Consider the following 288,358-nt stretch of genomic DNA (forward strand, 5'->3'; position numbering starts at 1 on the left):
ATATTATGGGGGCCACAGAATGCAGGTCCATATATAATGGGGGGCCACAGAACGCAGGTCTATATATTATGGGGGGCCACAGAATGCTGGTCCATATATTATGGGGCCACAGAATGCAGGTCCATATATTATGGGGGCCACGGAATGCAGGTCTATATATTATGGGGGGCACAGAATGCAGGTCCATATATTATGGGGGCCACAGAATGCAGGTCCATATATTATGGGGGCCACAGAATGCAGGTCCATATATAATGGGGGGCCACAGAATGCAGGTCCATATATTATGGGAGGGGCACAGAATGCAGGTCCATATATTATGGGGGGCCCACAGAATGCAGGTCTATATATTATGGGGGGCCCACAGAATGCAGGTCCATATATTATGGGGGGCCCACAGAATGCAGGTCTATATATTATGGGGGCCACAGAATGCAGGTCCATATATTATGGGGGGCCACAGAATGCAGGTCCATATATTATGGGGGCCACAGAATGCAGGTCTATATATTATGGGGGGGGGGGGGGCACAGAATGCAGGTCCATATATTATGGGGGCCACAGAATGCAGGTCTATATATAATGGGGGCCACAGAATGTAGGTCTATATATAATGGGGGCCACAGAATGCAGGTCCATATATTATGGGGGCCACAGAATGTAGGTCTATATATTATGGGGGCCACAGAATGCAGGTCCATATATTATGGGGGGCCCACAGAATGCAGGTCCATATATTATGGGGGGCCACAGAATGCACGTCTATATATTATGGGGGCCACCGAATGCAGGTCCATATATTATGGGGGGGCCACAGAATGCAGGTCCATATATTATGGGGGGGCCACAGAATGCAGGTCTATATATTATGGGGGGGGGGCACAGAATGCAGGTCTATATATTATGGGGGCCACAGAATGCAGGTCCATATATTATGGGGGGCCACAGAATGCATGTCTATATATTATGCGGGCCACAGAATGCAGGTCTATATATTATGGGGGGGGGCAACAGAATGCAGGTCCATATATTATGGGGGGGGCACAGAATGCAGGTCCATATATTATGGGGGCCACAGAATGCAGGTCCATATATTATGGGGGCCACAGAATGCAGGTCCATATATAATGGGAGGCCACAGAATGTAGGTCTCTATATTATGGGGGCCACAGAATGCAGGTCCATACATTATGGGGGCCACAGAATGCAGGTCCATGTATTATAGGGGGCCAAAGAATGCAGGTCTATATATTATGGGGGCCACAGAATGCAGGTCCATATATTATGGGGGGCCACAGAATGCATGTCTATATATTATGCGGGCCACAGAATGCAGGTCTATATATTATGGGGGGGGGCAACAGAATGCAGGTCCATATATTATGGGGGGGGCACAGAATGCAGGTCCATATATTATGGGGGCCACAGAATGCAGGTCCATATATTATGGGGGCCACAGAATGCAGGTCCATATATAATGGGAGGCCACAGAATGTAGGTCTCTATATTATGGGGGCCACAGAATGCAGGTCCATACATTATGGGGGCCACAGAATGCAGGTCCATGTATTATAGGGGGCCAAAGAATGCAGGTCTATATATTATGGGGGGGAGGTGGGGGGGGCACAGAATGCGGGTCTATATATTATAGGGGGCCACAGAATGCAGGTCCATATGTTATGGGGGGGCCACAGAATGCAGGTCCATATGTTATGGGGGGCCACAGAATACAGGTCTATATATTATGGGGGGGGGGGGGGGCAACAGAATGCAGGTCCATATATTATGGGGGCCACAGAATGCAGGTCCATATATAATGGGGGGCCACAGAACGCAGGTCTATATATTATGGGGGGCCACAGAATGCTGGTCCATATATTATGGGGCCACAGAATGCAGGTCCATATATTATGGGGGCCACTGAATGCAGGTCTATATATTATGGGGGGCACAGAATGCAGGTCCATATATTATGGGGGCCACAGAATGCAGGTCCATATATAATGGGGGGCCACAGAATGCAGGTCCATATATTATGGGGGGGGCACAGAATGCAGGTCCATATATTATGGGGGGCCCACAGAATGCAGGTCTATATATTATGGGGGGCCCACAGAATGCAGGTCCATATATTATGGGGGGCCACAGAATGTAGGTCTATATATTATGGGGGCCACAGAATGCAGGTCCATATATTATGGGGGCCACAGAATGCAGGTCCATATATAATGGGGGGCCACAGAACGCAGGTCTATATATTATGGGGGGCCACAGAATGCTGGTCCATATATTATGGGGCCACAGAATGCAGGTCCATATATTATGGGGGCCACGGAATGCAGGTCTATATATTATGGGGGGCACAGAATGCAGGTCCATATATTATGGGGGCCACAGAATGCAGGTCCATATATTATGGGGGCCACAGAATGCAGGTCCATATATAATGGGGGGCCACAGAATGCAGGTCCATATATTATGGGAGGGGCACAGAATGCAGGTCCATATATTATGGGGGGCCCACAGAATGCAGGTCTATATATTATGGGGGGCCCACAGAATGCAGGTCCATATATTATGGGGGGCCCACAGAATGCAGGTCTATATATTATGGGGGCCACAGAATGCAGGTCCATATATTATGGGGGGCCACAGAATGCAGGTCCATATATTATGGGGGCCACAGAATGCAGGTCTATATATTATGGGGGGGGGGGGCACAGAATGCAGGTCCATATATTATGGGGGCCACAGAATGCAGGTCTATATATAATGGGGGCCACAGAATGTAGGTCTATATATAATGGGGGCCACAGAATGCAGGTCCATATATTATGGGGGCCACAGAATGTAGGTCTATATATTATGGGGGCCACAGAATGCAGGTCCATATATTATGGGGGGCCCACAGAATGCAGGTCCATATATTATGGGGGGCCACAGAATGCACGTCTATATATTATGGGGGCCACCGAATGCAGGTCCATATATTATGGGGGGGCCACAGAATGCAGGTCCATATATTATGGGGGGGCCACAGAATGCAGGTCTATATATTATGGGGGGGGGGCACAGAATGCAGGTCTATATATTATGGGGGCCACAGAATGCAGGTCCATATATTATGGGGGGCCACAGAATGCATGTCTATATATTATGCGGGCCACAGAATGCAGGTCTATATATTATGGGGGGGGGCAACAGAATGCAGGTCCATATATTATGGGGGGGGCACAGAATGCAGGTCCATATATTATGGGGGCCACAGAATGCAGGTCCATATATTATGGGGGCCACAGAATGCAGGTCCATATATAATGGGAGGCCACAGAATGTAGGTCTCTATATTATGGGGGCCACAGAATGCAGGTCCATACATTATGGGGGCCACAGAATGCAGGTCCATGTATTATAGGGGGCCAAAGAATGCAGGTCTATATATTATGGGGGGGAGGTGGGGGGGGCACAGAATGCGGGTCTATATATTATAGGGGGCCACAGAATGCAGGTCCATATGTTATGGGGGGGCCACAGAATGCAGGTCCATATGTTATGGGGGGCCACAGAATACAGGTCTATATATTATGGGGGGGGGGGGGGCAACAGAATGCAGGTCCATATATTATGGGGGCCACAGAATGCAGGTCCATATATTATGGGGGGCAACAGAATGCAGGTCTATATAATATGGGGGGCCACAGAATGCAGGTCCATATATTATGGGGGCCACAGAATGCAGGTCCATATATTATGGGGGGCAACAGAATGCAGGTCTATATATTATGGGGGGCAACAGAATGCAGGTCTCTGTGATGGATTTGCCTTTATACTCGTCATTTCTGGGATGCCCCAATCTCTCATTACACAAGGCTGGAGTCAGAGAGTCCTGCCCTTATCCAACATGGCAGCCGCAGCGCAGTCTCTGGTCGCCATGGTAACGCTCGGCTGTATCCAGGGAAGTGACGTACACGTAGGAGCGGAAGTGGCGGTCGGACAGCTGGATTTCCGGCTTCGCTGGGTTTGGTTCTGGAAGTCGGCGGAGAGGAGACGGAGGGCGTCCAGGGACTGTAAGTGAGCGGCCGGCGGACCCTCCTCATCATGGCGGTGTCAGAGGCCCAGCTCAAGAAGATGCTGAGCAAGGTGAGGGTAGCGCCGCCCACAAACGGGTCACCACGACTCCCTGTCACTGATGCACCTCCTCCTTCACCCTGTCACCTCCCCGTGTCTGTATTGCCCCCCTGGGGTCTTTATCTGCCTATTTGGCCCCTGAGGGACCTACATGAAGCTCCTGGGGCCCCAGAGCAGAACTCACAATTGGCCCCGGATAGTCTATGTAGAATGCAGCAGCGCACCTCTGTGTCACACAGTGATAGTGATGGCAGTGCGGTTACCTCCAGTCATCGCAGGTGAGGTTTGCTTTCTCTTCTCTTCCCCAGACCGCCATGTAGACGTCTTCCAGCCACAATTGTTCTCCTGCTGCCCCTCAATGCCCCCCATAGTAATAGTGACCGTGTTGGTGACATCACTGCCCGGTCCGTCCTCCCCTCCTCTCCTACCCGCGTCTTGCCCAATCTTCTCCCCTCCCCCCATGTATGTTCTCAGTCATGTGACCATATCTTGCGATGTCACTTAGTCATGTGAGTTGCTGTGATGTCACTGACAGCCCCTCCCCCGCCGGCCCCCCGTGTGACCCGCTGATGTCAGATCTCGTCTCCATGAAGTCACAGCTGATATCAGGGGGGCGTAGAGAGTCCCACGACCGAATACCCCCTGCGGGGCGCCAGAGCGGGGGAGGGGATGGTTTATCTGAGTAATCACTATATCTGTAGGGGTCTTCTCTGTTTCAGTACAAGTACCGGGATCTGTCGGTGCGGGAGATCCTGAACGTCATCGGACTCTACAGAGACCTCAAGCCGTTACCCGACAACTACGGTAGGTGGCGCCCCTCACTGCTAGGGTACGACGTTACAGGGTGTCGGCATCCAGTGAGCGGGGGTCCGCTCCACCGATCCAGTGCTTGGGTTCGCTGCCGCCTTTCACTTCCCACCAGGCACAGCGCCGTGTATCGCAGCTCCGTCCAATCACAGGAGCCGTACCGACCTGCTGAAGGGCCACAAGTAATAGAGAAAGCGTGACGTCATCGGGCAGCGCAGAAGACAAAGTAACGCCAACGTATCGACTGGCACGAGTCTTCATCAGACTGAGCTGAGCGGACCCGTCGCTGTGATGATGGAATGAAGCAGGTCTGTCTTCTGCGCTGCCCGATGACGTCACCTCTTTATTGCCCTGGATTCGGGCGCGGCCGCGGCTCTGCATCCCTGCTGCCCGCTGGAGATGCCATAACTGACTGCTGTTGGCATCCTTGGTTTTCTCATTGCTGAAAAGCCACGTGACGGACCTGCCAACACGGCCGTGAGAACAGGCCCCCGCCACCTCCTGCTTACAGAGCTGACCGTCGGGGATCCCGTGTAGCGCCCCCCAGTGGTTGGGTGTTGCGGATCTATCCTGAGGACATCACATCTGTGTCCGAGTCCCAGACCCCCCCAGGCCATGTCCACCCGCGGCGCATTTGCTTTGGTTCCGGATACACCCCCCTTATTCAAAGAAGTGGAACTTGCACCAAACCCTGCAGCTATGATTGGCGCGCACCATGTGACCGCGGGGCTTTATGTGGGGTTTGTGCAGCATGCGGGCCAGTCTTTGATAATCTCATCCCCTTTTGTGCCGCTGTAAATGCGGTGGATGTTCTGTGCGGAGCAGCAGATGAGCCCCGTGGGGGCACAGCCCAAATGGTTGTAGCCAGTCCTGGACCCCAAAATGGTGTGAAATGTCCCGTATCTGGAGAAATGAGAGTGAAGGAAGCATCTATTGGTGAGACGGCGTCCTCCACAGGCGAGGGCGATGTGGGGCATGGGAGGTGCTTTCATGTTAGAACAGCCTTGCATCACTCTGGGGATTCCCTTCATCCCCTCCACAGCAGAGGCTTGCAGAGTTCTGGGTGCCGCCTGTGGTGCGCGCGCGCGCGCGCTGGGTGCCGCCTGTGGTGCGCACGCGCGCGCTGGGTGCCGCCTGTGGGGCGGGAAGGCGCGCTGGGTGCCGCCTGTGGGGCGGGCGGGCGCGCTGGGTGCCGCCTGTGGGGCGGGCGGGCGCGCTGGGTGCCGCCTGTGGGGCGGGCGGGCGCGCTGGGTGCCGCCTGTGGGGCGGGCGGGCGCGCTGGGTGCCGCCTGTGGGGCGGGCGGGCGCGCTGGGTGCCGCCTGTGGGGCGGGCGCGCTGGGTGCCGCCTGTGGGGCGGGCGCGCTGGGTGCCGCCTGTGGGGCGGGCGCGCTGGGTGCCGCCTGTGGGGCGGGCGGGGCGCGCTGGGTGCGGTGTTTCGGTCAGAGACTAATTGACGTTTGTATCTCCCCCTCCAGTCTTCAATGACGGCACCTGCAGGGAGCTCCTGAGCCTCTCGGGCACCATCCCTGTACCCTATAAAGGTAAGTTGCTCCGGTATGTCGCCTCACATCTGATCTTTTTTTTGCCTCTGGGGCTCCAAGCGGCTCTTCCAATTTAGGTGGGAGTCCAACACTTGCCCAAGACCAACCAGCGATGCCTATGGGCGTAGGGCCTCCTTCACACAGGCGACAGCGATATCGTCACGAGACAATTGCGGCCGTATTGCACCTGTGAAGGCTCCATAGGGAAACCTGGGCTACAAAATATCGCAGATCGCCACAATATAGGGAACGCCGCCATCTTTTTTCTTTCAGGATAGCATCAGAGAAACCATTTCAGATGTGAAGGAACCCATTGGAGCGCGGGCTTCACATACGTGCGTTTTCTTGCGATATTGCATTGTGGCGCCTACTGCAAAGATGCCGAAGGTCTCATATTGTCATGTCCGTGTATGCGGTTACCGTGTTTCCCAGAAAATAAGACAGTGTCTTATATTAATTTTTGTTCAAAAAGGTCTAACTTTTTTACATGTATAGCTGCCTGGACACTATTTAAATTGACTGTTAGCAGGGCTTAATTTTGGAGTAGGGCTTACTGTATATTTCAAGCATCCTCAAAAAGCCTGAAAAATCATTTTGCATCCTCAAAAATTCTGGAAAATCATGATATGTCTTATTTTCAGGGTATGTCCTATTTTTAGGGAAACAGGGTAGATCAGGGAGAATCTTTACACCCATCAGCTTTTCGCTCGATTAGCGGAGCTGCCAAGAGTCGGACTCCACCGATCACATATTGATGGCTGTCGGCCTTTAAAGTCCCGATGACCCCTTTAATTACTGTGTTTCTGTGGTTGATAAACCGATATTCTCGCCCCTTGAGGCTCTCATTGGTTTTCATTTCTTTAGGTAACACATACAACATCCCCATATGTCTGTGGCTGCTGGACACCTACCCCTACAACCCCCCAATCTGCTTCGTTAAACCTACTAGTACGATGACCATCAAAACCGGAAAACACGTAGACGCTAACGGCAAGATCTACCTCCCATATCTGCACGAATGGAAACACGTGAGTACGGGCAGCGGCACGGAAGCTTTCTGTGTCCTGTGCGGGGTCATCTGTACACTGATATATCTATGGCCAGGACCTGTAAGCCTGACAGGTGGGCATCCACTACATCTACAGGCAAGAAGGCTGCTTCATCATTATAGACGGGATTCTTTACTGTAAGAGCAGCGCTCTGTCATGGGGTATTGGTACTTTCATTGGCAGCTGCCTCGGGGGTTATTTTGCCTCCTCTTTAGGATAATGGGTTGAACGTGATGGGTTTGTGACAAGCATGTGACACCCAAACCGTACCCCTCATGGGTGCTGTTAATCAGCGTAGGATCCGCGCTCGGTGCTCGCCAGGCGTATAAAGTTCCCTCGGCAACTCTACTGCTCAGTTGCGTCTCACCCTGCCAATGTTAGAGAGTATGGCTAGCCTATGGGAACTTTTAAACTTTGCCTTGTGCTTTAGGCCGGTGACAAGCAAGTCGGACAGGGACCGCATTCATGCATCCATCTGACCGCGGGGATCTTGACCGGAACGCTGAGCTTCTTAAGAATCTGTGATGCTCCGAGTTCAGATCATTAAAGTGTAACTCAACTTCTGACCCCTCTTAGGGACATTTTGATTGGTGGGGTCTGAGTAATTAGATGCCCACTGATCGCTAGGACAAACGGGCAGCAGTGCCCCTCTGAGAGCCGTGCCCGATCAGCTATTCCTGGTGTAAGGATTCAAAGAAAGTCTATGGTGTCTGTTCACCGCTCGCCGATGACACCCGCACGGGCGCAGCGTTCAGAGGAGCGCCTCTGCCTGCTTGTTTTAGCAGTTGTCAGGGGTCTTAGCGTGCGGACCACCACTGACTAAAGTTTTTTCACATAGACCGTTGATCTGTATGCGCAGCCTTTATGGAGCTCTGTGCTGTCCGTGGAATTACATGTACGGCCCACGGCCTCAGATACGCCGGTGTGTCGCAGGTTCTTTCATACACACTTGTCGTTAAGGAATCCCTCCTCTTTGCATAACTGATCTCCTAAGCGTTCTCTTTAGTTTTGCTCTCGTCTTCATTCTCTGCGCTCGCGTCACGCGCTGCATTGTGGAAGCTGATGAGCGGCGCCGTGTGACACATCAGCGGCTGAATGGGAATGTGCTGGAGGCTGCAGGAAGGCAGACAGGGCAGTCATCTCTCTCTCCTCTCTCCGCAGCCGCCGTCAGACCTGCTGGGGTTAATTCAGATCCTGATTGTTGTCTTTGGAGAGGAGCCGCCAGTTTTCTCGCGATCTTCAGCGCCGGCTCCGTACATGTACCCGGCCACCGGACCTCCCAACAGTGAGTTGTGTCTCTAGATCATGTCTGATTCTTGCTAATAAGTATTACCGGTGGACGGGCCGCAGTATCGGATTGGTAGGGGTTTGACTCCTGACATCCTGACCCATCAGATGATTGAAGGCGTCACGCTTCCTACCAGGCACGGCTCTGTACATCCGGTAGCAGTGGGGTCTGGTGTTGCAGCTCAGACCCGTTCACTTCAACGCTCCGAGCTGCGGAGCGCTACGATACCGGACACCATAAAATATACAGAGCTGTGCCTGGTAAACCATGGGGGGACATGACTGGCTGGAGTGCTGCGGCCCCTACAATCCAAATCGGACCCTTACTGATCTGATATTGATGGCTTATCCTAAAGATAAGCTATCAGTGTCAGAGTTCCAGAAAGCTCCTTTAAGGCTTCACAAGGGGAAAGAAAATTAAGCATGATTTGTGCGTTGCAAGATGTACGTATATGATCCTGTTCTATTGAATGGGGCCGTACACATGAGTGATCCCACATCGAACCATGATGCGGGAAACAAAACGCGGCATGCCCTATCTTGGGGTGAACGATCGCATCTCCCATTGTTTTCAATGGGGCCGGCAAGAGCATCGCACCACGTGCCAGGTAGGCCCATGAGGTGCGATGCGAGGTCTTCCCATTGGAAACAATAGGAGAAACTCTGCGCTCCTCCTGTAGTGGTCAGCCGCACAGAGGATCGCTACTTCCCCGAAGTGATGCAACGCGGTTTTGACATGAAAACGCCTTGCATCCACGAGGAAATCGTATGTTGGCGAATGCGAAATCGGACCATTAATCATGTCCGGATATGGCACTCAGCCGTGTGAAGTTAGCCTAAGGCCTCATGTCCATGGGGAAAATCAGGCCCGCTACGGATTCTACATGGAGAATCTGCAGCGGGTCCCTCCTGCCCCGCGGACATGAGCGCTGAAAATAAGAATTTAAAAGCATTTACCTATCCGTAGCGGGCGGCGAAAGCCTTCTCTTCCTCACGGCCGGATCTTCTTTTCCGGCCGGCGGATGAATTCGTCACGCCGGCGGCACGTCGCCGGCACGTCTTCGACGTGCCGCGCGCATGCGCCGGGCACATCCGCCGAGCCGAAGCAAGAAAGATCCGGCCGTGAGGAAGAGAAGGCTTTCCCCGCCCGCGCCGGATGAGTAATTCTTTTAAATTCCTATTTTAGGTCTCCCGCGGATCCGGACGGCTTCCATACGCTTCAATAGAAGCCCGCGGGAGCCGTCCCCGCAGGAGACCCGCACGAAAATGGAGCATGGTCCAGATTTTTTCATGCTCCATTTTTTTTAAAATCCCTTTTATTGACCATCCGCGGGTATTTATCTACCCCGCGGGTGGTCAATGCATCCCTATGGGATGCGGATCCGCGGGCGGGAGATCCGCTGCGGATCTTAAATCATATTTTGCCCGTGGACATGAGGCCTAAGGGCTTATTTAATCGTTCGTCCTGATCGTTGGGCGAACAAATGATAATCGGTCGGTCTGTATATAAGGACCGGAACGCCGCCGCCTTCTATGGTGCTTGTTGTGTTTAGATTTCCATTTTTCTAGTGACTTTCACAATAGCTACTAACGACTATCCTTGTGTATTTCAGACTCCTACATGCCCGGCGCCATCCCTCCGTACCCGTCTAACCAAAGGTAATATAATGGCGGAGGAGCGACGGGGTTTTTTATGGACTGGCAAATCTGTGGTCCCCATCACTCCTCCCTCTGTAGGTCCCCATCACTCCCCCCACCGTGGTCCCCATCACTCCTCCCTCTGTAGGTCCCCATCACTCCCCCCACCGTGGTCCCCATCACTCCTCCCTCTGTAGGTCCCCATCACTCCTCCCTCTGTAGGTCCCCATCACTCCCCCCTCTGTAGGTCCCCATCACTCCCCCCTCTGTAGGTCCCCATCACTCCCCCCTCTGTGGGTCCCCATCACTCCCCCCCTCTGTGGGTCCCCATCACTCCCCCCTCTGTGGGTCCCCATCACTCCCCCCTCTGTGGGTCCCCATCACTCCCCCCTCTGTGGGTCCCCATCACTCCCCCCTCTGTGGGTCCCCATCACTCCCCCCTCTGTGGGTCCCCATCACTCCCCCCTCTGTGGGTCCCCATCACTCCGGCTTTGGGGGACGGACGACACTGCGGCACGGGTCGTGTTTCTGCCCGATCTGAAAACCCTGCTGATGGAAGTCATTTTTGGGGCAATTTTCTTTAGATTCAGGTTGTTGCTACCCAAAATTCCGATAGCCGGGCTTCTGTAGGACCAACATAATGCCGAATGATTGCTCTACCCCTCTGTAAGGCACGAGGACACCCTGATTGGGAGGGAAGCACTATTCTATCAGCGCGGCTCCCTTTATGTTATAAACTGAACACATAAGTTGCCATTTTGTTGCCTTTCCACCCCAGTAGTCAAACGCTGTTATTGTCCATTGACTGTGTTGTTTCTATTCACAGCGGGTATCCTGGCTACTATCCCCCCGGCGGGCCGTATCCCCCTACATCCGGCCCTCAGATGTTTCCTCAGCCCCCCGTCCCCAACCCTCAAGTTACCAGCTCTGGTTAGTATTCATTACCCTGACTTGGGCCTTTGCTTGTTGCACATTAAAGGGGTCGGTCTTCCATCTTGACTAGACGTGGCTGTGATGGGAGCGCCGCTGGTTGTGGATGACCGGTGTGACGGAAGCGGGTGAGCTTAGCTGAGCTCCGCGGTTTCCATCACTCCCATAGAAGTCAATGCAGTAACAGTGTAGCACAATGAGCTCGGCCCAAGCTATGGGATTGATGTAACTTGCTGCGCTACACTGTGTGGGACTCCCAAAGACTTCTATGGGGGATACCGAAGTGCCATGGCACAGGGTGCTCAGCTATTTCATCCTCCCAGCCACGGCATTCAGTGTGGTCAGGGGCGGTGAGGACACAGGTCCGGGTGGCAGTATTCAAGGTGCAGCACTTATTTGATGCCAGGGATGGCAGCCTGCCATCTCCGCCCCCGGGCAGCCTGCCATCTCCGCCCCCGGGCAGCCTGCCATCTCCGCCCCCGGGCAGCCCGGCAGCCTGCCATCTCCAGCCCGGGCAGCCTCGGTCACCCTCTCTTACTGATTGGAGAGGATATCGGTTCCGCGCTTACACACTTGGATCAAACTTTTTACCCCAGAGGTGAAGTTTTCTGCGTAGTTTCCAAAATGTTATACTTTGAGGCAAATTTGTATGAAGGCGCCTGTTATGGTAAAGTGCTGGATGGCGTTGGCACGATGTCAACTTTTCCAAAAAATGGGGGTATAATGCATCCCTTTTCTTTTTTTTTTTTTTTTTTTTTTTAACCCTTGGCAGCTAAAAGGTTAAATGTCTGTAATTGATGCAATGATTTGTGCTGTATCTGTGTTCCTATGTGGATGCTATTTTTTTAGTGCCACTAGGTGGCAGCAGCCCTCTCCAGTTTCTATGCTTGTACACCACTAGAGGGCATCACCCTCCTGTGGTTCTATGGACAGTTCCTTGAGGTGACATGCAGTACGCTGGTTATTACAAATGGCTTCCGGGTTCTGATAGTTTTGAGGACTTTAGTCGCCCCGACGCTACAATCTATATGGACTTCATAACCGGATTACAGCGATTAAAGTCCGCCCCTTTGTCGTATCGCCGCCTCAGATGTTCTGCTTGGTGCCAAGTGGCTTCAGTAAGGGCCATGGAGGAAGGGTCCTCATATCTGTGTAGCATTGAAGGCTGTAACGACGGGGAGGATACCCGTCCCTGTGTGTCCTCGCCCCCGTGCTGTCACTCAGGAGCGAGTATCGCTGGCACACAGAGCGGCCAGCAGGGGGTTGCTTTAAAAACTACTAATCGCGGCTCAGACAAGATGGCGGCCGCCCCCACAGTTATGCGCAGACAAGATGGCGCCGCATTCGGATGACATCGGTTTTCTCCAGCAGCCCAACAAGTGTGCGGGTCCAGCTGCGTAGGGACATATAAATGGCCGCCAGTCGTTCCCAGCACAGCTTGTTTACCCTGCACTCTGCGCTCTCTTCGACGCACCCGTCAGTCGCCGACCCCTCTAATAGTTGCTGCAGCTGCTGCTCTATGAAGTAACGTTACATCAGGGTCGTGTGGCGGTTCGCACGCCGATGAGTTACCGCTGGGAATCTAGCTGTGTACACGGCGGCTTGGTGGTGATCCTGGGTGTTTTCTACTCCAGTCACACCCAGAGCTGCATGCAGATGTCCAGCTGATGGCCCGTTAACATGTAGTGAAAATGCTGCAGGCGCTCGCTGCATGAGGACTTAAAGGGATGGTTGCAGGATAAGGGGTAAGGGTCCGAGCACTGGGACCTCCATCAGTCTCAGGAGTCACAAGCCCCACCGCAGTAGGAATAGAACAGTCGAGCCGGTGCGCCGCCGCCCCACTCATCAAGAGAAGCCGAGAACAAGGGGAATGGAGCGGCAGTGTGCATGCTCAATCACCGCTCTACTCGTACGGGGGGCACGGGACCCCTGCTCTCGTCGGCTGCAGATCCTGGGGTCAGAAACGTAAAGGGCTTCTACTAAAGATAACTTTTCTGACCCGTCTGTAGGATAGTTTATAAGTCTGATCAGTGGGGGGCTCGCCACCAAGACCCTCACCATTCTAGGAAATAGGGGTCCCGTGGGGGGGTGCAGTAAGGAGATTGGATACATGGCGCCGCTCCCTTTGTTTTCATTGGGGTGGCCGGAGATGCTGAGTGCTTGTACTCAGCCATCAGACCCCTTGAGATAAATGGAGCGGTGCTGTGATGTGCGACCGACCCCTTAATCAGTCGGCTCCTTAGTGTGGGGAGGTTAATAGACAGAAACCGAGGGGGGCATCCTCCGGACTGCTGGGGGGCTTGGCAGTATTGTGCTGATTAATGCAATCTATTATACTCTGTTATCAGCCACTTACAGCAGGGGAATCACACGGAGGCTGGAGGTCAGTCACTCCGTGTGTCCAGCATGCAATGCCTCTCACAAAAGAGCCACGAGGGTTCGATCGTCCATAGGCTGCATTTGTAAAGCTTGAGCTAGAGGGGGCGCTATTCCTGCCGTCCCCTTCAGCCAGTCAGCAGAGCTGTGGTGGACCCATTTATGATGATCCAGGCACTAAATCTTTGTCGCTCCTCAGGTCCGGCCAGAGACGGCACCATCGGGGAGGACACCATCCGGGCGTCACTGATATCAGCTGTAAGCGACAAGTTAAGATGGAGGATGAAGGAAGAAATCGACCGCGCGCAGGCGGAGCTCAACGCCCTGAAGCGCACGGAGGAGGATCTGAAGAAGGGCCACCAGAAGCTGGAGGAGATGGTCACCCGGCTGGACCAGGAAGTGGTAATGCGGGATGTGCTGCGGCTGTTTCCAAGATGGTGGCTCATTGGACACGTAGCGATACATCGTCCCCGAGACTCGCCTGCCGTTCTGTATCCAGGAAAGCCAAGTAATGGCGCGGATGCAGAACGGATGACCCCAGAGCTCGGGGGGAGATGGGGAGGATGGGGGGGCGGGGTGTAACGATGGACTAAGGAGGTGGAGGGTCGGCGTTGTGGAATGTCCGGATAGTTTAGTAACAGATGCGATAGTCCTTTGTTTCACAGTTTAGGCCGGTCTCACACGAGCGAGTCTGAATTGTGAAATCCGCGATCGTCACCCGCACGGATGATCCGCGGTATTGCGCACACATTCAAACCATAGAACAGTCGCACGTCCGCTCGCAGGAATTAAATCGCAGCATGTTCTATTCTAGTGCGGATTCCGCATGGACGGCTTCCATTGAAGTCAATGGAACCCGTCTGACCCGCAGTTGACATTGCACATAGGTTGCGGGTTCCTGCGTCATCGCATAGCCCTGGCACGGGAAAACCAGGGATTTGAAAGAAAAAAGTCTTTACTGCGCACAACAGACAGCGAGCCGCCGCGTCCGTCTGCAATACAGATTTAAACAGGTAGGCGCGGACACCGGCCGGGGACAGAGATGGATTTCGCTGTGGGCTCCCGCATGTGGACGGTCCGTGTGAGAGCGGCCTCACTGATCTGTAAAGGATGTAATCCGGCATGCAGTCCTTCTAGTCGTTGCCGGATTAACAGGAGGTTCGTTTACGACTCCTAAAGTTCATGATAGTTTCCAGGGTGATAACTAAACTTCCATGTAGTTCGTCATCTTGTTGTTCTTCTGTAGGTTATAAGTATCTACACCGACCGCCCCTTTATTATCCCCCCATCTGGTGGCACTGGACTCCTCTGCCCTTCAGAACCGCTGCAGTACATCATGTTGTAGATTCCACTCAGTTCTGCAGGAATATCGGCCCCTGCGGACAGGAAGATTCTTGTAGTCGCTGCAGATTAGAGGGCGGTGCTGACATGTTCTGATCGGCTGACAGGAAGGGGTCAGCAATTCATGCTGCTTGTACCAAATTCTGACCTCCCATCAGCAATAGTAATCTTGCTCCATCTGACCAGGAGATGTTCCTCCGCTGCTCAGTGATACAAGTTTTGCGCTCTTTTGCCCGCTGGAGTCTTTCTGTTTCTCTTAGACACAATGGCGCTGGAACTGGTCGTCCGCTGTTATACCATCCGTGCGGAGGAACAGCGAGTTGTGCGTTCGGACACGTTAGTTGGAGCTCCAGCGTTGTATTCAGCTGACTGTGCAGCCTGTTGGTCAGAACGATTCCTGACATCCTCCTCCGACCCCTTTCAGTGATGAGTTGTTTCCATCCTCATGATTCCCTTTCGCTGGATGTTTTCCTCGATCGCGCCATTCTCGGTATACTCTCCACACTGTTACATAAGAACCCTCCGTGGTTGGCAGTGAGCCCCTGGCTAGTCTAGCACCGATGACCGGCCTCGCTGGAAGTCGCTCCGATCGCTGCATTTTCTAATGTGGATTCACACTGAAACTGATCCACGTAAAACTTGTCACATGATTTTATGCCGCACTCTGGGGTCACGGGGGGAATTACCGTACAGGGGAGGATCGGGGGCTCTAATAAAGGGGCTGTCAGTGTATTGCTGTGTATATAGGTTAGCATGATGTGTAGGTCATCCGGTAATCCGGCAGCGATCCGGAGGTGACTTCTGGGGTTTCGCTGTGGTTCCAGCTTTCATATCGTGACTTATTTTCTATTTTCTCACCAGACGGAAGTAGATAAAAATATTGAAACGTTGCGAAAGAAGGACGAGGAGCTGGGAGCGGTGGTGGAGAAGATGGAGAGTCAGTCCGAGTACAGAGACATTGATGAGGTGATCGTGCCGACCGCGCCGCTCTACAAGCAGATCCTCAACCTGTACGCCGAGGAGAACGCCATAGAGGACACTATCTTTTACCTGGGAGAAGCGCTCCGGCGCGGAGTCATAGACTTGGACGTCTTTCTCAAGGTGTGTTGGCGGGCTGGAGAGATCCCTGGGGAGAGTCAGATGCGTAGGCCTCATGTCCACGGGAGCCGACCGACCCTGTCCGTGGCCAAGCACGTTTTTGGACCTGTCCGGGTCTTCTCCCTCCTGTCCGGATCTTGTTTCTTTAGCACTGCGGATACATGCGGGCGAGCGACATGCGCAGTACACTTTTTTCTTTTTTTTAACTCCCGCTTTCCCGCAGATCTGCAGTGTCTGCTGTGGGTGTGCCGCGGATCGGACGGCCTCCACAGAAATCCAGCATGCTGCGATTTGTTTTACGGACCAGAAGGTCCACAAATCACATCTGCCTGCGGACATAAGGCCTTAAACATAGTGCATGTATCTCTGCATGTGGTGTAACTAAGGCTGTTGCTCTCTGTCGTCTGCCGTTTCAAGCGGGGAAGAGACTGACTGTAGCAGACGGCAGGATTCATGTTGGCGTACTACTACTCGGGCAGTTGGGGTGCAGCTGTAACCGTAGAACCTCGTGTTCCAAGATGGCGGCTGTTCATGTGATCCAATAGTGTGAGGGATGCAAATACGCAGCGATGCATCCATTACTGCCTGACCCGGCTGGGTGACGGCCCGTATACAAGGTGTATCGGCAGCCATGTTGGTTGTCAATCAGCTTTCCCGGAAACTGATTTAACGAACCGCTGAAGAGAATCTACAAGATCGCGCAGTGAACAGCGAGGAGGGAGGATTAGCGGGAACGCCGCGGGGCGGGCTTATTATTGAATATTTTCGACAGCTTTTTGGCACTAATTTCAGATGAAAGCGGTCCAATGACTTCGCTGCACATTTCTGATGTACTTTCAGACACTTTTCGCCACATTCGGCGGGGGTGTGGCCTGAATGGGACGACTCGAACCAAATGTGCTGCAAAATTTTGGCTCTGTTTTTGGTGTGAAGTAATAGACTTCAGACAAACTACTGATAGTTCAGTTTTATCCCAGTGACTGCTGGGGGATAAATTGGCGCATCCTTAAAGACGGTCCGATCTGAGTTTGCATTGTCTAATTATTAGATGAAATTAATAAATCTGAGCCGCAGAATAATCTGTAGGTCGGTTGACCAATATCAGAATCCCTGGAAACGTGTTTTTGCAGTGCTTTTTCCTCGCTTTTGGTGTGTTTTTGTTTTTACGCCTCGCAGTGCGCTCTGCGTCCGGTATATTTCAGTTTTTTTCATAGGCGTTGATATTAAAAAGAAAAAAATCGCACATGGCGCGTGTGGCTAAGAAAAGGCCCGGTAAAAAACAAAAACGCGCATTAGTCAAATGCCAGAAAAAATCTGTCGGGTACGCTCACACATTGCGGATGTTTGTGCGGATCGGCACCGCTTGATACGGATTTTGCCGCGGTTTTTGATGCAGATCTGGAGCAGATTTGGCTCCTTCAGTTGTTCGGCACGAAAACCCGCGGCGCAGGGATTCTGACACTGCTTTTGGCGCAGAAATTGCCGCAGATTGTGGTGTGGATTTTCCACTACTTGTGGCGCCCCGCAGAGGCAGCCTGCGGTCACATGGCAGAACTCGCTGCAGGATTTTCAGTGTCAAAATCTGGGTCTTCTTGCCGTGGATCCACATCCATAAGTAGCGTCGCACCCGCATAGGAAATCAGTTTTCCAATCATGATATCGGTCCAGGTTTCTTGGATTGATATTGCGCTCGCCACATAACGGACCGGCAGCGTGAATGAACGTCCACAGCATGTTAACGGGGTTGTCCGCTGCTCAACTAACCGGCTGATTGGGGATGCGTTGCTTGGGATCCTCCATGATCGGCACAAGCAGCTCCGCCCATCGTGCAGCGGCAGCTCTGCCTGCAGTACCAACCCCGGGCTGCTGCACTATGGACAGTGCTATCTGCTTCCAGCTGAGGAGTGGCAGGCCTGTGCATCGGACCCCCCCACATCCACCATTGATGACCTAAACTGAGGACAGAAGTGGACAAAACCTTTAATTTATGATTAGAATCTGATTTTCATCCCAGATTTCACCTCTTGGAGTAAGCATATATTACCTGCAGTAGTTCTCCACCGCCGCCTCTCCGATCTGTCATTTTCCCCCCAGAACCCCCGACAACCAGCTGGCATCATAGTGAGATTGCTGGGTGATTGTGTGTCTGTCAGTTCTGTGCTGCCCACCATCGAGGCGGCATGAAGAACATGACAGGACCTCTTTACTCTGGGGTCCGGTGGAGCCCCTCAGTGTGGGCGACGCTGCGGCTGTCGGGGGGGGGGGGGGGGTCTGACATTAATGCTCACTACTCCTATGTGCTACATATGTTTACTCACGGGGTCTCTTCTGTTTTGCAGCATGTCCGTCTTCTGTCCCGCAAGCAGTTCCAGCTCCGGGCGCTGATGCAGAAAGCCAGGAAGACAGCGGGGCTCAGCGATCTCTATTAACATCGACCTCCCATCCGCGGTTTTGTTTTATTTCTCGGCTCTTGAGATCATTAGAGATTCCGGATAAGTTATTGTAAAAATGAACAAAAAGAAAACTCAAAAACACAGATCTCCAATTGCTTTCTGCTGGTGGGGGGAGGGGCGGCCGGCTCAGAGCGACCATGCACTTTGTCTTTGGAGAGTGGTAACCAGAAGAGCAGCAGCCATTATTCTTCCTAGTGCCAATGCTCAGTGCTGCCCCCACTGGCAGGTACACAAATAGAAGGTAGGGGGCGGCGTGACTGCGGTACAGGTAGGTGCTGCTGCCTCTCTATAGCTGACGGGGTGTTCTGGTTACCACTTAGCTCCTTGCGTTGAGGGCCGGGCAGCACATAGAGGGCTCCTTCACACGGGTGTATATACACTCCGAGTTGTGCGCATGTTTTACGTGTGTAATACGGAGCCTTGGATCCCCATTGGTTTGCATTGGGGTATTCGCACACGTTTATCGCACACGTATAAAATGCTGCATGTCTTATTTTGGTCTGCAGTATGGACTAAATAGGCCATTAAACGTAATGTGACGGCGCGAGTACGCAGTGAATACGCATGACGCACGCATATTTACACGGGAAAACAAAGCGGTCGTTCCGTTTTTGTTTTTTTTGTGTAAATCTGCGGTGATTAGAAGAAAACCTGCAGCAACGTTTGAACACGCGACCAATTCAATCTGTAAATCTGCCGCGCATTCATTTACTGAAACTAGATCCGCCCGTGCGAATGAGCCCTCAGGCCGGGTTTACACGGGAAGGTTCTTGCGAGTTCCATGTCTTTATTTACATAGTCATTTTTTCTTTATCTCGGACCGATGGAGCCGCAGCGCGTCTGTTTTCTCGGGCGGCTGTTCAGGAATCGCCTCTTAGTTGCTGCGGGTGAAAAAAAATAGCGTTGCAATCTGAGTTTAACGTGAGATGCCCCCCCCCCCCCTCACCCCCACACCCGCGCAGCAACATGTTCTACTCAATCCCCGGTTTACAAGCGTGATGTCAGCCCAAGTTTCTCGGTCCGATATCGCACTCACCCGTGTAAATACGGCCTAAGTCCTATATACTGAGACTTGCTGCCTCACAGACCGGCAGTTGCTCCTCCAGCATCACAATATTTCCCCGTGTGGTTGGCAAACAACCATTAAGTGAGCATGCAGCAAATCTCAGCGAAAGGGAGGTTTTCCAGGAAGCACTGCCCTTGCGGTGGAGGCGGCCGCTCGTCACCCGCCTGTACGTGGAGCATCGCCCTGTCTATATTTGTATGTGGAGCCGCTGTACGGCGCGGCGCTCAATCATCTGTATGTGAATAATTTTATTATGTATTAAAGAAATACTAATTCTTTCTCTTCCTGTCACTTTGATTGAGAGGACGTTGGGGTGTGAGTGCGGTCGTGTGTGACCTGCGCCCATAATCGATGGCCGTGTGACTGAGCCCTTAGAGTGTCTTGCGTGGATAACGAGCGTTGATCAATGAGATCAGCCCTCGTTAACATTCGCCTTCACACCGGTTGATTTGGACGATGTGGGGGACACGACTGTTCATAGGGCCGTTCATCCCGTGGGTGAATGTTTGTACAAGTGTTTTTTTTTTTTTCATGATCTGTAAAGGCCCTTGGAGGGGGCGTCCAGCGAGGAGGCATCCGTACCCCCAGACCTGCGGAGTTGGAGCCCCCACTTCCGCCCAGGTTCTGCCGCCGACTCCTGAATGCTTGAAGGGATGCCGTCATCAAGTTCTTACAATATAATCCACAATCCTCCTTTACCGGCGCTGCTAATGTGATTTCCTTACCGCTGTCTGTTCCCGCGCTTCGCGCCCCTCTGTGAAGTTTCCTGTATTAAAACGAGTTGAGTTTTTGCGCTGCAGCGGGCACACCGCTGTTATTGATTGGCATGGATAGTGAGTTGGTCACTGTAATCCCGCGCAGGCGCTGTAACAAACCCCTCCTGCGCACCTCAGCTCTCCCTTATTAGCTATAACTTCAGCAGTATCCTGCGCCTTGAGGATCGTTACTCCCACTGCGTCCGAGGACAGATGACGCAGAAGCTTCAGCAAGTAACCGTCCATTTACACTAACGATTATTGCTCAAAATTCATTCAAACGCACAAATTTGAGTGATCATTACCTGTAACTGCAAAAGCAAAATCCCTCGCTTGTTATAAACTTATTGCTGGCTCTTTACGTGTAAATGCTCCCCAACGGTGAGGTCTGTCAGTGTGAAAGCTCTGCATGAACACTAACGACCTTAGCGGTGATGTCATTTGTAAATATTATTTGTATAGCTGACCCAAGCGGGGATTGAACCCACAACCCTCAGGTTGTGAGCGAGAACTTAGGCTGCATTTCAGCTGCCTTAACACCCTGCACTACACGAGGCTCTAAACAGCGGTCTGCTCATGTAAAAGGGCCATAGGGGAGGGCTGAGGCGCGGGGAGGGGTTGGTCTGCTCATGTAAAAGGGCCATAGGGGAGGGGTTGGTCTGCTCATGTAAAAGGGCCATAGGGGAGGGGTTGGTCTGCTCATGTAAAAGGGCCATAGGGGAGGGGTTGCTGCAGCAGCTGCTAGGATTACAGTGAAGAGCAACTGATGTGGAAAAATCTGACTCTCTAAAACGCATTTTAATACAAAGCAGGAAAACCTCAAAAGCAGCAATCAGAGGTAGCGGAACACGGAGCGAACAGCGAGAAGGAACTCATTAGCAGCGCTGTTAGGGGTTTATCGGGGTTGGATTGATGGAGCAGGAGGCCGGGTTCTCTTTAAAGGGGTCAGCCGGGGAGGTGGAATCCGTTCGCAGACCTCCACATCCCTCCTGGCTCATGGGGTATGGACACAACCCTTCATTGTTCCACTTATCTGCTGCATGGCCGCCGGAGCATCACTGCGCGGTAAAAGGAGTGAAATCCTGCTGCACTGCAGACCCTTCAGGATCGCCGAGGGTCCTAGAGATCAGACGACCACCAATCCTAATCGGATGGTGAAGCCTAGCGACATGCACTCACTATGTAGGATGGGAGCTTGACATGGATTTACCAGTGTGGGTACAACCCCAAAGGTCCTAGGACCGAGCACTGCCCTTGATGTGTGCGTCTACTGGAGCAAACTGCTTGGTGTGAAAGGATCTTAGGGGGGTTGTCTGGGACTTACTTTTGCTGAGCGGTCCTCGGGATAGTTGATCACGATCGTCTGATCCCTGGGCCTTCTGTCAGGGCAGACCGCTCTGTCTGTATTGCAGCGGCCCGGGTTGGTTCTGCAGGTGCAGCTTCTATTGAATGCAATACCAACCTGGGCTGCTGCAATACATCTGCCCTGATAGAAGGAACCAGGTGATTAGTCAACCCCTACGGCTGAGCTACTGCTGGCCTACCCCCCGCTGACGGCTGCTCAGCTACTGCTGGCCTACCCCCGCTGACGGCTGCTCAGCTACTGGCCTACCCCCGCTGACTGCTGGCCTGCCCCTGATGACAAGTCATCAATGGTAAAAGTCCTGGAAAATCCTGTTAATGTTCACAACTTGTCCCTAGGTTTAGTCTTTACTTCTGCATTATGTAAATTACCCAAGTAGTCATGGGGGCGGTGCTTGTAAAATGCAGACCAGGCCCTTTTACAAACAGCCGGAGTGAAGGAGAGGAGGTGAGCGCATTGTGGCCTCGGCCTATGTGCGCCTGTTTGCACCTTTTTTTACGGCTTGTGAAAGAGCCTCACTAGCATAGAAAACTGTATGTTTAACGGTGTGATAGCGGTCTGAGAAACAAGACCAATCGCCTCTGTAACTAGAGGGAGCGCCCCCACGGGGTTCATCTGTGAAACGCATACGTTATCTCCAAAAGATGGATGAAAACACAGTGTTTCACGGATACATGCGCTACAACGGTCTAGACACAGAATATGCGGATGTTTCTCCTGGCGCACTTTTGTGGGATTGAAAAACAAAACCCTCCAAAAATAGGTTGGAAACTGCGTTTTTTTTGTTTTACCGTTCGAATCAATGAAAGACGCGTTCTGGCCGAATCCCCGCACGATCAACACAAGCTTACAGTCAGGAAAAGTGATCATTGCGTAAGCTTAAAATTCATGCGTCTTTACAGGTTTTTTTCCATGTACGAATCACGTATACGTGTAGCGAATATGAAAGGGTCAGTGTGAATGGGCTGCTGCAGTGCATCATGGGAAATAGCCCACAGAAAACCCAAAGCAATAAACCGGATCACGTGCCAAACTGGCGTTACACAAAGTACAAAGAGCAGCGCGATTGGCATCCCCGGAATGGAAGCGCTGAACTCTGAGGCATCCGCGGAGCAGACCCAACCAGGATCATTAACGAGCTCACTAAAGACTCAGTTTAACCCTTTAGGCTTCCTTTTCCTCTGGACTTCAGCTCTGGCTCACGATGCGACTGCCGGAGGCCTGTGGGGGGCGCAGCGTGGGACATAACTACCGCTGTACGAAGAACAGCTCAATGCTGCGTCTTCCTTCCTGCTTGCTGTCTGACTGGAACCATCACGATCTACAGCCACTGATGTTACTGGCCCTTTAAAACAACATGGCGCAGTGCGGCATTCTTATACACATGATATTGGGGTCACTTCAAAATAAGAAAAAAAAAAAAAAAGACAAAACCGCTGACATTTTTAAAGGTACTTTTTATTATTGGCGCCAAATTAGTGTTGCCGTTCAGTCGGCAGATCTTCAGCTGTAAACACTGGGAACGTTCCTTGCAGGGAGGTGAAGACAACATACGAGACAGCGATACACGCGAATACTCGATAGAGGCTCAGCGATGGCGGCAACATACGTGTGACGGTAAAACCGTATATCTGCCTTGTAAGACGACCCTCCAGCCACCGACACCGGCGCACGCTCTGCCGACGGCCAGCAGCCAATGACTGGAGGGAAGGTAAGTACAACAGTCCCATTAATAGTCCGTGTGGCGAATCCATGATCTGTCCGAGAGTCCCACTAAAAGGCGTTCCCCTCCCCCAACCTGAGAGGCTCATTCACACCGTCAACAGAACCCAAATCAATGGAGTCTTACAGGTGCGATTCTTCTTACATGATTTTTGGTATTACGCTCCACAACTGACCATTGAAGTGAGTCAGAGCGAGCAGATAAGGCGAATGCGCAGGATACGTGTATTTACGCAAGAAGGGAACGGGCTGTCTAACTTACTCTTCCCCAGAGTATCGGTAAATCGATGCTCTAATCCCACACAAAGCAAGATGGCGGCAACACTCCTCTAACTACCTGATATATCGGTAGTCAAACGTTACTTTGTTCTGATTGGCCAGTGCTGCTCACATGACTAGGACTGACCAATCAGAGGAGCCTGTAGTCAAAGGGCGTATCGGTCACATTCACACGGGCATATTGGTCACAGGAGCATTTACTGCATACTATAACCCCCCAGCCTACAACAGGCTGCGTTTTGCGCACATGAAGAACCTATGCCAGTCCGAACGGTCCGATGTAGATCAGTGAGCTGCGAATTATGTGCATAACACGCAGCCCCCAGAAGCCCCTGTGAGCGAGACCCTTAACCTACCAACGCACAGTGCGCACCAGCTAATCAGAAAGGCGTTGCACCAGAGGCAGCCTGGTTGCTACATGACAACTACACTGACTTGTTGCTATGGCAGAGTCCATAGCAACCAGATTTACAACTCATTCACCGCTTCCAATTACAGCAGCTCAGAGGAGGAGAGAGCGCCCCCCACTGGTGCCAGTAATCAGGGTTTTTAAAAAAAAATATTTGGTGGAGGGCCCTTTTCAGTGCAGCAAAGTCGCCTTCATGCCAAGTAGTGACCCCCAGCGCCGGGCGCTGCTAGGAACGGACAGAAACGTGAATTTCAGACAGCGATTTGTTAATCCCAGTTAATTTGACCCTTTTTGCCGCCAAGCACCACCTTAATCCCACGCGGCGCAGTATGACGCTGCGGGTAGCGGGCGGCCATGACACAAATACAGATGATTACAACACAGAAGAGCAACGGAAGGAGACAAAGACAAACACAGAAGACAACAGCCTAAAACTGCAGCTCCTTCTGGATGGACCACAGAGTGTCCGCGCTCTTCCTGAGCCGCTCCTCCTCGTCCGCCTTCAGGGTCATATTCACCACATCCGTAATACCGTGATTACCCAGAACGGAGGGGATGCTGAGGAAGACGTCCTCCTTCACACCGTACATACCCTGCGGGAGAGGAGACACTGAGCATCCTGCACATAGGGGGGCAGTATTATAGTAGTTATATTCTTGTACATAGGGGGCAGTATTATAGTAGTTATATTCTTGTACATAGGAGCAGTATTATAGTAGTTATATCCTTGTACATAGGGGGCAGTATTATAGTAGTTATATTCTTGTACATAGGGGGCAGTAGTATAGTAGTTATATTCTTGTACATAGGGGGCAGTATTATAGTAGTTATAGTCTTGTACATAGGGGGCAGTATTATAGTAGTTATATTCTTGTACATAGGAGCAGTATTATAGTAGTTATATTCTTGTACATAGAGGGCAGTATTATAGTAGTTATATTCTTGTACATAGGGTGCTGTATTATAGTAGTTATATTCTTGTACATAGGAGCAGTATTATAGTAGTTATAGCCTTGTACATAGGGGCAGTATTATAGTAGTTATATTCTTGTACATAGGGGGCAGTATTATAGTAGTTATATCCTTGTACATAGGGAGCAGTATTATAGTAGTTATATTCTTGTACATAGGGAGCAGTATTATAGTAGTTATATCCTTGTACATAGGGGGCAGTATTATAGTAGTTATATTCTTGTACATAGGAGGCGGTATTATAGTAGTTATATTCTTGTACATAGGGGGCAGTATTATAGTAGTTATATCCTTGTACATAGGGAGCAGTATTATAGTAGTTATATTTTTGTACATAGGGGGCAGTATTATAGTAGTTATATTCTTGTACATAGGGGGCAGTATAATAGTAGTTATATTCTTGTACATAGGGGGCAGTATAATAGTAGTTATATTCTTGTACATAGGGAGCAGTATTATAGTAGTTATATTCTTGTACATAGGAGGCAGTATTATAGTAGTTATATTTTTGTACATAGGGGGCAGTATTATAGTAGTTATATTCTTGTACATAGGGGGCTGTATTATAGTAGTTATATTCTTGTACATAGGGGGGCAGTATTATAGTAGTTATATTCTTGCACATAGGGGCAGTATTATAGTAGTTATATTCTTGTACATAGGGGGCAGTATTATAGTAGTTATATTCTTGTACATAGGAGGCAGTATTATAGTAGTTATATTCTTGTACATAGGGAGCAGTATTATAGTAGTTATATTCTTGTACATAGGAGGCAGTATTATAGTAGTTATATTCTTGTACATAGGGGGCGGTATTATAGTAGTTATATTCTTGTACATAGGGGGCAGTATTATAGTAGTTATAGTCTTGTACATAGGGGGCGGTATTATAGTAGTTATATTCTTGTACATAGGAGGCAGTATTATAGTAGTTATATTCTTGTACATAGGGGGCAGTATTATAGTAGTTATAGTCTTGTACATAGGGGGCGGTATTATAGTAGTTATATTCTTGTACATAGGAGGCAGTATTATAGTAGTTATATTCTTGTACATAGGGGGCAGTATAATAGTAGTTATATTCTTGTACATAGGGGGCAGTATAATAGTTATATTCTTGTACATAGGGAGGCAGTATTATAGTAGTTATAGTCTTGTACATGGGGGGTAGTATTATAGTAGTTATAGTCTTGTACATGGGGCAGTATTATAGTAGTTATATTCTTGTACATAGGAGCAGTATTATAGTAGTTATATTCTTGTACATAGCGGGCAGTATTCTAGTAGTATATTCTTGTACATAGGGGGCAGTATTCTAGTAGTATATTCTTCTACATAGGGGCAGTATTATAGTAGTTATATTCTTGTACATAGGGGGCAGTATTATAGTAGTTATATTCTTGTACATAGGCGGTAGTATTATAGTAGTTATATTCTTGTACATAGGGGGCAGTATTATAGTAGTTATATTCTTGTACATAGGAGGCAGTATTATAGTAGTTATATTCTTGTACATAGGAGCAGTATTATAGTAGTTATATTCTTGTACATAGCGGGCAGTATTCTAGTAGTATATTCTTGTACATAGGGGGCAGTATTCTAGTAGTATATTCTTCTACATAGGGGGGGCCTACACTCCAGCTGCGGTGTCACGTACCTTCACCATTGTGGAAACAGGATGAACACGTCTGAGGTTCTTTAGAGTAGTTTCAGCTAGATCTGCAACAGAGAGGCCGATGGCCCAGGACGTGTATCCCTTCAGCTTAATCACCTCATAAGCACTACAAGAAAATGCCGTTACATTGTGTAAGTAACATTCTCCATTATGTATCAGAGATCATGTGATTAACAATCAAAATGAGTGTAAATCATGTGAACCAGGCTAATCTAGACCAGGTGGAGCGTCACCTTAAGTGCACGTTTATGAACCACCCAGACTAACAGTATATAAAATCCGTCAGCAGCCTGTTGATGGTTTTCTGACAGCAAATGGAGACTTTTTGCCTTTTTTACACTGTGAAGAGAGAAAGAACTGAAAGTATGCCGTGGAAATGTCCAACTAGCTGCAGGCGACGCATCTAATTATGGACTTTGCAAAACTTTGGCCCCTTGCCTTGGCTTTAAATTTCAGAATGCGGAACTACTCACTTCTCTGCTACTAGGATAGAGAAAAAAAAAATCTGCTGGAAACCATCAGCAAGTTCTGCACATCTATAAGACTACATTGAGAAGCCGGCTGCTAACGCTAACAGATGGCTACAGAGGCAGTCTTACAATTTTGCAGAAGCCATGAGATCCATCAACAGCAACTTGCTGATGGTTTTCAACTTGCAGATTTGTTTCTTTCTAATAGTAGAGAAGAGAGTTGCTCAATATTTGGAAAGGAGAGTTCCGGCACGGACAGGAGTTGAATGCTATTCTGTCTCATGTACAGTTAGGGCTTATTCACAAGGGCGTGTGCGGGTTCAGTGTGTGACATTCAGGTGCAACACTCAGACAGCGAACCTTCAATGTCTTCTTCCAGTCCATGAAGACAGAAAATAAGACACGCAGCAACTTTTTTCACATTGACCCCCGATCTGGGGCGGCGAAGTCCCTCACGTGTATGGGCTGCAACAGGTCCGTGTGCAGTCAGTGGAATACATGGACCAAAAATACACTAGTCTGAACAGGTCCTTACACGGCAGCGGTCTGCAACCTGGGGTACAACTACAGCTGCAGGCATGACCTGGCATGCTGGGAGCTGTAGTCCCACCGCAGGCTCCGAGCGCTGGTATATACCATATATAGTGTAGCTCTACAGTCTTCACCTGTCAACCACTTGTTTGTGAACCTCCTTCCAGTTCTCTTTATCGTTGTCGGCTCCCATATCCGGGTTCAGGGACTTCAGGGAGACACCAGCCACATTCACCCCACTCCAGACGGGCACTGCAAGAGCAAGGAGACGAGTGATCAGCGACAGCACCCAGCTTTCCTGGGATCCTGAATGGCGTTTCTCCCCACGTATATAGTGCTACAACTTTCTGTATAGAAGAGCATCATAAGAATGGAAGGAGAAGAGTGAGAAGAGAACCAATGAGGACCGTAACGAGCGGCCAATATAATCTACCATCAGATTAACCACTTCATGACCGAACTATAAAGGTCCTGCAGAGTCATGCAGCAGGTTGGGATCAGAGTCCACTCCATACCCTGCGGCTATCAACTGATTCTGGCAGCCGCCAACTGCTGTGTTCAGAGTTATCTTCATCGCAACAGTTAACTATTTAGGTACCAAGGTCAAAACAGTCAATGGGAGGGTGAGCCTCTCCTGCACACCATCTGCACCCCCTGCAGCACAATTTAGGGTGCCAATGGGCTAGCACTGCAGTCCTGAGCCTACTGAAGGCTCCCAGGACTGTCACACATAGATGCCCATCAAGCCCTGTCTAGGCAGCATCAGAATTTCTATACACCGAAATACTGCAATACGTTAGTATTGCAGTATACAAGTGATGGAGGAAAAAAAAAAAAAGATTTAAAGTCTAATCTAAGTAATAAAATTAAAGGACGAAAATAAAGTGTTTCAGGAATTCCCTGCATATAGCAGAGCTGCGCGGCCCAGCGCTGCCACCTGACATTCAGCGCCGCAGTAATGTGCGCGGTGACCTTTCCGGGCTCTCGGGGTGAAGGCCGCATCCTCTGACCTTCTTGTGTTACCATCATGACCTTTCCAAGGAGGTAAATATAGAACGCGTCTCCGGTTACACGGCTTCGTCTGGAGCGCGCACTCACCACTAGAGTCTCCGTGTTCACCGATGACCCAGCCGTGACAGCTCAGGGGGTGAATGCCCAACTTCTCCCCCATGAGGTAGCGGAAGCGAGCAGAGTCCAGGTTGCAGCCGCTGCCGATGACGCGGTGTTTGGGGAAGCCGCTGATCTTCCAGGCTACGTAGGTCAAGACATCAACTGGGGAAGAAAACAGAACAGTTAAAAGACCCCAAGTCTACAGCCGTCTAGTTGTAGTGTAAAATGCAGTCTACTGCTCCCTGTTATCAGCCATTCAGGCTTGGGAGAGGCGGACTGCAGTGATCCTCATGGCCACAAGAAAAACCCTGCACTTCTGGCCTCGTTTTGGGGATGAACGAGTATAAAGGCTCCCACACACGGTTTTTCACGTGATTGTCAATGGGACTTTCTAATGTTAACGCATCGTGCAAAAATCACAAAGCGCCAACGTATGACGTGTTTATAACATTAGAAGTCCCAATGACATCCGCGTAAAAAAAAACGCAAGTGTGGAGCCCTACGTAACACTGTACTCTGCGGCTTGTTACATCACATTTATAGACTTTAGGTTGTATAACTTTTGCACTTTTCACCCGGGGAGGTTTCTGTGTCGCCACGTTTCAGGACATTTCTACTTTCCCACTTACTCAGCTGTGTGACGGCTCAGACAACTTATAGTCTCGAGTGGTACGACTGAGGAACGCGGGACTTTGATTACCTTTTATTCCTTTCTCTCCCCCCCCCCCCCCCCCCTTCATAAAACCACTTAGGTGCCGCATTCAGCTTTGACTGCAGCAGCTGAGGGGTTGAACAGACTTGTAGGGTCAATAAAGAGCAAGATGGTGCTCAGCTCTTGCTGCTTGAGATGAGCAAGAGCTGAGCACCAACCCCAATATGTGGCCATCACATGGTGGGGAGGTGATAACGTGGTTAAAAGTCTATGTCCTTCCCCACCTTCCAGGGTTATCTGCAGCCTTAGGGCTTATGTACACGGGTGATATTCCTGTGCAACTTCTGGCCAACCGAGATACACTGGTTTTTACACTTAGTTTGGACAAAAAAAAAAAAAGGTAATAGCTGCATGTCCTACGCTTGTGTGAGTTTGTACAAGAACGGGCCATGTAACACGCTGTGCGATACAAGTTGCACATGAGAATCTTGGGCCCAGCTCACCACCGGCTGTGTGTATACGTCGGGATGACAAATCCTCGTTCCCTGCTCCTCCCCCACTGCTCTGCACAGTCTGAACTGATGGCTCTAAGTTTAGTGCATGCAGCTCCCACTTTCAACTGCTGTATCTCCAGCTAGAACGGGGCTACTGCTACAGTTTTGGTCTTGTTTGAAAGTCAAGCAGTAGCCCCATTCCAACCGTTAGTAACCCCTCCACCACTACCCAAACGGGGATCAGGTTAAACTTGTAAGGTTGTAAGCCTGAGCCAAGACTACAACAACTGAGCATGACCAGGTAGGAAGAGTTAGTCTCCAAGTTTTGTCACTAGATCCCAATCAATCATAATTATGGAACCTGAGAGCCATATGGGAAAGTCAAGAAGAGGAAAGGCAGTTTCCTCAAGAGATAAGCAGCACCAGGGGCACTCGCTTATCCCCACTGAAGTAATACACACTAGAATGGCTGAACATGCATGTTAGTAAGGTACAGACAGTTGTCAGCAAGTTGGTACAGATTGTCCTCCTCTGGAAACAACTGAAGTTGTCACAATTATAATTTATGTAAAGCCCCAGTCTAAAACACCACAAGCAGCAGGTCCACGCCAAACAGATCTTGTGGGATCACCTGGGCACTAGATCTACTGAGCTCTTGCTACAAATCCAGGATCAATGCTAGCAGACACCCAGCTTGATCCCCACCGACCTCAGCCTACACCCCGGGGCGCCCATCACTGCAGCAGGACTCACCGGGGTTGGAGACGACCAGCAGGATGCAGTTCGGGCTGTACTTTACAATATTGGGAATGATAAATTTGAAGATGTTGACGTTTCGCTGCACCAGGTTCAGACGGCTCTCTCCTTCCTGCTGACGGGCTCCGGCTGTGACCACCACCAGCTTAGAATTGGCTGTGACGCTGTAATCTGCAACAACAACCACATAGAAGTCATAGAAGTCATTCTGTTACCTGTCATGGCAGCTTATCCATTAGTAGAGTCTGGAAAACAGCCAGCTGCCCACTAGACAATGAAGAGTCCCCTTATTGTGGCTGAAGCCTTACCGGGCATCACGGTCCGTATACCGCTAGACACTCCCCCATGCGTTAGTGGCTTCGAGTCACTGTACAATGCGAAGAGCAGAAACTGGCAAATATACTTTGGGACCGATTCACCAAGTATTTACACCAGCTTTCTCACGCCCTCTTCCAGCACAACCAGTCAGTTCCTGGGGGTGTCTTAACAGGACCCCCAGTGATCAGCTGACCACCTCGGACCCCGCATTCTTGGAGGGCTTGTAGAAGTCGGCACAGGACCTTTAGGGTAGATGGAGGCATGAAATGGTCCCGATCACATGGCTGATGAACTATTTCCAACTTTAGCCTCACACTTGGTACCCGCAGGCTACCACCCACGTAGTGGCGACACATTGGTGCTCCCTGGCACAGCGATCAGTTTCTGGTTTGTTAATGGACAGGGCTGTCTATAGACTTCCATATCCACTGGTGACTGACCCGCTGGGGCACTTACCTTTCCCAGACACAATCTTAGGAGTCCGCAGGAAGAGGCCGCCATGTTGTAAATCCATCATTTCACCCTTCAGTTTATCTTCAATCACATCAACCAGGGCGAGCTCGTCGGCCAGATCCTGAAGAGGGGACATAGAAGGGGGATGAAGATGACCCGGGGTCATACAGAAGGCCCCCCCAGGTACGTGGTCAGACCCGCCTCACCTTCTGCAGGACGCTGATGGCACAGGCCATGCCCACTGCGCCAACGCCGACGATGGTGACCTTATTCTGGGAGACGGATGGCTCGGACACCACATTGTGGATCAGCTTCTCCTTGGTACTCGCCATCTTGTTCTGCCCAAACAAGCACAAGGCGGATTTAGGACGGGGATAAAGGGCGCCACACGTTGTACATTAACAGGTGAGTATATAGAAGAGGCGCGAACAGGAGTCAAAAACACCGACAAAAAATGTAACCGCGCAGCCCGTCATGTGACCCTTATGTCAACAGTTCTGCTCTGATAAGGAGGTCTGGGCTGCGCTGCAAGCAGGGAGGATTCTCACACCGCAATTCCACCTTAAGAACGTTGATCCGCCGTTCCTCTAGGAAAGCTGGGTGACAAAGTGGTTGTCACCCAGCTGTCCCCGACTCCTGAGCAGCAGGTCCACCTGATTGTCCACAGCGGTGGAGGTTGCAGTATAGCCAGGCATAGTTGCCATACAGGGTTGTAGAAAAATTGGGTGTCAGTCTAATTCCCAGTAGGAACCTGTTCTTTTGCTATGACCAAAGCCGACCACCCCATAGACGGCCGACGCCAAATAAGTGACGCCGGATGATGGAGGGTCACTGATAGCTGCAGATGTGTGCGTGTAGCAGAGCCAAATTTGTTATTGAGCCTTCAGCAATGTCAAAACAAACATTACAATATCGGATGACAAACTCAGCTCTGCTACGTGTCCTTAAAGGGAACCTGTCATCCCTGAAAAAGCTTTAACAGCGCTATGGAGATTTCCTTATCCTTATTTGGTTCTGTAATCCATGCCCCACGATGGCGCCATTCCCTAATTCGTGCCCCTCATACCTCTACAATCTGTTTTTGAAGTTTCCTGCAATATTCCTTAGCACTTAGGGCCGCGGGCGCGGAGGGTTTGTTATGGCGTCCGTGTGGGAAGAGAAGTCAGTATCCTGCCTACCAAGAACAAGGACGGCCCGCTGTGAAAAATACAACTTATTTTTGTGGGAAAACTTCAAAAGCAGATAGTGGCGCCCCGCCCGCCCAGGAGGCCCTGTAATCTGATAAGATCTCATTAGCGGCTGTTAAAGGTTTATCAGGGATCGTACGGGATCCCTTTAAGCCTCAGATTTTAACTCATTCACATCAGCAGTTTTGTTTTCCATTCTGTCACATGACCAGAAAAACAGGAAATAGAAATGCATATCGGTCCAGACAGCGCGGCCCGCACTCTAATCTCCCCTGCACGAGATTAACAGACGCCATAATGGGACTGTTTGCTCCGCTGATCATATAATGTGACCTTTGACCTGTGTTTTTGCGCCAAATTTGGTGTAAATTATTTGTGTAATTGCCTGCAGCAAACAACCGCTGACAAAGGGCGCGGCTGCTGAAGCACATAAGTGTATACTCTAAGAAAATATTAGCCCGCCGCCCCGGTGAGCGTTCCAGCGGTCGGCACTAAACTTGGCCTCACTTGCTCTTCCAGCCGACGAACAGGCGCCACATTGTGGCTGCATTCGGTCTTTGAGGGCAGAAAGTTCACCCGCTCTCTAGGACAAGAGTCGGGGACATCCGAGGTGGCGGTCAGCCACGAGCCGGCGTCTCAACACCGAGAGAAGAGGAATCACCGCAGAGCACCTTACACGGCCGGCGACCAGGCAAGCATAGTCGTAGGATCGTCAGGTTGTGCAGGCGGTCAGCTGATGAACGAGCGCGCACTTTCACATGTCAAACATTGTCGGCAGCGTAGTTCCTGGTATCAATGGCGGACGTGCTGCCCACAGTGAGTCTAAGGAGGACGAACAGCCATTTACCCCTCAACTGCCTGAACGGAGCCGCGTGAAGGCCGGTATAGCGAGCGCCGATCTCATTGATCCGCACTCATCATCTGCAGTGAGCCGCACGTGTACGCGAACCCTCAGTCTCTGTTCAGATCATGTTCAAAACGTGCGTTTAGCGTATACGCCGCGATAAGGTGCATTCACAAAGGCGAGCGCCATATCAGTCCGGGAGACTTGGACGGATATTGCGCTTGTAAAGGTGTGATGTCACTAGGAGCACAACGCAATATTTTTCTCTCACCCTTGGAAACAATGGATGAGATTCCTGGAATCTCGAACTAGAAGAACAGGAGGCGAGAGAGAAGTCGCATGTAAGGAGACCGCTGAAAACACGGTCGTATATTTCAATGCGTGATTTGTGCGTCCCGCAACGTGAGAAACTCGCCCGTGTGAACGCACCTTCACGCTGGGCTGCATGGAGACTTTGGCCGTGACACAGATCACACAACTAACGATCTCAGAAGGTAACGGTCACACCGCCACAACCAGCAGACCGCAAGATGTCCGAACACCATGAATTATTACCGGAAACCTGGAGTCACAACATCACCGCGCCAATCCATTATGTGTCGGCCTCGATCTTCTGATACAGCAATGTAGCCCCGCCGTACTGCGGGAAGCGAGGGACATTTTATGTGGCCGTGAGAAAGGCGCAACAATCACCTGATGATTAATGAACGCTCGTCAGCCGCTCGTTTTTCTTCTTTTTAGCAAACATAAAAGTGCCCGTGTGTCGCCGCGTACGAAGAGGGAGCCGGCCTACGGTTACTACCAGCGTTAGTCGGTGCCGGTCGGCACGCTCTGTCAGTTGGTGCTCGTTACATCCCGCTGAGAGCGGACACGTGTATAAAGGGCCGCACGGCGACGTCCACGTACCGCACATACGCCGGAGTCGCTGTAATAGTTTCCACTGTCCGCAGCGTTTCCGCGATGTGTCAACGCGCCCTTATGGCGATACTACAGCGGTTTATACGATATTGCATGACGCCATGGAAACAAGTTAGCTCGCAGGAAGGTCGCAGTCAGAGAAGGACGCTCGTCCTCCAGGGACTACTTAGCGTTTCCGTGGCTACAGAGATCTCCGGGAATGGATGGCGGCTCGTCAAAACAAATCACTTATGACGTAATGTTTAATTATTAATATCCCTTATTCCCTCAAGATGGGGGGGGGAAGGGGGTTGGGGGGCACGGCAGATTTGGGTACGAGGCAGACGTCTTTGGCGCTCTATAATGGGATGTGAGATACGTAATTAGTTATCTTACAATACCGACGGATAGAGGTCACATGATGTAACGTGCGCAGCAGGAGGGGTCTGCGTTCACGGACGCCCACCCGCCACGGATCACGTGTTCAGGACACCCACCCGCCACGGATCACGTGTTCAGGACGCGGCAGATGAATCCTTCGGCCTCCATGATTAGTGATTATTAGGCGGCTCCCGCGGCGGTCGTTGGCGGTTCAGGGTTTCGCGCTTGTTTTCTTTCCATTGCTTTTAAATGAGAAGATAGCGCAGTCCGCAGCGCACTTCACCGGACGCCGCAAGCTTTCTGTTTTTCACATGCAGGGAAGCGGAGAGTCTGGATATTTTTGGGGATTGCCACCCCCCCCAGAGGTCATGTGATGTCGCCCCACGGTGGGTGACGGGATGGTGAGTATGACGCCAGTCCCGCCAGTGACCGATCATGCAGTAGGTGGTAATGATGAGAATGGCGGCGGCCCCGGGTCACTAACAGGTGGTAAGAGGGGCAGCGGGTCACAGCGTGTGCAAGATAAGAAGTTGGGGGCTCCTAATATTCCTTTCCGCAGCCGCCCTGCCCAAGGGCTGACTCACTGCAGGGAAGCGGAGGACCAGGCGGGCACGGTGCCAACCAGATGCCACTTCTTACTTGGTATCACAGACACTTCAGCAGATGAAACCTCGGCTATAAATAACGCGGGCGACGGCGAGAGGACGAAATACAGCGAGCGAACGGGGAGGGGGGGGGGGTGGGAGAGACAGCGGAGATCCTACACTGGACAAGGGGGGGTGAAAAACTGCAGAGTGCAGCCGTATACCACCAGTGCAGCGTACTATATAGCTATATATACACCCACCAGTGGAGTATACAGCTATATACCGTACATACCCACCAGTGCACCATATAGCTATATACCCACCAGTACACCCTACTATATAGGGGTATATATCCCCACAAGTGCACCGTAATATTGTTACATACTGGTGGATATAGACACACAAGCATCTACTCCAAAAACCCACCCAACTTACAGTTAATAAGAAAAGTCCATGTAATAATAGATCCCAGGCAGCTGAACATGGAAGAACGGAGAAGACCCGGCTGTACCCCCGGGGAAACAGTATATAATATCTATATCCCCCCCAGTGCACCCTAGAGCTGTATACCTGCACACCCGCCAGTGCACCGTACTATATAGCCGTATATACCCCCCAGTCAGAAATTATATATATTACACGCACCCTAGAGCCATATACCCACCAGTGCTAGCATGCATATATTATATATGTACGCGCACGAGCCGTATACCTGCACACCATCAGTAAGCCATACTATATAGCCATATATACCCCCCAGTCAGATAGATATATGCACCCTAGAGCCGTATACCCCGCAGTGCTAGCTCTATATACATATATTTCTGCACCCTAGAGCCATATACCTGCACCCCCCATGCTAAAATATATATATCTCTGCACCCTAGAGCCATATACCTGCACCCCCTATGCTAAAATATATATATCTCTGTACCCTAGAGCCATATACCTGCACCCCCTATGCTAAAATATATATATCTCTGCACCCTAGAGCCATATACCTGCACCCCCCATGCTAATATATATATATCTCTGCACCCTAGAGCCATATACCTGCACCCCCCATGCTAATATATATATATATATATATATATATATATATATATATATATATATATATATATATATATATATATATATATATATATATATGCACCCTGGAGCCATATACCTGCACCCCCCATGCTAATATATATATATCTCTGCACCCTAGAGCCATATACCTGCACCCCCCATGCTAATATATATATATCTCTGCACCCTAGAGCCATATACCTGCACCCCCCATGCTAATATATATATATATATATTATATATATATATATATATATATCTGCACCCTGGAGCCATATACCTGCACCCCCCATGCTAATATATATATATATATATATATATATATATATATATATATCTGCACCCTAGAGCCATATACCTGCACCCCCCATGCTAATATATATATATATATATCTCTGCACCCTAGAGCCATATACCTGCACCCCCCATGCTAATATATATATATATATCTCTGCACCCTGGAGCCATATACCTGCACACCCCCCCAGCAAACTGTAGATTCTTGCTGATTATAGGGATTAGAAGAATTTGCAGCAAAATAAGAGACAAATCGATGCAATCAGACTATAATATATAGCAAGGGGCTGCAATGTATCTAATATATAACGGTGTGATTTATATAGAGAGAGGCTCCCCCGTTATATACTGCACTCCTTGCAGCCACCACTAGCGCCCCCAGCAGGCAGTGCGGCTCCTCACCTGATCCCGCTGGCTGCTCTGCTGCTGCTGTTCTCTGCTCTGCTCGGAGACCCAGCGGAGGGATACACACTTATATAGCGGCGGTGCAGCGCGTCAGCGGTGATGCGGCTCATCGGCTACAGAGGCGGACGTGCCGGGACTCAGGTGCTGAGGCTGCGGAGGGATCCGAGGTGATGAGGCTGGATGAGAGGATGAGAACTGAGGGGTCAGGGGGAACCAGAGAGTGTGCCAGGAAGACTGAAGCGCCATAGAGTGTGCCAGGAAGACTCAGGGGTTCTGGGGGCACCTGAAAGTGTGCCAGGAAGACTGGGGAGGAAGACTCAGGGGTTCTGGGGGCACCAGAAAGTGTGCCAGTAAGACTGCAGGTCAGGGGGCACCAGAGAGTGTGCCAGGAAGACTGAGGTGTTCTGGGGGCACCAGAGAGTGTGCCAGGAAGACTAGGGGGTCAGAGGGCAGCATAGAGTGTGCCAGGAAGACTGGGAATTCTGGGGGCACCAGAGAGTGTGCCAGGAAGACTGAGATGTCAGGGGGTACCAAAGAGTGTATCAGGAAGGCTAGCAGGTCAGGGGGCACCAGAGAGTGTGCTAGGAAGACTGGGGGCGCAAGAGAGTGTGCCAGGAAGACTGGAGGGTCAAGGGGCACCAGAGAGTGTGCCAGGAAGACTGGGGGCGCCAGAAAGTGTGTTAGGAAGCTGGTGGGGTCAGGGGGCACCAGAGAGTGTGTCAGGAAGACTGAGATGTCAGGGGGCACCAGAGAGTGTGCCAAGAAGACTAGGGGTTCAGGGGGTGCCAGAGAGTGTGCCAGGAAGACAGATATGAGTGATGACAGTCTGTGTAACCCTATTGCAGAATACTCTCTTGTCAAAAATTATCCTCCAACCCCAGAAGCAGTTGTCGTTTTGCTGCAGAACCCGGAATGCAGTTCCATCTCAGGCAGATATACAGACAATGAGAGTTGTGATTAGATGGACGGTCTTGTGGTTCCCCCCTTGGACTGTAAAAGGCTCTCGGAGGCTCCTTGGGTGTAGTGACCTCTTCTTCCGCTTGTAGAGCTTGTTGGCCACTAAACACCTCTACGACACAGAGAAGAGATTTCACCCCGTTACCAGAGTCTGAGAGGGGCGCATTATTGGAGTGTGAGAAGCTGGATGGTCGTATCGATGAATTGTCCCCCACCGGGCCGTTCTGACCAGACTGTTAGGTGGTGTTGGAACCAGTGGATGGGGGCACACAAGGTGACCGGGCTCAGGACACCCCTTACAGACCACCGGTAGAGAGAAGCAACTGACCAGACTGTTAGGTGGTGTTGATACCAGCGGATGGGGGCACACAAGGTACCCCCAGGACCGGGCTCAGGATGCCCCCTACAGACCACCGGTAGAGAGGAGCATCTGACCAGACTGTTAGGAGGTGTTGGGACCAGTGGATGTGTGAGGGCACACAAGGTGACTGGGCTCAGGACGCCCCCTACAGACCACTGGTAGAGAGGAGCGTCTGACCAGACTGTTAGGAGGTGTTGGGACCAGTGAATGGGGGCACACAAGTTGAGCGGGCTCAGGACGCCTGCTACAGACCACTGGTAGAGAGGAGCGTCTGACCAGACTGTTAGGAGGTGTTGGGACCAGTGGATGAGGAAACACAAGGTGACTGGGCTCAGGATGCCCCCTACAGACCACTGGTAGAGAGGAGTGTCTTACCAGACTGTTAGGAGGTGTTGGGACCAGTGGGTGGGGGCACACAAGGTGACCGGGCTCAGGATGCCCCCTACAGACCACCAGTAGAGAGGAGCATCTGAGCAGACTGTTAGGAGGGGTTGGGACCAGTGGATGAGGGCACACAAGGTGACTTGGCTCAGGATGCTCCCTATAGACCACCAGTAGAGAGGAGTGTCTGATCGTCTGACAAGCACCAGCACTTCCAACTGTTATTGTTTGCCATCGTAACAGCCCTGTGTCTGTTAGAACCATTTCCAGACGCTTGGATGAAGGACATTTGGTCTCACGGCCCCCATTACATGTACGGCCTGTAACACCCACCATTGCCTCTGTTTGCAGTGATGTCATGAACGATGAAACTGGATGCTACGGAGGGGAACCAGGTTGTCTTTAGCTGTAAATCCTAGTTTGGTTTGGGCGCAAATGACAGCCAACGAGTGCCTCAATCCTGCCCCCTGCTGGTGTGATTGTCTAGGGATCCATCACGTACGACAGTCGGTCACCCCCTCATAGTGGTATGAGGGACAATGACAGCTCAGCGATATGTTCAGGACATCCTGCAGCCATATGTGTTCCTTTCATGGTGGCTTCCAAGAGGTAGCAGGATAATGCTCAGCTGCACACACACAAGGGGGTCTCAGGAAGCCCCCACAACATTGTCACACTTCCATGGCTTCCCAATCATCAGCTTATTCACCAATAGAACATGTATGGGACCATCTGAGACACCAATTTCCACATCCTACAAGTTTGCATGATCTTGAGGCTCAGTTACTGCAAATATGGACCGATATGCCACAGGATACTATACAGAACCTGTATGCCTCCATGCCCGCCAGTATCACATCTTGTACCCAAGCTACAAGCGGTACAACAGGGTAATAGAGCCTTCATGCCAGCCCATATTACATCTTGTATCCAAGCTAGAGGCGGTGCAACAGGATACTAGAGCCTTCATGCCCCATCCATATCATATCTTGTATCCAAGACAGAGGCGGCCCAACAGGGTACTAGAGCCTCCATGCCCGCCCATATCACATCTTGAATTCAAGCTAAAGGTAGTACAACAGGGCACTAGAGTCTCCATGCCTGCTCGTATTACATCTTGTATCCAAGCTAGAGGTGGCCCAACAGGGTACTACAGTCTCTATGCTTGTCTGTATCACATCTTGCATCCAAGCTATAGGTGGCCCAACAGGGTACTAGAGCCTTTATGCCCACCCATATCACATCTTGTTTTCAAGCTAAAAGTGGTACAACAGGGTACTAGGGCCTCCATGCCCGCCCGTATTACATCTTGTATCTAAGCTAGAGGTGGCCCAACAGGGTACTAGAGCATCCATGCCTGCCCCTATCACATCTTATACCCAAGCTAGTGGTGGTACAACAGGGTACCAGAGCCTCCATGCCTGTCCGTTTCACATCTTTTATCCAAGCTAGGGGTGGTACAACAGGGTGCTAGAGCCTCCATGTCCACCCATATCCAAGCTAGAGGCGACTAGAGGGTACTAGAACCTCGATCAATGCCCATATCACATCTTGTATCCAAGTTAGAGGCGACCCAACAGGGTACTAGAGCCTCCATGCCCACCGTATCACATCTTGTATTTAAGCTAGGGGTGGTACAACAGGGTACTAGAGCTTCCATGTCCCGCCGCATCACATCTTGTATCCAAGCTAGAGGCGACCCAACAGGGTACTAGAGCCTCCATGCCCACCCATATCACATCTTGTATTTAAGTTAGGGGTGATACAACAGGGTACTAGAGCTTCCATGTCCACCCGTATCCAAGCTAGAGGCGACACAACAGGGTACTAGAACCTCTATCCATGCCTATATCACATCTTGTATCCAAGCTAGAGGCAGTACAAAAGGGTACTAGAACCCCCTTACAAGGGGTCAGTTCTGCACAATAAATTATCACTTTCCTCTGATATTGTAATCACTTATATTAATGTTACAATCACACAGAGAAAGATATTTCAATCACACAGAGAAAAATATGTTGTTTATATTCCTCCATTCTGATTGGGCCTATGTGCATTTAAATGGTCAATGATGGGTTAATAGAAAGTGTTCTTACAGCCTAGCTCTGTATGATGCTGCAGAGTTCACTCTAACCTGCTCTCATTCCTGTGAATCATCCCTAGCTAGTATTGGAATTGGGTAGTCAGATTTTTCCTAGCTCAGGTTTCGGTGAGAGAGGGTATATAAGAGAGGGAGTGGGTGAAGTTAAGTCAGTCTAGTTCTAGCCTGGAGATGGTCTAGTCCAGGCGAGCCTGAGCTAGAAACCAGGGAGGAACCAGAAGAACAACTTTAATCCAAAGTCAGTGTGGTGGGAAGGAAAACATCTAAAGTGTGAGTACCAAAACACAAGTCCTTTTGGAGAGCTAGTAGAAGAAGGAGATGTAAAGAGAAGAGGAAGATACAAAAGCCAGAGTCAGAGTGAAGAAGCAAGTCAGAGCGAATTAATCGTTTCAGCCCACCAGTACACCAGCTAACAGAATCTATAATGAATGATGCACGTGGGAGCTACTCCATGCGAACATAATGCAAATCATGTAACGGCTACCAAAAAAAGAACTGTTTCTATCGCAATCAAGTGTTCAATTAATTTCATTCAGTCTGCTTCTTGGAGTGCTTCCCACCATCCTCAACAGCTGCACTGAGGTACCACACTACACCCACAGGACAGCCAGGACTACTACCCCCATTTTTGTTTATTTCTCCAATTTTTTGTATTTTATTGGTTTGCTCGAAATGTGTCCCTACTCGTACACGAGCTGGCACCACAACGAACTAACCCTACCTGACTCCACAGGTAGCACACAATAAGAACTGCCAGGATATTTGCAACTGCAGTTATACCAGTCCCAGATCTCCTTTACCACCGTTACAGTGGAGGCAATGTATGTTACTCAGTTACAAAATTTCTGCAAAATGTGATTGTTCTCAGTAAGAGAAACCAAGTAATCTTGTAGATATGATACCTTTTAATGGCCAACAAACATGCATGATGTTATAGCGAGCTTTCGAACCTACTCGGGGTCTTTCCTCAAGCTACACATACACATATGAAAAGGCACAGACATGAAGTGATTAATTTGCGCTTACAAAATATCACAACAGGAAGAGCAGAGGAGTAAATATTTAATTAGTCCACTGATAAGGGATGTGAAAGTATTATGGTCTCTAAATTGGTGTTAGGGGGTCACCAGGCCAGAGTGTTATCTGTGCTCCAAATTTCTCATATTCTCCACTGATGCATAAAGCCCCCTCAGAGGTTCATTCAGTTTTTGCGAATATCGAGGATGGTTATAAACTTATACTCCCAAATTTTTATGTGACTGGATTTGAAATTTCCTTAAAGTATAGTAACTTTCATATGTTCCATGTTGTGTCCGTGACTAGAACAATGTTCGGCCGCAGGTAATTCTGTCTTTCTCTCTGTAATCATGTGGGGTGATAAGATCTCATCCTGGCTCTGTTTTTGTCTTGTTTCCCCGATATAAAGGCCCCCAACATGACATTTACTGCACCGGATCAGGTACACAACATCAGACGTGGAACATGTGAATGTCCCAGGATCTTATAGTCCTGCTGTGTGTTGGGGTTATGTATCCTGTCCGCGGTCCGTACATGTCAGCAGGTCTTACAGCTCCTTACATTACAGGGATCTTATAGTCCTGCTGTGTGTTGGGGTTATGTATCCTGTCCGCGGTCCGTACATGTCAGCAGGTCTTACAGCTCCTTACATTACAGGGATCTTATAGTCCTGCTGTGTGTTGGGGTTATGTATCCTGTCTGCGGTCCGTACATGTCAGCAGGTCTTACAGCTCCTTACATTACAGGGATCTTATAGTCCTGCTGTGTGTTGGGGATCTGTATCCTGTCCGCGGTCCGTACATGTCAGCAGGTCTTACAGCTCCTTGCATTACAAAGATAAGTTGTTTTTTGTGTGTCGGAGGACAATGCACTCCAGATTATAAGGTTCCTCAGACTTGGAGGTTGCCTGTAACACAGAATCCTTTGCCCTGTCGCTGCTGGAATTTATTCTTAACAAGAACTATTTTGTCTTTGATGGATGATATTTCCGGCAGCGACAGGGCACAGCGATGGGGTCAAATGTGGCGCCTACGTACGCCAACACCTTCATGAGGTATTTTGAAGAAGAGTATGTTTATAAATCACAATACTCTAACAACATCATTGATGATATTTTTGTAGTTTGGGCTGGCTCTGAAGCCGAATTTCTTCAACTTAGTGATTGGCTGAATGGCATAGATACAGGCTTACAATTTACATTAACTAGCTCCAACCAAAGTATTCAATTCCTTGACATTTTGGTTAACAATCAGGTAGGATTCTAACGGATTTATTCACCAAACCAACTGATAAGAACAATATGTTACGGTTTGATTCGTATCACCCTAGACAAATACTTGAGTCTCTGCCATACAGCCAATTCCTACGTGTCAGACGGAATACTCATGAAGACCATATAGAGAGAAGGATGAAAGAAATGTCCCGTAGATTTGAAACAAGAGGGTGTCCAGTCTCCCTCATACAGACCATGAAGAATAGGGCGATGACTAAGTCCAGAGAGGACCTCTTAACTGCTAACATCAAGGATCCTCAACCTAAGAGAATCCCTTTTATGCCTACTTTCTCTGACAGGAGTGGTCACATCAAGAATATATTATATAAACATTGGCACATTTTGGCCAAGACCTGCTCTGAGACCCCCGAATTGGTTAATCCGCCTATGATGGCTTACAGACGTGGACGTAACCTTCGGGACAGATTGGTAAACCCCTACTTTAAATCTAAAACTGTTAATTTGGGAATTTGGGAATATAAATTGATAACAACCTTTGACATGCTGAATACTGGGTTAAGTTATTGCCCAGGATTTATGCGTGAATTGGAGGTGTGAGACATTTATTATACAGATAAGACCCCCATCAACAGTAATTCAGGGACCATAAACTTTCACTCCCTTATCAGTGTTTAGTTAAAAATGTCTGTGTACCTCTTGTAGCATTTCTAGTCTGCTGACCTTTCTCCCCCCCCCCCCAACAGTAATTTAGGGACCATAAAACTTTCACTCCGCTATCAGTGCCTAGACAAAAAAAGTTTGTTTGCTGTTGCAGAATTCCTTTTAAGTGCGAACCAATCACATCCATATCTGTGCCTTGTCATAAGTATGTATGTTATAATTGTGTATAAATATGCATGCCTCTTCAGATCCAATCCATAAGTCTGAAGAAGACCCCTGCGTTGGTTCGGAAGCTCGCTATTATTACATCATGTATTTTTGTTAGCCATTAAAAGGTATCATATCTACAAGATTACGTGGTTTCTCTTGCTGGGAACAATGACATTTAAAACTGTTAATGCACAGAGAGTTCTTTGTCCCAGACAGCCAGGTAATTATGTTTGAATTGCTCATGTTGTAGCAATTTAATCTGTGGGACACCTTTCAACATTATACCTGCAGCTCCACCTTCGTTATCTGTCTGATAACATGCCCATGTGGTAAGGCCTACATTGGCGAAACCACAAGAGATTAGACAGAGAATAACTAAACATAAGAGCACAATTAGAACCGCAGTGACAGACTGACCGGTTGTTAAACATTCTTTGGAGTATAGGCATTCTATCAGCCAACTTCGTTGCAAAGTAATAGACCATGTACCGGTACTGGAAAGGGGTGGCGATAGGGTTAAATTAAAGGATTACAATGGATCCATGTGTTGGACACATTACATGGTTTGAACATTGAGTACCAACTCCCACCATACTTGTGATAGCTCCAATAAAGTAGATTTTGCATTTCCACTTCGACTATCCTTTCATCTGACGATGGCATTATGTTAGTCAAGTTGTTCAGATTGAATCTGGGTCTTTAGAGCATAACTTTGTGCCCCAAGTATATACCTTGGGTGTTGATGCTCTATTGATTATATAGAATGACATATTCCTTGATGTATACCGCCTCTTTGCTCCTATACGTTGTGCATTGATACATATGGAGTATGTCTGATGGGCACTATAGCATATTGAGCCATAAGTCATTTGACATCAGTTATTTATGTTACCGAGCCCTCATTATTTCATTAGAAGATGTTTGATAGATTAATCTCCTGACCGATTGTAATGCTGTCTCCTCTAAGACAGTATGGGATTATATGTGATTATAGGTATCTGATATGGGGTTTGATATATATATGCATTATTAATATACATAGTGGCTATGGTATTCGGCTTGTGCCGATCATGTGCTTCCACGTCATGGGGGCTCGCCTAGATCACGTGCCGCTGCGTCACTTGTGTACGCCCCTGTCACGTGGTTATGCGACTTCCGCACATGCGCATTTCGCACTGAGTAGTAGAAGGAAGATCGAGATTCGGGGATATCGTGTGATAGCCGGTGTGTCTCGCGCAGGCGCACCAGAACCTTGGCAAGCCGTGGCTGCATGGAGTCTTCTTTTAACTCATTCCTGGGAGAACAGCAGGGACGGCACCATTGATAATGATCTTCATTAAGGTAACATCCATACATTGAGCTAGTTAAATACTAACCTGTATACGATTGGCTAATCACCCTCAAACAGCTGTTGGTAATTTGTCATTTTAAATGTTTGTGTATATATATGTGTCTTTGTGTCTTGGCACACCAAGCATGATTAACCCTTTCTAATCCACTGTCTAACTTCTGAAGACATTCTGATTGAAGGCTGTACAACTCCGATGTCAGAAGACATCCGGCAGGGTATTCTTACTGTAGATTACTGGCCGATCCGTTGTCGGGGGCCTCTCCAGCATGTCCCATACCGCAGTACTGGCTCTAGCCAGCAGATGGTGCCATTGTATAATGGCAGAAAGAGAAAGCCCCCTAGGAAACCCTGAATCCAAAATTGGATTGCAAAGGGTGACCTACTAACAGGTCGAAACGTCGCTGGTGTTTCCATATAGAGGAATAAAGCACATAAGCCTGCTTTTCATCTTATGCTGTCTGGACTGCAATTTTGTTTCTGGATGAATATGTGGTCTTGATTCGGACCAGAAAAACCGGGCTTTGCATCGTGCCTTACTTATTTGGCATATACTCACCAGGGGATATACGTGTCTCCGACTGCTGCTGTGTACCTTTTCCCTTTTCTGTAACACAGAAGGGGGACGGACTGGGAATATGGTGATCAGGCGGTCATCCTTGTGTAGGTATGATGGAGGTTTTTTGCAGTTTTCCTTAGAGGTACTCGACTGTTTTCTTTCTTCTCCTTAGTACCTCTAGCTGCGGATTGTAGGTAGAACTTCTCCAGGATCTTTATAAATTAGGGGTCCACTGTTGGGTCTCCCCATCTTCTCCTCTGGAGTAAAACTTTGAAAGAAAAGTTACTTCATTGGGCAGATCTCTGGCTGTGGATGACTACTATCCTCATTAGATTGTAAGCTCTTATGTGCTAATTCTTCTTCTTTCTGGAGCCCATGGCGAACAAGCAGCTGGTATTGGGGAGATGTTTCCTGGGTCTTGTGCCTATTGTCCTGGGTCTCTTGGTGCCAGTGATCACCACATTCAATTGCATCTTCCTCATCACCGTCTGCTAGTGCCCCAGATATAGATAGCTACATACTTGACTACTTGACCCTTCACTACTGACCAGCAATGGTAATATCATGGATTTGCAACACACAACTCAATATAACGCTTGATCCTTCTCCAGCGGTTTATTTCAGCTGTTTGAGAAAGAGACTGCCTTGCCCCAAAATGCATCACGGGCCGCATCAAATTACGCGTTCCTTGCTCATCCCCTTCTCTTCTGGGGTTCACACCGAGATCCTAGTTTTTTTCTGCACCTCCACTTCCCATATCTGACACCAGTATAGCCTTGCGGCTCCGTGGTGCCGCTATGACGGCTGCAGACCCTTCGGCACTTTTCCACATCCTTTCTGCTCACCCTTCGTTATTGTCTGTGTTTCACATTAGTAGTTGATAGATGAGATCCGACGTTCGGGACCCCTGTCCATCAGCTGACTGTCCGGCCCTCTGTCCAAGGCGGCGGGATGGACGTTGTCATCAGAGGAGGAAGTACGGATTCCATGAATGGGGCCTTCTCACATGCATGAAAAACACTGTAAATACAGAGGCAACAGAAATACGCATACGGGCGCAGTGAGAACTGTGTGTTCAATGGACCAACACTGCATCCACCCGTGTTAATGAGGCCTAACAGCCACAGGGTCAACGTAAACCAACTGGCTAAGGTTATGCTACCCAGAAGATGAAATAGTGAGCTTCCATGCTTAACCCCTTACTGCCTCAGGCGGGCATATATTTACCCCAAGTGAAAAAGGGTTCCCGCAAACAGGCGTACAGTTACATACAGCTTGAGCCAGCTATGATTGACAGCCAGCCATCCACTGCAACAGTGAGGATCCTGAGAACACCAATCCCCATTGTTAACCCCTTATATGCAGTGGCCAATGTTGATCGTGGCATGTAAAAGATTCAGAGAAGGAGGGTGCTTCCTCTGTGATGTTATTGGCCCTCTGCCATGTAATCAGGGAGGACCAATGGGTTGCCGTAATAACGTATGGGTCTGCCATGACCTGTGATCACTATGGTAAGGGATAATGCACTGCAATACAAAGGTACTGGAGTGTATTATCAGTGCGATCATAAGATCGCAGGTTCAAGCCCCCCACAAGGCATAAAAAATGTAAAACAAAAAAATGGTACAAAAATAACACAGCCTTTTCTGCGCAATTTTCCCTTTGTCATTAAAAAAAGAAAAACATGTTTGGTATTGTCGTATCTATAATGATACAATGGATTGAACACACCGCTTCTCCTGCACATCAAAGGCTATAAAAAAAAATCCTGAGCCAAATAGTTTTTGTTAATTCCCCCCCCCCCAAAAAGACAAAGTGATCAAAAAAGCCATATGTACCCCAAAATGGTATCAATAAAAACTACAGCTCATGACACAAAACACAGACAGCCCCCACAGAGCTTCCTCCAGGTTATGGGGCTTGAAATTTGGCGACACAAAAAAAAACTATTTTCCAAATAACAGGACTTTTATTGTGTAAAAGTGGAAAAACCTAAAATAAAATATATAATTAGAGTATTGTTGTGATCGCACCGACCCCAGAAAAAATCATATTGTTTATGCTGCGTGATTACGCTGTGAAGCAAACAAAAACAATGGCAGAAGCGAGGTGTTTGTCTCCCTACATTATATCTACCCAAAAAATGGTACCAATGAAAACTACAGCCACAGAAAAACCTCATGGGGGCCAGGCGATGGGAAAACAAAAACAGTATGGCTTGTGAAAATAAAAATCCTCCAAAAATCATTGCTTTCTTATGGCCAAAACAGGCCGGGTCACTAAGAGGTTAACCCTTTCCTATGCACTGTCTGACCTGTGAAGACATTATGATTTAAGGTTGTACAGCTCCGATGTTGGAAGACCTCAGTCGTGGTTCTCTTACTGTATATTGCCAGCCTCTCTGCTGTCAGAGCCTATCCAAAGTGTCACCTCATGCAGTACTGGGTTTAGCCAGCAGATAGCACCGTTGTATAAAAGCAGAAAAAGAGTAAGCCCCCTAGGAAAACCAGGATACAAATTGGATTGGAAAGAGTTAAAGGAGTCTCTGCTGGAAAATAAAGAAAGTGCAATTGGATAAGAAGATGCAAGTCGGGAAGGGAGGAGCAAGAATCTCAACGGGGCGCAGTAAGGACTATAGGAGTCATCATGGTGGAGTCAGAGGATGATCTAATGTTTATGGCAATCCTTGTCTAACGACTGTTTCCGGGGTTAACCCGTAGCGATGGCGTGCGTACCACGGGAGCCGATCATGTGATGGTTATGGGACCCCCGTGAAGAGCTGCATGTACCCTCCAGACGTCCTGTAACCAATGTATTCACCCCAGGCCCATCAGATGGGGAGGCAATAAGCACCTCGTCCAGGACGCCCCTCGCCATTAGGACTGTATCTTGTATGTATCGTTTCCACTGACATAAGCTGCGCAGAGATGTCCGACCCCCGCTGTCTCCATGGAAACAACATGGCGGAGACAGCACGAACATCTACTACTCTTAGAGTGAATGTATACCGGTACGTATGAGAGCGAGCGGTGATGATAACACGGAGTGTAATAACAGTCTTGTATGTAGACTCAGGCCGGAGGTCTAGATCGCTGCTCCTTTAAAAGGATCACCTTCTTCTCTCGTGGTGATAGCCGTGCTGAGAAAATAGCGAGGCTCCTACTATTATTACTGTCAGCAAGGAAGTGACAATGCAGAAATGTCACATCACATCACAACTCTACTTATGCTCTCTAATGAATGGTAACATTACGCTTCCTTCTACTATTCATTCCCATCCCAGCAGCATCTCACAAACACTCCAGAGCTGCACTCACTATTCTGCTGGTGGAGTCACTGTACATACATTACTTATCCTGTACTGATCCTGACTTATATCCTGTATTATACTCCAGAGCTGCACTCACTCTTCTGCTGGTGGAGTCACTGTGTACATACATTACTTATCCTGTACTGATCCTGAGTTACATCCTGTATTATACTCCAGAGCTGCACTCACTATTCTGCTGGTGGAGTCACTATGTACATACATTACTTATCCTGTACTGATCCTGAGTTACATCATGTATTATACTCCAGAGCTGCACTCACTATTCTGCTTGTGGAGTCACTGTGTACATACATTACTTATCCTGTACTGATCCTGACTTATATCCTGTATTATACTCCAGAGCTGCACTCACTATTCTGCTTGTGGAGTCACTGTGTACATACATTACTTATCCTGTACTGATCCTGAGTTACATCCTGTATTATACTCCAGAGCTGCACTCACTATTCTGCTTGTGGAGTCACTGTGTACATACATTACTTATCCTGTACTGATCCTGACTTATATCCTGTATTATACTCCAGAGCTGCACTCACTCTTCTGCTGGTGGAGTCACTGTGTACATACATTACTTATCCTGTACTGATCCTGAGTTACATCCTGTATTATACTCCAGAGCTGCACTCACTATTCTGCTGGTGGAGTCACTATGTACATACATTACTTATCCTGTACTGATCCTGAGTTACATCATGTATTATACTCCAGAGCTGCACTCACTATTCTGCTTGTGGAGTCACTGTGTACATACATTACTTATCCTGTACTGATCCTGACTTATATCCTGTATTATACTCCAGAGCTGCACTCACTATTCTGCTTGTGGAGTCACTGTGTACATACATTACTTATCCTGTACTGATCCTGACTTATATCCTGTATTATACTCCAGAGCTGCACTCACTATTCTGCTTGTGGAGTCACTGTGTACATACATTACTTATCCTGTACTGATCCTGACTTATATCCTGTATTATACTCCAGAGCTGCACTCACTCTTCTGCTGGTGGAGTCACTGTGTACATACATTACTTATCCTGTACTGATCCTGAGTTACATCCTGTATTATACTCCAGAGCTGCACTCACTATTCTGCTGGTGGAGTCACTGTGTACATACATTACTTATCCTGTACTGATCCTGAATTACATCCTGTATCATACTCCAGAGCTGCACTCACTATTCTGCTGGTGGAGTCACTGTGTACATACATTACTTATACGCTCCTGAGTTACATCCTGTATTATACTCCAGAGCTGCACTCACTATTCTGCTGGTGGAGTCACTGTGTACATACATTACTTATACGCTCCTGAGTTACATCCTGTATTATACTTTAGAGCTGCACTCACTATTCTGCTGCTGGAGGCACTGTGTACATACATTACTTATCCTGTACTGATCCTGAGTTACATCCTGTATTATACCCCAGAGCTGCACTCACTATTCTGCTGGTGGAGTCACTGTGTACATACATTACTTATCCTGTGCTGATCCTGAGTTACATCCAGTATTATACTCCAGAGCTGCACTCACTATTCTGCTGGTGGAGTCACTGTGTACATACATTACTTATCCTGTACTGCTCCTGAGGTACATCCTGTATTATACTCCAGAGCTGCACTCACTATTCTGCTGGTGGAGTCACTGTGTACATACATTACTTACTTTTTTGACGCTCTGTGAGAGTTGTCCAGTATGTGGAAAGGGACATTCATGTCTGCAGTGGGAATCCTCCTCTGTATAACTTGGCTGCATGAGTTTTTCTCATGTTATTTGTAAGCCCAGCCACCGCGCTCAGGGAGTAAGCCTTTAACTCTTTCCAATCCAGTGTTGGATCTCGTCCGACATTCAGATTTCTCTGTATAGCTCTGACGTCGTGCGAGGTCTGACACGTTTCTAACACTAGGCAGGACAGCTCTCTGATGTCGGAGGCTGTTCTGCATTTGTATATGACACTATGCAGGACAGCGCTGTGGAGCACACTGGAGAGCTGTCCTGCATAGTGTTCTATACAAATGCAGAACAGCTCCTGACATCGGAGCTCTGGTCTGCATCCTCTATATAACTCCTAATTGACATAAGACTCTATTCATTTCTCTTTTCTCTAATTCTAACCATCCATCATTAGAGAAATTAGAAATTAATGAGTCTTATTATACCAATGTGTATCAGTATACATATATTTACAGGATTATTACAAATCATCTACCGATGTGAAACACTCATAACTCGTGTTTAATTTAAAAAATGCCAATAAAATCATCATGACGGTTCATTTTTATGTGTTTCTGTTAATTCCAATGAATCCACAACGCGTTTTTCCACCCCAAATAAAGAGGAGCTGGTGAGTGTGCGGGTGGAAGGGAAATTGTATTGGAAAGGGTTAAAGGTGAGACAGACCCACAAAGGCTAACAGTACATTACAAAATCTATATCAAGACCTCTGTTTGCTGTCACTGAATAAAAATATTTGTTGTCTACATCCACAGGCCTAATACCCATCTTGATCATATCAGGCGCACAGCTGCTTACAGAAGAGAACGGCAAGATGTCAGCACCAGGGGCAAGCAAAAAGGAGTGAAGTTCCCTCCTGAATAACTCTTCATGGCGTTGCCCCGAAGGTCTCTAGTACAATCTCTGGCTGCCATTACATCTGGACAAAAGTGGGACTCACTGCTGAAAAGGACAGACCTCTGTGGCGGCCGAGCGCAGGCCTTTGGGAAGAGACAGCAGGGATTAACATGTTTTTGTTAACGGCAGCTCCACTTTACCTCCCTGGAGTACTCAGGTACGGCAGCGCACAGTGGTAAAATAATAGAAATGGTGGTAACTGTCTAATTTGGAATGTTCACGTGACGCCAGTGCCTCTTAGAGTAATGAAACAGATTAATCAAATAGAGTATCAATAATCCAATCGGTGGTTGAACTGGAGGCACATGGTTTACTTAACATTGATAACATTGGTTTTCTCAGTACAGGCTGCAACAGTCTTAGGTGACAACAGATTTGGCCCATCCTTCCCATTAGAGTCGCCAACCACCTATTGTTTGCTAACACTCCATCTCTTCAATACCATTGTCATCAGTCTCAGTTATCTGAGGGTGGATTCTTAAAAGAGTGCTTTCAGTGTGGCAGGCCTACTCTTCCTTACTACAATCACGAGCAGGTTCGGGCGACAGGAACACAGACACATTGCAGTCAGGTGACACAAACACTAGACACATAGACAACGCACAACAGGAAGACACGCAAGAGTTATGGGGTCCCTACTCTACTCTGGGACACTACACCTCCATTCCAGCCTCCACTGCTGTCCTGCTCTGCACCATGATAGCGGTGGGTGAGGTCAATGGATCCCCTGACGCTGGACATCTCATAACCCAATGTTCTACAAGCGCCCTCTGGTGGTCTGTGTGGACACTGTTTGCCGTCCTAGGCTTGGGACTAGGACATCCAATTTCACTCACAGTATAGAATGTATCACTCTGCGCCATTCTTGTATTCTGGTGATCCGTCCGTGCAGCGGTTCGCCTCTGTGCGTCTCTTACTGTCATTAGAGTTTGTCGCTGTTCTCCAACCGCTGGGACACAATGTGTAACAGTCTGACATGTCGGCGTCCGGGTGTAGCGATCTGCTGCAGCGATAAGCCGAGGTCTCTGGAGGATTCTATTCTGCTAAGTTTGCCACTAGTGGTGATAACTGGCACACCGACGACCAGCGGGCATCGCGCCATCATATCACATGACTGCATCCGATTTTGGGGGTTTCTTGTTGCTGAAAGCTTTCTTTCCATCTGACTTTGATACAATTGAAGCCCCTCCCACATGCCACAGATTGGAGCTAGGTGCCTGAAAATGTGATCATTTGCATATATCAGCGACACCCCTACCTCCCTGATTTGCATAACCTTAAGTCTCCTCCTTCTTTGTGTTGAAGAGTGTAAAATGACATCAGTTGTATTTTCAGTGTGTTTTTTTTTTGTTACTGTGTAGCTACTTCCATGTCATCTCCTTCAAGTGTTCAGAGCAGTGAGACGAAGACTGATGGGACTGCGCCGAGACTCCTCGCCACTGAGAGTCACTGGAAGGTCAGACCCATAAGGTCAAACTGAAGCCTCTGCTGCCAAGTGTGAGCTCGGATAAAGGTCACCCCCGACCCTCAACCTGCTCATCCGTCTCAGCCCCAAGCAGGAGTACAATCCTAATATGTGACACCAGCCAAGATCAATGGCCTCAATGGTGCAGCCATAGGATGTGGCTGGTTGGAGAGGGACCTCCGCTGTTAACCCCTTGGATCCAAAGTTAACTGTGTCACTAAGGATACAACAATTGGGGGGGATCTTGATCTCCACTTTTCAAAAGCTGTAACTTTTTTTCTGGCCGTATGAGGGCTTATTCTATGTATGAGGGCTTATTTTATGTGTGGTGAACTGTAGCTTTACTGGTACCATTTTTGGGTGCATATAATGTATTGTATAGTTTTTCTACATTTTTTTTGAGGGCGGGGAGAAAAAAATAGATAAACTTATTTTTGGGGTTTTTCAGCTTTTGCATAATATAAACCCTTTTATTTGGGAAATATTATTATTTTTGCATCGCTGCAGTCAAAGTCCCATAACGTTCATTTTTCCATGGACGGAGCTCTGGGAGGGCTTGTTTTTTGTGTGACGAGCCGTTCTCTTTATTTTACAATTTTGGGGCACATACAGCTTTTTTTGCTCCTTTTTATTGTGTTTCTTGGGAGACAACATTAACAAAAAAAAGCATTTTGGATCATTTTTTTGCTTTTTTTTATAGCGTTTGCCATGTGTGATAAAAGTCTGTTCAGTTCATTCTACGGGTCATTATGGATCAGAGGATACCAAATATGGGGGCTTTTACTTTTTTTTTTAAACAAAGAGGGGAAAGTGTGCAAAAAACGGTTTGGGGATTTTTTTACTACTTTTTAATGTGTTTTTTTTTACCATTTTCCCCCACATTTGTCTGTCCCTGTAGAGGGCTTGTACCTGCCATCCTATGATCACAATGATAATACACTGCAGTACTTCTCTACTACAATGCATAATTGCTTCCCAGGCTATGGCAGACCTATAGTTGCTTCCCACAGTGATCACAGGCTGTGGCAGACCTGGACGCTATTGATTACATGGCAGAGGGACAATGATGTCACAGAGGGAGCGCTCTGATCAACATTGATCGAGGCATGGAAAAGGGTTAACAGTGGGGATCAATGTTCCCTCTGTAAGTCACAGCTGGCTCCCGCTGCGTATGGCAGAGGCTGAGCCCATGTCATCCATGGGACATAAATGTACGTCCTTTCGCTGGAACCCTTTTCCGACCAGGATGTACATTTATGTATGAAGGGGTTAAAGGCTTCTGAGAATGTGGGAGAAATTGGTGCTCGGGGTACTAAGGAGTAAGCTGTAGGTCCTGGGCCCCAATACTAACTCTGTACTATGAATGGTGCGGGGTCCTCTTACTGCTGCCTTGTTATGTGGCAGAGGGGTCAGTGAGCCCCCCAGCGTCCGGTGTAAATGCTATTGCTGCACTTCAGATGTTACTACGGGGGTCCGGATGAATCAGCCCCTGACTCTGGGATCTGCAAGCATCTGTAAAAGCAGAATATACGGCCGGTCAGCTATAAAAATACAAGCCGCATGCCCGGAATTCCTCACAGATCAAGGGGAAGACACCAGCGGACGTCAAGAAGGACTTATGTAACCTCTAAAGTGACAGTGAAGAACACCATACATGACCTTACTAGCCTCATAATACAGGAACCTACAGGAACTGTGCACCCCTACGAGGTAACGAGCAGAGATCGAACAATAGGGGGCATCATAGGGAAAGTCACCAGAAATTCCTGCTTATTAAAGAGGAGTGCAGCTCTGAAGTATAATACAGGATGTAACTCAGGAGCAGTACAGGATAAGTAATGTATGTACACAGTGACTCCACCAGCAGAATAGTGAGTGCAGCTCTGGAGTATAATACAGGATGTAACTCAGGATCAGTGCAAGTTACGTAATATATGTACACAGTGACTCCACTAACAGAATAGTGAGTGCAGCTCTGGGGTATAATATAGGATGTAACTCAGGATCAGTACAGGATAAGTAATGTATGTACACAGTGACTCCACCAGCAGAATAGTGAGTGCAGCTTTGGGGTATAATACAGGATGTAACTCAGGATCAGTGCAAGTTACGTAATATATGTACACAGTGACTCCACTAACAGAATAGTGAGTGCAGCTCTGGGGTATAATATAGGATGTAACTCAGGATCAGTACAGGATAAGTAATGTATGTACACAGTGACTCCACCAGCAGAATAGTGAGTGCAGCTCTGGAGTATAATACAGGATGTAACTCAGGAGCAGTACAGGATAAGTAATGTATGCACACAGTGACTCCACCAGCAGAATAGTGAGTGCAGCTCTGGGGTATAATACAGGATGTAACTCAGGATCAGTGCAAGTTACGTAATATATGTACACAGTGACTCCACTAACAGAATAGTGAGTGCAGCTCTGGGGTATAATACAGGATGTAACTCAGGATCAGTGCAAGTTACGTAATATATGTACACAGTGACTCCACTAACAGAATAGTGAGTGCAGCTTCTGGAGTTGGGTGTGTGCTGGTTAAGCTCTGCAACTTCCAGGGTGTGGTCTGAGAAGGAAGGTTTGCTGAGCTTGGATCCCAGAGAAGGTGCACTTTTCTGGGCTTTGTTGGATATGGAGTCCCGCACCTCCTCCCCCTGGGGCCACTCGGGGGGAGGGAGGGAAGTGAAGGCATTGCTGGCATCAGCAATGCCGAAAGAAAGTTTGCCACTGGTGCCGGAGAAGCCAGCAGCACGCAGGAAAACAGGAGCTTCTGCTGGAGGTAAGAAGAGACTTGGACCTGGTCGTGGCTGCAGCAGCAGCGTGGCACCATTTGTCAGCACGGCGGCTTCTGATAGCGCAGGGAGTGAGATTGTGACCCGCAGCCAGACCCGCAGGAGAGCCGGTGAGCCGCAGACCCTGGCAAGTATGGGTAAGTGGAGCGAAAGAAAGAAGGAGGAATCAGTGATTGAGCTGGCCTCCAGGCTGGCGAAGAGTATTAATGACTATAACTTTGCTGGAAAAATGTTGGTCATGCAAAAAGGGAAGGTGCGCGATGCCAAGCTGATCATGGAGCAAAATGCTTCTAAGGACAGAAAGGCAGAAGCCAGAAGGGCAATAAAGAAATGCAAGGACTGCATTAGAATGTGGGAAGCGGTGAGGGAGAAAATACTGGAGGAGAGCGGTCCCTTTAAGGAAAAAATAATAAATGATGACCGGTTTGCAAAGATGGCGGCAAGGTGCAGTGGCCAGGAGCAAAGCGAGTCAAGCAATGATGAAGCCTCAGATGAGGAATTGTTTGAGGATGTGCAGGAGACCCTGGAGGAGCAGCCCGTATGCTCACAAGAGCTAGTACCAACACCCAGTGGCACTACAAGTTCCAGAGAGCTGTTGCCTGAGGAAATTGGACTGCCATCTACCTCAGGGGAATCAGAGGTGGAGGGAAACGCAGGAAGGCTACAAGTGCAGAAGACCCCACAGCCAGAAGCCTCTCTGCATATTGGGGGCTTCATGTTTGGCAATGAGATGCCAGAGGAGGATGTAGAGATAAAGAAAAAGAAAAAGAAACCTGTTAAGCTGCAGGAAAAGCTTGTGTTTGTCAAAGTTCCCGTGAGGACTGATCTGGCTGCAAAGTCGGATCAGAGTTCTGACCCCAAAAACCCCCCTGGCTCGGACTCTGTGGTGGGCCTGGAGCAGGGAGTTGGGGAGAAAAGGGCCCAGCTGGTCAGACCCCCTGTCCCTGTGTTAGTTGGTAACAGGAGCAAGGAGGTCAGTAAGAAAGGCGCAGTAAAGGCCAGTACAGATGCAGGTCGCGGTAACAGCAAGGAGGGTGGCAGCGGTGCCACTAATGCAGCAAGTGCTGCCTGTGATGCGGAGGGGGCTGCGGACCTAAAATCAGGGGTCTCCCATAATCTGGGAGTAAGTCAGGCCGGATCCCGCGCCTCCAGTGATGCGGAGGCAAAAAAGAAAAAAGGAAAAAGTAAAAACACAAGCAAAAGTCCGGAGGCTTTACCATCTACCTCCGGAGAGGCCAGGACCCATGGACCACATGATCCAAGGATAAAAGTGGTAGATCCGGGTATGGATGTGCGAGAGCGTGTGGTGGATGTGAGGGACAACGCCGAGAGTAAACAATTCTCTGCAGGTTCTGGGCCTTCGGGCACCTCGGGCCCCCCTGGCAGCCGGGGATCTGGAGGCCCAGGGGATAAGGTGGATAGGCCGGGGGGGTCACAGGTTCCAGTCGCCCCTCCAGCGGCGACAACAACTGGCAGGAGTTATGCCAGTGTCGCCGCTGGAGGGGAGGGGTCCTCCTTGTCTCCAGGCTCTAGGGAGGGCGCTTTGCAACAGCGTCTCCTGGAGGCTTTACGGAAGGGGGAGAGTACAATCACAGTTGGAGGAAGAGAGGTGGATCTATCTCTCTGGAAAGAGAGACATGGCTTGGGTGCCTTCCGAGAGCAAAGGGGGGAGACCGTATGGTCCCTACCGACACCCGGGCAGGACGCAGGTCGTAGGAATGTGGTCCGTCTTCGTTGGAGAGGCAATGATACATGCCCCCCGAGGGCAAGGGTAGTGGAGCTTCTGCTGAAGATGGGCTTCAGGGCAGTTGACATCTTTGCCCTGATCCATCCTTACGGCACGTCTGAGTTTGACATCAGCTTCGTTCGCCCAGAGGGCTTAGAAATCTTCTGGGGGAATTACGAGCTGGTGAAAAACGAGCCCGGCTGGCGAGACTTTGCCATCCAGGTGGTGTCTCGCCAGAACGGTATCAAGAAGGTGACCGTTTTGACTCGTAACGAGTCACTTTCTTGCTTTGACATCATGACGTGGCTCAGTAGGTACGGAGAGGTGACGGAGATGCCAAAAAAGAACAGGGATGAGCACGGCATATGGTCTGGGGCCTGGACGTTCATGGTCCAGCTGAAACGTTCAGGTAACTCAGTGGCACACATACCTTCTGCAGCCTTCCTCGGCAGGGATCGTATCTTGGCCTTTTACCAGGGGCAGCCGAAGCTCTGCCACAGGTGCGGCGACCCCTCACACTTGAGCGCCGCTTGTAAGACCTTGAAGTGCGCCCTGTGTGGGGGTCTGGGTCATCTAGCCGCCTCCTGTGCAGAGATTAGGTGTAACCTGTGTGGTGACCTCGGTCACCCATTTAGTCGCTGTCCGCGCTCCTTTGCCAATGCGGTCTCAGCACCTACGGATGGGGGTCATGATGTGGCCTCCGGGGGTGAGGGGACCAGCAGAGGTGGAGGAGCTCAGGAGCCAGGGAAGAACCGGCAAAAGACGCCTGCGGAGCAGAGGCGTCAGGAGAAACGCAGACGGAGCAGGGAGCTGACAGGAGCACCCACAGCAGGTGGGTCGATGGTGGCCCCTGTTCCAGAAGCAAATCTCGCGGCTGAGGCTTTGAGGGACAGCGATTTAGATGAGGAGGACAGGAGGATCCAGAGGGAGGAGACCAACTCTGCAGATTCCTCTCACTGCGAAAGTGTGGATGAGGAAGGCAAGAGGTGGCTAGAGAAACGGCGTAAGCTAGGTGCCACGAGGAGGAAACGAAGGGGGGATTCAAGATCTTCTCCCACCCCGGGCCAAGTACTGGAAGGAAAAGCCTGCTCACCTCCAGTTGGACTCTCCAATAGGTTCCGAGCCCTCCGAGACATCTCTTCCTCCTCTTCTGAGGGGGAGGCGGAGGGCAAGGTTCCTAGGGCAAAGGAAGGGTCAACAGGGGGCGCTGAGTCTCCACCTCGTGAAGGCATAGTTCCTTCCGGGGTGGAGGCTACTCTGGAACCTGGAAACAAGGACGACGGGGTCAGGGGATCCCCTGCTATGGACACATCTGTGTCCAAAAAAAGAAGCAAGGGGCTTTCCTCTGACCCCGAGGAAGCGGGTGTGAGGAAGAAAGCCGTCTAATTTAATCACTCATGATGGCGGCACCCACTCCGCTGACTCTGGCATCAATTAACGTTGCCAGCATTAAGTCTGATACGGCTAGATTTGCGGCCTTTGATTTTCTCGGCCGCGTTGAAGCCGACATTTTATTTTTGCAGGAGACCAGGCTGTCTGATTTGGCAGCCATACATAAGGCAAAAAGGGAGTGGAGGTCAGGCCCTTCCTACTGGTCTCTTGCGGCCGAGCCGTATAGTGGAGTGGCGGTACTTTTTACCGCAGCGGTTGAATGCCGACGAGTTATTGAATTAGAAATGGGAAGGTGCCTGATCTTAGATGTCCTCATGAAGGGACAAGAATTAAGACTTGTCAACATCTATGGTCCCCAGTCAAAAAAGGACAGGAAGAGTCTCTTTATGAGGATCAAGCCCTACCTTTTTACCAGCCGCCAAGTTGTCTTTGGAGGTGACTTTAATGCAGTCACAAGAGCCCGCGATAGGGGAGGCTCTGGAGACAGGCGGTTGACTTTTGACAGCGTCGCACTTAATAGTATAGCTAGCGAGGCTCGCCTGGTGGATGTCCACATCCGGCACACCCCAGGCCACGAGGGGTTCACCTATTATAGAGGTCAGAGCAGGTCTAGAATAGACAGGTTTTATTTGAAGGAGGAAGCCATCTCTTCACCAGTGTCCGTTGTTGAGGTGGAATTCTCCGATCACTGTCTAATATTGTTTTCTCTGAATGTTGCAGAGACCCCCCGGATGGGCAGAGGTTTTTGGAGACTGAATTCATCACTCCTGGAGGAAGCAGAGATAAGACAGTCCTTTGAGGATTTTCTGCAGAGCCAGGTACCATTACTGGATCTCTGTAGCAGTAAGTCAGAGTGGTGGGAGATGTTCAAGAGGAGGGCGGCAAGGTTCTTCCGAGAGCTCTCCAACCTCAGATGCCTGGACAGGTACCGCCTGTACAACGGCCTGAGGAGGAAACTCGAACATCTCGTTTCGACTGGAGGTAGCCGCGAGGAGATCTCCAGAGTGAAATCTTTGCTCAAGAAGTGCCAGTACGATAGACACGCATCCTTGGTTTTTGAGAGGGATTTCGGGAAGTACCGCTCGCCCGACCCTTACAGAAACTGTAGGATGTCAGTGAATAGTAAAGTGGTCACTGGACTGATCGATAGTACAGGATCCCTGAATCGATCCAGATCAGGGATTATGGAGGTCGTCAGATCCTACTACTCGCAACTCTTGGGAAAGAGGGATCTAGATTCGGAAGTGATGTCGGCTTTCCTGGCTGAAACTGTCCCTGAGCCGGGGGTAGACACCTCTCTTGATGTTTTGACAGGAGAGATCAGAATAGAGGAAGTTAAACTGGCGATTGATGGGCTCCGGCTCAAAAAATCGCCAGGACCGGATGGACTAACATCCGAGTATTATAAGACCTTCAAGGACCTCTTGAGTCCCCTCTTGACGGAGGTATTAAATGAGTGTCTTTCCTCGGGCACTCTGCCAAAGTCAATGAGGAGGTCAGCTTTGATCCTTCTGTCAAAGGGTAAAGACTCGAGCCGTATTGAGAACTGGCGTCCCATAGCACTTCTCAATACGGACAGGAAGGTTCTGGCAAAAGTGCTGTTTAATCGGTTGGTCAAGTTTGCACCCCAGCTCCTCTCGGGGGCCCAGCATTGCTCTGTTCCAGGCCGTAGCACCTTTAGCGCTGTTCTTGGTGTCCGGGAGGCAGTGGAGCAGGGTAGGGCTGGTCACTGGGAGGGGTACTTGCTGTCCTTGGATCAGGCCAAAGCGTTTGATCGGGTTAATCACGAGTACCTCTGGTCAGTCCTTCTGAGATATGGCCTGCCAGTGGGGTTTGTTGATTGGCTGCGAACATTGTATGCAGGGGCTGAGACTTTCCCGCTGGTGAACGGTTGGCTTGGCTGCCCTTTTGAGGTGGGTTCCGGTGTCCGTCAGGGCTGTCCTCTAAGTCCCCTGTTGTATGTGTTTGCGATAGATCCCTTTCTTAGGAGGGTTGATCGTGGACCTATAGCAGGGGTCGGGATGGACCGGGCGGTGCCGGAGGCTACCCTGAGGGCAGTGGCATACGCCGATGATGTCACGCTCTTCGTATCCTCAAGGGAGGAGGCGGAGTTTGTGGTGTCGGAGGTGGATGCCTACTCAGAGGCATCCGGGTCCAGAGTCAACTGGGATAAGTGCAAAAGTCTCTGGTTAGGAAGGGGGGATCCTGTGTTTGATCTCCCGGACACTCTTCCGGTGCCCCAGACTTCAGCAAAAGTTCTTGGCATCAAATTTGGCCAGGGGGATTACCCCATGCAAAATTGGGTAGACAGGCTGGATGGTGCCACTCAGAAGGTAAACCAGTGGAAGGGTTGGTCTTTGACCCTTCGGGAAAGAGTTAGCCTGATCAAAACATACCTGCTCCCTTTATTCATCTACCTGGGCAGCGTATGCATTTTGCCAGAACCTCTCTGGACCCGGGTCTACAACCTGTTCTTCCTAATGTTGTGGGGGAATAGGTTGAACCTGATCAGGAGAGATGTTACATACCGCACGAGGAGACTAGGGGGGTTATCTATGGTCAACCCCGTGGTGTTTCTTGTAGACACCTTTTTTAAGATCAACATAGGCAACCTCTGGCAAGAAAGGGCTCCTCTGTGGGTCTACTCCTGCCGGGGATGGTTTCGGCCCTTCTTCCAGGAATGGGAGACAGGAGGGCGAGTGAAGGACCTTCGCACGCAGCATGGATATCTCCCGGCTTACGCTACCTTGGTTCTGAAGGTGATACGCCGGTGGGGTCTGGGGATGTGGGAGATCAGGACTCTGACGAGGAGGCTCCTCGACGAAAGAGTCCTGTTGACCCGTTTCCAGAAGCCCCTGGCACTCAAGGACTGCCCAAGTCGGGACCTGGAGGGAGGGTTACGTTTACTGAATTCAACCCGGGTCCCCGTGAAGTTTTGGGACTTGGCTTGGCGCTGCTTTCACGGGAGACTGTATGTAAGGGGTAACTTGAAGAGCAGGCCTCTGATTGACAGGGGTTGCCCCCGTCAGGAGTGCAGCGATGTGCTGGAAAGCATGGAGCATTTCCTGCTTCAGTGCCCCTTTAATACAGAGGTATACCAACGGGTAGGGGTCTCCATAGGCTGGCGTCAGCTGGCACACCTCTCCTATGCGGAGTGGGCTTATGGAGCCTTCAGAGGTCTTGGTGGCAGGGACCGCTGCACTTTATTCCTAGTTAGCCTAGTGGTCAGGTTCCACATCTGGAGTGCACGGTGTTTAATCTCGACGGAGCTGAAAGTCCTCCCCGTGGATACGGTATGTAGGAACATCCTGGGTGACCTGGTGAAGGTGCGTTCTTTGGAGTATGAGAGGCTGGGCACATCTAAGGCTTCTCTCCTATGGAGAGGGCTTGTATTTCGTTAGGGACAGTGTTTTCTTAATTTTCTAGGGGCAGAGTAGGGAGAGAATAGGGACAGGATAGGGAGAGAGGAGGGATAGGGCAGGGACAGGTTTCCATGAAGGGTCAGACTGAGGGGCAGACTAAGGACAGTCTAGGGCAAATTAGGGAGAGAATAGGGAGAAAATGCAAGGGATAGTACATTGTGATGTCTGTGTCCGGCTTATCACCTCCAATCCTGGTGGGGGGCTGTGAGTGCACCATGAAGCTTTTTGTTTTGATTTGGGCAAAATGAAATGAAGTAGGGCTGCAGGAGAGCCGACCTTAGGCTTTCGGGTTATGTATATAGTATATATTATGTATGTTGATATTGGAGTGTATTATGGTTTTGTATATATTGTATATTGTATATATTCACGTTTTGGGTGGTAGGTAGGTTGGGTGGGGGAGTTGGGGGAGTGGGATTCACGCCTTGAGCCGTAGCCTGGCACGTCTCGAACCTTGAACTCTGGGCACGGACTGGTGGAGCGGGCATGGCCCCCAGGCTGCGGCGGGCACTGTGTGGTATTTATTTTAAAAAAAACAAAAAAAAAACCCTGGTGTGGCTTGGCACGTCCTGAACTAAGAACTCTGGGCACGGACTGATGGAGCAGGCTTGGCCCCCAAGCTGCACTGGGGACCCAAAAAAAAAAAAAAAAAAAAAATTTTTTTAGTTAGTTTTATGCCAGTTGGCTCGGTCTTTCTGTTTGAATTTGCTTATTTATGTTGCTATTTCAGTTATTTATGCTGTTTATGTTATTGCTTAAGTTTTGTTCTGTGTGGGTGCAGTGCGGCACGGCTGGACCGGGAGTTATAGTTTACAGGGTTTATGTAGTTATAGTTTCCTTAGTTTTATACTTTAGGTATATACTTGTATATTGTGTTATGGTTGTATATAGTGTTATATGTTGAGTGTGTATGTGTGTGGGTGTGTACGGCGGGGACGAAACCCGGATATGGACATTTACTTTGTTTATGGATCACGGACTGTGGGGGAAGGGCCTTATATTGCTTTATATGGTTATTATTGTTACAGTTTGTCTTTGTTGTGTTTTTTACTTTTATAATAAAAGATCTACAGGATGTAACTCAGGATCAGTGCAAGTTACGTAATATATGTACACAGTGACTCCACTAACAGAATAGTGAGTGCAGCTCTGGGGTATAATATAGGATGTAACTCAGGATCAGTACAGGATAAGTAATGTATGTACACAGTGACTCCACCAGCAGAATAGTGAGTGCAGCTCTGGAGTATAATACAGGATGTAACTCAGGAGCAGTACAGGATAAGTAATGTATGCACACAGTGACTCCACCAGCAGAATAGTGAGTGCAGCTCTGGGGTATAATACAGGATGTAACTCAGGATCAGTGCAAGTTACGTAATATATGTACACAGTGACTCCACTAACAGAATAGTGAGTGCAGCTCTGGGGTATAATATAGGATGTAACTCAGGATCAGTACAGGATAAGTAATGTATGTACACAGTGACTCCACCAGCAGAATAGTGAGTGCAGCTCTGGAGTATAATACAGGATGTAACTCAGGAGCAGTACAGGATAAGTAATGTATGCACACAGTGACTCCACCAGCAGAATAGTGAGTGCAGCTCTGGGGTATAATACAGGATGTAACTCAGGATCAGTGCAAGTTACGTAATATATGTACACAGTGACTCCACTAACAGAATAGTGAGTGCAGCTCTGGGGTATAATACAGGATGTAACTCAGGATCAGTGCAAGTTACGTAATATATGTACACAGTGACTCCACTAACAGAATAGTGAGTGCAGCTCTGGGGTATAATATAGGATGTAACTCAGGATCAGTACAGGATAAGTAATGTATGTACACAGTGACTCCACTAGCAGAATAGTGAGTGCAGCTCTGGAGTATAATACAGGATGTAACTCAGGAGCAGTATATGATAAGTAATGTATGTACACAGTGACTCCACCAGCAGAATAGTGAGTGCAGCTCTGGAGTATAATACAGGATGTAACTCCAGAGCAGTACAGGATAAGTAATGTATGTACACAGTGACTCCACCAGCAGAATAGTGAGTGCAGCTCTGGAGTATAATACGGGATGTAACTCAGGATCAGTACAGGATAAGTAATGTATGTACACAGTGACTCCACCAGCAGAATAGTGAGTGCAGCTCTGGAGTATAATACAGGATGTAACTCCGGAGCAGTACAGGATAAGTAATGTATGTACACAGTGACTCCACCAGCAGAATAGTGAGTGCAGCTCTGGAGTATAATACAGGATGTAACTCCGGAGCAGTACAGGATAAGTAATGTATGTACACAGTGACTCCACTAGCAGAATAGTGAGTGCAGCTCTAGAGTATAATACAGGATGTAACTCAGGATCAGTGCAAGTTAAGTAATATACTTCTAAACTTTCTCTACTGCTTTTACATAGCGAATAGACAGTAACAGGGCAGCAGCAGGCACAATTTAAATAAACCCAAAATTCAGAGCCCTCTTGGAGTTTAGATGTGAAGCTGACCTTCAAATAAAATGTCACTTTAGGCAGTTTAATGCAGTAGACGCATCCTGTACAGTCTTATGATACTCGTCTTCCGGTACTCATGTACTGTGAGGTAAACCCACCGATCCTCATCTATCACGGAGCTGAAACACGCTCAATAACATAATAAGATAAATGCAGAACAGAGCGGAGATAAGCCACAGGAGTTCACAGGAAATCCAGAAACACACACTATTACTGCTGGGATCACTAACAGTGTTGATGTCGGAGGAGGTACCATTGCCTATCTGTTGCACCCACGAGCGCCACGGACAACCAGGAGGCCTCCGCCATCTCGATTTTCCTATCAATTGCTGCGGTTAGAGTATCGTGGGCCGGGATAGCTTCTGACAAGCGTGCAACATGACCAAAAAGTGCGAGTCATCTCCTTGTTATTGTTTCTGTGATTGACTCAAGCCCCGTGCGTGCCAGGATCTGATGAAGGCGAACCAACGGACACGGAGAATCTGGCATTGTTATTGCATGTGGAAGGACTCCAGACGCACTGTGGTTAGCGACAGCAAGGTTCAGGTCTCCGAGCCGTACAATAATATTGGCATAATGCAGGTCTGGTAGAATCGAATCTTAGTCCTGAATGTTATGTTCTGCCTCTGCCAGAGTTTATCCAGGGACTAGAGATGAGCGAGCACCAAAATGCTCGGGTGCTCGTTGCTGGAGTCGAACTTTTTGTAATGCTCGAGAGCTCGTTTCGAGTAACGAACCCCATTGAAGTCAATGGGCGACTCGAGCATTTTTGTATGGGACCGATGCTTCACATAGGTGATGACTTGTGAAACACTAGAAAACATCAGAAAGTCATGGAAACACCACAGAAACGGATAGGGAATGGCAGGGGCAGCATGCTGGGCTGCTTCTGAGGCTCCCAGGTTGCACTATTAAGCCACAATGAGGGCAAGAGTTTGGCGTCACCCCCCTAACTATTTACTTGGGACAAACCCTCATTAACAAGGCACACGTGCTGGCACATCTTAGCTAAGCACCACACTACCTGCAACCAAGGACCATCACTGCCTGCGGGTGACACGGCTGCCTCTTCTCCTGGGTTACATGCTAGCATTGCTGTCCAACCCCCCCGCCCCCCCGCACGACCCTGCGTCCACAGCGCACACAAAATTTTCCCTGCGCAGCGTTCAGCTGGCCTCATGCCACACGCTTGCTTCATAGCAACACCACCAAATTGAGGAGAAACCGGAGGCACACACTGCAGAGGGTTGGCAGGGCCAGGCAGCGACCCTCTTTGAAAGTGTGGGCGATAGCCCACAATGCTGATGAGAATTGATGATAAATTGACGTACGATCATCATTCCAATCCCGTGCCACCTCCATCACAAAATTGTCATGAGCCGCAAACGTGGGCATAAAGGGGACTCAGGTGCCAGTACTTCTACACATCTCCACAATGCAGCAATACTCTGTGTGGGAAGCACGTGAGCGGGCCCAGGGTCAGGCTCGGTCCCAGCTTCCACCTTGTGTGACCCAAGGTGCCGTGAGTTACATAGCAATGGGAAATCCATGTGTCCCGACACACTTAATTCTGTGTAGGTGTCAGATAGCTCAACACCGCAATGGGAAGTCTTTGAGTTCCTTGGGCTCGCCTATGCTGTCGGTGCACAAAGATGGTATTACACAGGAAGAAATCAGAGCGCCCAAACATGGCAGAGTTTCACCCCGCCAAGGACCTCGGCCTCGGTCCACATTTCTGCCCAAGTCAGTCAGTGTATTTGTGCCAGACAGGTAAAACACCACAATGGGAAGTCTTTGTGCACCCACAGCATAGGCGGACCCCAGTAACATTTCTGTAGCAAGAGTATAGGCAGACCCCAGTAACATTTCTTTAGCAAGAGTGTAGGCGAACCTCACTAACATTTCTGTACCAAGAGTATAGGCGAACACCCGAAAAAATGTAGGCGAAAGCCGGAAAAATTAGTTAGATAACAGTATAGGCGAGGGCCAGAAAAATTGTTGTACCAAGAGTACAAGTGTACCCCTGAAAAATTGCTCAACCACGAGGTCAGGTGAAACCCATAAACACTTTTTAAAGATACAGCTCGCTGTTGCTTCATTTGTAATAGAGCATGGAAGCAGCCCTCCAAAAAAATTGGTTTTAGTTAAAGTATAAAAACTTTTGAAACTTTTAAAAATTCTAAAAAAGTTTTAAACAGGCATTTGGGCCGCAGATAAATTGGCAATTCAGCGTGATGACATGCTGTTTTAGGAGGAGGAGGAGTAGGAGGAGGAGTAATAATATCCAAGAGTGATTGATGAAGCTAAGTTCCCCTTTTTTGTGGTGATAGAGTATGCATTTTTCTCCTGTTGCAGCGAAAAGAAGCATTAGGTTTCCCTGCTTTCTGCCGGTGGAGAAGAGAAGTCTGGGGAAATCCAGCCTTTGTTCATCTTTATGAGTGTAAGCCTGTCGGCACTGTCAGTTGACAGGCGGGTACGCTTATCCATGATGATTCTCCAGATGCACTAAACACCTTCTCTGACAAGAGGATAACGGCAGGGCAGGCCAGCACCTCCAGGGCGTACAGCGCAAGTTCGTGCCACGTGTCCAGCTTTGACACCCAATAGTTGTATGGAGCAGAAGCATCACGGAGGACGGTGGTACGATCGGCTACGTACTCCCTCACCATCTTTTTACAGTGCTCCCTCCGACTCAGCCTTGACTGGAGAGTGGTGACACAGTCTTGCTGGGGAGCCATAAAGCTGGCAAAGGCCTTGGAGAGTGTTCCCCTGCCTGCGCTGGACATGCTGCCAGAACCCCCCGCCTCCCCTGCTACTTGGCCCTCGGAACTGCGTCTTCTGCCACTAGCGCTGTCAGATGGAAACTTTAGCATCACTTTTTCCACCAGGGCCCTGTGGTATTGCATCACTCTCGTACCCCTTTCCTCTTCGGGAATGAGAGTGGAAAGGTTTTCCTTATACCGTGGGTCTAGAAGGGTGTATACCCTGTAATCTGTGTTGGCTAGAATGCGTCTAACGCAAGGGTCACTGGAAAGGCAGCCTAACATGAAGTCAGCCATGTGTGCCAGGGTCCCAGTACGCAACACATCGCTGTCCTCACTAGGAGGATGACTTTCAGGATCCTCCTCCTTTTCAGCCCATACACGCTGAACAGATGAGAGGCAAGCAGCATGGGTACCCTCTGCAGTGTGGCCAGCTGTCTCTTCCCCCTCCTCCTCCTCCTCTCCCTCCAAAACGTGCTGAGATATAGACATGCAGGTGGTCTGGCTATCAAGTGACATACGGTCATGCCCCGTCTCCTGTTCCAACCACAAAGCATCGGCCTTTATGCTTAGCAGCTAACTTCTCAGCAGGCAAAGCAGCGGGATGGTAACACTAATGATGGCCGCATCGCCACTCACCATTTGGGTAGACTTCTCAAAGTTTCCAAGGACCTGGCAGATGTCTGCCATCCATGCCCACTCCTCAGTAAAGAATTTTGGAGGCTGTCTACCACTCCGCCGCCCATGTTGCAGCTGGTATTCCACTATTGCTCTACGCTGCTCGTACAGCCTGGCCAACATGTGCAGCGTAGAATTCCAGCATGTGGGCACGTCGCACAGCAGTTGATGCTCTGGCAGCTGAAACCAACATTGCAGGGTCCTCAGGGTGGCAGCGTCCGTGGTGGACGTGCGTAAATGTGGGCAGACGCGGCGCACCTTGCCGAGCAGGTCAGACAAGTGGGGGTAGTTTTTCAGAAACCGCTGAACCACCAGATTGAAGACGTGGGCCAGACATGGCACGTGTGTGAGGCTGCCAAGCTGCAGAGCTGCCACCAGGTTACTGCCGTTGTCACACACGACCATGCCCGGTTGCTCAGCGGCGAAAGACAGAGGTCGGTCTGCTCTGTCAGACCCTGCAACAGCTCGTGGGCCATGTGCCTCTTGTCACCTAAGCTGATTAGTTTCAGCACGGCTTGCTGACGCTTGCCCACCGCTGTGCTGCCGCGCCGCACGCTACCAACTGCTGGCGATGTGCTCACACTTCTTAATTGAGAGGTAGAGGTGGCGGAGGAGGAGGAGGGGGACGGTTTGGAGGAGGTGGCATAAAATGCCGCAGATACTAGCACCGAGGTAGGACCCGCTATTCTTGGTGTGGGTAGGACGTGAGCGGTCCCAGGCTCTGACTCCGTCCCAGCCTCCACCAAGTTCACCCAATGTGCCGTCTGGGAGATATAGTGGCCCTGCCCGCCAGTACTTGTCCATGTGTCCGTGGTTAAGTGGACCTTCCCAGTAACTCGTTGGTGAGGGTACGATTTATGTTGCGGGAGACGTGCTGGTGTAGGGCTGGGATGGCACACCGGGAAAAATAGTGGCGACTGGGGACCGAGTAGCGCGGGGCCGCTGCCGCCATCATGTTTTTGAAAGCCTCCATTTCCACAAGCCTGTACGGCAGCATCTCCAGGCTGATTAATTTGGCAATATACACGTTTAAAGCTTGTGCGTGCGGGTCGGTAGTGGCGTATTTCCGCTTTCGCTCGAAAGCTTGTGTTAGCGACAGCTGAACGCTGCACTGAGAGACATTGCTGGATGGAGTGGAGGACCGTGGAGGTGAGGGTGTGGGTGCAGGCCGGGAGGCGCTCGTGCCTGCGTCCTGGCAGCGGGATTGGATCTGTGTGGCAGGTTGTGGCACAGGGGAAGAGGCAGTGGTGTGACCCGGAGGCGGTGAACGGCCTTCGTCCCACCTTGTGGGGTGCTTGGCCATCATATGTCTGCGCATGCTGGTGGTGGTGGCTCCCCGGCTGATCTTGGCGCGACAAAGCTTGCACACCACAGTTCGTCAGTCAGCAGCTTTCACTAAAAAACATCCACACCTTTGAACACCTTGGCCTCTGCACAGAGGCTTGCCGCGAGGGGGTGCTTTGGGAAACAGTTGGGGGATTCTTCGCTCTGCCCCTGCCTCTACCCCTGGCCACTCTACTGCCTCTTCCAACCTGTCCTGCTGCTGCACTTGCCTCCCCCTCTGAAGCCCTGTCCTCAGTAGGCTTAGCGAACCAGGTGGGGTCAGTCACCTCGTCGTCCAGCTGCTCTTCCTCCGAATCCTCTGTGCGCTCCTCCCTCGGACTTACTGCCCTTACTACTACCTCACTGACAAACAACTGTGTCTCATCATCATCCCCACCCACAAAAAGCTCTTGTGACAGTTGCCGGAAGTCCCCAGCCTCATCACCTGGACTCAGGGAACTTTCCAAAGGTTGGGCATTGGTCACGACAAACTCCTCAGGTCAGAGAGGAACCTTTTTTTCCCACTCATGGCAGGGACCCGAGAACAGTTCCTGGGACTCTGCCTGCTCCTCAGAATATGTCATTTTCATGGAGTGAGGAGGCTGGGAGGAAGGAGGAGCAGCCAGAGGATTCAGAGTTGCAGTCCCTAGGCCGGGAGTAGTGGACTGCGTAGAAGACTGGGTGGAGGATACATTGCTGGATGCATTTTCTGCCATCCACGACAGGACCTGCTCACACTGCTGTTCTTGTAATAAAGGTCTACCACTCGGACCTGTAAATTGTGATAGGAAGCTGGGGAACGTAGGCACTTGGCGCTCTCCTAATCCCTCAGGACCTCAACCTGCGCCCACACCCTCACTTGGACGCCTGCGGCCGCATCCACGTCCTCGACCCTTACCCCTACTCCTCATTAAGGATAAAGCAGGGCCAAAACTAATTACCCCACTGTACAGCACTGACAACTGTGGTTTAATTCACCGCACACAGACACGTGTAAATAGCGGAGGCTCTATGCTGTGACCGGAAAAAATTAAACCGCTGTCTTGCGCTGATACCGAGGGGTCATTTACCGCTCACAGAGACTTGTATATAATAGAAAGGCTGTATGGAGTGGGATAAAAATATAAAGCCCGTGGATAGTGCTGGTAACTGCGGCAACTTCACCCACCCAAGGAAAGGGTATTGTGCGACGCTCTGCACAGGGGCAGAAAGCTATACAGCCAGTGAGGGATTGCGCCATCTCCTAGATTCTGCAGCTTGGTTTTTTGCCAGGAGATGTGAAGCCCAAGACAGGATGCCTCAAAATCAAACTGTTCCAATGAGTGTCTCAGATTATTAGATGTGACATCCAAAAGTGCAACATCGTTGGCGTAGTCCAGGTCGGTGACGTGGTATTCCGGAAGAGTGACCCCATTACATTGGACAATACGCTGAAGGATCCAGTCCATAGCCCTGAAGAAGAGTGCAGGAGCCAAGATGCAACCTAGTCAAACACCAGGCGAGGTCTCAAAACTAGCAGAGGTTGAACCGTTGATACAGACTTTAGCGGATGTGCCCTGATGCATGTCTTTTAGTAGGTTTAGAAGGGATGTGGAGACGCCAATGCCACGCAAGGCTTTCCGGAGGGCTTCTCTGTCGACTGAGTCGAACGCCACCTTGAGATGGACACACGCGACAAGGAGCGGTCTGTTAAATTCTCTGTGCATCTCTGAGAGGAGCACTAATGGGGTCACTATTACTACTGGGGCCTCTAATGGGGTCACTATTACTACTGGGGCATCTAATGGGGTCACTATTACTACTGGGGCATCTAATGGGGTCACTATTACTACTGGGGCCTCTAATGGGGTCACAAATGGGGTCACTATTGCTACTGGGGCCTCTAATGGGGTCACTATTACTACTGGGGCCTCTAATGGGGTCACTATTACTACTGGGGCTTCTAATGGGGCCTCTAATGGGGGCACTATTACTACTGGGGCCTCTAATGGGGTCACTATTAGTACTGGGGCCTCTAATGGGGTCACTATTAGTACTGGGACCTCTATTGGGGTCACTATTACTTCTGGAGTCTCTAATGGGGTCACTATTACTACTGGGACCTCTAATGGGGTCACTATTACTACTGGTGCCTCTAATGGGGTCACTATTGCTACTGGGGCCTCTAATGGGGTCACAAATGAGGTCACTATTGCTACTGGGGCCTCTAATGGGGTCACTATTACTACTGGTGCCTCTAATGGGGTCACTATTACTACTGGGACCTCTATTGGGGGCACTATTACTACTGCGGCCTCTAATAGGGTCACTATTACTACTGCGTTATCTAATAGGGGTCACTATTACTACTGCGGCCTCTAATGGGGTCACTATTACTACTGCGTTATCTAATAGGGGTCACTATTACTACTGCGGCCTCTAATGGGGTCACTATTCCTACTGGGGCCTCTAATGGGGTCACTATTACTACTTACTGTAATCTCAGACATATCTTGTGCAATGATTCTTTCAATGTTTGTAAAATGCATAAAGGCTTGGGGTACCCCTGGCTAGGATGTGCCATCACTCTGATCAGAGGGGGCCCGATCTCTAGGGTCCCCACCGATCCTGAGAGTGAAGGGTCTGCAGTACTGAATTAGTTATTCCCATTGCTGAGACACTCGGCTGTGGAGAGAACGGCAGCACAGCGCCATTCAAGGGAATATGATGAGAAGTATCTGCTTACTATGGTCCAAAACACTTGTTAAATGAGTTTTCCTGGGACTTTAATATGGAGGGTCTCTCTTGAGGATAATGGGGGTCCAATTCCCAGCACCCGAGCCGATCAGCTGACCTAGCATAAGCGCCATACATGCGGTTGTGGCAAAGCCTGGCACTGCAGCTCAATCCCATTTACTCGAATAGGACTGTGATGCTTGGGGTTGCAGTACCAGGCACATCCACAGCCAAATGTATGGCGTTTATGCCAGGTCAGGTAAGACCCCCCTAAGAACAGGCCATCAGCGTTACAGTTCTGGAAAGCTCCTTTAAGAGGTTATTGAGTAGGATGAGGTTCTTCTGCCCCACGGGTTGTATAATAAGACTTCACTGCACTACAACCCCCAGCATGTTTGCTGGAAAAGGGGCAAGCTTGTATTATATCATGCCGCAGGAAGATCGCCGTCCTCTATGCAAGATCGGCGCCGGATTCCTCTGGATCGCATTCAAGTTTTAACACGAACTTTGCACCGTCCCAACGTCACATCCAAACAACAAACTCAAAGGTCACCCTTCACCCGACTGCATGCGGCGCCTATAGTACAGTGTATAGTATATATAGTCCAGGGTATAGTATATATAGTCCACGGTATAGGTGCCTGTAGTATAATATACATTGCCTGTGGTCCAGGGTATAAGTGTCTATAGTCCAGGGTATAGGTGCCTGTAGTATAATGTCTGTTGCCTGTGGTCCAGGGTATAGGTGTCTATAGTCCACGGTATAGGTGCCTGTAGTATAATATACATTGCCTGTGGTCCAGGGTATAGGTGTCTATAGTCCACGGTATAGGTGCCTGTAGTATAATATACATTGCCTGTGGTCCAGTGTATAGGTGTCTATAGTCCAGTGTATAGGTGTCTATAGTCCACGGTATAGGTGCCTGTAGTATGATATACATTGCCTGTGGTCCAGGGTATAGGTGTTAATAGTACTGTGTATAGGTGCCTATAGTATAATACACATTGCCTGTGGTCCAGGGTATAGGTATCTATAGTCCAGTGTATAGGTGTCTATAGTCCAGGGTATATGTGCCTGTAGTATAATGTTTGTTGCCTGTGGTCCAGGGTATAGGTGTTAATAGTACGGTGTATAGGTGCCTATAGGACCAGTGTTCTACACACTCATCTTAGAAGCAACAAAAAATATTTCTGTTTTCCAGTTGGATGGATGGCAGCTGGACGACAACCCTTATGGCCACCATTACTGGGAAAGTCACTCGGCTTTCCCAGACTCCTGAATGCTACAGTATATCTTGTTATGGAGTGAGGATCCACATTTCAATATCAAGTTAACATTTTTTAGTAGTCCAAAAAGTATTATGACAACTACACAAGAAGGAAGCCGCCTCTAAAATAGTGATCGCCGGTCCGCCGTCAGCAGTGCCTGCCGCCATAGGGAAGGGGGAGATCATGCATCACTAGGATTTCTGATGCAAACAGGAGATGACACAATGCCTGTACAGCGCCACCCAATGGAAGATGGCTTTCCTATAGGTCAATGTCCAAATTAACAGGGGATAGAAGCCAAAGCCAGAGTCTTCTCCAGAAGGAATAGATGGCCATCTACAGACAGCTGCTTCAGTCCACAATAGGGCTCTGGTGGTCTGGTGTGGGTCAGAAGCCGGGGCGTAACCATATGGGATGCGGTGTCACGCGGGACCATGAGGCCTCTGTTCTCCATGTCTGTTGTTGACAAGCTAAAGTCATTTATTTGATCTTGGGAAACATATGCAGACATGGGGAGAACATACGAACTCCATGCAGATGTTGCCCTTGCTCAGATTTGAACCCAGGGCTCCACCATACTGTGCTGAAGCCATGCTAAAAAACCAAGGGCGCCATTGTTTACACCGCTGGCTGCACGGAAAACGCTACAAAATAGATGTAAGATTTATATTATAAAGCAACTTTGTATCGGATTTTGTGGTCAAACCACCTTCTTTATAAATGACTTAGTCCGGTGTCACATCTGCGCTGGTACGGTCGGTCGGAGGCTCCGGCGCAGAGCCGGCTCGAAATACCAGAAGACAAAGGGCTGCATGAAACGTCTTCTTCAGTCCGTAAGACAGTCAGCTGGGCGGAAAGTAAGCAGACCCCATTATAGTCAATGGGGGCCGCCCGGCGCGGTTCGGTTCTCTCCAGAGATGCAGCCGTTCGGCCGAGGGATTCCCCTTTCAGCTCGCCCAACAGACCCTCCACATCATCCCAGTGTTTTCCCGGCTTTGTCCTCAGTTGCCCCTCTGACGCTGTGGAGCCAGATCCCATATTATGAGGTCCAGCATCCAACCCATGGAGTGGTTACGGCTCAGCGGGGCGTGCGGCGTGCCGGCCCTCTGCGCACTCATATAGATAATGCGATTTGCCGCATGGCCGGACATTTTCTCAGCTCCACTTCTCTGCTATTTCTCCTTGTTTTAAGGATTTACACAGGAATGTTCATTCTGTTCCCTCACTGAAGGAGAAAATCAACAAGTGGGAGGGGCTTGACCCCGCGGGACCCTGCTTAGCTTGCAGTCAGTTCGTCATACGGTTTTATGCATTGCACTGGTCCACGGGCGGCAGGCGGGCAGTGCCGGAAATCTCCCATTACTTGTCCTAGAACCTGTTCACATCTCACTATGGCCACTGATCCGGGCTTCTGTCGGCCTTTCCATTTGCAATCCCACAAATGGCGTCTTTGGATGGGACCTGAATGGCGCCTAACTCGCTCATTAATGAGATCTCCGGAAACGGAGACCCATGCGCTGGTCTTGGCAGGTTTCCCTTGTTTTTGGAGTTTTGTTCCAGAGAGAATAACATGGTGGACCCTAAAATGCCAGAAATGAAGGAAACCTATTGGACTGGGAGGGGCAGATCGAAGTAATGGCAGGAGATGCGATACGTTCAGGGGTGACATTACTGGAATTTAAATGGAAACCCCAACAAAACCCCCAAACAGACGCCATAACGAGATATGAACAGGCACAGATACACTCATCGTCAGTAACATCCCCCCCCCCCTAGAAGGGCCGCCTCTAGCTTGGATACAAGATGTGATACGGGGGGGGGGGGGGGGGTAGAGGCTCTAGTACCCTGTTGTACCACATCTAGCTTGGATACAGGATGTATTACGGGGGGGGGGGTAGAGGCTCTAGTACCCTGTTGTACCATCTCCAGCTTGGATACAAGATGTGATATGGGCAGGCATGGAGGCTCTAGTACCCTGTTGTATCGCCTCTAGCTTGGATACAAGATGTGATACAGGCGGGCATGGAGGTTATAGTACTTTGTTGTACCGCCTCTAGCTTGGATACAAGATGTGATACAGGCAGGCATGGAGGCTCTAGTACCCTGTTGTACCACCTCTAGCTTGGATACAAGATGTGATACGGGTTGGCATGGAGACTCTAGTACCCTCTTGTACTGTCACTAGCTTGGATACAAGATATGATACGAGAGACATAGATCCTGTAAACTCGTAGGCTGGTGAAGTTGTAGTCCCAGACCGTCCCATACATGTTCTATTGGTGATAAATCTGGTGACCGGGCAGCCACGGCAGTGTGACAATGTTGTGGGGGCTCCTGAGACCCCCTTGTGTGTGCGGCCGAGCATTATCCTGCTGGAAGCCGCCATGAGAGGAACACATGTGGCTGCAGGATGTCCTGAACATATCGCTGAGCTGTCATTGTCCCTCGTACCACCACTAGGGGTGACCGACTGTCGTATGTGATGCCCCCCCCAGACCATCACACCAGCAGGGGGCAGTGTGCCGCTCCACAGCAAAGGCAGGATTGAGGCGCTAGACTGTTTTTGACAGGGTATAGCAGCGACATGAATCAGCCGTAGACATATTTGTTAATGATGCAACCAGAAAAGATGGTGGTTAAAGGGGTTGTCCAGGTGAGAAGTAACTGTTAGGTCTGCTACCTGTGTCTGCCGCCCTCTTGCTATATCCGGCAGACGCGGGCATTGCTCTGCTTCTTCTCCTTGACTGTATTCTTTGTTTTATTTTCTACCAGCAGTGAGAGAGTTAACCCCTCCCAGTGTAGCTGCAGCTTAAATAGCAATTACCCTCCTATTTAAGCGAGCCGGGGACCCTCCCCTCTTGCCTCAGAATTGCTGTGTGTTTGCTTCTGACACCCAGCACATCTAGATTGCCTAAGACTGATCTGTCTTTTGAGCCTGTATCTGATTATTTTGTATTTCTTTGCCTTATGTTTTAGCCTGTCCAGTCTGCGCATTGTTTCTGTGGTAGTCAGTCCTGTTCTGTGCTTTGTGTACACTGTCCCAGTTTGCTGTCAGGGATAGTCAGCCCCAAGGTTCCAGCACGGGGCCGTTCTTATCAGGACGCCTACTCTGCTTATAGGCAGGGCATCTTTCTGCTTAAAGGAGATGTCCCGAGGCAGCAAGTGGGGTTATACACTTCTGTATGGCCATAATAATGCACTTTGTAATGTACATTGTGCATTAATTATGAGCCATACAGAAGTTATAAAAAGTTTTATACTTACCTGCTCCGTTGCTAGCGTCCTCGTCTCCATGGAGCCGACTAATTTTTGGCCTCCGATGGCCAAATTAGCCGCGCTTGCGCAGTCCGGGTCTTCTGCAGTCTTCTATGGGGCTCCGTGTAGCTCCGTGTAGCTCCGCCCCGTCACGTGCCGATTCCAGCCAATCAGGAGGCTGGAATCGGCAGTGGACCGCACAGAAGAGCTGCGGTCCACGGAGGAAGAGGCCATCTTCAGCGGTGAGTAGAGAAGTCACCGGAGCGCGGGGATTAAGGTAAGCGCTCCGGTGAGCTTTCTTTACCTCCCTGCATCGGGGTTGTCTCGCGCCGAACGGGGGGGGGGTTGAAAAAAAAAAAAACCCGTTTCGGCGCGGGACAACCCCTTTAACTATGGGCAAGTTACCTATCTCAATTTTCCCTGCTTCGATACCTCTGGGGTCAGCTGCCAGCCATACCAGGTCTGGTCTAAAAGCCAGGTTTGGTTGGTTAGCACAGTGGGTCCACACCCAGAGCCCTAACAGTAACTCTTTAAAAGTTGATCCAGGTCTGTTGAAACAATAAAATCAGGGGTACTTCCAGCGACACATTGCCTTGTACTTGGACGACCCCTTTAAGTTCTTAAATATAGGGGTAGTTCAGACCCTCAACAAAAAGCGTTTATGCTATAACAACAAGATGATAAAGTTCCGTTAGGTAGGATTCCAGCCGGTCTTTAGTAGAGGGGAGCCGGATCCTCTCAGGACGATTCTGTTTATTACATGGCCTCCCAGGTATCTATAGCACCGTATAGTCATACGCTGACCTGTGGCTGCCCAGCAGAGGGCAAAAGGACTTATCATCTGTTGAGTCTATAGGGCTGTATATCATGAACAGTGTGTGGACCTAGTCAATGGGGCTGAATGATTGCCCACATGACAGCTATCACACTGCACTGTCTTGACCTGAGGGTGGTGGCCGCGTCGTAAGACTCCTGCCGTGGGCACCAAGAAGGCTCGTCCTGCTAGTATGTGCGATCTACCGGAGTAAGGACTGCTATAATCGGCATTCTGAGGCCACACTCACGCCTGGTTTTGACCTCCGATAGAATTTCAGTTTGCAAACAATGAATATAGGGGAAGCGCCGGATGCGGTACCTGTCAGACCCAAACGGTGCCAGGCGGGTCCCACTGACCGTAATTGGATCCGTTTGGTTTCCGGCAATCTTTCTGGATGAATTATGTTATTTCATGGAGGATTCTGCGCCGCCGGCTCTGAACTGATGTGAACGCGGCCTAAATCTACACGCTATTCTCATTCATGTGATAGAGAATGAACAGTGAGCGCCATCTGGTGATCGCAGGCAGAAGCGCACTTCTACAGCCACTACAAGAAATCTACGGGCGGATTGACACGGGTCATTTTGTCGTGCGAAACGCACAAAACTGGTACGACATCGAAACCGTTACTTTAAATTGGTCTTTTTACAGCAATGCAGAAAACTCGTCCATTATTTGCTGTGGGTGAGTTAAATCGCATCGCACTTGCGTGTACGCGTGCGTCTCATGTGAGGGCGAAGCAATTGTAATATGTTCCTACTGAAACAACATATGACTTTTCCATGTATCGTGATGCGGTGAAAAATCACGGGTTTGAGCGTGCGATATCGGTCCAGGTGTCTCGCGGTGATATCACGCTCGCCGTGTAAAAGCAGCTTGAGGCCACGTTCACATCTGAGGAAATCATGTGACATTTGTGCGTTGCGAATCGTACAAATGTGAACCCCGTACAGAACGCATCACCAATTGGTCACCATGGAGCCGAAAAACACATCACGCGGCAAGTGAGGAGAGCGTGAGTGCGATGCCAGGCAGCCCATTGAGAACAATGATGAAGGGAGGCGTTTTTGACACAAACGCCTCGGATCTATGGGGGCATCGCACGTTCCAGAGTCCAATATCGGGCCGCGGCTCAAAGCCTTCTATCGTGTTCCCCCGTGTGAAATTGGCATTAGAGACATTACGGCCCCCACCCAGTGCAAAAAATGTTTTGCTTCCCCCCTTCACTACCCCATCATGAAAAATATAAGCTATGTATCACACTGATAGGCCATCTGCCTGTATTCTGATTGTGCCGATGCAGCAAACCCGCATCAGAACAGCTCTGGCAATAAATGCAGTGCCAGAACCAAGGTCAGTACATATATACAGCACCAGAGTTAACCTCAGTACATAGATACAGCACCAGAGCCAAGCTCAGTACATAGATACAGCACCAGAGCCAAGCTCAGTACATAGATACAGCACCAGAACCAAGGTCAGTACATAGATACAGCACCAGAGCCAACCTCAGTACATAAATACAGCACCAGAGCCAACCTCAGTACATAAATACAGCTCCAGAACCAACCTCACTACATAAATACAGCACCAGAACCAACCTCACTACATAAATACAGCACCAGAACCAAGCTCAGTACATAAACACAGAACCAAAACAAAGCTCAGTACATACATGCAGCACCAGAGCCAACCTCAGTACATAAATACAGCACCAGAACCAACCACAGTACATAAATACAGCACCAGAACCAACCACAGTACATAAATACAGCACCAGAACCAACCACAGTACATAAATACAGCACCAGAACCAACCACAGTACATAAATACAGCACCAGAACCAACCACAGTACATAAATACAGCACCAGAACCAACCACAGTACATAAATACAGCACCAGAACCAACCACAGTACATAAATACAGCACCAGAACCAACCACAGTACATAAATACAGCACCAGAACCAACCACAGTACATAAATACAGCACCAGAACCAACCACAGTACATAAATACAGCACCAGAACCAACCACAGTACATAAATACAGCACCAGAACCAACCACAGTACATAAATACAGCACCAGAACCAAGCACAGTACATAAATACAGCACCAGAACCAAGCACAGTACATAAATACAGCACCAGAACCAAGCACAGTACATAAATACAGCACCAGAACCAAGCACAGTACATAAATACAGCACCAGAACCAAGCTCAGTGCATAAATACAGCACCAGAACCAAGCTCAGTGCATAAATACAGCACCAGAACCAACCACAGTACATAAATACAGCACCAGAATCAACCACAGTACATAAATAAAGCACCAGAATCACCCTCAGTACATAAATACAGCACCAGAACCAAGCTCAGTACATAAATACAGCACCAGAACCAACCTCAGTACATAAATACAGCACCAGAACCAACCTCAGTACATAAATACAGCACCAGAATCAACCACAGTACATAAATACAGCACCAGAATAAAGCTCAGAACATACATGCAGCACGAGAACCAACCTCAGTACATACATGCAGCACCAGAACAAAGCTCAGTACATACATGCAGCACCAGAACCAACCTCAGTACATACATGCAGCACCAGAACCAACCTCAGTACATACATGCAGCACCAGAACCAACCTCAGTACATACATGCAGCACCAGAACCAACCTCAGTACATACATGCAGCACCAGAACCAACCTCTGTACATAAATACAGCACCAGAAGGAACCTCAGTACATAAATACAGCACCAGAACCAACCTCACTACATAAATACAGCACCAGAACCCAGCTGAGAACATAACTACAGCACCAGGATCAAGCTGATCTCAGACTGCACATAACGTTGCTTCTTTCACTTCTGAATGGTACCAAGAGCGCAGCGCCAATCATCACCTGGCGATCACTACTGAGCGCTGCCATCTTTCCGGGGTGACAGCCCATCCCCACCTCTCCTGACCGCCGGCAGCTCTCAGTGGCGGTTGCTGGGTAATGTTGCTCTTGCTGTTGGCAGGGAACGCTCAGTATTTGAGGGAGGAGCGCCGTTACGTGCGGGATGGAATCAGACGCGCCATTCCCGCTGTGCGAACCGACCCTAAAGGGGTTTCCATGGACTAAAGTATTCTCAGGATAGGTCATCAATAGTCGATCAGCGGAGTTCATCATTCACAGCCCCGCCATCTGCAGCGGCCGCGGGTCGGTGCGGGATTCCAGGATGGCATATTGTGGCGGTCGTGCCTGAGCGCGCCAATTAGACTGCAGGGTAAATACAGCTAAAATGGGGCAGGATTGCAGTTTTTGTCATTTTCCCTATAAAGAGTTAATAAAATGCTATATGTTCCCCAAAATGGCGCCATTGAGAACTCCCGCCATTCCTGCACAAAGCGACATAGACGCAGAAGTTTTGGTTTTCGAAACGTGAAGAGAAAAAAACGAAGGAAAAGTATAAATGCTGGACTTTAAGGGGTTAATGGTTGAAATACTGTGTAGGTGACACCTTCATTGACTTCAAGAAAAGAGTTAGAGAGCATAATTATATAATAAATGTCTGATGACGTATGACATAACTGTATACAGTAGGAGGAATCTATTTGCGTAGAGTCTATCAAGAGAATACAGCCGCCATTTTGTTGGTGGTTGGCTTCTTTATAAGCGTCACAGCTACTGCGCAAGCCGCTTCCGCTCACGTGATTAGGTATAGGGAGTTGGATTGGCCGATGTTGCGGAGGCCACGTGACCGGGAACAACTAATTCGAATCTCCGTTCCCTATTGACCAATGAGCTTACACAAAGTCGCTGGTGGCTGTCACCGAGGGCCACGTGAGCCTTGGCAGCCAATGAGCGGTTGAGGGTGCGCGTCTGCACGCAGGGGGCAGTTTGGACTGCGCGAAGCTCCGTAGCTCGAGCTCAGGCAGGGGAAGAGGAAGCGGTGAGCGGGGCCGCCAGGGAGCATGGAGGAGCTGCCGCCTGTGTGCGCCTAACCGGAGCGGTATGTGCCTCCATATGTCACCTACCTGCCCTGTACACGTGTGTCCATAGTGACCCCGACATCCTATGTGCTAATACACGGTGACAGCCCGAGTACAGCGCCCCCAGGAGCCTGCTTATGTAATACACAATATACTGTAATAAACACCCCCTGACCGAATACTTACCGTATATCTCGTAGTACACGGCTGGCTCCTGGGGGCATGTAAACCGCTACCGTATATGCCCTAATACACTGTCCTCTATACCCCTGCCCCAATATACAGATCCCCTACCATATATCTGCTAATACACGTCTGGGGGCATGCACCTACCATACACTCCCTAATACTGTCCTCTAGACCCACTGTGCCACATTATATAGCGTAATATGCTGTCCTTTGTACCCCTCCCCATTATAAACTGCCCCTACCGTATACCCTCTAATACTGACTCATAGTATCATCGGTACAATGATTATACATCCCCTACCGTATATACTCTAATATGCCCCCAGCCGTATCGGTCCGGGGTGTTAGATTGTGTAGACTGGATACATTGTAACAAACCCTCAGCTGTCAGAATTTAGACCTTAAACATACAGCGGAGCGAGGCGTGACGTCCGTGCAGAAAGCCGCGCAGCGTCTCCTTGTAAGTTATGTCGCTGCCGAGGATTCTGGGATACTTAGGGCCGCGTGGCGGACTGGATGTGGAATCTGCGCAGGATGTAAAGCAGATCCTCCCCCGGCAGCGTTCCCGGGGCTCCGCCTGCGGCCCGCGCCGGCGTCCACAGGGCGACGATTACTTTTTCTGTGCCGACTTTGGAATCCGCTGCTGAAGAAAAAAGTGGCGCTCGGCCTCTTGATGTCGGATCGCGTTGTTTTCAGCGCAGCGACTGCCGGCACTCATCCGCAAATCCGCCCTCAAACCTGCAAATTTCTGCTGCCGTGTTCATTGAAATCTGCCCAAATCTGGCGCAAACGTCCCCCCCCCCCCCCCGTGTGACCGCAGCTGACGGGATCCGATACGTTTTCTTATAAAGCGGTTTAAGTGTGCGATCGTTACCTGATTGGTTGCTCCGCGCTTCTGCGCCACTTTTCCTTTTCATCCACTTTAGCAAATCTCTGCCGTCGGTTTTGACCCTTCGTTCCCCGGATTTCTGTTGCACATATAGATCTGTCCATCGTGTCGCTGCCCGGCAGCCTGTCGCTCGCTGACTCCATCGTCGTCCTACTTAAAGGGGTCCTCCAGCCATTAAAGCGGTTGTCAAGGAACCAGACTGCACTACAATAATAAAGTGAACTATGCTTTCTCCTCCGCGTCTGCCGGCATCCATCGCTGCAGCCCCGCTGTGATCCCGGTGATGATTGGGACAGATGATGTCACAGGAAATCAGGTGACCGCTGCAGCCAATGAGAGGCATCAGCGTCACATTCCTGAACTCCTGGCATCAGCGTCAGGTTCCTGAACTCCTGGCATCAGCGTCACGTTCCTGAACTCCTGGCATCAGCGTCACGTTCCTGAACTCCTGGCATCAGCGTCACGTTCCTGAACTCCTGGCATCAGCGTCACGTTCCTGAACTCCTGGCATCAGCGTCAGGTTCCTGAACTCCTGGCATCAGCGTCAGGTTCCTGAACTCCTGGCATCAGCGTCAGGTTCCTGAACTCCTGGCATCAGCGTCAGGTTCCTGAACTCCTGGCATCAGCGTCAGGTTCCTGAACTCCTGGCATCAGCGTCACGTTCCTGAACTCCTGGCATCAGCGTCACGTTCCTGAACTCCTGGCATCAGCGTCAGGTTCCTGAACTCCTGGCATCAGCGTCAGGTTCCTGAACTCCTGGCATCAGCGTCAGGTTCCTGAACTCCTGGCATCAGCGTCAGGTTCCTGAACTCCTGGCATCAGCGTCAGGTTCCTGAACTCCTGGCATCAGCGTCAGGTTCCTGAACTCCTGGCATCAGCGTCACGTTCCTGAACTCCTGGCATCAGCGTCAGGTTCCTGAACTCCTGGCATCAGCGTCACGTTCCTGAACTCCTGGCATCAGCGTCACGTTCCTGAACTCCTGGCATCATGGTGCTCGGGATGTGAGTGCCGATGGCAGAAGAACAAGTGGCAATATTGATGCCTCTCATTGGCTGTGACATCATCTGTCACAATCATCACCGGGATCACAGCGGGGCTGCAGCGATGGATGGTGGCGGAGCGGTCGGTATAGTTCATGTTGTTTTAGTACAGACCGCCCTATTACAGCGGGGTCGTCCAGTAAACTGCACCAAGATGCACAACCTCTCCCCGAATGCCGGCCCGGTGGCAAGCAGCTGATTACCTCCGGAACTCCAGGAGTCAGAATGTAGGATTACAGGGTGATGGATATGAATGGCGGGGGGGCTGCCGAAACGGAAGCTGCTATTACTGGTCACTGTGTTCTGGATCGTAGCTGGGGTCCCGAGCAGAAGACCCCGCTGCCTGACGCTCGTATGTCCTCATGGGGCGCCTGAACAGGGACGTGCTCCTTAACCCCTTCACAACCGCCTACTGTAAGTTTACGTTGGGTGGCTGTGAAGTGTATATGGAGCGGCTCAGGAGCCGAGTCCGCTCAATACCCGTCAGCTGTCAGCGGTTTCTGCCGCCGGCAGCCATTGTTTTGGTTTTTTGTGGCATACCAGCTCCCAAAAAAATTTGTGTTTCCCAAAATGGGTCTAATAATACCTGCAGACCCCCCCCCACCATCCCGCAAAAAACAAGTTCACACTGCAGTGGTCCATGTTGGTACTGCATTTAATTCAATCACAGCTGTGCCTGCAGTACCGATTCTGGCCTCTGCACTACGGACAGCGCTATGTGCTTCCTGTGCTGTCTATACTGACACTGGGACCACTAATGCAGGACCCCTACCACGTCCCTCTCCTGCAGCATGTCCATGGAGGCGGTGCAGCGATAACCCGCTCTACCGGAAGTACGAAAACAATCGTCTCGGGGTGATTATCTGTTTGCATCGTGTTGTACGCAGCGGCAGGCGGTCGGGGTCCCAGCGGTCGGACCCCCACGTATCATGGATGGGTGATAAAGGTCGGGAATCCCCCTTAGCTGTCTCCGACCGAGGGCCGAGTCACCAGGAGAGAAGAGCGCACAAATTCTACCCGTTGGTGCGACACACAGAACTGTGCGACACGTTAACCCTTTGTATCCAGTTGGTTAATTTACTCTGTCGCTCTTCTCGCAGTGACGCTGCGAGACGGAAAGACTGGCGCTTGTTCCATTTTTGGGTGATTTCCTCTATTATTTCCTATGGGAGGCAGAATCATCGCATCGCACTCGCCTGCACCTGCGACGGGACTCTTTGAAGTACGGGGGAGCGAATGTTGGTTTGTTTCCCTGCTGCACGCGAACCCCACTGCTTCAGTTCAGACGCGCAGCGACATTTGAATCTCGCACCATCCATCCGAGAGAAAAAACACCTGTGAACAAACGCATGGATAGCGGCACGTTATTATCACGCGCGCCATATCCGCCCGTATTTTTATCAGTCACCCGTCTGCATGCAGGATCCTGGGACCGGCGGGGGGGGGATCTCGTTGGCGGCAGGTTTGTGTCGGTGACCACTCTGCTTCCCTCCAGATGTTGTAGCGTCACTCGCCAGCACCTTCAGGGTTAATAATCCCCGTCAGTCTCGCCATTAATCTGACCCCCGCGCTCCTTACTGTGACTCATCAGATTATCCGCTCGGTCAGCACCATGAATACATCTTGTCGCCTTCTTCTCCCGCAGCGCCCGCCGTCTCCATCATGGCTACGTCATCCGAAGAAGTGTTACTGATTGTCAAGAAGGTGCGTCAGAAGAAGCAGGATGGGGCCCTTTACCTGATGGCGGAGAGGATCGCCTGGGCCCCCGAGGGGAAGGACCGCTTCAGCGTCAGCCACATGTATGGAGATATCAAGTGTGAGTGAGCGCTAAAGTGTCGCCCTGTAATTGTGCAGACCACGCGGTTACCGCCGCTCTGATGCATTGTGGGTAGAAGCGGAAAGCTTCGGTCGACTTAACCGTGTGCGTGCATGCACTGCTCTGCAGGTTTAGGGCACGTCCGGGTGCATGCATGCACTGCTCTGCAGGTTTAGGGCACGTCCGGGTGCATGCATGCACTGCTCTGCAGGTTTAGGGCACGTCCGGGTGCATGCATGCACTGCAGGTTTAGGGCACGTCCGGGTGCATGCATGCACTGCTCTGCAGGTTTAGGGCACGTCCGGGTGCATGCATGCACTGCTCTGCAGGTTTAGGGCACGTCCGGGTACATGCATGCACTGCTCTGCAGGTTTAGGGCACGTCCGCGCGGGGCGGGGAAATGCTGCAGATTTACCGCTTTGCATCACGAAGGGTAAAATCGCCGCAGCGGACAGCGATCCCCGGGGAGTTCTGCAGCACGTGGACGCTGGAGGCTGCCCGCTCGTCTCTCTCGGCTCCGGGATGGAGGATCTTGGCCGTTGTCAGCAGGTCACACTGTGACCCCCAGCGCTGACCGCTGAGCACACTGACATCCCATTACTTTCTGCGTCCTCAGAGGTCCTGCTGCGTGAAGCGCTGGTGAGGGGTGGGAGAGGGGAAGTAAGTGCACCTGTATGGATGCTTGCAGGGTCCCCAACCGTGACGAGATGACATTTGGTGGTGTCACCACTGGAGGCGCTCTCTATGTCCACAGATCTGACAGCTGGAGCCCCAACCAGCAGCCGCAGCATCAAACTTCTGTTTTCTTCCAGCTGGACGCCTGAAAGCCCCCATAAAGGTCCATCTGCGCCCCTTTTCTCTGCTCCTAACTGACGCTGTCAGCTATTTTGCATTGGCAGGTTAACGACTTTGGCCCTTTAATCATGGAGGCGAAGGGATGCTTCCTGGCAGAGAACTGATTCCAGTCCTGATGCCGGCGGCTGCACTACTGAGGCCGTCTGACACCACATCCCACGCTGACTTGTGTGTCGTGTTGTCAGGCAAACAATCCCTTTAAAGAGGTTGGACCAAGATTGCAAGTTCTCCCCAATCCACAGCTGATTGGTGGGAGCCGGGCATCGGACCCCCGTTCTGCAGATTGGCAGGGGTCTTAGTGGTGAGACCTGCACTGATCAGCCAGTTATCTCCTATCCTGTGCGAAGAACTACGTGCAATCAGCTAATGGTCCTCGTTAGGTGAGGAGGAGGAGAAGTGGCATTACTGCGGCGCTGCTCTGCAAGGACGGGGTTGTGTCAGTGCGGGACGTTGGCGCCCCTCTGATCATAAACTGAACGCACCATCAGTAACATCCGCTAGCTTTCCCTGGGCCGCCCTTGTGCCGGAGTTATCCTGCTTTTCCCCTTCTTCCATCCCTGCATCGGGCTTCTCACCCGTCTGCACTGACTTTGGCCCCGCGGAGCTCCTGTGCGCGGAGCGCTCTCTCTCACTCCTCTCTAGCGCTACTTAGGGTCCGGATGCAAGGAGCGACGAAGCGGGGGCAGGAGAGAGGGCCGTGATGTACATGTATGGATGCTCCCAGGGTCTGATGGCGCGGCATGCATGGGCGGTGGAGGAGGGACTTCTCGCTCACTCTGTCCAATGAGCTGCTCCGACAGCCCTGACTAACCGCTGCAGCGTACAAACAGGAGAAGCTCATTGGACAGAGGAGAGCACCTGAGCAAGAAGCCCCTCCTCCACCGCCCTTGTATGCCGCACCATCAGACTTCATCTTCTCACTGCTGGAGACCCTAAAAGCCCCCCTTGGTGGCGCGGCCTACTTTGGCCCTAAGGACCCGATGACTTTTGGGGGGATTTTTATCTCTATTTTTCAAAAGCCACGCCTTTTTTTGCGGGACGAGCCGTAGTTTTTATTGGCACCATTTTGGGGTGTAAATGCCTTTTTTAGATCCCTTTTATTGCTATTTATGGGAGGCAAAACGAACAAAAAAGCATTTTGGCTCCGTTTTCTAGCTTTCAATTGATTATACGGGTCACTATTGATGTGGCACCAAACGGGTTTGTTTGTTTGTTTGTTTTTTGACATTTTAAACTGAGAGTGGAAAGTGTGCAAAAACTTTTTTGTTAAATTTTTTTTATTAGTTTTTTTTCCCCCTTTTTGTTTTTTACTAGTTTTATTTCATTTTTACATTTTGTAATGTCCCTGTAGAGGACTTATGATCGCTCTGATAATACACTGCAGTACTTCTGTACTGCAGTGCATTATCTCTTCTCATAGCGATCACAGGCCATGGCCATGGCAGACCTGGACATCCTTGTCTAGTGTCCGGTTGCCATGGCAACCCGTCAGCTGTCCACAATTGCATTAAAGAGGGCTGATGACATCGCAGAGGGAGCGCCTTACCTCTGTGAGCCTGTTATATTCTGTGATCGCAGCATGTAAGGGGTTAACAGTGGGGATCGGTGTTCTCACATTGCGGATGGCGCGGGCTCAGCTTCTGAGACTGTGCCATCTATAGGACATAAGTGTACGTCCATTTGTGGGAACTGTTCCCTCCCTCGGGGGGTAGGTTTATGTCCTGGGGTGGGAAGGGTTAGCAATGGGGGGAAATAATACAGCTTTTTATATCTTCTAGCTGAGACCTGATGAGGCTGCACTACTGGGAGCGTCCGCCACCTCGTCCCTCTCTGGTCTATGGGACCTGCAGATGGTCCCTGTAAGGTCCTGCAGCGCGTCTTTAACCCCTCGTATGACCGTCTGCTGTTTGCTCTCTGCAGGTCAGAAAATCAGCCCTGATGGAAAAGCGAAGGTGCAGCTGCAGCTCGTGCTGCACGCCGGGGAGACCACCAACTTCCACTTCTCCAATGAAAGCACAGCAATAAAGGAGAGGGACGCAGTCAAAGAGCTGCTGCAGCAGCTGCTCCCCAAGTTCAAGAAGAAGGCCAACAAGGAGCTCGAGGAGAAGAACAGGTGAAGCCCCCGAGATGATTTAGGGACGACCTCTTTAACCCTGTCAGTGACTGTTTTTTTTCCTATCCTGCCTTCTAAGACCGATGGCTTCATGGCCCCCGTTGGCTCCGCTGTGCGGCCGCTCGCTGCTGCAGGGTTTGCTGCATTTTCCAGATAATGGCGTAGGAAAAACTAAATTGTGCCATTTTTTTGGGAGGGTTTATTTTTACTTCCTCCACGTTGCAGATAAAGTGCCGACTTCACTTCATTCTTCGGTGCAATTACTGCAAAACCCAAGTTTTATAGAGTTTTTCTGTTTTGCTATATCCATTGTATCTCCCCGCTGTGTTTTTAGGGCGGTGAGCTGGATCTTCAGTCGGGATTTGAAGCTTGATGCAACTTTTTCTATTTTTTTTTTTTTTTTGGAGCTGCGACGTGACCAAATAAGAGCAATTCAGATCTTCTTCTTTTCATTTTACTGATGTTCCCCATAGAAGATAAATGCACAATATTTTCCTAGATTGGCCGTTTCCGGGGGCGCCCGACCCGTTATGTTACATCTTTTATACAGAGAGAAGGTTTTATTTTGTTTTCTCTTTAAATACCTAAAACGTCTTATTTTTCTCACTTTCTGTTTGTTGATCCCTCTGGGGGACTTGAACTTGCGATTGTCTGGTTGCCTATGCAGCTCATGAAGCTGACCGCACTCAAGGCTTAAAGGGGTTGTACCACAGTAGACTCTTATCACCTCCCTATAGGACGAGTGATGAAAGACTCACATTCTTGGGATCTATGGGGGGTCTCACCACTGAGCCCCCCCAAGGATGTGAGTCTTATGTCTCCCTCCTCTAAGCCGCTGTGGGTTCGCTGCTCCCCCTTTGAATGGAGCAGCAGTAGCACATGCGCCATCTTCTCCTCACTGCAGGTAAGTGCCGTGATCCCACAGGTACGAGAAGAGGGACACAGGAGCCCCGGTCTCAGGGTCAGTGGGGGTCTCAGTGGTGAAATCCCCACCAGTCAGACTTTTATCACCTATCCACAGGATCGGGCATATGGTGGTGCAACCCCTTTAATAGGCCAAAACCCCTGGGAGCCTCCACCAGGCCCCATGCTGCCATGGCTACTGAACGGCACCCCAAAGTCTTGTTGTGGGGTGAGAGGGGGATCATCCTCCTTCTGTCAGGCATCTAGAGGGTTGGCGGCTGGGTTGGCGTTCTCCTGATCCTGCACTGACTGTTCGCACATCTGACATTGATGCTGGATCGCGCAGAAGGGTTCCTGGAGTGAAGTTCGGGTTACAGATCTTTATAGACCGTCTGCATATGGCGGGTCATCGGACACGTTCTCGGTCCTCTCTGAGGCCGCAGACCCCTCCTCGCTTGGGATGAAGCTCATGTCTTCTTTTCTCCTTGTAGGATGTTGAAGGAGGACCCGGTCTTGTTCCAGCTCTACAAGGACCTCGTGGTCAGTCAGGTGATCAGCGCCGAGGAGTTCTGGGCCAATCGCCTGAGCCTCAACTCGCTGGAGAACAGCCTGTCCAACAACAAGCAGGACGTGGGGATCTCGGCCGCCTTCCTGGTGCGTGGAGGACTATGTATTATATGACGTGTATCGGGGGGCGGAGGAAGGAAGTGATCATTTCTGTTTTTCTTCTAAGGCCGATGTTCGTCCCCAAACTGACGGCTGCAACGGACTGCGATATAACCTGACGCCCGACATCATCGAGTCCATATTCCGCACGTATCCTGCAGGTGCGACTTCAGATTGTAACCTTCTAATATCTATACAGATGTGGCCGCTGCTCAGGTGTAAACTGAGGGCCCCGTGAACTACACCGACCGCCCCTTTATCAGCCCCCATCTAGTAGCGTCGGACTCCTTTAGTCTTCAGATCCGCAGCAGCTTGTTGTGGTGTAGATTCCATCGGTGATGAAATGGTTCTGCAGGAATACCGGCCCCTGCGGACAGGAAGCTTCTTGTACTTCCTGCAGATTAGATGGCGGTGCTGACATGTTCTGACCGGCTGACAGGAAGGGGTCAGCGATTCATGCTGCTTGCACCAAATTCTGACCTCCCATTAGCAACAGAAATCTGGACCCATCTGACCAGGAGATGTTTCTCCGCTGCTCAGTGATACAAGTTTTGCGCTCTTTTGCCCGCTGGAGTCTTTCTGTTTCTCTTGGACACAATGGTGCTGGAACTGGTCGCCCGCTGTTATACCATCCGTGCGGAGGAACGGCGAGTTGTGCGTTCGGACACGTTAGTTGGAGCTCCAGCGTTGTATTCAGCTGACTGTGCAGCCTGTTGGTCAGAACGATTCCTGACATCCTCCTCCGACCCCTTTCAGTGATGAGTTGTTTCTGTCCGCAGGATCCCCTTCTCGCTGGATGTTTTCCTCAATCGCGCCATTCTCTGTATACTCTCCACACTGTTATATGAGAAACCTCCCTCCGGTTGGTGGTGAGCCCCCGGCTAGTCCAGCACCAATGACCGGCCTCGTTGGAAGTCGCTCCGATCGCTGGATCTTCCATCTAAAGTGGATTCAGACTGAGACTGATCCGCGGAAAACTTGTCATGTGATTTTATGCCGCATTCCGGGGTCACGGGGGAATTACCATACAGGGGGCGCTGATCGTGAGAAGGCCGGGGGCTGTAATGAAGGGGGCGGTCAGTGTATAGTGATGCCCGTAGATGCCTAGCTCCGCCCCTTGTAATGTTCTATCTGGGAGGAGGGACACGTTTTTAGGGTAGAGGAGCACACTGTTACTCCGGCGTCTGGCTGCGCGTTCCTTGCATCTGTCTCAGAGCTGTAACTTCTACAGGGCCGGACATTGTGAGTTTCCCGTCTCGCACCGCCGGATCCTCGCGGCGGCGAATACCTTAATGAATGATAATCGCTCTTTTCACTTTCTTGCAGTGAAGCTGAAATACGATGAGAACGTCCCCCACAACATGACGGAGAAGGAGTTCTGGACGCGCTTCTTCCAGTCCCATTACTTCCATAGAGATCGGCTCAACACTGGATCCAAAGACCTGTTTGCGGAGTGCGCCAAGCTGGACGACAAAGGTGCTGGTTGTATTTTGCACTTTTTCTGTAGCGCTAACCGCCCTCATGCCGCCGCCGCCGCGCCCATGAAACAGACAGAGATACAGGCAGGCGCTCACGTAAAGAAAGAAAACCCGATCCTAAAGGTGCGTTCACACCCAGCTGATCTGCTGCGGATCTGCAGCAAAATCTGCAACTAATTCCGCAGCAAATCAGCCACGTGCGAACGCATCGGCTCTCATCCTAGCACAGCGCCACGTACATTCGCCGGTCACTGCGGGTGACAACGAGGGGTATGGAGGGTAGAACGCCCAACATTTGCACCTAGATTGTAAGCCCCGCCTTCGGCTCACCTTGTATCAGCATGTTTTTGCAAAAACCCACGCATTTGTAACCCGTTATGCAATCCTGTGAAAGAATAGGAAAGTCAAGAGGTCTGACAGAGGGTCCTGCTGACCTTTATCGTGGGAGCGGGGCCAGATATTAGAGGGTCCTGCTGACCTTCATCGTAGGAGCGGGGCCAGATATAGAGGGTCTTGCTGACCATCTTGGGAGCGGGGCCAGGTATAGAGGGTCCTGCTGACCTTCATCGTGGGAACGGAGACAGATATCGAGGGGTCGGGTGACCTTCATCGTGGGAGCGGGGCCAGATATAGAGGGTCCTGCTGACCTTCACCGTGGGAAAAGCCAGGTATAGAGAGGTCAGGGGACCTTCATGGGAGCTGGGCCAGATTTAGAGGGTGCTGCTGACTTTCATTGTGGGAGCGCAGCCAGATATAGAGGGTCCTGCTGACCTTCATTGTGGGAGCAGGGCCAGATATAGAGGGTTCTGCTGACCTACATCGTGGGAGTGGGCCCAGATATAGAGGGTCCTGCTGACCTTCATTGTGGGAGCGCAGCCAGATATAGAGGGTCCTGCTGACCTTCATTGTCGGAGCGAGCCCAGATATAGAGGGTTCTGCTGACCTTCATCGTGGAAGTGGGGCCAGATATAGAGGGTCCTCCTGACCTTTATTGTCGGAGCGAGCCCAGATATAGAGGGTTCTGCTGACCTTCATCGTGGAAGTGGGGCCAGATATAGAGGGTCCTGCTGATCTTCATTGTGGGTGCGGGGCCAGATATAGAGGGTCCTCCTGACCTTTATTGTCGGAGCGGGGCCAGATATAGAGGGCCCTGCTGACCTTCATCGTGGGAGCGCGGCTGGATATAGAGGGTCCTGCTGACCTTCATCGTGGGAGCGGGGCCAGACAAAGACAGGTCGGGCATTTTCTGCTAAAACTTGTAATTGGCTCTATACAAGTACATTTTGTTACAGGGGGCTCTGTGGCTCCTCGACGCTCATCGCTTCACCTCCAGGCGTTCCGCTGTCAGTATAGCATTGGACACGGCGTTCTCCCGTTTCTGCACCACTTCTCTGACTACCTGGTGCATGCTGGGTATTAGTAGAAGACCCTTCATGCTCTGATTACTCAGTGCTGCATCAGGTAGTCGGAGAAGCGGCGCCGCCATCTTTATTTCTTCCCCTCCGCCCCACCCGCATTGTATGGAGTGGGATCGGCTCCCGCTCCATACTAACCCGGAGGTTGTAACTGTACGTCCTGGGGCGTTAAGGGGTTAAAAGCTCCATTGACCCTTGCAGTGCTGGAAACCCTCCTGCTTCCATATAATGAACTCCTCCGATCTGTTTCTAGGTCTGAAATCTTTGGTGTCCCAAGGCGTTAAAAACCCAATGTTAGATTTGATGTCTCTGGAGGACAAGTGTCTGGATGAGGTAAGACGCCCGCCGATCCTGCTGCGTACCGATGGCCGTGCCCACATTGGAGTTTGGTCGCTTACAGTCTCGTCTCCGTGCCGCGATGACTGACGCCTTACCATTTTCTGACAATATGTTGCATATTCGCAGTGATGCGCCTCCACTGAGATTTGTGTAGCATTGGGGTGGTGCGTCTGATACATGCCGGTTCCACCTCTGCGATCGGCATCTGTCTCTAGTTCTGGCCCAATGGGGCGTTAAGGAATTACGGAAACGGCCGCGTGGGCTGCGCTGTTCTTGGTCACTTCTTATAAAAGTATTCCCAGTGCAGCCATAATGGGCCAAGATGGGAAGGTGACGTACAAGCTGGACGCCTGTTCTGTAAGCGCACAGCGGAGGGCTCCGGGACGGTTGTCTGCCAGTAGCGTCCTCCTACCCTGGGGCTGCGCGGTGACCTTTGGGTGCGATAGGGGTTGTGACCTCGCACTAATACTGACGTCAGTGGCGTCGTGGTGCGAGTTGCAGGTTGGATTTTCTTGCGACCTGTGACTCGCACCTTGACACCATTGACTTCAGGGTGAGTGTGAGCTCACAGGGCTACACAGCAATTTGTGGCCATGAAGCCCGTCGCGGCTAAACCCCACCATGTAGCACGAGCCGTATTCACACGATCCGCAGGGAACAGACCGGTTGTAATCCGCATCTTTGTCCGTCTGTCATCTGAACACATTGTGTGTCTTATCTGTTTTCCTTGGAAGGTGAAACCATTGGGCTCCTTCCAGCGTCACTTAGCAACGATTTATGGGAATCCGAGCGCACGCAGATGTCGCGCCGCCTTGTCTCCTGCAATCATCGACTTGAAAGGACTGATATTATTTGGGGAATCAGACCTTGCAGCAGTTTTCAATACAGCTTTTGGGCCAGAAGTGGATCCAGCAGGTAGATGCCAACTATGGCGCAGCTGGTGATATATGCCCATTCACTGGAAACCAGTCCCTCCTATATAACAATCACGTGTGATCCATATTTGACCACTAGAGGGCAGAAGCAGCCACGTGTTGTTCATGCAGCCAGTTTAGCATTGGCGACCGTGTTGGACTTCATTGCACAATCCAATGTAACGCCGTGATATTCGCTATTGGCCGCTGGGACCCGACGCTTTATAACGGCCCCCGTATAGCGAGGGCTGACCCTTGCATCGTGTTGTCCATTGGCTTGTTTCTATGTCTTCATCCAGGATCGTCCCTCTGCTCGCCGTGGATGAAGCGCCGCCTCCTCCGTCCTGATTGGCTGCCCTTCTGGGCATTGTGTTGTATGTAGCTGACCGTGATGTCGTCTTCTTTCAGGGATACGGGATCTCATCGGTGCCATCAACTTCAAATGCAAAGTCTGTGAAAGAGAACAGTAACGCCGCCATCATTAAACGCTTCAACCACCACAGTGCCATGGTGCTGGCCGCGGGACTCCGGAAAGAGTGAGCCTTACCTCAATCAGCTGTAGGCCGCCCTACAAAGGCGTCTTAGACCAGCGGTTTAGCGCGGTGTTTCTAATGCGCGCTAAATCAAATGCTGTCTGCTCTATTTTAGTGCGTTGCAGCGCTGTTTCACGCATCGCATCACCCATTGCAATCCTGGGGGGTCACAAACTGCGTCCTAAAACACTATAAAATACTGTGTTTAAGAACGCAGCGTATTTACAAACGCCGGGCAGAGCGGCCTTATTGCCGGACGGAACCGGACACTCCTCCCGATCGTCCCGATTCAGTAGGACAGTCCTGGACTTCAAATGTCCTTATTTCACCTATCTGCTCTGCATCCTCAGAACGCAGGCGACCCCCCCCCCCCCCCCCCCCCGCTTCACCCTTCATCTCACCGGGGTGGGCAGCCATAATGTACCAGATGCTCCTAATCACAGCAGCAGATGCCGGAGGAGACTGGCGGAGGGGTCTCCCCTGTTCGTTTTGTGGACGGGGATAGATGGGCTTTAACTCTGCTGTTCTAAGTTGGGAGGCACTCAGGGGGCATCACTAGGGGCACTTCTATATTTTGAGGGGCATTAAGGGGAAATCTTTACTGTGGAGGCATTAAGGGGGTCTATTTACTATATGGTTCATTACAACTAGGAGACGGGCACCAAAGGGTCGTCCTTTGTGAGGAGGACTAAGGGGGAATCTTTATTGTTGGGAGGCGTAGCTGAGGGCACTAAGGAGGGATCTGTGTGCGGGGGCACTAAGGAGGGATCTGTGTGCGGGGGCACTAGGGAGGGATCTGTGTGCGGGGGCACTAAGGGAGGGATCTGTGTGCGGGGGCACTAAGGGAGGGATCTGTGTGCGGGGGCACTAAGGAGGGATCTGTGTGCGGGGGCACTAAGGAGGGATCTGTGTGCGGGGGCACTAAGGAGGGATCTGTGTGCGGGGGCACTAAGGAGGGATCTGTGTGCGGGGGCACTAAGGAGGGATCTGTGTGCGGGGGCACTAAGGAGGGATCTGTGTGCGGGGGCACTAAGGAGGGATCTGTGCGGGGGCACTAAGGAGGGATCTGTGCGGGGGCACTAAGGGAGGGATCTGTGTGCGGGGGCACTAAGGAGGGATCTGTGTGCGGGGGCACTAAGGAGGGATCGTTTTTTTGCATGGGTTATCATGGAGGACATTAAGGAGTCATCTTTACTGTATGCACTTCATTAATGTGAGGGGGACTCTCGGATCATCTTTTGTGAGGGGCATTAAGGGGGAATCGTTATTGTGGGGAGGCATCTGTGTCGGCACGAAGAGGGAATCTTTACTGTTTGAGGGCATCACAGAGGGCATTAAGGGGCTATCTTGTACTTAAGGGGACATCAGTATGAGCACTAAGGGGGCATCTATATTGTGGGGATTCTTACAGCCGCCGAAGGTAGCATCTGTGTGGAAGTCACTAATGGGGAAGCTTTACTGTATGGGGACATCAGAGGGCACTAATTGGCCATCTTCATCTTTACTGTATGGTGCATCACTACTGTAAGAGGGCACTAAGGGGTTATGTTTTGTGTGGGGGCTCTAAGGGGAGATATTTTGTGGTAAGGCATCTGTGTGGGGGCAGTAAGGGGGACTATTTGCTGTATGGTGCATCACAGCTATGAGACGGCACTAAGGGGGAATCTTTATTGTGGGGAGGGCACTAAAGGAGGCATCCTGTGTGGGGGCAGTAAAGGGGAATCTGTTCTGTATGGGGGCATCACAGAGGGCACTAAGGGGCCATGTCTACTATATGGGAGGCACTAAGGTATAATTCTTGGTGAGTGAGGTGTAGTAACTGGCCAGTAATGATGCACGCTTCCCATGTGGTGGGCACTAATGGGGGTCCGTACTTTCTCTGCAGAATAACTGAAGGAGCTTTTTTCTTTCCTCTCTTTTTTAGAGAAGCACAAAATGACCAAAACAGCGAGACGAGCAGCACAGACGGCAACTCCCGCGACTCTGACTTCTTCCAGCCCCCTGTAAAGAAGGTAATACATAAGGGCTGCTGTGAGTGAGGTTGGGGGGCTCCTGTAGGACCCTCTTAGATTTGTCCCCATCGAATTGCTGCGGATCTGCCTCATGTCTGCGCTGTTGTTGTAGGTGAAGTTGCAGGAGGCCATCGACTACGAAGACTTAGAAGTACAGAACGGTATCAAACCAATAGCACTTAACCTCAAGAAATCGGATAGGTAAGGTATAAACCCCCCTGCAGCCTGAGGGGGATTGTCGACGGTTATAAAGAACACTTGGCGCCACATCTAATCACAGGCTGACTGCGGTATTGCAGTCCTTTCCCATTCACATCAATAGAACTGTTCTGCAATACTAGACACAACCTGTGAACAAGTGTGGTGCCACTTCTGGAATACAGCGGCCATGTTTTAGTAATCCTGGACAACCCCTCAGTATTGTCCGCTGCTTGAGGCGGCGTTTGTTGGTCGCTCACTGCTTTATTCTTCGTGTTTCTCCAGGTATTACCATGGTCCCACCCCGGTCCAGTCCCAGCAATATACGACCAGTCAGGATATTATTAACTCCTTCAATAGTATTAACCAACAAATGGAAAACTACGTACCAAGACTAACTCAGGTGGGTGCGGCCGTCGCCAGCCATCGGCACTAAGGGGGCCTCGTACATGAAGTGAAGGATAATCATTATTCATGTTTAATTTGATGATTAAAGGAACACTCTGGGTAAAACGGACATTGAGTCGTGCCCTGCGCAGCGCCCGAGGGGGCGGGGCAATACACGGGATATAAAAGGAGACAGTCAGCAGGTTTGACCCCTATAGACCAGCCTCACCATGTGATTAGTCAGTAGTTTCAGGACCGCTGAGCGACTATAAACATCCTGAAGTGTGTATGGAGCGGGCATGGAAGCCGAGCCCACTCCGTGCCCGGCAGCTACTGGCTGTTTATGATGGGTGACAGCCACGAGCAGAGTTAGCTCACATGTTGGCGAGCGCGATGTTGGGTCGTGACTCGCAGCCCGATATCATACTAGCCCGTGTGAAGTTGGCCCCGCCGTATACAGCACAAGCGATCACAAGTTCAGGCATCACAGGGCGCCGTCCATGGGAAAGTAGAAAAGTTTTTCAATTTGAATTCAGCAAAAAAAAATTTCAAAAAGGTGCTTTATTGTGCAAAAGTGGAAAAACCTAAAAAATAGATAGTTTTGGTAATCGTGCGAGCTGCAGAAAAAATCTTGTCACTCTTGCTGCATGATTAGCGCTGTGAAAAAACGACTACAGAATTGATGCGTTTTCTTTCTCCCGGCCCTTTAAAAAAATGTATAAAAGTTCTTTAACCCTTTCCAATCCAATTTGTATCCTGGTTTTCCTAGGGGGCTTACTCTTTTTCTGCCATTATACAACGGCGCTATATGCTGGCTAAAGCCAGTACTGCATGAGGTGACACGTTGGATAGGCCCCAACAGCAGAGAGGCTGGCAATATACAGTAAGAGAACCCCGACGGACGTCTTCCAACATCGGAGCTGTACAGCCTTAAATCATAATGTCTTTAGACGTCAGACAGTGGATTGGAAAGGGTTAATACCTTATATACACATCCCGCGCACTGCACCATCGTCCGATAGCCAGCAGGGGGCGCCATCATGGGACGTCTACAGAGGGATCTCATTGTGTCGTTCTGTTCCTCCGCAGGTTCTTTCAAGCAGTGCTGCTAGTAGTACAATTTCCGCTTTGTCCCCCGGGGGAGCGCTGATGCAAGGAGGGACCCAGCAAGCCATAAACCGTAAGTTACCAGAGGCGCTCACAAACGTTGGTCGGCGTTTGGTGGTCCTGAAGTGCTTAAAGGGGCTGCGCAAAAATATAAAGATCTCCCCATCCACAGAATAAGGAATAATTGGTGGGGGTCTCACCCCAAGAAGGGGGTCCTGATGGTTCTGAAGCGGTGGCTGCTCAGGCTCGCCGTCACCCTAGAGGTTAACTATATATTCTGGTACAACCCCTTTAACCCTTTAAGGACGCTGACCTTTTTCTTTTTTCAGCTTGCCACTTTGTAACAAAGCAAAGCTTCTTTTGTTTCCCCCTCGCCGTCCGCACGCTCCTATGTGAGGGCCGGGTTGTATTGTTCAGTGGCGGTGTTTAATTTACTCTATAATGTACCAAAAAACTATTAAATATTCTAAGTGCAGCGAAATAGAAATAAGGAACGCGTTGTGCGTGTTTTTACGGAATTCATGTTAATCGTTCCTCTGCGGGTCGGTCTGATTACAGAGATACGAAATTCATATAGAATTTAGTTTAGAAGCGCCGTACTGCCTAAAATATAAACCTTTTGGGTTTCTCCCGCCCCCTCTGACCCCAGGACTTCATTTTTCCGTTATTGGCGCGGTGCACGGGCCTGTCTCCTCTGTTGGTACCATTTGGAGATACATCCGGCTTATCGCTTTTATTCAGTTTTTTGGGTAGGAAGATGGGTTGGCCTAAAAGAAAAAAAAAGTCCTGTGCGCGATAAATAATGCGGTTTTTAAAAATAGATCCGGCTTGTACAGATGCCGCGATACCTCAAAAAACTGCGCCCCCATACGGATGGGTCAATGGAAAATTAAACAGCTATGGCTCTTGGACGGCAAGGACGAAAAACAAAAATAAAAAAATGAAAACACTCTGGTTCTAAGGGGGTTACATTCTGGAGACCTTCCTTAACCCTCTCAGCGGCTCGGAGGATCGGTCCATTGGATCCAGCTGCACTGAGAAGATTCCATGTGGCGCTGCAGGGACCTCACATCGACTTCTCCGCGTCCCTCTATTTCTCAGCACCGTTTTTGGCTAGTACCTCGACAAGTCTGCGGTCACCGACCGCTGTGGTGGCTCCCCCTTGTGGAGGGTTGAGGTCTTGGCATTTACTGACTACAATGTTTGTGTCCCCTTTAGAGATGGTGCCAAACGACATCCAGTCCGAGCTGAAGCACTTATACGTGGCGCTGGGCGAGCTGCTGCGGCATTTCTGGTCCTGTTTCCCCGTCAATACCCCCTTCTTAGAGGACAAGGTAAGATTACAGCGACCTCCCGTATACCTCTACGCACTGTATACGCTGTGTTATATATTCAGGGGTCAGACGGTCCCACCCTGCGGCTGCATCTGAGAGCTCCTGCAGGACGTTGGCGCTGCTGGGAACATCCTAGTGACGCTCTTAGGTCACCCGGGGGGCATCCAATTACTGCTGAGCTGGTAATGAAGTACGAGGAGGGGGGGGGGGGGCAGGTTATGGGCAGTCCGGACTCCCTCCTGTATGTTTTGAAAGGTCCCTGGTCCAGGAAGGGTCAGACCAAGCGAGCGCCGTCCTCTTTGGGCGAGGGTTTCCGCTGACGCGGCCTCCATGCTTTCTCTGGTTGGTGATGACATTGTTTGTTTTTCAGCTTCTGAAGATGAGAAGCAACTTGGAGAGGTTCCAGGTTACCAAACTGTGTCCATTCCAGGAGAAGGTGAAGAAGCTATACCTCGGCACAAATGTAAGTCCCGTCTAAGGGGTGGTAATCTGTAGGTCTGTCTCTTCAGAGGAAATGATGCCGTCCCGGCACTGGTAGTGTCACAGCGGAAGCCTCTTGGGGAATCCATTATTGCTTAGTGTACTTCCAGTTCAGAGTGCAGCGACGTCTTCAGCTTAGGTGCTTCACAGCACATTTCCTCCTTACACTGCATGGAGTATGATGGTTGTGAGCTGGTAAAATACCAGGAGGGAACATCACTGACTGCAGTCGTATCTCATTACTTTCTATGAGACCCAAAGGGTTCTGCTGCAGTGAGGCCACTTACCTGCGTGCGCTACATAGACACCACAATGTCTGTAATACAAGTTGTCATTAGAAGCAGTCAGCAAGCTTGTGGGACAGACATACCTAGCTGAGCTATTATAACGCAAGAAGCAATTAGTTGTTCCGTCCATCAGGTGACCGTCCAGAGCCGGAAGTAAAGGTGACGAATACCAGAATGCAAATTGCCTGAGAAATGATGTGAACAAACAGAGGGTGCTATGAGATTTCAGCTCTGAAACCAGCAGAATAGGGAGTGCAGCTCTGGAGTATAATACAGGATGTAACTCAGGATCAGTACAGGATAAGTAATGTATGTATACAGTGACTCCGCCCGCAGAATAGTGAGTGCAGCTCTGGAGTATAATATAGGATGTTACTCAGGATCAGTACAGGATAAGTAATGTATGTACACAGTGACTCCACCAGCAGAATAGTGAGTGCAGCTCTGGAGTATAATACAAGATGTAACTCAGGATCAGTACAGGATAAGTAATGTATGTACACAGTGATTCCACCAGCAGAATAGTGAGTGCAGCTCTGAAGTATAATACAGGATGTAACTCAGGATTAGTACAGGATAAGTAATGTATGTACACAGTGACTCCACCAGCAGAATAGTGAGTGCAGCTCTGGAGTATAATACAGGATGTAACTCAGGATCAGTACAGGATAAGTAATGTATGTACACAGTGACTCCACCAGCAGAATAGTGAGTGCAGCTCTGGAGTATAATACAGCATGTAACTCAGGGTCACTACAGGATAAGTAATGTATGTACACAGTGACTCCACCAGCAAAATAGTGAGTGCAGCTCTGAAGTATAATACAGGATGTAACTCAGGATTAGTACAGGATAAGTAATGTATGTACACAGTGACTCCACCAGCAGAATAGTGAGTGCAGCTCTGGAGTATAATACAGGATGTAACTCAGAATCAGTACAGGATAAGTAATGTATGTACACAGTGACTCCACCAGCAGAATAGTGAGTGCAGCTCTGGAGTATAATACAGGATGTAATTCAGCATCAGTACAGGATAAGAAATGTATGTACACAGTGACTCCACCAGCAGAATAGTGAGTGCAGCTCTGGAGTATAATACAGGATGTAACTCAGGAGCAGTACAGGATAAGTAATGTATGTACATAGTGACTCCACCAGCAGAATAGTGAGTGCAGCTCTGGAGTATAATACAGGATGTAACTCAGGAGCAGTACAGGATAAGTAATGTATGTACGCAGTGACTCCACCAGCAGAATAGTGAGTGCAGCTCTGGAGTATAATACAGGATGTAATTCAGCATCAGTACAGGATCTTGCAGTTGCTAGACAATTCTTTCTCCTTTTGTTGCTTTTGTCTTATTGCATGTTCATAGTTCGCCCTCGCTGATTATAATTTGTGTTTTCTCACGCAGATCACGGGTCACATAGAAGAAATGCTTCAGACGGCCTACAACAAGTTTCAGATGTGGCAGTCCCGTCGGATGTTAAAGAAAACGTGAGGCGTTCTCTACAGGACTGTAAAAAATTTCAAAAACCCCACACAACTTGCAAATCACGATGGGCAAACCCATATAGAAAATAACTCCAGTAACACAACACCCGGCAGGCGTGCGTGGGGTGCGGCGCGAGCGCGGCGATGGTCAGAAGTCTCCACGCACCTCGGCTCTGAAGCAGCAGCAGAAACTACAACAAGGCAGAATCTTAAAGGAACCAAAACCTTTTTATTCAAAGAGCCAAAAACAGAAAAAAGGTGTCGGACGTCACATGACGTCACATGATCCGGCTCTGCGCGGTCACTCAGGAAGACGCGCTGCGGATCATCGCTGGAAAGTTACTTTTTTCCTATTCCTGAAGATTCTACCCACAAACCGATACAAATTCTGGCTGCGTTGTACTTCCCGGCGCCGCGGCGCAGGCTACCGGATACGCTTCTCGCTCTTACGTAGGTTTTAGTTCCTGTTTGTTCCAGTTAATAGTTTTGGTTTTGTTTTTGAAAATTTCGTTTCCCTAAAAGTTTTTGAAATAATTCCCCTCCCCTCTTCGTATTTCTGACTCCCAAAGACGAGCGGATTCCTTGCACTGTCGGGTCGGAGGCTCTGGTTGCCCAAATGACGCAATTTATATATGCAAACGATGATATACCCTGTCCTTACTGGTCCGAGGGGGGAGAGGAAAAAAAAGGTTTAGGCTTTTTCTCACCGTTCGCGGGTGAACAGGGAGCCTCCCTCCGCTCCTCCGTCGCTCCTCATGACTGTTACGGTTAGTCGGCAACTCGATCATCATCGGCCGCTGAGGAGCGTGGCCGCAGAATCAGCAAGTCTGTGTTGACCGCCAAGTCCGTGCCATAAGACGTCATTTTGGACCTGTTATCGGAGGAGGCGGCTTCGGGATGCGGGGGTTTCCATGTTGCTCTTTCCTCTCTGGCAGCTCTATTATCTATGCAGATGGGACGATGACGCGGGAGGGCGAAGTTTTGTTTTTTTTTCCATTTGACTTTGAGCGCGTGTCCTCGGATTTCGGCATGTTTCCCCCTCCCCACTACCTTCCTCCTGGACATTGGACCTACCATGATGATGATCAGTTTCTTGTGGGTGCGTACGATGAGCTTTGTGTCACTGGACGCTTTTGAGCCAGATCTGTCACTTGAAGTGTTGCACTTGGATTCCTTGTCATGCAGCCGACGTTCCGCAGATCTCCTACCTTGTTTTTTCTTTTTTTTTATTAATATATACATATATATATATAATAAAAAGAATTCCTAATTTCTCCCGGTGTCATAGTCTGTCTTGGAGGGGGACGATGCTGCAGCCGTGGGCCCGGATCACTCACTGATGGGCTGCTAATCCTGGCTGCTCCAAGAGTTTCCAGAGAGATCTGGTCTTTGCTGGGATCCTCCAGGAGTTTCTGGATCCACAGGCAGGGGTCGGGGCAGCTGGGGTTCAAGACACAATCGGGAAACAGGATGAGGTCTGGAGAGGTAGAGGTTGGGAAAGCTGGCCAGGGACGGATCGGAGAGAGGACATCTCTTTTGCACTAAGATTGGTTTTAAGCATTTGGAGTCTTCACTGCAAGGAGGGGGATTCTGCATTTCACCCCCCCCCCCTCCTACAGAGTAAGTGTTTGATTGCTATTTAGAGATGAGCGAATGTGCTCGGCCCCGCCCCTTTTTCGCCCGAATACCGCGATTTTCGAGTACTTCACTACTCGGGTGAAAAGTACTCGGGTGCGCCGGGGGGCGGGGAGAGGCGTGGCGGCGTGGGGGGTAGCAGCGGGGAACAGGGGGGAGCCCTCTCTCTCTCCCTCTCCCCCCCACTCCCCGCTGCAACCCCCCGCGCCGCCACGGCGACCCCCGAATTTTTTCGCCCGAGTACGGAAGTACTCGAAAATCGCGGTATTCGGGCGAAAAAGGGGCGTGGCCGAGCACGTTCGCTCATCTCTATTGCTATTCCATTTACAAAACATAGGCAAATCTTTATTTTCACCATCTCTGGCAGCGCAGAGCTTTTTGCATAAACCTGGAATGGCGCCGATCAGAGCCGAAGGGTATCGGGATATTCTTACCCAATTACGAAGGCCAAACATATTGTCGCCTCGTTGCGGCCAGAAATATATACAAATTGTCCCAAAAGCACAAGTCATCACACATAAATGTCAGCGGGTTATGGCTCTTGTAATGAGAGCAAGCACAGCGCTCGGTCCTTGAGGCCCAATGTTCACAGGCGGATCTGATTTGCGGAATCCGCACAGGTCACCCGCGTAGAAGATCCACAATTCATAGTGCCCATGGGGAAGCATTGGCATCCGCAACTGAAGTCAAGCATTTGGATTTGATTTGCGGACCGTTTGGTGCAGAAAACTAATCACAACGCGCTCCGTTTCAGGGCAGATTTCATGCCACGGGCTCAATAGAAGTCAATGGGTGCGGACGATCCGCAAATACAATTGTGGATGCACTGTGGATTCGGAGGTTAATATCAATTAGGGAGGCGGGGAGTGGCTGGGAGGCGGGCTTTATTCCACGTGGATCATCCGTACAGAAAAACCATCGCATCACGATCTCCCCCAAATGGTTTCCTGCTGGTCTCAGTCCGCCCGTGGACATGAGGAGGTCACAATATAGGCTTGTCACTTAGGGGTTAAGGCCTCTGACACATTAGGAGTCCGTTTTGTTGTCTGCATGAGTTTAAAAAAAAATAAAAAACAGAAGTATTACGTATGAGAAGTAGGACATGCAATGTGCACACGGACTGAAAGCAGGTCACATGCTGGATCTATTCACTGACAGCAAACAGAGATCTCAAATAATGGGAAAATGAAGCACAAAGTTGATTACAAAATTGCAGAACTGAATATATTGTGCAAGGGGGAGGTTAACTATTACTATGGAGGGCCCCTGGGGGGCACTATTACTACTGAGGGCTGCTGGGGGGGGGGGGGCACTATTACTACTGATGGCCGCTGGGGGGAAACTTATTACTGAGGGCTGCTGGGGGGGGGGGTCACTATTACTACTAATGGCTGCTGGGGGGAAAATGGCCGCTGGGGGGAAACTATTATTACGGAGGGCTGCTGGGGGGTCTCTAATACTACTGAGAGGCACTGCGGAGGGACACTTTTACTACTGGGGCCGCTGAGGGGACACTTTTACTACTGGGGCAACGGTGGGGGTCACTATTACTTATGAGACCACTGTGGTTGACACTGTTGCTACTGGAGCCACTGTGGGGAACACTATTACTACTAAGGGTTGCTCAGCGGGGGGGGTCGCTATTAATACTGAGGGCTGCTGGGCGTCTCTATTGGCCTTGTCATTTTGGACATAGGAGAGTATGCCCCGGGCGTGCTCCCTCAAAGCTTATAGAAGCACACTGTGTCCTGCTATACAGCCCAAGTCCGCCCTACTACAAATTAACCCTCACAAAATCCGTCTCTTGGTCTTGTGTTCACAGTCTTTAACATTCACAGCATACAGAATACCCCTAGACAGATTACATGGTGGGAATTTTGAGTAGACAGAACTACATTACCCGTCTTTCCGTGATTGTCTGCACTCTGGGTTAGGGACAGGCAGATGAACAGTCAGACGTCAGTTCACACAGGTAGATTAACGTAAAGCAATTTTACTGTGTTCTGTAGATTTTCAGGCCCCTGAGTTCTGCGTGTTATCTGCTGATCTCTGTATTTTCCAGACTGCGACTGATCACAGTCTACTCGCCTACCCAAGGGATTCTACTGATCTGGACACCCATTTCTCCATCAGGTTCTGGGGTATTCCGTAGCTTCCTAATTATGTAGTATGGCGTGCACACGCATTATAATAACCAGTCAGACACAAGCTGCTAGTCTCGGATCTAAACTGGGTCTGGGCATATAATGCTTTGACCCTCAGTTTTATTAAAACACATAATACCTGCCCTTTATGGGCGTATAACATATGACATCAATGACATATATATTTTAATTTGTTAAGCCATATAGAATCCCCCTCCCCACGCCCCTCTCAGGTCCAGTGTACAAGCCAGCCTTTGTCTCCCCAACATATGGTCAGGCAAAAATCAGCTTCTTTGTCTCAGAAGTTGAGGGTGAGGGAAGGGCTGCGGAAACACCCAAGACAGATACACTTTATAGCACATACATGTTATAGCACATATCTTTCACCATGCCATTGTCCAGCAATTATCATAATGAAATGATGTGACCATCAGCCTCTACAGAATTAAATCACTACAGCTGCGTAATACATCTAGTTTATACATATCAATAGACATTTTACGCTAATTAATCATCATTTCTACTACACTATATGTCACCGGTCCTGGAAATTAAATATACTCCGGAGGAGGTAAAAGGTAGGGGTCTCTCCACATACACTCTGGAAGGCAATTACTGAAAAAAAAAGCTTAGCCTAAATATGCCTCGCACATCATCCGTGTGGGGGTCACAATCATGTACCTCTGTGTGGTGATCCTATTAGCGGACGGCCACACAGGAAAAATAATGCCTGTCATGTGAACGGGTACCTGTTTTAGTGAACTGGGGTTTGTTGCGCTCTCTCTCTTTGGAAGGGACTCACTCCTCTCACATCCACTCTCCAGATGCTAAGGGTAGTCATTCCTCTTCCTCCATCTTCACCAACATGGAAGCTAAAGGTGCTTCCATGCAGCTCTGTGTTAGCACTCTCTGCTCCTGAAGATGGAACTGAAGAAGGACCTTTTCCCGCTCTCAGACACTCACTTTTATCATCTCACCTGTAGCACATGACACGGTAGAATAGATACATTCAGCAGCAGAGCTGACAGGCAATGATTTTAGGGGAGTTAACCCTTCAGACACCCCAGCTGTGCAACACACATGCAGAAAATGAACACGACAGTTTTGCACAGTGCATCCACATGAGACAGAACATGTATGACATTTATGGAGGGGTCCAGAATGATGTTCTGGGACACTACGCTGACACCCCTGGGCAAGAGAAAGTAAGTGAGAGATCCCAGGCAAGTAGCCCGCACTTCCCACAACATTATATGGTACATTGACTAGTACCCTTGAAAAATATAACTCGTCCAGCAAAAAAACAAGTCCTGATATGACTCACCTTAAAAATAAAAAAATTATGATTTTTTTTTTAAGTTGGATGGGAGAAGAAAAAAAATGGCTGCAGTGGGAAGAAGTTAAGGAGCTCCTTCGCTGCAGTTTGCATCTTCTTTCTTGTTGCCGTCATCAGTGCAGAGTAAGAGAAGAATTGAAGATGCCCGGAGCCGGGCGCCACAATGCCAACAATACATATTGTGTAGACAGCACCAGTTGTCCCCTCTTGCCACCCATTATAGGAAAGCATCAGAGCATGAACGGCCATGTCCATTCATCCCAATATACCACCAAAAAGTTTCAGAATATCAGCATATCCATAGGGGTGCTTTATTAGGCCCCAGGGGCGTACACAAAATACAGCAAGGCTTCGGTTGTTACCAAACTTTTTAAACTTTTTTAAGTTTGTACTACAGAGTTTCCTTAGCTCCTATTCACTTCATTGAGAGCTACAGAAAATGCACTGCGTTAAGCGCCCGGCTCTCTCCATAAGCTCCGGCCAGGAGGACGAAAACCGTGGCATCAGTTTCTCTTTCCCAAAGCCAGGATCGGAATACTCTTGTAAAGGGTTGCCTTGGGCTATTACTATTGATAACCTGTCTCTACAGTGCAGTACTGCGGACAGGTTTTCCTCTGCGCACCCCCCCCCCCCCCCATCCCATACTGAGCAAAACAAAAGGATTGAGTATGTCCTCCTCTCCCCATCACCTGCCATCGGGAAGAATAGAGGTCGGAGTAGGCTGCAGACGGGTAAATGTCCAATACAGCAAGCCAACATCTGAAGTGGAAGGCAGATTTATAAAACACGCGCTGCGGAATATGTTGGCGCTATACAAATAAAGATTATTATTTTTTATATTTTAAAAGCCAATTTTCAGAATTACAATGTAAATTTGCAAGATGGAGAAGAACCGGGACATTGAGGACCTCTAGATGTAAACTGGGACGCTGAAACCTGTGGATCTCATGAAGGTAGCCCCTTTCTGTCCGTAACTAAAGATAATTAGTTTTACCCAACTTTTACAGCACCTTAACTTAAAGGGGTTGTCCCGCACCAAAATGTTAAAACAAATTTTGGCCCAGTACCCCAGTTCCTCAAAGGGAATCCCACAGCCATGTGTTACATTTAAAAATAAAAAAATTCTCTTACCTTGATCCCCTTTCAGCAACTTTTAAAAATCTTCTCTCCAAGATGGCGCCGCTGGACTTCTTCCACGGTGCACCGTGGGTCTTCTCCCATGGTGCACCGTGGGTGTTCTTCTGCAATGTGCGCTCCACTGCCGATTCCAGCCACCTCATTGGCTGATCGGCACCACATGGCGGAGGCGGAGCAACGCGATGACGCGGAGAAGAGGACGGCCGAGGGAGGAGTCAGGACGCAGCTCGTGCACACGGACCATCCCAGAGGAGTACTTTGGTCGGCGCCATGGCAACGGGGACGCCAACACGGGGGGGGGACCCCTGTAGGTAAGTATATAACTTCTGTATGGCACATATTTCATGCACGATGTATATTACAAAGTGCATGTATATGGCCATACAGAAGTGTTTAACTTTACTTTATTTAGCGTGACAACCCCTTTAATAGACCGGGACTTAATAGACAACAGACCTGAGAGAATGACAAGGGTGCAAATTGGATTTAAGGCCGTACATCTCCAATGTTGGAAGACGTCCGTCGAGGTTCTCTTACTGTATATTGCCAGCCTCTCTGCTGTTGGAGCCTATCCAACATGTCATCTCATGCAGTACTGGCTTTAGCCGGTAGATAGCGCTGTTGTTTAACAGCAGAAAAAGAGTAAGCCCCCTAGGAAAACCAGGATACAAATTGGATTGGAAAGGGTTAACACTCTGCGCCACATGAATGACCATAATACAAAACTTTTCAACTTCTCTTTCAAAGGAGAGTTTTATTGGGGAGCTTCGAAAATACTAAACTTTAAGAAGGCCAAGTTGGATGTGCTCAGAGATGCCCTGAACCCTACTGGCTGGGACAATGCCCTCAAAGATAAAGAGTACAGACAAGAAATGGGAAATGTTTAAAAACATCCTAATTGTAAATTCAACTCCTTCTGTTAATCCCCGATCCGTCAATAACCCCCAGGCTCAATAACTATCAAAATGGTCACACTGGTTAAATATTTCTTTCTTGTAATTGGATCATTGGTAGGCCCTGCTATCAAACCAGGGCTTACATCTAGACCGGGCCCTTCGACTTCCCTGGTGGTAACTCAGGTGCACCGACGTTCCTCTGGGGTACTTCTTTGATGGCCATGATAGAGGACCCTGTTTCACGGGTTTGAGACCTGCTGACAGGTTCTAGTCTTAAATCGCTACAGGAAATTTTGGGGGGAGGAGATTCCCCGACCGGAGCGTGGTACCAGCATCTACAACCATGCCACTATGTGAGGTCGCTTGGCAGCCTGCAACAGCTGGGGAGGCCTGCGTCTGCCTTTGAAAGCCTGTGTCTGCCAAAACCAGACGAACCTTCAAAAGTCTCGACATTGTAAAGAACACTCTTAGGGGTGGGGAGAGGGATCTTGGTAGTAGTCCTTTGGAGGAGTCGTGGAGGAAGGTGTACGTCCTGACCCACAAGATGAACATTTCAAGCAGGATACAGGAGCTTAATTATAACATATTGACTCGGTAGTACAAGTCGCCGGTTGGGTTGGCTAGAATTGTATCCGGGATCTATGTGGAGGTGCCTGAAGAAGCGAGGGACTTTAATCATATATGGTGGTCCTGCTCATTAATTCAACCTCTATGGCAAGAGGTGGCTGGGTTATATAGGTCAGTTTGTAAAAGCCCAATCAACCTCACCCCTGAAGTCGCTTCGTTGTCTATGCTTCCGGGCTCCAGCTTCCTCCTGAGACGTTTTCCTTCTGGCCGTGAGGCAGATTATCCCCTGGAAATGGAGGTCTTCCACCCTTCCCCCAAGGATGATGTGGCTGGAATCATTGGACAACCTAAAGTATATGGAAGAATTGTGTACTAAAGACAAATTGAGATTTACCATTTTCTACGCTACGCGGGCGGTGTGGTTACAGTTTAATTTCTCTCCAGGCTTGAATGCCTGGCTTATAGATGGTGCCTTCACAACTCAACGTGCCATACTCTGCCAATCCTTCACGGAACTTGGAATGTGGCTGGTCCCATGCTTAGTTTCGATCTCTGAATCTGATGATTCCCGTTGACCCCCCTCCCAGCACCCTTACCTCCCTTACCTCCCCAGCTTTCCTCCCTTTCTTGCTTTCGAGTCTATTTTCTTTATCTCATTTTCCATTTCCTTCAGACCCTTAGATCTCGGGGAGAGGCGAGGTCTGGGGCTATTGATGGAAGTACAAGACGCGGAGTAGCTTCTAAGTGAAATAAGATGCTTTACGCTGTTACTGTCTTTAATACAGTCTGAAGACCACGGTGTAATGTACAGAACGAGTGGAGAGGAGAGGTGAGCCTGTGATGGGGGGGTAATGGGCGACGGCATGGTGAGCTCGGTGCGTATGCACCAGGCCCTATACCGTGTGAATGTGCGCCTGTTCACGAGCTTCTACGCCCCAGATGGAAGCGTATATTGGCCGGCCAATATGTGCTCGTGTGAGAAGCAATGGGGGAGCTTACAGATGGCTTTACACGTAGCTGACCGTTAGATGGTGTCGGTCAGTCCGGTGGGATGGCCCTTAGTTACTCAGTAGTTAGAGGCATAGACCCCCAACTCACTCACTGCTGATTAAGGGTCTTCTCCGCTGGCGATAAGACGTTCCTGTGATGTGAGAGTGAGTGAAAACGCAGGAGTTTGAAACCAATGACTTTCAATGGTTTCATTCTAACTTGCGATGTTTTCACTCACTGTAAGTTGGTATAAGAAAATCTGTGATATCGCCCATTCAGCAGCGCCGGCTGTGTCAGAGTGACATCAGACGTTTAATCAGCGGGGCTCGTATGCTAAGACCACCACTGATCACTGGGATGAAGGGGCTGTGCTGTTTGATCAGTGGGTCCAGGGGCTGAGACCACCGCTGATCACTGGGATGAAGGGGCTGTGCTGTTTGATCAGTGGGTCCAGGGGCAGAAACCGCCGCTGATCACTGGGATGAAGGGGCTGTGCTGTTTGATCAGTGGGTCCAGGGGCTGAGACCGCCGCTGATCACTGGGATGAAGGGGTTGTGCTGTTTGATCAGTGGGTCCAGGGGCTGAGACCGCCGCTGATCACTGGGATGAAGGGGTTGTGCTGTTTGATCAGTGGGTCCAGGGGCTGAGACCGCCGCTGATCACTGGGATGAAGGGGCTGTGCTGTTTGATCAGTGGGTCCAGGGGCTGAGACCGCCGCTGATCACTGGGGTGAAGGGGCTGCGCTGTTTGATCAGTGGGTCCGGGGGCTGAGACCGCCGCTGATCACTGGGATGAAGGGGCTGTGCTGTTTGATCAGTGGGTCCGGGGCTGAGACCGCCGCTGATCACTGGGATGAAGGGGCTGTTTGATCAGTGGGTCCAGGGGCTGAGACCGCCGCTGATCACTGGGATGAAGGGGCTGTTTGATCAGTGGGTCCGGGGCCTGAGACCGCCGCTGATCACTGGGATGATGGGGCTGTGCTGCTCATCTGAGTGTTGTGCCCCTTCGGCTCTGATCTTTCCTTGTTGGCTCCACTTGGCAGCTGAAGACGGATACAGATGAGGCTGCATTAACACAGATGATTTTCTCGGGCGATTTTGGGCGCTGCGAATGCGAGCACTGGCATAAAACTACACCCCATTATTGTCAGCGAGCTGATTTCCATGGGCGATTTTTCTCGCAGCGCAATGCTACAAGATAGAAGAATCGCAGTACATCCCGTCTTCCTGGGATGGCGCTGAACACCTGCGGACTAGTTCATAACAATCACGTCTCGCTCTCGTGCTTAGTCAACTGTGATGGAAACAACGGCGTTTGTTAGACAGATGGGCGGAGTCTGAAGACGCAGCAGATTAATTTTTGGGTGCAGATTCCACTTTTTCGAATGAGGGGGGTGAATTCCGCATCATTTGGTGCAGATTTACCTGCCGCCGAAGATCACATGAACTTGGTTTTGCAAATCATAGATCAAAACGTGTTGGTGTAACCGGCCCTTTAAGGAGCCAACAGTCATTGGCTGCCTGTGGCGTCATCGGCACGGCTGAACTGATGGACACCGCCGCCCATACGGATAAGGAACACGCATGGACTCTGCCGTGTTCACACATATCAAGAAGTCTGTGTTGCCTGTTGGCCACTAGGGGCGCTGTGCTGCTGCTTCCATCATCCAATTGCATTTTCAGGTCAGTTGTGTTTTCCGTGATCGCACCAGGCTGCAGGTTTAGAGGTTTTCTTCTGGTGGTTTTGCGCAAAACATGAAAAGAGCAGAAATAGAGGCACACTATAAAATGTACACAGTAATAAAGTGCGTAACATATATGACACCGGCGGATCTTGTTTGGCCGCTATCATCAGACTTCAGTTAAAGGAATCTGCAGCATCTCCGCTACATGTGAAGGTCCGGCTGGGGCTCATTCACATGGCCGTACACACGCAGCATATTACACCGATATACATAACACGCAGTGAAGGGGCTCATTCACATGGCCGTACATACGCAGCATATTACACCGGTATACATAACACGCAGTGGAGGGGCTCATTCACATGGCCGTACATACGCAGCATATTACACCGGTATACATAACACGCAGTGAAGGGGCTCATTCACACGGCCGTACATACGCAGCATATTACACCGGTATACATAACACGCAGTGGAGGGGCTCATTCACATGGCCGTACATACGCAGCATATTACACCGGTATACATAACACGCAGTGAAGGGGCTCATTCACACGGCCGTACATACGCAGCATATTACACCGGTATACATAACACGCAGTGGAGGGGCTCATTCACACGGCCGTACATACGCAGCATATTACACCGGTATACATAACACGCAGTGGAGGGGCTCATTCACACGGCCGTACACACGCAGCATATTACACTGGTATACATAACACGCAGTGGAGGGGCTCATTCACACGGCCGTACACACGCAGCATATTACACCGATATACATAACACGCAGTGGAGGGGCTCATTCACACGGCCGTCCACACGCAGCATATTACACCGGTATACATAACACGCAGTGGAGGGGCTCATTCACATGGCCGTACACACGCAGCATATTACACCGGTATACATAACACGCAGTGAAGGGGCTCATTCACACGGCCGTACACACGCAGCATATTACACCGATATACATAACACGCAGTGGAGGGGCTCATTCACATGGCCGTACATACGCAGCATATTACACCGGTATACATAACACGCAGTGGAGGGGCTCATTCACACGGCCGTACACACGCAGCATATTACACCGGTATACATAACACGCAGTGAAGGGGCTCATTCACACGGCCGTACACACGCAGCATATTACACCGATATACATAACACGCAGTGGAGGGGCTCATTCACATGGCCGTACATACGCAGCATATTACACCGGTATACATAACACGCAGTGGAGGGGCTCATTCACACCTGCAGATTTTTCATGTGACTTTCGGTTGTGCCTCATGTTGGTGCGTGCCACACGGCGGAATATGCCATAGGAGTGAATTGGCGCACATAAATACACCATGAATCAGCAGGACAAGCCGCTGAGGGGCAGAAATCCGCATGGAATCAGCTGCGTTGTTACAAACTGAATACGCACCGCACGCGCCTCCGAGCGGCTTCACTCCCAACAAAAATATGTATCTTGCGGATCAGCAAATAGCGCAATTCTGCATGAAATTCCACATTTAGGCTTGCAGATTGGGGGGCGGATTTCTACAGCAAAACAGCGAGCAGAATCGTCGGTGTGAGCGGGGCGCCGCGCACATTCTGCATTCTCTGGGGGGCATATATCTATATTACTCCCCAAATCCGCACCATTCCTGATTGGTTGTTTGGGTCGGCTCGTGTAGCAGTGGGGAGTAAAAGGCTAATATGCCTCTGGGGGGAATTGCCATGTGGGGAGTTTCCAGCATTGTGTGCAGATGAGATCACTGATGAGAGGCATGTGACTCCGCATTGTGACTCCCCCCCCAAATAGAGAGTCAATCACAGTTCTGCTTACAGAGGCCAATCCCCGCCGCCTTCTCATCCTCAGACTCCAACTCTCACAACACTTTACTTCCAGGAAGAAGCCTCCAAGTAAGTGCTGGCGTCTGCTAGATTGTAAGCTCTGCGGCCAACGGAGACGTGTGAGGCAGAATACTCAGGAGATTGTCTGATATATTGTATGTGTATTAGAGCAAGATATGTCGCATGTGTGGTATATGTATTAGTGAAGCTCAGATACGCTGTATGTCCGGTATATGTATTAGCGGAGCTCTGATATGCTGTATGTCCGGTATATGTATTAGCGAAGCGCAGATACTCTGTATGTGTGGTATATGTATTAGCGAAGCGCAGATACTCTGTATGTGCGGTATACGTGTTAGTGAAGCTGTATGTGTGGTATACGTATCAGCGAAGCTCAGATATGCTGTATACGAATCAGCGAAGCTCAGATACGCTGTATGTGCGGTATACGTATTAGTGAAGCTGTATGTGCGGTATATGTATCAGCGAAGCTCAGATACGCTGTATGTGCGGTATACGTGTTAGTGAAGCTGTATGTGTGGTATACGTATCAGCGAAGCTCAGATATGCTGTATACGAATCAGCGAAGCTCAGATACGCTGTATGTGCGGTATACGTATTAGTGAAGCTGTATGCGCGGTGTACGGATCAGCGAAGCTCAGATACGCTGTATGTGCGGTGTACGGGTCAGCAAAGCTCTGATATGTCGTATGCGCGGTGTACGGATCGGCGAAGCTCAGATACCCTCCATGCGCGGTATATGTACGAACAGTGCAGATGACTTGTTGCTGTCACTTGGGTTGCCGCCGGCCACCTTCACTACCAACAGTCGCGCCACACGTGGCAGCGGTCTCCGATTGTCGAGGTCGCGGTGCCTCCAGCGGAGCCTCACGGGGAAGCTTCTCTCATCTGCCTACTGATTTGACAGCTCGACTCTTCGCGTTGCTTCCCTCACCCACTCCGATGGCGATATTGATCTTTTAACCCCTTCTGCACCAAGATTGCCTCTCTTCTACCGTTAATGCCATAATTCGCGGTTCCTACGAGGGATGAGGGTCACATGACTGATCTTTGCTCCTCTCCCCCATTCAGGGCCAAAACTGCTGGAAACAGGAATCTCCTGACTTGCATTACCCACAATGGCGGGGGAGGGGTGGTCAGTGACTGTGGTTAGCGCTGCTGCCTTGCAGTGCTGGGGTCTTAGGCGGGGATCACACAGCCCGATCCCTATTGCAGGATCCGCGGTCGGCGTCCGCACGCATTGACAGGTATGTACCTTAACTTTATATTTCACACCCGCGGAAACTAGCTGCGTATTCTGCGAGTGGAGGAAAAATCGGAGCGTGCTCAAATTGCGGCGGACGGCCTTTATAGAAGTCCATGGAGGCCATCCGACCCGCAGGCCATCCGTAATTAGCATTGCAGATGGGCCGCAGGAAATACAAATATGCTGTGCGTGACGGATGGCGAGCGCCGCGTTCATCCGCAGTACAGATTTTGCAGGTCTGCTGGGTCACCGCTGGGTTCCCGCGTGCGGACACCATCCCGCTCGTGTGCAGCCGGCCGTCGGTTCAAATCTCATCACAAACCATATCTGCGTGGGCTTCGAAAATCTCCCTAAAGATATTGCCTTTAGGCCTCTTTAACACGGGGACAGCGATATCGCCGCGGGGACATTGTAGTGATAGCGCAGCTCCGTTCTGTGCAATATCGCTGGGTTTTCTTGCAATATTGCGGTTTTTTTTTTGTGGCACTACCAAGTCGTGCAACTTTGTAGCGCTCTTCTGCCTGGAATTTTGAGGGGAGCTTGAAATATAAGCCCTACCCTGAAAATAAGCCGTGGCTCCAGTAATCGCTGGCTGTGATTGGTTCTCAAGCGCCGTGGCTTAACCAATCACAGCCAGCGCTTACTGGAGGCGGGGATTTTGAAACTCCAATCCCGGAAGCGCTGACTGAAAACTCCAAGCAAGTCTGCCAGAGCTGTGGAGGAGACGTGCGGCGGAGCGGAAAGCACCTGTCAGGTGATGTATTGTTTTTTTCATGCAGCTAGGGCTTATTTTAGGGCTCTGGCAGTAGGATTAGTTATATCGCATGAAAACGTAGTGATGCAACAGAAAGGAAGGGAAACGTGGGCTACAAATATCGCAAATCGCGGCAATATTCAGCAACCCGTGATTATTTTTTTTGTCCCCCACAATGTAGCAGCAAAACATGGCTGATGTGAGGGAACCTCCTGGCGACGGGGGCCTCGTATACACGCCATTTGTAGCGCTATTGTATCCGAGATGTCTGCTTTCTGTTTTTCTGTTTCCGTGACGAATCAGCCAAACGGAAAGCAAAATGCTAGTGTTAGCGAGGCCTGAGGGCGAACCGCCACCCCGGGCTCAGGAACAGGCCGCCCAGGGGGCACTATAAACGTATCCCAGGACAATGTATGTAACCACACAGAGACGAGCGGCGCCACAGTCTGTCCCATCACTGCTGCAATGACCTTCAGAGGAGGATGAGACCCTGAAATATGATCAATACCGCGCAGGAAGCGCCTGAGGACAGAAGACGACTCACTATAGGATCAGCCCAGAACGCCGATCCCCGGGGACATATAATGTGACCGAAGAGAAGCCGCAGCGCTGAGTACAGAAGAAATCACACAGTTACTACCGCGACAGGAGACCAGTGCCCAGTGAGCAGTATTATAGCAGTTATATTCTTGTATATAGGGGGCAGTATTATAGTAGTTATATTCCTGTACATAGGGTGCAGTATTATAGTAGTTATATTCTTGTACATAGGGGGCAGTATTATAGTAGTTATATTCTTGTACATAGGAGGCAGTATTATAGTAGTTATATTCTTGTACATGAGAGGCAGTATTATAGTAGTTATATTCTTGTACATGGGGGGCAGTATTATAGTAGTTATATTCTTGTACATAGGGGCAGTATTATAGTAGTTATATTCTTGTACATAGGGAGCAGTATTATAGTAGTTATATTCTTGTACATAGGGAGAGTATTATAGTAGTTATATACTTATACATAGGAGGCAGTATTATAGTAGTTATATTCTTGTACATAGGGGGCAGTATTATAGTAGTTATATTCTTGTACATAGGAGGCAGTATTATAGTTGTTATATTCTTGTACATAGGGGCAGTATTATAGTAGTTATATTCTTGTACATAGGAGGCAGTATTATAGTAGTTATATTCTTGTACATAAGGGGCAGTATTATAGTAGTTATATTCTTGTACATAGGGAGCAGTATTATAGTAGTTATATTCTTGTACATAAGGGGCAGTATTATAGTAGTTATACTCTTGTACATAGGGGGCAGTATTATAGTAGTTATACTCTTGTACATAGGGGGCAGTATTATAGTAGTTATACTCTTGTACATAGGGGGCAGTATTATAGTAGTTATACTCTTGTACATAGGGGGCAGTATTATAGTAGTTATATTCTTGTACATAGGGGGCAGTATTATAGTAGTTATACTCTTGTACATAGGGGGCAGTATTATAGTAGTTATATTCTTGTACATAGGGGGCAGTATTATAGTTGTTATATTCTTGTACATAGGGGGGCAGTATTATAGTAGTTATATTCTTGTACATAGGGGCAGTATTATAGTAGTTATATTCTTGTACATTGGAGCAGTATTATAGTAGTTATATTCTTGTACATGGGGGGGGCAGTATTGTAGTAGTTATATTCTTGTACATGGGGGGGGGCAGTATTGTAGCAGTTGTATTCTTGTACATGGGAGGGGGGGCAGTATTGTAGCAGTTGTATTCTTGTACATGGGAGGGGGGGCAGTATTGTAGCAGTTGTATTCTTGTACATGGGGGGGGGGGCAGTATTGTAGCAGTTGTATTCTTGTACATGGGGGGGGGGCAGTATTGTAGCAGTTGTATTCTTGTACATGGGGGGGGGGCAGTATTGTAGCAGTTGTATTCTTGTACATGGGGGGGGGCAGTATTGTAGCAGTTGTATTCTTGTACATGGGGGGGGGGCAGTATTGTAGCAGTTGTATTCTTGTACATGGGGGGGGGGGCAGTATTGTAGCAGTTGTATTCTTGTACATGGGGGGGGCAGTATTGTAGCAGTTGTATTCTTGTACATGGGGGGGGCAGTATTGTAGCAGTTGTATTCTTGTACATGGGGGGGGCAGTATTGTAGCAGTTGTATTCTTGTACATGGGGGGGGGCAGTATTGTAGCAGTTGTATTCTTGTACATGAGGGGGGGGCAGTATTGTAGCAGTTGTATTCTTGTACATGAGGGGGGGGGGCAGTATTGTAGCAGTTGTATTCTTGTACATGGGGGGGGGCAGTATTGTAGCAGTTGTATTCTTGTACATGGGGGGGGCAGTATTGTAGCAGTTGTATTCTTGTACATGGGGGGGGGCAGTATTGTAGCAGTTGTATTCTTGTACATGAGGGGGGGGCAGTATTGTAGCAGTTGTATTCTTGTACATGAGGGGGGGGGGCAGTATTGTAGCAGTTGTATTCTTGTACATGGGGGGGGGCAGTATTGTAGCAGTTGTATTCTTGTACATGGGGGGGGCAGTATTGTAGCAGTTGTATTCTTGTACATGGGGGGGGCAGTATTGTAGCAGTTGTATTCTTGTACATGGGGGGGGGGCAGTATTGTAGCAGTTGTATTCTTGTACATGGGGGGGGGGCAGTATTGTAGCAGTTGTATTCTTGTACATGGGGGGGGGGGCAGTATTGTAGCAGTTGTATTCTTGTACATGGGGGGGGGGGGCAGTATTGTAGCAGTTGTATTCTTGTACATGGGGGGGGGGCAGTATTGTAGCAGTTGTATTCTTGTACATGGGGGGGGGGGCAGTATTGTAGCAGTTGTATTCTTGTACATGGGGGGGGGGGGGGCAGTATTGTAGCAGTTGTATTCTTGTACATGGGGGGGGCAGTATTGTAGCAGTTGTATTCTTGTACATGGGGGGGGGGGCAGTATTGTAGCAGTTCTATTCTTGTACATGGGGGGGGGGCAGTATTGTAGCAGTTGTATTCTTGTACATGGGGGGGGGGCAGTATTGTAGCAGTTGTATTCTTGTACATGGGGGGGGGGGCAGTATTGTAGCAGTTGTATTCTTGTACATGGGGGGGGGGCAGTATTGTAGCAGTTGTATTCTTGTACATGGGGGGGGGGCAGTATTGTAGCAGTTGTATTCTTGTACATGGGGGGGGGCAGTATTGTAGCAGTTGTATTCTTGTACATGGGAGGGGGGGCAGTATTGTAGCAGTTGTATTCTTGTACATAGGGGGCAGTATTGTAGCAGTTGTATTCTCGTACATGGGGGGGGGGGGGCAGTATTGTAGCAGTTCTATTGTTGTTAAGGTTGCCTCTGATGTTAATTTTCCCTGAGACTGAAATCTCACTTTAAAGTCTGAAACTCTTTAAAAGTCCTGAACTTTTCCTCCCCTCCCCCTCTAATAGAGCAGTAATGCTGTGGATTATTTCATAATCTGAAGTGGTTCCTCTTCTGAAGTTTTACAAGTCCTATAATAGAGGAGTCCCATGACTGGGACTCTGCGGCTGGTCACACGGGATGCTTTTGGTTGTTGTCCTGATGCTGTAGAGTTACACCGGGAGGATAGTGACCGGGCGGTATTAGAACATGTGTGATATATGTGACTGCTGGATACAAGTTATGTTCAGTGTGCGGCAGAGGCTGGGGATGCTACATTGTTATTTTGGCTGGAGGGGAGCTGGGCTGGGTGATCCTGTATCTGTTGGGGATCATTGTAGATCCACCCACCCTCAGAGCCGGAGTCATGTGACTCGATCCCCACACTTGGATTGGATGCTTTAGACTTTTGGAGGTGAGTTCTCCTTTTGCTATTTAAAACAGTTTGAATCTTGCTTTGGAGTAGAAGGTTTATTAGAAGATGTCAAAATCCCCTCCTGTAGGACCTTATAGAGCCGCGCCGACCAGAGAGCTTCAGGAATGGCTGGGGTGTCCTGATCATTGGTCAGCGATGCTGCTTCTACTTTATGACTATTTTTGGACAGTCCGCCCCTGTTATAGGTGACGGGTACATCACTGCATGTCCTGAATTAGTCTGTGCCGCGCCGTCTCCATAAATGATCCCTTCACCCAATAGGTGGAACTGATTGCTTTTTTGTTCGTCTGTCGGTTTTGCTTTATTTTAATGTAGTATTAATAACGGTTATTTTTAAGAAAAGGACAAGAATCTTCACTGTGAAAATGGTTTCTGGATACAAGTAACTCCAATATAATGTATTTACACTCCTTCCAGGGAATGTGATGTGCAGCCGGGGGCAGTAACATTGGCGCAGTCCCTCCATGAGTGCCACCGTGTCGGAAGCCTCCAGCCATGTTCTGGCAGAATTTGACTCTCTTGACCCTTTGCTGTCAGCTCTGCGCTTAGACTCCAGCAGATTGAAGGTATTACACTATGAGCATCCAGGAAGGGGTGTGTATATATATATATATATATGTGTATTATGCATGCTGATGACACCCAGCTATACACGTCCTCCCGTGACATCACAGCAACATTCCACTAGAACGCCACCAACTGTCTGTCCGCTGTCTCTAACACCATGTCCTCTCTCTACCTAAAACTAAACCTCTCTAAAACTGACCTCCTGGTATTTCCACCCTCCACTAACCGACCTCCTCCTGACATCTCCATCTCAGTGTGTGGCACCATAACTCCCAGCACACCTGCTGCCTTGGGGTCAGATCCGACTCTGATCTCTCCTTTACCCCCTACATCCAATCTCTGGCCCAAACATGTCAGCTGTACCTCAAGAACATCGCAAGAATCCGCTCTTTTCTCACCGTGGAGACGCTAAAAACGCTTACTGTTGCCCTCATCCACTCCCGGCTCAATTATTGCAACTCGTTGCTGACCGGCCTCCCCCGCAGCAGACTCTACCCCCTCCAATCCATCCTGAATGCAGCAGCCAGGCTCATCCTCCTGACCAGCCGCTACTCGGACGCCTCTGCCCTGTGCCGGTCACTGCATTCACAGCGCAGCGCCGCCCTACATTGTATCCCTCATCCACAGCACCGTGCCGCCCTACATTGTATCCCTCATCCACAGCACCGCACCGCCCTACATTGTATCCCTCATCCACAGTGCAGCGCCGCCCTACATTGTATCCCTCATCCACAGCACCGTGCCGCCCTACATTGTATCCCTCATCCACAGCACCGTGTCAGCCAACATTGTATCCCTCATCCACAGCACAGCGCCCCCTACATTGTATCCCTCATCCACAGCCCCGCGCCGCCTTACATTGTATCCCTCATCCACAGCACAGCACCGCCCTACATTGTATCCCTCATCCACAGCACCGCGCCGCCCTACATTGTATCCCTCATCCACAGCACAGTGCCCCCTACATTGTATCCTTCATCCACAGCGTCGCCCTACATTGTATCCCTCATCCACAGCGCAGCGCCACCCTACATTGTATCCCTCATCCACAGCGCCGCGCCGCCCTACGTTGTATCCCTCATCTACAGCACCGTGCCGCCCTACATTGTACCTCTCATCCACAGCACCGTGCCACCCTACATTGTATCCCTCATCCACAGCACAGCACCGCCCTACATTGTATCCCTCATCCACAGCACCGCGCCGCCCTACATTGTATCCCTCATCCACAGCACAGCGCCGCCCTACATTGTATCCCTCATCCACAGCACAGCGCCGCCCTACATTGTATCCCTCATCCACAGCGCAGCGCTGCCCTACATTGTATCCCTCATCCACAGCACCGTCCTACATTGTATCTCTCATCCACAGCACAGCACCGCCCTACATTGTATCCCTCATCCACAGCACAGCACCGCCCTACATTGTATCCCTCATCCACAGCGCCGCCCTACGTTGTATCTCTCATCCACAGCACAGCCCCACCCTACATTGTATCCCTCATCCACAGCACCGCGCCGCCTTACATTGTATCCCTCATCCACAGTACCGCGCCGCCTTACATTGTATCCCTCATCCACAGTGCAGCACCCCCTACATTGTATCCCTCATCCACAGCACCGCGCCGCCCTACATTGTATCCCTCATCCACAGCACCGCGCCGCCCTACATTGTATCCCTCATCCACAACACCGTGCCACCCTACATTGTATCCCTCATCCACAGCACCGCACCGCCCTACATTGTATCCCTCATCCACAGCGCAGCACCACCCTACATTGTATCCCTCATCCACAGCACCGCACCGCCCTACATTGTATCCCTCATCCACAGCGCAGCGCCACCCTACATTGTATCCCTCATCCACAGCGCAGCGCCACCCTACATTGTATCCCTCATCCACAGCACCGCGCCACCCTACATTGTATCCCTCATCCACAGCGCAGCGCCACCCTACATTGTATCCCTCATCCACAGCGCAGCGCCACCCTACATTGTATCCCTCATCCACAGCACCGCGCCACCTTACATTGTATCCCTCATCCACAACACCGTGCCACCCTACGTTGTATTCCTCATCTCAATCCATCACCCAGTCCACGCTCTCCGCTCTGCTAATGAAACCAGACTGCACGCTCCTTTAATTCAAACCTCTCATTCCCGCCTCCAAGACTTCTCCAGAGCAGCACCGGTCCTCTGGAACACGCTACCAAAAATATCCAGGCAATCCTTGACACACAATACTTCGGGCGTGCCGTGTGCGTGGGGTCTGGCGGGCGGCGCTTCCCCCCCGTGCGCGTGGGGTCTGGCGGACGGGCGGCGCTCCCCCCCCCCCGTGTGCGTGGGGTCTGGCGGACGGGCGGCGCTCCCCCCCGTGTGCGTGGGGTGTGACGCGCTGTTTGTGTTTGCAGTGTACGTGTTTGGCCGTGTCCAGAAGATGGCTGGCTCTTGGGAGCTCCGGCGGCGGGCTGAACCTCATCCAGAGGGACGGTTGGAAACAGCGGCTTTTCCTCACCCACAAGGTACACGGGGGTCTGTATTTTTGGGGCTTCTCGGGTCTGCAGACATTTTGTTATAACACAATCCGGCCAGTAATGTTTTTTACTCTTTTTGCGGTTCCAGGAGGGCGCCATATCCAGGGTCACCTGCTGCCCCCATGATGACGACCTTGTGGCGGTGGCGACCAGGTACAACACAACCAGTGAAGGATCATTTGGCCAATTTACTAATATAGTTTTGTTTTTCCTGCGATTCATTTTCAAAAAGTCTGCTTGCTGTCAGTGAATAGAACATCCAAGTTTGCATCCAGACACCAAGTCTTACCTCTTGATATTTGCGTGGCGCGCTGTGGTTCTTACTGTATACATGCATTTTAGCACTTGTGTGAAATCACGCGAATGCCTTTAAAGCCGCGCCCAAGAAACTCCCATCAGACAGCGAGCGGCCGCCGAGAATCAGACAATCAGCTTGTAAATGCGCAACTGAAACATGAGATCCGTTAGACCGTTGTAGAACTCTTCACTTTATTCACGTCATTCCTAGCAGTCTGGACTTTCCCTTTGCGGGGACTTTGGGGTTTTCCGGGACTAATTTATTACTTTAGCATGGGTGATCAGTGGCGTCTGCCACTCATGACCCCCGATGACCAGCTGCCTGAAGAGCTCGCAGCGTGGCATCAGTCACATGACCTGAGAGCAACTCATCTGAGCTGCCATACCAGTGACCACCATTATATAGCGTACGGCGCTGTGCTTGGTAAGGCAGTGGCGCTCACTTCAAACAGCTTGTCACGGGCAACCAACCCCCACTGATCAACAACTGAGGACGGCTCATCAACAGCTTGACTCCTCTGGGGGGCGCTGTGTTGTATTGCCTTTTGTAGGATTGTGCCTAATATACGCTATGAAGCCTTATAGAGATTCTGGGCTTGTGATATACAAGAATCTCCGTCCTCTCCTCTGCCTGTATTGGCTGATAACAGAGAGCACCACGTGATAAGTTACAGCTGATTGGATTTAGTGTCCTTCGCTCCACTTTGACACTTTGGCTCCATTCCTGCAGTCAGGGAATCGTAGTCGTCTGGGAACTAAACCAGGAACGTCGTGGGAAACCGGAGCGGATATACGTGTCCTCTGAGCACAAGGGACGCAAAGTGACTGCCCTCTGCTGGGACTCTGCGGTACTGCGGGTGTTTGTCGGCGACCATGTGGGCAAAGTGTCTGCCATCAAATTAAACTCTTCCAAGCAAGGGAAGGTGAGAACAAAACCGCCTGATAACCTGCAATGGCCATTCATGTATGTGGGTCTGATAATCCGGCGTCCGTTACCTCCATAGATGCCGGATTAATGGACCTTTACTGGATGCTTTTCTTTTGCTCTATTAAGGTGACCAGATTTTCCCAGGGCCAAAGCTGGACACTGGGGTGGTGGTCAGGGGGGTTGGGCAAAGGGGTGTGGTCGGGGGGGGGGGCTGGACACTGGGGTGGTGGTCAGGGGGCTGGACACTGGGGGGGGTGGTCAGGGGGCTGGACACTGGGGGGGGTGGTCAGGGGGCTGGACACTGGGGGGGGTGGTCAGGGGGCTGGACACTGGGGGGGGTGGTCAGGGGGCTGGACACTGGGGGGGGTGGTCAGGGGGCTGGACACTGGGGGGGGTGGTCAGGGGGCTGGACACTGGGGGGGGGTGGTCAGGGGGCTGGACACTGGGGGGGGTGGTCAGGGGGCTGGACACTGGGGCGGGTGGTCAGGGGGCTGGACACTGGGGCGGGTGGTCAGGGGGCTGGACACTGGGGGGGGGTGGTCAGGGGGCTGGACACGGGGGGGGGTGGTCGGGGGGCTGGACACTGGGGGGGGTGGTCGGGGGGCTGGACACTGGGGGGGGTGGTCGGGGGGCTGGACACTGGGGGGGTGGTCGGGGGGCTGGACACTGGGGGGGTGGTCGGGGGGCTGGACACTGGGGCGGTGGTCGGGGGGCTGGACACTGGGGCGGGGTGGTATGGATTTTACCTCTGTCGTTCTAAAAAGTACAGGGAGCAAATTCTGCAGCATTTCTGCATCCAAAAAACAGTCAGAATCCGCCCCATCAGTACCCGCAGCTGATCTCATACAATTCGGCGCTCCCCTCACCTCCTCCGAAGGCTTCCTGCTGTCAGCGCCCCTGGCTTCCGGTTCCCAGAGGTCTGGTCAGATGTGGCGCCGCTGATCAGGTAAGGCATTACCGGCCACTGGGAACCGGACGCCGGGGAGCGCTGACAGCAGGAAGCCTTCGGAGGAGGTGAGGGGAGCCCCGCATAGTATGAGGTCAGCTGCGGGTACTGATGGTGCGGATTCTGGGATTCTGACAGTTTTTTTGGATGTAGAAATGCTGCGGAATTTGCCATGGAAAGTTATGTTGTGGACGTTCCGCAGCATTTCCACCGCGTGTAAACATACCGTAAGTCAGCTAGAGGTGTGCTGCACCGAGCAGAGCGGCCTTAGTAGTAATGGTGACCCCCCACAGGTACCCCGGTAGTGATGGTAACCCCCCCCCCCCCCCCAGGGGCACCAGTAGTGATGGTGAACCCCCCCAGGGGCCCCAGTAGTGATGGTGAACCCCCCAGGGGCCCCAGGAGCTAATGGTGGCCCCAGTAGAAATTTTACCACTGGGGCTGATATAAGGAACACTATTACTAATAGTGTACCCTATATTGACCCCAGAAGTAAGTGACTCCTACAGTACTAATAGTTTCCCCCTGAAACAGATATACTTGCCTTCTCCTGCTCTTCAGAGCGCTGCTGCTCCCTTTCTCGGTGCTGCTGCGGGCAGAGGTGTGTGCGCCGACCGTCTACTTGCGTGGAACCAATGAGGTCAGGGGAGGAAGATCCTGGATGCACCCCTCTGCCGTCAGTGTGTGTATCTGGCAGCAGCACCACTGAGTGATTACCAGCCGGGGAGCTGCGGCATCCACCTTCAAGGTGACCCTGCACCCCGAAAGCGGGACAAATGGCTGTCCGGCTTGAGACCCTGGGGAAAGCGGGACACGGGGTCCTAAAGCGGGACGTCTGGTCACCTTAGCTCTATAACTTCCTGCCTTGAAGGGCAGCTGCACCCTGCTGGCACTAAAATATATGTGGAGGTGAAGGCTTCTGGGTAATACTGAGCTGCTATATAGTTTCAATGTTGGCTGCTTTGGCTCTGCTACATCAGAGTACAGCTATGATCAAGGACTCCATTAGATATCCGCTTCCTACTTTTCTCCAGAGGTTCCTGCTGCTATTTTTTTTCTTTGTCCCCCATGCTTTACACAGCAGCTCTGCTTGGTCAGATGAGCTGCTTTATACAAGCAGATGCTCAGCAGGAGGTTGGTGCATGGAGAGTTGACTTGTTTTGCAGCAAGGACTGGAGATTAAGGGGACCCTGGAGCCCCTCTCGTGCCTTTTAATGCTATCTTAACTCTTTCCTGCCCAGGCCGCCGCTGCTTTTGTGATGTTCCCGGTTCAGATAATCACCAGCGTGGACTCCCGTGTGGTGCAGCTGGATTATATGGACGGCCGTCTGCTCATCTCCTCCCTGACCCGCTCCTATCTGTGTGACACTGAGAGGTGAGGAGTGAGGGTGCCCCCTCATGGAAGGGCTGGGTAGTGGCAGATAGGGGCATTGATGGAGATGGTGATTTGGATACAATCTTTATCTGTCATCTAGGGAGAAGTTCTGGAAAATTGGGAACAAGGAGAGAGATGGCGAATACGGGGCCTGCTTCTTCCCAGGAGGGCGGAGCTCCGGGGTCCAGCAGCCGCTCATATACTGCGCCCGGCCCGGGTCCAGGATGTGGGAAGTGAACTTTGAAGGAGAAGTGCAAAGTACTCACCAGTTCAAGCAGCTCCTGTCCGCTCCCCCTCTGCCGATCATCAACACGCGGTAATTAACGATCTCCTTCTGATTTTGGTCGCCGTTAATAACTCGTCGCTGTTATTACACATTTATAGGTTTCCTCAGAGGTAAATTCTCCAGGACTCTCAATAGAGCATGAGTCCTGTGACAGCTACTGGCATCTACCACTGGGGGGCATGATTGCACAGGTGTTTATATCGCTCCTATTAACTTCAATGAAAGCTGTAAAGGCATGTAGGCAGTGAGCTCCCCCTACTGGTGGCTGCGCAGATTTGCATACACAGAGATTCTCCTAGTGGTGGCTGTATATATATCTGTAGGTAGGGGGCTCCCCCCTCCTGGTGGTGGCTGTATATATAGCTGTAGGTAGGGGGCTCCCCCCTCCTGGTGGTGGCTGTATATATAGCTGTAGGTAGGGGGCTCCCCCCTCCTGGTGGTGGCTGTATATATAGCTGTAGGTAGGGGGCTCCCCCCTCCTGGTGGTGGCTGTATATATAGCTGTAGGTAGGGGGCTCCCCCCTCCTGGTGGTGGCTGTATATATAGCTGTAGGTAGGGGGCTCCCCCCTCCTGGTGGGGGCTGTATATATAGCTGTAGGTAGGGGGCTCCCCCCTCCTGGTGGTGGCTGTATATATAGCTGTAGGTAGGGGGCTCCCCCCTCCTGGTGGTGGCTGTATATATAGCTGTAGGTAGGGGGCTCCCCCCTCCTGGTGGTGGCTGTATATATAGCTTTAGCTAGGGGGCTCCCCCCTCCTGGTGGTGGCTGTATATATAGCTGTAGGTAGGGGGCTCCCCCCTCCTGGTGGTGGCTGTATATATAGCTGTAGGTAGGGGGCTCCCCCCTCCTGGTGGTGGCTGTGTATATAGCTGTAGGTAGGGGGCTCCCCCCTCGTGGTGGTGGCTGTGTATATAGCTGTAGGTAGGGGGCTCCCCCCTCGTGGTGGTGGCTGTGTATATAGCTGTAGGTAGGGGGCTCCCCCCTCGTGGTGGTGGCTGTGTATATAGCTGTAGCTAGGGGGCTCCCCCCTCGTGGTGGTGGCTGTGTATATAGCTGTAGCTAGGGGGCTCCCCCCTCCTGGTGGTGGCTGTGTATATAGCTGTAGGTAGGGGGCTCCCCCCTCGTGGTGGTGGCTGTGTATATAGCTGTAGGTAGGGGGCTCCCCCCTCGTGGTGGTGGCTGTGTATATAGCTGTAGGTAGGGGGCTCCCCCCTCGTGGTGGTGGCTGTGTATATAGCTGTAGGTAGGGGGCTCCCCCCTCGTGGTGGTGGCTGTGTATATAGCTGTAGGTAGGGGGCTCCCCCCTCGTGGTGGTGGCTGTGTATATAGCTGTAGGTAGGGGGCTCCCCCCTCGTGGTGGTGGCTGTGTATATAGCTGTAGGTAGGGGGCTCCCCCCTCGTGGTGGTGGCTGTGTATATAGCTGTAGGTAGGGGGCTCCCCCCTCGTGGTGGTGGCTGTCTATATAGCTGTAGGTAGGGGGCTCCCCCCTCGTGGTGGTGGCTGTCTATATAGCTGTAGGTAGGGGGCTCCCCCCTCGTGGTGGTGGCTGTCTATATAGCTGTAGGTAGGGGGCTCCCCCCTCGTGGTGGTGGCTGTCTATATAGCTGTAGGTAGGGGGCTCCCCCCTCGTGGTGGTGGCTGTCTATATAGCTGTAGGTAGGGGGCTCCCCCCTCGTGGTGGTGGCTGTCTATATAGCTGTAGGTAGGGGGCTCCCCCCTCGTGGTGGTGGCTGTCTATATAGCTGTAGGTAGGGGGCTCCCCCCTCGTGGTGGTGGCTGTGTATATAGCTGTAGGTAGGGGGCTCCCCCCTCGTGGTGGTGGCTGTGTATATAGCTGTAGGTAGGGGGCTCCCCCCTCGTGGTGGTGGCTGTGTATATAGCTGTAGGTAGGGGGCTCCCCCCTCGTGGTGGTGGCTGTGTATATAGCTGTAGGTAGGGGGCTCCCCCCTCGTGGTGGTGGCTGTGTATATAGCTGTAGGTAGGGGGCTCCCCCCTCGTGGTGGTGGCTGTGTATATAGCTGTAGGTAGGGGGCTCCCCCCTCGTGGTGGTGGCTGTGTATATAGCTGTAGGTAGGGGGCTCCCCCCTCGTGGTGGTGGCTGTGTATATAGCTGTAGGTAGGGGGCTCCCCCCTCGTGGTGGTGGCTGTGTATATAGCTGTAGGTAGGGGGCTCCCCCCTCGTGGTGGTGGCTGTGTATATAGCTGTAGGTAGGGGGCTCCCCCCTCGTGGTGGTGGCTGTGTATATAGCTGTAGGTAGGGGGCTCCCCCCTCGTGGTGGTGGCTGTGTATATAGCTGTAGGTAGGGGGCTCCCCCCTCGTGGTGGTGGCTGTGTATATAGCTGTAGGTAGGGGGCTCCCCCCTCGTGGTGGTGGCTGTGTATATAGCTGTAGGTAGGGGGCTCCCCCCTCGTGGTGGTGGCTGTGTATATAGCTGTAGGTAGGGGGCTCCCCCCTCGTGGTGGTGGCTGTGTATATAGCTGTAGGTAGGGGGCTCCCCCCTCGTGGTGGTGGCTGTGTATATAGCTGTAGGTAGGGGGCTCCCCCCTCGTGGTGGTGGCTGTGTATATAGCTGTAGGTAGGGGGCTCCCCCCTCGTGGTGGTGGCTGTGTATATAGCTGTAGGTAGGGGGCTCCCCCCTCGTGGTGGTGGCTGTGTATATAGCTGTAGGTAGGGGGCTCCCCCCTCGTGGTGGTGGCTGTGTATATAGCTGTAGGTAGGGGGCTCCCCCCTCGTGGTGGTGGCTGTGTATATAGCTGTAGGTAGGGGGCTCCCCCCTCGTGGTGGTGGCTGTGTATATAGCTGTAGGTAGGGGGCTCCCCCCTCGTGGTGGTGGCTGTGTATATAGCTGTAGGTAGGGGGCTCCCCCCTCGTGGTGGTGGCTGTGTATATAGCTGTAGGTAGGGGGCTCCCCCCTCGTGGTGGTGGCTGTGTATATAGCTGTAGGTAGGGGGCTCCCCCCTCGTGGTGGTGGCTGTGTATATAGCTGTAGGTAGGGGGCTCCCCCCTCGTGGTGGTGGCTGTGTATATAGCTGTAGGTAGGGGGCTCCCCCCTCGTGGTGGTGGCTGTGTATATAGCTGTAGGTAGGGGGCTCCCCCCTCGTGGTGGTGGCTGTGTATATAGCTGTAGGTAGGGGGCTCCCCCCTCGTGGTGGTGGCTGTGTATATAGCTGTAGGTAGGGGGCTCCCCCCTCGTGGTGGTGGCTGTGTATATAGCTGTAGGTAGGGGGCTCCCCCCTCGTGGTGGTGGCTGTGTATATAGCTGTAGGTAGGGGGCTCCCCCCTCGTGGTGGTGGCTGTCTATATAGCTGTAGGTAGGGGGCTCCCCCCTCGTGGTGGTGGCTGTCTATATAGCTGTAGGTAGGGGGCTCCCCCCTCGTGGTGGTGGCTGTCTATATAGCTGTAGGTAGGGGGCTCCCCCCTCGTGGTGGTGGCTGTCTATATAGCTGTAGGTAGGGGGCTCCCCCCTCGTGGTGGTGGCTGTGTATATAGCTGTAGGTAGGGGGCTCCCCCCTCGTGGTGGTGGCTGTGTATATAGCTGTAGGTAGGGGGCTCCCCCCTCGTGGTGGTGGCTGTGTATATAGCTGTAGGTAGGGGGCTCCCCCCTCGTGGTGGTGGCTGTGTATATAGCTGTAGGTAGGGGGCTCCCCCCTCGTGGTGGTGGCTGTGTATATAGCTGTAGGTAGGGGGCTCCCCCCTCGTGGTGGTGGCTGTGTATATAGCTGTAGGTAGGGGGCTCCCCCCTCGTGGTGGTGGCTGTGTATATAGCTGTAGGTAGGGGGCTCCCCCCTCGTGGTGGTGGCTGTGTATATAGCTGTAGGTAGGGGGCTCCCCCCTCGTGGTGGTGGCTGTGTATATAGCTGTAGGTAGGGGGCTCCCCCCTCGTGGTGGTGGCTGTGTATATAGCTGTAGGTAGGGGGCTCCCCCCTCGTGGTGGTGGCTGTGTATATAGCTGTAGGTAGGGGGCTCCCCCCTCGTGGTGGTGGCTGTGTATATAGCTGTAGGTAGGGGGCTCCCCCCTCGTGGTGGTGGCTGTGTATATAGCTGTAGGTAGGGGGCTCCCCCCTCGTGGTGGTGGCTGTGTATATAGCTGTAGGTAGGGGGCTCCCCCCTCGTGGTGGTGGCTGTGTATATAGCTGTAGGTAGGGGGCTCCCCCCTCGTGGTGGTGGCTGTGTATATAGCTGTAGGTAGGGGGCTCCCCCCTCGTGGTGGTGGCTGTGTATATAGCTGTAGGTAGGGGGCTCCCCCCTCGTGGTGGTGGCTGTGTATATAGCTGTAGGTAGGGGGCTCCCCCCTCGTGGTGGTGGCTGTGTATATAGCTGTAGGTAGGGGGCTCCCCCCTCGTGGTGGTGGCTGTGTATATAGCTGTAGGTAGGGGGCTCCCCCCTCGTGGTGGTGGCTGTGTATATAGCTGTAGGTAGGGGGCTCCCCCCTCCTGGTGGTGGCTGCCAGAATGCAGCACTTTTCCCATTTCCTGCTATGGTTGTGTAGCGGGGAGGGCGGCTCCTGGTTATGGCGTCGGTCTTCCGGACTGTATGATTAGACTTGTTTCTGCCCCTACAGGTCGGACCCCCAGTATGACTCCTCGCCGGGTCCCCCTCAGTCTGTGGCATTCCCCAAGCTCCTGTATGTCAGGTGAGGAGGTTTTCCTCGTCCTCTGGAGCGGATTATGATAACAGTACTAACATGTCGTTGTCTTGGCAGTGATCACAGCGTCCTCACCTGGACGGACCGCGCCGTCTACGTGTTCATCCCCCAGAATGTCCAGGTTCTGCTGTGGAGTCACATTAGAGGTAGGTGCCCGCTATGATGATGAGTAATGCGGTACTTACTAGTCCGGCACACCTCTTACTGCCTGACTGTCGTCCCCTTCACAGTCTCTGAATTAGAGGGGCCGCTAGCAACCAATCAGAAATCAGCTGACACATACTGCTGAGGTAAAGTGAAAGCTGCGCTGTGATTGGTTGCTATGGGCAACAAGGACGCTTACTGTTCCTCCAGGCCTCATTTTTACCAGATGTGTAATAGAAGAGTCGCCCCGAGCTGAGAATGTAAAATTATTATTCTGTTAGTTACATCAGTGAATCTCGCAAGGACCGCAACGTTCACGAATACTATATACACTGACTGCCCCTTATCAGAGCCCCCGGCCCTCTCACGATTGGCGCCCCCTGTATGGTAATTCTCCCCGTGACCCCGGAGTGCGGCATATCATTATGGGACAAGTTTTCCGCGGATCGATTTCAGTGTGAATCCACATTGGATGGAAAATCCAGCGATCGCAGCGACTTCCAACGAGGCCGGTCATCGGTGCTAGACTAGCCGGGGGCTCACTGCCAACTGCGGGGGTGTCTCATGTAACTGTGTGGAGAGTATACAGAGAATGGCGCGATCGAGGAGAAAATCCAGCGAGAGGAAATCCTGCGGACGGAAACAACTCATCACTGAAAGGGGTCGGAGGAGGATGTCAGGAATCGCTCTGACCAACAGGCTGCACAGTCAGCTGAATACAACGCTGGAGCTCCACCTAACGTGTCCGAACGCACAACTCGCCGTTCCACCGCACGGATGGGATAACAGCGGACGACCAGTTCCAGCGCCATTGTGTCTAAGAGAAACAGGAAGACTCCAGCGGGCAAAAGAGCGCAAAACTTGTATCACTGAGCAGCAGAGAAACATCCCCCGGTCAGATGGGTCCAGATTTCTGTTGCTGATGGGAGGTCAGAATTTGGCACAAGCAGCATGAATCGCTGACCCCTTCCTGTCAGCTGGTCAGAACATGTCAGCACCGCAATCTAATCTCCAGCAGCTACAAATAGCTTCCTGTCCGCAGGGGCCGATATTCCTGCAGGACCATTTCATCACCGAGTGGAGTCTACACCGCGAGGAATCGCTGCAGGTTCTGAAGGCCAAAGAATCCAACCCAAATAGATGGGGGTCTCTAATAAAGGGACGGTCGGTGTAGATAGTGATGGATTCCCTTTTTAGATGCACAGGGTGGATCTAGAACGTTCCGGACCCCATAGCAATGCAATGAATGAGCAGAGAGCGGCCCGTGGGGCTCCTTGGGTTTGGGATGTATCTTACTATGTGACCCTTATAGCTGCGCCATTGTTGTGCCTCATTAGGCAGAGGGGCCATTTGGTCTGTTTTGGGTGTCGGCCATCTTTGCCCGCAGTGTAAGCAGGCTCCTCCCTCTGCAGGTATCCAGGATATATCCGTCTACAAGAATGAACTCTTCTGCCTCCACGCGGATGGGAAGATCTCGCACCTCTCTCTGCTCCCCGTGGACCGATGTGTGGAGCGCCTCATGAAGCGGAGCCTGTGGGACCTGGCGGTCCGAGTCTGCCATATATTCCAAAACGCCATAGTTACCAGCAAGGTGAGTGAGGGTCCGCGTCCGCACAGCGATGTCTGTGGGTGGGCCGCGTGTAACCGCTGTTCTGTCATCCAGGCCCGGAAGGTGCTGCCCATAGACAAGCTGGAACACCTGAAGGCTCAGCTGGACCTGGTGGTGCAGGCAGACCTGATGGCTGTCATGGAGGAGCTCCTGGCCCGAGCGGAGCCGCTGGACTCAGCCTGCAGCAGCCGAAGGAGCAGCATCTCGTCTCATGTAAGCATGGCGGATAGAGAGCGACCGCCGCTGCAGCACCACTTACGGGGCATCCCCACCTTTACCGCATGCAATAAATGCTGCTTCGTTTGCACCTTGCATGTAGCATTAACCCCTTAGTGACGGCCAATATGTCTTTTATTCACGGCGGTCACCAACGGGCTTTAAACCTGCACATACATCTTTTTAAGGCGTTGGCTCGGCTGACTGACAGCCCGACTCCTGCTCTAACCACCAGGAGCACCAAAACCTCAGATCCCGGGGGGACGGGTGGGGAGGGGGTCCTCCATTGGTATTTTTCAGTGCGATCACAAGATACCAATGGGTTCTCATGGCAGCCGAAAGCCTGACAAAAACCTCCATGTCTGCCGTGTAACTCAGCCTGCAAGGTCCCGCCTCCGGCAGAGTCCACTAGGCGTGGTAGAATGTACTACATAAGTACTGCAGTGTACTAGCACTATCAAGTCCGCTTCAGGGACTAAAAGATTGGGTTAAAACTAATTTAAAAACAATCCAGTTTAAAAAAAAACAAAACATTTTTCTCCACAAAAATAATTTTTTTACCCATATAAAGAAAAATCACTTAGTGAATTTTATAAAGTAACGCAGAATTCCTTTTTTTTTTTTTTTTTTTTCTAAGCCTCTCGAATAATGCAATAAAAAGCAACCCAAAAGTCAGGTTGTAAAAACTACAACTCTTCCCGCAAAAATCAGGCCTCACAGCTCCACCGCCGGGGCCAAGTTCAGGGCCTGAGAAGGTGGAGATGCCGGCAGGAGCTTTTTCTTTAAAAACTGTTTTTTTTTTTTGTTTTTTTTTTTGTTCTATAGTAGTAAAAATATTTTTATAAACCATAAACTGCAGGATCCGGTTCTGTTTAGAGACCTTCTCCCTGGCGCCACATAGATCTGCAAGGGAGCTGCGTGCATAAAACGGTAGCAGGTTTATATGCTGTGGGCCACTCTCAGTGAAACGTCGTGATTTTTATCGGCGTATTCAACAGCGTTTTTTACCGCGCCCCATCATTGTGATGGGTGATGAATTGTGTTTAAAAAGCATGAAGACGAGCCAAAATACAGCAGACAGCGCTTGAAAATCGCAGCGTTACAAAACACCGCGTTGGGACGTAGATCTGCGACGCCCCATTGACATAAATGGGAGCGTTAGACTGCGATCGGCACAGCAAAAAAGCGCATGTGTGAGAGTGGCCGTCGGCGGCCTGCACACGGCGCTAACATCACACAAGCTTTGCGCACTTTGAGACGCACAAATATGATCCCCATTTTTCAGAATGGGGTCAATAAGGGAGATGGAATACAACCATTTTATTGCATCTCCCTTATTTGCATATTACCCAGAGGAGCGTGCGTGGCCATCGGAGTCTCCTCACCATCTAGGTGCTCTCCCTGAGGAGAACAGATAGCGTTTCTGACCTCTGAATGGGGTCATACACATGAGCAAAGTTTTCCAGCATGCGACCGCAATGCGATGTGGGAAACCAATCACGCATGTTCTATCTCCCTGCGAGATCTCGCATCGTATGACAGCAGCATCAGCCCCACTGAAAGCAATGGGAGAGCCCTGCAATCCGCCGCGGCGACAGCCGGAGGATTGCTTCTTCCGCGAGGTGATAGGAGGCTGTTGTGCCATGAAGACTCCTCGCATCCACGGGGATTTGACATGGTGGGGAGCGCAATATGGGCGCGGGATTCACGGCCCGTGTAACGTGAGCCTAATGGGGGTGGCGCTGATGTAACGGTCTGTTCAGACGGTGGAATCCAATGCAGAGTTTTCGGCACAGACTCCGCCTCTAAAAGCCGCGGCAGATATCCGCAGGTAAGCTATGAGTTTTCGCTGTTATTTACGCGCGGACGGAATGCTGCGAATGGGCAGAATCCACTGCGGGATACCCTCCTTGATTCCGTTTTAAGAAGGGCCCGCTGCCTCGCAGGGCTTATTAACTCCGGCGTCTTCTGTGTGAACGCTGCGCCGGGGTCGTACTGATCTCACCGCTTCTCCTCACACGAGCGTTCGTTTACTTGGACGGATTTTGCTGATGCGTGCGGTGATCGCCACGGCTTCGCTGCGGATTCCTGCGGCAGCTCTTGGAGGTTAAAAAATCTGCGTCTGATTCCGCCATCTGAAGGTACTCTTGGTTTGGCGCGGCCCCCTAAGGCTACCAACACGCAGGCGAGCGCTGTCCTGATCAGATGATGGGTATTTGGGCATCGGTCTCCGTGATTTCACCTCGCTCCATCGCTTTACAGGAGAGTTTTAACGTGTTGGATTGTGGGATCTACCGGGTGATCAGTCGCAGGAACAGTCAGTCGGACGAAGACTCGGGCTCGCTGCACAGTCAGACCCTGTCGGAGGACGAGCGGCTGCGGGAGCTCTCGGGACATCCGGATGAGGAACAGGCAGACCTTGGTACGTTGGGATTGTATGTTGGAGTTAGACTGGATCCCGCTGCTAGAGGGCAGCACTGAGATCAGCGGCTCTTGGAATGCAGATCTGGATGTGACTGGAGTATAAGATGCCTTAACCCCTTAATGACACGGACCGCTGGATTTATTTTCCTTCTCCATTTTCGGTTTTTCCTTCTCTCAATTCAAAAGCTCATAACTTTTTCTTAGTTTTTCCCATCAGCGCCGCAGTCTGAGGCGGTTGGATTTTTTCAGTGGTGCTAGTAATGTACTGAAAAACTCCTTATACTAACTTTATTCTGTGAGTCCATACGGTTATGACCATACCAAATTGTCAGAGTTGTGTCATCTGTTTTTTTTTTTTTGTTTTTTTTTGTTTATGTATGTATGTACATAATATATTATATAATTTTTTTTTAATGTAAGTCCCCATGAGGGACTTGAACTTGCGATCATTTGATCACTCATACCACAGTATTACATTATACTGCATTTGGGACCCCTCAACAACGATGGCGGGATTTAAATGCTACTGTTAGTATTTAAAGGGTTAACAGCCGTGATCAGAATTAGCACTGTAAAGGGGTTAATATCAGTAAAAGCCCTAAAAACCCAGAGCTGCCCTAATTAATACACTTGGGAGTGTTACTCTCATCGTGTCTCTCCGGATTATTAGCGCCTTCCAGTTGTTGATTCTCACCCACCTTTTTGTTCCGCTTGCTTTGCCTGTATTTCATTGCATGTTCTGCTCATCAGACTCCGCCTCTCATGCCTCTGTGAATATGGAGAGCGATCGGACTGAGCCCCTCCTACCATTTAACATCTCATTACCATTCCGCTCCACCTCACCCCGTGTGTCTCTTCAAGCAGTGAAAGAAAGGTAATGCAGGGGTTAATCACACCTGAGGCCCCAAATCTGTCAGATTAGAAATAAATGAAGAACTGGGTCACAAAATAAATTGCAGTACCCTTTGCTACCACTGGGTGTCCCCAACTATCATTGCAGTGATGGGATTTGTGGTTTACAGCTGGCAGGATTACTGTATACTCCAGTTAGTGCTGCAGCTTCAGTTCCGTAACTTTGTCCCATGGCGCCCCCTCCTGCCGGTGCTGCGCCTGTCTGTCCGCTTCACACACTGACGCCGGTTAGGGTGGGCGTTAATATGGACAGTGCATCAAATACAAGGATGGACAAGGCAACATCGTGTGCAGGAAGTGTTGTCATGACCACACAGGAGTTGAGGATCTGCGGGGTCTTAAAGGGCCCTTCATGGAAACCTCTGCCGCAGGTGGTTCTAGGGCATTCAGTACTATGTTAGGGGTGCAGCAGGTCACCGCTGGGCTGATACTGCTTGTAGGGTTTTATTCCTTCTTCAGACCATAATTCCCTGATTTCCCCCAAACCCCTTAGTTTTCCATTTCCCGTACTAACGCCCCCCCCCCACTAACTGTCCCGGTTTCAGCGTTTCCAGCTTTGTTCGAAAAACCACGGAGAAAATTGGGACCCTCCACATGAGCCCTGAAATTAGGAGGAAGCTGGAGCCCACAGAAGAGGAGCGGCCCGCAGAAGCGTCAGCCGATGGGGTGACCCAGCCGGAGGAGGCGAGGACCGAGTGAGTCCAGGATGAGGCTGCAGGGATCGCAGGGAATGCAGGGAAAGGCGCAAAGCTTATTTTTGTCCTGTTTAATTTTATGCAAATTTTTGCACTCTTGAATTCTAGAATTGATCATCTGCAGCCGCCTGAAACCGCGGAGGACGGAATGCTACTAGGTGAACTGAAAGCTGCAACTATGGAGGCCCTGTGAGTACAATGAGCGCTTGTAACTGTAAATGTATGAGAAGCAAATGGTCATTTCCATAAAAACAGCTTGTTTTATTGGTCAAGAAATGAATTGCTATTGGCAGCAGGAAGTGGCTGGATTTATTCTCCAGAGCTGCACTCACTATTCTGCTGGTGGAGTCACTGTGTACATACATTACTTATCCTGTACTGATCCTGAGTTACACCCTGTATTATACTCCAGAGCAGCACTCACTATTCTGCTGCTGGAGTCACTGTGTACATACATTACTTATCCTGTACTGCTCCTGAGTTACATCCTGTATTATACTCCAGAGCTGCACTCACTATTCTGCTGGTGGAGTCACTGTGTATATACATTACTTATCCTGTACTGATCCTGAGTTACATCCTGTATTATACTCCAGAGCTGCACTCACTATTCTGCTGGTGGAGTCACTGTGTACATACATTACTTATCCTGTACTGCTCCTGAGTTACATCCTGTATTATACCCCAGAGCTGCACTCACTATTCTGCTGGTGGAGTCACTGTGTACATACATTACTTATCCTGTACTGCTCCTGAGTTACATCCTTTACTATACTCCAGAGCTGCACTCACTATTCTGCTGGTGGAGTCACTGTGTACATACATTACTTATCCTGTACTGCTCCTGAGTTACATCCTGTATTATACCCCAGAGCTGCACTCACTATTCTGCTGGTGGAGTCACTGTGTACATACATTACTTATCCTGTACTGATCCTGAGTTACATCCTGTATTATACTCCAGAGCTGCGCTCACTATTCTGCTGCTGGAGTCACTGTGTACATACATTACTTATCCTGTACTGATCCTCAGTTACATCCTGTATTATACCCCAGAGCTGCACTCACTATTCTGCTGGTGGAGTCTATGTGTACATACATTACTTATCCTGTACTGATCCTGAGTTACATCCTGTATTATACTCCAGAGCTGCACTCACTATTCTGCTGGTGGAGTCACTGTGTACATACATTACTTATCCTGTACGACCCTGAGTTACATCCTGTATTATACCCCAGAGCTGCACTCACTATTCTGCTGGTGGAGTCACTGTGTACATACATTACTTATCCTGTACTGATCCTGAGTTACATCCTGTATTATACTCCAGAGCTGCACTCACTATTCGGCTTGTGGACTAATCTATAATATGACTCTCATTCCTAGACTTAAAATCCAGGATCCTCAGGTGCTGTTTGACTTGGAGACCATGATGAACATCTTAAGGGTTTGGCTTGGACACCTTGAAAAATCTCTGTGGTCTAAAGATCATCCCAACCGTTGTCCAGCGGAGTCTCCCCCGGACTCTCTACAGTCATCTGCAGATGAGGGCGACCTCCACATGGACACCGCAGACAACCAAGAGAGCCTGGAGGTGGTGACCGCTCTCCACCCCACGTCAGATGGGGGTCTGGACTTCCAGCTTCAGGCTCCTGTCCTCCTAGAAGAGTCTTTGCGCCGGGATGTGTCTCGCCTCGCCATGATGTGTCTGGAGTTCAGAGTGTTTAGTCCTGAGGCTCCTTCATATATGGACGTCTCTGCTTGTCGCTTCATACAGAAGTACTTTTACCTTCTGGACTTCAAGAGGCTAAAACGCTGCATTGTACTGAGTTATGGAGACGCCCCCGGGGTCTGGAGCGCCTACCTGGAGGGACTGAAAGGTGAGGGGATCTACAGTACGTTGTTGTGTAGTAGCATCGGGGGGACGTGACGGCTGCTGGAGAATCAGGTGGATTCATAGTGAAGCAGCCTATACAACTGCCTCGGGGCCCGTGAAGAGTGAAGGGCCCCTAGTTGGGGTCTCAGTGACCCACCATGAGAACCAGGAACCCTACAAGCAACATAATGTTGGCATCTGAAAGGGAATCTGTGGTAGCCTGAACCAACTCCAAGAAGAAGTTCCTTCAGGGGTGAAGCTATATGGGGGTGCATAGGCCACAGTTGCACTCGGGCCCTTGTAGATGGTTGGGCCCAGTGCTGGCCTTAGCTGGCTCACCGCAAGGATTTTTTTTCATTTGGCACCTCCTTTATAAGAAAAAAAAGATATTGATTGCACTCATTGACAGCCTGCTGGTGAAGAAAGCAGCAGGATAGCAGCATACCAATACTAGTACAGCTTAGTGAATAAATACAGCACCAGAGCCAAGCTTACATCACATAAATACAGCACCATAGCCAAGCTTACATCACATAAATATAGCACCAGAGCCAAGCTTACATCACATAAATACAGCACCAGAGCCAAGCTTACATCACATAAATACAGCACCAGAGCCAAGCTTGCATCACATAAATACAGCACCAGAGCCAAGCTTACATCACATAAATACAGCACCAGAGCCAAGCTTACATCACGTAAATACAGCACCAGAGCCAAGCTTACATCACGTAAATACAGCACCAGAGCCAAGCTTACATCACGTAAATACAGCACCAGAGCCAAGCTTACATCACGTAAATACGGCACCAGAGCCAAGCTTACATCACGTAAATACAGCACCAGAGCCAAGCTTACATCACGTAAATACAGCACCAGAGCCAAGCTTGCATCACGTAAATACAGCACCAGAGCCAAGCTTGCATCACGTAAATACAGCACCAGAGCCAAGCTTGCATCACGTAAATACAGCACCAGAGCCAAGCTTGCATCACGTAAATACAGCACCAGAGCCAAGCTTGCATCACGTAAATACAGCACCAGAGCCAAGCTCATAGCAGTTTTTCCATCTTGCCTGAACAAGGGCGTGGCTTAAATTGTGCCAACATTTTGGTGCAATTTTCGGTGTAAACTAAGCCAACTAATAGGTAACCTAAACTTTTAACCTAGACAGTCTTAAAATTCAACCTACTATTCAAGAACACCAAAAGTGCAGGCCCTGGAGATTTAAAGGGCCTCTCCCACTAATGACCTGAATGTTGATCGCTGGGACCCCCTAGTGATTTTGATGACCAAGCACCCCAAGTGAATGGAGTAGCAGTGCGCATGTATGACCACGGCTCCATTCACTTCTGTGGGATGGAGAGCGATGCGCTCAACAGTCTTCCTCTGTCCCATAGAAATGAGTATAGTGATGGCCACCCTTCTGCCACTGCTCCAGTCACACGGCGGGCACAGATGCAACATTTACCCTGTCTTGTGGATGAGGGATAACTGTTGGTAGTAGGAGGGGCTCTTTGTTACCCCTCTCAGCGCCATACTGATTTCCACTCTGGGGCGCACCTCTAATATACCATGCAGAATGTATCTCCCCTTTAGTGTAGTCGGCACAAAGGTAGGTCACGTTTCGTAGGAAGCACATGACCAGCAAGCAGTTGACCACCAACATGAAGCTAGGAGTTCCGACATGATGACAGGAAGTTCTGTCCGCCAGACGGGGGATTGGAGATTTGTCCAACTGTTTCTATGGCTTTTTCTTGTTTCCAGAGGTGAGCAGGTCGGGAGCGGAGGCCGCGGCCATAGAGAAGGGTGACCTGGTGAGCGCCATCAAAGCGCTGAATAATATGGAGCCGTGGGACAGCCCTCTACTGCTGGCGCACGTGTCCAGGTACTTCATTAATGCGCTACAGAAGAGCACTCGGCTCCTGTTTAAATGGTGTCCAAAGTGTCACGTGCCAATAAGGTGTTGGTGGGCGTGTCCTAAACGGATTGGCGGAAGCATTGCGCTATAACGTGATATCGTACTTGTATCAGACAGCAGGTGCGCAGATATGATCTGTGACCAAACCAGCAGCAATACAGGGACGTGTACCCCGTTCCGGGTCCATCGGATGCCAAGTGTGGCGTACAAGTATCCAGTATGGCTCTCTAAGGACACAACCCTACTCCTGTCTCCACCTCTGGGAGGTTTCTTAAAGCGTCCCTCCAGTTTGGGGGCAAAATGCTGTCCCAGGACAAGAAGCGGAGTTGGGGGATATTACCTGCAGTTATTCTGTCATCCATCGGTTCCGGCCATCCAAGATGGCTAACACAATCTTCAGACTACCGACTTCCCAAGAGTGCATTGCTAGTATTAGACCACTAATGCGTCCCTCCAAACGTGCCCCTCTTTGGGAGGGACAATCCCTATTTATTTTTCCAGTCCCTCTGTCCGCCTTCAGGTCTTTAAAGGAGTTGACCATGAAAAAACTGTCAATAGTAGATGAGTATGGGTCTGCCACCGGGGACTCCCACTGATCAGCTGTTCTCTGGGCCAATGTGTTTGTGCACTGAGATGATCTTTACAGGAAGCAGACAGCTCTGTTCCAACTGCAGTGGCCAGGCTTGGTATTGCAGCCATTCACTTCAATGGGAACTTGACCTGTAATACCAAGCCTGGCTGCTGCAATGAGAACATGGCTGTCTGCAGAAATCAGGTCAGTACACAAGTGCACTGACCCAAGAAAACGGCTGATCTGCGGGGGTTCCAGGCGGCGGACCCCTGCTGACCTACTATAGATAGTCTTTCCTACGTATAAGCCATCAATAGTTTACAACTGGACAGCCCTTTTAAAGGGAGTCTCGCTATGTGGGCATGTAAGCCGCGCCCCACTACAATCTGCTTTTAGAAAAAAATAAAATAAAAGTAGGTCCTGCGCTTCTTAAAGGAGCAAGATTGATTAATTCAGAGAAGCGGTTTCATGACTTACACCCCCTGTCCTTTTCGGTCCCTGGATAGAATTTTGTTCTGATTGTTTTGTAATTCCAATGATAGAAATAATATGTGATGTTAAAGCAGAATGTTTCGCCTGTCCGTCGGGGCCACGCCCACCAACACATCATTGGCGCAAGACACTTTGTGAGGAGCTCTCCATAACCTGTTGAGCTACGACTAAGAACACCAGTATAAATGTCTCTGGGGTCTCCTATAATGTGGGGTTCGTATCTAACGGCATTTCCTAATTTGCGCCCTTCTGGGCTATCAGATGCTGCATTACAGGACTTGTACTTTACACACATTCCGTTATGGACCCAATTTCACTTGTTGCTTTTTTTTAGGATCTATGACAAGTTTGGCGAAGCGGCGGCGAGAGCCCTCATCAAGTTTTACCCGTCAGTCTTACCTGCGGACGTCGTACGGATCTGCAGGGACAATCCGGGACACTTTTTAGCATATCTGGATAATCTCATCAAGTCAAAACCGGAGGAACAGAGGTAGGAAGGAGACCTCCGGAAAAGACCAAGGATTGGGGGGCAATGTCCTTGTAAGGGGCGAGCAGTGATGTAATCTCCCGGTGTTGTAGGTTACCGCTACTACAGTCCCTTCTGCAGCCGGAATCTCTAAAGCTGGACTGGCTTCTTCTGGCCGTCACCCATGATGCACCTCACCCCACCATCACCGCTGACCCTGATGGAAACCCGAGGTGACTGGTTTTGGTGTTGTGTATTCTGTTCTGTCTGGACATTGTATGTTTTACATTCTGTGCCTGTTGCTCTCACATATGGCTTATCCTTCTGATGCCAAGTGGGCGATGATCTTGTTGGCACCACGTGACCTCCGCTGTACTATTACCTGATACTCCATAGATTGCTCCAGATAGATGCCCAGTTCATTCTGCTAGTTGAAGTACTCCTTTAAATGTAGAATCCTCAATAAGGCTTCTGGGTTCCCTCATGTGTCCAAATTAATTAGCCATGATCATTGGAGAAAGAACAAGAGACATCAAGTGTGTGAAGTCACCACTGTGCTCTTCCTGAGGAGCTAGCTCAGTGTTAAGTTTATTAATAGTGCAAAGTAGAACAAAGAAATGTGTAGTGGTCCAGGGGCATTACAGCAGTGTCCTCCTCCTCGGGATCAGCCAACAGTCCTAGTCCTTGGGGAAGGAGGGGGGGGGGGGGAGGGCACCTGAGTCATGCAAAGCAGCATCCTCCTTTTGGAAGCCTTGCATCCACTTCATCTGCCTAGCTCATTAATGATTTCTCTGCCCCTGTTTGGTCTCCTGGTTCTTGGGTACCGGTTCTCTTTCCAGCACTCGCCCACTTCCATTGTCAACTTCAAGTGAACCTTTATTCGATGATAGATTGATTTGAATGGATTTTGTCTCTGAGCGCTGGGGTGGCATACTCTAGAGGCAGAAAGACAGACGACCCTGCCTCTCTTGCTTGCTACTAGGCCCCGGCTTACCCTTGCAACACTCACTTCACACCAGCTTGGACTGGCTTACTCCTAATCCACCAGGGGTTGGCACCGCCCTAACTTCTATACCATTCCCTAGTTTCCAGGACAGTTGGGACTTTTGGTGCGTTGCCCCAGACACGGGTGGCCTCGCCCAGAGGGTACAGTATTTAAGCCAAATGTTGCTTACAACACACTTTAGAAAAGGACATTACAAAGTTTGTACACAGTATGACAATAAACCTCAGGGCCCGCACCACCCGCTCACACAATGACTGGAGACCACATCCCAAGCACTGAATACATATTAACATGTCCATACAGTAGCTACACTGATAAGAGTAAGGAATATGGATACAATGACTAGATATGGTGTCCACGAAACACTCATGCCCCCCCACCCCCCCCCAGGCCAAGGATCGTCTTATCTAGTATACGCCGCTTTACGAGATTCTGACTTAAGCTGGTTAATCAGGGGTTAATACAGTTTAACTTGGGTCCTTTCAGCACTTATACATGCTCCTGTGTCTCTCCTGATGCCATGTCTTCTCTTGTATTTTATACCACATGTGCCATTTATTGTCTAGGTGCGAAGTGTGCAAATGCTTTACTTGGCACCATGTGTATCACCTCACCTGTTGGCACGTTACGCTGACATATTAGTATTTACTTCAGGGCCCCGTGATGTCATATGTCAGTTACAGCCTCCCCTGGGGTTCCTAGGGTAGCAGGGACCCCCGTGTGACCGTGACCTCGGCGCCTCCTGTAGCTGCCGCTTCTCTGTTTGTAGTGTCATCTTGTACATAATCTTACCGCACTCCGTAGTTTAGGAGGCAGATATGACCCTTCAGAGCCACGGCGCCCCATAAGTGATGATATTCTCTGGCGCTTCTTCCCAGGCCGCGGTCGCACCTCTTCACGTGGGGATACGGGCAGCTCATATCGCTTCTGATTAAGCTGCCGTCTGACTTCGCAACCAAGGAGAAAATGCTGGAGATTTGTAAGACGTTTGGGTAAGAAGCTGAACGTACGTGTGTCCATACTAATGCTATAAATGTGGAAGGAACGCTGATACGCTTACACGGCTGAAGGGATTCTGATGAAATCTGTCAGGGAGACGGCGGCACCCTGAGGACATGGGCTGTGTTACATCCCGAAAATGTATGGCGTTCTCTAGGGAGCGATAAGACAGATGTATGTGGTGATGCCCAAGCGCACCTCCGCAGTATAATACCAACCAATCACAGCGCTGCTCTGATCAGCAAGGTTTATTCTTAACTGCAACCTCCTATGGGGGATGAGGAACGGTTGTGGCACCAACTAATGAAACTGCAGGACAGATGGATGAAACAATTATTTCACGAGTCGAAGGAGAAACTGTAGAGTATCTGTTGGTGGGTAATGTTATGGGCACTGAGCGACCGCCTCGTACCCGGTAGAGTTGTCAGGAATGTCTTGCTATAAGCTGGCGGTTAAAGTTGGGGTTCCGGTCCTATTAATGCACTTGATGCTCCAAAACTGTTGAACGGCACACCATTACATATTACACACTCGGGGCGGAATATTCTAAGAGCCATTATTATGACTGGAATAGCAAAAGGAGGAAGTGTTTTAGTTCCACACGTTCTGATAATATCGGCGGATTTGCCTCTTCAATTCAAAAGGTTGCAATTCCGTCTAAGAATATCATCTGTGATGCCGATCAGTGAGGATGAAGGGCCAACGCTTCAGGCAGCGGGTGTACATTTAGCATAAACCTGTTTTTCTCCTGGGCCGCTGTATGCGGCGGCTCCTGTGTATACAGCCCACAAAACTTGTATATCCCAGCAGAGGATGACAAGACCAAAACCATACAGAATGGCGTTGACAGCAGATCGCAGCTACTCTCCTTTCACTAATTCAACTTTTTACATTTCCATATACAGCAAAACACAGATTAGATAAATACAAATTCCACGCGGACGACGTCATGGGTAACAAGCTGCTCCTTTATGTATAGTATTATGTTTTTATATAGCATTTATTTACGTGTGTGTGTGTGTGTGTGTATAATATATATGTATTACATCTGTCTATACATCATTTTATACATAGTACTGTCTGTATACAGGGTGGAGTCAGAAATCTGGATCGGGCGCTATATCTCACTGCTGGGTCCTATATGAAATAACAGCGTACTTGAATAGCAAGGCATGGATGTGCTATATGATGGAACGGCGGAACATGGAGTTGTGTTGTGGCCCCTGTAAGAGAGAGTAAAACCCAATGGCATTGCTGAAGAGTAGATGTGAGAAGCAGAAATCCACTTTCTGCGCGTCTCTAAGTCCCGCGGGACCGCTGCTAGTCATGACGTAGGGAAAGTGTACTTGCAATGGCCTTCTTTGGCTCTGATAAGGGCCGATCATCCAGGGAGTTGTCCATTATCTGCAGGAGATTCAGACACCCGATTTGGCATTGAGAGCGCCTGAAATGAACACAAGCCCTACGAGGCGTTCGCACCAAATTCCAACCCACGCGGTCACCCTTGCCTCGTCTTCTGATTGGTCGCACTCTTACTCGTAATTTGCATTACATCTGCACTGAATTGGTGCTTCACCCTTCACTTACACGGTCCTGCCATGATGGCGTCAGCCTGGCCTGTCCAGCGGCCCGTCCATGTATCGTAGCAGGACGAGCCACCTCCAGTCCGCTCTCCTTACATCAGTCCTAGCAGCGGTCCCGCGGGCTTAGAGACGTGGCGAGTGGATTCCTGCTTCTCACAGCTAATCTTCAACTTTGCAGTTGGTTTTTATTCTCTCTCATACAGGGGCCACAACACAAAACGTAAATCCATGTTCTGGGGCCCCCAGGAGCCCCGTACCATCGTGTAGCGCATCCATGCCTTCCTATTCAAGTTCACTATTATTTCATATAGGACCCCAGTAGTAGGATATAGCTCCGGCTTTTTGGCTTCACCAGTATAGTGCTGTAGATATCCCTTATATATAGTATATGTCTGTAACTGTCTTGCAGATACTGGCCGGGTTATATCGCACTCTGTCTGCAGCTGGAGAAGAGATATGAAGCTCTGACACACATCGTCTATCTGGATGACATGCAACTACTTGACGAGAAAAATGGTTTGTAAATCAATGATCATAGTTAGGAACAGCTGCCCCCGCGTTGTAGAACCTCCTCTCCTTCAGTCTTTCCACAAGTTATCTCATCCTGCCCTGACTTCCTGCAGCGCCTGCGTTTATTCAAACTTGTACTGCGTATAAAGTCGCAGTGTAAAGTATGGTGGACAAGCAAATAAGCCACTCAGAGACCTCTATTATGTCAGGTTATCGTTCCTTCACTAACACGTTGTTACACTATAGTTAATGTATAAGTAATTGTCTGCTGTCTCATCCTGTATTGCTATGGCGCACTATTCCAGTATAATAGTATTTCCATCTACTTAGGTTTATTACCAGAGACGATGGTGGAATGGAAATATATCGTTCACTTATCGCAGAACCATCACCAGCACCACAGCACTGCAAATGGGGAAGCTTCAAGTGCCTCACATTATGATTATACAAACTGCATTACAGAGGAGAATGTGGCTCTTCTCTTAGCAAAAGTGATTGGACCGGATCGTGCTCTGCCATATTTACAAGACTGGGGGGTGACTGAGCGATTCTCCGATAGATATTCCAAGATCTGTGATGTAATGAAAGTGGCAGAAAAAAGACAGAGGTATATAGCATATTGCACTATGTACAAGAATAGAATTACTATAATACTGCCCCCTATGTACAAGAATATAACTACTATAATACTGCCCCCTATGTACAAGAATATAACTACTATAATACTGCCTCCTATGTACAAGAATATAACTACTATAATACTGCCCCCCTATGTACAAGAATATAACTACTATAATACTGCCCCCCTATGTACAAGAATATAACTACTATAATACTGCCCCCCTATGTACAAGAATATAACTACTATAATACTGCCCCCCTATGTACAAGAATATAACTACTATAATACTGCCCCCTATGTACAAGAATATAACTACTATAATACTGCCTCCTATGTACAAGAATATAACTACTATAATACTGCCCCCTATGTACAAGAATATAACTACTATAATACTGCTCCTATGTACAAGAATATAACTACTATAATACTACTCCTATGTACAAGAATATAACTACTATAATACTGCCCCCTATGTACAAGAATATAACTACTATAATACTGCCCCTATGTACAAGAATATAACTACTATAATACTGCCCCCTATGTACAAGAATAGGACTACTATAATACTGCCCCCTATGTACAAGAATATAACTACTATAATACTGCCCCCTATGTACAAGAATATAACTACTATAATACTGCCCCCTATGTACAAGAATATAACTACTATAATACTGCCCCCTATGTACAAGAATAGGACTACTATAATACTGCCCCCTATGAACAAGAATATAACTACTATAATACTGCCTCCGATGTACAAGAATATAACTACTATAATACTGCCCCTATATACAAGAATATAACTACTATAATACTGCTCCTATGTACAAGAATATAACTACTATAATACTGCCCCCTATGTACAAGAATACAACTACTATAATACTGCCCCCTATGTACAAGAATATAACTACTATAATACTGCCCCCTATGTACAAGAATATAACTACTATAATACTGCCCCCTATGTACAAGAATAGAACTACTATAATACTGCCCCCTATGTACAAGAATAGAACTACTATAATACTGCCCCCTATGTACAAGAATAGAACTACTATAATACTGCCCCCTATGTACAAGAATATAACTACTATAATACTGCCCCCTATGTACAAGAATATAACTACTATAATACTGCCTCCTATGTACAAGAATATAACTACTATAATACTGCCCTCTATGTACAAGAATATAACTACTATAATACTGCCTCCTATGTACAAGAATATAACTACTATAATACTGCCCTCTATGTACAAGAATATAACTACTATAATACTGCCTCCTATGTACAAGAATATAACTACTATAATACTGCCCCCTATGTACAAGAATATAACTACTATATTACTGCCCCCTATGTACAGGAATATAACTACTATAATACTGCCCCCTATGTACAAGAATAGAACTACTATAATACTGCCCCCTATGTACAAGTATATAACTACTATAATACTGCCCCTATGTACAAGAATATAACTACTATAATACTGCCTCCTATGTACAAGAATATAACTACTATAATACTGCCCCCTATATACAAGAATATAACTACTATAATACTGCCCCCTATGTACAAGAATAGAACTACTATAATACTGCCCCCTATGTACAAGAATATAACTACTATAATACTGCCCCCTATGTACACGGATTCGGATAATATCAGGTTGGAACATTTTATTGCTGCAGTTTGCACTCTCCAGACTAGTATACAGTGCAGTTTATTCTGCGCCCTCTCGGATATTGTTGCTCCTCTGAGTGCAGACACTGTTTTACAGCCTAAACCTTCTTATGATACATGTAATATTGGTGAAATCTCATTTATTCAATAATAGAAATCTTTGCATTGTGTATATAAACATTACTCCTTATGTCCTCCTTGGTGGTGGTCTGCTCTGTGTAGCCTCTTAGAAGCACTTTCTGCTCACGACTAGCCACCCTCCTCCTCCTTCCTTTCTCTGATTGGCTTCCTCCTGTAGTGCAGCCTATTGAGATTATTACATGGACTGCAGTGACCTCTAGTGGTCACTAAGTATAGCACTGTCTGTATCTTCATGCTCTGATGATATTGTGTTGTGTCCCTGCAGAGCTCTGATTCAGTCTATGCTGGAGAGATGTGAGCGGTTCCTGTGGTCCCAGCAGGTATAAGGACCCCAGCTACATTATCGCCCTCCTGGGACATGATTGACAATGAATGGCAGCGGAAGTTAAGATAATTCCGCTTCCGTTCTCAACCCTCTGAGGACCAAAATGTTAATGTTCTCATCAGTGTCTGTTACGTATCACTAAGACTATAGAATCCGTGTGCCAAGAGATGCCCGGTGCCACAGTGCCCGGCGGATGCACCCCAAGCTCACCAGATGACGGTCGGAGACAGTTCGCTGACATCTGGACTATAATGGATCCGCTGATGAATGGTATTCTGCCGCTGCTCAGTCCATGCGGGATCACTACTAACGTGGCCTCTAGTTCAGGGGTGTGGCTCCTTGTGGCCCCCGGTGACATCAGCCTTATTGTTGCCATAAAGGGCCGATCGTAAGACTACAAGTATGGCTGCTCCTTAGTGGTGAAGATGGCTGCCGTCCGCCTCTTAACTCTTGGAGAATTAGTTGTTTTTCTTTGCGGTTACATACTTGGTTCCGTGTTTGCCGACATATCTTGTACTTACCCCCCAACGCTGCCTCATTACACAAGACCTAACTTATCTCCTTGAGACACACACCTGCATTCGCTTCCCATCTTTCATTAAATTGCTTTCTTTCTGCATCAGTTGTTCTCATTGGATGTTTTGGGATTCAAGTTGTTCCACCAGGAATATTTTGGCGCCACCCAAGATGTCCTTTAGGACCAGATCAGGTAAGGGCCAGCCCCCACATAGTGCCTCCCTTAGTGCCCTGCACAATAAGAGTCAGTTGGGGGGAGGGGTGAGTCAGTTGGGGGGAGGGGTGGGTAGATAACACCCCCCCCCTCTCATTAGATAGATAATTTCCCCCAGTTGATAAACACAATACCCATAAAGCAGTAATCACCCCCATGCTGCTCTATAGGTTGATGCACCCTTCTCAGCCGCCTAACCAAATTCTGGAGGTGCTACCTGCCTTCAGATGTACTCCGGGCCTCCCAGCTAACGATGATGGCGGGGATCGCCCTACTTTACCAGACTCTGAGCGGCTAATCTTCTGTCTTTGTATCAGCGCATAGCGAGTCCGGCGCCTCAGGAAAGCTGGGTGACAACCGGCAGGGAGTCTAAATGATGCACAGCCCTTCCAGCGAGATAACGAATAGCACAACGGGGCGGCCGATAATTGGCGCAGAGAACAATACTACGAGGTGCTGATTGTTACACTTATAATGTAGAGGTAAAGTAGAAAATGTCACCGTGGTCTTCTGGAAGTCTGGGGGGGGGGGGGGGGGGGTCTAATACTGGAAGAATAAATATGATGATGACTGCATGTATTAACAGGTCATGTGACCCGTATGAACGGTCATTCTGTTCTTCACCTCATATTAGGAGCTACTCCACACGGCGATCGTGATTTTTGCCACGAGAAAATCACGTCTTTGTTCCTGCAGTCTTAGAGTGTCAGCAAACTTGGCCTCGCGTCCGCGTGCGATCTTATCACATGCAAGTCAATTGGAGTTTCAAGTGTTAAAAACAAATTACACGAAAACCGCAAGTTCGTGCAATGTGATAAAAAAAGTGGCTCCATAGGGAAGCATGGGAGATAAAAAAAAACAAAAAACCCAGCATTCCTATCTTTCTGTGTTTTGGCGTTTCCAATCTCTCACATCCTGCGATCGTATCATACGGGTGGCGCCCCCTAAGGGTGACCACCCACTACAGGTTTTTTTCACTGCGAAACTCGCAGCGGGTTTTTTTTTTCTTATGCAGGGGTCTACTCTATGGGACTTGTAATGTTAAAATCGCGATCACGCAAACTCTCGATTTTGCGCGATCGCGATTTTACCATTACAAGTCCCATAGACCCCCTGCAGGGAAAAAAAAAAACACTAGTGGGTAGTCACCCTAAGGAGGAAGGTGCAGGTCATTCTCACCCAGAGCTCAAATCCCTTTGTACTGATGCACCCACCACTAGAGGGCGCTCACTGATGCCGTGAGGGCTATAAAGGGGGTGGTGATGTGTTTTTTCTTTTATAGGGCCGCACACTTGACAGCGTATCCTTGGGACATGTCGGCAACAGTTGTGTGCTGAGCACTGCAGCCTCCTCTTAGGCCTCTGTTGTCGCATTCGTTGCTCACATGACCTGATATCAGCTCAGTCCTATTCAAATGAGTGGTACTGAGCTGCAATTCTGGGCACAGCCACTATACAATGTACAGCGCTGTACCTGGTATGGACTGAAGAGGCTGTGGTGCTCACCCCCATGCCAGTCACATCAATCAGCTGATCAGCAGGGATCCCAATTGGTGAACCCCACCAATCCACTACTGATAGCCGATCCTGAGGATAGCACATCAACAGTGCCCCCTATGTACAAGGATAGAACTACAACTACTGTAACTAGCATAAGATGGAACATGACTTATTGAGGTGGCCGGGATGACGGGATCAGCCACACTTGGTGCAGCTGCTGGTGTCCGTAGTTCTCTTACAAGTCAGCGGGAGTTATATATACCGTATATGGGTGAGCTCTGGCGGTTCTAGAGCTCCAGACCAGTCGTGGCTCGCTTGGCTACAGGAACTCCTGCTCACTATTAGAGGCACATACGGTATTTCTGTCCTCTGGCGTTCCGGTTGCCAGGGGCCACAATGCAGGATAGTCGCTGGTCTGAGGGGCGGGTTTAGACCGATTCCCTAATAGACAGAGTCTGAGACTGAAGTATCACTTTGATATAAATATTGACCCAGTGAGCGCCCCCTAGTGGCCGCTGACGACAATGTTCAGATTTCATAAATCCCCAAGCAGTCCCAGATTTATCAGCTTGTCCCTGTTGTGGGGTGTATCCTCTCTTCTGCGCACTTATCGACATGCTTCTTCAGCCTTCGTGTCCTGTTGTCGGACCAACCGCACCTGTAATAACGGATCTTTTGCGCGGGACGGACCGCAGCAGTTGGTCAGTCGCACCGCGGTCAGTTCCGCAGCAGAATCCTCGGGCTTCCTGCAGACTTTGATGTAGAACTGAAAATGACTTAAAACCTGCTGAGATTCCGCATCCCAATCCGCAGTCAGATGTGTGGAGATCGGCGCGCCATTCTGCAGCTGCGTCCTGCGGCGTAAGTCTGTCCCTAATGGTGTACAATCTGTCTGTCCCATGTGAACACACGGGGACTTTTGCCAAGTGACTGTCATTTCGTCTATACAGCGTCTGGCGGCCAATGGGGTTTAGCGCGCCTCATCGATGGAGCAGACTCTACTTGAAAATTGTGGCGTTGGAAAAACGCTGCGCTTGAGCGCATGTCTTCTAGACTCCGTTAAAAAAAAAGGAGCGCATGACGGCGTTTAGCGCAGCGCTGAAAAAATGTTGGTGTGAGCGCGGCCTCATTCCGTAATTAAAAGTCTGCGAAAAAACCGCTAGAATTTGGCGTGATGTTCCGCAGAACGCATTCCACAGTAAAGACAAAATCTGCACTAATTGACCCAATCTGCGTCTGCTCTGCGTCCTGCGCACAATCCGTCCGCCGTGGAAGGTTCCTTGAGGGGTCTCCAGTATATAAATTCGCCCCAGGGTTGGGAATAGCATAAACAGACGCGTTTGTCACCTTCCACGCGGCCGCACATCCTGCGCCGTCACCTGACCCCCGCTGCTGCCGGAAGCACCTGACGCTCCCATGATTGCTGCAGCCAATCGTTGTGCGCGTGATCCGTAGAGCAGAGATCCCGCCGACTGCGGAGGGCTCATTCAGGAGTATTTTGTGATGGCGTGAAGGAATATGCGACGTGACGGATCCTGGCGCATTTACACAGCGCCGCAGCCCTCTGATATTGGGTGTAGGTCAAAGGGGGCGAAATACGCGATTCGGCCGCGCACACGTACAACGTATTTATGCGGCCATAATGCAGTTCTGCCCGAGTGAACGACCCCGAGGATCTGCTGTGAGCGCCGCAGCGGAGCCACGACTGCAGCAGGACCATAAGACGGGCCTCATTCACAGAGGCGTACTCGCAGTCCGTTTTGCGCTGGACTTGTTTACGCGTGTAACACGGACGCCATGAACCCTGTTGATTCGCATCGGGGGATTCAGACGGCGTAGTTCATGTTCGTGGAGAACACCCCGGCGTGTGCGATACCGGTCCGTGTTCTGCCACTTCCCATGTGAATGAGCCCCCGCAGCGTGCCGCCCGCCCGGAGGCGATCGCAGCAGGTACTTATCTCTTACTGCCAGTTAGCATGGCTGGCAGATAAGTAATGGAACCGCCCACTACAGTAGACAGGCGCCCGCTACGGACACATTCGCACTCCTCCTCGCGGCTCGCATGATTTCTGCTGTTCGGCTGAACTGAACAAAGACAATAGCGCAACCGCCTGAGACGTGAAAAACCACTGATTATAATGGCGGCTGTTTTGCCTCCGGCGTTCTGAATGACCCCTTCGGTGATGACAGCGCGGCGTCATGCGCCATGTCCTCTGGGATTTTATGACGGTTCTGCGCTAGATGAGAAGAAAATCAACTCCACACGAGCGGACTGCGCGGCACGTTACACGTAAATCGCAGGAAAATGAGCCTTTCGCCTTCTTCACGGGCTTGGCTCTCATGGGCGCAGCTGTTCATGTTTATGTTCCATCTCGTGAAAATAAAGGCAGCATGGCCGCTCCGGGCTCATTCACAGCAGCGGAAGCGTATTGCTGCTGCGCAAATATGCAGCGTCTTTGTGCCCGGACTGCGCTGATGGCGCTGCGCCTGCTCTGGCGTATTTTTGTACAAACCCGCGACGTGTTTTCATCCACCAAATCGCCTTCTGTGCGTCCGTGCGGCGCGGATACGAAGCTCTTCTGCGTTCGTCGCATATATTCACGCACTACAGGAGCTCGTTGATTTCCATGGACTCTTGTGTAGTACAAATGCGCTAAAGATATAGCATGTCGCGTCCGACCGCACGGAACGCGGAAATGCGTTGTGTGAATGAATCTATTGAAATCACTGGGCCTTATTCACTGCGTATTAAATGTGGCTTTGGGTGCGTATGACACTCCGCCAATGAAGTGAAGCATTGTGCATTCACCATGATTTTGCGTGTAAACGTGCCATATTTAGGCGGACACACGCAGGGAAGTGCGGTTTTTGGTCATGTAAATATGCAGCGTTTTTACGAGATGGAAACCCGCATTCCTCCGTGTGAACGAGCCCTAGGCAATCTGCAGTGACTGCAGGCCGGGTTGTATGGAGGACGGATGCTGCTTCATGGAAATGTCTACATCAAGGCCAAAAGAAGAGACATGATGCGACTGAGGTTGTTTGACCCTCGCAGGCTTCCGTAGCCGCGGCTCTCCAGGCTGGAGTAGATCACATGACCAGCGGCGCCTTGGAATTGCCGGGTGACGTGACTGGGCGGGGCTTCTTATGAAGTGAGACTGAGCGCGGCATGGGTGAGTAGAGAGTGACGGCCGGCGCGGCCTATGTCCTCCGGGGAGAGGGAAATTCAAACAGGGCCGGTCACCCGTATAGACGTCCCCGTCTGTGGCTTTTTATGGTCCTCTATGTACCCTGAGGTTTACTATCCGTCGTGTCGTCGGTGCAGTGATATATCCGCTATTGTGAGCCATAAGCGGGTCTCTCCCCCCGCTGCTCGGAATGGAAGGTTCCGTGGGTATAAAAGCTGTAGCATCGGCGCTGTGCGGAGCAGTCCTGTCAGGGCCGCCTGTGAGGAGGGCCGCGCGGGGCTCCTGTAGGCGGGGCCATGGCTGGGTAATAATAACTAGTCTTTATTTGTATAGCGCCAGCATATTCCGCAGCGCTCACAGCGACGTGCTCGTTAACCCTTCCCTCACAGGCCCTCCGTTCACCGAGGATCCCGCGGGTTTGTTTTATTTTTTGCAGAAAACAATTAGTGACCAGGCAGCGTTTCACGGAGCTGCAGGTGATAAAGGGTTAAACGCAGTCACATGACAGCGGCACGGGGCGCCCTTCTGTACTGCGGGGGTTTAGCGATATTAAATGTACCGTTCTACGGATTTTTTTGTCATACAAAGAGAACCTGTAAATGTTATTTCCCCCTTAGTGTCGCGGTCAGTGATGGCGTCCGGCGGGTCTCGCTGCGCTCGCCGTAACCTTCGCTTTTTTTCCTTCTTGATCACAAAAACTTATCGAACTACAGAATCGTTTACAGTGAAAAACATCATTTTCTTATTCCAGCGTATCCCGCCCGTGTGACGATAAAACGTAAACCGCCTTCACCTGAGCGTGTGGGGGAGGCGGCGCGGCCGGGGCGAAGGAACGTACGCCGTTCACCTATAGATGGGGGCCACGTTCTTGTCCGGTCAGCTGTAGATCTTGGGGCAGGGTTACTGGGACGAACCCATTAATTTATAGACGTGTCCAGTGGGGTGGGAGTGACCGTGCCGTTCACCTATAGATGGGGGGGGAGGGGGTAACCGTGCCGTTCACCTATAGATGGGGGGGGGGGAGGGGGTAACCGTGCCGTTCACCTATAGATGGGGGGAGGGGGTAACCGTGCCGTTCACCTATAGATGGGGGGGGAGGGGGTAACCGTGCCGTTCACCTATAGATGGGGGGAGGGGGTAACCGGGCCGTTCACCTATAGATGGGGGGAGGGGGTAACCGTGCCGTTCACCTATAGATGGGGGGAGGGGGTAACCGTGCCGTTCACCTATAGATGGGGGGGAGGGGGTAACCGTGCCGTTCACCTATAGATGAGGGTTAACCGTGCCGTTCACCTATAGATGGGGGTAACCGTGCCGTTCACCTATAGATGGGGGGGAGGGGGTAACCGTGCCGTTCACCTATAGATGGGGGGGGAGGCGGTAACCGTGCTGTTCAACTGTAGATGGGGGGAGGGGGTAACCGTGCCGTTCACCTGTAGATGGGGGGGGGGGGGGGATGTAACCTTGCCGCTCACCTATAGATGGGTGGGGGGTAACCGTGCCGTTCACCTGTAGATGGGGGGGGGGGAGTACCGTTCACCTATAGATGGGTGGGGAGTACCGTTCACCCATAGATGGGTGGGGAGTACCGTTCACCTATAGATGGGTGGGGGTAACCGTGCCGTTCACCTATAGATGGGTGGGGGGTAACCGTGCCGTTCACCTATAGATGGGTGGGGGGTAACCGTGCCGTTCACCTATAGATGGGTGGGGGGTAACCGTGCCGTTCACCTATAGATGGGTGGGGGGTAACCGTGCCGTTCACCTATAGAGGGGTGGGGGTAACCGTGCCGTTCACCTATAGAGGGGTGGGGGGTAACCGTGCCGTTCACCTATAGCACATATGTGACAACCCTCGCCGCTCTGCGGTGCTGATTACGTTATTCTCTGTCGCCTATTGCTGCTTATTATTCTGTTACCATATAGAGCGGAGGTGTGTGTGTGTGTGTGTGTGTGTGTGTGTGTGTGTGTGTGTGTATGTATGTATGTATGTGTATATATATATGTATGTATGTATGTATGTATATGTGTGTGTGTGTGCGTGCCCTCACTCACTGACCCGCCACCAAGTCGAGGGGTCACAACGTGAAAATTCAACGCTAAGTGAAAAAGTTTTGGCGCCCCTGTGTAATGTACCAAATCTAATTCTCTAACTTCTCTGTGTCGTACAAACATGAATTTTGGTGTGAGCATTCTTAATGTCCTAAGTGAGTAGAGTGGGAGGGGCGGCACATTCTGCAGAGGGACATCGGTACATGCAGCCTGAGGAGAATCTAACGCTCCCCTATGTGTGTATATATTTTATTCCTTAGTTACTCTAAAGTAACCACAACTTCATAACATTTTCTGTGCGAACAACACATAAACACCCGTATCAAAAGAACTCGGGCGAAGCTGCGTATATCTGCTAGTTATTATATATAATGTCTGACCCCGCACCGCCCGTCGTCTTCTGTACATGGCGGCAGGGACACAGTATATATAATGTCTGACCCCGCACCGCCCGTCGTCTTCTGTAAGTGGGGGCAGGGACACACTATATATAATGTCTGACCCCGCACCGCCCGTCGTCTGCTGTACATGGCGGCAGGCACACACTATATATAATGTCTGACCCCGCACCCCCCGTCGTCTGCTGTACATGGCGGCAGACACACACTATATATAATGTCTGACCCCGCACCCCCTGTCGTCTGCTGTACATGGCGGCAGACACACACTATATATAATGTCTGACCCCGCACCGCCCGTCGTCTTCTGTACATGGCGGCAGGCACACACTATATATAATGTCTGACCCCGCACCGCCCGTCGTCTTCTGTACATGGCGGCAGGGACACACTATATATAATGTCTGACCTCGCACCGCCCGTCGTCTTCTGTACATGGCGGCAGGGACACACTATATATAATGTCTGACCCCGGACCGCCCGTCGTCTTCTGTAAGTGGGGGCAGGGACACACTATATATAATGTCTGACCCCGCACCGCCCGTCGTCTTCTGTACATGGCGGCAGGGACACACTATATATAATGTCTGACCTCGCACCGCCCGTCGTCTTCTGTACGTGGGGGCAGGGACACAGTATATATAATGTCTGACCTCGCACCCCCCGTCGTCTGCTGTACATGGCGGCAGACACACACTATATATAATGTCTGACCCCGCACCGCCCGTCGTCTTCTGTACATGGCGGCAGGCACACACTATATATAATGCCTGACCCCGCACCGCCCGTCGTCTTCTGTACATGGCAGCAGGGACACACTATATATAATGTCTGACCTCGCACCGCCCGTCGTCTTCTGTACATGGCGGCAGGGACACACTATATATAATGTCTGACCCCGCACCGCCCGTCGTCTTCTGTACATGGCGGCAGGCACACACTATATATAATGTCTGACCTCGCACCGCCCGTCGTCTTCTGTACATGGCGGCAGGGACACACTATATATAATGTCTGACCTCGCACCGCCCGTCGTCTTCTGTAAGTGGGGGCAGGGACACACTATATATAATGTCTGACCCCGCACCGCCCGTCGTCTGCTGTACATGGCGGCAGGCACACACTAGATATAATGTCTGACCCCGCACCGCCCGTCGTCTGCTGTACATGGCGGCAGGCATACACTAGATATAATGTCTGACCCCGCACCGCCCGTCGTCTGCTGTACATGGCGGCAGGGACACAGTATATATAATGTCTGACCTCGCACCGCCCGTCGTCTTCTGTACATGGCGGCAGGGACACACTATATATAATGTCTGACCCCGCACCGCCCGTCGTCTTCTGTAAGTGGGGGCAGGCACACACTATATATAATGTCTGACCCCGCACCGCCCGTCGTCTTCTGTACATGGCGGCAGGCACACACTATATATAATGTCTGACCCCGCACCGCCCGTCGTCTTCTGTACATGGCGGCAGGGACACACTATATATAATGTCTGACCTCGTATCGCCCGTCGTCTTCTGTACATGGCGGCAGGGACACACTATATATAATGTCTGACCCCGCACCGCCCGTCGTCTTCTGTACATGGCGGCAGGGACACACTATATATAATGTCTGACCCCGCACCGCCCGTCGTCTTCTGTACATGGCGGCAGGCACACACTATATATAATGTCTGACCCCGCACCGCCCGTCGTCTTCTGTACGTGGGGGCAGGGACACACTATATATAATGTCTGACCTCGCACCGCCCGTCGTCTTCTGTATATGGCGGCAGGGACACAGTATATATAATGTCTGACCTCGCACCCCCCGTCGTCTGCTGTACATGGCGGCAGACACACACTATATATAATGTCTGACCCCGCACCGCCCGTCGTCTTCTGTACATGGCGGCAGGGACACACTATATATAATGTCTGACCCCGGACCGCCCGTCGTCTTCTGTAAGTGGGGGCAGGGACACACTATATATAATGTCTGACCCCGCACCGCCCGTCGTCTTCTGTAAGTGGGGGCAGGGACACACTATATATAATGTCTGACCCCGCACCGCCCGTCGTCTTCTGTACATGGCGGCAGGGACACAGTATATATAATGTCTGACCTCGCACCGCCCGTCGTCTTCTGTAAGTGGGGGCAGGGACACACTATATATAATGTCTGACCCCGCACCACCCGTCGTCTGCTGTACGTGGCGGCAGGCACACACTATATATAATGTCTGACCTCGCACCGCCCGTCGTCTTCTGTAAGTGGGGGCAGGGACACACTATATATAATGTCTGACCCCGCACCGCCCGTCGTCTGCTGTACATGGCGGCAGGGACACACTATATATAATGTCTGACCTCGCACCGCCCGTCGTCTTCTGTACATGGCGGCAGGGACACACTATATATAATGTCTGACCCCGCACCGCCCGTCGTCTTCTGTAAGTGGGGGCAGGCACACACTATATATAATGTCTGACCCCGCACCGCCTGTTGTCTTCTGTACATGGCGGCAGGGACACACTATATATAATGTCTGACCTCGCACCGCCCGTCGTCTTCTGTAAGTGGGGGCAGGGACACACTATATATAATGTCTGACCTCGCATCGCCCGTCGTCTTCTGTACATGGCGGCAGGGACACACTATATATAATGTCTGACCCCGCACCGCCCGTCGTCTTCTGTAAGTGGGGGCAGGGACACACTATATATAATGTCTGACCCCGCACCGCCCGTCGTCTTCTGTACATGGCGGCAGGGACACACTATATATAATGTCTGACCTCGCACCGCCCGTCGTCTGCTGTACGTGGCGGCAGGGACACACTATATATAATGTCTGACCCCGCACCGCCCGTTGTCTTCTGTACATGGCGGCAGGCACACACTATATAATGTCTGACCCCGCACCGCCTGTTGTCTTCTGTACATGGCGGCAGGGACACACTATATATAATGTCTGACCCCGCACCGCCCGTCGTCTTCTGTACATGGCGGCAGGGACACACTATATATAATGTCTGACCTCGCACCGCCCGTCGTCTTCTGTATATGGCGGCAGGGACACACTATATATAATGTCTGACCTCGCACCGCCCGTCGTCTTCTGTATATGGCGGCAGGGACACAGTATATATAATGTCTGACCTCGCACCCCCCGTCGTCTGCTGTACATGGCGGCAGGCACACACTATATATAATGTCTGACCCCGCACCGCCCGTCGTCTTCTGTACATGGCGGCAGGCACACACTATATATAATGTCTGACCCCGCACCGCCCGTCGTCTTCTGTACATGGCGGCAGGGACACACTATATATAATGTCTGACCCCGCACTGCCCGTCGTCTTCTGTACATGGCGGCAGGGACACACTATATATAATGTCTGACCCCGCACCGCCCGTCGTCTTCTGTACATGGCGGCAGGGACACACTATATATAATGTCTGACCTCGCACCGCCCGTCGTCTTCTGTAAGTGGGGGCAGGGACACACTATATATAATGTCTGACCCCGCACCGCCCGTCGTATGCTGTACATGGCGGCAGGCACACACTAGATATAATGTCTGACCTCGCATCGCCCGTCGTCTTCTGTACATGGCGGCAGGGACACACTATATATAATGTCTGACCTCGCACCGCCCGTCGTCTTCTGTAAGTGGGGGCAGGGACACACTATATATAATGTCTGACCCCGCACCGCCCGTCGTCTTCTGTACATGGCGGCAGGGACATAGTATATATAATGTCTGACCTCGCACCCCCCGTCGTCTGCTGTACATGGCGGCAGGCACACACTATATATAATGTCTGACCTCACACCCCCCGTCGTCTTCTGTACATGGCGGCAGGGACACACTATATATAATGTCTGACCTCGCACCGCCCGTCGTCTGCTGTACATGGCGGCAGGCACACACTATATATAATGTCTGACCCCGCACCGCCCGTCGTCTTCTGTAAGTGGGGGCAGGGACACACTATATATAATGTCTGACCCCGCACCGCCCGTCGTCTGCTGTACATGGTGGCAGGGACACACTATATATAATGTCTGACCCCCGCACCGCCCGTCGTCTTCTGTACATGGCAGCAGGGACACAGTATATATAATGTCTGACCCCGCACCGCCCGTCGTCTGCTGTACATGGCGGCAGGGACACACTATATATAATGTCTGACCCCGCACCGCCCGTCGTCTTCTGTAAGTGGGGGCAGGGACACACTATATATAATGTCTGACCCCGCACCGCCCGTCGTCTTCTGTACATGGCGGCAGGGACACACTATATATAATGTCTGACCTCGCACCGCCCGTCGTCTTCTGTAAGTGGGGGCAGGGACACACTATATATAATGTCTGACCCCGCACCGCCCGTCGTATGCTGTACATGGCGGCAGGCACACACTAGATATAATGTCTGACCTCGCACCGCCCGTCGTCTTCTGTACATGGCGGCAGGGACACACTATATATAATGTCTGACCTCGCACCGCCCGTCATCTTCTGTAAGTGGGGGCAGGGACACACTATATATAATGTCTGACCCCGCACCGCCCGTCGTCTTCTGTACATGGCAGCAGGGACACAGTATATATAATGTCTGACCCCGCACCGCCCGTCGTCTGCTGTACATGGCGGCAGGGACACACTATATATAATGTCTGACCCCGCACCGCCCGTCGTCTTCTGTAAGTGGGGGCAGGGACACACTATATATAATGTCTGACCCCGCACCGCCCGTCGTCTTCTGTACATGGCGGCAGGGACACACTATATATAATGTCTGACCTCGCACCGCCCGTCGTCTTCTGTAAGTGGGGGCAGGGACACACTATATATAATGTCTGACCCCGCACCGCCCGTCGTATGCTGTACATGGCGGCAGGCACACACTAGATATAATGTCTGACCCCGGACCGCCCGTCGTCTTCTGTACATGGCGGCAGGGACACAGTATATATAATGTCTGACCTCGCACCGCCCGTCATCTTCTGTAAGTGGGGGCAGGGACACACTATATATAATGTCTGACCTCGCACCGCCCGTCATCTTCTGTAAGTGGGGGCAGGGACACACTATATATAATGTCTGACCCCGCACCGCCCGTCGTCTTCTGTACATGGCGGCAGGGACACACTATATATAATGTCTGACCTCGCACCGCCCGTCGTCTTCTGTACATGGCGGCAGGGACACAGTATATATAATGTCTGACCCCGCACCGCCCGTCGTCTTCTGTACATGGCGGCAGGGACACACTATATATAATATCTCTGACCCCACTCTGTCCCCCAATCTCCTATCCACGACGGCGGGGACATATATATTGTCTTTGGCTCCGCCCCCTCATCTGTATGCAGCGACAGGGACACATTATATTATATTACACTCCACACAACAATCTGTAAGTGGAGAAAAACTATTTTATTAGTGAAGTTTCCAGAAGCTTGTGTATGTACAGAGGACGGCCCTACGGTGCAGGATGACGCTGATCACATCCAGGGCGCCGCCTATCGATGCTGCAGATTATTAATCCTGCTGACTCGTTGAGGCCCACGTCTAGTATTTCTTAGGGAGTCCTTTAGGTCTGAAGTGATTGGGGTCCCGGCCGCTGCGCCCCCACTTGTTTGCCTTCTGATCTGCGGCGCTGTCTGCCAGTCCTCGGCCTCCGATGGTCTGGACACGTTCTCTTGCATTACTGGGGGGATAGAAATGGACACGGGCTCAGTATACGGCGTGACATTCGTGGCCGACTCCGCAATTTGTTAGCGGTCAGGTGACCCGGCTCCTCCCCTCGGCTCCTGTCTGTAAGCGCTGGTTAGGGTGCATTTACACAGGTGATTTTCTGGTACAATTTCTGTGCGTTGTGAGATGCGGGAAACAAACCCGCTGCTTTAAATGGGGGCGGGGCATGTGCAATTGTTCTCTCGCAGCGCTGCAAGAAGAAGCGTCCAGTTTTTGGGCAGTATCGACCATTCTACCCTATGGGAGCTTAAAGACAAAACGCGTGTAAAGTTTCCTGCGATGTGAGTTTTCTTTTTGCTCTCATAGCGAATAATGGACAATTTTCACGTGTAAGAAATATAGGAAGTGCGGTATTTTTCTCGCAAAATGCACAACACTCGCATAAAAGTCGCATCTTTGGACGTGCGGCGTCGGTCTGAGCTTCTCCGTCCGATCTCGCAGACGTAAGTCGCATCGCATGGACACCCCGTCTGACCGCTCTGCCGGCCGCCGCACGGCTGCATGCACTACCGTTGTGCGAGTTGTACCATAATGGGATATTATGTGATTCGTCCGTCTCCGTTGCCATAACAACGTAAGTATACCCATTACAAACAATGGCGTCTGCGTGAGTATATAAACCGTATACCTACGGCCTTCTGCATCTGCTGACCAGACTGTGATGACAATGTGTTTGGAGGGGGCTTCCTATCAGGCTAGTTAATGGGGTCCTTACTGGGGGCCCCACCTCAATATCTCACAGGGTGTAATGTATTGTGGGGTGCCATCTGCAGCGACCATCACCATCCTGAATGCAGCTCTGGGTGTGACTAGAGCAGTAGTTATATGTATAATAGTGTGCACCCTGGTTAGTAGATGACCTCCTGCGATACCTCATCTACCTGATGTGTTACTGGCTCTGTAGGGCCACTTACCTTATTACCCGGGCCGCCCAGGCTCCACCCTTTCCTCGTTTTGCGGCATCATAATTCCCGCGGGCGTGGAAATACTTGTCGGAGTTCTTGTAGTTGGCTTCTCTCATGTCTTTATAGGCTCGAGCCATGTCCCAGGATCCTGCAACACACGAGTCAGTGGGTCACCCTAAAGTAAGTGCACCCCTCCTTTTTAAAAAAAAAAATTGCATCAAATGACTTAGCTCCGCCCCCTGGAACGGCAGTAAAGGAATATAAAGGAGGATTCCTCGTATCCGGTAACTGCAGGCTGTGAGATGTACAGGGAACATCTATATACCCCATCCCTGGCGCGCTTCACGGATGTGGCGCTATAATTACCAATTACACCCTCAGGAAATGTACTTTATAGAACTTGTGTACCGTATGCCAATGCGGGCTTAAAGGGGCCGTCAAGTAAACTGTTAGTGGGCTATCCTCGGGTCGGGTCATCCAGGATCCCCTCTGTTCAGCTGTTTCGTGGGCCACTAGTATTGTAGGCAAGCTTCCCAATGAGGTGAATGGGAACTCTGCCTGCAATACCAAGACTGGCCACTGCAGGAAGAACGAAGCTGTCTACTTCCTGCAGAATTCAGCTCAGTGCGTGAGTGTGCTGGTCCCAGCGAAAAACTGGTGGGGGTCCTGGACAACAGACTCCCCCTGATCTATGGATGACTTGTCCTAAGGATAGGGCATAAATAGTTCACAACTGGAAAACCCCTTTAACAGCCCGGACAGCGGAAGCTACCTGAAGAATTCACTGTAACTCCGCCCCTCTGGCTCTGATGTAGATAATGTCCCTTACATCGTCCACATGGGCGTGGAAATCTGGCATGTGCCACACATCCTGGGACTAGTGCACGCTGTTTGCTTTGCCCAATTATGGCCGGACTCCGCAGCTGCTGTGTCTCTCTGGCCGTTACTTCCTGGGCATCCTCTCCACTTGGTGGCGCTGCAGCAGCATCTCAGCGGTCCCTGTTTTTAAGCTGAACATAGCAGACTGCGCATGGCCCAGTCCCAGAACCCTCTGCGCAGCGCTGTGGATGATGCAGGGACCGTCCCCACATTGATGGAAGGTAGGCGGGCCGAGTCGGGGAATAATTTGATATTCCCTGCTGTCCTATTCTATAACATACAAATCTACCGTATTGCGTATACAGCTCCCGTGCAGAATGTGTATCCATGGTTACTGACAACAAACCACCCCCTGTAGGCTCTTTGCTCCAGGGCAGGTAAAGGCAGCGATTTGGAAGTTTAGACCCCTTGACCTCCATCTACAATGATACACTAGGGGTCTTCTACCTCCCGCTCTCCTGCTGTTGCAGGACTACAATTCCCAGCATGCTCTGGAAGTCTGCAGCTTTTAGTTGTAGTGCAGCAACATATGGAAAGCCAGTGTCAGGACAGTGTCCGGGATATGGGGGTCCCTGAGATATCCCGCAACCCCTGTCCCTGCCTACTTGCCCCCCTGGGCTAACCCCCAGGGCGACAACTGGGCGGCGGTCCCTACCCTCACTAGGGAAGCGGGACACGGGAAGACAAACAGACACTGAAGACAAACAACGGTAGAATGGTCAGACAATCCGGGTCGGCAACAGGAGGGTACGCAGTACAGGGGGGTCAGGCAAAACGTAGTCAAGGTCCAAAAGCAGAGGTCAGGAAAGCCGGGGTCACAAACAGGAGTCAAAAGAATACGCGGGTGCAGCTGGAAGACCAAACTAACACTGGCAAGGCCTGAGAGGAAAACACACCTATTTAAATGCTGTCAGCGCTCCCGCCCCAGAAGCTGATTGGGGCGGAGAGCCTGACAGCAGCAGGGCTAATCAGGGCGGTGCTGGGGGCACGCCCCCAGTCTAGCTGCACAGACAGTTACTAGGGAAGCCAGCCTGGTAGTCGAGCGACTAGAAGCACCAGCTGCCTCCCTAGCAACCCGGCGGCGACCAGTCTTACAGCGGCCCGGGGAGATCACCAGAACCGGGGTACCTCTGCGCCGCGCTCCTGTACCCCGGGTGGCCGGACCAGTGGTGCGGGCACGGCGGCCCCGAGAGTTGCCGGTTCTGACAGTACCCCCCCTTCTACGGGGGGACACCGGACCCCCATGGCCAGGTGCGGGCTTAAGCGGGAAAGCCCTGTGGAATGCCTGGACTAGGCGTGGCGCATGAACGTCCCTGGCAGGGACCCACGTCCTATCCTCAGGGCCAAATCCTCTCCAGTGGACCAGGTACTGCAGCACACCTCTAACCCGTCGGGCATCCACCAGCCTTTCTACTTCATACTCCAGTTCCCCCTGTACCAGAGAAGGAGGAGGCGGGTTCTGGGTGGGTAGAACTGGAGTCACATACTTCTTAAGTAAGCTTTTGTGAAAAACCTTGTGGACCTTCCAGGGGTCAGGAAGTGCCAACTTATATGACACCGGGTTGATAACCTGAGAAACAGTAAATGGGCCAATGAACCGAGGAGCAAGTTTCAGGGAGGGAACCTTGAGTCTCAGATTCTTGGATGACAACAAAACTTGCTCCCCGACTACAAAAGGTGCAGAGATGGTACATCTTTTATTTGCGTATTTACGCAGTTTCTCTTGGGAACCCTGAAGGTTCTTACGAACCTGGGCCCAAACTGTGCACAGTTCCTCAGAGGATATGTCGGCGGCCGGATTGTTCGAGACCACAGGAGTGGAAAGCGAGAACCGGGGATGAAACCCATAGTTACAAAAAAAAGGTGACAATTGGGTCGACGAGTTAACATGGTTGTTGATAGCAAATTCGGCGAGAGGTAAGTAGTTGGCCCACTGATACTGGTTATCAGAGACAAACAGTCGCAGATACTGGATAAGTTCTTGGTTCATTCGTTCCGTTTGTCCGTTACTCTCGGGATGGAAAGCGGAGGAGAAGGACAAATTTACGTTTAGATTTTTACAGAAGGCTCGCCAGAAGCGAGCGACGAACTGAACCCCTCTATCTGACACAATGTCCTCGGGGATCCCATGTAACCGAACAATCTCCTTGATGAACATTTCAGACAGAAGTTTGGCGTTAGGCAACTTGCAAAGCGGAACAAAATGTGACATTTTAGAGAAACGGTCTACTATTACCCAGATGACCGTATTCCCCAGCGAGGATGGCAGATCAGTAATAAAATCCATGGACAAATGGGACCATGGCCTGGACGGAATGGGCAAGGGAAGAAGAGGACCCTCAGGACGTCTCCTGAGATTCTTCCCCCTTGCGCAAACCGGGCACGCGGACACAAATACCCGTACCTCCTTGGCCATGTGCGGCCACCAATAGAGTCTGGACACTAACTCCAGCGTACCCCTGATGCCGGGGTGTCCAGCTAGGACTGAAGCATGTGTCTCCTCTAACACTTTCAATCTCAGTGATAACGGGACAAATAATTTGCCTTCCGGAAGGGCTTCAGGAGCAGATTGTTGAGCGGCGTGAATGAGAGGTGAAAGGTCGGAGGAGACAGCAGCGAGGACCACCCCAGGGGAGAGAATGCTCTCAGGCTCCGGCTCGGCAGGTTCCGGAGAACCAAAGCTCCTAGACAGGGCATCAGCCTTGACATTCTTAGAACCGGGTCTATAGGTAACAACAAAATTGAACCGAGAGAAGAACAAGGCCCAGCGGGCTTGCCGAGCATTTAACCTCTTAGCGGAATCTAGATAGGTGAGGTTTTTATGGTCTGTGAGTACCGTGATCTGGTGATGGGCTCCTTCCAAAAAATGCCTCCACTCTTCGAAAGCCCACTTAATCGCCAGCAATTCCCGGTTGCCTATATCATAGTTCCGTTCGGTGGAAGAAAACTTCCTAGAAAAATAGGCACACGGTCTAAGGTTGGTGAGAGTGGAGGGACCTTGGGACAGTACCGCTCCCACACCAAACTCAGAGGCATCTACCTCCACCACAAAAGGGCTGGACAGATCCGGTTGTACTAGGACCGGTGCAGAAGAGAACGCCGCCTTTAGGGTATCGAAGGCCCTCAGAGCCTCAGAAGACCAGGTCCTCACATCTGCCCCCTTTCTGGTGAGGTCCGTTAGAGGTTTAGCCACCACGGAGAAGTCTTTGATGAATTTGCGATAGTAGTTGGCGAAGCCGAGGAAGCGTTGAAGGGCTTTCAACGACCCTGGCTGGGCCCACTCCGTGATGGCTTTCACCTTTTCAGGATCCATCTGGAAGTCGCATGGCGTGATGATATACCCCAAAAATGATATCTTTTGTACCCCGAAAACACATTTCTCGAGTTTAGCAAACAGCTTGTTATGTCTGAGTCGAGCTAGTACAGTCTGCACGTGAGTATGGTGACTCGGCAAGTCGGAGGAAAAAATCAAAATGTCGTCTAGATATACAACCACGAACACCCCCATGATATCCTGAAACACTGAGTTCATGTACCCCTGAAAAATGGCGGGGGCGTTACACAATCCAAAAGGCATAACTAGGTATTCAAAATGCCCGAGGGGCGTATTGAAGGCGGTTTTCCACTCATCCCCCTCCCGAATGCGGATGAGGTTGTATGCTCCCCTGAGATCAAGTTTAGAAAACCATCGGGCACCAGCGACCTGGTTGAGGAGGTCAGGAATGAGTGGAAGAGCATACTGGTTTCGGACTGTGATTTTGTTTAGCTCTCTATAGTCAATACAGGGCCGGAGACCCCCATCCTTCTTCTCAACGAAGAAAAACCCGGCACCCACCGGGGATTCTGAGGGCCGGATGTGCCCCTTGGCCAGGCTGTCCTGGATATAGTCCCTCATGGATTCTCTCTCAGGAACCGTAACGTTATAAATGCGGCCCTTGGGAAGTTTGGCCCCAGGAATCAAGTCTATTTTACAGTCCCATTCCCTATGAGGGGGCAGAGCTTCGGATAATTGTTTGGAGAACACGTCAGAAAACTCGGAGAGGTATTCTGGTAGGGGGGTCCCCTCGCAGGTGGAGATTCCCACCTTCACCGCACAAAGGTGGTTGGCACAGCGGGGACCCCACTTTACCAGTTCCAACGTGTCCCAATTTACTACCGGGTTGTGCTCCCGGAGCCAGGGGAGGCCTAGGACGACGTCTACAGACAAATCTCTCATCACTAGAAAGGTGCAGGTTTCCACGTGTAAGGCTCCTATGGTAGACCTTACTTCAGGGGTAACCAGATTAACCACCCCTGCTTGCAATGGGGTGGAGTCCACTCCTGAAACCAGAATCGGGGTCTCTAAACGTAAAAAAACCCCGGACAGTTGAGCAACGAAATTAAAGTTAACGAAATTCGCCGCAGCCCCAGAATCAACAAAGGCTTGCCCAGTACGGTGGAAAGCATGAAATTCTAGGGTGCAAGGCAATAACATTTTGGACAACACAGGGAGTACCTTGGCTCCTAGACAGTCCTCCGGACAACTGCCTAGGAGCGGACGTTTTCCCTGCCATGGCTTCTTGGCGCAGGTTGCAATGCGGTGACCCGGCTCCCCACAGTAGAAGCAGAGGTTCTTCTTCAGGCGATTTTCCCGTCGTTGCTTGGGGTTCATGGCTCCCAGCTCCATGGCCTCGGTGGTGGGAGGTGGAAAAGTCGGGTCAGTAGAAGAAGTGGGCGTGGGGAGTGGAGTGGTCCGAGCGGCGTGTCTGGCCCTCAAACGTCGGTCAGCCCGAATAGCCAGCGACATGGCTTGCTCCAGGGTTCTTGGCTCCGGGTGGGCCACGAGTAGGTCCTTAAGACCCTCAGACAGACCGGTCAAAAATAGGTCTTTTAGGGCGGCATCATTCCACCCGGATTCTGTACAGTGCTGGCGGAATTGGGAACAGTAGTCCTCCGCCATCTTGCAACCCTGGCGCAGGGCCAGAAGCTTGGAGACTGCGTAGCCGGCACGGTCGGGTTCGTCATAAATTTGACCCAAGGCGGAAAAAAAGGCGTCAAGGGATAGTCGGGCGGGAGAGCCAGCAGGTAATGAGAAAGCCCAATTTTGGGGCTCTCCCCTCAGGCGGGTAATTACAATTCCCACTTTCTGGTATTCAGTACCAGAGGAGTGGGGGCGGAGATCAAAGTAGAGCTTGCAGCTCTCTCGAAATGCGAAAAACTGACTTCTCTCTCCGGAGAAACAATCCGGAAGCGTGGCTCGAGGTTCTGTCATTGTTCCTGGAGCGGAAGGGGGCTGCATGGGACCTGCAGCTGCCGCTTGTTCCTGTCGCTGCAAGCGGGCTGTTAGGTCCTGGGCAAGGTTCGTAAGGAACTGGACCTGGTTCGCTAAAGCTGCCATGGCCTCCATCGAGGGGTTCGGAGTTGCCGGGCGGATGCAAGGGTCTGACCTTCGTTCGGCCAGTGTTACTGTCAGGACAGTGTCCGGGATATGGGGGTCCCTGAGATATCCCGCAACCCCTGTCCCTGCCTACTTGCCCCCCTGGGCTAACCCCCAGGGCGACAACTGGGCGGCGGTCCCTACCCTCACTAGGGAAGCGGGACACGGGAAGACAAACAGACACTGAAGACAAACAACGGTAGAATGGTCAGACAATCCGGGTCGGCAACAGGAGGGTACGCAGTACAGGGGGGTCAGGCAAAACGTAGTCAAGGTCCAAAAGCAGAGGTCAGGAAAGCCGGGGTCACAAACAGGAGTCAAAAGAATACGCGGGTGCAGCTGGAAGACCAAACTAACACTGGCAAGGCCTGAGAGGAAAACACACCTATTTAAATGCTGTCAGCGCTCCCGCCCCAGAAGCTGATTGGGGCGGAGAGCCTGACAGCAGCAGGGCTAATCAGGGCGGTGCTGGGGGCACGCCCCCAGTCTAGCTGCACAGACAGTTACTAGGGAAGCCAGCCTGGTAGTCGAGCGACTAGAAGCACCAGCTGCCTCCCTAGCAACCCGGCGGCGACCAGTCTTACAGCGGCCCGGGGAGATCACCAGAACCGGGGTACCTCTGCGCCGCGCTCCTGTACCCCGGGTGGCCGGACCAGTGGTGCGGGCACGGCGGCCCCGAGAGTTGCCGGTTCTGACAGCCAGAGGTTGGAGATCACTGATGGAGAAGCAGAGGAAGTGGAGCGTTGCAAGACTGCCTGGACCGGCTTCACACGGGCGAGAAAATCTTGCATGAATCTGCCCCCTCCATCTTTTGGCGCGCCCTCCCATTGCCCTCGCATCGCCCATTGTCTTCAGTGCGATTTGATGCAAGGTCTCCCCATTAAAAACAACGGGAGGATCGCTACTTTCCCGAAGTGATGCAGGGTGGTTTTGCTATAAAACGCCTTGCATCCGCGGGGAAATCGCATGTTGGCGGGCGCGATATCGGACTCGCCCGTGTGAAGGTAACCGTAGGGACTCGGCAGGGTTTCTTTTCTTTATTGAGATGCCCTGAAGCAATAAAAATTTTTTTTTTTTAGTTGCCAAAGCGTCCCCCCCCCCTTTAATCACCTGATACAAGTTTGGTTAGCATGCACTGCAGGACTGAGTGATGTACCAGTAACAGCGCCTCCTAGTGGACATGGAATCTCTCAGACTCTGCGTTATTTCTTGTCTTCTCGGGCGGCACCTACCTTGAGCGGCCTGCTTGGAAAACCTGGCGGCATCTCGAACGTTGTTCTTGATCTTCCTTCCTTTGTCTTTTAACCCTTCGAGCCATGCCTGAGACAAAGCCACAGACAGCAGCAGCAGGAGGAGCACAGAAAGCCTCATTGGGAATCAGTAGGGGGCGCTCTTACCTGCAGGAGATAAAAGACAACTTACAGGACTGCATTTGGATTCAGACCCCATGACTTTGACCGTATACTGGTACCGTGTATCCCCGAAAATAAGCCCTAGCCTGATTTTTCTGGGGTTTTGGGGAGGCTTGAAATATAAACCCTATCCCCAAAATAAGCCCTAATTACACTACATAAAAAAGAGGAAGTAATGTTGTATGAGCAACCGAGGGCTGCGCAAAACAGACCGGAGCTGTGGAGAGCAGCGGGAGGGACCTGGACACCGAGTCTGCTAGGTAAGTACAATAAGACCTCCCTGAAAATAAGACCAAGCACCTCTTTTGGGGCAAAAATTAACATGACAGTGTCTTATTTTGAGGGAAACATGTTAGTTTCCAAGTGAAGGTTCTCCAGGTGCTGCAGCACTACAACCCCGGCCATCTGCATGCTGGGAGTTGTAGTGCTGCAGCGGCTGGAGATCGCTGCTACAGACAGATGACTGATTTTATAACAGATCACCGTCGATCATTTATATCATTGCTGAACCAATAGGGGAGCGGCGTGATCCAGTGCAAAATGAGATGATCTATCACAAAAGGAGGGACTGTCACTTTAAGGAAGCTCAATGCCACTGAAGTGCTCCCTGGGGGTCCCAGTCGGGGGAAGGGAATGGTTGTGGATGGGTGAGGACACATTTAATTGCTAAAAGGGTTTGCCGACATTTAAAAAAAAATATTTCCCAGGGTGGAGAATGGCAGACAAAATAAACCCGCCACGACTCGCCTCACGTGGTCTCTGGTCCAGCGCCGCTGATCGGTTCGTTCCTCGTTGACACAGGAAGTGATGTCACATTCGTCGCTCGCATGACCACTGTAATCGGTTGCTGGCCCCAACAGTCATGTGTGCTGAATGGCATGTGACTGCTAAGGCCAGTGATTGGCTGCTGCAGTCATGTGATGTCATCACTTCCTGTTTCAACAGGGATTGGAAAACGTCAGCAGTGCCGTACTGCGGGCAACATGAGAGGCGTGGGGTGGGTGTCTGAGCGCTCCATTCCCCATCCAGCTGATTGTTTGTGTTTCTTCTTCTTTTTTACAAAGGGCAGAAAACCCCTTTAAGTGACTCCGGCTCCTCGTTTTTGACACCTTTGGATATTGGATGAGAGGGGGTGCGACCTCCGACACAGCGACCATCGGCTGATTGAAGGGACTGTGGGGCTATTGATTGGAAAAACATGGTTGATTACTTTCAAAAACAGCGGCACGTTAGTCCCCAGGCCGTGTCTGGTACTGCAGCTCCACTGCATTCACTTCTAAGGCCTCCCTCACAGACGGTTTTTAGCGCTGCACTTTCAGCACCGCAATAAACGCCGTCAGAGGCTCCCATTGTTTTCCGTGGACCCTCGCACAGCCGCTCCATCGCGGTGCATGTTCTGTGTTTGAGGCGCTGCCTGAAAACAAAAGTAAAATGCTGGAAAGCAGCGGTGTGAGGGAGGCCTGAGGTGCTAAACTGCAATACTGCCAGCAACCAGTAGACGGGTGCGGCGCTGCTTCTGCAAGAGAGGAGCCATGTTCTTCTAATCCTGGACATTCCCCTCTAACATTTGCTTGAAGGGACTGTCAGGATGGGACATCAGTAGTTGATCGGTGGGGTCTGATGCTTGGGACCCCCAACTCTCAGCTGTTTGCCAAGCCTGCTGTCAGTGTGAACGGAGCAGGAAGCGCACAGCTCCGAACACATTGCAGCGCCCCGGCCGGTGATGCCGGCGCAGTGCGCTTGGAACTCAATGCAATGTGAATCCAGGCCGCTGCATTACGGACGGCGCTGTCTGTTTCCTGCTCCGTACAACTGGCAGCGGTCGCCCCCGCTGATCAGCTATTGATGACCTATCCGGAGGACCATTCATCAATCCCTTAAGGACAGAGCAGCATAAATTCACAGCGCTTGGCCCTGGGCTTTAATCCCGGCCAATGGTAAAAATACGGCACAGGATCACAACTCCTGCAGTGTAGCAGGTTGGGTCCAACAGCCGAGGACCCAGAGAAGGCGGCGGGAGCGCTGTGTAGTGAGTGGAGAAAGCAGAAGTGCTGCTCCCACTATTCAGCCCGGTGATCACATGACCGCCGGGTGCCCCCGCCACAGCTAAACAGACTCGGACCAGCTCCGTTAGTGACTGTTGTCACCACAAGGGGCGGGCTGCCCCGGGGCTCCTGCGGACGCAAACAAGTAATAGAATAACAAAGTGAGTGACCCCAGAGGTGTTATATGAGGTCACGGGGGCAGAGATGGAAACAAAATATATGTGTGTATAGGGAGATGACCCGACGCCGACCGAACCGTCACTATAAGCACCCTGTAACCGGAGACTATACAAATTATATATCAAAGCGTCACAAACAGAATGAACCCCGGACTTTGTCAGCGGAAATACACTCATTTTAAAAATAAACAACTAGAAATTTAAATATAATTTTTTAATTTTTTTTTAGCTTTTTACCGTTAATAAAACAAAAAAATGGAAAAATTCAATGAAAAAAAAGTATTCTAAAGAATCCCCCGTATGTGGAGGAAAAAAACCACAGCAAGAACAACTAAAGAGAAGGAAACAGGACCGTAAAATCCCTAAAAAGTGTCAGGTGTGTTAGGACCAAAACACCCTGGTCCTTAAGGGGTTAAAAAGATGTGAGCAGGGAGAGATTCCGGGTCCGGTCCCACGCAGACGAATACCGCAGAAAAACCCCACAATCTCCCCATCAAAATCCACATTGTTTTTTTCATCTGCTTCCAGCCTGCAGATAACTGCGCTTTGCAGCCACAAGGGGGCAGTGCACACTGGCGACCGCTACTGACCACCACCGTCTCTCCCCCGGTGACAGCCTGCTGACCGGCGGTGTGCGCTGCGCTCTCGGGGGTGAGAGGATCTGCAGCTGGTTGGGAGTCACAATCTGCACCCGTGATGCCGTTTTAGATGCGGAAATGCTGCAGATTTTGCTGTGAATTTTCCTCTGGAGAATCTGTAGCATTCCGACTAGATGTGAACACATCGTAAACCTACAGACATAAGGCGCCTCTCTAGCGCCCCCTCCTCCAGTACCGGAGCCCGCACCCAGCTGCTCTGATCCTGGAAGATGAGGCACTCTTGTGCTGCATGTTGTACTTGTGACCACTCACAGGCGCAAGGGGGATTCTGCCGGGTGCTGGAATGGGGAGGGCCACAAGAGAGGCGCGTATGGCTGCTGTTTATATTTCATGACCTTTCTTCAGCCATATCATTTTTTCACTTCTAGAATATCCCTTTAAGTACATTTTATCACATTTATATGCAGATATAATATTTTAAACGGGATGTCTGGGAGTGGAAAATCGTACCCACTTTTCTTCTCCCCAGAAGCGGTGCCACATGTGTCCGCAGGTTGTGTCCGGTATTGCAATTCAGTTCCATTGACATGACTAGGGTCAAACTGCAGTACCGCACACAGCCTGTGGATAGGAGTGTCGCTGTTTTTGAAAAAAAAAATAAAGCCTTCATGTCTTTCTAATCCAGGTAGTGCCCAATCCCTGCAATCAGCGGGGGGTCAGTGAGACCCGACTGATGTCAGATAAGCAAATAGCCTGTGTTATTGGACGTGATGTAAGAAGAAAACCCATGATACTGTATTACCTGGAGTGGTGAAATCTTGACTATCCAGCTATTTTGTACTAAAAAACCCCATGCCGGATTTTCAGACTTTCTACATTATTATGTTGGATTAACCCTTTCAGTGGCACGCCCGGAAATTTTTTGGGACGAGCTCCACTGCCCATAGTGATATAGCCCGGAAGATTTCCAGGCTATGTTTCACTATAGGACCGTGCAGAACACATTGCCATAATCTGTGGCAGTGTGCTCTGCCTGCACAGACCCACAGAGAACAGTTGAGGACTTTTAAAAAAGAAGCTGGAAGATATTACCGATCTGCCGGCAACTTCCCGCTTCTTTTTTTAAACTCCTGCACTGTTTACAGGTTGCTATGGAGACCATTGGTTTGTGAGAAGCCAGCTGATGGTCCCGGTGGCAGGGAGAGCTGGTGATCGGCTGTCAGAGGATAGCTGGGCTCATGCAGCGGAGAACGGAGAAAACCTCTGTTCTCCACTGTATGTAAGGGGCTGTCACCATCGGACCCCGCAATGTTATCAGGGGGTCCTGATGGGTCTCTGTGGCACCCAGAGGCTTGAATATAGCCTCTGGGTCTGCTAGCTGAATTAGGCCTGTCAGCATAGCAGAGTATTAGAAGAATAAAAAAAGTATTGTGCAAGTTCCCTAAAGTGACAAAAATGTAAAAAAAAGTTGAAGTAAAAAAAAAAGTTAAAAAATTATAAAAAAAAACAAAAAACCAGCCCAAACCCCACCATTCTCCCTTTACTTTGTAGAAAAAAGAATTAAAAGCAAAATGACACATGTGGTATCCCTGCGTTCGTAATGACCCAGAGAAAGAAGGTAGTACATTATTTAACCCGCAGGGGGCATGGCATGGGGAAAAAGGAAAATGTGATAAAAATAGCTAATTTAGCCAATCTCACCATACAAAAAACGGAATAGAAAGTGATCAAAATGCTGCACGGATCAACAAATGGTACTAATAAAACGTACACCTCATCCTGCAAAATAAAACCCCTCACACGGCTCCGCTGATAAATCTAAATGCTCGGGGGCCTTGAATGCAGCGATACGAAAATAATCAAGTGTGAAAAATTAGTGAAAAAGAAAAACACGATTACAATTAGGTATCGGCGTAACCGTACCGGCCGGGAGAATGACTGTAATACATTATCTATACCGCTCAGAGAATGCTGGGAAATATAACAAACGGACAGAATTACAGATTTGGTTAGTCTTGCCCCTGAAAAAACGGAATAAAAAGCGATCAAAATGTTACAAATTCTCAAAAATGAGATAAATGAAGCCTGGAGTTCATCCCGCAATAAACACGGCCGTCAAGAGCGCCGGCGATGGGAAATAAGATTATTACGGCTCTTGGAATGTGGCGACACAAAAGCAAAACTTTAACCCCTTAAGGCCCAGGTTGTTTTGTACCTTAAGGACCAGATACTTTTTAGGGATTTTACCCATGTGGCGGTTTTACTGCTCCATTTTTTTTTTCCTTTAGCTACCAAAATTATTTTTGCTGCGTTTTTTTTCCGTGACATATAGGACTATTTTTTATTTCTTTTTCACTTACTTTTTTCCCCGTTTTTTTTTAGTTTTATTGGGGGTAAAAAGCTAAAAAAAAAATCGTTTTTTTTAACATTTATAATTTTTAAAAAAATTATTTTTATATTTGCACTAAAATAAAGCATGGGGACGGGTTCTATTTGTTTCGGATGTTTTGATATATACTATGTATGGTTTTGGTTCACAGGGCGCATACGGCGACGGTTTTTGTTGGCGTCTGCTTTGTGTTATCCTCTTTCTTATGTATGTATTGTTGTTTTATTCTGTTATTTTGTTTTACTTATTTATGTAATTGTGTTTTTTACTATCTGTGTCCCCCATGACGTTATATACGACCTCTGGGGGACATTCACATATTTTTTTACTTTATTTGACACTTTCCCACTATAGCTAGGGTGTCCATAGGAGCCCTAGTTACAGGGGAAAACAACCCCTGTGGTGACATTAGTCACCTGCAGAGCTGCCAGGGTCTAGTCTGACCCTCCAGCTCTGCATAGCAGGGAATCCCAGGAGGTCACTTGACCCCCCGAGGCTCCTGTAGTGAAAGTACATCTTATTTTCACTTTCCCCATACAGTGCTCATTGAGCACTATAGATCGGGGAAGCAGAAGGCAGGAAGGGTTAAAAACCCCTCCTGCCTTCTGCTCCGGGTTATCAGCTGTTTCTGCCTCTGACTGATTGCAGAGCAGGAGACTTAAAGCACCGCTGTAATTTTACTATCGGCGGTGCTCTAAGCCCAGGACCAGCCGCCGTATATATAGGAAAAATTTTTTTTAAATGTACAAAAATAGTAAAACATAAATACTGTATAAACCTTGTATCGCCGGAATTGTGCGACTCGGAGAATGATGTCATCACACTATTTATTCTGCACGCTGAACGCCGTAAACATGAAAGAATCTAATGGCAGGATGTCTCTTTTTTCCCCCTAATCTCCCTACAAATGTTTTTATAAAAGTTCTGCAATACATTATATTTACCCCAAAATGATGCCATCAAAAAGTACAACTTGTCCCGCAAACAACAAGCCCTCGTACGGCCGTGTCAGGGGGAGAATGAAGAAGTCATGGCTCTGGGAACGCGGCTGGGAAACTAGTGAAAATTAAATGATTAGTCTGCCCTGGTGGGTCTGACAGGGGGGGAAGAAACCGCCACTGAGGGGTTAAAGAACCTGCCCTGGTGGTTCTGACAGGGGGGGAAGAAACCGCCACTGAGGGGTTAAAGAACCTGCCCTGGTGGGTCTGACAGGGGGAAGAAACCTGACACTAAAGGGGTTAAAGAACCTGCCCTGGTGGGTCTGACGGGGGTAAGAAACCGCCACTGAGGGGTTAAAGACGCCGGGTCTGCTGATAAATATTCATTGATTTGTCCTAAACTTCTAACAAGTGACTTGCGCTCCTGAACTCTCCCTGCGGCGCTGATGATGATCTCTCACCTGTGCCCGGAGTCAGTCTGCGGTCTGCAGTGGTGCCCGGCAGCTGCTGCCGCTATTTATGACAGCCGCTCGTTGCACAAATCTGTGCTTTTCTCAGCTCTCTTGTGACATCGGCGTCTCCACGTTCCGGACATTTCTCAATCGCAGAATTTCTTTTCGGTGAGTTGTGGGTTTGTGAGAATCATGATGGGTGTGGCGCACAAGGCTCAGGGCACCCGTCCAGTGCTAGCCTGGGAGGAGGGGGCGCTCTACCCACTTGGAATTTCACTAATGAGGAAAATTATGTGTCATTTACTGGGGATTCTGCCCTGCTGCAATAAGCCAGGACAGGCGTGCCGGGGGTCATGGGGCGGGGGGGACCCCTGCTGGAGGAGAAGCCTCAGGCTGATCGCCGGGTGAGGGGGTCGGAGTTACTGGCAGAGGGGGAAGGGGGGGATCCGACGCTCGGGACCCCCAGGAATCTGTTGCGCTGCTATTGCAGACAGTCTGCGCAAATGCAATTCAATACGGACAATCAAAATGATTTAACCCCTTAGTGACGCGGCTAGTTTGGGATTTTGGACTAAAAGATGCAACAATTTTCGGGCAATTTTCGTCTCCACTTTTCAGAAGCCATAACTTTTTTAAAATCCGTTCCCACCGACGCGGCCGCACGAGGCCTGTTTTTCGCGGCGAGCTGTAGTAGGTATTGGTGCCATATAATATATTGTAGAACATTTTTAGTTTTTGGAGGCTGGGAAGAAAAAACATCAATCCTTTTTATTTTTTTTATTTTACAGCGTTGGGGGTGATTTAGTGTAATTCTTTTGTGTGTGATGCGATGCGGGACAACAATGGCTCCGCTGTGTGGCCCCATTCAAAACAAAGGCGTTCATATTCGTGTCAGATTTGTGTGTTCTCGCGCTATTTTCTCGGCCGTGTGACAACGGCCTTAGAGACGCGGAAGGAGGATTTCTGCTTCTCACATCTACTCTTCAATGATGCGATTGGGTTTTACGCTCTCTTACAGGGGCCACAACACAAAACTGAAATCCATATTCTGGGGCCCCCAGGAAGTGGCAAAGTCTTGCTGACCCCATCCCATTATAACTGATTCCTGAACCTGGAGATATATATATTGTAGTCGGCGTCCAGGGACCGGCTTTCTACTATTGTGTGTATGTACATGTATATAATATATACAGGAGGTGAAAAAATATATAAATTCTGTATGAAATGCATACGCTTTTAATCATTAGCACTGAGCTGCCCTTTGACCCCTGCTTGGCTGGGAGCTTTCCTGCCAAATTTGTATTTACTTCACCTCCTGCCCTGCTCTGGGGAGTTTTGGGAGTCTGCTTGTAACAGCTGAGTGGCTCAATCCCCCGACCAATGGAACCCTGTTGCTCAGGCTGATGTTCACTTCTTCCCGGAAGCGTCTGTCGTATTATCTCCATTTAAAGTCGGTCTTTACGGTCTTATTGAAATATGTTTTATAATCTTATGTAATTTAAGGCATGCCTTTTAGACGGTGTTTCCATATTTTTGTCCACCCCCTGTGTGTGTATGTATATATATATATATATAATTATAATGATCATCTGTTCAGTCGCGGCCGGCTTCCTGTCGCTTTATGGATCATCGCTTCTTTACCTTGGCTGCTTTTTTCAGTATATATGTGCTGCAGTGTTTCCCCGAAAATAAGACCCTGTCATATTAATTTTTATCTTATTTTCGGGGGGTGTCTAATAACACCTACTGCCGGCGTTCCGGTCCTCGCACTGCTGCCGCGTCCTCCTTCAGTCCAACAGAGCAGTCCCAATCAGAGCTTTAGCTTTGGGTATTCAAGCCCCGCTTCCAGGAAGAACTGCTCTGTCAGCCTGAAGGAGGACGCGGTAGCCTGCAGCAGCACCGGAGGCCAGCGCGAGGACCGGAACGCCGGCGGTAGGGGAGTATTGGGGTTTTTTAACATGTAGCCTAGCTAGGGCTTATTTTCGGGGAAACATTATGTATGTATATGTGTGTATATAATGTGTAGATAGTGTAACTATAGAGCCGCAGGACCCGCAGATGTCAGGCAGCAGATTTTATTCTGAGTACAGAAAACATACAGTTTACACATAACGAGGCGATTACAGATGATTACACTGCCCCCCCCCCCAATAATTGCAGCAGATAATCACTGATTTGCTGAGCGGCTGGATTATGCGGGTCTAGTATTTGTCAGGGAGGCCTCTGGGCCTATAACGATTAGGGTCGCCCCCGCTCCTCCCCCACTCGTTGGCTTCCTGATCGGCGGCGCGGTCCTCGGCTCCTTGTCCGCTGACGCCCGTCTGGATGGATTCTCTGGCATCACTAGGGAGAGATGGAAGTGGTTGAGTTCAGGCAGATATTGTGCAGAAAGCACGGATTTACTCTCATATGGACTTCGCTTTACTTCTCCAGTACAGATATTTAGTAACATCTACTCTAGTCACAGCCAGAGCTGCATTCAAAACATTGCTAGTTTCCTGTTAGCTACAGACGTTGCTGCCCCCTGGTGGGAGTGTGTACAGATACTCCACCAGGGATACAGCTGGAAGACTTAAATGTCTAGCATGTCCTGGCAGTGGCATGCTGAGAGTTGTAGTTTGTCGCAGGTTTCTGCCACTACCGCTGAGTAAGGTTTGGTGCCTTCTGGTAGTTACTAAAACTGTGACTGTCTTAAAGGGGTTGTCCAGTTGTAAGCTATTGATGGCCTTTCTGCAGGATAGGTCATCAATGGTCGATCGTCGGGGCCAGGACCCTCTCTGATCAGCTGTTCACCGGGTCAGCGCACTCATGCACTGAGCTGATTTCTGCAGGAAGCAGACGGCTCCATTCTCATTCCAGCGGTCAGGCTTAGTATTACAAGCAATGTTCCCATTGACTTCAGTGCTTGCAATACCGAGACTGGCCACTGCAGTGGCAACGGAGCTGTCTGCTTCCTGCAGAAATCAGCTCAGTGCATGAGTGCGCTGACCCGGTGAACAGCTGCACAACTCCTTTAAGACTACATTTCCCAGAATGCAATATAATACAGTGAGAGCACTTAAACGTCTGTCGTTTCCATGACCACGGGGCCACTTACCTTATGATGTTGGCCCAGACTCCCGCTTCCCCCGGGCATGGAACTGCAGGCCAGAGTTCTGGAAGGTTTTTTCTGTCAATGCGATGCCCTGTATAGTCAGATCCCAGTATTCTGCAAGACATCAGAGAGTACAAGCTGAGCTGCCGCCTCCCCTTAACCCCTTCATCCGGGGCCACTGCCAGTCCTCTGACAGCCGACACCCGCCCACAACAGCCACAATCAGTGTGAGCGCCAATCGTGGGTTTTAAACCTTTCAGTGCCGCTATCAATTCTGAAAGTGGCATTTAAATGGCCCAACCAGGATTCAGGGGCCCGAAATACCCACCATGCCATGAGACTGGGAGGTGCCGTTCGGTTGCCATGCCAGCTTGGGGTCTTCTGGAGGCCCCTGTGGGCTGCCGTGTCAGAGCGTGGTATAATGCAATACTAAGGCATGCATTATACTCTGAGTGGTCAAGCGATTGCAAGTTCAAGTCCCCCGAGTACAAAATACGTTTCATGAATTATTAGAAAAAGTAAAAGGTGATAAAAGGTTAAAGAAACGTTTTCTATATTAGAAATAAATCAAAACAAGAAAAAACCCCAAAACCCGTCGGTTCAGTTGGATCCATCAAAGTCCGACCCATCAAAGTAAGGCGTTATGTATCCCGCACAGCGAGCCTCAGCGGAGAGAAGATGGTCACCCCGCTCACATGAACCCAGAAATGGTAACAATAGAAGCTACGAGCTGTCCTGCGAACAACGAGCGCCCAAACAACTGCCTACACCGACGGGCACATAAGTCATAGAATATGGGGCGGAAATAACTTTATTTATAACCAAACATATTGACATTTCTATAAGTAGTACAAAATTTCAATTACAATTATGGGTTTAAGGGGGTTATTAAAAAACGGTATAAGCTGCATATGTCTAAAAATGACCGTCTTATACTTCAGCCCCCCCCATAATTTGCATTTAGCTGAAAATATGCAGTAACGGCGCCCCCTACTGGGCAAGTTATTACGGAAAATAACTGGTCCTCGACTGACGGCTCTGCAGTTGTTAAAAAACTATAGCCACTAATTTAAACGCTGTCGGGGCATGCTGGGAGTTGTAGTTTTACAGGAGAGCTACATACTGAGGACTTACGTTTAACAGCTTCTTGTATTGATCTGACGCAGTCTGCAAGATTCTCAATATTCTGGCAGGTTCCATGAACCATAGCTATAGAGACCAGCAGGAGGAGGACCTGGACCTTCATCAGGATCTGCGGAGAGTCTCGTCTGGCAGAAGGAAAACTGTAGAAAATCCAGGTTTATAAATCGGATGATGTTATGGTCCACGAGCCTATCCCCATGTGACTGAATTACACTAGTGTGTATATATATATCCAATACTGACCCTGAGTTACATGCTGTATTATACTCCAGAGCTGCACTCACTATTCTGATGGTGGAGTCACTGTGTACATACATTACTTATCCTGTACTGCTCCTGAGTTACATCCTGTATTATACCCCAGAGCTGCACTCACTATTCTGCTGCTGGAGTCACTGTGTACATACATTACTTATCCTGTACTGCTCCTGAGTTACATCCTGTATTATACTCCAGAGCTGCACTCACTATTCTGCTGCTGGAGTCACTGTGTACATACATTACTTATCCTGTACTGATCCTGAGTACATCTTGTATTATACTCCAGAGCTGCACTCACTATTCTGCTGGTGGAGTCACTGTGTACATACATTACTTATCCTGTACTGCTCCTGAGTTACATCCTGTATTATACTCCAGAGCTGCACTCACTATTCTGCTGGTGGAGTCACTGTGTACACACATTACTTATCCTGTACTGCTCCTGAGTTACATCCTGTATTATACTCCAGAGCTGCACTCACTATTCTGCTGGTGGAGTCACTGTGTACATACATTACTTATCCTGTACTGCTTCTGAGTTACATCCTGTATTATACTCCAGAGCTGCACTCACTATTCTGCTGGTGGAGTCACTGTGTACACACATTACTTATCCTGTACTGCTCCTGAGTTACATCCTGTATTATACTCCAGAGCTGCACTCACTATTCTGCTGGTGGAGTCATTGTGTACATACATTACTTATCCTGTACTGATCCTGAGGTGCATCCTGTATTGTACTCCAGAGCTGCACTCACTATTCTGCTGGTGGAGTCACTGTGTACATACATTACTTATCCTGTACTGACCCTGAGTTACATCTTGTGTTATACTCCAGAGCTGCACTCACTATTCTGCTGGTGGAGTCACTGTATACATACATTACTTTTCCTGTACTGATCCTGAGTTATATCCTGTATTATACTCCAGAGCTGCACTCAGTATTCTGCTGGTGGAGTCACTGTGTACATACATTACTTATCCTGTACTGATCCTGAGTTACATCTTGTATTATACTCCAGAGCTGCACTCACTATTCTGCTGGTGGAGTCACTGTGTACATACATTACTTATCCTGTACTGCTCCTGAGTTACATCCTGTATTATACTCCAGAGCTGCACTCACTATTCTGCTGGTGGAGTCACTGTGTACATACATTACTTATCCTGTACTGCTCCTGAGTTACATCCTGTATTATCCTCCAGAGCTGCACTCACTATTCTGCTGAACTCTTTGTTGGCAGAGCCTGATTAAGAACATTATGCAAATCATCACAACTTGTGTAGTGTATTTTAGTTCTCAGCCTGCAGTATTATGAATGCAGCTCTGGAGTGTCATGCAGGGTGTTGGCCGTTCTTATGTCCCCTGTATCAGATATAACCTGGGTATCTGCTCCCTCTCCGCTCTGCTGTCTCACCTCGGTAGTGATGTGCTCTCGGCTTCTTGCTCCGGGGTGCAGTGAGGTCCCGGCACTGGTTGCTGCTATTTATTTCGGTTGCTGGTAATGTTTTCCCCAGAATCTTGGACAGTTCGCTGCTTTTTGTTTATTTCACCAGTTTTGGTGCCAACCTTACCCATGAACCTGTGTGGAAATCTTTCCTGGGAAGTTTCCTCCGAACTAACGCACGTTTCTCCATACGTGAACTCCCAGCGCTGCAGCGGGGGCTCCCTATGTGGTTGGGGGGCTCTAGAGGACCGGTGTAATAATCCCCTGGGCTCCCCATGAAGGGTTAATGGTCAGGGTAGACGAATCCAGAATACTGGGACCCTCCAGCTGTTGTGGAACCAGAACTCCCAGCATGCCCCATGCTTCCTGCACTTTAGTAGAACACTGTGGCTCTCCAGCTCTTGTGGAACTACAAGTCCCAGCATGCCGAGAGCTGTACCTCCCGAACAGCTAGAGAGCGGCAGTTCGCTGCTGGGGGGGCCCTGGTTATGTAAAGCTGGTCTGCGCAGGTGAACACGGTCCCCGGCGGGACACAAAGGCTCTGTTCGTACAGCGGACTCCCCCGCTCGTTCCTTGTGGGCCGCCATGTTTCTATTGGTACCATTTTGCGGACGGCTCGCTGTTCGGTCGCTCTTTTTATTACATTTTTTTCTTGGAGAAGCCGTGACAGAAAAAGCACAAATCTGTATTATTTGTGATGAGGTTCACGGTGCGGGACGACTAATGTGTTACTGTGATGGCCGCCGCCGTACCCAATATGGTTCATGTGTGTTTTATCCTCGCTGCGAGCTTCCTGCGCCCCGGCAGTGAGGAGGAGGCCGGCCGGAGTGCTGCTCGCAGTTGGCGCTCTATGCCCTCTCACTGCGACTAGTCAGAGGTAAGTGAGCGGCACTCCGGTGTTTCCATCGGCTCCAATGAATGGAGTACTGACCGCCGTGCTCAGCCCGCGCTCCGTCATACAGACGCCACTGTGGGGGGAGAGCGACCCGCAGCGAGGAGGACGAGGAACGCGGAAGTCCGTTCTGGGGATCGGTGGGGTTCACAGCGGTGTATTCTCCACCAATCCGCCAGTTATCGCCTATCATGTGGAAAGAGGGTAACATCCAATTCTGGTGCAGCCCCTTTACAGTGATGGTGTATTGTATCGATGTATCATTTCATAAGAGATAAATAACCCTTTAACTGCTGGAATTGTGTCCAGTCCTCCTTGTATGAAGCAACCTACGGGTCAGCGGTGACTGACAGTGTGGCCGGAGATTGTGGTTGACCTTTATTGAGGGCCCCCGGGTGACACATAAGATTCAGCACACGTTCTCCATCTCATCTGCAGTCATGATAACATTTTATTGACCTTTTATCAGGTTTTTGTGGTTTCACAGGAATCGGCGGCGGCTTTTGTTGTGTTAGAGGATCGGCCAAGTGCAGGTTTATGTCATCCGGTGGTTGTAGATTCTCCTCGTTGGTCTTCAGTTCTGCATCTAGTAATCCTCCCCGCCGTCGGCTTCCCTGTAATGATAAATATAATTGCTGCTATCTGTTTCGGTTGCTGGTAATGTTTTCCCCAGAATCTTGGACGGTTCGCTGCTTTTTGTTTATTTCACCAGTTTTGGTGCCAACCTTACCCATGAACCTGTGTGGAAATCTTTCCTGGGAAGTTTCCTCCGAACTAACATACGTTTGTCAATACGTGAACTCCCAGCGCTGCAGTGGGGGCTCCCTATGTGGTTGGGGGGCTCTAAAGGATCGGTGTAATAATCCCCTGGGCTCCCCATGAAGGGTTAATGGTCAGGGTAGACAAATCCAGAATACTGGGACCCTCCAGCTGTTGTGGAACCAGAACTCCCAGAAAGCCCCATGCTTCCTGCACTTTAGTAGTCTTGTAGAACACAGTGGCTCTCCAGATCTCTCCCATCATCTATTTATACCCAGGACTGTAACAAGGGGGCGCTCTAATAACTATATATAGCTATATCAGGGAACAATACAGAGATCTCTCCCATCATCTATTATACCCAGGACTGTAACAAGGGGGCGCTCTAATAACTATGTATAATATATCAGGGGTCAGCACAGAGATCTCTCCCATCATCTATTATACCCAGGACTGTAACAAGGGGGCGCTCTAATAACTATGTATAGATATATCAGTGCTCAGTACAGAGATCTCTCCCATCATCTATTATGCCCAGGACTGTAACAAAGGGACACTAATAATTATGTATAGATATATCAGGGGACAGTACAGAGATCTCACCCATCATCTTATATACCCAGCACTGTAACAAGGGGGCGCTCTAATAACTATGTACAGATATTAGAGGTCAGTACAGAGATCTCTCCCATGATCTATTATACCCAGGGCTGTAACAAGGGGGCGCTCTAATAACTATGTATAGATATATCAGGGGGCAGTACAGAGATCTCTCCCATCATCTATTATGCCCAGGACTGTAACAAAGGGACACTAATAATTATGTATAGATATATCAGGGGACAGTACAGAGATCTCACCCATCATCTTATATACCCAGCACTGTAACAAGGGGGCGCTCTAATAACTATGTACAGATATTAGAGGTCAGTACAGAGATCTCTCCCATGATCTATTATACCCAGGGCTGTAACAAGGGGGCGGTCTAATAGCTATGTATAATATATCAGGGGTCAGTACAGAGGTCTCTCCCATCATCTATTATACCCAGGACTGTAACAAGGGGGGCAGTCTAATAACTATGTATAGATATATCGGGGTCAGTACAGAGATCTCTCCCATCATCTATTATACCCAGAACTGTAACAAGGGGGCGCTTTAATAGCTATAGATATATCAGGGGTCAGTACAGAGATCTCTCCCAACATCTATTATACCCAGGACTGTAACAAGGGGGCGCTCTAATAACTATGCATAGATATATCAGGGGTCAGTACAGAGATCTCTCCCATCATCTATTATACCCAAGACTGTAACAAGGGGGCGCTCTAATAATTATGTATAGATATATCAGGGGTCAGTACAGAGATCTCTCCCATCATCTATTATACCCAGGACTGTAACAAGGGGGCGCTCTAATAACTATAGATATATCACGGGTCTATACAGAGATCTCTCCCATTATCTATTATACCCCGGACTGTACAAAGGGGGTGCCCTCCACATCTAGGAGGAAAGAAGCTTTCTACACTGACATAGAATAGGGTTCTTTACTGTAAGAGCAGTGAGACTATGGAACTCTCTGCCTAAGGACATGGAGATGGCAAATTTGATAAGAGTATGAGGGGCCTGGATGTGTTTCTTGAGTCTTACAATATTATATGTTATATCACTGATTACTCAGAAGGGTCGGTGATCCAGTGATTATTCTGATTGCCAGATTGGAGTCAGGAAGGATTTTTTTCCCTCTAAATTAGAAAAATTAGCTTCTATCTCATTGTTTTTTTTTCTTTCCTTCCTCTGGATCAACATTGGGGGTAATGGGCAGAACTGGATGGACAGATGTGTTTTTTTCAGCCTTACATACTATCTTCATATAAACGAAAGCCTACAGGCGTTTTTGTGCACCACACTTTGACCCCTTTCCGTGACCTTTGGTAGATGATTTTGGTGTCATTAGATTTGTGACCTCTTCACCACTGCCGTAAAATCATAAAATTTGAGTTTGATGCATTGAGTGACTGTCATGCAAGGTTAGAGTTCCTCTGTTAAGTCTAGTGACGCTGTTGTGCTTCAGCCAGCAATGCTGCTAGGCAGGATGAAGCGTTGCTGAGCGACGTAAATATCAACATGGAAGATAGGGGCTAGCAAATATACAGTGTTATGTGACCATAGATCCTGATGGCAACCAAGCTGGAACTTCTGTCCCTCAGAAAGGGGTTTGTGTGCACACGTTCTTACAGGGAGGCTCTTGAGACAGCCCTAGCGGAGCCCATACACTACAGACCAGCTGCAGTGATGTATGATGCAGCATCTAGTGCGACACCCAGGGCACGTAGGAAATGAATCTATATTAGTGTCGACACTTCGCTCAGAGGGACACGTATGTTCACAAATCTCTGAGTGGCTATTATATCACATACATCAGTTTATATAGAGAGTAGGCAGGCTTATGTAAACACTGCATGAAATGCATGGGACTGCCTGAGTAAAGCTTGTCGTACGCAGGTCAACACAGTCCCTGGTGGGACACAAAGGCTCCGTTCGTACAGCGGATTTTGCCCCCGCTCGTTCTTCGTGGGACGTCTTGTTTCTATTGGTACCATTTTGGGGAACGGGTCACTTTTTGATCGCTCTTTATTACATATTTTCTTGAAAAAGCACAAATGTAGAGTTGTGTATTTCTTCTTTCTGATGCTGTTCACCGTGCGCGATGAATAATGCGTTACTTTGACGGATGGGACTTTTACGAATTCACCGATGCCAAATATGTGTTGTTTTTATTTTATATAGCGGTTAAAAGGGTTTTTAAAACTTTTATTACCTTTTTTTGTTATTAAACAGTTTTTTATCGGGTCTCCAACTTGCGATCGCTCAATGTCTCATAAAATCTAATGCAATAGCTGCGGTGTATGCAGCGGGAGCGGACCCTGACCCCACTCCACACAAGCCACGCTCACCAGGGATGTTCAGGTTTTCCTTGGAGCGCGAAGAGATTAAAGGGGTTTTCTCACAAGCGGTTTTATCCCTGATGCCGACAGCCCAGCCGCAGCGCACCTTGAGGTGTATGGCGGTGGCCTCACACATGCATCACTCCTCTATCTCCAGCGGTCCCATGGTAGTGAATGGAGCCGTGGCACATGTGTGGCCTTACACTTTGAGATAAGCCGTAGCTGGCTGTCTATAGAACAGGTAAAACCTGCATGTGGAAACCCTTTAAAGCATGAATTTAAAATATAAAGCCCATCTTGCAGTGTTTTCCGCATCAGGATATCCGCGCTAGGATTTCTCCCAATGACATGAGCAGCGTTGGCGTGCGGATCTGCAGGAGCTTCAGGTGCGGATCTGCGGGAGCTTCAGGTGCGGATCAGCTGCAGAATATGAAAAAAAATGACCTTGCAAATTTGTCGCAGTTGGACGACGGCCAAATTCCCTCCACTGCGATGGTCTCGCTGCTGACTCATCATTAATGCTGGCCACTGGATGCCGCGGTCACATGATGCTACTGGATGCTCGCGGGCTCTCGTGTCCATCTGATGCGTTTGGCCGTATTGCACCGCAGTGAGTCGCAGGAGTCAGGTGATCGCCGCTGCACTATACAGTATTATTAGCCTCTGATAAAGTAATGCATATCGCTAGGATATATCATCACTGTATGATCTTGGGGGTCCGACCTCGGAGACCCTCACAGTTTTAAGAATGAGCGCGACCTTACTGTCCTGGGACATAAGTTTGTCCGGGGTAGTGATATTATCTGCCATCCATCCTCGGCCCGTTGTCCCTCGGGTCTGCTGATTCCTGGGCTCTATTTGCAAGATGGCTGCTGCAACCTTCTTGTCTGAGGGAGAATGGCAGATAATATAACCGCCCACCGGTAACAGGGCAAAATGTTGTTTCGGGACCATAGGGTTGCTTTAAAGGGCCGCTGACTGGCTTTATGCTGCCTGCCCTTTGGAGTTTTTCTGCACAACAGCACTTTCTGCCAGCTCCATTCACTTGGGGCGCCGCCGTGCAGAAAAAAACTGTTAATGTAGGGGCCTCATTTGGCGCACAGTATTAACCCTTTCCAATCCGCTGTTTGACGTCTTCCTACATTCTGATTGAAGCTTGTACAGCTCCAATGTCAGAAGACGTCTGACAGGGTATTCTTACTGTCTATTGCCAGCCACTCCGCTGTCAGATCTTCTTTAGCACACACACTGGCTTTAGCCAGCAGATGGCACCGTTGTATAACAGCAAAAAAGGGAAAGCCTTTTAGGAAACCCTGAATCCAAAATTGGATTGGAAAGGGTTAAGGTTCAATCCCTGATTGGTTCAGGTAGCCGGCTCAAGGTTGACGCAGCCATCCATCCTTCTGAGATCGGTAAAATACCCACTATAGAGGCGATAAATAAAGTGCTGCAAATAACAAGTCCCTTTCCCCTTTAATGCGACCCTCCAGTCCCGGACAAGGTAGCCAAACTGCTTCTCTGGCTACCCTGATGCACATTATGAACACCACTGGCCAATCAGTGCAGAGTGTAGTGCCTTAGACTACCAACTGTCTAGGAGCGGAGGATCTCTCTAGTTCAGCACTCCTCCAGCAGTGCAGCCCCTTCATTCTTTGGATCAGAGTTCGGACCCTATTGGCAGTTACTTTACACAGGATATCCACAGGATCGGGGATAACGTGCTGAGAACAGAGGTCCCTCGTCTCCCCTCCTCCTCGAACGTACTGAGACTGACTGGAGTGCTGCTCGCAGTAGCGCTCTATTCACTTTCCATACAACTGCCAGAGATAACTGAGCAGCGCGCACTCCTATGTTTCCATCAGCCCTGATGAAATGAATTGAGTGTTGACCGTCCGTGCTCAGCCACTGCGAAAAAGCAACCTTTCATTCTGGAGATCGGCGGGGTTATCGTCATGTCAGGACTCAAACCCCAAAACTCCTGTACTCCAGGTGGCAGCTCTACCTACTGAGCCATCAGCCCTTTGGACAGCTCCCCTGCATGACCTTAGCCTAGTTCCTGTCTTAGCTCCGCCCCATTACTGCTTGGACATGCTATAAATGTCTGGCCCTTCCACTTCTTCTTTGCGTGATTATTGTTCTTGCTGCCTTTAGTCTAGCTCTGCTACTACTGCTCCTCTCTTTACAATTGCTGTTATCCATTACCGACCCCTGGCTACATCCTGACTACACTTCCTCTCTGCTCCCTGGTACTGCAACAGATACCCGTTACTGACCTCGGGTTACACGAGGCTCCGAACCTCCTCCATGCCGTTACACGGCCGTGACTTCCCCACCAATCAGCAAATAATCGCCTGTTCTTTGGACATCCTATGGAAAGGGGGTAACATCCGATTCTGGTGCAACCAGTTTAAAGTGATGGCGTATTGTAGCGATATCTCATCATTTCACAACGTATGAATAACCTCTTAACTACAGAATTGTGTCCGGTCCTCCTTGTATGAAATAACCTACGGCTCCTATGTGCTCCAAGGTGATCGGCGGCGACTGCCAGGGTGGCTGGCGGTCGGTGGCGACTGCCAGCGCGGTCGGCGGTGACTGCCAGCGCAACCGGCGGTGACTGCCAGCACTGCCGGACCAGTGGCAACTAAATCACGGGTCAAGTGAAGACTGCAACTTTGGAGCCACGGAGCGTCTGTGCAGGGGATACTGCGGTTATAATTGTCTTCGCTGTTTCGGTTTATGTTGGTAATTTTTGGTGACCCTTTAAGTGTTCCTGGTCTCCAGTTTTAGACCGCACTGGGGGGAGGCTCCTGCTGCAACTCCTGCTCAAACTCCTCTATGGCCTTGTGGGCGAGTATGAGTGATAGTTTGTAGCTTACACACTTTTTGGGTAGAGGATTCTTTTGTGTGTTGGCGGGGGCTGTATAGGAAATACAAGCTCTTATGTGTATATGTCTATAATGTCTCTCCGGTGACTCCTATGTCCAAAATGACCTCCTTGTCTTCCCCCATATTGTGATCCATGTCGGCCCGCTCTTCTGGATTCCTCTGGTCTGCTCGGTCTACCACCGATTCCTCTGATCTACCACCGATATCTGATCTATAGCAGTTTCTGCCTGATTTACCTCCTTGTCTGCGAGGGCCAAATTTCTTGTGTCGTTCTGCAGATCTTCCTTGTGAGCCGGAGCCCCGGTCTCTCCCAGGTATCTTGTCTCCACGACCTCCTTGGCCGGAGCTTTGAAACAGCTTTTCAAGACAAGGATCCATCCTCTCCTTTTTAACCTTTATGCGGAGGTGGTCATGAGGCGGCTGGACTGAAATGATCCGGGTATTAGGCTGACAATAACTGGAGGAACCATCACTAAAATCTGCGTACGGTTATGGCTACAAGGTAGATCTTGTGGAATGTGTTATTAATACAATGGCAGCTGCTATGACGTCGTGGACCCGTGACACTCGGCGTGGGCTCGGTGTACCGCAATGATCCCAACATACAGCCATCTTTATATTCTAAAAATCAAAGGGTGCGCCTGTCCTCCTGAGCCAGTTAACAAGCCTGGAAGGTTCTAGAAGTTTCTTTACAAAAACCTGTTCTTCACGGAACATTAGCTCTGCTATATCATCTGATAAAAGTACATGGTATGACGTCAATGTCTTATTGTCACAGCGCTTTATCTGGTTATACCATCTAGATTACAGAGCCAAGACTGCGCCCGATAACCAAATAGCTCTAATATTTCAATATATGTCGTCTTACAGATACATAGACCGTCTTACCACAATAAGTAATTAAGTCCTATAAAGAATCAATATGACAACGTTCCATAAATATATTCTCCATGATGATACGACCCCCCCGATAGCAGAGACAGCAAAGCATCTGAAGACGCTGATCCTGAAGCTAAAAGAAGAAAATGGGAAGATGGGATTCACCGGAACATCAAGAAGACAACGATCATGACCGTCGCCAACAAGGAAATCGAAGTGGTAATTGGTTTGGTGTTCCTTGGGTCCCTGATCGATCATGGAGGCAGCTCGACAGGTGAGATAAAGCGTTGATTAGCACTGGCCATGGTGAGCATGGACCCAATATGGAAGAGCAAGGATGTCTCAGCCCCCATCAGATGAAGGTTATTTACAGCCATCATCTTCCCAAATACAACAGCTGTGAGGCGTGGACACCGAGGAGAGCAGACAGAAGAAAAATGGATGCTTCTGAGATGTGTTGGAGAAAACATCCAAACCCCCTGGACAACTGGGGTCACCAACAAACCTGTCCTGGACCGTCAACATAGAGGTGTCTCTGGAAGGCAAGATCCCGAGACAGACTGACTTCAGACGTGATGAGGGCCAATTCACTGGAAACAGAGATGCTCCTTGGAATGATCAGTGATGAAAGGAAACGGTGAAGACAAAAGACGCATTGGCTGGACACCATCGAGAAGGAGACTGAAATGGACATCAGGCAAGGGAAAGCAGCCATGGAGAATAGAGAAACACGGAGAGGACTGGCCTACAGAGTATCAAAGAGCCGGACATAGAATTGGAGTTGGATGGATATATATATGTATAAAATATTAACTATGAAAAATATATGATTAATACAATTGTAGATTTGCGGTGAAGGCAGAGATACTAAAGGATGAAAATATAAAAAAAATGAAAAATACCTGGATGCATGTACTCATGGGGTGGATTAACAAGGTGCATACTGGAAAGACAATATAAAAATAAAGAAAAATGAGTAAAACTATGAAAAGAAGTGGAAAAAAAACATAAATATATTTTAAGAAAAATAAAGAACATAAAAACTGATGTTTTAAAAGACTCAATAAAAGTCGCTGCCCTCTGCCAGGTCCTCACCGCCCCCCCCCCTCCCGCATCGATGCAATTCTCTGCAGTACCTCCTTTAGGTCATTGGGTGTAAGTGTGCTCAACCGAAAGATCCAGAACTTCTCTCTTATTCTCAGCCTGGGACTTCCCCCAAGGAACCTTCTCTGGTGGAGTTGAACGCACCCCCGAGGGGTCGCTATTATGGTGGGGCAGAACGTGCCTTGAAGCGCCGTGCTCTATTTGCTCGTGTTCTTAATGTGTTGATCGTCCGGCCTATGTACATCAATCCACAAGTATTCCAATAGATAAATAATAGAAGTAGATCCACAATTTAGGAAGGCCCTCAGGGGATTGAGATGATGTCTTGTCCATCCATCACAACCGGAGGGAAATCCGTATGGAGCACCATCATGCCCTCGTACTCTGCATCTGTATGAGCCTCTTACTGGTTTCTCCGGGATCCCTTGAGGGGGTCAGTATAGTGGGTCAAAGTGTTCTTTAGGGTATGGTGGTTTTTTGGAAAATTACTGGGGAGTATTCAGAGGTCTCAGTGGTAAAGATACCCCCCCACCTTCCCCTAGGACCCCCCAGTGTTTCTAGACAATGTTTTTGAATTGGTAGTGTTGGGACTTACAGCGGGTGGTGGACAGCGCTCTGGGCTTGTGGTCTCTGGTTGTTCTTGATCTTTGCAGGCTCACTGATCTGCCCTCCGCCAATACCCGTCTAAAGGCTGATTGGATGGTCCCTTCTGGGTACCCTTTTTACCTTAAGCATTATTTAAGTGTTTCGCATTGGTGTTTACAATCCTGCTCAGAGGCGCAGGCTCTTCCTATATAGGCCGCCCGTACGGAACATGAATCTTCTACTTTATCTCACAGCAGCTCGACAAATCTGAATAACCAGATGCGTACCAAGTCTCCTCCTAAAACCGTGGACCCAAATAGTCATCTGACCTACATAAATGTAGATCCACAACACTATATTGGTGGAGTCGATGGATCCTGGAAAGTCCAAACCCCAATCCTTAGTATGTAGAGTACACCCCTCTCTGTCCAGTCCATTGCCGTCCCATATCCATAAAGTGTTTGTAGAAGGTGACTCGGGGGACATTTATACCCTCCTCATGGGCCCCCATGTATGAATTATAGTAACTGGCCCCTGACCTGGTCCCCATAGCAGATCACTATTGTGTATACAAAGATTCTTATTAAATGGGAAATAATTGTGTAGAGTAAGGCCGGTCGCACACGAACTGGTTGGATTCCACATACGGAAGCCCACATCGGAGTTGGGCCCTGACCGCGTCCGCGCATACCTGCCTTTTCTGCTCTCTATCTGTGCTGCGAATAGTTGCGGCGAGCCGCCATTGGACACGTGCAGTACAGATTTTTTTTCAATAATTTTTTTATTAGGTGGTGACGCGTAATTCATGACCCCTCCTCGATGTCCATTGCGGGAGGGCCGCAGGTCGGACGGCTACCATTGACTTCAATGTAAGCCATCCGTGTGGAATCCGCACTATAATAGAACATGCTGTGGTTTTTTTTCTCCACTCACTGAAATTGCAATTCGGTTCCTTCAGTGTGCAGGAAGAAGCGCCTTCCAATAGTATACTTTAGATGTTTTTTTCTGTGGATGCCCAGGATGCCCCTGTCGGGTGTTGTATTTGTGTACAGTGACCTCCAGGGTCTCCCATAGGCACGGGTCTCCCATGTTACATCATTAATCGGGGACAGATGTCCCGTATCCTTCCGGCACGCCGGTGAGTAGTGACAAACCTCTGGAGATGGTTGTCCTCGTACTCTGAAGGGTTCCTGGTAATCGAGCCGCCCCGCTGTAATCAGACCGCTGGGTTGGAGAGAGACTTATGGATCTTTAGTAGGAAGGAAAAATATGGAATTTCAGGGTTTTAGGCAAATAGAATCTCTTTCATCTTTTGGGTAAACTGTCTTCAGGCTTTTCCCACAAGTTTGAATAAATCCTCTTCTCTGTATTTTGGGGTGACTTTCTAGAATTCTGTCATATTCCGAGGCCCCCAGTGTTCTCAAAGCTTCCATATCATAAAACCTTCTGTCCGTAATCCCCCCCCCCCTCCCCATCCCCCGTTGTCAGCGGCTGTAATAACAATCTCACCCCTTTAGATTGGGGAGAGACCCTCTAGATTCTTTGAAGCGATGTGTCCGGTCGGTGATCTTTCGTATTCACCTATTTAGGCCTGTTGGGATCTCCAGAGGGGAATTATATTTGATTCTATTCTTTTATTATATATTGTCTTTACCGTCTCCCAACCCCTGAGGCGCTGGAACTTTTTACTTCCTCTGTTTTTACCCAGCTGTTTGTATTGACCCCGGGGTTCAGCTGAGCCTCGCGGACTCTTTTCAGGTCACTGACGTCACGTGGGCTGAGTGAGAGCAGCTTGATCCCATACAAGTGAATGGGGTTGAGCTGCTATAGCAAGGTACCGCCACTACGAAGTGTACAGCGCCATGCCTGGTATGCAGTAAACAGTGCAGAAAATGGGAGTGTTGTGATGGCCCGACCAGGAGGTGGGTATATAGGGTTGTGTCTCCTGTATACTCAGCCCTTCCCCCGCTGATATCTGCGGATCACCAGTATAATAACCTGCAGCTAACACGCCCAGCAGTGGGCTGAGAGGCGGCAGAGCTCTAGTCCTCCGCTGCGGCGCTCACAAGGGGCCAGCAGTAACTACTGCCTACTGATTGCGGTGCGGTATGGCAGCGGGAAGCAGCATTCATCATCCCTACATCTCATAGGCTACAACAGAGACACATAATGCCGTATAGAGGAGCCGGAGCCCACCCCAGGGCCACAACCTCTACACACAGCTGACTGGTGGGGGTCCCGAGGACACCTCATCCTCAGGAGCCGGCATGTCTTACCGCTGGGGGGCTCTTGTTTGTCCTGTCTCAAGGCTCTTTAACCCCTTAGTGACGCAGCCTCATTTGGCTCTAAGGACGCAGTGATGTTGAAGGGATTTTAATCTTCACTTTCCAAAACCCGTTCCTTTATTTTCCCGCCGACGTGTCCGTATGAGGCTCCGTTTTTGCGTGGCGAGCTGTATAATGTATTGTAGAACTTTTATAAATTTTTTGGAGGGCAGAGAGAGAAATCACTAATTCTACCGTTATTGTTGTTTGTTTTATTTTTGCTTTTTCCTTCATTTTTTTGTGTTTTAGCATTAATCGTGCAGCAGAAATGACGACATAAACTGTATTAAGACAATATCTGCCGGGGACCGTCCATCTACTATATATGTGTATATAATATGTAGATCGTGTAACTATAGAGCCGCAGATGTCAGACAGCAGATTTTATTCTTCATGCAGAAGTTCAGCTGTGGAGCACGGAGTACAGAAAACATCCAGTTTACACATAACGAGGCGATTACAGATAATTACACTGCCCCCCCCCCCCCCCCACAATAATTGCAGCAGGTAATCACTGATTTGCTGAGCGGCTGGATTATCCGGGTCTAGTATTTGTCAGGGAGGCCTTTGGGCCTATAATGATTCGGGTCGCCTCCATAGCGCCCCCACGTGTTTGCTTTCTGATCCGCAGCGTGGTCCTCGGCTGTTTGTGTGCCGAAGAATGTCTCAGCAGTTTGTCTGGCATCACTAGGAAGAGAGGAAAATGGATCAGTTCAGGCAGGTAATGAGCATAAAGCATAGATTTACTCTCAAAGGTATATATCCGTTAACATCTACTCTAGTCACAGCCAGAGCTGCATTCAAAATATTAACAGTTTCCTGTTGGCTACAAGACGTTGCTGCCCCCTGGTGGGAGAGTGTACAGATACTCCACCAGGGATACAGCTGTTGGAAGACTTAGGCCTCATGTCCACGGGGAAAATCAGGCCCGCCGCGGATTCTCAATGCAGAATCCCGCAGCGGGTCCCTCCTTTCCCGCGGACATGAGACCTAAAAATAAGCATTACTCACCTGTCCGGGCGCTGTGGATTTGCCCTCCGTTGCGGCCGGATCTTCTTTCTTCGGCCCGGCGGATGTGTTCGCTGGCAGCATGCTGCGCACATGCGCCGTGCATTTTTTTTTTTTTAAACTCCTGCTCTCCCGCGCCGGAGAGCAGGCATTCAGCTGCGGGTGTGCCGCGGATCCAGACGGCATCCATAGGCTTCAATAGAAGGAGACCCGCACTAAAATGGAGCATGCAGCGGGTGTTTTCCTGCACACGCAATCCGCGCCTCAAAGGAAAATGACATCCGCAGATATTTAACTACCTACGGGTGTCCAATGCATCCCTATGGGGCGCGGATCACGCGTGCAGGAAAAACGCTGCGGATTTTCAATTTTCTTTTACCCGTGGACATGAGGCTTTAAACGTTTAGCATGTCCTGGCAGTGGCATGCTGAGAGTTGTAGTTTTGCTCTTGGTTTCTGCCACTACCACTGAGTAAGGTTACTAAAGACTATCTCCCAGAATGCAATGCAATGCAGTGAGAGCTCTTTAACACCCACAAAATTTCCATGACCATGACTTTAGTGTTGGCAATACCGAGCCTGGCCACTGCAGCGGCAATGGAGCTGTCTGCTTCCTGCAGAAATCAGCTCAGTACACAAGCACAGCGGCTTTACGAACAGCTGATGATTGGATTTCTAAGCAGAAGGCCTCTGCTAAAGATAGACCATCAAGTGTTTCCAACTTGACAACCTCTGTAAGACTACATCTCCCAGAATGCAATACAGTGAAAGCACTTTAACATCCTAACATTTCCATGACCATGAGGCCACTTACCTTATGAGTTTGGCGGCCCAGGCTCCACCGCTTCCTCTCTGTGCAGCGTCATAATTTCCCCGGGCGTGGAAATACTTGTCAGAATCCTTGTAGTTGGCGTCTAACATATCCATGTAGGCCCGAGCCATGTCCAAGGATCCTGCAAAGGGGGACTGTTCTCAGTAAGGGAAACCAAGTCATCTTATAGATATGATACCTTTTAATGGGCAACAAAAAGACATGATATTACTGCAGCTTTCCAACCTTCTTTGGGTTCTTCCTCAGGCATAATGGAATAGATCTGAAGAGGTATGTATGTATGCAAGTGTATGTATGTATGTGTGTATATATATATATATATATATATATAATATATATAATATATATAATATATATATATATATATATATATAATATGTGTGTGTGTATGTGTATGTATATATATATATATATATACACACGCATGCCTATGAAAGGGACAGAAATGTTGGGATTAATTTGCACAGAACAGGATGAGTAGAGGAGTAAATACTTAATTAGTCCACTGATAGGAATGTGAAGGTTTTATGGTCTCTAGATTGGTGTTAGGGGGTCACCAGGCCAGCGTGTTATCCCAGCTATAGATTTTTCATATTCTCCACTGATGCACGAATCCACATGCGATGGTAATTCCGGTCTTGAGAGTCAAAGATGGTTATAAACTTGTGCCCCCAAATTCTTCTGTGACGTTTAGATTTGAAGCTGCCTTTTAATCTAGTAACTTCCATGTGTTCCATGTTGTCTCTGTGCCTAGAGCAATGCTCGGCTGCAGGGAAGTCCGTCTTCCTCTCTATAATCATGTGGCGATGAGATCTCATCCTGGCTTTTAGCTTTTGTCCTGTTTCCCCAATATAAAGCCCCCAACAGGACATTTACTGCCCCTGATCAGGTACACAACATCAGACGGGGAACATGAAAAAATGTAAAGATACGTTTTAGAAGTTTAATTACCTTTTATTTTTTATAATAGTTGAAAAAATCTTTTTCCCCTATTAAAAATCTAAATAAAAAAACCCTCAAACATATTTGGTTTTGTGTTACTCCGATCCATCAAAGTAACACATAATTTATCCCGTACAGTGAACATGGTCAGAAAATAATACTCATTGCCAGAATTGCGCTTTTTTTGGTTTTCCCATTCCCATCCCCGAAAACAAAAAGTGATCAAAAAGTCACATAAACTTCAAAATGGTAACAAGAGACCCTACAAGATGTGTGAGGGCTCGCTTTTCGCAGGGCAACTACATTGAAGGAAAAATAAAGTTATGGCTGTCCGAAGATGGCGGCAGAAAATAATTGTATTCTTTCGGAAGGATGTTTTAATTTTTAAATAGTACAGGAAAAAAAAATCTCTGACATTGGTATTATCTTAATGCTGCTGCCCCCTAGTATAAAGGTATAATGTCATTGTTGCAGCAGTGTGTATGCCATAAAAACAAGACCACCCCCAAAGATCAGAGGATTGCGAATTTCTTTCCCCCCCCCCCATTTCACTCCGCTTAGGAAGTTTTTCAGTACATTATAAGGTACATTAAATTGTACCATTAAAATATACAACTCGCCCCGCAAAAAACAACAAGTCCCCAGACCTGCTACCTGAAAGTAGGGAGAAGAAACCAAAGATTAAAATGACTGTTTTGGCATTAAACTTAGATCATCACTGTGACAAAAAGTTGGAGAAAACCCTTTAAAATACATATTCTGAGAAGACTGGTAGAGTTTGCAGGGTCCTCCAGGGTCATCAGGTCCTCCAGGGTCATCAGGTCCCACCTGCTCAGTGCAGGATTCACTAAATCATCCCAGACAGATGTCTGTCCGCCTCTGAAGACTTCCATTGAAGGAGAACTTGCCACGAAACATTGATTCATGTAAGTTAGCTAAGTGTTCCCTCACCAGCTCTCTGCTTATAGATAGCCTGCATTCTCTTATTCCCCCAGTAGCACAGGGAAGATCAGTTGATGTTACATCTACTCTCTGAAAGAAAACAGATACAAAATAGAATGTAAAAGTTCGGCCTTCTCACCATCATTCTTAACCAATTCACCATTTTCTTCTCGTAAGCATCCAATGGCATCTGTGACTTGTCTTTTGCTTTTGATCCCCAAATCCTTTTTTATTGCTTTTGGCCTCTCTTACAAGCCTCAATTCATTATTAGCTTTAGCTTTTCTGACCCTTGCCCTACAGTTTCTGCAGACCACATTATATTCTTCTTTAGATATTCCCCCTCTTTCCATTAAGAGACATATAGGAGTTGTCCATGAATAAACATGGCTTCTTCCTCTCAAAAATGGCACCACAGTTCAGACCTAGTCACTACAATGGGGCTGAACTGCAATTTTTAGATATAACCAGTGGATAGTGGGGCGCTATTCCTGAATGAAAATAGTTGTTGTAAACCTGGACTTCTCTTTTAATGTCATCTAGGTAAAGCGGTAGAGCCCATGGCAGTGAATCTCCGCTCTTAGATTGTCTGCTGCTGTACAAAACTCAATAATAAGTGAGGTTAAAAATTTCCATTTGGCTAAAAAGTCCAGTAACTGCGCCCCCTACTGGACAAGTTATTACAGCAAATAACAGTGGTCCTCAACTTATGGGTCTCCAGCTGTTGAAAAATTATAGCAATAAAATTTAAACAGTATGAAGGCATGCTGGGAGTTGTAGTTTTGAGAGAGCGGGAGACCTCTTACCTTGAGCGGCTTCTTTAACAAATTTTGCACCATCGAATATACTCTGGAACTGTGCATGAGCCACGACTATAGGGACCAGCAGGAGGAGCACCGGGACCTTCATCAGGATCTGCGGAGAGTTTTCTTTTCTGGCAGAAGGAAGGCTGTAGAGACAAACCGAGTTCTGTAAATGTGCTGCTGTTGTAGCGTTGTGGTGCTGCAGTCCTCGAGCGGTGGCTGGTGATGCAGCCTATCCACATGTAACTCAATAACACTGATCTTGGTAGAAGGATTGCACAGCATCAATATTTGCAGATGACACAAAACTATATATAAGACGAGAGGACAGAAGGCGGTTACAAGAGGCTCTGGATAAGTTGGCCGTTGGGCAGAAAAGTGACAGATGAGGTTTAACATTGATAAATGTTAAGTTCTAGGTGTCACCATTACAGTTATTTTATAATGGTAAGCTTAACTGGAGCAACCAGTGTCAGGCAGCTGCTGCCAAGGCAAATAGGATCATGGAGGCATCAGAAGAGGTCATGGGGCACATGATGAGAACATTGTTCTTCCTCTTTACAAGTCACTGGTCGGACCACATATGGAATATTGTGGACAGTTTTGGGCACCAGTACTCAAGAAGGACATATCAGAGCTTGAGCGGGTACAAAGGGGGCAACTAAAGTAATAAAAGGAATGGGCGGACTACAATACCCAGAGAGGCTGTCAAAATTGGGACTACTTAGTTTAGAATAAAGACAGCTGAGGGGCGACCTAATAACTATGTATAACTATATCGAAGGACAGTACAAAAATCTCCCCAGAATCTGTTTATACCCAGGACTGTAACAAGATGGCGCTCTAATAACTATGTATAGATATATCCGGGATCTCTCTCATCATCTATTATACCCAAGACTGTAACAAGGGGGCGCTCTAATAACTATGTATATATATATCAGGGGTCAGTACAGAGATCTCTCCCATCATCTATTATACCCAGGACTGTAACAAGGGGGCGCTCTAATAACTATGTATAGATATATCAGGGGTCAGTACAGAGATCTCTCCCATCATGTATTATACCATGGACTGTAACAAGGGGGCGCTCTAATAACTGTGTGTATATATATATATATATATATATCTATATCAGGGGTCAGTACAGAGATCTCTCCCATCATCTATTTATACCCAGGACTGTAACAAGGGGGCGCCCTCTACATCTAGGAGGAAAGAAGCTTTCTACACCGACATAGAATAGGGTTCTTTACTGTAAAAGCAGTGAGACTATGGAACTCTCTGCCTAAGGACATGGAGATGGCAAATTTGATGAGTATGAGTGGCCTGGATGTCTTTCTTGAGTCTTACAATATTATTTGTTGTGTCACTGATTACTCAGAAGGGTCGGTGATCCAGTGATTATTCTGATTGCCAGATTGGAGTCAGGAAGGATTTTTTTCCCTCTAGATTAGAAAAATTGGCTTCCATCTCATTTTTTTTTCTTTCCTTCCTCTGGATCAACATTGGGGGTAATGGGCTGAACTGGATGGACAGGTGTCTTTTTTTCAGCCTTACATACTATCTTCATATAAAAGAAAGCCTACATGCTTTTTTGTGCACCACACTTTGACCCCTATCCGTGACCTTTGGTAGATGATTTTGGTGTCATTAGATTTGTGACCTCTTCACCACTGCCGTAAAATCATAAAATTTGAGTTTGATGCATTGAGTGACTGTCATGCAAGGTTAGAGTTCCTCTGTTAAGTCTAGTGGCGCTGTTGTGCTTCAGCCAGCAATGCTGCTAGGCAGGATGAAGCGTTGCTGAGCGACGTAAATATCAACATGGAAGATAGGGGCTAGCAAATATACAGTGTTATGTGACCATAGATCCTGATGGCTGTGACAGTAGGGTTCTTTTTAAACTTAATTATTTACACTGGGAAGAGCCCACTAACTAATTTTAAACATAAAATATAACTTTTATTCACTCTGTTAAAAATTGAGCTCACTGACAAACATACACTGGGCTCTTCCCAGTGTAAATAACATAGATCCTGATGGCAACCAAGCTGGGACTTCTGACCCTCAGAAAGGGGTTTGTGTGCACACGTTCTTACAGGGAGGCTCTTGAGACAGCCCTAGCGGAGCCCGTACACTACAGACCAGCTGCAGTGATGTATGATGCAGCATCTAGTGCGACACCCAGGGCACGTAGGAAATGAATCTATATTAGTGTCGACACTTCGCTCAGAGGGACACGTATGTTCACAAATCTCTGAGTGGCTATTATATCACATACATCAGTTTATATAGTGAGTAGGCAGGCTTATGTAAACACTGTATGAAATGCATGGGACTGCCTGAGTAAAGCTTGTCGTACGCAGGTCAACACGGTCCCTGGTGGGACACAAAGGCTCTGTTCGTACAGCGGATTTTGCTCCCGCTCGTTCTTCGTGGGACGTCTTGTTTCTATTGGTACCATTTTGGGGAACGGGTCACTTTTTGATGGCTCTTTATTACATATTTTCTTGAAAAAAGCACAAATGTAGAGTTGTGTATTTTTTCTTTCTGATGCTGTTCACATTCAGCGATGAATAATGCGTTACTTTGACGGATGGGACTTTTACGAATTCAGCGATGCCAAATATGTGTTGTTTTTATGTTATATAGCGGTTAAAAGGGTTTTTAAAACTTTTATTACCTTTTTTTGTTATTAAACAGTTTTTATCGGGTCTCCAACTTGCGATCGCTCAATGTCTCATAAAATCTAATGCAATAGCTGCGGTGTATGCAGCGGGGGCAGACCCTGACCCCACTCCACACAAGCCACGCTCACCAGGGATGTTCAGGTTTGCCTTGGAGCGCGAAGACATTAAAGGGGTTTTCTCACAAGCGGTTTTATCCCTGATGCCGACAGCCCAGCCGCAGCGCACCTTGAGGTGTATGGCGGTGGCCTCACACATGCATCACTCCTCTATCTCCAGTGGTCCCATGGTAGTGAATGGAGCCGTGGCACATGTGTGGCCTTACACTTCGAGATAAGCCGTAGCTGGCTGTCTATAGAACAGGTAAAACCTGCATGTGGAAACCCTTTAAAGCATGAATTTAAAATATAAAGCCCATCTTGCCGTGTTTTCCGCATCAGGATATCCGCACCGGGATTTCTTCCAATGACATGAGCGGCGTCGGCGTGCGGATCTGCAGGAGCTTCAGGTGCGGACCTGCTGCAGAATATGAAAAAAATTACCTTGCAAATTTGTCGTAGTTGGACGACGGCCAAATGCCCCCCCACTGCGATGGTCTCGCTGCTGACTCATCATTAATGCTGGCCACTGGATGCCGCGGTCACATGATGCTACTGGATGCTCGCAGGCTCTCGTGTCCATCTGATGCGTTTGGCCATGTTGTACCGCAGTGAGTCGCAGGAGTCAGCTGATCGCCGCCGCACTATACAGTATTATTAGCCTCTGATAAAGTAATGCATATCGCTAGGATATATCATCACTGTATGATCTTGGGGGTCCGACCTCTGAGACCCTCACAGTATTAAGAATGAGTGCGACCCTACTGTCCTGGGACAGAATTCTGTCCGGGGTAGTGATATTACCTGCCATCCATCCTCGGCCCGTTGTCCCTCGGGTCTGCCGATTCCTGGGCTCTGTTTGCAAGATGGCTGCTGCAACCTTCTAATGCACACCGTGGATTGGTAGTCGGAGGCACTGCTGGCCAATCAGAGAGCAGGTATTGTGCATCGGTAATCTATTGAGGCGGCCAACTTTCAAGGCTGAAGCGGGGCCCAAGAAGCAGGACTCTGAGGGACAAGGGCAGATAATATAACCGCTCACTGGTCCCAGGGCAAAAATTCGTTCTGAGACCAGAGGGTTGCTTTAAAGGGCCGCTGACTGGTTTTATTCTGCCTGCCCTTTGGAGTCTTCCTGCACGATGGCTCTTTCTGTCACCCGGTGGTGCAGGAGCTGTAGCTAGCTCCATTCACTTGGGGCACCGCTGTGCAGAAAAAAAGTTAATGTGACCCTCCAGTCCCTGAAAAACCAAGATGGCCGCACTGCTTCTCTGGATACCTGACCCACATTGTGAACAGCACTGGCCAATCAGAGCAGTGTGCATCATGTAGTCAGAGAAGTTGTGCGGCCATCTTGGATTGTCTGGAACCAGAGGATCTCTTTAACCCCTTTGTGACCAAGCCTATTTGCGCCAAATTTTGGAAATCTGACATGTGTCATTTTTACATAGAATAGCTCCATAAAGGTTTTGCCGATCCCGGTGATTCTGACAGTGTTTTTCCGCCACATGTTGTACTTCATTTAGGTGGTGAAAATAGTCCGATAGAATTTGTGGATATTTATTAAAACTGCCAAAAGTGGGAAAATGTTGAAAATATTTTCACTTTTTCACATTTTCAACTGTAATATCTCAAATATGTGCAAACACACATTTCTGATGAGAGAGATATTTCCATCTGCTTACTTTATTCTGGAAGCACACTTGAAAAGCTTTTGTTTCTTTTCTAACCATTTAGGAGACGTACAAATTTAACATTGATTATCATCATTTTGGGGAACACTTATGTACTCACTGAGGGGTCCGCAGTATTTTGACCCCACAGTTTCTTTTCAGGAGTTAATGCAATTTGGAGGAGAAAAATAACATTTCATATTTTTGCAAATACGTCATTTTAAAGCTGGAGGCGTCCAGAACAGACATTCTGCTTGAAGGTGATTTAAGCCCCGTTGCCACTTGTAGAGCCCTTGAGCGGCCAAAACGCGGAGGACCCCCACAAATGACCCCATTTTGAAAACTAGACCCCTTAATGCATTCATCTAGGGGTGTGCTGTGTATTTTGACCCTGCAGTATTTGAATAAATCTAAGCAAAGCAGAAGGAAAAAATTACGATTTTCATTTTTTTGGCAATTGTGTGATTTTAAAAAACATTTTTTTTGTCCAGCACACATAAGAATGAAGACGTTCACCCCAAAACGGATCCCCCTGTTTTTCCCGTGTTCAGAAACATACCCATTGTGGGCCTAATCTACTTACTGGGCCCATGGCTCAGCCTATAATGGAGGGAACGCCCGTTGGATTTCAGGGCACAATAATAAATTCCAGGCCCCATTGCCACTTGTACAGGAAAAAATTGACTCCCTAAAAATTATTCCCCCGCCCCATTTTTTTGCCATTCCCCAAAACCTTAGATAAAACTAAAGATGTAAACTGTGTGGTATGTCTGAAGACGGGGGTAATTACGGGGGCTGGTTGGGATGGGCCCATGGGGCAATAAAGTCAGGTATCCCCCCTCCTCTCATGCATTTTGGGGGCATTTCGTGACCTCAGCGGCAGGGATGGGGTATAAAGTGGCGCACTGTGAGTCTCCGTAATCTCGCTGCGGTGCGGCGGTCTCACACAGAAGGCACTCCGCAAGCTGCTCCTGGAACTGCATGAAGGCGAGCGTTCCCGGGGCTTCTTGTAAATTGCGTATTACAGGTAGCGGTCTGAATAACGCCGGGCTCACGCAGTCGAAGGCGGAATCCGCTTGCGGAGGCCCGCAGTGGATCCCAGCTATGAGCCCGGCCGTGGTGCTGCGTACGGCCGCGTAATGTACTGCGCATAACTGCGTACTCACAGGCGGTCAAGCGCAGTACACCATTGTTTATATTTCCCGCGCCGTCGCTTAGCGATGACACGGTACCCGCAGCCCGTACACAATGTGGTTACGTCTGGGCTGCAGGTATATCTGCGACCGTGGAGCACAATGGGCTCTGTGTCACGGATATTTGTGATAAATACAACATGCGGCATTCAGGTTTCTGCGAGTGGATTACGTAATTCTGACCCGCTAATTTGAGTGGAATTGTGTAATCCAATGCATTTAATTGATCCGTGGATTACCGCAGATCAAACGCATGCAGAATCCGCAATTCCTATCCAGTCATGTGAGACCGGCCTCAGGTAGATCGCTACCTTTTTTACCACGTGACCGGGGACCGCTTAACAAGGCCACCGGTCGCTGCTCCAAGCACTCTGCGACTGTTGGTCACCAAGAGCAAGGAGATTTTATATTTCCTGGTCTCCCCGGCTCCTGCGTATGTGTCCGTCATTTTGCTGGTGGGCGCATGCGCAGAAGCCCAGGAAGGTCTCTGTAGGAGAATCGCATCAGGGTTCAAAAGTGGAGGCCTCCGGTAATAAGTTTCATCTCTACCCACCAATCACATCGCTGGGGGAGATGAAGCTTCAACTTTTTTTTAACCTTTTACGTGATCGCCGTTATCCATTGGATAACAGCAATCATGTGACCAGGAACTGCATACCGCGGCCCCCCGTGACATCTCCAGACTTTCGGCTGCCTTCGGTAGCCAGGAGCAGGGAGATTTTAAATTTCCCAGGCAATCCTGGACTTTTGCAAATGCGTCTGCCATTATGCTGACAGGCGCATGCGCTTAAGCCGGGGTAAGGCCCGCAGATATAGACCTCGTCGGGGGACAAATCCAGGGACCTTAGTTATCTAATGTCATCTCCCCTCACGAATGCGTTACATAAGGGGAGATGAAACTTAAGTGCTTTAAACTTTTTTACTTTTTTACTCTCCATGATCACCGTTATCTGGTGGATTACGGTGATCATGTGACCAGGAACCACAAACAGCAGTCCCCGGCAACATCTCCCTGCACTCGGCTGTCTTTGACAGCCAGGTGCAGGGGAACTTTACATTTTCCGGGTCCTCCGTGCTTCTGCGCATGCGCGCCACATCGGCGCATGCGCAGAAGCCCGCGCCGGGTCCCAATCTCTGCCGGACTTCATGGGGGATCGGGGTGAGTATTTTCACCTCCCCTCATGGATCCGATCCCGGTGACATCTCCTGCCTCCTGGCTACCTTCAGGAGCCGGGAGCCAGGAGATTTCAAATTTCACGCGGTTCTGGGCCTCCTGGAGGTCAGCGGGGTTCAGAGCGGTCAATTCACCACCAATCCACTAGTTATCGCCTGTCCTTTGGACATCCTGTGGAAAGAGGGTAATGTCCAATTCTGGTGCAACCCCTTTCAAGTGATGGCGTATTGTAGCGATATCCTTTCATAAGAGATAAATAACCCTTTAACTGCTGGAATTGTGTCCAGTTCTTGTATGAAGCAACCTACGGTTCAGCGGTGACTGACAGTGTGGCTGGCGGCCGGCGATTGGCCGGAGATTCTAGTTGACCTTTATTGAGGGCCCCCGGGTGACACATAAGATTCAGTACACGTTCTCCATCTCATCTGCAGTCATGATAACATTTTATTGACCTTTTATCAGGTTTTTGTGGTTTCACAGGAATCGGCGGCGGCTTTTGTTGTGTTAGAGGATCGGCCAGGTGCAGGTTTATGTCATCCGGTTGTTGTAGATTCTCCTCGTTGGTCTTCAGTTCTGCATCTAGTAATCCTCCCCGCCGTCGGCTTCCCTGTAATGATAAATAGATGGAGTTGTATTCTCTGCGTATTCACTGTAGATATTGGATATGGCTGCACATCAACGGTCAGGACCCAAGCGGGCTGCAGCAGCGGACCCGAGCGGGCTGCACCCCTGAGAGCCCTGATTCGCCCGCACGTGGCTCAGCCAAACACTGTGGTGGCAGATCATTTGCGGGAATGAAAGATGGGGCATATTTAAGTTCAACATGCCCGATCTCCTTCTTTCCCGTGACCCCATACACATTACCTAGTCACCTGATCCCACTGACATCGGCCATCTTTGATCTAATGTCTGTGGCCAGCTTTAGGACACGAGCGTTCATTTCCTCTGTAACGATGGAGGGAAGGGGCGTCCCTAATTTGGTGACTGTCACTGAAAGTTACCATCATAAACAGAATCTCGAGGGACATAAAGGCAGCTGTAGCCGACCATTTTTTCTCTTGCTCAGCTGCTTTATGACCCCAAAAAATGTTGTTTTTTGCATGTACGCAAATTAGTGGTAACTAGTACAACGGGTGTTTCATTTGCAGGACTGGTCCGCTCTCTAGCCAAGAGGCTCAATCATCTGAGAACAAACTCCTGGACTCCAGCTCAAGGGCCTAGAGGCGCCGTATGTTCCACACACTGCGCATGCTCTGTACTCCTGGGATTGGCGCATGCTCATGGCTGCAGCAGTGCTTGTCACTGTTTGTACGTAGAATCTGTGAGTGCAGCACATGCATAGAATAGCTGATATGCCCGGCTTCGCCTGAGTTACTTTGGTAGAGGTGTTCGCCTGTTGTTCGCACGGAAATTATTTTCTGAAGTGGTGGTTAATTCAGAGGAACTGAGGAATAAAATATGTCTACACATAGAGGAGCGTCAGATTCTCCTCAGACTACATGTACGGATGTCCCTCTGCAGAATGTGCCACCCTTCAAACTCTACTCACTTTTTTCCCCTTAAAGCCAACGCCCCTTTTTATTCAAATTCAACCCCAGACTGGAGGTTGCAGCCCCTTCTTAGCGTTAAAGGCTCCATCCCTGCAGTCCATGGCCGCTTCCTTATGTATTTTACAGCCTTTCAGTATATTCTCCTCAGTATATACACACAGGGGTGAGGTAGATTCCCCTCAGTATATACACATAGAGGTGAGGTAGATTCTCCTCAGTATATACACATAGAGGTGAGGTAGATTCTCCTCAGTATATACACACAGGGGTGAGGTAGATTCTCCTCAGTATATACACACAGAGGGGAGGTAGATTCTCATCAGTATATACACACAGGGGTGAGGTACATTCCCCTCAGTATATACACATAGAGGGGAGGTAGATTCTCCTCAGTATATACACATAGAGGTGAGGTAGATTCTCCTCAGTATATACACAGAGAGGGGAGGTAGATTTTCCTCAGTATATACACATAGAGGGGAGGTAGATTCTCCTCAGTATATACACATAGAGGGGAGGTAGATTCTCCTCAGTATATACACATAGAGGTGAGGTAGATTCTCCTCAGTATATACACATAGAGGGGAGGTAGATTCTCCTCAGTATATACACATAGAGGTGAGGTAGATTCTCCTTTAGTATATACACACAGAGGTGAGGTAGATTCTCCGCAGTATATACACATAGAGGGGAGGTAGATTCTCCTCAGTATATACACATAGAGGTGAGGTATATTCTCCTCACTATATACACATAGAGGTGAGGTAGATTCTCCTCAGTATATACACATAGAGGTGAGGTAGATTCTCCTCAGTATATACACATAGAGGTGAGGCAGATTCTCCTCAGTATATACACATAGAGGGGAGGTAGATTCCCCTCAGTATATACACACAGAGGGGAGGTAGATTCTCCTCAGTATATACACATAGAGGGGAGGTAGATTCTCCTCAGTATATACACATAGAGGTGAGGTAGATTCTCCTCAGTATATACACAGAGAGGGGAGGTAGATTCTCCTCAGTATATACACATAGAGGTGAGGTAGATTCTCCTCAGTATATACACATAGAGGTGAGGTATATTCTCCTCACTATATACACATAGAGGTGAGGTAGATTCTCCTCAGTATATACACATAGAGGTGAGGTATATTCTCCTCACTATATACACATAGAGGTGAGGTAGATTCTCCTCAGTATATACACATAGAGGTGAGGTAGATTCTCCTCAGTATATACACATAGAGGTGAGGTAGATTCTCCTCAGTATATACACAGAGAGGGGAGGTAGATTTTCCTCAGTATATACACATAGAGGGGAGGTAGATTCTCCTCAGTATATACACATAGAGGTGAGGTAGATTCTCCTCAGTATATACACATAGAGGTGAGGTAGATTCTCCTCAGTATATACACATAGAGGTGAGGTAGATTCTCCTCAGTATATACAGAGAGAGGGGAGGTAGATTCTCCTCAGTCTATACACAGAGGTGAGGTAGATTCTCCTCAGTATATACACATAGAGGGGAGGTAGATTCTCCTCAGTATATACACATAGAGGGGAGGTAGATTCTCCTCAGTATATACACATAGAGGTGAGGTAGATTCTCCTCAGTATATACACATAGAGGTGAGGTAGATTCTCCTCAGTATATACACATAGAGGTGAGGTAGATTCTCCTCACTATATACACATAGAGGTGAGGTAGATTCTCCTCAGTATATACACATAGAGGTGAGGTAGATTCTCCTCAGTATATACACATAGAGGGGAGGTAGATTCTCCTCAGTATATACACATAGAGGGGAGGTAGATTCTCCTCAGTATATACACATAGAGGTGAGGTAGATTCTCCTCAGTATATACACATAGAGGTGAGGTAGATTCTCCTCAGTATATACACATAGAGGTGAGGTAGATTCCCCTCAGTATATACACACAGAGGGGAGGTAGATTCTCCTCAGTATATACACATAGAGGTGAGGTAGATTCTCCTCAGTATATACACAGAGAGGGGAGGTAGATTCTCCTCAGTATATACACATAGAGGTGAGGTAGATTCTCCTTTAGTATATACACACAGAGGTGAGGTAGATTCTCCGCAGTATATACACATAGAGGGGAGGTAGATTCTCCTCAGTATATACACACAGAGGTGAGGTAGATTCTCCTCAGTATATACACATAGAGGGGAGGATGATTCTTATGTGTATGTCTATTGTATATAACGTCTCTCAGGTGTCTCTACTGTGAAAATTGCTTTTACCTTTGATGACCAAAATGGCCTCCTTGTCTTCCACCATATTGTGATCCATGTCTGCTTGGTCTCTCGAATTCCTCTGATCCATAGCTATTTCTGCCCGATTCACGCCCTTGACCAAAAGAGCCAAATTTCTTGCCTCGTCCTCCACATCTTCCTTTGGAGCCGGATCCCTGGTTTCTCCCAGATAACATTTCTCCAAGACCACCTTGTCCCAAGCCTTTCAAAAAGCCCCCAGAGCCCAGAGCTGAACCAATCTTCTGGATTATTCCGGAGAGTGGATTTTGACCACCTGCCCCTCTTCCTCCTCCTCCTCCGCCTCCTCCTGGCATTAAACCCAACTTCTGTCCTAGGCCTCCAAGCATCCCTAGTAGTCCGCCTTGGTCTGATGAGCCTAATGACTTAATCAGTCCAGGCAGCTTGTCCATTAGTGCACAGCCATGTCCTCCTCCAGGCGGCCCACCGAGGTCTCCTGAAGTCATGATAACAGTGATATATGAGTTATTTGCTAAGTAGATGGCGGTATTTATTTTATATTTTACTCATTAGAACAATACAGGATATCAGTATCAGATAAGCGGGGATCCGCTGCTCGCTGATCAGCTGTTTGTAGAGACGCCGGGGTTCAGCTGAGCCTAGAAGCCTCGTTTTCAGGTCACTGACGTCACGTGGCCCGAGAGTGTCTTGATCCCATACAAGTGAATGGGGTTGAGCTGCTATAGCAAGGTACCGCCACTAAGAAGTGTACAGCGCCATGCCTGGTATGCAGTAAAGAGTGCAGAAAATGGGAGTGTTGTGATGGCCTGACCAGGAGGTGGGTATATAAGGTTGTGTCTCCTGTATACTCAGCCCTTCCCCTGCTGATATCTGCGGATCACCAGTATATTAACCTTCAGCTAACACGCCCAGCAGTGGGCTGAGAGCTGGCAGAGCTCTGGTCCTCCGCTGCGGCGCTCACAAGGGGCCAGCAGTAACTACTGCCTACTGATTGCGGTGCGGTATGGCAGCGGCAGCGGGGAGCAGCATTCATCATCCCTACATCTCATAGGATACAACAGAGACACATATTGCCGTATAGAGGAGCGGGAGCCCACCCCAGGCCACAACCTCTACTCACAGCTGACTGGTGGGGGTCCCGAGGACACCTCATCCTCAGGAGGCGGCATGTCTTACCGCTGGGGGTCTCTTGTTTGTCCTGTCTCAAGGCTCTTTAATCCCTTGGTGACGCGGCCTCGTTTGGACGCAGTGATGTTGGAGGGATTTTAATCTTTACTTTCCAAAACCTGTTCCTTTATTTTCCCGCCGACGTGTCCGTATGAGGCTCCGTTTTTGCGTGGCGAGCTGTATAATGTATTGTAGAACTTTTATTAATTTTTTGGAGGGCAGAGAGAGAAATCACTAATTCTACCGTTATTGTTGTTTGTTTTATTTTTGCTTTTTCCTTCATTTTTTTGTGTTTTAGCATTAATCGTGCAGCAGAAATGACGACATAAACTGTATTAAGACTATATCTGTATCCTGTGATGGCTCGTGGTAAGAGCGCCTCCGCTTACAAGCTTTTTGACTCCCGAATTTTTGCTCTGATTTAAGAGCAAAAACTTGGGTTAGGAGCCTCGCTCACAATAAGGCCGCTGCGGCCGGTGGTGGTGGCCCCGTTGAAGGCAATGGCCTACAGGCAAACCCTGCAGTGATTTTCGGGGAAGGGCTTTAAATATAATCCCTTCCCTGAAAGTTATCCCTAGCTGTAGTAGGGGACAGGGGAGTGTATATAATTGTTATTTTTTTACTACATCTAGGGATGATTTTCAGGCAACATGGCAGCGGGCCGATGACCTCACAGAGGGATCGGGCTGATGACATCACAGAGGGAGCAGGCTGATGACATCACAGAGGGAGCACACTCCCTCTGTGAACCCTTTTTCATGCCGCAATCAACATTGATTGTGTAGTGGCTCAGACTTTAGGGCCACCCAGCATTTAGTTACCTCCTGTGGTGTGTATAGCTGTATTTGTGAGTGCCTGTCTTGTGTGAAGGCCCATTTAGACACAAAGATTATCGCTCAAAAGTCACTCAAAAAACATCTTTTGAGCAATAATCTTTGTGTGCATTTACATGGTAAGATGATCACTCAAAATTCACTCAAACGGCAGTTTGAGAGACAGTTTTGAGCGTTGACTTTGCATAAGTGTGTAAATGAAGCTCACGCTGTATGTAGAAGACAAGCGGGACCGCTAGCTTCTACATACAGCTATTGTCTTATCGGAGCACTCAGCTGGTATACAGGGGGTATGCAGAAGACAGATGGAGCGCTGTTTTCTGCATACTCCTGCTGTGTTCATGGAGCACACCGTTGGTATACAGCCGAGCGCTCCGAGGGGGTATGCAGAAGACAGATGGAGAGCTGTGTTCTTCATACTCCTGCGGTGTACTCCGAGCGGGATACCAGCTGAAACAATAGTATCAGCGGTATCCCGCTGAGAACTCCGTGCACGGCACTGATGAGACTCATCATTAATGGAAACTTCACGATGTCCGTGCGTTGAGACCCAATGACTCTTGCTCAAAAGATGGCTTTGAGCAAATTTTGAGCAAGGAGACAGGAGATGGTTTTGTGTATTGTGGAGAGTCACTGTCAGGTCTAATGTCTGCTGTTGTGTCCATCTAACTGGTATATGTCTGGATGTGAGTCACCCAATCTTTATGTGTCACCCCCAAAAGCTGTCCTGGGATTGGATAGAGGGGTTCACCCATATGCCCCCAGGGTTAGCTGGAGGGAGTTGATGTGTTGCATTGCATAGGTGTAGAGAAAGGAGTGGCGGTAGTGAAGAATGAGGAAGAAGAGAAGGAAGGACTGAAGCCTAGTGGACAGGGAAGGAGAGCCTCGCTGACCGGAGAGTCTATTTCCATCCCACTGGAAGAAGCATACCCAGTGCGGGCGAGACCTCGCGTGTCCCAAGGGGAAAGGTATCCAGCAGCACTCAACCCATACCCATTAGGCTCAGACTCAACAATGAGTCTGAGCCTCAAGACTCCGTAGTCAATCACAAGAGAAGTAGGGAGGAAGTGGCATCAGGCAAAAACTTCATAAAAGACCAAATTGTATTATTCCGTAGTCTTATAAAGGTAGGCTACGTTTTCAAGCTTGAAAAAGGCCTTCTAAGGCCAAAACGTGGCCGACCTGTTTAAGACTATGCAATATTACAATTTGATCCTTTATGAAGTTTTTGCATGCTGCCACTTCCTCCCTACTACTTTTGTGATTGACCTCGCGTGTCCCGGGAGTAATAGACAAGCGGCCGTTCCAACCGTGAATAGAGCCACCGCTGAAGAGCGGCAGGACAGCAACCACTGGAGTGTCAGCTTAAGTTTCCCTTCAGTTCACCACAAATAACGTTACCTCAGGGTCACTCACATTTGCGGAGTGTCTGAGAGAAGTCTGCCTAACCCTGCTATCTATTAAGGAACAACCAGTGATGCTGGTTATTGGGAAGATTGTGAAAGAACTTTATCCACAATTTGGGTAAACTTTATACCCCTGGTTCCCCATAACCTCTGATGTCTGGACTGTCTTCTAATCTCTTCGTTCATCCGATTGATCAAAATCAAAAGTCAAAGGGTACTGGCGTCACGAATCTTGGTTTTATCATCTGTAATACCGACTGGTAGTTAGGCCAGGCTGTAGCCGACCAACAGAGAGGAGCAGCAGAGCCACCTGTGCCAGCGATATACTAAACCCTTCTGTTTCCCTCACCCAGTAAGGCCTGTGCCTGGTCACTACAACTGTAACATGTAAAGGGTTAGCAGCGGTGATCATGATCTCCTCTGTTGCGGAGGAAGGACAGCTCTCAGTTACAGCAGATGGCGCTGGGTCAACTTCTGAGCCCGCTCTATCCAGGGGATGTAAATGTATGTCTGTTTATAAGAACTGCTTCCTTGGGCAAGAAGGGGTTAACTTCCACTAGGTGGCGCTCAGGAGATTACTGTATACAGTCAGCCCCTCCTAGTGGTGTCCGCAGGCAGTCAAAATGTTATTATTCTACCTCTATGACGAGACAGGGGATTTTGATTATTAAGTACAGAATTTGTGACCTATGTAGATTAAATATGTTAGCTCATGGGTGGGCACTCATTGTAAAGGGGTCCCCGACAGCTGGGATTTTTTAAACAATGCCACTCTTTCTATGATTTGTGTCTGGTGTTGAAATAGTAAAGTGATTGTGACTGAGGGGCAATGACTGACAGCCAATGGGCACAAGTTTACCAAGGTATCAATAAGGCGTCTAGGTGGGTTGGGTGGCAAGAAGGGTCTGTAGGGGGATAAAATGGTGTTGAGCTTCTTGGTGAGGGTCCGAGGGTTTCATGTGTGACGGTCTGGGAATGAAGTTAAGTTATGGATAGCGTTCACACCCATATCTGACAATATTTAAGTCATGCCGCGCTCTTAAAGCTACATGTCTAGTGATTACTAATAATGTAGGGTGGGATGCAGCATTGACAGGAAGTACAGTAAGAGGTGCTTTGGCACCTGATGAAAGTCCTCCTCCACCCCTTATGGCGCCGGTGTAAAGTGTGATGTGCAGTTTGGCCCTCTATGATATCCGCATTGATCTGCTGGTATATTCCCAATACTGGATTCACATTTGCTACCATTATAGTTCTCTGTCATGATCCATCACTCACCTTCATCTTCATATCCCTGACTACGGCGCCTGCATTCTGCCGGATCTAGGACCGTAGCGAACAGCAGCACAGCACAGAGTATGAGCTTCATCATAAAGTGGATCTGTGTGGTATAGAATAAACCTGATACAGTGTGAGCAATAGTACACAAATATAATCTACATGAACAGCTTTGTCACTATGTACATACATTACTTATCATATATTATACTCCAGAGCTGCACTCACTATTCTGCTGGTGGAGTCACTGTGTACATACATTACTTATCCTGTACTGATCCTGAGTTACATCCTGTATTATACCCCAGAGCTGCACTCACTGTACATACATTACTTATCCTGTATTATACTCCGGAGCTGTACTCACTATTCTGCTGGTGGAGTCACTGTGTACATACATTACTTATCATGTACTGCTCCTGAGTTACATCCTGTATTATACTCCAGAGCTGCACTCACTATTCTGCTGGTGGAGTCACTGTGTACATACATTACTTATCCTGTACTGATCCTGAGTTACATCCTGTATTATACTGCAGAGCTACACTCACTATTCTGATGGTGAAGTTACTGTGTACATACATTACTTATCCTGTACTGCTCCTGAGTTACATCCTGTGTTATACTCCAGAGCTGCACTCACTATTCTGCTGGTGGAGTCACTGTGTACATACATTGCTTATGCTGTATTATACTGCAGAGCTGCACTCACTATTCTGCTGGAGGAGTCACTGTGTACATACATTACTTATCCTGTACTGATCCTGAGTTACATCCTGTATTATACTCCAGAGCTGCACTCACTATTCTGCTGGTGGAGTCACTGTGTACATACATTACTTATCCTGTACTGATCCTGAGTTACATCCTGTATTCTACCCCAGAGCTGCACTCACTGTACATACATTACTTATCCTGTATTATACTCCGGAGCTGTACTCACTATTCTGCTGGTGGAGTCACTGTGTACATACATTACTTATCATGTACTGCTCCTGAGTTACATCCTGTATTATACTCCAGAGCTGCACTCACTATTCTGCTGGTGAAGTTACTGTATACATACATTACTTATCCTGTACTGCTCCTGAGTTACATCCTGTATTATACCCCAGAGCTGCACTCACTGTACATACATTACTTATCCTGTATTATACTCCGGAGCTGTACTCACTATTCTGCTGGTGGAGTCACTGTGTACATACATTACTTATCATGTACTGCTCCTGAGTTACATCCTGTATTATACTCCAGAGCTGCACTCACTATTCTGATGGTGAAGTTACTGTATACATACATTACTTATCCTGTACTGCTCCTGAGTTACATCCTGTATTATACTCCAGAGCTGCACTCACTATTCTGCTGGTGGAGTCACTGTGTACATACATTACTTATCCTGTACTGATCCTGAGTTACATCCTGTATTATACTCCAGAGCTGCACTCACTATTCTGATGGTGAAGTTACTGTGTACATACATTACTTATCCTGTACTGCTCCTGAGTTACATCCTGTATTATACTCCAGAGCTGCACTCACTATTCTGCTGGTGGAGTCACTGTGTACATACATTACTTATGCTGTATTATACTGCAGAGCTGCACTCAGTATTCTGCTGGTGGAGTCACTGTGTACATACATTACTTATCCTGTACTGCTCCTGAGTTACATCCTGTATTATACTCCAGAGCTGCACTCACTATTCTGCTGGTGGAGTCACTGTGTACATACATTACTTATGCTGTATTATACTGCAGAGCTGCACTCACTATTCTGCTGGTGGAGTCACTGTGTACATACATTACTTATCCTGTACTAATCCTGAGTTACATCCTGTATTATACCCCAGAGCTGTGCTCACTATTCTGCTGGTGGAGTCACTGTGTACATACATTACTTATCCTGTACTGCTCCTGAGTTACATCCTGTAGTAGCCTCCAGAGCTGCACTCACTGTGTATATAGACTACATGACATATCCAGTAGCCCTGGCGGACCCTGACGATTCATGTGATGTCTATAGCCAAATTCAGTACCTGCTGATCGCTGGGTGGCTTTCAGTCCCAGAGCCCCACTTGCCCCTTACATGATAGCGTGCATGAAGTGACTTACTGTGGCAGGTCAGTGACTGGTGGATGAGCGGACGCCTGTTCCCCAGTTGTATAAAGCCTTGGTCAGATGTCGGTGTTATATATGGCGCCGCGCGGGGCGGGCCGCTCACATTGTCGGTGATTGTCGTCTTCGACTTTGTTATTTCTGCCTTGTTCGGGGATTCTTGATTTTTTTTGGCCGAAGTGAAATGTCAGCTGATTAGGAAGCGGTGAGAAGTATCAAATCACCGAGAGAATCAGAAATATGACATTATTATAAGATTTAAGGAAAGGGCGAACATCTAATATATATCTGTATCCTCATGCGTACCCCGGGTATATAGGTATGTATACAGGGGGCTAGATGTATAGTATGTGTGAGGGCCGAATTTAGGGATATCTATCTGGATTTACGTGCCGGAGTGTTTTCACAGCCAGTTGTGGCCCGTATACCAGTACACACATTTATCAGGGCTGGAAGGGCACATGAGCCCCCGGGCCTTCTGTCCTGTTAGGTATAGGTGTGTATGGGGTGAGGCTGCCATATGGGGATTCAAGGACAGCCGTCACCTATGTAATTGGAATAATGGGAGCAAGCCGACAAAAGTCTGTGCTGGACCAGGGTGGTCGGACCAGATGACCTTGGAGGTCCCTTCCAGCTCTACCATTCTATGAGTCTATGTCCCAAGGGGTTAAATATAGGGCAATCTCCCCTTATGGGGATCAATGCCAATCAGCAGACAATAGCCATCTGTATAGACAGGAGACCCACTGACTAACTGCCACGGTCTCCCAGACCCACTGACTAACTGCCTCGGTCTCACAGACTGACTAACTGTCCACGCCTCGTGTATCCACTGGTAGTAGCTGTGAGCAGCAGATGATGACTTCTGGGACTGCTTGCAGCACAATGTCTAGCTGTCACTAGACTACATCACCTACAGAGGCGCTGTCTTCTCTCCTGAAGCTCCAGCAGACTTGCTTGAAGTCTTTTGCCAACGCTTCCTGGATTATAGTTTGAAATCCCCGCCTCCAGGAAGCGCTGGCTGTGATTGGGTCTCAAGCGCTGACTCCGATTGGCTGAGACAGCGACGCTTGAGAACCAATCACAGGCAGCACTTTATGGAGGCGGGGATTTCAACCTATAATCCAGGAAGGGTTGGCAGAAGACTTCAAGCAAGTCTGCCGGAGCTTCAGGGGAGAAGACAGCGCCTCTGTAGGTGATGTAGTCTAGTGACAGCTAGACGTTGTGCTGCAAGCAGTCCCAGAAGTCATCATCTGCTGCTCACAGCTACTACCAGTGGATACACGAGGCGTGGACAGTTAGTCAGTCAGTCTGTGAGACTGAGGCAGTTAGTCAGTGGGTCTGTGAGACCGTAGCAGTTAGTCAGTGGGTCTGTGAGACCGAGGTAGTTAGTCAGTGGGTCTGTGAGACCGAGGTAGTTAGTCAGTGGGTCTGTGAGACCGAGGCAGTTAGTCAGTGGGTCTGTGAGACCGAGGCAGTTAGTCAGTGGGTCTGTGAGACCGAGGCAGTTAGTCAGTGGGTCTGTGAGACCGAGGCAGTTAGTCAGTGGGTCTGTGAGACCGAGGCAGTTAGTCAGTGGGTCTGTGAGACCGAGGCAGTTAGTCAGTGGGTCTTTGAGACCGTAGCAGTTAGTCAGTGGGTCTGTGAGACCGTAGCAGTTAGTCAGTGGGTCTGTGAGACCGTAGCAGTTAGTCAGTGGGTCTGTGAGACCGTAGCAGTTAGTCAGTGGGTCTGTGAGACCGTAGCAGTTAGTCAGTGGGTCTGTGAGACCGAGGCAGTTAGTCAGTGGGTCTGTGAGACCGAGGCAGTTAGTCAGTGGGTCTGTGAGACCGAGGCAGTTAGTCAGTGGGTCTGTGAGACCGAGGCAGTTAGTCAGTGGGTCTGTGAGACCGAGGCAGTTAGTCAGTGGGTCTGTGAGACCGAGGCAGTTAGTCAGTGGGTCTGTGAGACCGTAGCAGTTAGTCAGTGGGTCTGTGAGACCGAGGCAGTTAGTCAGTGGGTCTGTGAGACCGAGGACGTTAGTCAGTGGGTCTGTGAGACCGTAGCAGTTAGTCAGTGGGTCTGTGAGACCGAGGCAGTTAGTCAGTGGGTCTGTGAGACCGAGGCAGTTAGTCAGTGGGTCTGTGAGACCGAGGCAGTTAGTCAGTGGGTCTGTGAGACCGAGGACGTTAGTCAGTGGGTCTGTGAGACCGAGGCAGTTAGTCAGTGGGTCTGCGAGACCGAGGCAGTTAGTCAGTGGGTCTCCAGTCTATACAGATGGCTATTGTCTGCTGATTGGCATTGGTCCCCATTAAGGGGAGCGTTCTTTATATTTAACCGCTTGGGACATGGAATAATGGGAGCAACCCCACAAAGCTCTAACTACATAGGCGACGGCTGTCCTTGAATCCCCATATGACAGCCTCACCCCATACACACCTATACCTAACAGGACAGAAGGCCCGGGGATAAATGTGTGTACAGGGGCCACAACTGGCTGTGAGAGCACTCCGGCACATAAATCCAGATAGATATCCCTAAATTCATCCTGGTCAGCGAGCCTCACACACAGTATACATCCAGCCCCCTGTATAAATACCTATATACCCGGGGTACGTATGAGGATACAGATATATATTAGATGTTCGCCCTTTTTTCAATCTAATAATAAAAGTTATATTTTAAATTCTTTTTTAGTGATTTGACCTCTTTTGTCCTGAAGCGTTGGCCCCGCCCCTACGATTGGTAAAGGTATTAAGTATCAGCTGAACCAGCCAACAAATTAAAGGTGATTTATTCAGGTTCCTGCTTATTCTGGGCTCCGGAGTCCTGTGGGCGGTCCTAATCAGTGACTGACAGCCAACTGTATGCACAGTGATGCGGGGGAGGTGGTCCGCCACTGGTAGGACCGCCCACTGGACTCTGAAACCCTTTCTACAATTGTTCACTACTGTGACAATATTTTTGGTTTTTAATGGCGCAGTAATGAGTCATGTGACCATGGGTACGGCTCTATATGTGACTCCGGGGGTAATTAATCACAGCCCTGCAGTTCTTGGGGCGCGGAGCTCTTGTGATGATTCATGTTTATGTTTCTCCGTTCAGAGAAGAACAAGGTTGGCTGCAGCCCGAAGCACCCGGAAACGTGCGATATGGATCGTAACCCGTCCCCCCCGAGCAGCGATGATGAAGAGGGACAGACGGAAGACTCCATAGGGAGCACTGTGTACAGCAAGCACTGGCTCTTCAGCACCCTCACCAGGCTCATCGAGGTGACGACTTATCTCACTTGTAACCCCCTCTGGGGTCATAAACAGATTCAGTGTTAAACCGCAGCAGCTGCTCCTCTTGCTTGGATTGCACCGGCCGCTCCTCGCGCTGTTAATTACTGTTAGTGTCCCAGGTTGTTGCCCGTTCATTTCAGTGAGGGCCCCAGGGGCCCCTCCGCCCGCCCGCGTACCTTCACTGTATTCATGACAAATCACCTGTTAATCAGGATCGGATGCCCTCGGATCGTTACCCCCAATCCTGTGACTAAGGGGGGGACTTTATATTTTGGCACGACCCCTGTGCAGGATGCAGCTTATTGTACGGGTCGTTATGGGTGCGACAATACCAAATGTGGTTTTTTTTAATGTTATTTTCAAGGGGGGGGGGAGGCACAAAAAAGTTGTTTTTCTTTAAATAAGTTTTTTAAAACTTTTTTTTATCTTTATGTCCTTGTATAGGCAATCCTCTGATCGCACTGATAATACATTGCAGTACTTCTATACTGCAGTATATTATAGCTTCTCATAGCGATCGCAGCCGACTCCCGCTGCGGATGTTGTGAACTATCCATAGGACATAAGTGTAAGCCCTGTGAGGGATCTGGTTCCCAGCTAGGGTGTACATTTACACCTTGGGGCGATAAGGGGTTAAGGGTGTATTCTAATGTGTCGATTTTGTGGCCTTCTTCTTGCCATGGTTTACTATATGACTGTTAGAAGTTTCCGCTTATGAATACATCTGCCATCGTCTCCTGCAGCGAGCGATCAGCGCTCGGTAAGACTCGCAGATCACTGAGGCTTTACTTGTAACTGTATTCCCTGCAGCTCGTCACGAAGAGAGACAAATCGCAGAGTGATGAGGATGATGATGATGAGACGCCGCTGGAGCTGGATGAAGACATGGAAAACGCCATCTGTAAAGTCTGGGACATGTCTATGAATGAGGTATGGAGACGAGGGGCGTGGGCGGATAGTGGAAGGAGTGGAGTATTCCAGCAGCACAGAGTATTTCAGGACCCGCGTGTGCTGATCATGTTGAAGGCCACAGACGGATTAACACGCGGTGAAATCTTACGTCGAGGACAATTCTACAAAATCCGTATATTTTACCAGAACGTTTTGATGCAGGTTTGCAAAGGGTCATGGAAGACCGACAGATTTATGGCAGATTCTTCCATGATATAACATTACGCCGTGGGTGAATCCCCTCTTAAGGGTGCTTTTACACGGGACGACCTCCCAGGCGCAGATGTCTGACGGGTCTCTTGAAATATAAGCCCAAACCGAAAGCTACACTACGTGAAAAAAAGGCAATTATTACCTACTAGGCCCGTCCGGGTCTCTCATGCTGTTCTCTGGAGCTCCAGGCAGGCTTCTGGGCACTTGTCATCGCCGACAGAGATGGTAACAGGGTTTGAAGACCTCGCCTTCAGCAGCAGATTGCTCTGATTGGTTCATTGAGCGCTAGCTCAGCCAATCAGAGCCAGCTCTTGATGAACCAATCGATTGGTGCATCGAGCACTGGCTCTGATTGGCTGAGCTCATGGCTCAGCCAATCAGAGCAATCTCTTGCTGGAGGCGGGGTCATCAATCCTCGTTACCATCAAGAGATGCTCTGTCGGCGATGACAAGTGCCCGGACGCCTGCAGGGAGCCAGAGAACAGCAGAAGGGACCTGGGCGGCGCCTGCTAGGTGAGTGTAAGGCCCCCCTCACACAGTTCTGGCATACAGCGTCCTTGGCTGCTGGAACCGCAGTAAACACAGTGCTGAAAAACGCAGTGTTTTTGCAAACGCCTAAAGGTTACATTGCAGGATTTGCAGGGTCCTCAGCAGTACAAACGTGTTTTGGGAGGGGAGTGTGCGGCTCATGTGGAAGGTCACGGACTGAGGGTTACACAGCGGAAGAAGTGGGATCTCCGGCAGCACAGAGCATTTCAGGAAAGGAGTGTGCCGATCCAGCAGAGGGTCACTGACTATGAGAGTTACCTAGTGGAAAAGTTAAAGGGGTATTCTGGGCTTTTAGAAGTAATTGACCTCTTCTCTGGGGACGTCCTGACTATAAGTGAAGCAGGAAGGGTAAAAGCAGTGCGGCGCTACTGTTGATTTCAAGAGAGGAAAGATGGCGCTCCCACCTCCTCCTCGAACCAATGCTGACAGCCCACTGATAGCAGGGCAGACGATCAGCTGATGGATGAGGATCTCGAACGGTGGACCCTCGTCAATCAACTATGGATGGACCTATCCAGGGTATAGGTCATCAGTTCAGAAGGACCGGAATAGCCCTTTAAGGTCATGTGTCTTGTGGGCGGTCACAGAGTGACATACTGGAAGGACCAGGGTCCCTGCAGCGCAGAGTATTTCAGGACATGAGTGGGGCGGCCGTGGGCTGTTTCCCCCTTGTATGATTCCTGCCATGTCTGCTACTATTCCAGTATACGAAGGGTTAAGCCGCGATCTGTAAAGGTCCTGCAGCCGCGCTCTGTTCGCTGTCCGGGACTTCCTGGCTTTCTATAAGTACAGACCAGTAAATGTCAGATCAGGATTAACCTTTTATGCTTGAACTGGATCTATTGGTTTTACGATAAGAAGCGGCGTCTGGCGAGATCCGCGCGCTTCAGATTCACACCATGAAATCCATCTGAGTGGTTTGTACAGCGGGGAGACTGTTTGACAATCCCGGCTATACGTGTATCATATTAAAGGGGCGTCCACCTGTCAACTATTGATGATCTGTCCCCAGGACAACCCCTTTAATGTGGGTGGAAGATTCCATACGGCTCGCTTTATCAGTACATAGATGGTAATACAGTGGCGCCATCTAGTGCTCACATGCGTGTAGTGACAATAAAAGCTCATCAGCAACATAAAGAGATAAGCGTCTGCGCTCCTTTAGGTAAAGGGGTTATGTAGGGGGCAAACATTTGTGCAAACCAAGTGATGGTGGTGGGAAAACAAACAGAAGCCGTACTTCATGCCCAGCTGCCCCCATTCCAGTGCCCCGCTGCAGCAGTGATATCACAGGGATATGTACGTCCGCTGCAGCTGATCGCCAACCGAGCGGAGTTAGTGATTTGTTGCAGGCGGTCACACATCCCAGCTGTTGGTGATGTCCTCACCAGCTTGCTGCAGTCAGAAGTGAAGACCGGCAGGTGAGTGGGCACTGGTGGGGGAGCGGGCACCGGTGGAGGATTGGGTGAGGTGAAGATGGCTGCTCTTATGTTTTCTCACCGCTTTGATCTGGTTTGCAAACCTTTTCTCTCCCTGGATAACACCTTCAACTACAGAACATCCAAGCCCCCAATATTCCTACTTTAAGGGGTCTGTATACAACTTCTGTACTGTTCGGGTCAGTGGAAGCCGTGTACAGAGCACGCCCCCTACTGGTGACAGCAGGATGCTGCATGCTCTTAGAGGACCTGACCATCTGGATGTGCAAAGATTGTGGTCTTAATAGAAACTGAATGCTTTCCTTATATTCCAGGAGGTGGCGCTGTTCCTGAAGGAGTTTAACGCACCTGAGATCTTCTTGGGCATCATCTCGAAGTCGAAGTGCAACCGTTTAACGGTAAGTAACGAAGGTATCACAATATCTGACTGATATACAGAGTAACAGAAGCCTCCGCAGCGCCACAGAACACAGAACCTTGTAAACCGTCTCTTCCTTCCAGGAGATCTGCGTGGGGATTCTGGGTAACATGGCGTGCTTCCAGGAGACGTGCGCGGCCATCAGTGAGGACGAGCTCCTAGGGTAAGGATTCATACTGTAGTACCGCACTTGTTACTCCTGCGGATCGTCGCTATAGGGCAGTTCATACTTTACTGAACAGGTGAATAATAATCCAGGTAAAATTGCGCCATTCAGTTGGTTCAGAGCGCCGGCGGGGCGGTTAAACATCAGAAGGGTTTGTAAATGTTTTGGTGAGGCAATAAGGGAATCTGTGATCAGAAAAAACGGCCTCTTTATAAATCAGATTTTTATATTAAAAACTTTTAGGAATTTTTGGATATTTACTTGTTTTTTTAATATCGACATTTTTTTCCTTAATCCTAAATTCTTACAGTTTACACGCTGACCACTATACCTAATAATAATCTGACACAGCTCACCTCCTCCCCTCCCTGCACACTGACCACTATACCTAATAGTCTGACACAGCTCACCTCCTCCCCTCCCTGCACACTGACCACTATACCTAATAGTAGTCTGACACAGCTCCCCTCCTCCCCCTCCCAGCACACTGACCACTATACCTAATAATAGTCTGACACAGCTCACCTCCTCCCACTCCCAGCACACTGGCCACTAGGCCTAATAATAGTCTGACACAGCTCACCTCCTCCCCCTCCCTGCACACTGACCACGATAGCTAATAATAGTTTGACACAGCTCACCTCCTCCCTCTCCCCGCAAAATGACCACTAGATCTAATAGCAGTCTGACATAGCTTCTATCTATGACCCGTGAGGGTACTCTAAAGTCTATCTGGGCAGCTCTGGCAGGATGGCCGCCCCATAATAATGTATAGACAATAGAATAAAAGCCTCTACGGTAAGGAGATACAACTAGATGAGGAGAACATGAGACGCCCTGCGGGGAGTCGGTGGAATGGGCAGGTGATACATTTGCCTTTGAGAAGAAATGTTTTCATCTGCAGCCTACAATGACGTCTTTCTTTCCAACCCCTTTGTAGAGAGGTCCTGCTCCTGCTGATGTGTGACCCCGACCCTCCGACCCTGCTGGAAACTACCAGGTAGGTGGCCACGCTGGGGAGGGGTGACTCTGTGGACTGTGGGCTCTGCTATATCCAGGCACTGCAGCTGTGTATAAGAGGAGAGCGCAGCATAAAACCAGTAGTGGGTGCCGTCACACAACTTCACCTGCAGAATTGGAGGGACTCACAAGACACGAGGTCCGAGTACGCGGGCATCGGGCACCTTTTGCTTGAATGATGATTTTAAGGTGAACTTAAAATCCATTGTTCAGCTAATGAGAGATAAATTATCTCCCACTAGACCACAGGCTTTTATCTCCACGGGAGGCGGCAGATAACATTGTAATCTGCTGTCAGCTGTGAGGAGGACAATGCAGCTGTGTGCACAGATGAGCGTGTGATTAATCACATGCTGGGGTCTGCAAACAGTTCCTGGAGGCCCTTTTACATGCAAATGAAGATGATAAAGTGTTAATGGACATTAACACTTTATGCAAATAGATCGCTAAATCTTTTAATCTTTCAGGAGTTTGAAAGACTATCTTTGCGTGTAAAAGGACCTTTAATCTCATTGCTAAGATTTGTGGGGACGAAGCCGAACGCCATAGTATTCAGTCCTTGGTAAGCGTAAGCCTGAACAGAGTGTCAGTGGGCTCTGCACCTTGTCCCCTCCGATCTAGAGATGCATTCTTCCACACCAGAATGGGTTTCTATAGGCTGGATGGGTGGCGACCATTTTGAAGAATTCCCGGACAACCTTCTTAGGAGACGGGGATCCTCTGATCCTGATCCTCATTGACTCACCGCAGGGGGGGAGCGATTATAAAGAGCCTCTCTCCTGTGGAGGACCGACCCTGTCTTGAATTACACAGACCACCCACTGATGTGAATAGACACCGTGTAATTCTTCATTTCCCCTGTGAGAGCGCTGCAGGGAAATTGAAGACTTGCTGCTGGGTCCTTCCATACATTTACAGCTGATAACAGAGAGAACTGATCTGCTTATATAAAGGACCCTTCTTACAGGTAAGGTTTGGCCAAAGCGGATATCCCTTTAAGTTACGTTGGAGGATCTTTTTGCGCGCAGACAATATGTGAAGTGCGAGGTGAATCTTAGTCTGAGCCATGAGTAGACAGATTAGACAGAGTGAATCAAAAAGACAAGCCAATCCCACAGGATGTGCAGTAAGGTTTATCATAGTCCCGGCTTCCTCTGTTGCAGGCTGCTGCTGACCTGCGTCTCTCGGGCGGATGTGATGAACACGTGGCTGGAAAGGATCAGGAAACGCCCCAGCGTCCGCGATAACCTCTGCTTCATCATGAGCAGCTCCACCAACGGTAACGGCGAGCGCTCGGGACTCATGAATGGCGCTCCTATGTGGGTGTGGTCACACGGAAATGGGGCCGAAAATCCACAACAAAATACACATCGTTAATACGGATTTTGCCGTGGGATTTGCCCTCTGACCCGCAGCAGACCTCACCGCTGCAATTGAATGGGTGCAATCTGCTGTGGCAGCGAAAACCGCGTCCAGATCTGCATCAAATGATGCGCTTTTTTGAAGCGGTTTTGGTGCTGATTTTCGCCACAATTGAGCGTGCAAAATATGCTGCAGATTTTGTAGTGGATCCGCCCTAAATTACGCCAATGTGACCGCACCGCGGTCCTGGGGACATGCTGCTGCGTGCTGCAATGTTCTGTCTGGGATGGTCATAGAAATCGGCGATGGAGGCTGCGGACGGAGTGAACACAGAATATGTATGGAGTCGGTCTTTACATTGTTCTCTGTCTTCCTCTCCAGGGGAGCTGCTGGTGAAGGTCGGGGAGCTGGTGGACAAGCTGTTCGATGTAGATGAAGAGTTGATGATTGGCTGGATAAAGGCAGGATGTGCGAAGCCGGACACACGGGCTGATGGAGAGGAAGAACCAGGGGTGCTTGGCCTGGTACCCTCACTACTGGAGGCAGCTAAACAGCTGAAGTGAGTGCCGCTCTCTCTCTGCCTGCCCCTAGCCAAGCGCCGCTCTCTCTGCCTGCCCCTAGCCAAGCGCCGCTCTCTCTGCCTGCCCCTAGCCAAGCGCCGCTCTCTCTGCCTGCCCCTAGCCAAGCGCCGCTCTCTCTGCCTGCCCCTAGCCAAGCGCCGCTCTCTGCCTGCCCCTAGCCAACCGCCGCTCTCTCTCTGCCTGCCCCTAGCCAACCGCCGCTCTCTCTCTGCCTGCCCCTAGCCAACCGCCGCTCTCTCTCTGCCTGCCCCTAGCCAACCGCCGCTCTCTCTCTGCCAGCCCCTAGCCAACCGCTGCTCTCTCTCTGCCTGCCCCTAGCTAACCGCCGCTCTCTCTCTGCCTGCCCCTAGCCAACCGCCGCTCTCTCTCTGCCTGCCCCTAGCCAACCGCTGCTCTCTCTCTGCCTGCCCCTAGCCAACCGCTGCTCTCTCTCTGCCTGCCCCTAGCCAACCGCTGCTCTCTCTCTGCCTGCCCCTAGCCAACCGCTGCTCTCTCTCTGCCTGCCCCTAGCCAACCGCTGCTCTCTCTCTGCCTGCCCCTAGCCAACCGCTGCTCTCTCTCTGCCTCCTCCTGACTCCCTTCAACACCTTCTCTTTGACCCTGAACCTACCGCTACCCTCTGCATACCCCGACCTCCTCCCTCTGCCCCCATTCTGTCTGTCTCACCCCTCTGCTTGCTCTCTCTCATAATCCAACTTGTTACCCTGAATTTCTCCCATTGCTGAGATAAGACATTTTGCAGGTATGACAGCCCTGAAGGCCTTGATGTCTACCTGCACATCCTACAGCTGGTGACGACGGTGGATGAGGGCATCCAGGCCATAGGTAACGCACTGCTATAAATGTGCTCTGCCCGCTGTGGTGTAATAGCCATGTACTCGCGTCCCTGTAGGCTGAGCCCCACAATCCTCCCGTACAGGGGTGTTCCCTCATCTTGTCTACCGTGTGTCACGTATGTACACAACACGTTCCTTTATCCAGTAATGGTGTTCTCCGCTCCTGCAGTACAACATCCGGAAGATGGGAGGCAGACGTGGGAGTTCCTCTTTGATCTCACGTGTCGGGACTTGTGCCAGCCGGGCGACCCTCCCCTGATCGTACAAGAGCAGAAAACCATCTTATCCTCCATTCTGGCCGTCATGTCTGTCGTGTTCACATCTCAAATCGAGCAGGAGTATACGAAGATCGGGAAAAGTAATTCTCCTCCTATCTAAAAGTGTAACGTCTCTGCCTCCTAGGGTCCGAGTCTGGTGCCACGTCTGGTGCCACTCATTTCTGATGCTGAACCCCATTTCAATAGAGGAAATCCGCATGTGGATATTCAGACGCCGATCCCATCCTGAGACGCTGCAGGTTTGCTTTGGCTTTGAACGCAGATTTTAAATCCAGACATGGAAACCATTTGCGCCATGTAGCCTGCGGCCCGGATGTTCATTATAGTGGAGTCTACACTCAATGGAGGCACAAATGTGTTTGGAAATTGATTCAGTATCAAATCCACAGAAGAACCGAGAAGGCGACGTTCACATGATGGGACCTCACACCGGCTCCGCATCCATGAAGTATACACGTCACTCTAATCAGAATTTGCGCCATTGGCTATAGCGGAGGGATTTTTCCGCACGTGACTTTAAAATCCATGTGGAGGAAGAAAAGACAAAGTGACCCGCCTGCCTGAGGGGGATCTCCTCTATTGGGATGGGGCTCAGATCCACATTAGAAATCTATATGCGGTCGCCCAGCCGGCTTTATTCCTGCTCCGTTGTACAGTCCTGGACAAAAGTTATGAGACCAACACAAATTTTGGTTTACACTCAGTTTGCAGTTTTTTCGTGTTTTTAGCTCTGTTAGGTGTTTCTACGGTTACTGAAGTACAATTAGAAGCATTTCAGAAGCTTTAAAACTTTTCTTGACAAATACATCAAGTTTAGGCAGAGACTCCATATTTAGGCTGGGTCACACGGGACGGGTTTCCAGCGGAATTCTCGCGGATTGGCCACACCGAATATTTGTGAGAATTCCACTGGAAAATCGCAGCTGCGGGTTTTGGAGCGGCTTTGTCACTTGCATTTCCGCTGCGGCCATCTTTCCCCATAGAGAGGAGAGCGGGAAAAAAAAATTGATATGCTGTGTCTTTAATTTCTGCACCACATGGCCTTTTCCGCACGGTTTGGCTGCAGCGTGTGGATGAGATTTTTGCAAACTCTCGTGCAGTTTGCTGGTTAATCCCGGGATTAGGAGCCGCGTGCGAACAATCCGCACGGAAATTCTGCAGCGAATCCGTTCCGTGTGAACCCAGCCTTACAGCGATGACCCTTATTTTTCAGCTCTTCTGACAGGCTGGAGATCAGCTTCTGGCCCAAATCCTGATTGGTGACAACCTGTGGAGCGACTTCCCCCAACCATCCAGGGGCAAATAATGCTTTTACCAGCATGACGGAGCCATGTCACAAGGCAAAAGTGGGAACTAAGTGGCTCGGTGACGTTTTGGGTCCGTGGACAGGAGACTCCCCAGATCTCATCCATTAAGAACTTGTGGTCAATCCTCAAAAGGCAGAAATTGTGATAAACTCCAAGTGCTAATTAGTAAGAACGGGTCGTCATTAGTCAGGATTTGGCCCAGAATCTGATCTCCAGCCTGTTGGGGCAAAGCGCAGAAGGGCTGAAAAAAAAGGGCCAGCACTATAAATATGGAGTCTCTGCCTAAACTGCATGTATTTGTCAAAAAAAGTTTTAAAGCTTATGAAATGTTTCTAATTGTACTTCAGTAACCGTAGAAACATCTGACAGAGGTAAAAACAAGGAAACCGCAAACTGCGTGAAAACCAAAATTAGTTTCAGTCTCACAGCTTTTGGCCAGGACTTGTATGTTGCCTGCAGTACCCGGATTCTCCTGTAGATGCAGATCACATGATCGCCAGTAGAGGGCGATGGACAGGAGATATATTTCCCACATCTCGTGTGTCTTCCAGATCTCCCTCTCATCGGCAGTCTGACCCGGATCTTGGGGAACCTGGAGACTTGTCAGAAGAAGAATGACGATAAGCTGCGCTCAGAGCGGGACGAGCCGCGGGACAGCGAATGCGAGGAGGATTTCCACCTACAGATCCTGAAGGACGTCTGCTGCGAATTCCTCGCTAACTTGTTGTCTCGATTAACAAAGGTAAAAAAATAAATAAAAATACAAGTGGGTCACCATATTGGGGAGTTTTTGAGGAATATTCCGTACATCTATGGTCCCTGAGGGTTCAGCTGGGATCATACATGGGTGACTGCACCTCCATACACCGCTGCTGTTACAACCATAGACCTCTACGGGCCACCGTATACTTCTGGTTACTCAGGGAATTCTCCTTTGGATGGCGTATTATGGAGGTATTCCCCCCCCCCCCCCCCCTCTCTATGTAACACAGTGACGGCCCAGCGATGTGCATGAGGCCTTATTGGAGTTACTAGAAGAACATTAGATCTATTTTATGCTGAAACAGCGCCACACTTGTCTATAGGCAGGGTCTGGCATTACAGCACCGTCCCATTCGTTTGCCTGTTATACAATCCCCCCCCCCCCCCCTTTTAAAACCCCTTGGTGACATTAGCCATACATGTACACAGGGCTTTTGTGGAACAGCTGACACCAGGCTGCAGTAGCTGCAATCGGGGAGAACTCAAATTGTGACAGTTAACCATGTAAGTGCCTCAAATGGCTCCCTGCAATGGCAGTGGGGTGCTGTCCGGGTGTCATGGTAGCCCAGGACGGCCATGGATTTTTGCCTGCAGGGACTAGAAAAAAAATTGTAAAAATTCATGAGTTTTTAAAAATAATTATAAATAAATGTTAAAAGTTAAAGCCTTTTACTATATTTATAATAAAATATAAACAGAAGAGACATTTAAAAGTCCAATGTATTAAAATAACATCCTTGGGGGAAAAATGTACAAGACGAGGATTGTGCTTCTTTGGTTGGCCTGTCTGAGAAAAAAGGTAAAGTGACCCCAAAAAGGTACTAATGGACATCACAGGTTCTTCCACAAAAACCGAGCCCTCAGATGGCAACACTGAAGGAAACAAAAAGTAGCCCATCGACAAAAAAAAAATGTCCACATCCTTAAGGGGTTAAAGAGGTTTCCCCATGAATCCTTCCCATACCAACAATCCTGAGAGGCTGCTAATAGCCAACTTATAGTAATTTGTGGGATTGCTACGATGGAAAGAAAACATGATGTAAAAGGCATTTTATTTGTAAGTGTTCCCCTTGGTGCTGCTGGGAGCCGATCCTGGACACAGTCAGTCTCCTTCCCCTCTGGCAGCAGACTGTATAGTCCTCTCTCTCTTCCCCTACAGAAGTCTTCTCAGCTATTCTGCCATGTACTGAAGGATAGGCCGCCCTTCCTACAAGTGATGGAAAGCGTCCCTTCGTCTGAAACTACTCAGTTTGCTTCTCCCCGCTATAAAACGACCCTGCAATCCTGGGTCCAATGTGGGGGAGGGAGTAATTCAGTCCTGGGACCAACGTGGGGGAGGGAGTAATTCAGTCCTGGGACCAACGTGGGGGAGGGAGTAATTCAGTCCTGGGACCAACGTGGGGGAGGGAGTAATTCAGTCCTGGGACCAACGTGGGGGAGGGAGTAATTCAGTCCTGGGACCAACGTGGGGGAGGGAGTAATTCAGTCCTGGGGCCAACGTGGGGGAGGGAGTAATTCAGTCCTGGGACCAACGTGGGGGAGGGAGTAATTCAGTCCTGGGACCAACGTGGGGGAGGGAGTAATTCAGTCCTGGGACCAACGTGGGGGAGGGAGTAATTCAGTCCTGGGACCAACGTGGGGGAGGGAGTAATTCAGTCCTGGGACCAACGTGGGGGAGGGAGTAATTCAGTACTGGGACCAACGTGGGGGAGGGAGTAATTCAGTACTGGGACCAACGTGGGGGAGGGAGTAATTCAGTCCTGGGGCCCCTGTTCATACAACCCAAATGTCTGCAGCAATTCCTAGACTGCCTGATGCACAGTGAGCCGGGTGGTACATGAGTACGGTGGCATTACACGCCCCTCTGATTAGTGGTGGCCAATCAGGAAGCAGCTTACAGTGTGCACTGAGTAGGGACCGGAGCGGCAATGAAGAGGGGTCCCATGAACAGGCACATCAATGGCTGAACCTAGAAGAGGGCGGCACCAGACAGCTCCAGCCTGTGGACTGATTTAACCCCTTAGTGACGGCCTATTTTGGCCATAAGGACACAACTATTTTTGGGGGAATCTTCATCTCCACTTTTCACAGCCCATGACTTTACTTCTCCGCTGACACGGCCGTATCAGTTGGGTTTTGTGGCGAGCTGGAGTTTTTTTTGGTAATATTTTTTGGCTAGAACGTTTTTTTCCAGTGTTCGGCTGCATTCACACGGGTGAGAATCTTGCGGGAGTTTTTTGCGTTGCGAGACACTAAAACCCGCAGGAATATGAACGCTATTCCTTTGAATGGATGTATTCACACAGGCGACTTTTTCCTTGTAGCGACGCTGTGAGGATGAACCCCTCCGCAGGTGCTGGCTCTTGGGGTTCCTTGGAACTTTACGTAGCGTTTGCCGTGCAGTACAAAAAGTGTGTTGTATTTTCCGTACGGTTCGTTACGGATGCGACGAAGCCCGACGTGTGTTCGTGTTTTGTTTTTGTTTTTTAAATGGAGGGGAGAATGCAAAAACAAATTACTTTTTTTTTTCTTTCATGCTTCCAAAGGGGACTTGAACTTATGATGCTGTGATTACACTGATGATAGTGATCGTAGGCCACAGCGGACGCGGACATCAGTGCCGACTCCTGCTGCGGATGGCGCAGGCTCAGCTGCTAGCCCGTCACCCATATGTTGTAAGGGTATGCCCTGCGGCGGGGAGGGTATAATGTATCTGTCAGTGGCGTAGGGTTTGTGCATGTGTGGCCCCGACTCTATGGTCAGTGGGGCTCCAACTAGTTGGGCATTCATCACTTACCCTATGGATTAACTCTTTACTCTCCCCAGGAGAACATTCTAGAGGCACTTATGGAAGGTCACATCACAGAAGAGAAGAGCTTGTGCGCGCTGCGGAGCCTGCTGCCGCTCTACGCTGCGGCTGTGAGTATGTTTTGTTGGGACGTCTAGGTCGAGACCTTCTGCCCCCCCCCCCAAGACCCTAAAAACAAGTATATATCGACTTTTGATTTTTCATCGCCGCCTGTCATGGACGTCCCCCACCCCTTCCTGTCGTCATTGCTGGTGCGGACGTCCTGCATTGTGACCGGACATCTGCTTTGTGCTTGTAGGTGGATCGCTTTATAGAGGTTTTGGGTGAAGCTGACCGGCCGCTGTCAGAAACACTAAAGAACGAGATCTCTGTGCTCCGAGGGAATTCGTGAGGCGCAGCGTCCCCCCCAACAGCTGACCGCTGATCTCCCGTCTTTCCTCTGATGTGACTGCGATTCATGTTTGTACGACTGCAGTGTGAACTAATTTGCCGTTTCAGTCTCTGCACTTCCATATGTCGACCAGCAGATGGTGCTAGGAATGTGTTATGAAAAGTGTTGGAAGAACAAACCTCTCCAGCGCCATCCGGAACCTGCAGTGGCATTCCTCTAATCCGGCATCCAGGGGTGCAGCAGTAAACGGCCTGTTCATCTGCAGTTACAGAACTCTTCATTGTATTGCAGTTGTGTCCTGGAAGCAGGGTGCAGACTACCAAATTCCGAAGTAAAGGCATATTCTGACGTTCTGGCTGCGAGTAGAACGGACGCCGCCTTCGCTTCTGTACTTTGTATCATTGTACAGTGAAATATTTTTCTATGAATTATAATTATAAATCTGTTACATTTTCTCTGTGCACCAGTAGATGGCGCCGTGTTACCCTCCGCCTCAAAAACCACATCGCTAATAGGATGTCCTGCCGATACGTCAAAGGGGTTGTGCCAAGTCATGAAATTATCCCCTATCCCGGCTACCTTCATGATTGGTGGGGGTCCAGCAGATTCCCAGAACAGGTGTCTGGTCAGACCCTGCGTGACTAGAGGCCATGCAGGTGCGCCGCTGCTCCATTCACTTCAATGACTGCGCCAGAGATTACAGAGTTCGAGCACTTCAGTGCTGCCATTACAGTGAATGGAGCAGCGGCGCACCTGCGTGGCCTTCGCTCCAATTACACAAAGACCAAGGGGATTCCATTCTTGGACTCGGACCACCACCGATCATAAAGTTAACCTGCGAATAGGGGATCATTTTATGACTAGGCATAACCCCTTTAATATTAGAAATCACAATATCAGTGGCAGAGAAGGACCGCTGCTGTTTATGGGACCCTGTATCCTGGGGATGCAGCATGATAAACTCTCTATAATCTGCTGCTCTGCAGGGTGGAGATCATCTGCATGTATCGGAATTTGCAAAGAGAGTGAATGTTATAATACTAGATAATGGTGAAAATCCCCATCATGCAATTCCCTAAAACTGTGTTCTCCAACTTTTTCAGCTTTGGGGCATCACTGGGAGAAAAAAAAATTACCTTGGGGCACCTCTGCCAAAAATCTGTAATTTTCAGTATAAAATCACCATCCCTTCCCATTGCAGTGTAATCGCATCCAGCACTTCACCATCCGCTTTGCTGCAGTGCCCCCTACAGACCACCAGTAGAGAGGAGCGTCTGACCAGACTGTTAGGAGGTGTTGGGACCAGTGGATGGAGGGAAAAAAGGTGACCGGGCTCAGGACACCCCCTACAGACCACCAGTAGAGAGGAGCATCTGACCAGACTGTTGGGGGGTGTTGGGACCAGTAGATGGGGGCACACAAGGTGACCAGGCTCAGGGCGCCCCCTACAGACCACCAGTAGAGAGGAGCGTCTTACCAGACTGTTAGGAGGTGTTGGGACCAGTGGATGGGGGCACACAAGGTGACCAGGCTCAGGACGCCCCCTACAGACCACCAGTAGAGAGGAGCGTCTTACCAGACTGTTAGGAGGTGTTGGGACCAGTGGATGGGGGCACACAAGGTGACCGGGCTCAGGATGCCCCCTACAGACCACCAGTAGAGAGGAGCATCTGACCAGACTGTTAGGAGGTGTTGGGACCAGTTGATGGGGGCAAACAAGGTGACCAGGCTCAGGGCGCCCCCTACAGACCACCAGTAGAGAGTAATGTCTGACCAGACTGTTAGGAGGTGTTGGGACCAGTGGATGGGGGCACACAAGGTGACCGGGCTCAGGACCCCCAACAGAGCACCAGTAGAGAGGAGCATCTGACCAGACTGTTAGGAGGTGTTGGGACCAGTGGATGGGGGCAAACAAGGTGACCAGGCTCAGGGCGCCCCCTACAGACCACCAGTAGAGAGGAATGTCTGACCAGACTGTTAGGAGGTGTTGGGACCAGTGGATGGGGGCAAACAAGGTGACCAGGCTCAGGGCGCCCCCTACAGACCACCAGTAGAGAGGAGCGTCTTACCAGATTGTTAGGGGGTGTTGGGACCAGTGGATGGGGGCACACAAGGTGACCGGGCTCAGGACCCCCAACAGAGCACCAGTAGAGAGGAGCATCTGACCAGACTGTTAGGAGGTGTTGGGACCAGTGGATGGGGGCAAACAAGGTGACCGGGCTCAGGACGACCCCTACAGACCACCAGTAGAGAGGAGCGTCTGACCAGACTCTTATGAGGTCTTGGGACCAGTGGATGAGGACACACAAGGTGACCGGGCTCAGGACACCCCCTACAGACCACCAGTAGAGAGGAGGGTCTGACTAGACTGTTAGGGAGTGTTGGGACCAGTGGATGCGTGAGGGCACACAAGGTGACCGGGCTCAGGACGCCCCTTACAGACCACCAGTAGAGAGGAGCATCTGACCAGACTGATAGGTGTTGGGACCAGTGGATGCGTGAGGGCACACAAGGTGACCGGGCTCAGGACCCCCTACCGACTATCCATAGAGAGGATAGTATGATTGTCTGACAAGCATGAGCAGCTATAACTGTTACGTTGTCCACCAGACAGACACAGGGGGCGCCATCATTACACCCCTGTGTTTGTTGGAACCGTTTTCAGGAACTTGGCAGAAGGACATTTGGTCTCACGGCCCCAATTACATGTACGGCCTCAGACCCCCACTGTCGCCTCTGTTTGCAGTGATGTCGTGAACAATGAAAATGGACGCTACGGAGTGGAACCGGGTTCTTTTCAGCGATGAATCCAGGTTTAGTTTGGTTGCCTACGACGGCCGTGTTCGTGTCTGGAGACCTCGGGTTGAGCTCCTCAATCCTGCCCCCACTGCTGGTGTAATGGTCTGGTGGGCATCACATACGACAGTCAGTCACCCCTAGTGGTGGTACGAGGGACAATGACCGCTCAGCGATATGTTCAGGACATCCTGCAGCCACATGTGTTCCTCTCATGGTGGCTTCCAGCAGGATAATGCTCGGCCGCACAAACAAGGGGGTCACAGGAGCCCCCACAACATTTTCACACTCCCGTTGGCTGTCCAGTCACCAGATTTATCACCAACATAACATGTATGGGACCATCTGGGACACCAACTTCCACAGCCACCAAGTTTACATGATCTAGAGGCTCAGTTACAGCAAATGTGGAATGATATGCTGCAGGATACCATACAGAACCTGTATGCCTCCATGCCCACCCATATCACATCTTGTATCCAAGCTAGAGGCGGTACAACAGGGTACTAGAGCCTCCATGCCCACCCGTATCACATCTTGTATCCAAGCTAGAGGCGGTACAACAGGGTACTAGATCCTCCATGACCAGCTGTATCACATCTTGTATCCAAGCTAGAGGCAGTACAACAGGGTACTAGAGCCTCCATGGCAGCCTGTATCTTGTATCCAAGCTGAGGTGATACAACAGTGTACTAGAGTCTCCCTTAAATGGGTCAGTTCTCCACAATAAATGGTCCTTTTGCTCTGATCTTGTAATCACTTATATATCTTTACAATCACACAGAGAAAGTTTCATTCCCCTCCGACAACTTCTTCTAGCAGCCCGATTTCTTCTGACAATGAGTGTATGTCCCTTTAACAACCTGCATTCCAGAAGTAAAGATTATTAGGGCACTGCTGCTCAGACTGGTTCTGCTTTGCGCAGCTGATGGCCCACTGGCCTAGTCTCAATGTCAGCAGACTTTGATTTGCCTCATCTGCTAATTTCCTGAGTGTAATCCTTGTCTTGTTTCTGCGTTGGATTAAGGTGCTTCTTATAAGTTGCTTATTTGCCTGAGTTTTAATTATTGGAGAGAAATCCTCTTTGTATCCCCTGCTGCCCGCACCGCCGTGTCCTAGATGTCACATCTACTCCTGTAAGCAGAGGCTCCTAGTACTACCAAACCGCGGGGACCATTATTGCACCCCTACTGCTTAGGACTAGCTCTGTGCATTCAAAAAATAAAGGACATTGAAGTCGAACATAGTTTTCATCCAATAGTGTGACTGGCTCTAGCTCTGCTTCTATCGATGCTACAGCCACACATTTGGCCCATTGTAAAGCCAATAATCTTGCCAAACAACTTCATCAACCCCAGGAAACTAACACTTAACTTCCTTCTCCCAATGCCCCCTCCAACATCTCTCAGTTCTGCCAAGGATTTTGTAGAACTCTTCAAACACAAGATGGACCACGTTGAAGAAGGCTTCAGTCTGCAGTTACTGCAAACCCTCTGTGCTCCTTCTGCACTATTATGGAGAAGACGTTCTCTATCCTAGTTTCCAAATCGCACCTCACCACCTGAGCATCTCAACTCATGCCCAACTCATTCTCACTATGTCCATGTTGCAACCCACCTTTTCAACCTATTGCTGACTACTAGCAACTTTTTTTGTCCTTCAAACATACATCCATTACCCCTATCATAAAGCCATGCTCTGTCAAGCTACTGCCCCATATTAATGCTCCCATTTGCATCAAAACTTCTGTAACCGCACATCCATCTTGAACTGTCCTACCTTGCCTTCAACTTGCAATATGAGTCTATGACCAAATGCAATCTGACTTCTGGTCCCAACACTCTATCCAAACCATTCTAACCAAAGTAGCTAACGATCTGTTCACAGTCAAAATCTCAAAACATTACTCTAATTCTTCCTCCTCGACCTGTCCTCTGCCTTCAGCACGGTCCACCACTCCCTCGTGTTACAAACTCTCTTCTTTCGGCATCCTAAACCTGGTTCTATGTTGGATCTCTTTGTACCTCGCTGACTGAACATTTAGTGTCTCCCACGCGCACACCAAATCCTCACCTCGCCCACTCTCTGTTGGTGTCCTTCAAGGCTCTGTACTAGGACCCCATCTCTTCTCCATCTACAACCATGGTCTAGGACCGCTCATAGACGCCCATGGCTTTCAGTACCACCTTTATGCTAATGACACTTCAATCTACCTCTCTGGCACAGATGTTAGACACCCTGGGATTTGGGATAGCAGAGAGGTATCAGCCATTTCCCCCTCCTCTTGCTTCCTAAAACTTAACATGGAAAAAACTGAACTCCTAGGTCTTTCCCCACCGCACTCTACACTCCCACCAGACTTATCAATCACATTCAATGGCTCCATACTCTCACCAGTTCTATAAGTTCGTTGTTTCAGGTTTCGGTGTAACTTTTGACTCCACCTTCTTCATACTCCACATACAAGCCCAGCCACCTCAGACTCAAAAAACGCTCATGGATACGATCTTTTCTCAACCCTGAGTCAACAAAAAGACTAGTGCTACCCTCATCATCTCATCATCTCCTGTCCAGACTACTACAACATCCCTCTCTGCAGCCTCCCATCAAAAGTTCTAGTGCCCCTCCAATCTATCCTCACCTCTCCCCATGTTACTCCCCTGCTTCTCCTCTACCAACCTCTTCACTGGCTGCCCACCATCCAGAGAATCCAGTTCAAAAACTACTATTACAATATACCAGGCCATCTACTACTTGTTCCCTCCATATATCTGTGACCTAACCTGACCAATATGTGACCACAGCCTAAAATATAGTCACAGAATAGCCCCTTTATTAGACCCACTGGTCATTTGCCGTGTTCCAGCGGAGGCAACCCAGATGTGGAGGAGTCCATGGGTAAAAACAAGATGGTGGTCATGGGTGGCTCTGCGATCCGTCCCGTCACCAGCTTCAAAAATGGTCTTGCTGGGTCGTGCACAGTAGAAACAGGATTTTACTCTGGGTAGACTAATGTCTAACAGTTTTGTCACGGGTGACACCAGTACCTTAGGGTTGTGAACTCCAACAGATGGTAATGAAAGAATTGCGACGAGTCTACAGTAGTAAACTGAAGGCACACAGTTTACTAACAGTCCTTTTGAACAACAACTGGCACAATCCAAAGCAGTGCAGGCTTTCCAATAGCAGTAGACCATGTTGAATTCAGTACATTTAAGAACATGAAGACAGAGATCTCTCTCTCTCTCTGTCTACTCGCTGTTCTGTAGAAAGATCCCACACTGTACTCCCCCACACTGCACTGGTAGTTAGCACTTTGTAAGCTTGATTCCTCCACTCTGGTTAGCGTTCCATTCTTCAGCTTGGCTGTACACTTCTCCTCACCATGACACGTCTGCTCCCCTCCACCTCCTAACTACAGCTCCCCTCCTAACTGCCTTCTCTTCCTGTCTACTTCCCGCTCTGACTGTCTAACTCCTCCCCACATCCTGTATGGCCCTGCTCTCCTTTATCCAGACTGGAATCCCCTCCCACCAATCAGCGATTTTGAATGACAGCAACCAATCCAGAGACAGACGTTGCCAGGCAGATTAGCCTATCGTGTGAGCAGAAAGGGGAAATTAGGGTATTTCCAACAGAAAACACCAAATATGCTTCCTAAGGAGTACAATAACAGGAGTTTAAAGGACTACTGACTGTAGGACCTTCTGGGCCTCTATAATCTCACAACTGGCGCCCCCTGTATAGTATTTCCCCCGTGACCCCGGAGTGCAGTATAAAATCACATGACAAGTTTTCCGTGGATCAGTTTCAGTGTGAATCCACATTAGATGGGAAAATCCAGCGATCGGAGTGACTTCCAGCGAGGCCGGTCATCGGTGCTAGACTAGCCGGGGTCTCACTGCCAACCGTGGGGGGGTTCTCATGTAATGGTTTGGAGACTATACTGAGAATGGCGCGATCAAGGAAAACATCCAGCTGTAGGGGATCCTGCGGACGGAAACAACTCATCCCTGAAAGGGGTCGGAGGAGGATGTCAGGAATCGTTCTGACCAACAGGCTGCACAGTCAGCTGACTACAACGCTGGAGCTCCAACTAACGTGTCCGAACGCACAACTCGCCGTTCCTCCGCACGGATGGGATAACAGCAGATGGCTATGTCTAAGAGAAACCAAGACGAGACCGCAAAAGAGGACAAATATTTTATCTCCGCAGTGGAAAAAACATTGCTTGGGAGTCGCTCCGATCGCTGGATTTTCTTGTCTCATGTGGATTCATACAAACTGATCCACGGAAAACTTGTCATGTGATTTTATGCTGCCCGCCGGGGTCACGGGGAGAACTGTGAGAGGGTCGGGGGCTCTAATACAGGGTCGGGGGCTCTAATACAGGGTCGGGGGCTCTAATGCAGCATGTAATTACCCGGGATGGTCTCTATACATGTAGTCTGGACAACCATCTGTGTACATGCAGAAGAGCCGGCGGGCAGACGGCACGTGGCGCTCCGAGCCTGTAATACGATTATACCTGCTGTACTATTCACAGTCTGGATAAGAGCATCAGCGTCTGATACGCAGGATCCGGTCATGTGACCGCCTGTAAAGTCAGAGAAACCATAAGTGCCACTCGGCAAGGAAGGGTGCTTATGGTGATCAGCTTAACCCCACGAGTGCCGGCCTGCAGTATCCTCGCACTTGTTGCTGTAGGTCAGGTTACGTCTCGTATATCAGTAATTAGACGGCTCCTTGAGGTTATGAAGAAATGAAATAAAACCCAGAATACCCCCCCCCCCCCCCCCCCATCCTGCGATTCCGCCATTGTTTCTGGGTTTTGTGTTCACCATTCGGTAACTATAACCCGGTAACTTCCTTCTCTGAATCTGATTACTGCAACAAGTTTATGGATTTGTAAGATATTTTTTACTATTGTAAAGACGAACACTTGAATCTACATTGTCGCCTTCCAAGACCCAGAACATTGCTATTCTTCGAGCAGCGAGCCTTTTGCGGGAAGAGCTGTCGTTTTTATTGGCATCGTTCTGCATCTGACGGTTGGATTGCTTTTTAACGCATTTTTCGGGAAGCGAACAAAAGCGAAATAACAATTCTGGAATTTCTGCGAGATAAGTCACAAAATCCTTCTATTGTCTGTCATTACGGACGCAGGGACACCTACTATGTGCGGCTTTGTAAAACATTTATTGATACTTTATCACTTTAATTGTCTTTTGTCAGACCTCTGGCTGCCATGGGAACCCATTAGTACCTTGCGATCGCATTGGGGGACGCCGATGGGTGACAGAAGAAGCCCCATCTCCCTGTCATCTGCTTTCATGCTGCAGTTGTGGCATGTAAGGGGTCAAACTGCAAGGATCTGAAATTTCTTTGCTACTGGTAGTTAGAGCAGGAGCCGGGCTGTCAGTCAGCCAAACCACCGCCTTACGGCTCGTTCACATGAGCGCTGTGGGCGTGAAAAGATCGCGGCTATACTGCACTAAAGATGGCGCGAACTGTGGAATCCCAGCTATTGAATTAGCCCGCTCCCACGACCCGAAGTGCGTGAGCGTGTTTCCAGCTCCCATAGGAGTCTATGGAGAGCATGCACCACAGATGGGTCAGGTCCTATCTTTGTGCGCACCATGGAGCTTAGATGTCCTATCTTTGTGAGGTGCGAGGATGTAGTGCGTCTAACATGCATTCATCTGAACGTTCTATAGGAAACCATTGGATCTGATAGAAGTGCGTTCTGTGTGCGCCTCTAATCCCCGCAAACAGCGTCCGTGTGAACGAGGCCTGAGAAAGACGTATGATTTAAAGCCCAGGTCAGTAAAGAGGTGTATTAGCCGTCACTAAGGGGTTAAGGCAGCAGGATGCATGCTGTATGTATAGGTAAGACCCCACACGTGGTACAGGGACTTGTGGCCATGCCGGAGGTGTTACAATGGCGCAGCGTACAGAGTGGATGGAGGCCGGAGCCAACGTCTTGTATCAACATCATGTTTGTACTGTAGACACTAGTGTTTATATAAGGAGCCATAACTGTGAGCCCATCTGCCGAGAGGAAGCGCCGCGCCGGTGACTGCTATAAAACCTCCATATCATTTCCTGTGGCCGCCCTGCTATCTACTGTCAATAGGCGGATATTGAAATCCACCATCAAGGACATAGAACCTTATCCAGCTCAACAGTGAGGCTCCGAGGCTTAATGAATCGCGCGGGCGCCGTGACGGCAGCGGCCCTGCATTATTAAAGACATCTTGTTTAATTAGACGTCTCGGACTTGGCAGCGGATGGAAGATTCTGAGTATTAATAGTCCTGAGAGGATTACGTGCCGCTTTATACTGCCGCCTCCACTGTTTATTGTACTGATCGTATGAAGCGCGTACGTGTCACCTTTATATTGTGCTTTACTCGTGTCGCATTCATTGATGGCGAGCGGGGATACAGCGCAGCCATTGCAGCTTTCATGTTGTTTTTTTCATTCTGCATTCTATCGCTGAAGTCAGTGGGGAAAATGATACAAGAAATGCAAAAAATCTTAATCCAAAATATGCTGATTCTGTAGATTTCAGTTCGGCTGATACAGAGGTCCAAACCCCCTGCACAATTATATGTTCAAATTCTGCCTGCAGCTACCAGTAGGGGGAGCTCAATAGGAGCTGTATGGGCCTGTATGCAGGGAGAGACCCCTAGTGGTGGCTTCAGGCAGACAGAATTTTAACAAATAGCTCTGTGTGACTGGAGGCTCCTATTCAGAAAAACTACTCCGACCCCTATAAAGTTATGTTATGGAATTAATCAGAGCAGAGTTATGGATCTACTTAGGCTACATTCAGATTTGTGCCCTGCCTCTGGTGGGATTTCTATTGTTTGCCTTTCTCCTTTTCCTTGAGAAGATGAGATTCTGCTCATACACTACACACATAAGGGAGCAGGTAATGTACAGTGTATGAGAGTTAGAGATAGGAAAGCAGGATCTCCTCTTCTCTGTGTGCAGTGTATGGGAGCGATAGAGATAGATGAAGAGAGCCTGCTCCCCCATGTGTGCAGTGTATGGGAGCGATAGGAAAGCAGGATCTCCTCTTCTCTGTGTGCAGTGTATGGGAGCGATAGGGGTGCAGGATCTCCTCTTCTCTGTGTGCACTGTATGGGAGCGATAGGGGTGCAGGATCTCCTCTTCTCTGTGTGCAGTGTATGGGAGCGATAGGGGTGCAGGATCTCCTCTTCTCTGTGTGCAGTGTATGGGAGCGATAGGGGTGCAGGATCTCCTCTTCTCTGTGTGCAGTGTATGGGAGCGATAGGGGTGCAGGATCTCCTCTTCTCTGTGTGCAGTGTATGGGAGCGATAGGGGTGCAGGATCTCCTCTTCTCTGTGTACAGTGTATGGGAGCGATAGGGGTGCAGGATCTCCTCTTCTCTGTGTACAGTGTATGGGAGCGATAGGGGTGCAGGATCTCCTCTTCTCTGTGTGCAGTGTATGGGAGCGATAGGGGTGCAGGATCTCCTCTTCTCTGTGTGCACTGTATGGGAGCGATAGGGGTGCAGGATCTCCTCTTCTCTGTGTACAGTGTATGCTAGCGATAGGGGTGCAGGATCTCCTCTTCTCTGTGTGCAGTGTATGGGAGCGATAGGGGTGCAGGATCTCCTCTTCTCTGTGTGCAGTGTATGGGAGCGATAGGGGTGCAGGATCTCCTCTTCTCTGTGTGCAGTGTATGGGAGCGATAGGGGTGCAGGATCTCCTCTTCTCTGTGTGCACTGTATGGGAGCGATAGGGGTGCAGGATCTCCTCTTCTCTGTGTGCAGTGTATGGGAGCGATAGGGGTGCAGGATCTCCTCTTCTCTGTGTACAGTGTATGGGAGCGATAGGGGTGCAGGATCTCCTCTTCTCTGTGTGCAGTGTATGGGAGCGATAGGGGTGCAGGATCTCCTCTTCTCTGTGTGCAGTGTATGGGAGCGATAGGGGTGCAGGATCTCCTCTTCTCTGTGTACAGTGTATGGGAGCGATAGGGGTGCAGGATCTCCTCTTCTCTGTGTACAGTGTATGGGAGCGATAGGGGTGCAGGATCTCCTCTTCTCTGTGTGCAGTGTATGGGAGCGATAGGGGTGCAGGATCTCCTCTTCTCTGTGTGCACTGTATGGGAGCGATAGGGGTGCAGGATCTCCTCTTCTCTGTGTACAGTGTATGCTAGCGATAGGGGTGCAGGATCTCCTCTTCTCTGTGTGCAGTGTATGGGTGCGATAGGGGTGCAGGATCTCCTCTTCTCTGTGTGCAGTGTATGGGAGCGATAGGGGTGCAGGATCTCCTCTTCTCTGTGTGCAGTGTATGGGAGCGATAGGGGTGCAGGATCTCCTCTTCTCTGTGTGCACTGTATGGGAGCGATAGGGGTGCAGGATCTCCTCTTCTCTGTGTGCAGTGTATGGGAGCGATAGGGGTGCAGGATCTCCTCTTCTCTGTGTACAGTGTATGGGAGCGATAGGGGTGCAGGATCTCCTCTTCTCTGTGTGCACTGTATGGGAGCGATAGGGGTGCAGGATCTCCTCTTCTCCATCTCCCCTATATATTGGAGACGCTCTACAACAGTTCTCAGCATCATAAAAGGGATTCCTGTATCTGAGAGACAATAAATCACTGAGGATTCGCTGCCGCAGTTTGTGTCCCTCCCGTCTCCATAGACTTCTACGGACAGCATGTAATCTGATGTCTCTGAAGTGTTAGCTCATGCAGTGTTTTAGGCCGTTTTCACACAGCTGAGAAAATTGCACAAGATTTGTGTGTTGTGAGACGCAGAAATCTCACACGAATATGAACCCCATTCTTTTGAGTAGGGTCATACGTACTCATGAGAGACGCAGTACGGAAAAAAGTCACGGAATGTCCTATATTTGGGCGTTCCCTTGGAATGCATCGCATTGCCTATTGTTTTCAATGGGACTGGAAGGGCATCGCATGTCGTTGAAGCTGCACATGAGAGTGCGCAATCATCCTAAAAGGCTTGGCACTGGATCGCTACAAACCTTGCGTTCGTTGGGAAATCACATGTTGGCGAGCGTGCTATCGCACTCGCCCCTGTGAAACTAGCCCAAGTGAACAGTTTGGCAGGTGGGGGGTTAAGGAGTCTGAGAAGTACAGAATGGAGCACTTTTCTCTGATCCGCTAAGTTTCTTCTATCCTCCTGCACTGCTGATGGATGCAACGTTTGTAAAAGTACAGCCACCATTTAAATAAGACGGGTCTGCCCGCTCTCCGGACCCGACAAGCGGTCATCACAGGCCACACAGAGAGGGGCTCATCCGATAAACCCGAGAAGTCAGTGACAGTTCAGCTGCCTCATGGATGACACACGCTGCGGCGCCCCTTTGTTATGCCGCCGCTGAGAGACAGGAACAGAATTGGTGTCCAGGTGCAAAACAAAAGGAAGCTTTGATGGAGATTGTTTCATGTAGCTTTGAGGACTCTCATCGCCTGTCATCACATCCCCTCCCACAAACTGCGTAGGAACAGCGCGGTGTTAGCATCGTGTACCTGGAATGTTCCTTACGAGTCGGGTGGGTTGTGCCCCTGCCCAAGACCCCCAGAAAGCCAAGATGAGGGGGTCGTGCCTGCGGTTATTCCCTGGTCATGTTGGTTATCGGCAAGCCACTAAAAGTAACGTACCAGAAGCGGCCAGAAAGGACACCAAATCCTCCAGTAGGTGGCTGGTCTTAAAGGGGTTGTCTAGGACAAGAAGAGCATGTGCCACTGTGGCACACCAGTCCATTGGTTGTCTGGTATTGCAGCTTAGCTCCATTAACCCCTTAACCCTAAAGGACGTAGATGTATCTCCCCTCCGCGGCGGGATTTGTATGGAGCAGGATTAGGGGCCAATACCACACTCCATACATGGCTGATGCCGGCTGTCATTGACAGCCAGCACCCACCCTGCAACAGTGATTGTGACTGTTAACCTTTTAAATGCCATAATCCATGTTCGGAGTTCTTGCAAGGCCCCCTCATGATCACAAGCTGCCGTTTGGTTGGCATGGCAGCCTAGGGCCTTCTGAAGGGCCCCAGGGCTGCCATGAATGAATACCTATCACTGTGTGCCTATGGCACGCCTTAATAGACCACCTGTCAGAATACAATATAATGCAATACTGTGGTTCAAATCCCCTATAGGGACCAGAAAGAAAAAAAGGTACAAATGAGTTGGTATTTTTTTTTTGTAAAACATAATTTAAAAAGTAAAAAAAAAACTTTTCCTATATAAATTAAAAAAAATAAATATATATTCTTTACAAATAGTAGAGCAAAAACCATAACCGTACCGACCCGAAGAATTAAGTTATGTCATTCTTGTTGCAGTGTGTACGCCGTAGAAACAAGACCCCCAGAAATCCCCTCAGTGACAGAAATCTCTGCACCGGGCCAAAGGGTTGGCGACTTCAAGCACGTCCTCTCTCTACTTGTATCAGAAGATCATTTTCACTGATCGGATAAGGAGAATAGCAGCGCTGGCTGCTGTGAGCTACAATCCCAGCAGGGGGCACTGTGAGGTGTGGTCCTTTTCAGTGGTCGCTGAGCCCCTATCACCTGCTTGCCTTGACCCAGTGAAGCAGCTCTTATGGCGCCCTGATGCCAGTCCTGCGCTCTGACTAATTACCGCTGCCTACGTGCCATGTGCAATGATCCTCCAGCTGGCGCCGGGCCACTTCTGAGTTACTGCACAGCAGACTGGCCGGGTACAAGACATAAATTACCACTAATGATTAAATTGCTGACATTTCCATATTAAGATAAAGGTTGGGTTTCTCAGGAGGTGATTGGTGCCTCCTTCGTGCCGCTCAGATCCCTCGCCATTACCTCACCAATTAGTGCATCAGGTTATTGCAGTAAGAGTTGCTCAGATACTGGAACTAACATGGTTGGTCTGCAACTTGTGATTCACCATCTACTCAAAACTACAACTCCCAGCATGCTGTGAATGGTAGTATGCTGGGTGTTGTAGTGTCATATCAGCTGGAGAGTCACAGGTTGCAGACCGCTGGTCTAATGCACTTATCTCCTCACTTATTTGTGCTTGGGTAGAAAGTGTTGTTACCTGTCATGGCGCTCCCTCTCCAGGCATCACAAATTACATCGCACTCCCACAACCATGGCATGGTGCTGCCCCCATGGGCATTACACCCTTGGTATACCACTCCCCACACCAGGCATTACACTTTTCATGGCGCTCCCCCCAACAAGGTGTTATAACCTTGGCATGGCGCTGCCCCCACCATACATCATAGTCTCAACATCACACTCCCCACACCAGGCATTATACCCCTGGCATAGCAATCATCCTACCAGGCATTACACTTGGCATGGCACCCCCCCCCCCACCAGGTGTTATACCCTAAGAGTGGCATTCTCCCCACCAGGCATTACACACTTGGAATGGCGCTTCCCCTATGAGCACTGCACAGTTAGCATGGCACTCTCCCCACCAAGCATGGCACACTTGGCATTGCGCTTGCTCTCCTGGCGTCACACATGTTATAGTGTTCTCCTCACCAGATGTTACACACTTGGCATAATTCACACCAACAGAGTATTATACCCTAGGTATGGGGCTATCCCCACCAGGCATTTTACGCTCAACATCACGCTCCCTCCACCAGGCATTACACCTTTGCATGGTGCTCCCTGCGCCAGATGTTACACCCCTGGCATTGCACTCTCCCCACCAGGCATTACACCCTTGGCTTTGCGTTCCCTCTCCAGGCATTACACGCTTGGTATAACACACCCCCACCAGTCGTTATACCCTTGGCATAGTGCTCTCCCAACCAGTCATTACAGTTGGCATGGCGCTCCCCCAACCAGTCATTACACTTAGCATAGCGCTCTCCCAACCAGTCATTACACCCTTGGCATAGTGCTCTCTCAACCAATCATTACACCTGGCATGGTACTCTCCCGACCAGTCATTAAACTTGGCATAGTGCTCTCCTAACCAGTCATTACACTTGGCATGGTACTCTCTCGACCAGTCGTTACATCCTTGGCATAGTGCTCTCCCAACCAGTCATTACACCCTTGGCATGGCGTTCTCTGCCAGGCATTAACCCTTTCCAATCCAATTTCTATCCTGGTTTTCCTAGGGGGCTTACTCTTTTTCTGATATTATACAACAGCGCTATCTGCTGGCTAAAGCCAGTACTGCATGAGGTGACACGTTGGATAGGCCCCAACAGCAGAGAGGCTGGCAATATACAGTAAGAGAACCCCGACGGACGTCTTCTAACATCGGACTTGTACAGCCTTAAATAATAATGTCTTTAGACGTCAGACAGTGGATTGGAAAGGGTTAATCATTTGTCATGGTGCTCCTCCCAAGGAGCTCCATACTTGTCATGGCACCATCCTAGTGTTATATACACTAGGAGGACATTACTGTGAGAGGATGATACCACTATTATAATATATATATACAAACACAGTTGTTTATCCTCACGCAAATTGCACTAATGAGTGCTGATCGACCTGCTACATTGTCAGTCGGCACTAGTTATTGGCCAGAACATCTGCCTCGTTGGAACCATCTTTGGTTTCAGGATTATGCAGACAATCCCGCAGACGTTTTGCTCATTTCTAGGGTTGCTGCTCCTTTAAGTGGTTTTAGAGAGAAAATGTCAAGATGCCGATTGGTAATTTGTGGTCTGGGGGGTAAGTGAAACCCTCTGGCTTGATCCAAGTCCATCGTGAATCGGAAGCAGTTACTATTCATGTAGCTTTCAGTTTTTCTGGAAAGCCGCCACTTTGAAGTTGATGTAACAAAAAGCGATGAACAAAACCGGTCGGTGACTGAGAGAAGCGGCGATTACAATGATGGGCGGCATTACTCAATCATATCATTACATCGCACAAAGAGCTGCGGCCCGTCCTCCATTGTCACTGGGCTCATGTAATAAACATCATTCCCGTCTTTTTCTCCTCCACATTATTTATGCATCTCATTAAACAAGACCGTAGTGATAAGCGGACGTTATACGAGCCGCATCATCATTTTTTTATGCTACTCCCTACCTGGACCAAGTTTTTGTTTAAAGTAGAAAACCCCCTTTAACATCCACAACCCACCCTGTGGATAAACTGAGTAATAATATTCACCCGGCACAGCTCCGTAAACCTTGTAGCGGTTGTGCCTGGTACGGTAGATGAGTCCCATTCACTAAGCACAGCGGCTACATTATGTGTGGAGACCTACCTGGTAAACAATGCAGATGGGGCAGTGCCTACCGAATATTGGGGGTGTACCAAGAACAGACCATCAATATTACATGGGTGTTGCCATGATGGAAGGTTATTCCCTATATGTAGGATGTTCACAGGATAGGAAATAACTTTCAAATGATTAGGGGTCCAACCCCTGGCAAACCCACCAATACAGATTACAGTGGTGGTCACACATGCATACCACTGCGGCATCTGTTTAATTTGGGACCGCCAGAGATAGCAGAGCACTTTAACTCTGCTATCCCAGTTGGTCCCATTGAAATTGATGGCATGACTATAGGCATGTGTGGCACCACCTGAGCAGGGGGACTTACAAGGTTCAGGTGGCGGGATGGCGATGATGACAGAGGTCAGCTTGCCAGCAGACGATGCGGTTTCAATTTGGGGCCTAAGGTGGGACAGTCCTCCATAAATAGGACACCCCATATTGCCATAATGGGCCCGATTGCAGCTTCCCTGATAAGCGGTTATCCGCAACGAATAGTTTGGATTAACGCTAAAACCTTTTTTTTTTAATAATTCTGCAATATTAACTTATTCCAAACAACAGCAGTTGTGTTCTGGCTGGGATTGCGGCTCACAGTCTCCCTCTTCCATCTTTCTGTCCTGCTGCTTCATCTCTTGGGTGTCGGAACATCAGGGGTCTCTACCTCCATCTGAGCGCCCGAGGTTTTGGCCTAGCTTTTCTCTGCAGGTTACTGCACATCACCTTCGCTCTTCCGTCATACCTAGTACGGCGCCATAAGCGGGATACTTGCCTCCTCTTCTAATCTCCTCTCCCTTGCTTTCTTGTAACAGCGAGACATGTTCACAGCTTACAAAGAAAAATGTACAGGCGCAGACACATAACAACAGCAATTAACCAAGTAGGGGGATTCACCCCATTACACATGTGTGGAAGTGAAAAAAAAATGTCTCGCAACGACTCCAAAAATGGTTATGATGGTGTAGTGGCCCAGTTCATGCTTTCCTGGTCCCCTCCATAATGTCATACATGTATGTCTTGTGTTGGTGCGTTGTGCAAAACTGTCTAGTCATTCTGTTATGCATGTTGCACAGCTGCAGCAAATGAGAGGTTAATGTCTGCAAAGTGTGAGCTGACTATAAATGTATCAATTTATGTCCTGTCACATGGTATGAGTGAAAGTATAAATGTGAGTGCTTGAGAGCAGGAAAGGGCTTCCATCGGAATTCCATCATGGCTTCCACCTAAAGCACAGAGGCACATGGGGGCACCTTCAGCCCTCATGTGTTGAAGATGGAAAAGAAAGAGAGATTTCCTGGAGTGCCTGCTTCTATGTGAGCCCCCAGAAAGAGAGAGAGTGCGAACCAGTCCTAAGTTGTTCCTACACAAGGCCCATTACAGAGGTTCTCTTTCTGTCTTCAATTGTTCATGCCCAAGTGTCTTAAAGTCTGGGACCGCTGGGTGGAGGTATGCGTTTACAATTGTCACACACACAGGCATCCTGCAGCCTAGGATCGCTGTGTGGAGGTACTCATTTTCAAGTCTGTCTGTAAATACACTGTATATCTCATTTTACCTGCACTTGGAATACTGCTTATCTTTGCCTTGTATCATTGGAGTTGTTACCAAGTAAAGTTATTCCAGGCCCTGAGGTACTATATCATTGTCTGTGGCTCAATTATTTCCGCATCGATGTTCATGCCGGTGGGTGCTGGAATGGTGGAGTCACCTGTGACAACCCCTTCACTTGTCCTAATGTTTATTGGGCATCCCCATGCTGCGGGTGTCCAGAAGAGGCCCAGCACTGCCCTGGCCCTGGCTGCGTGCATCCCTTCGGGAGGGAGCGTGGTAAGTGCCGTCGTGACAAGCCAGCATCTTGCCCTCCCAGCTCCTCAGTGTGTGCCATGTGTCCGGGGTCACCCTACGAGATGCTGCAATGGTACATTATTAGAAGATTTTATTATATGAGGAGTATAATCACAAAAAATAGGCATTTCAAGGAAAATCCTCTTCTTCAGTAAATGCCGGGCCATAACCTGCTGCAGTACATGGAAAAACATGGAAGAGAAAAATGTTGCTAAAATGGAATAGAAGTAGATAATTAGAGGAAAAGTCAGTAAAAAACACATAAAATATAATCAAAAGATAGTCGTAATAATAAAAGGAATCGCAATCACAAATACAAGTCAGAATAGCGGTAATAATGCTAATAACAATGAATTCGTTAAGATGGTACAAAGTGACTCATAGGATGGAACAAACAATGTCTCCAGATAGAAGTATAGTCAAAAATGTGTCACAGTCAATTGGGAGCCTCTAACTAAGAGAGAGTAACTCATGGGGTGATCTATAAAGAACATGGACTGCATGAAACAAAACAACAATAATATAAAAAGGGGAGGCATTATGACTGCTGGGAGAATCGCCGGGCGGGGGGGGGGGAAGGGAGGCATGATGACTACCGGGAGAACCGCTGGGGGGGGGGGGGGGGGAATTATTACTACTGGGAGAACCACTTGGTTGGGGGGTGGGGGGCATTATTATTGCTGGGGTACCGCTGGGGGTGGCATTGTGACTGCTGGGGGGGTATTATGACTGCTAGGGGGAAAGGGGCCATTATTACTGCCGGGGACCGCTGGGGGGGCATTATTACTGCCGGGGGACCGCTGGGGGGGGCATTATTACTGCTGGGGGTCCGCTGAGGTATGTCACTATTATTACTGCTGGGGGGCCGCTGTGGGATGTCACTATTACCTCTGGGGGGGTGTCACTTTTACCGCTGGGGTATGTTTACATGTGGCAGAAATGGGCAGGGCTGTTTCAAAATAGACAGCTGCAGATTTTGGCTACTTTTTGGATGTGGAAATGCTGCAGAATTTTCCACAGAAATTTCCTCTGAGGACATTCTGCAGTATTTCGGCATCCAAAAAGCAGTCAAAATCTGCACCCGTCTATTGTGAAGCGGCCCTGTCCTTTTTAGAACGATGGGGGTAAAATCGTGATAAGCCCCGCCCTCCTGATGTGTTGGCACTTTGTGATAAATAAGTGGGTTTTGAGTTGCAGTTTGGGCACTCGGGCTCTAAAAGGTTCGCCATCACTGCCTTAAAATCTTAGAAATCCCATTTAATAAGTAAATTCACTGATTTGTCTTTAGTGCTGATTTTTTAATGTTTTTTGTGCATCTTTTCTATTGTTGTGACTTTTGTCCCGTGAAGCCGAGTCTAGATTGATATGTGGGACCAACAATGGGACTCTTACTCACTATGTTTTAGGCTGATGGAAGGTTCTTGATACTTCTTACAATCTGCAGAGCGGCTGTGAAGTGATATGTTGAGCAGATGATGTCATGCAGGGGTGTGGTGAGACGGCGAGCGCACGCAGATCTCCATTTACGCAGGCGAGTGTCTTTCGTGACTTATTAAAGCATAATGTGTCCTGCTGGCTTTGATGATCTTTTATGACGAGACTTGAATAAATAGCTGCTGTATATCACAGTTAATTAGGAAACCACAACACATCTGTCCGGCCTCTCGCTCGCTCTTTGATGGATGGTTTACAGTCGCTCTCGTATCCTCAGTGGGTTGGCATGTCCTATTCCGCATGCACACACTGCGGTATTACTGGAGAACATACTGTAACAGTGGGGCGCAACGCAAATAATGGAATCAGGTTCCTAGTAATGATTTATGGCAATGTGAAGAGACCTAATGATGAAACCTAACATATATGGAATAAGTTAGGCTGTTTCCATCGCACCAATAGAGTCTGAATGAAGGGCAGCATGCATGCTTTACCACTACATCATTCTAAGTCCTACTTGATGTGGAGGTGGGGAGGCAGTTGCTGTTTTATTGTTCACTTGATGTTCTGTTGTGTTAGTGATTTGTAAACTACTGTGAAGCAGGACGTAGTTAGTCTATGTAGCTATGCTGCAGTGCGAGGAGTGGGGATACTCGTCTGTGTCTGTACAGCTAGGCTGCAGTGTGAAGAGGTGGGATCCTCCTCTGTGTCTATGTAGCTATGCTGCAGTGTGGCTAGGTTGGATACTCCCCTGAATCTGTGCAGCCATGCTGTGAAGTGAGATCTGGGGCTCCTCCCCAGTGTCTGTGAAGCTATGCTGCAGTGGGAGTAGCTGGGATACTCCTCTGTGTCTGTGCAACCATACTATGAAGTGAGGAGCTGGGGATACTCCTCTGTGTCTGTACGGATAGGCTGTGAAGTGAGGAGCGGGGGATCCTCCCATGTGTCTGCGCAGCTATGCTGTAGTGTGAGGAGCTGGGATACTCCTCTGTGTCTGTACAGCTATGCTGGGAAATGAGGAGCTGGGGATCCTCCCCTGTGTCTGTGCAGCTATACTGCAGTGTGAGGAGGTGGGATACTCCCTGGTGTGAGAAACTGCAGGGTGCAAGAATAACCCTAAGGGCTTATGTCCATGCATGGAGCAGGATACCCCTGCGGTTTTTACGCCATGGGAGTACCATGATTGTAAACAATCATAGTCCGCTGCTGATCGTGAAATATCGTGCATTTTTCTATGGTCTCCATCAAGGCCATATTGATGGAGACCTCCCGCAGCGTAAATCAGCGTAAAATAGAACATACCACGTTTTTTTACTGCTCGCGTAAATCCACAGTAAATTCAATAGTAGGTTCAATAGAGCCTAATAGCTGCAGAATTCCACCGCAGGAACTGCGGTACAAATCTGTCTGTGGGCATTGGCCCTAAGGGTGTGAGCTCCTCAATGGGACAGATGTTTCTTTTGAATAAAGGCTGATCCTAGAGAAACTACTCCCTTCTGCTTGACAATGTGATACAGAGCTGCCAGAGACTACATTACTGGCGACTGAGTAAGAAACCTGTTATACAGGGAAAAGAGCACGTAGATTGAAGCCCCAGTTACTGGGTAAGGATTTTTGAGAAAACAGATAGGCCGGTAATGGACTTTTACGGCAATACTGCCAACACAAACTCCCTGTAATAGCCGACTCATACACCTCGTGAGTCACTCCGGAACGGAACTTAAACTGTTTACGCTTTCTTTTTTACCTGTCCTTAAAGTTTGTTGCTGAAAGCATACATGTCGGCTCTTGGACCTCATGTTAGTTATTCCTAGAACCACCGTGCCACCAACACCATCCCAGATCACCGAAAGACCCCAAGCCAGATACCAGGGCCCCCTCCACTTGACAATACGGCTGTGGATGGGGTTGGAGAATCTGATTGCATTGAACATGATCCTGTCCCGTTCTACAGAGTTCAGTTTGTCAGATGTAGCAGAGTCAGCAGAGCTCATGCTGAATGTGCCATCTGTGGTCTACCAATATACTGCGTTATCACATACCACAAACCATATAGTCCCAAATTCTGCTCATCTATAGCTTCACCACTCAGGAGGGTGATAAGCAAGGGTGTAACTATAATGGATGCAGAAAATGCTGCTGCACCTACAGTCTTAGGGGGCCATAAGGTATCTCTGTCCTATATAAGGAGACCATGAATGAAACCTTAAAGTTGGGGGGCGTGTTACAGACTTTGCATTGTGGCCCAGCAGCTTCAAGTTCCACCTCCGGTGATAAGATGTCATATTGACCAGTGTCTCTGAGATCACCGTGTAGAGGGGAAGTGGTTGGCTGCGCCATTGAGACTCCATAATGGACGTTGCCCTAGATATATCATGTATGACATTTTCTGCACAAAATAAGGCTCTTTTCACATCATGTCTTGGGCTCCTTTCTCCCCCTTCACCCCCCACCACTACCTTGGGTTTCCGTCTTCTGTGCAGAAAACTGGATAGTAACAGCACCTTAGGGTCTATTGAATGAATCGTGGGACCTTTGGTCTCTGTTTCACAACATTTCTGTGCCTGAAAGTCTTTTAAGGTCATGCATGGGTGCCTCTATCATGAGATAACCTGAGACTGCTACCTCAGACCGGCTGCTGAGTCTGTGACCCCTGACCTCTCCCCCTGTAGTCTGCATTCCTGTATTCAGAAGCTGGGGTGGTGGTGAAAGGTCACCGACTCAGCAGTGGCGGCTGCTGGACCAGAGCTGTGGACTAAGTGAGTGAAATATTTGTCAGGCTGTTGACTGATCAGAGGCCCAGGGACACTATTACTATTGGGGCCGCTATTTGGGGTCACTATTGGTACTGGGACCACTATAAGGGTCACGGTTACTACTGGGGTTACTAATGGGGGCGCTTTTCCTACTAGAACCACTGTGGGGGTCACCATTACTACAAGGGTCCCTAACAGCATTTACTTCTGGGGCCTCAGTAGTAATGGTGCTCTGGTAAGGGGGTGACTATAACTTTGGTGCCACAAAGGGGGACACTTACTATTGGGGCCAGTACTGGGGGCACTGCTACTCTGTCATTCCAGACAAGTCTCAATGGTTCAAATATGTGTTGGGTATCTTGTGTGTTGGCAATTTTCATGACTGTAAAATTAGTGGTTTTTTCCCTTTTTTTGGGGATGGGGTGGTGGTGAGGGGTTATAAGAACTATTTCACATTTTGCCTCAGGTAGCATAAAGGCTTGGGCTTCCCATGCTCACATCTGTGCCAAAGACTCCATCTGTCATGAGATCCCAGCAAGCTGTGCTAATTCATCTGGGAAAGTTTATGCCTGCATGCTGGAAGAACCCAATTATAGTCAATGGGGTCCAACGACGCTGTCTGTCCTACATCTGGCACCTCCAGGTTCTTCTATTGCCCAACTCCTGGCACAGAGCTGCCCAACAGAGCACTGGTGTGAACTCATCCTCATCTGGATAGAAAAGCACCAATGACGACTTTCAATGGAAACCGTGACAAGGATACCGTTTCACACTTATCCCTGAGGTTCCATCTGGTTTACGCCGACGTCCCATTCTTGGCATAAAAGACAGAAACCGGTGATGGAATTTCAGCTGGATTTAAAACCATTATGTGAAAGTAGTGCAAATCTGCTCTCCATAGAAGTCAATGGCCGATGAGCATTTCTTGCCCGATATTAGAGCAGCTGCTACCCTACAGATTTTTCTGGCTTCCCATTACTTCTGCTTCTTGGTTTGGGGATCTTCAAGGATAACAATATTCCAGCCTCACTGCCGGCTGTATCATCACCTCCCGGGAACGCCAGTGACCGGCTTTTTGCGCTCCGGGCCATGTGTCAACAAGAAGATTAAGAAGCTCTCATCTCGAGAGTGAGTAGTGACTTAGTGAGAATGAGGAGCGCTCAGCAGATTTGGTATTAGACGGACCTAATCCTGTCTGTAAAAGGATTTATTAGCTCGTATTTCACCGTAATTTCACTCTGTCGCTACGAGGGGAGAGAAAGTTCTCATTCTACATAATGAGGAGCATCAACCCTCCTCTCGTGACCTTCAGAGAATAAGACCGGCTTAAGTAATGTTATTTGCGGTTCTGTCTTCCTAGAATGCGGAATTATGCATGTGATGCGGCCAGGGAGGCAGGAACGCCCAATGGGATGGATATCATCACCCAAGGATGCTGATGGACGAACGCTCTGCATTATTCCACAATGGCAGATGTTTTACTCCATATGTAGTTTATACATCAGTGTAATTAGAGCCCAATGGGCCCCGGGGCCGGCTTTACACTGGATTCCCCCCTAAAGTGCAATGCAAAAATAAAAGACAAGTTTATTTAACACACCTGTGCAGAATTAATTCTCCAGTTTCTTCACTTACAAGCTTTATTACACGGTACACTGCCCCGCCGCCAACCATGAGCACAGTGTCCTACCAAAAGTAATTGTGCAGTGTCCGAGGAGTGAGCCCACAGCCGAGGACATAACGGGGTAGATAAAAGCCTCGTCACGGGGCTCTACCATCTTCTCCCCTGGGGGTAACTCGGGACCCAACCAAGTTACTGGTGGGGGAGATCACAGGGGAAAAGTAACCAGGAGTTACCTTAAAGTCAAGATCAAGACTCGACTCAAAAATATGTGAGGGAATTGAAAAGGGTCATCAAAAGTCTGTCTGTGGGCTCCACAAAACTTCTGGACTTGTTACCTAAGAAACCTGGGGTTGGAAAATTCTACATGCTTCGAAAACTTCACAAAGCCGGCAACCCAGGGAGGCCAATTATGTCCGGTGTGGGAACCCTCACTGAAGGAATCTCCGGATGGGTGGAAGGTGTCCTCAAACCACTGGTGAGAAACACAACCAGCTACTTGCAGAACACCACGGACCTACTGAACAAACTGTCAACCATAGGTCACCTCCCAGATGGCACTATCCTGGCTACAATGGATGTGGAGTCCTTATACTCAAACATCCCACATGTAGATGTACTGATCCCCTGCCAAGCACACCTTGAGGCCAATGGCGTTGCCTCTGAATCCGTGTTACAACTCACAAGATTCATCCTCTCACACAATTATTTCTCCTTTAGCAAAGAGATATTTCTTCAACTCACCGGAAACACCATGGGCAGTAAAAGGGCACCATAATATGCCAACCTTTTCATAGCAAAACTGGAGAGTGAATTTCTGGCCTCCTGCTCCAGCAAACCATTGGCCTACATCTGCTACATTGATGACATCATGATCATCTGGACCAACACTGAAAAAGAAAACTAATAAACCTCCATGAGAGATTCAATGCATTCCTCCCCACCATAAACCTGACATTAAGCTACTCGTATACAGAAATCAACTTTTTGGACACCATAAAAATTTCAAACAACTCAATACAGAAATCCCAATACCGAAAACTGACTGATCGGCCCACATACCTGAGATGGGACAGTTTCTATCCCAAACACATCAAAAAGTCCATAGTCTACAGCCAGGCCATCAGATACAACCAGATCTGCCCCAACCCAACAGAGAGGAACATCTATACCATCTTAAAAGGACATTTATAAATCAGGGTGACTATCCCACCTCAACTGATGATCAAATCACCAGAGCCACCAGGATACCGAGGAATCACCAGAGCTACCAGGATACCCAGGAATCACCAGAGCCACCAGGATACCCAGAAATCACCAGAGCCACCAGGATACCCAGAAATCACCAGAGCCACCAGAAGACCCAAAAATCACCAGAGCCACCAGGATACCCAGAAATCAACTACTGCAACACAAGGAGAAGGAAGGAAACAGTCGTGTGCCTCTAGTAGTGACCTACAATCCACAGCTAGAGGTACTAAGGAAAACTGCAAAGAAACTCCATCATACCTTACACAAGGATGACCGTCTGATCACCATACTCCTGGACCCTCCGCTTCTGTGTTAAGGCAACCTCCAAGTCTAAGGAACCTTATAATCAGGAGTGCATTGTCCTCCGACACACAAAAAGGAACTTATCCCTGTAATGTAAGGAGCTGTAAGACCTGCTGACATGTATGGACCGTGGGCAGGGTACAAATCCCCAACACACAGCAGGACTATAAGATCCCTGTAAGGTAAGTAGCTGTAAGACCTGCTGACATGTACGGACCGCAGACAGGATACATAACCCCAACACACAGCAGGACTATAAGATCCCAGGGACATTCACATATTCCACGTCTGATGTTGTGTACCTGATCCGGTGCAGGGAATGTCCTGTTGGGGGGCTTTATGTTGGAGAAATGGGACAAAAACTAAAAGCCAGGATAAGATATCATCGCTATACAATTAAACAGAGGAAGACAGAATTACCTGCGGCTGAGCACTTTTCTAGTCATGGACACGACTTAGAAGATATGAGAGTTATGATATTGAAGGGGGGTTTCAAGTCACAAAGACATAGAAGAATTTGGGAATATAAATTTATAACAACTTTTGACACTTTCAATAGAGGGTTAAATTCTTCACAAGGATTTATGCGTGACTGGGAGGTATGAGACATCTATAGCACAGATAAGACTGCTGGCCTGGTGACCCCCCAACAGTAATTCAGGGACCATAATTTCCCTCCCTTATCAGTGTCTAGTTAAAAATTAATAAAAAATTATTAGATGTAGTAAAAATCAATTATTGTAACTATATATAGAATCCATGAATATCTGGTAGGAATAAGCGGCATCGTGGCTCACTTAGTGGGAACAAAGGAGGTAATGAACCGGCAAAATCCTTAAGAGCATGAAGAAGAAGTTAAAAATCAGGTGTTTTTAATGTGTAATGTTTTTAAGGAAACAGGATGTGATGTCAAAATGAAGTGAACAAGGTTCAATGTAATCGAAACGCGTTTCCCAGTTTCAGTCATCCTGATGTAAATAGCACTTTGTGATTAATAAAGCAGGAAGATATTTTTACAAAGCCCGTGTTCCCGGATTCTCTATGCCTAGTTAAAAATGTTTGTTTCTATTGCAGTATTCCTTTAAGGGCAAACCAATCCCATCCATGTCTGTGCCTGTGTGTGTCATACGTGTGTATGAATATGCATGCCTCTTCAGATCTATTTCATTTAAGCCTGAAGAAGAACCCTGCGTTGGTTCGAAAGCTCGCTATAACATCATGTATTTTGTTAGCTATCAAAATGTATCATATCTACATGATTACTTGGTTTCTCTTACTGGGAACAATCACATTTTGCTTAAAGTTCTCTGTCACTCGTTACGCCACCGTTCTGTCCTCTGCAGTGAATCCTGATGGTTAAATAACTTAGTCCATACAGAGGGAAAACTCTCTGGACAAACCGGGAACGGTCAGTAGTGTCCATTTACAATAACTTCTGTAAATTCCAACTTACAACAGTAGTTTGGCACGGGTACAAGTCAAGGTGGTGTGACAGGGAGGACTCTCAGGGGAATACGAATGATCCACAGTCTCAGTTATCTGTGTGATCCCGCTCCCGGCAACTCTCTCTCTCTCTGACTTTCTACCAGTCCACACTCACGCTTCTTGTGCCTTTCTCCTAGCCAAGCAACAGTCCTTATCTCTCACTCTACACTTAGTGGTAGCACTGGCATATCCCGGGTAGACAGGTCCCAGGCCAAGCAGAAAGGAATCGCTCAGCTTCCTCCATTCCCCTCACACAGACCGATCAATATCTGTGAGGTTCATTCACTTGCAGACGGACTAGTTGTTTCTTAAGAGCAGAATAGCAGACTACTCACTAGACTGTCATAGGCTGTTCTCCTTTCACAAGCATCCTTAAAAACACATATATCCAACATGGTCACATGGCATACAACATGATACATTTCTCAGACATAACCCAGACATTAACCCATTCAATGCTGCAGAGCTGCAATGCACATACCAAATATACACTTCACATAAGACACTGACAAGACACATGGCAGGAGACAGACATATAACATTATGGAGGGGCCCCACTAACTCTGGGCCACTACAATTGGACCCTGAGCATGAATCACAAGTAGTATTTATTTCCATATGTTACTACTTAGTGCAGCTCCTTTGGCCTTAATGACATTGGACACTCTCTGTGGCATACTTTCTACAAATATCTGATACACTTCAGCTGTTGTTTCCCTCCATTCATCCTACAAATATGGTTCTGCACAGAACCGCAGCTGACATTCTGCATAAGAATTTTGCCCATTCACAGGTAAATCTGCTAAAAAACCTGTGGCAGAAATACAGGGATTAGCTGCGGATTTCTGCAGTGGATTTTAAAGCCAGAATCAATGTGGAAAAATCCCCATTGAATTCAGCTATGTGAGCCTACTCCTAGACTGGTATATAAGACATATGAGAAAAGTGTAGAGCTTGTCATTTATACAGTGATTAAAGAGGTTGTGAGAAATAAAACGTTATCCCCTATGCAAAGGAGAGGCGGTAACTTTTTGATTGGTTCAAATCTGACTGCTGGGACTCCCATTGATCCGGTAAGGGATGTAACATAGGCCTAGGGGGGCCATGGGAGGAGGAGGGAAGGAAAGGGATAACAGTAGTTAGGAAAGGAGGAGGCAGGAGGGGGATATGAGGAGTCACAAAAGTGCAGAAACTGGCAGTGGAGTAGCTGAAAGTAAGGAAGACCCCCCCCCCCTCCCTGTTTATTGAATAGGTAAAAATGTTAATTTTGAATTGTGGAGGATTAGGAGGTGGCGGGGATTGTTGGGAATTTATAAGATTGTCATGGCAGCGATTGGCACATTGGGGGGTGGGGGGAGGGGCCGTGGAGAGCTACCTTTCCCCTTTCATTGAATGGTTGTTTTGGGGTCTCTTGCCTCTGACAGGGGGAACCCTTGCAGAGATTTTGGAGTGTCTAGCCCTGTAAAGGCTAGTGGGTCTTTAAGTCAGTTGGAGTGCAGCTGGAGGCAATTGGGATATTTCCCTTTAAATCAGAGAATTATAAAATAATAAACTGGTAGAGTTGGAACGGACCTCCAGGGTCATCGGGTCATCCGGGGTCATCAGGTCCCACCCCCTGCTCAGTGCAGGATTCACTTAATCATCCCAAACAGATGTCTGTCCAGCCTTTGTTTGAAGACTTCCATTGAAGGAGAACTCCCCACCTCCAGTGGTAACCTGTTCCACTCATTGATTCCCCTCACTGTCTAATATCTAATCTGTGTCTCCTCCCTTTCAGTTTCATCTCATTGCTTCTAGTCTTTCCTTGTACAGATGAGAATAGGGCTGATCCCTCTGCACTGTGACAGCCCTTCAGATATTTGTAGACAGCTATTAAGTCTCCTCTCAGCCTTCTCTTCTGCTAAACATTCCCAGATCCTTTAACCGTTCCTCACAGGATCTGATTTGCAGACCGCTCACCATCTTGGTAACTCTTCTCTGAACTTGCTCCAGTTTGTCTGTCTTTTTTAAAGTGGGGTGCCCAGAGCTGGACCCAGTATTCCAGATGAGGTCTGACTAAGGAAGAGTAGAGGGGATAATTACCTTTAATGGTGAAGCATCAGATTTTGGGGCTCCAAGGACCGCCCGCCTTTGGTGGGAATTTTGGTTAAAGGATTAATAAGTGTTTGTCATTATTTGGGATGTGGTGGGTGTTGGGTTGGTAACTTGGGAGGTTTTCGAGGCCTTGGGGGCTACAGCAGGTAACGACTCCTGTAATACCCGAGTCATTCAATGGGTGCACCAGAGACGGATGATAGCTTGTCAGCTTCCGGTGAGCAGCAGCGCACAAGTGCGAATGTGAACAAACGTTAAGCCTTGTTCAGATAATACCGGAAGCCGCCACTTCCTCGCTGCCGTTCTGCTTTATTATGTGTACTACATGGTAATATAAGCTGGTCCTCGGCGCTCTCCTATCCGGCTCATCAGCACCAGCGTCACTGGTACCTCCGGTCCGGAATGTTCCACGTTACCATATAAATGTCACTAAAGAAAACATCCTTTATATGCTGCGATCACCGCGGCCACATAAAGCTGTTCATTCACCTCCGCGTGTAAACATCTCCTGTGTTCCTCGCTGGGACAATAAGCTCTGACGTCTGTTTGAGCAGATACTGTATAGTCGTTGACATAACGCGGTTCGCGAGGATCAGGCGCTTCTTTTCAGGAAAGCCTCACATTATAACACTGACACGGCAAATAATACAGTGACTCATTTAACCCCTTCCTGCTGCAGCCCATTTGCCTTTTTAGTTTTTTCCGCTTTCATTCTTCCATCCTCACTATCAAAATTTTCCAATCAGCGTCGCTGTGCGAGGGCTGGCGTATTTCAGAACCGGTTGTCATGTACAATGGAATCATTTAGCGCTCCACATAACGGACTGCAAGACTTGTGAAAGCTCAAAGTGGAGTGAAATGGAAAAATTACAATTTTTCGTTTTGTGTGTGTCTCTGAGCGCAATTCTTTTTACGGCGTTCACGCTGCTGGGAAAATGCTGTTCATTTTTAGTTATTTATCCCCCCAAAAAAATATTAGGTTACGTTCACAAGTAGTGATCCAAACCAAAATCTGTGTCAAAGTCCAGACTATTTGTACGGATTTTGATGGGATTTCTAATGCAGACCCACAACCGATTTCACATGAATGAGGGAAGTCTGATGCAGATCCAAAGTCTGTGTCAAAAAGTATAATGTGGAATTGGACGTGAAATTTGGTATGAATGTACTTTTACATTATTTATCACATTAATTTAATTAATCATCAATATCAGGTATATATATAAAAATTGTAAATTAAATATAAAAGATAAACAGTAATTTAAATCCATATTTACAATTCTGACGTATATGAAGACTCCTAAATTACTCATAAACAAGTGAAATTATTTAAGTCTACTTCCAAAAAAAAGTAAACCAGTAGAAATCTATATCTGATAAAATGGTACAGTGTGTGTATATATATATATTTGTCAGATTGCAGTTGAAAAAACAAAAAAAAGGCAATTTTTAAAATTTGTCTTTTTTTAAATAGACATATGCAGACCCTCTCGTCTACTTTTACCAGCAAAATAAAGTACATTGTGTTATTAAAAAAACAATGTTGGGATTACTTGGATGTGTCAAGACCTTTACAGAGTTAGTGTCTGCAAAAGTGACACTTGCCAGATTTCCAAAATTTGGCATGGTCATTAGAGAAAAAACAGGCTTGTTTTGAAGGGGTTAAACGGCACTCTATCGCCATCTTTTAACCCCCACAACCCTTACTTTTCCATTATGTACATTGTAGCCGCATGTCGTTGCATTGAGTCTGCTGCAGATCAGCGTCAGAATCTGCACCAAAGACTTGCATTTTGATGCACATTTTTCTACCATGGAAAATCCACACCAAATCCGCCTCATGTGAATTCACCCTAAATCTAAATATAAGTGTCCATAAAACACTACCCACAGCACCCCGGCAGTGCCCACAGCACCCCGGCAGTGCCCACAGCAGGGGACGAGGATACAGAGGCTTCAGCACCTCCCAGACTGGACAGCTCCCTGCATTCTGCATCCGTCTTCTGAGCAGCTGCTGCCATTCAGGACCCCGAATCCAAAACCACATCTATGGCCGACAGGACTGTAAGAGCTGAATGACAAAGTGCTGAGCGGACATTAAAAGAGCAGAGGAAGGAAGACAAATATTAATTAGTCTCCATATTCTCTACAATGTGCGATCATCAAGTCCTGCCACTTATAAACTAAACTGTTAGTACACAAGAAGTGAAGAGGAAATGACCCGTCTGAAAACAAACTACACTGTCAGATCACAACTATAATTGGTGCAGCAGATATTAATATCATGTAACATTCAATGGCTCCTCATTATTCCCAAAGACAGACTATATATATATTATATTCACTGCCACCAGATGACAGCTCTATTGTGTCATGTGTCATCCGCTATGTAGAAGTGTACTTTGTATGAGCCACTAATAGGAGTGTTACTGTAATACTGCCCTACTATGTACAAGACTACAGCTACTATAATACTGCCGCCTCTCCATGTACAAGAATAGAGCTACTATAATACTGCCCCCTATGTACAAAAATATAACTACTATAATACTGCCCCCTATGTACAAGAATATAACTACTATAATACTGCCCCCTATGTACAAGAATATAACTACTATAATACTGCCCCCTATGTACAAGAATATAACTACTATAATACTGCCCCCTATGTACAAGAATATAACTACTATAATACTGCCCTCTATGTACAAGAATATAACTACTATAATACTGCTCCCTATGTACAAGAATATAACTACTATAATACTGCCCCCTATGTACAAGAATATAACTACTATAATACTGCCCCCTATGTACAAGAATATAACTACTATAATACTGCCTCCTATGTACAAGAGTATAACTACTATAATACTGCCCCCTATGTGCAAGAATATAACTACTATAATACTGCCTCCTATGTACAAGAATATAACTACTATAATACTGCCCCCTATGTACAAGAATATAACTACTATAATACTGCCTCCTATGTACAAGAGTATAACTACTATAATACTGCCCCCTATGTGCAAGAATATAACTACTATAATACTGCCTCCTATGTACAAGAATATAACTACTATAATACTGCCCCCTATGTACAAGAATATAACTACTATAATACTGCACCTATGTACAAGAATATAACTGACATAATACTGCCCCTATGTACAAGATTATAACTACTATAATACTGCCGCCTATGTACAAGAACATAACTACTATAATACTGCCGGCTATGTACAAGAATATAACTACTATAATACTGCCCCCTATGTGCAAGAATATAACTACTATAATACTGCCTCCTATGTACAAGAATATAACTACTATAATACTGCCCCCTATGTACAAGAATATAACTACTATAATACTGCCTCCTATGTACAAGAGTATAACTACTATAATACTGCCCCCTATGTGCAAGAATATAACTACTATAATACTGCCTCCTATGTACAAGAATATAACTACTATAATACTGCCCCCTATGTACAAGAATATAACTACTATAATACTGCCTCCTATGTACAAGAATATAACTACTATAATACTGCCCCCTATGTACAAGAATATAACTACTATAATACTGCACCTATGTACAAGAATATAACTGGCATAATACTGCCCCTATGTACAAGATTATAACTACTATAATACTGCCCCCTATGTACAAGAACATAACTACTATAATACTGCCGCCTATGTACAAGAACATAACTACTATAATACTGCCGCCTATGTACAAGAATATAACTACTATAATACTGCCCCCTATGTACAAGAATATAACTACTATAACACTGCCCCCTATGTACAAGAATATAACTACTATAATACTGCCCCTATGTACAAGAATATAACTACTATAATACTGCCTCCTATGTACAAGAATATAACTACTATAATACTGCCTCCTATGTACAAGAATACAACTACTATAATACTGCCTCCTATGTACAAGAATATAACTACTATAATACTGCCCCCTATGTACAAGAATATAACTACTATAATACTGCCCCCTATGTACAAGAATATAACTACTATAATACTGCCTCCTATGTACAAGAATATAACTACTATAATACTGCCCCCTATGTACAAGAATATAACTACTATAATACTGCCCCCTATGTACAAGAATATAACTACTATAATACTGCCCCCTATGTACAAGAATATAACTACTATAATACTGCCTCCTATGTACAAGAATATAACTACTATAATACTGCCCCCTATGTACAAGAATATAACTACTATAATACTGCCCCCTATGTACAAGAATATAACTACTATAATACTGCCCCCTATGTACAAGGATATAACTACTATAATACTGCCCCCTATGTACAAGAATATAACTACAATAATACTGCCCCCTATGTACAAGAATATAACTACTATAATACTGCCCCCTATGTACAAGAATATAACTACTATAATACTGCCCCCTATGTACAAGGATATAACTACTATAATACTGCCCCCTATGTACAAGAATATAACTACAATAATACTGCCCCCTATGTACAAGAATATAACTACTATAATACTGCCCCCTATGTACAAGAATATAACTACTATAATACTGCCCCTATGTACAAGAATATAACTACTATAATACTGCCCCCTATGTACAAGAATATAACTACTATAATACTGCCCCCTATGTACAAGAATATAACTACTATAATACTGCCCCCTATGTACAATAATATAACTACTATAATACTGCCCCCTATGTACAAGAATGTAACTACTATAATACTGCCCTCTATGTACAAGAATATAACTACTATAATACTGCCCCCTATGTACAAGAATATAACTACTATAATACTGCCTCCTATGTACAAGAATATAACTACTATAATACTGCCCCCTATGTACAAGAATATAACTACTATAATACTGCTCCCTATGTACAAGAATATAACTACTATAATACTGCCCCCTATGTACAATATAACTTCTAGTTTGTTCCTCCTCATTTTGGAAGTCGGGAAGCATCATCTTTTTCCCTTTTCCCCCCTTTTCAGCTGCAGTTAATGTCCCCTTTGACGTTCATCTCTCCCACTTTTCCCATTTGCTTTTGGAGGAGCTTATGACAGTGCCCCCCCTCCCCCTCCCCTGGTATAAGTACTGGTGTCGGGCTGCCGGTGATCAGAAGGTCTAGTGTCACCCAGGCTGCACTACACACCAACCCAGAGCACTGTGCACTCTGCTTCATCCACACAGGCATGTACAGCCACAGAGCCGACCGACCCCGCCGAGTAAAGTCTTTTGACTCTGTCAACATAAGTTTTGATGATAAGCAGCTGAATAATGAGGTAAGACTTTTGCGCAGCGACGCTGCAGACCGGGAGAGCTGAGAAATGCTTTGTTAACTTTATCTTTACTTCTATGTTGTTTTAGATCATCATGTAATTATCATCCAATTAGTTGTGCTTTATAGAGGATGCAGATGTAGCAGAGCTCGTGCTGTGTCTTTCTTCTGTGCGCCAAGTTAAAACAAAAATGGCGTAGATTTGTTTGTGGTCTTACGAAAATTCACAGATGGCATATAGAGCTAGCACCATGATTCCTAACCTCCTGACAAACTCAGCTCTCCTACTGTGAAATATGATAATGCGGGTGTTTATGAAGCAGTTTTTACCTTACATGCCCGCCATGCCCAGTGTGGATTAAAACTACTTTCTCAATTTTTTTTTTTGCAAAAATGCCACTTTTTCCCACCGTTTTGGCGCAGTGACTTTTTTTTTAATAGCAAAAACATTGCTTCGCGGTGTTTGCAGAGCCGGTGAGATTTCACTCTTGATCCACAGGAAACGTGGCTTTTTTTTAGCATCTTTTTTTCCTTTAAATTTGCTGCGTTTTTCAGGCCAATGACATTTTATAAATGTTACATAACTAAAACAGTTTCAACATTTGGAAAAAAAACTGAAAAAAATTGAAAAAAATTGATAATTTGCCTTACAAATTGTGTGTGTAGCAGAGCTGAGTTTGTGACATCACGAGGTGTTATTTGCGGTTTTACATCAAATTGTGGGTAAACCTAGGAGGAATTGAAATTGGGATCAAAACCTAAAAAAATGCAAAGTGTTAAAGGGGATACCTTCAGGGCCGAAATACTTCTACAAACCGGCAGTGATGGAACCTCCACCTCTGACCCCGGTCATGTACTAGGAGCCTCTCACTGTGGGCATCCCGTCATTAAGGGGGACGGCTGCTCGGATCATTTTAATAACTGAGCCCGCCCCCTTTTCTGTTACAGCAACTTCAGAGACACAGAAGGGAGTCGGCTCAGATAGTAAACGGGCTGAACAGCCGTCCCCCTTAATGATGTGACGGGAAGAGGGTCCGTGTCACATGATCCAGTGTTGGAACTGGACCATAAGGTGGAAGCTTTTATCCCCCTTAGACAATCTCTTTAAGGCCCCCGATACAGAGGCTATTCTTTATCCAGGTGTCAGATGTGAAAATAACGGGCGATGCGCGGCAATCAGACCCATAATACCCAATGAGGCAGCACACACGACCAAGTGTCATACAGACATGGACTCATCACATGTCTTACTGTCTGTATCATAGCTGAGTATTATGACATGCAAGTATATCAATGTACAGGCCCCGCATGTAGCAGACAGCACACCGACAGATAAAAGTTGTATCTGAGCCTCTCGGACGCACGCTAGTACTCAGCCGGCCTTAGACTGAACGCCATATAAGTGTATTATGAGTGCATTTATGGGTCAGTAACATGGACACGTGTCCCAGCCCATCCGTGGGTCCACTGACCCAAACCCACAGTATCATAGATTCCTTTGATGCCAGGAGATCCGGTCGGTAGACCTGTGGTCAGGCCGCTACACTTGTCCATATTACAGGGGCATAAATGCTGACACCGACCTACAGGAGTCCTTAAGCTTCATTTGTGGGCAGTTAGAAGACATGTTAATTCATACAAATTACATGACTACTATATTCCATGGCTCCTGTGGAAGGAGACGATTATCTGAATGTGGGATCTAATTTCTTAAGGAAACCACTAAAGGGGCCATCCCATGTCCACGTCACCCTGACTCTTCCACCATCCCTGACCAGCTCCCCCCCACTCTTCCTACATCCTTTAACTACCTCCCCCACTCTACCTACATACCATGACCAACTCCTCCCCACTCTCACTACATCCTGTGACCACCTCCCCCCACTCTTCCTGCATCCCGTGACCACCTACCTTCTACTCTTCCTACATCTCATGACCACCTACCCCCTACTCTTCCTACATCCCATGACCACCTCCCCCCCACTTTTCCTACATCCCATAACCACCTTCCTCACCACTCTTCCTACATCCCATGACCACCTGTCCCCCACTCTTCCTGCATCTCGTGACCACCTACCCCCCACTCTTCCTGCATCCCGTGACCACCTACCCCCTACTCTTCCTACATCCCATGACCACCTTCCCCACCACTCTTCCTACATCCCGTGACCAACTGTCCCCCACTCTTCCTACATCCCATGACCACCTGTCCCCCACTCTTCCTGCATCCTGTGACCACCTACCCCCCACTCTTCCGGCATCCCGTGACCAGCTACCCCCTAGTCTTCCTACATCCCATGACAACCTCCCCCCTACTCTTCCTACATCCCGTGACCACCTCCCCCCTACTCTTCCTACATCCCATGACCACCTACCCCCTACTCTTCCTACATCCCATGACCACCTCCCCCCACTCTTCCTGCATCCCGTGACCACCTACCCCCCACTCTTCCTGCATCCCGTGACCACCTCCCCCCACTCTTCCTGCATCCCGTGATCACCTGTCCCCCACTCTTCCTGCATCCCGTGACCACCTCTCCCCCACTCTTCCTACATCCCATGACCACCTCTCCCCCACTCTTCCTACATCCCATGACCACTTCCCCCCCACTCTTCCTACATCCCATGACCACCTCTCCCCCACTCTTCCTACATCCCATGACCACTTCCCCCCCACTCTTCATACATCGCATGACCACCTCCCCCTCCTTTCTTCCTACATCCTGTAACCACCTCCCCTCCTTTCTTCCTACATCCTGTAACCACCTCCCCCTCCTTTCTTCCTACATCCTGTGACCACCTCCCCCCTCATTGTTCCTACATCCGACAACCACTTCCCCCTCTACTCTTTGTACAATTAAGCAATTCCTACAATTACAAGTGCAGTGACCATTGATTTCAATGACAGCTGCACCTGCAATTATGAGCGCCGGTGGCTACATGGGAGTCGGAGAAGCGGCTTCCTTCAGACTTCTGCTGCCTGGAAAACCACTTTAAGAAGCTTGTACATTAAGACATTTATTGCTTGCAGCTTGGCGCACCGTTTACTTAGACCAGGATATGAAAAGCTGGTCCAAGTACAGTTTGGTCTCCACATCACTCAATAAGGGCCATGGTGTCTCATTATAGCCAACGTGCAATGACCAGTTTGGTGCAGGAGGTCTTCCATCATCCATCAGGTTTTGCCGCTACATCTTGTAATCACTGGGATGAACAATCCCAAATCATGTCTGTCCCAGCTGGAATGAGAGGAGGTAGAACTACAAGGTCTGGAGACCTTGATAAGACGACACACATTGTCTTGAGACATAAGACTAATGGACAGACCTAGACTGATGCCTTATTACGTGGAGCGCCTTCCATGACTGAAGACGCTGTCATCCCTGTGGAGCGCTGGCTCTGCTGTTACACCTGATCACGTAAGGTGGACGGTTTATAAGACTGGAGATTAGTCAAGATCTCATCTCCAGACGTCTTAAGAAGGGCACAGGAGGAGACTTAGTGTCTGATGGGTAAATGAGTCTGGGCACACGTGTCTGAAGTGATCATGGAGCAGTTCAGCTCTGAATAGGCAGCGGCTCTAGTGCGGCGGAGCTGGTCAACGAGCTGGGAAAGTTTTGGTTGTTTCCTATTGATATTTGCGGGAGGTTTTGGGGTTTATTCACCAGTGCGGTCATATAATGGTTAATGCTGGGATTTTTGCAAAACATTAAGCATTTACTTAATTACTATTCCAGCGCTTTTGGCGTATTTTGGAAAAATTGCAACATAAACCATGATATAAAGGCATTGTGTGAATTAACCCTTATTGATCAGTCACCAAAAACACAAAACTAATGTTCTAAGAGATTCCCAAATCTACAGTAACTTTTTCACCCCTGCTAGAGGGTGCAGTTATACCGGAGCTCTAGTGCCCCATCTTACGTGTGATGTATCAGGACAGCACTGGAGAAGCGGCATTATTAATATATATATAATATATTGCAAACACCCACCGGCCCCTGTATTAGACCCCCATCTGGTAGAGCGTTGGACTCTCCCAGCACCGATGACCGGCCTAGTTGGAAGTCGCTTCGATCGCTGGATCTTCCATCTAATGTGGATTCACATTAAAACTGATTGTAACGTGATTTTTGCCGCATTCTGGGGTCATGGGGAGCGCAAATCATGAGAGGGCCGGGGCTGTAATAAAGGGGGCCATTACATATGATCTTGGCGTACATGTGAGGGTCCCTTGCACAGATCTTGCACCAAAAGCTATCAAATTAAGGACTGTTTTACCTGCATTGATTCAGCAGCTGGATGGCATGGCTATGTACAGTGGCAGTCATAGTAATCTGGGCCCTCGGATGGTGATAATCAGGGGCCCCTTAGCAACCACCATAACACACCTGAGCTCCGCAGATTACATTACATCACACTATCTTTGGACTTCTGCATTGTTTTGCAGGTGCTAAAAGCAAAAGGCCCCCATAGGCCCCGACACTGTCCCCATGGGGCGTCCATCCCCCATCATGTATGTAATTATGTTTCTCTATTTCTTCCAGTTCAATAAATCGAATTATATGAAAAGTGAAGACAACAAAGAAAACAATGAGATTGTGGCAGAAAGGGGCCGAGCGTCTGTCGTATTCTCCCTGAAGAATGAAGTTGGAGGACTTGTCAAGGCGCTGAAACTTTTTCAGGTACATTGATTGTTTCTGCCTCACATGAAGGCTCCTCCAGGTGTAATTACATTGCAGCCAATCTCCCCAACACAGCGGAGGGGACCCCCTAGGATTGTATAGACGATCTTTACACTATCTGCAGGTGATTTCATAATGGGAAAAAGAAAAAAATATGCCCATGGGTCCCCTTTAAGAACCAGGCCAGTGTAAACGATTACCTAGTACCCAACATTCCCGTTTTCTCCCCAGGAGAAGCATGTTAATCTCATTCACATCGAATCTCGAAAGTCAAAAAGAAGGAATTCGGAGTTTGAAATCTTCCTGGACTGCGACAGTAACAGAGAGCAACTTAACGAGATCTTCCAGCTTCTCAGGCCGCACGTAAATCTGGTCACCATGAACCCGCCGGACAACTTCAGTGTCGAGGAGGACGGTAAGAGCCTGGCGACAACGGGCTGTCAGACAGAACTAGAATCGTGGTGATGGAAACAGAAAAGGATGGGTGGAGCAAAACCAATGTAGAAAATTGGTACCAACCGAGCAAGAGGGGCCGTAGAGTAGATGCAGCCATCCAAAATACGGGAGTTCATGACATCCAACTTCTCTGTATTTATGTAAATAACCAGCAATAAAAACACGTTTCGGGTGCGGCGACCCTTCATCAGTTTACTGGAAATGTTACTACAGTGAATGGTAATATTTAAAAAGGAAATGTGGAAGAGAAGACGAGGCGTGGAAAGATAAAATAAAGGTCACCTCAAAAGTCATCCATAGGTTGGGTGCAAAAATATGATAATAATAGAAAATCCATAACGACAATCAAAAATGGTCATAATAATCATCAGCAAATCAAAACTGGAACAACGACAACAGTCATGGGGACAGCAGCAACAGCAGCGACAACAATCATTATCTCCAGCTGAACCGATGAAGGCCCCGCACCCCAACACCGGATTCATTGCTGGTTAATTATTTCACAAATAAGGAGAAGTTAGTTGTCCTAAACTCTCGTATTTTGGCTGGCTGCACCGTGAACCCAAGTTACTATCGCTCCCCTTCTAGATCCGGAATCATCACTTCTACTGATGCTGCTGTCCAATGAGATATCCACATGCAGAGCCCTTTAATTAGCAGCTTTACCCAATCTCCATACCCTTCATATCCCAGCATCCTCCTTACCTTTGATGGACACCAGCGATAGAGCCGACGATTGTCTAATAAGGACCTTTATCTATCTTCGCAGATATGGAGAGCGTTCCCTGGTTTCCCACAAAAATCTCCGATCTGGATAAATGTGCGAACAGAGTGCTGATGTACGGATCGGATCTGGACGCGGACCACCCGGTGAGTAGTGGTGCTACAAGTAGATGGAGGTTCCTCAAGGGCCGCTGACCGTAAAGGCAATGCAGTAGTTTTATGACCCCATCCTTTACCGTTCCAGCAATATGCCGCACGTTGGCAGCGCCCTCTAGACTTTGCTTGTACTTTAGTACTTCTACTGGGCGCACTTTAACCCTTTACTTTATTTTCTCCTTAGGGTTTCAAGGACAACGTGTATCGCAAGAGAAGGAAGTATTTTGCAGATGTGGCGATGAACTACAGACAGTACGTAGCCAGTATTCGTGTTCTCAGCAGCTTAGTTGCCAGCTTAGGCTTTGCTATAGATTGGGGCAGAATGAGCGGAGTCGTCTGATTTTTACTATTAAAGGACGGAGAAGTTAATGACCGCTCTGTTGTACCGCGTGGTAACACTATACTCAGATGAGGTTGCATGCAGATCGCTGTCACTCTCGCGTCTCTGGAAGAGGAATCGGAATTGGTCACTTTTCTGTAGACTAATATTCCAAGATATATCTAAATTAAAAGGGGTCCCTCACTAAAGACATTTATCCCCCACACACAGAGGAGCTGAATGTCTGATGCTGGGGGCCCGACCTCTGGGGCCCCCAGCAATCCTGACATCTGTGCACCAATTTCCCGTGACCATCGCTCCATTCACTCCCATATGATTGAATTGCCCTTGACAACCTTCCTCGGTCACACAAGCACACCACTGCTCCAGTCACATGGGGAACTCAGGGTAGGAGTGCTGGGGGGTCCCAGAGGTTGGACCCCCAGTGATCGAATATTTATCCCCTATAAATGTCATTAGTGGGAGAACCAGTTTAAAGGGGGATTACGAGTTATTTTATATTGTTTTGGGCTCTCCGGCGCCACGCCAACTGATAGGTGACATCACCAAACCGTAAGTCCTGGTTATGTCCCGTAAGCCTGTCATGGGGGCTTCTAATGTAGAAGTCACTTGTGACATCCCTGTCTGGTCTGCCACTGGCTGCAGCGGTCATGTAGGTAAACCCAACTGCCACCAATGTTTGGGGTATTTGGAAAAACTCTTTGACTCCTATTCATTGCAGCTGCCATAAAGTGCACCCAACTAACTGCAGCGCCCATATAGATAAGACAGGGAGTATATGTCCTATATACTAAACACCAATTACAGGGTATAATATACAGGACATTATATGCATATTGCACCCACCCTTCTATTATAGTAACAACCCTCTATCTTCCGCAGCGGGGATCCCATAAATCGCATTGAATTCACTGAAGAGGAGGTGAAGACTTGGGGCACAGTGTTTCGAGAGCTGAATAAACTATACCCGACCCACGCCTGCCGAGAGTACCTGAAGAACCTGCCGCTGCTGACCAAGCACTGCGGGTACCGGGAAGACAACATCCCCCAACTGGAAGACGTCTCAAGATTTCTTAAAGGTAAGAGATTAATTAGGACCCTGCTCCTCAGGGGAGTGTATAGAGAGGGTGGAGAGAGGAGCTGGCAGCACGGACTCCACTTGGTCTCAGGCCGTATTCGCGCGGGCGATTTTCCCGTGAGTTTTGCACGTTGTGAGACCCAGGAAATGAGAGCCCATTATGTTAATGTGTGATTTTTCGCTCACAGCCGTGTTAGGAGATGGAAAAACTGCAGCATGGCACATTTTTCTCTCTGGTAGTTGCGCCCAACGCCATTATAACATTATTCCTAGTAAAAAAATCACATAGAAGTTGCAGATGTAAGAGTGTGATAGCGGTCTGGTGGACGTCGCGCTCGTCTGGGTAATTTCAGCTTCGCTGTTATAAAATTGCGCTCTGCAGATGAAGGGGAGATGGTGGGGACTCCCCAACCATACGTGGTTGGTGGTGCCAGCGTGCCCTCATAGCCGGATCGGGCCGCACCTGGTCTGTTTGTGGTCGAGCAAAAAATTGAGCCTGTAATAAAGTGGGCAGCCCCAAGCGCCGGCTGTACGAGGTCCAGTTGTGGGACGCCATCTTGCATTGATAATACAGTACCGCATTACACAGGAATGATATATGACATTACAATACATCCTTGGTTATTTCGCAGCCGCAGTATACAGCAGGCGGCGCTCAGTTGTGGGCTCAGATTATTATCAGACATACAGATGTAGCAAACATTACCTTGACACGTAACGACTATGATAACTACAATACACAATGTATAACATGAGTTATCACGATGCGTCGGTCATGTTAACGATGACTACATACGGGCTCAACAAGAGTCACTCTGTTCACACCGCATCGGCCTTACGGAGCACCATATGGCGGCACACAGGGGGCCACAGGGACCTCGTCTGCCATTCAAGACCCATTTTATGTCATCTGGAAATTTTACAGTTCAAACTTGCGCTCAGAAAAAGTGAGGATATTGCGCTAATGTTTGCTGTGCCAACCAGGAGCCAGCCTGCCAGGGGGCACGTAGGACTTCATCTTTTTTTAATTCTTCTTTTTGGCAGAGCGCACAGGATTTACCATCCGCCCCGTCGCCGGGTATTTGTCTCCGAGAGACTTCTTGGCTGGCTTGGCATTTCGTGTCTTCCACTGCACCCAGTACGTGCGGCACAGCTCGGACCCCCTGTACACCCCTGAGCCGTAAGTACAGTTTATTACTTGGTATTAGTGTTTGCAGACAATCTCTAACATCTAGAGTGGTAAGGGACCTTCCATGACCGCGCCTCAAAATAACAAGAGAGACTATACTCATCTGTCCTGGGAAATAGTGTATTGGCTCTCAGAGCGATCCCGATCCTTACTGACAGCCAATGAGAGGCCACAGGGTCGCCGCCTGCTCTCCTGGCATGAGTGATCACATTCTGGGCGCCATGATGCCTGGAGTTCAGATTGGTGGCATTGTGTCCTCTGATTGGCTGCAGCTGCCATCTGACTTCTACAGTGAGTACGAGATCGGGAGCCGGTACACTGCATCCTGGGGGGACAGAATAGGAGAGTGCCGTCTCTTTAATATTTCGGCATGAGGCCAGGTGATTTACATGTAAGTCGAGCTGGGCGCACTCCGTACTACGGACGCAAACACGGAGCTGGAATACCGTGGTGCGCTCCCGGCCTTTAAATGTTCAAAAATGGACCTTTACCCGTTTAAACATAATCATTATCGGCACATCCGTAAAATGCTGCACTATTTATCCCTCACGGTGAACGTCACAAAAAAGACAGACGCAATGCCAGAAGTTCCAGAAAATGGCGCAATTGTATTTTTTTCATTTTTTCTCACTTGCATTTTTAAAACTCGTGCTACAAAAAACACGTCCTCCTATGTCTACGGGGCAATAGAGACAAACAGAAGAACTCCAGGCTCTGGGAAGGCGGGGATAACTAAAAGTCACTTATATTTAAAGGGTTAAAAAAAATGTTTCCAAAACAAAAAAAAAGGGAGCCGTCCCGGTCACCCGTAGCAGCCAATCACAGCGCAGCTTTCATTTTACCACAGCAATATAGGAAATTGAATCTGAGCTCTGATTGGCTGCTACGGACAACAAGGACAGTCTACCTGTCTGGGTCTAATTTATCAACACTAACAGCTGGACTGTCTTTGTCGCCCCACAGCAACCAATCAGAGCGCAGCTTCATGTCACAAACTGCTGAGATAAGAAGAAAGCTGCGCTGTGATTGGCTGCTGTGGGGCAGCACGGACCATTTTCCTCTTGCATAGCATTGATAAATGAGGCCATCGGTTTCTGAGCTCTGTGATTGGCTGCAGCGCCTGCGACGTCCCGTAAACCATCTGGGCAGCGTGTAAGCATGCTTAGAGGGGGACCCGGAGCAGCGCCGCAGGAAACAGCGGGAGAGGCGTTTACGTTAGTGCATGGGGAACGGGCTGTACGAAAAAATTACAACTTGGACAAACCCTTTAATACTATTTATTAAAAAAAAAAAATCGAATCAAAGGGAACGCTCTGCTTTTTCCCCAGAAACAACTCCCCCCCCCCCCCCCCCATCGTGTCGGCTATTGCAATATTCATTTGAATGAAACTGAGTGCTAATATCAGCCACGACCTGCAGACAGGAGAGGCGCTGTTTGGATGCTTTTATTAACCTTCTGAAATAAGGAACATATGGGGGCCAAAGGCGGAAGGTGCCTTTACAGAATACGACTGCCGGGTGCATTAAACCCAGCGACTGTCGCACTCATGCTTCTGCAGAGGAGCGAGGGTCGTTCAGGGAATGGAGGCCGAGTGCGCCAGAGATCTCCTCCAACCACCATTCACTGCACACAGGCAGCCGCTCAGAGATCTCTTCCAGCCGCCATTCACTGCACACAGGCAGCCGCTCAGAGATCTCCTCCAGCCACCATTCACTGCACACAGGCAGCCGCTCAGAGATCTCCTCCAACCACCATTCACTGCACACAGGCAGCCGCTCAGAGATCTCCTCCAGCCACCATTCACTGCACACAGGCAGCCGCTCAGAGATCTCCTCCAGCCACCATTCACTGCACACAGGCAGTTGCTCAGAGATCTCCTCCAGCCACCATTCACTGCACACAGGCAGCCGCTCAGAGATCTCTTCCAGCCACCATTCACTGCACACAGGCAGCCGCTCAGAGATCTCCTCCAGCTGCCATTCACTGCACACAGGCAGCCGCTCAGAGATCTCCTCCAGCCACCATTCACTGCACACAGGCAGTTGCTCAGTAGTCGTGTTTCAGCTCACCAAAACGGAACGACTAGTGACTACTGAGTGGGGTCTCGCTCAGCGCCAGGCCCGGGATGGGGGTTGGGTTGTATACACATCGGGATGCCCATAAACCGCTCGTTAGAGCTATTATTTGGGCGACCATCGGCCCAGGTAAGGGTACCTTAGACATGGAGCACTCAGACCCCGCGTTACACCGTCCCTCTCCTCTACCTGCTGTCATGTGCTGAGGATTCGCTGCTTTGTGCTGTTTTATGTTGCAGTTAGTATTACACGTAACGCACTAACAATGTTTCGCCTTGATGTGGTTTTTAGTGATACTTGCCACGAGCTTCTTGGACACGTTCCTCTTCTGGCAGAGCCCAGTTTTGCCCAGTTTTCCCAGGAGATTGGACTGGCATCCTTGGGGGCATCGGATGAAGCTGTTCAGAAGCTTGCCACGGTAGGTAGAGATGTGGAGGCATACGGGGTGTTCTGTGCTGCCATAGTAATGTTACACAGGAGCCCATCACGTGGATGAGTGATTGCTGGGACTCAGTGACCCCCAGATCTGTACACAGGGTTCCCCTATATAAGTAGCCACGGATCCATATCACACAAGTGTATATACGGACACCGATGGGATGGTATGCATCAGTATTTCAGCACGTGGTCCGTATTGCAATAATCAGTTGCTAAGGGTGGCTTCACACGAGCGTGCATGCAGCTGCGTGCATTGTATTCAATGGAGAAGCAGCTGCTGCCGTCACCGCGGAATTGTTTTTCATGGAAGGGCTTTACATATAAGCTCTTCCCTGAAAAACAATCATTTTAGTGTAAAAAAAAAACGTACCCTCTGCCGTGACCCCCGCATGCGGCAGATGTTTCCTTCACCCCTGCTAGTTAAAAGAATTCCCTGCTGCTACATCTGCCACATCTTCATTGCGTAATACGCCGTGGATGGAGTCAATGAGAGTACGTTGATTTTCATTGACCCGTTTACACTAACGTTTTCTTATTGCTTATAATACACGCAGATAATAGAGCGCAGCCTGCTCCATTTTACCGCGTATTACGTGCAATAGAGCCCTACTGCAATAAAAGCTGTACATACGCATTAACACTGCGTATGGGTGATAGTCATAGAGGGGGACTATCCACTACAGTTCTTTTTATCCCACACAGAAATATATATATATATATATATATATATATATATAATATTATACAGCGGTCTATATATATATATACGGGTGACTACCCACTATATTTCTATTTCACAGCGAAATTCGCAGTGTTTCCCCCCCCCCCCCCCCCAGGGGTCTATGGGACTTGTTAATGTTAAAATCACATCACACAAAATCGCGATTTCGCGGTAAATTGCGATTTTGCCGCGATGCGTTTTTAACATTAGAAAGTCCCATAGACACCTCGAAAAAAAACACTGCAAATTTGCAAACGCTAGTGGGCGGTCACCATAAAACTCCATTGACTTGCATTGGCGTATTCAGATCTGCGGCTCCTACTTTGCTCCATATAAGCCCATTGCAGTGAATGCGAATGCGTAAATACGTAGTGAATGCGCATCATACAATCACTCTGTATTTACACGGAAAGCAATGGATCTCACTGAATTGTTTTTGCGTGTACGAAAAGCGCTGCTAATACACGTGCATGAAAAAAACAAGCAAATACACGGGGAATGCGCAGTATTTTGGTCCGTGCGTATGCAGTATTTTCCCTCGCCTATTCCCCGTGTATTCTGGTCCTTCTTGTGATTTTTTTTTTTGCTTATATAAGCCTAGTTTCACAAGGGCAAGCGCAATATTGGGCCGTGAAACTCGGCTGAAATTGCGCTCCGGAGCGTGCGATTTCTTTGCGAATGCAAGCCATTTTTGACACAGCATCACTTCCAATAGCGACCCTCCGGCGCGGCTGAAAGAGGTTTAGCAAGTGTTTCCCATTATTTTTAAGGCGAAACCATGCAGCTGGCGCACCGCGCACTGTGTTTTCTGGCCCCATTGAAGACAATGAGCGAGGCGATCAGAGGGATCGCCCAAAAATCGGACATGCCATGAATTTTTCCCGCACTGTGATGTATATAACCCCATTATAAAGAATGAGATTCACATTCGTACAAGTTGTGTGTCTCACAATGCACAAATCTCACAGATTTTCTCGGCTGTGTGAAAGCGGCCGAAGCGGTGCGTATTTTTGTGCGCCAAAAAAATGCAAGGAAGGAGACCTGATTTTATGCACCAATATGCACTTGTGGTCTATTTTAGTCCTTAATATGGACAAAAATAGGTAATGCATTTGTTTTCGGTGCAACCATTGACTTGAATGGGCAACCGTCATCCGAGAAGTTGGATCAGAGTTGCAGATGATGCCGTTTTTTTACAATGTGCCGCCCGCGTGCATCATCTCTATTAAGTAGCCATACAGCGGTTGTCCAGGAAGTCAACAAAATGCCATCCATGCAGTCTGTGCAAACCCATCATAGGAAGTGAGAATGCTCTTCCAGACTAAAGGGGTGGGGCTTCAGGTAAGGGGTGGAGTCACATAAGGCTGATCGGAAACTTGCTTTAAAGGTACAGTCACAGAAAAACAACGCATGACAAAGTTATTTTCTGTTTAAAGCCATGATGGATCATTGAAAATGAGATTATCTAAATGAGGGGGCAGATAATGATAATTAAAGGGGTAATCCGCTGCTGTCTAGTATGTATTCATTTATATTTCATCTCATTTTATTTTCACAGTGCTACTTTTTCACAGTGGAATTCGGCTTGTGTAAGCAGGAGGGGAAACTGAAAGTGTACGGGGCCGGGTTGCTCTCTTCCATTAGTGAACTCAAGGTAAGGGTCCATGCAAAACTTAAAGTGGAAGGAAACTGGATCACATTTGTTGAGAAGCATCCAGGGAATAGGGCAGTAATAAGGTATACGATAACTCTGGAATACTGTCATTACTATATAATCCTTTACATTAAAATATGGAAAACTTGCAATACCAGACCAGACCACACGGAGTGCTGTTAAGAGTACAAAACACTTTCAATCAGGCAGTAGTGCAAAAGCTCCACATAGCGGTGGAAGTGATTAATGAAGCCATTTAGATCTTTCTTACAGCTACAGAATACAGAAATTAATTTATAATGTCCAATGTTAGATGCTAAACAAACGCATAAAACATTTGTGTTTTTGATCCTTTTGTAGCACTCACTCTCAGGGAATGCCAAAGTGAAGCCTTTTGACCCTGTGGTGACCTGCACTCAAGAGTGCATCATTACCACCTTCCAGGAGGTCTACTTTTATTCAGAGAGTTTTGAAGAAGCCAAAGGAAAAATGAGGTACGTTCAGTACATTTAACATTAAGCCACACACTTTGCGTCCCCTCTCAGTATTAGTGCCCCTCCATGATCCCTGTCACAGGAATAGTGCCCTTCTGTGCCCCCTGTCACAGTAATAGTGCCCTTCTGTTCCCCCTGTCACAGTAATAGTGCCCTTCCGTGACCCCTGTCACAGTAATAGTGCTCCTCAGTGACCCCCTCTCAGTATTAGTGCCCCTCCATGACCCCTGTCACAGTAATAGTGCTCCTCAGTGACCCCCTCTCAGTATTAGTGCCGCTCCATGACCCCGTCATAGTAATAGTGCCCTTCTGTGACCTCATCACAGTAATAGTGCCCTTCCATGACCCTTGTCACAGTAATAGTGCCCCTCCATGCACCATGCCTGCCTGTGAGACTGCGAAGAATGGTCATACCTGTCAACTTTCAAACAACTAAAACGGGGCAACTCTTGTGTGCACGACAGTAAATTTAACATTAAGCCACACCCTTTATGTCCTGTCACAGCAATAGTGCCCCTCAGTGACCTCCTCACACTAATAGTGCCCCTCAGTGACCTCGTAAAAGTAATAGTACCCCTCAATGATACCCTCACAGTAATACTGCCCCTCAGTGATCCCCTCACAGTAATAGTGCCCCTCCGTGACCTCCTCACAGTAATAGTGCCCCACAGTGATCCCCTCACACTAATAGTGCCCCTCAGTGACCTCCTTAGAGTAATAGTGCCCCTCAGTGACCTCATCATAGTAATAGTGCCCCTCAGTGATCCCCTCACAGTAATAGTGCCCCTCAGTGACCCCCTCACAGTAATAGTGCCCCTCAGTGAACTCCTCACAGTAATAGTGCCCCTCAGTGACCTTCTTACAGTAATAGTGCCCCTCAGTGACCTCCTCACACTAATAGTGCCCCTCAGTGACCTCCTTACACTAATAGTGTCCCTCAATGACCTCCTTACAGTAAGTGTCCCTCAGTGGCCCCCTCACAGTAATAGTGCCCCTCAGTGACCTCCTCACACTAATAGTGCCCCTCAGTGACCTCCTCACACTAATAGTGCCCCTCAGTGACCTCCTTACAGTAATAGTGCCCCTCAGTGACCCCGTCACAGTAATAGTGCCCCTCAGTGACCCCCTCACAGTAATAGTGCCCCTCAGTGACCCCCTCACAGTAATAGTGCCCCTCAGTGACCTCCTCACAGTAATAGTACCCCTCAGTGATCCCATCACAGTAATAGTGCCCCTCAGTGATCCCCTCACAATAATAGTGCCCCTCAGTGACCTCCTCAAAGTAATAGTGCCCCTCAGTGACCCCCTCACAGTGAAAGTGCCCCTCAGTGACCTCCTCACAATAATAGTGTCCTTCAGTGATCCCCTCACAGTAATACTGCCCCTCAGTGACGTCCTCACAGTAATAGTGCCCCTCAGTGACCTCCTTACAGTAATACTGCCCCTCAGTGACGTCCTCACAGTAATAGTGCCCCTCAGTGACCTCCTTACAGTAATACTGCCCCTCAGTGACGTCCTCACAGTAATAGTGCCCCTCAGTGACCTCCTTACAGTAATACTGCCCCTCAGTGACCTCCTCACAGTTATAGTGCCTCTCAGTTACTCCCTCACACCAATAGTGCCCCTCAGTGACCTCCTCACACTAAAAGTGCCCCTCGGTGACCTCATTACAGTAATAGTGTCCCTCAGTGACCCCGTCACAGTAATAGTGCCCCTCAGTGACATCCTCACAGTAATAGTGCCCCTCAGTGACCCCCTTACAGTAATAGTGCCCCTCAGTGACCTCCTCACAGTAATAGTACCCCTCAGTGATCCCATCACAGTAATAGTGCCCCTCAGTGATCCCCTCACAGTAATAGTGCCCCTCAGTGACCTCCTCAAAGTAATAATGCCCCTCAGTGACCTCCTCACAATAATAGTGTCCTTCAGTGATCCCCTCACAGTAATAGTGCCCCTCAGTGACGTCCTCACAGTAATAGTGCCCCTCAGTGACCTCCTCACAGTAATACTGCCCCTCAGTGACGTCCTCACAGTAATAGTGCCCCTCAGTGACCTCCTTACAGTAATACTGCCCCTCATTGATCTCCTCAGAGTAATAGTGCCCCTCAGTAACCACCTCACAGTAATAGTGCCCCTCAATGACCCCCTCACAGTAATAGTAGCCCCTCAGTGACCTCTTCATAGTATTATTGCCCCTCAGTGATACCCTCGCAGTAATAGTGCCCCTCTGTGATCCCCCCACAGTAATAGTGTCCCTCAGTGACCCCCTCACAGTTATAGTGCCCATCAGTGACCTCCTCACAATAATAGTGCCTCTCAGTGACCACCTCACAGTAATAGTGCCCCTCAGTGACCCCCTCACAGTTATAGTGCCCCTCAGTGACCTCCTCACAGTAATAGTGCCCCTCAGTGACCTCCTCACAGTAATAGTGCCCCTTGGTGACCTTAATACAGTAACAGTGCCCCTCAGTGACCCCCTCATAGTAATAGTGCCCCTCAGTGGCACCCCTCACAGTAATAGTGCCCCTCAGTGACCGCCTCACAGTAATAGTGCCCCTCAGTGACCCCCTCACAATAATAGTGCCCCTCATTGACCCCCTCATAGTAATAGTGCTCTTCAGTGACACCCCTCACAGTAATAGTGTTCCTCAGTGACCTCCTTACAATAATAGTGGCTCTCAGTGACCCCCTCATTGTAATAGTTCCCCCTCATTGACCTCCTCATAGTAATAGTGTCTCTCATTGACCCCCTCATAGTAATAGTGCTCTTCAGTGACCCCCCTTACAGTAATAGTGCCTTTCAGTGACCCTCTCACTATACCTGCTCTCTGATTGGCAAGAGTTGGTCACGTGATCTGCACTGGCCAATCAGAGAACAGTGCACAGTGTGCATTAAGAAGGCCAAAAATTGTTGCAGTCATCTTGGATTGCCGAAAGCAAAGCCAGAAACTAATGGATTGGAGGTGTAGCAGGGAAGAACAGCTGCGGGTGGCCATGGCAACCAACATCACCCCTGAACGCTTTAGCCCTTGAGCTCACTGCATACACAGACACTTGTTGTGTGCCAAACATGTACAGCGCAGGCTGGGAAGGAGTTAATCATCATTCATCTTGTATAGAGTGCGAATCGGTCTGTGCAAAAGCCAAGTAGACAACTGCCAATCTTATTGATTGGTGCTGATCTACTGGAGCAAATCACTCCATGTAAAAAGATCCTTGGCATATCTCTTTGGGCTATCCCCCAAAATCTAGATGGTTGGGACCCACGAGTTTATTTCGAGACTCTCTGCTGGGGAAGAACTGTAAGGATTATATTTCTGTTATTTTCTACCAACAGGGAGTTTGCAAAGACCATCAAGCGACCATTTGGACTGAAATACAATCCGTACACCCAAAGCGTACTGATCCTTAAAGACACCCGCAGCATCACCAATTTGGTGAGTGAATTGCGCCACGAACTAGATATTGTCAATGACGCTCTGAATAAGATGAACAAGCAGCTCGGCGTTTGATTGGGTGATCCTGGAAGACGAAGGTCAAAGGCCAACGATCTGCACGAAGCGTTACGATACATCTGCTTGTTTCAGGATAATATCTGTGTATGAAATTCTATCCTGGAACCTGAATGGGACCCGATTGTCCAGAGATTTATTTTTGTAAGCGAATGAGTAGAAGTAGAGTTGATTATCTGTAATGATTGTCCTCGCTGAGAAGCTCGCTGTAGCGCCAAAATGTCCCAGCCGAGGCGACGTCTGGCTTTATCAATGAGTATCTCTTACTACATAGATGTTGGTCTTCTACTTACTATATGTGCATAAATAGAATGCTACAAAGTGTCACTTTGGGATTCTTTAAACTTGTCAACAAGTAGCATCAACAAGCCTCTGTTTTTGCTGGCCCCATAGCAAAGATCAGAATGGGCCCCTCATACCACTGAGAAATCCGCTAAATCAACCATTTCCACCATTCTGCTCTTAGGCCCAAAATTCTACACTGATTAATATATATATATATATATATAGGAAAGCTCAATTTTTCAGACTTGATAAGCGATATCATTCTGGCTGCCTGCAGCCACCTCTAGGGGGAGCT

The 288,358-nt window shown here is 49.1% G+C and overlaps 8 protein-coding genes and 1 long non-coding RNA gene across 15 annotated transcripts; 5 read left to right on the top strand and 4 right to left on the bottom strand.

Annotated features, from left to right (window-relative positions):
* Window positions 1-3,981: 3,981 nt before the first annotated feature.
* On the top strand, window positions 3,982-19,997 carry TSG101 (tumor susceptibility 101). The gene is made up of 10 exons (XM_066583625.1): window positions 3,982-4,140; window positions 4,848-4,932; window positions 6,412-6,477; window positions 7,342-7,505; window positions 8,688-8,811; window positions 10,427-10,472; window positions 11,278-11,381; window positions 13,957-14,159; window positions 15,960-16,199; window positions 18,536-19,997. Exons 1-10 carry the CDS (start codon window positions 4,099-4,101, stop codon window positions 18,623-18,625), a joined length of 1,164 nt encoding a protein of 387 aa, XP_066439722.1. The 5' UTR covers window positions 3,982-4,098; the 3' UTR covers window positions 18,626-19,997.
* A 3,273-nt stretch (window positions 19,998-23,270) lies between these two features.
* On the bottom strand, window positions 23,271-37,487 carry LOC136582511 (L-lactate dehydrogenase A chain). Its single transcript, XM_066583626.1, has 8 exons — window positions 37,344-37,487; window positions 31,881-32,012; window positions 31,678-31,795; window positions 30,901-31,074; window positions 28,990-29,163; window positions 28,026-28,143; window positions 26,873-26,996; window positions 23,271-24,836 (listed from the first exon to the last, which is right to left on the bottom strand). The coding sequence occupies exons 2-8, from the start codon at window positions 32,004-32,006 to the stop codon at window positions 24,672-24,674; spliced, it is 999 nt and encodes a 332-aa protein (XP_066439723.1). The 5' UTR covers window positions 32,007-32,012; window positions 37,344-37,487; the 3' UTR covers window positions 23,271-24,671.
* Window positions 37,488-82,171: 44,684 nt separating this feature from the next.
* GTF2H1 (general transcription factor IIH subunit 1) lies at window positions 82,172-103,998 on the top strand. Its single transcript, XM_066583628.1, has 15 exons — window positions 82,172-82,294; window positions 86,039-86,209; window positions 88,985-89,177; window positions 90,572-90,734; window positions 90,814-90,907; window positions 92,073-92,222; window positions 93,893-93,972; window positions 95,301-95,428; window positions 97,350-97,437; window positions 97,550-97,638; window positions 97,921-98,038; window positions 99,112-99,202; window positions 100,348-100,463; window positions 100,834-100,926; window positions 102,645-103,998. The coding sequence occupies exons 2-15, from the start codon at window positions 86,056-86,058 to the stop codon at window positions 102,729-102,731; spliced, it is 1,644 nt and encodes a 547-aa protein (XP_066439725.1). The 5' UTR covers window positions 82,172-82,294; window positions 86,039-86,055; the 3' UTR covers window positions 102,732-103,998.
* A 10,940-nt stretch (window positions 103,999-114,938) lies between these two features.
* HPS5 (HPS5 biogenesis of lysosomal organelles complex 2 subunit 2) lies at window positions 114,939-151,239 on the top strand. 3 transcript variants are annotated; one of them, XM_066583629.1, is made up of 23 exons: window positions 114,939-115,030; window positions 121,246-121,394; window positions 123,807-123,917; window positions 124,018-124,082; window positions 124,957-125,149; window positions 127,342-127,475; window positions 127,576-127,791; window positions 132,325-132,396; window positions 132,466-132,554; window positions 133,965-134,143; window positions 134,216-134,374; window positions 136,640-136,799; window positions 137,552-137,675; window positions 138,259-138,408; window positions 138,517-138,597; window positions 139,796-140,289; window positions 142,053-142,173; window positions 143,604-143,759; window positions 143,849-143,968; window positions 145,620-145,733; window positions 147,733-147,839; window positions 148,164-148,440; window positions 150,561-151,239. In XM_066583629.1, the coding sequence occupies exons 2-23, from the start codon at window positions 121,293-121,295 to the stop codon at window positions 150,619-150,621; spliced, it is 3,285 nt and encodes a 1,094-aa protein (XP_066439726.1). In that variant the 5' UTR covers window positions 114,939-115,030; window positions 121,246-121,292; the 3' UTR covers window positions 150,622-151,239. The 3 variants fall into 3 exon arrangements, with proteins under 3 accessions (XP_066439726.1, XP_066439728.1, XP_066439727.1); XM_066583631.1 differs by lacking the exon at window positions 114,939-115,030 and adding an exon at window positions 115,095-115,116; XM_066583630.1 differs by lacking the exon at window positions 114,939-115,030 and adding an exon at window positions 116,095-116,229.
* Window positions 151,240-155,939: 4,700 nt separating this feature from the next.
* Window positions 155,940-236,545, top strand: SAAL1 (serum amyloid A like 1). 5 transcript variants are annotated; one of them, XM_066583633.1, is made up of 13 exons: window positions 155,940-156,022; window positions 222,832-222,998; window positions 223,821-223,940; window positions 226,477-226,560; window positions 226,664-226,743; window positions 227,687-227,746; window positions 228,930-229,045; window positions 229,510-229,687; window positions 230,452-230,534; window positions 230,715-230,903; window positions 232,682-232,872; window positions 235,719-235,811; window positions 236,000-236,545. In XM_066583633.1, the coding sequence occupies exons 1-13, from the start codon at window positions 156,019-156,021 to the stop codon at window positions 236,090-236,092; spliced, it is 1,458 nt and encodes a 485-aa protein (XP_066439730.1). In that variant the 5' UTR covers window positions 155,940-156,018; the 3' UTR covers window positions 236,093-236,545. The 5 variants fall into 5 exon arrangements, with proteins under 5 accessions (XP_066439730.1, XP_066439732.1, XP_066439734.1 ...); XM_066583635.1 differs by lacking the exon at window positions 155,940-156,022 and adding an exon at window positions 165,284-165,329; XM_066583632.1 differs by lacking the exon at window positions 155,940-156,022 and adding an exon at window positions 183,762-183,850.
* Window positions 163,903-179,672, bottom strand: LOC136582515 (serum amyloid A-5 protein-like). The gene is made up of 4 exons (XM_066583638.1): window positions 179,468-179,672; window positions 172,677-172,841; window positions 165,159-165,297; window positions 163,903-164,197 (listed from the first exon to the last, which is right to left on the bottom strand). The coding sequence occupies exons 2-4, from the start codon at window positions 172,813-172,815 to the stop codon at window positions 164,059-164,061; spliced, it is 417 nt and encodes a 138-aa protein (XP_066439735.1). The 5' UTR covers window positions 172,816-172,841; window positions 179,468-179,672; the 3' UTR covers window positions 163,903-164,058.
* LOC136582517 (uncharacterized) lies at window positions 181,775-183,830 on the bottom strand. Its single transcript, XR_010787190.1, has 3 exons — window positions 183,687-183,830; window positions 182,556-182,666; window positions 181,775-181,801 (listed from the first exon to the last, which is right to left on the bottom strand). It is a non-coding gene; the product is annotated as an uncharacterized lncRNA (long non-coding RNA).
* On the bottom strand, window positions 198,283-202,519 carry LOC136582516 (serum amyloid A-5 protein-like). Its single transcript, XM_066583639.1, has 3 exons — window positions 202,315-202,519; window positions 199,609-199,747; window positions 198,283-198,474 (listed from the first exon to the last, which is right to left on the bottom strand). The coding sequence occupies exons 1-3, from the start codon at window positions 202,415-202,417 to the stop codon at window positions 198,333-198,335; spliced, it is 384 nt and encodes a 127-aa protein (XP_066439736.1). The 5' UTR covers window positions 202,418-202,519; the 3' UTR covers window positions 198,283-198,332.
* A 33,613-nt stretch (window positions 236,546-270,158) lies between the features above and the next one.
* Window positions 270,159-287,889, top strand: TPH1 (tryptophan hydroxylase 1). The gene is made up of 11 exons (XM_066582538.1): window positions 270,159-270,260; window positions 274,804-274,941; window positions 275,173-275,356; window positions 276,167-276,267; window positions 276,461-276,528; window positions 277,499-277,695; window positions 278,739-278,874; window positions 281,251-281,377; window positions 283,677-283,772; window positions 284,133-284,266; window positions 287,604-287,889. Exons 1-11 carry the CDS (start codon window positions 270,171-270,173, stop codon window positions 287,776-287,778), a joined length of 1,446 nt encoding a protein of 481 aa, XP_066438635.1. The 5' UTR covers window positions 270,159-270,170; the 3' UTR covers window positions 287,779-287,889.
* The last annotated feature ends 469 nt before the right edge of the window (window positions 287,890-288,358 follow it).

This window comes from Eleutherodactylus coqui, chromosome 11 (assembly GCF_035609145.1).
Source record: "Eleutherodactylus coqui strain aEleCoq1 chromosome 11, aEleCoq1.hap1, whole genome shotgun sequence".
NCBI classification, from domain to species: domain Eukaryota; kingdom Metazoa; phylum Chordata; class Amphibia; order Anura; family Eleutherodactylidae; genus Eleutherodactylus; species Eleutherodactylus coqui.

Excerpts from the sequence above, each read along its gene's own strand:
- GTF2H1 (XM_066583628.1), top strand. The coding sequence starts at position 86,056 with ATGGCTACGTCATCCGAAGAAGTGTTACTGATTGTCAAGAAGGTGCGT. Across the intron at positions 98,039-99,111 it reads ACGTACCAAGACTAACTCAG|GTTCTTTCAAGCAGTGCTGC; the intron begins GTGGGTGCGGCC and ends GTTCCTCCGCAG. Across the intron at positions 100,927-102,644 it reads AGCTATACCTCGGCACAAAT|ATCACGGGTCACATAGAAGA; the intron begins GTAAGTCCCGTC and ends TTTCTCACGCAG.
- LOC136582515 (XM_066583638.1), bottom strand. The coding sequence starts at position 172,815 with ATGAGGCTTTCTGTGCTCCTCCTGCTGCTGCTGTCTGTGGCTTTGTCT. Across the intron at positions 165,298-172,676 it reads TTCCAAGCAGGCCGCTCAAG|GATCCTGGGACATGGCTCGA; the intron begins GTAGGTGCCGCC and ends CGTGTGTTGCAG. Across the intron at positions 164,198-165,158 it reads TGGGCGGCCCGGGTAATAAG|TAATGCAAGAGAACGTGTCC; the intron begins GTAAGTGGCCCT and ends CTATCCCCCCAG.
- TSG101 (XM_066583625.1), top strand. The coding sequence starts at position 4,099 with ATGGCGGTGTCAGAGGCCCAGCTCAAGAAGATGCTGAGCAAG. Across the intron at positions 4,933-6,411 it reads GCCGTTACCCGACAACTACG|TCTTCAATGACGGCACCTGC; the intron begins GTAGGTGGCGCC and ends CTCCCCCTCCAG. Across the intron at positions 14,160-15,959 it reads CCCGGCTGGACCAGGAAGTG|ACGGAAGTAGATAAAAATAT; the intron begins GTAATGCGGGAT and ends TTTTCTCACCAG.
- HPS5 (XM_066583629.1), top strand. The coding sequence starts at position 121,293 with ATGAGTGCCACCGTGTCGGAAGCCTCCAGCCATGTTCTGGCAGAATTT. Across the intron at positions 127,476-127,575 it reads TATCTGTGTGACACTGAGAG|GGAGAAGTTCTGGAAAATTG; the intron begins GTGAGGAGTGAG and ends TCTGTCATCTAG. Across the intron at positions 138,598-139,795 it reads GCTGCAACTATGGAGGCCCT|ACTTAAAATCCAGGATCCTC; the intron begins GTGAGTACAATG and ends TCTCATTCCTAG.
- LOC136582516 (XM_066583639.1), bottom strand. The coding sequence starts at position 202,417 with ATGAAGGTCCCGGTGCTCCTCCTGCTGGTCCCTATAGTCGTGGCTCAT. Across the intron at positions 199,748-202,314 it reads TGTTAAAGAAGCCGCTCAAG|GATCCTTGGACATGGCTCGG; the intron begins GTAAGAGGTCTC and ends CCCCCTTTGCAG. Across the intron at positions 198,475-199,608 it reads TGGGCCGCCAAACTCATAAG|TGATGCCAGACAAACTGCTG; the intron begins GTAAGTGGCCTC and ends CTCTCTTCCTAG.
- SAAL1 (XM_066583633.1), top strand. Across the intron at positions 226,744-227,686 it reads AGTGAGGACGAGCTCCTAGG|AGAGGTCCTGCTCCTGCTGA; the intron begins GTAAGGATTCAT and ends ACCCCTTTGTAG. Across the intron at positions 230,535-230,714 it reads TGAGGGCATCCAGGCCATAG|TACAACATCCGGAAGATGGG; the intron begins GTAACGCACTGC and ends CCGCTCCTGCAG.
- TPH1 (XM_066582538.1), top strand. The coding sequence starts at position 270,171 with ATGTACAGCCACAGAGCCGACCGACCCCGCCGAGTAAAGTCTTTTGAC. Across the intron at positions 281,378-283,676 it reads CTGTTCAGAAGCTTGCCACG|TGCTACTTTTTCACAGTGGA; the intron begins GTAGGTAGAGAT and ends TTATTTTCACAG. Across the intron at positions 284,267-287,603 it reads GAAGCCAAAGGAAAAATGAG|GGAGTTTGCAAAGACCATCA; the intron begins GTACGTTCAGTA and ends TTCTACCAACAG.
- LOC136582511 (XM_066583626.1), bottom strand. The coding sequence starts at position 32,006 with ATGGCGAGTACCAAGGAGAAGCTGATCCACAATGTGGTGTCCGAGCCA. Across the intron at positions 31,796-31,880 it reads CCATCAGCGTCCTGCAGAAG|GATCTGGCCGACGAGCTCGC; the intron begins GTGAGGCGGGTC and ends TCCCCTCTTCAG. Across the intron at positions 31,075-31,677 it reads TAAGATTGTGTCTGGGAAAG|ATTACAGCGTCACAGCCAAT; the intron begins GTAAGTGCCCCA and ends TTGTTGTTGCAG.